The sequence below is a fragment of the Phyllostomus hastatus genome, unplaced genomic scaffold, assembly GCF_019186645.2.
Source record: "Phyllostomus hastatus isolate PE091 unplaced genomic scaffold, TTU_PhHast_1.1 phas_contig_159, whole genome shotgun sequence".
Lineage (NCBI taxonomy): Eukaryota > Metazoa > Chordata > Mammalia > Chiroptera > Phyllostomidae > Phyllostomus > Phyllostomus hastatus.
This window is the reverse complement of record NW_025333640.1, coordinates 35,457,960-35,745,156: the sequence shown is the minus strand read 5'-3', so window position 1 is coordinate 35,745,156 and position 287,197 is coordinate 35,457,960. Positions and strand designations below refer to the sequence as shown.

General features: G+C 47.0%; 3 protein-coding genes and 1 long non-coding RNA gene across 13 annotated transcripts; 3 read left to right on the top strand and 1 right to left on the bottom strand.

The window, feature by feature from the left end:
- The first annotated feature begins 12,483 nt into the window (after positions 1-12,483).
- Positions 12,484-13,507, top strand: LOC123814156. The gene is made up of 3 exons (XR_006784842.1): positions 12,484-12,606; positions 13,026-13,256; positions 13,370-13,507. It is a non-coding gene; the product is annotated as an uncharacterized LOC123814156 (long non-coding RNA).
- Positions 13,508-88,186: 74,679 nt separating this feature from the next.
- On the top strand, positions 88,187-141,801 carry JADE1 (jade family PHD finger 1). Of its 4 annotated transcripts, none has more exons than XM_045830943.1 (11): positions 88,187-88,337; positions 105,148-105,225; positions 114,248-114,333; positions 117,014-117,171; positions 118,981-119,168; positions 120,924-121,135; positions 123,844-124,011; positions 125,154-125,270; positions 128,353-128,874; positions 134,158-134,275; positions 138,013-141,801. In XM_045830943.1, exons 2-11 carry the CDS (start codon positions 105,174-105,176, stop codon positions 138,903-138,905), a joined length of 2,514 nt encoding a protein of 837 aa, XP_045686899.1. In that variant the 5' UTR covers positions 88,187-88,337; positions 105,148-105,173; the 3' UTR covers positions 138,906-141,801. The 4 variants fall into 4 exon arrangements, with proteins under 4 accessions (XP_045686899.1, XP_045686896.1, XP_045686898.1 ...); XM_045830940.1 differs by lacking the exon at positions 88,187-88,337 and adding an exon at positions 88,536-88,735; XM_045830942.1 differs by lacking the exon at positions 88,187-88,337 and adding an exon at positions 89,714-89,789.
- Positions 139,776-247,479, bottom strand: SCLT1 (sodium channel and clathrin linker 1). 5 transcript variants are annotated; one of them, XM_045830945.1, is made up of 22 exons: positions 247,267-247,479; positions 246,966-247,183; positions 240,071-240,138; positions 233,972-234,030; positions 233,358-233,430; positions 228,296-228,351; positions 226,872-227,010; positions 223,728-223,850; positions 221,902-221,967; positions 217,717-217,787; positions 206,689-206,779; positions 204,965-205,056; positions 200,381-200,558; positions 196,499-196,597; positions 193,040-193,111; positions 189,252-189,326; positions 187,344-187,489; positions 185,814-186,006; positions 181,013-181,209; positions 162,401-162,479; positions 158,519-158,614; positions 154,302-154,799 (listed from the first exon to the last, which is right to left on the bottom strand). In XM_045830945.1, exons 2-22 carry the CDS (start codon positions 246,997-246,999, stop codon positions 154,737-154,739), a joined length of 2,070 nt encoding a protein of 689 aa, XP_045686901.1. In that variant the 5' UTR covers positions 247,000-247,183; positions 247,267-247,479; the 3' UTR covers positions 154,302-154,736. The 5 variants fall into 5 exon arrangements, with proteins under 5 accessions (XP_045686902.1, XP_045686901.1, XP_045686900.1 ...); XM_045830946.1 differs by lacking the exon at positions 154,302-154,799 and adding an exon at positions 139,776-139,887 and having other exon boundaries at positions 246,966-247,479; XM_045830944.1 differs by having other exon boundaries at positions 246,966-247,479.
- Positions 247,480-250,628: 3,149 nt separating this feature from the next.
- On the top strand, positions 250,629-264,021 carry CUNH4orf33 (chromosome unknown C4orf33 homolog). 3 transcript variants are annotated; one of them, XM_045831189.1, is made up of 7 exons: positions 250,629-250,692; positions 253,428-253,616; positions 255,999-256,059; positions 258,690-258,741; positions 258,868-259,067; positions 261,060-261,214; positions 261,880-264,021. In XM_045831189.1, the coding sequence occupies exons 2-6, from the start codon at positions 253,436-253,438 to the stop codon at positions 261,163-261,165; spliced, it is 600 nt and encodes a 199-aa protein (XP_045687145.1). In that variant the 5' UTR covers positions 250,629-250,692; positions 253,428-253,435; the 3' UTR covers positions 261,166-261,214; positions 261,880-264,021. The 3 variants fall into 3 exon arrangements, with proteins under 3 accessions (XP_045687145.1, XP_045687143.1, XP_045687144.1); XM_045831187.1 differs by lacking the exon at positions 261,880-264,021 and having other exon boundaries at positions 261,060-261,346; XM_045831188.1 differs by lacking the exon at positions 261,880-264,021 and having other exon boundaries at positions 250,632-250,674; positions 261,060-261,346.
- Positions 264,022-287,197: the final 23,176 nt, after the last annotated feature.

Below are 287,197 nucleotides of genomic sequence, written 5' to 3'. Positions count from 1 at the left end.
AAAAAAAAAAACCCAAGCTTCAGCCCTGGCTGATGTAGCTCAGTGGATTGAGCGCAGGCTATGAACCAAAGCATCACAGGTTCGATTCCCAGTCAGGGCATATTCTTTGGTTGCAGGCCACGGCCCCCAGCAACCACACATTGATATTTCTCTCTCTCTCTCTCTATCTCCCTCCCTTCCCTCTCTAAAAATAAATAAATAAATAAAATCTTTTTAAAAAACCCTTTAAAAAATTCAAACTCCAGAGTCACTTTTCTAAAAACAAAAATTTATAAGAAAATATTAATTGATGTTCAATTATTCTTGGGAACTGAACTAAAGTGTCCTTGCTAAGACCGGGCCACAAGGCACGAGGACTTTATGGGAATTGTGCGCATAGAACCACGAGATACGGAAATGTTTGCAAAGATACTGGGAAGAAAATGTGGGATGGATATAATGTGAGAGATTCAAACTTCAGAAATGTCGCTCTCTTTGGAAAGAGGGAACTCTCCGGCAGTTTGCAGGCTCTCTGCCTTATGCCAAAAGACTGGACTGGCCTATGGGATGCACGTTTGCTTCCCCCCCAAAAAATCCTTGTGACAGTGGGAAGTAAAGAGAGAGACTAAGTCGGGGAAAGCCTCCTGCTTTCTACAAGGACCTTCTCTCTGAGTCTTCTTTTCTTAGCAAGAGAAGGGGCCTATGTGACTGTCATCAACACTGCGCCAAGACTTACCAACCTGGGATAAAGAGAGAGGCATGATAATGTGAATAAAACTGTCTCTCTGATCCGATTCCTCAGCACGCTGCAGAAAACCCATTGCTCTCAAATTCCTTCTTCGATGAGCCGTGTCTTTGAAACGCTGTCTTCTAGGAGGTCTTAAAATATTCTAAGCCTCCACCATTTCACTGCTCTCCAGCTCTGGCTCCCTGTGGTGGTTTTTATTGCAGAAGTCACCAGTGTGTCCATGATTTAATGAAAATTGATCTTTGTTGCACACTTAAGTTTTAACAAGCATTTTAAAGGATTTGGCGATCTATCTTCATTCATAATTAATCAAAGAACGGCTTTTGATTTATTTTAATTTCACATGAAGTAACAGGTATACGAATAGGGAAAGTCTTAAACATAATATTGAGTTTAGCAGAGACTCATAAAAATCTCATTTAGCAATAAATTCCAGAAATGGCAATAATTTTCACATCTTAGATTCTTTGGGGTCAATTCTAATGGCATTCAAGTGTCTTCACAGTCACATATTTCTACTAAAATACCTTCTCCAGGAAAATTCATCATGAATTTCATTTATACTTGGTAAAAAAAAAATTTAAGTTTTTCCTCTTGGAAAATACTAGAGAAAATAACTACATTGTAGTAGATGCTGGCATAGTTCGACTGGCATAGGATGAGTGCCTCGTCCTTGGTGAGGATGAATCAGGCGTCAGCATCCCTTTCACTGTCTTCTGGCAACATCAGAGCGGTCGGTGTCTTTGGCCGTTTGGACCGTTTACATGTACCTCACAGTTTGGACGCTCCTCAGCTGGTTGCCGTCCAGTGATATTTAACGTAAAATGTTTCCAGTAACTAGAAGGTAAATTTTAATAAAACCACAACTTCAGCCAGAGATGCTTATTTGGGTGACAACTACATGATATCACTAATGTAATGTTTCATTTCCTGGATTTATTTTTTAGTTATTTTTTTTATCTACTCTTCTTTTTCATTGTTTTAAAAAGAAGAGTAAATTACAATGTTAAAGACAGCATTCAAAGATCTCACATATGAACTAAAATTCTCATTCAACAAAAGTGCTGCATAAATAAAAATAAGCGTTCACGTAAAATGGAGGAACCGAAGTAACTGAAGTTGTTTCTTCGTCCTTAAAGTCATTGCGTACCCCCTCACGTATCACTCACCCGTGAGATGTTGAATGCAGACATGTAAAGCACCGCAGGGGTTGGAGAAGTTACCGTAAAGCAAGTGCGTGAGGCCGAGCCCGAGCCCATGTGTACCGAAGGTTAACTGAGTCATGGGTCGTTCTCCGAATTTATGTCTAGATAGAATCCAATGTTTATTTTTTAAAAAATGACAACATGTTTTCTTTTGAAGCTTCCTTATAGATTCAAACTAACAGTAACTGCAGCGATTGTTTAGAAGTTAAGCCAACATGAGCCTTTTTTCAGGGAGGACAATTTTATCACTGACACTGTTTAGTGCAGAGGACGGTGATAATAAAAGCGGACCAGCTCCTAGCTGGTTTTGGTACAGTTTTTAAATTCTCTAGACCGAGCTCCCCTGGCTGCCTGGCCCGGGGTGGGGGTGCTGCTCCCCGGAATAAGCCACCTGGCGGAGAGTGCCTGAAGGGTTTCTGCGACAAGCACACTGCAGAGAATTAAAATGAACAGCCATCATAAATACTTAAGTGCACATAAAACTTTTTTTTTAAAGGTTGGGGCTGAAATAGTTAAGTGAGTGATTAAAAAAATAAAAACAGTATTAAAAGTGAAAAGAATATTATAAATATTGAGATTTTCGTTATTAGCCAAGTTTTGGGGAGGAGACTCCCTTAAATAGGTTTATTACAGACACCCAGTGCGGGGTTGCAGCACATGCTCCCTCTGACTCTCCGAGCACCTTTGTCAGTGTAAACTGAAGGGGCTGGTCCAGGATGACCTGTAAGGACCTTGCAGCTCTAACGCTGTGTGGTCGTCATTACGATTTTGTGAATGAAAGAAACAGTCTCCCCCGCACCTCACTCCCCACAGTTCTCCCACCCCCAGTTCTCAGGGGTTTGCTTGGAGAGGAGATTACACCTGCACATCTTTCTGCATTTCTCTAATCTGCAAGCCGGAAAGACGGGAGGGCCTGGGCTCACGGGTGAAGAGAAGAAAACCATAAACACTCATGCTCCTTCCGGGTCTTTGTGAACCCGGGGGTGTCCACTGAGAGGGCGATGGCTCTGCGGTGAAGCCATTTCTTATGCAAGCACCTCCGGATGCTGGCCGGAGCGCAGACAAAGGGGCTGAGTCTGCTCCTCGAGGGAGTGCCAGGCGAGAGCTCTCCCCTAACCCCGGGGCGGGGGGTGGAGCAGCTCTGAGATTTGGTGGCGGATGAAAACAGTGATTTATTTATTTATTTGTTTGTTTATTTATTCTTTTTCCCATTACAGTTTACTTCTTTCAGTATTATTATTATATATTAGTTCCAGGTATACAGCATAGTGGTTACCCAGTCATATACTTTACAAAGTGTTCCCCTTGATACTTCCAGGACCCACTTGGCACTGTGCGTAGTAATTATAATATTATTGACTATATTCCCCGTGCTGTACTTTACATTCCTGTGACTTACCCCGTAACTACCAATTAGTACTGGAAAAAAATGGTTTTTTTAAAAAAAAAATCTTTGTTGGTTTTTATGAGTTTTATTATTTTTTAAATTTATTGACTTTAGAGAGCTCTAGAGAGGGAGAGAAAGAGAGAGAAAATATTGATTTGTTCTTATTTATGCATTCATCGGTCGATTCTTGTGCGTGTCTGGACCGGGGATCAGACCCTCGGCCTCAGCCTACTGGGGTGACGATCTAAGCGACTGGCCCGCCCAGCCAGGGCACAATGAGTTTAGATCCTACTGTTTCTGAAAGTCTGGTTGTGTCCTTCGCAAATGCAGTCTGCGTGCAACACACACCACTGTGCTTGCGTGGGCGTGTGAGTGAGTGTGTCGTCCGCCCACGCTGCACACGGGGAGGCGGACTCCAGGAGGTTCACGTCTGGGCGGCCCGTGCCGTCGGGGGCGGCCCGCCGACAGCCCCACGCTGCCGCCGCCTTCGGACCTGGTCTCTGGCTCCTGCACACTTTTCCCTCCAGATACTTAAGGGCAGCTTTAAAAACCATCCTTTTCGATCTTGTTTTCCTTCAGTCCATTCCAAACGTGGGTTGAAGACATTTGGAAGTGACCTCACCTCCCCTTGGCCCTGGTGGACTCGTTAGTGCCCAGCTACCAGACCCTCCCAGGGATGAAACCCTGCTTCCCCAGAGCCCCCTCGAAAGTGCATCACTGCCCCGTACACTGCACTCTCCTTCCTCCCGTCGTTTCTCTCCACTTTCCCCCCGGCATGCTGAGTGCTTGTACGGACTGCAGCGGGCAGGCAGGGTCTGGACTCTTGTCCCCAGAAGCTCTGCAGAGAGTCAGGTTCAGCTCGGGCAGACCTCAGACTCTGCTTGGCCGTCTAGCAGAGCAGCGGAGGGGGAGCCCCGCCCACGCTGCAGGTGGTGGAGATTTGCTTCAGCCCCGGGACTCGTCTCTCATAAATGCCAGAAAAAAAAAAAGTGTCTCCTGGGGGAAAGACATGGTGAATGACTGCTGGAAAGAATGAATACATATTGAATTGAGGTTTCAATTGTTAGAGGATAATTTTTTCAAAATAAAAATCAAGACACTCCTACAAATATGCAATGGGACAGTGCCAGATATATTTTCTTAATATAATCTTCTCATCAGAAGGTATCTTTTTATTGATTTTTTTAGAGAGAGAAAAACATCAATGTGAGGGAGAAACATCAATCAGTTTGCCTCCCAAATGCGCCCCAGCCAGGAATCAAACCTAGTTTGAACATGAAGTTTTTAGGTGGACGGGTTGACGCTCCAACCAGCTGAGTCACCCAGACAGGCGAAGTGCCAGAAATTTCACAGAACTCTTTCATTAGTGACGAAACCAGTAAGAAGTTAACACCCAGATTAAAGAAAAAAAAAGTCTGAAGAACAGGCAGTCAGGAATGAGACAGTGAAATTGCCACTAGATGCAAAACTTGTTAGGCCAATAAAATGTAACGGTTGGAATCTTCTTGACTGCATGGGAAAACCCAGTGTCCCTCTACGGAGTGAAAATCGCTCGCATCTCCGTGGGCAAGGATCACGTGCACCACCACCAGTTTTGTGCAACCGACAGAGCCGTGAATTCAGCAGCCCAGCCGCAGGCAGTGAGAGGCCTGGACCCCAGTAAAATCAGACAAGCCCCCAAGGTCTCCTAGCCAACGCCTAGCTTTCCCCTGAAAACACACCCAGTAACCTCTTTGCCCATCTCAAAGTCGTTCACGCTTTTTTCCTGACAGGTGCCTGAATGAACACTTACTTATCAAATACAACCACGTGGAGAGCTCTTGAATATGCTCCCTCAAATAGCCATGGTGCCGAAAGGGGGCTCTGTTCGTCTGTACGCCTCTCCTGCTTTACCTGCCATTTCCCCTAAGTTACCTCTGTTTCAAGCTGTCATCGTGGAAGATCCAGTGGTAGAGTGATGCAGAAAAAATTAATATTACATCCAACAAAGTTTGACTTAAGAAAAGGAATTGTTTGCCTTATCCCTGTTGGCAGGTGGTTTACCCCTGACGCTTCCCAAACAACCTGCAGAAAGTCGATTACTTACCCCCCTTCCCCGCCTGCCCCTCACCCCCCGTTGCCTGCAATATCATCCTACAATCAGGCAAACTAAAGGCTTTTCCTCAGCGTACTTTATATTCATTAAGTTGCACGAACATTTGCTATGTCCAACTCTAGATAAAAATATTTTTAAAGATTTCATTTATTTTATTTTTAGAGAGGGAAGGGAGGGAGACAGAGAGAGAGAAACATCAATGTGCGGTTGCTGGGGGCCGTGGCCTGCAACCCAGGCATGTGTCCTGACTGGGAATCGAACCTGCGACACTTTGGTTCACAGCCTGTGCTCAATCCACTGAGCTACACCAGCCAGGGAGATAAAAATATTTTCAGTGGACAGTTTCTTGGTGCAGAAAGCCGACTCTCTCCCTCCCAGTTCAGGTGTCAGAATCCACGAGTGACACGGCAGACCCACCCCCTGAGGTCTCCCGAGGGAACCCCGCAATCTCTGCCCGGCGGCGGCAGGCCCCACCAGAGCAGCACGCCGCCCTGCTGTCTCCGAGCTTCAGTTGGGCCCGCCGATCCCTGCTGCCGCCCGTGCTTCTGGATCTGCTCTGCACACTGGGAGCCAGAAGTCTTCGGGACGGCAGTGCTAGGGCTTCCGGGGGTTCCCCTTGGCTCAGGGGCGAGGGCTCACACCTACCAGTAGCTGAGTATCACAGTGCATGCCCAGTAGGATGATGATCCAAACAAAAGTGAGGATAAGACTGAAATTTCAAGTAGCATCATGGGAACAGCCTACTGGAAAGAATTCTCAAGGGAAAGTACAATGAGATCTATCCCCCTCACCAAACTGTTAAATAGGAAAACAAAGTAAAATTCCTAAAGTCAGCGAGGGTGTCCTTGGTGGGTACTTATATTGGTAAAGTCATTTGGGAAATTAAGTGGCTCCGTGATCAAGAGCCTTAGAATTTCATACCTCTTGACCCACCGAGTCCTCTCCTGGGGCCAGTTCAACACATAGGGAAAAGTTCCTGCATAAAAAAGGTGCATTCCAGTATGAAAACACCGTAAATTCAACCGTAAAGATGAACAACAGTCATTTGTGTATGTTTTGAAATAAGATGTGAATATTTAAATAATGATTTTGAAGAGCTTAAGAAAAAGAAACTGTGATAATGGACTTATTTAGATGATATTTGCTGTGGAAAAACATGAAACAATAGAGAGGCAGAGAGACAGGCACGATGAAACCCCATGTACCCACCGCCCTGCTTGACGATGAACACGGAGCAACTGCCCCTCATCTCTCCCCCACCCTCTCTCCCCCGCAGATTATCTGAAGCCAGTCCCAGGCGTTGTACCATTTTATACGAATGCGTTTCAGCATGTACCTCTAAGAGAGAATAATTCCTTTTAGCAAACCAAACCATTTGCCACCTAAAACATTAGTAACATACCCATCAGAAAAGAGTATTAAAAATATTAACAGTATTCCCAACAAATAGCCACAATTATTACCTTTCTTTCCACAGTTCCTTTGATCCTGTGTAATGACTTCTTGTTACTCTGGGTCTTGGGTCAACAATCTGAGTTCAAAAAGTTACCAGCTTCCAGGCACCCCGCCCCCCCTCCCCCGCAAAAAAAAAAAAAAAATCAGTTCTGTAAATCCTGACTCAGTCTCCTGGTAAAGCCCGAAACGTCTCGGGCCGTCAGCTTCCGCTCCGTCCACTCTTGGAAGCATCAGCTCAGCAGCGAGGAGCACCCAGTGCAGCGTTTTCCTCCAGGCCCTAAGGCTTTCTGTTGAAGACCCAGTCTCTGCCTGCGACTGATAGCAGGGCCCGCAGGCAAGCAGGACAGGAGAGCAGAAAGGACCTCTCGGACTGTGGGTAATGGACGGCAGTGAGCCTCGATGTCGGAGCGGGGGAGCACAAAGCGGCCCACTGCGTGTGTGCTTCCTGAGGGTCTGACCGCTGTCTGTCCTGAGGCTGAGAACATAGCAGGGCGGCAAGGACAGCACCAAACCTTCAGGGCTGCCCTGTGAAGGGCACAGTCTCTGCAATACTCACTCACATTGATAATATTTTGCCTCTACACACTTGTCTCAGGGAAGGCCGAGCGTCCCTTCGGATCGGACAGCAGTTTCCACGCTACTCTCGCAATGGCGTTGAACTTGTTGAACAATTCACTACCCAACAATCTAATTATTTCTAACCTTCTCTCTCTTTTTTTAATAAGGTGAAAGGACAAATCTTTGTGATTTTCCAGAAATTCCTTAGGAGTCTCCAAGGTAGTTTTAGGTAGAAAGACAATCTGAACATTTCATTTTTTCTGAATTGAGGGTCTGCATTTAGGAAGACAAAAGCAGCAGATTGGATAGAGTAGATGTGGTCCGTGATTAAGCTAGGATTCTGAGTGCTTGAGAAAAAAGTTTAGTTACTTATTCATTAGAACAACAATACCATATTTTAAAATAGACATAGAAGTAGGTAAAATAATCTTAAGGAACCTTCGCTATTTCAGACACGAGGAGACTTTGTTCTCTGTTCTTAAGAAAACAATCACAGATGTGATAAAATCAACACACAGTACAGAAAATTATTCTGGTACTTATGTGTACATCACTGCAATATGGATGGATCACACAAAAGGTAAATAACTACTTATTACTCCTTGTTCAGAGCTCTAACAGCAACTTATCATTTTAATAGAGAGCCAAATTCTATTTTTGCATTAGTTCAATATCTGGCAATAAAGGATTCCAAATTCTTTTTTTAAAAATTATCTTTGAACAAGCCCATCAAAACTGGAGGAACTTTGCCAAAATGTTAACACATTTTATTACTTCTTTTCAGACAACCACGACAAATATGGTTTACTGTCAGTAAAACTTCTACAATTTTCAGTATCCACTCAAGTTTTGTCTTTCCCTAATCCCGATTCATGTTCTAGAACAGATATTTTTTAGCACAAAATCACTCACTTTTTCTTTGGGAAACAAAACAAGTTCCTTTACTTTGCAAACACTGTTGTTGTGTTTGTTAGTACCGTTGGCCGTGGTCACTATTGCCACGAGTGTGGTGGGGGAGTCAGCAAAACAGCTTTCCTCCCACCCTCTAATTTCTTCTAGCCAGGCTAATCAATTAATGAGACAGGTCGACAGGAGAACGTGTCCAAATTTTATCACGGATGTGCCTGGAGGGTGTCGTAAAATAGGGGACCCGAGACTGATCCAGCAGCTGAGGTGTGCATGCCAGTTTGCACAGGAGAGAAGTAGGCAAGGGCCTGGGATCTCCAAGGGTGAGCGGGCAGTTCGCAGGTACATGGGAAGGAGGAAACACGGGGTGATCAAACTCTGGCTGGTCCAGGGGGCAGGGCGAGGCTCCCTTCCCTGAAGCTGGTTTTTCTGAGTTCCTTTAGGCGGGTAGAGGGATGGGTTCAAGGTTCTTTCTGAGTGTTTTGTGTCTTAATAACCAACTTAAAATCAATATCCCAAAAGGTTCTTTTTGGGATGGCAAAAGTTTGGTCCCCCTCAATGGTCCTCATTATCCATAATAACTAAAAATTTTTAATAAATTGACCTCTATTTTATAGAGAACACTGAGAGATGGATAATTGATAGTTGAGTGTCATATACAAGCATAAATTAACACATTCATTAACATAATCCAAAACCATGCCACTCCGTAGCATAGTAAAATAAGAAACAAAGATATATGTATATTTTAGTAATTAATGTCTTAAAATCCTAATATTATCTATTAATTAACTCAATTTTATATCAGTCCAATATTTTAAAGTTAAGGATACTGGAAATTATATTTCAGCTAACATAATATAGAACATAATCATTGCTGATATCAGAAAGATTGTTGATATTATAATTTAATTTAGTTTGACACATAATTCTATAATTTTCATAATCCTTAACAATTTTAAGTCGTAATGTTAAGTCATTTATTAATAAAATAGTATAGGAAGTTGAGGAAATTCAGAAAACAAACCTAGATCCTCTAAGACATAAAACACACAAATGTATTATACTTACTACTAAAATGAGGGAAAAAAGATATCTTTCTTAAGCTAAAATTATAAACTAGCCTGATTTATACAAAGATTCACCTTGTGTGAGTTTAAATTATTATGTGTTACATATTATGCATACATATTTTGATGATCATATAAAATGCTTATGAGTCTGCACTTTCTGAAAGAATTTTTTATTAAACGTCTAGAACATTTAGAGTATTAAAATTCGATTTCTTTATTTCTAGGAATTCTGGGACTATTAGATTTATGTAGGCATAGTATACGTATAAATGACTGACTTACTCTATAAATCAATTGGAAGAGAGTTTCTTTCATTTAAAAGATTTTTTAATTTAATTTGTTAACACCCTCCAGAGGTAAAAAAAAATGCACAATGAAAGATGAAAGCTTTCCTCCATTACAGAGGACTGCCCGGCTTCAGCTCTGTGACCTCAGCTACAGGTCACGGGCAAACAGAGAAACCAGAAACTCACCACCACAGTTCTCGAAAGGCTCTTTTCCTTCCTAGTGGTCATTAAATATTTTCTTAACTAATTTGAGCTCACAAGGAGACAAACAGACAAACTAAAAGACTTCCAGACTAGATTAGCTGTTATCTCCCCTTCCCCCTGAAGGAAAATAGATCCCAATTATCTACCATCAAAATAGCCAGATTACAAAACCGAATTACCCATAACAATCAGCCACCTGCATATCAGGATCACCTGTCCGCCTGGGAGCGGGCCCCACCTAGCAGTCCTGAGTCTGGCTGTGGAAGAAGATGTGGCCCCTGCCGCACGTTTATGAGGGTGCTGTGCAGATAATGCAGCCGAGACTAGTCTAGTGGTTGGAAACAAGACCTGGACTCACCAGCGCCTGGGTCCAGCTGTGGAAAGAAACCTTGTACTGAGCACAGTTGTCAGTTTAGACATCAGCTCTCCCCTAAACAAGCCCTAATGTGTAGCATGTGCCTGTGTCTGTGGTCTAAATTCACCCATAGTGCTGTGTCCAGTCTACCAACACGGTGCCGTAAATGCAGAACGGGGGAGAGGTGCATGCATCAACAGTTGGTTCTTACAAGCCAATGTGGTCTGCTCCAGGCCGTAACTGTGCTTAACCCTAAACTAATCAAAACAAACAAACCAGCAGACTTGGCCAAGGACAGAAACAAAAAACAAACACAAAATCAGAAAAAAGAAGGAAAACCTTTAGAAATGCGGAGTCGGTCCTTCTGCATCGGCTCAGGGAGACCAGACCAGACACGCCCAGGCTGAATCAGACCGTGAGGGACTCACTTCTCAGGCCGCGCAGTGCCGTGGCTCCAGCAGGTAAATCCCCGAGAACGTCTCGATGGATCTTCCCAGGTGGCCCCAGGACTCAGTACTGCACGAGATGGCTTGTGTTTGTGAACAGTTCTCATGGTTAGAAAGCTTTTTTAAAAAAATATTCAGCCATAAATCTATCTTCCTATAACTTCTAACGTAGACGCCTGTGTGGGAGGATCACGACTTCCTCCACCCTCGAGTTCTTCTGGCTGGTCTGACTACCACACAGACGTGAGGCAGAGGAGCAAGGGGAAATGACCACACTGAATACGTACACGTGCATGGGGACCCTGCTCACGCAGCAGGTTCCCAGACCCCCGTGCGGGAGAGGTTTGGAGATGGAGGAGGGGCTGAGGCGTTCTGAGCTAGGGAGGAGCTCATGCACCTGGGGACTTCGAGGGCTCATCGGGGGATGGTAAGCAGAGCAGGTGTTGAGTAAACACAACTTTGCCCTCCGCATCAGTGGGTCAAAAAGAGATTATGGCTGGTAATGTCGTTATGGGCAAGGCCTCAAATTCAAGTGCTTCTAGGTGCTGCCGGGCAGGGGCAGAAGTTTTGAGCCTGGAGCTCAAACTGCCCTTAGCTCAAAGCAATGTACACGTCACAGAGGCACAGGCTCGGGTGGCTGGGTGTGAGCCCACACAGGGCTTAGCTGCATCCTTAGGAAGTGCACAAAAGAAGTCCATCCTTTCCTTTGTTCAGTCAACTTTATACCGGGTACAGTTGTCTTCGGGTTTCAGAGCTGTTTCAGCTCGTTCATTTTACACACAAAGAACGTGACACGTACAAAGGTTAACGACTTTCTTTAATTCAGGCAGCACTGTGATTTGTCACATTTGATAGAATCAGGGATGAAAGTTAAAAACAGTCACAACACAGGCCTCCGGAGTCTTTGTTCCTTCGTTCTATTAATACCTCACCTAGCGCGTTCCCGAGGCCTCCCGCCACCCCCTCGCCCTCTCCCTGCCGTCTCTTGCTCACACAGAGCCCTTCTGAAGCTGGAGCCCGGACTCTGGTCGCGTGCCGCGGGCGCCGGCCGCCCGGTGCGGGCAGCAGTGTGTGTTCTGGGTTCTGGGTTTATTAACGTTTTACTAACAATTTGGACAACCACTTCACTTTTTAACTCGTATCATTGTCCAATGTCATTTTAAAAAGTTAAAACATGGCTTTTCTGGAAACACAGGACGCAGGTCAAAAATTTAGTCATTAATGAATGAAGAAAACATTAAAATGGCAAAGTGGCTTAAAATATTTCAGGCACGGGGACTTGCACACAAACAACTACGCACTTTAGTGGCAGGCCACACGGCTTCTCCCCACCTTCGCCAGGCACGTGTTGAACACAAGCTGAAGGAACGCAAGTCTGCATTGCTGCAAACTTGAGCCCACGGGTCTCATTCTAGCTCTTTCTGACTGGTTCCGGTTCTGTTATCTGGAGCCATGCAAAGTAAGTTTAACCCGGTTTCCTTAAGACTGACCTTGGGCACAGTTACCCCACCCTCCGGCAGTCTTCTCCGGATTCACTAAGTGTGCCCTTCATTGGGAATGGCTTCCAGATTAGTCACTATCGTGATCACCTTCCTGGGGACGCCTTCTACCTTGCCAGGGCGTCCCAGTGTGACTCCCAGTGTCACACACAGCACAACAAGTGTCTGAGGCCAGGCCGTGTATCAGGCCGTCACCTTGCTCAACCTGTTTTGCCAACTCTGTGTTAAATCACAGAGGAAGTTAAAGGAAAATAAACACCCCCTCATCCCTTGAATGCAGTGGCTTCCTCTCTGAACCTTCCTGGGGCATTGTAGAGTTCTCAGAGAGCTCAGGGGCCCCCAGTCAAGAGACAGAAGCCCCACCGATTACTTGAAGAGAGAAGATTTAATGTAGAGAACAGTTAGTAAGGTAGGGAGTTTTGTTTCCTGGGTGACAGAAGGGGTGAGGAGGAACATCAGAGCGCCACAGAGCAGTAACTGTGGGACCCCGCCGCCCTCCTGTCAGCCTCCCTGGGGCTCGGTACTGAGACAGGACTAACCTGCAAGGGTTCCACTGGGGGAAATGCCTGTGTGAGGGGAAACCCAGAGGGCGCCGAGAGGCTCAGCCGGGAGGCTCAGACCGAGATGCAGGGATGCTCTGGGTGAAGGAGAAAGGGACCGTATTTTCTAAGGAAGTTTCTGAAGTGCCACAGGCGGGTCCTGAAGCCAGAACTGCAGGTCAGAGGAGCCCCGAGTCTCCCAGACCTGCTCCTGTGTCCTGGCGGGTTCGACCATCCTGGGGAACTAGAGTAAACCTGTCGTTTTCCTTTTCCCCTTCTACCCTTGTAGGTTCTCGGCTGTGGCTCTGCAACAAAAGACACATAAATAAGACACTGAAGCTGGAAAAGGCAGCGTTCGTGCCGTCTGTCACCACCAGAACCAACAAGGAGAGACAAGGGTCGAGTCTTTGTGGGTGCTTTAATCAGGTGCCGGCAATCTGAGAATACGGCAGGTTATGTACCCCCCAAAACCATCTTAACAGTTCATCGGAAGCTGCTGTTTTCATAAGAAGAAGAACAGGTAGGAAGGGGTTTGGGGAAAAAAGGTTAATGGGTTAAGAGTTACGTAGTTTCCTGGTACTTCTCCATCTGTTGATCAACAATTCTTCACCTGCCTTTTCTCCCTGGAACCAGTGACTCAGATGCCACCTCCTCCCCTGCAGATGGCCCGGGGCACAAGGCGGGATTGCTTGTGGACCTCCCGGAGTCACGTAGGTCGCGCATTCCAGTTCCTGGAAAACGGCTTTCCACGGGCTTTAATCACTTACGCCTAACGCCTACGGACTGAAGCTAAAATCTTTAACTCTTGAGTTCCCCTATCAAAGCCATGCAATTTTTTAATACAACTTTTCCAAGGGACAGACCTCCCTAGGACAGTGAAGACCCGAGAAGGGGTCACACGGACCGTTTTCATGCTAGGTTTGAGGAGGAGCAGAAAGCTGTGGGGAAAAGTGCCAGGACAAAGGGTAGAAGCTACGGGCGGTAAACGGAGGACACCAAGGAGAACCTGTTCATTCACACACACACACACCCCCCACCCCGACCTCCCGGTGTTTTTGGAGATAAGGAGCTCCTTTTCTCTGGGTGCGGGGAGGGCACCTCGCTTGGAGAGTCTCAGGACCTGCTTCTGGAGAAGGTCCGAGAAGCCCTCCAACACCTGCTGTTTCCCAGATCCCTTCGGCTTCGGGTATTCAATATGCTGCGGAGCCGTGTTTGCAGCGCCGAGGCCCACACCCCACTGCCTTCGACCCTGACGGTTGTAAGTCTGGCATCAGGTTGAAACCGTAGGGGGCTGGCAGCGACTCCTTTTTCAGGATTTCACTAATTGGGTATGATCTCTGGTCATCTTCTACCTTTGTGCCAGTTATTTTTTTTAAAGATTTTATTCATTTTTTTTTCGAGAGAGGGGAAGGGAAAGAGAAAGAGAGGGAGAGAAACATCCATGTGTGGTTGCCCCTCATATGCCCCCAACTGGGGGACCTGGCCTGCAACCCAGGCCTGTGCCCTGACTGGGAATCGAACGGGAGACGCTTTGGTTCCCAGGCCCATGCTCAATCCACTGAGCCACACCAGCCAGGGCTGTGCCGGCTATGAATGGTTTACTTTTAATCCCAAACCCGATCTTGACATTTGGCTCTGCGTTTCTGCCTTGCTAGTGATGCTCTGCCAGCACCAAGTGTGGAGGGGACTGCAGGGCCCGAGGAGGGGAAGGGACCTGTTTCTTCCGGCGTGTTTGCTCTCTGCTTCCCCGTGGCCTCCCACCAGCTCGCGGCCCAGCCCAGCGTCCCTGAAGCTGCAGGTTCTGCCCACAGCAGCAGCGGGATCACTTTGTGGTTTTCTAACAGCTGTAGGAGTCGCACCCCCTCCCTGGCTGAGAGTTGCAACTTCTCAGGAATCCCTTGTAAGTTTTGGAGTTTTAATAATTCCAGCCTATTACATTTCTTCTCCTAGCCCCACGGGTGTGTGGCGGCTGTGAGAATGCTCTTCCCAGACCTTCAGGTGTAGGGAGAATAATTAGGGTTGCTGGATTCCACACAGAAAAATACAGGATGGATGCCAGTTAAATCTGAACAACAAGTAACTTCTTAGTACAAGTATATTCTGTGCAGTATTTGGGGTATACTGACACTACAAGTTTATTCCTTGTTTATTTGAATTTCAAATTTAAGTGGATGTCCTATATTTTTACTGCCCTGTGTAGTTTTACAGAAAGATAAAGGCCACTAACTCCCCCGCCCCCCATCATTTCAGTGGAGTACATTCGGAGCTGACATGTCTATAGAGAGGTCTTTGCCTTTGCTTCTGAAATGTCCTTCTTGAAAAAAAAAATGAGTTAGGGTCTCTAAGCCCATGATGATCGGCAGAGGGATGGGGAAGAACCCAGTCTTGTGTTACACAGAAAATTACAATAACCCCCAAAGTCTCCACGAAACACCATCACCAAGGAAAGCAGGAACCCCTACCCCTAGGTTGCCCATGGGTGCTAATCCCCTGGGAAATGAAGGACCGTATGAGGTGTCGTAGAGTGTTAGGAAACATCAGGGAAGAGGACACGTCATACTCTGCGTGCCCACGGCTGATGAAATGTTCCCCAGGCCCCGTCCCACGCTGAGCCCTGCACGTAACCCCACGGGTGGTGGGAGAGCTCAGCTGACGAGTGACCTCAGTCCCAAACATAATGAGCAATCTTTCAAAGTTTTTCCCTGAAAAGGTGACACAGTCAGATCTGTGCCTTAGAACAGAACCTTGCCACAAGGCAAAAAAATGACTTATCAGTAAAGCACTCAAGAGGTAATGAGGCCCTAAACTAAGCTGGTACCTTCAACCGAAACCGAAGCGTTTTCTCCGAGACAAAAGGGTTCCGGAGGAGGTGAGAGGTGTGAGATATTTAACGAGGAAGGGGGGCAATCTATCCAGCTTTCCGTTTCCTTAACCCTTTTGGCATTCCTGCCCCATTCACATCTATACATTCACATGCAAATAACGCGTATCAACCTTTCGAATGGGAACAGATGGAGAGAAAAGTAGAGATTCGGAGCGTGTTGGGTGGGATTTATGTGATCCAACTGAATGAGAATAAAATGTAAATAGCTGGGAAAAGAGAATTCTCTGATTGTACCATAATTGGTATTTTCACTTCAAGAGTTTCAAGAATAGAACAGTATCCTCTGCTAATTGCTTCCTATATTAGTGATCTATTATCGTGTAACAAATTTCCCCCAAACTTAGCAGCTTAAACAACAATAAACATTTATTATCTCCGGCAGTATCTGTGGGTCTGGACTCTGGAGCGGTTTCGCAGGTGCTCCCGACTGGAGGCCTCTCCTGAGGCTGCAGTCAAAGTCTCAGCCGAGGCTGCGTTGTCAGAAGGGCGGGCGGGTGGGCTCACACCAGTGGCTTGGCTTGGGGAGAAGGGCTCGGGTCTTCCCCGGACAGACCTCCCCCGAGGCTGCTCCCGGGTCCTCACCACCTGGCAGCTGACTCCCCTCAGCCACTGGTCCAGGAAAGTGAGGGCCAGGTGGACGCAGTCCTTAGTAAGGGCCTGGCCTTGGACGCCACAGAGCATCCCCTCTCCCACGTTCCATTCATCAGAAGCACTTCACTAAGTCCAGCCTCCATTCAAGGCGAGGGGAATCAGGTTCCGCCTTTGAAAAATAGGCGTGTTAAAGATTTTGCGAACACATCTTTAAAAACACACACACTCTCACACCTATGAAACAGGTTTTGGTATTTTCATTACTTAAAACAGGTTTGGGTATTTTCGTGCTCCAAATAAAATCGCCAAGTTATCGAAAAGTGTCACAAAAGCAAGAGACCTGGAGACGGATGTTCTTTGGTCAACAGGTGTTTCGATGTGCTCTGAGATGTCTCAAGTTTGTGTAGTCAGAGATGAGAAAAGTGTGAGGTTGCAGCCAAAGAAGGAAAAAAAATCACAAATCACAGGATTGTCATTTGAATTATTTTGTTTGAATTTCCATAAAAAGGACAATTTTTGAAATTCAAGCTTCATTGTCGGAGGAAGGAAAAACCCTAACTCGTTCCTAGGAGTATAAGCTGTAAGTGGTGGAATTTCAACAATCGGATATTTGCTAGGAGTCAGGAAGAATAACCCTATCTAAATACCACAACATCATGACAGCCTCACAAGAAACATTTCTGCATTTCCGCCTTAGTAAAACCAGGAAAGTCGGCGTTCGTGCGGCCTGTCACTGCGAGAACCAATCAGTAGAGACAAGGATCTTTATGGGCGTTCTATTCAGATGCTGGCGATCTGAGAAGGCAGGAGGTTATGCACCCTCAAAAACCATCTTAAGGGTCATCTGAAGCCGTTGTTTTTATAAGGAGAAGAAAGGGCAGGTAAGGGAAAGGTTAGGGTAGGTAAGGTAAGTAGGAAAAAGGTTAATGGGATACGAGTTGCAGCCCAGTGGAGATTTTCCTAGTACTTCTTCATCTGTCGAGGAACAGTTCTCTGTCTGACTCCCTCCCAGGAGCACACTGGCTCCGATTCCATCTCCTTCCCCGGGCTGAATATTCGGTAGGCCTCCGGGAGCCATGCAGGTCCTGCATTCCGGTTCCTGGAAGAGCAGCATTCTACCTGCACCAGTCACTTGCGCCTATCAACTATCGCTGAGGCTAAAGTCTTTAACTCTTCAGTTCGTCTATCATTAGTCTATTTGGGTTGCTATAACAAAATATCACAGACATTTATTTCTCGTGGTTCTGGAGGCTGGAAAATCCAAGATCAAGTTGTCGGCAAATTCTGTGTCAAATAAGAGAGAGCCTGCTTCCTAGACAGCTGTCTCTTCACTGCATCTCACCACGCAGAGGGCTGAGGGGTCTCTGGGGTCTTTCTCATCAGGGAACTAATCTCATCTGTGACAGCTCCGCCCTCATGACCTAATTGTCACCCAACTGCCTCACCTCCTAATACTATGGCCTTGGGGTTTAGGGATTCAACATACGAATTTTGAGGACAAACATTCAGTCCATTGCAATCTAGCCCAAAAGACTCCTCCAGATTTATAGAATGCTATCTCGGGGAAGGATCACAGATCCGTACCCTGGTGACTTTGGGGGCTTTCCATCTTCAGTGATGAGGCAGCTACACTAGGAGCCCTAATTTGTTTTTCTTGTTCCTGTTTCCCGAGACTGCACCTATTCGACCTGAAACGCAGGTAACGCTGATCCTCTGCTTCTTGGTTGGATTCTTGGCTTGTCAGAATTTCTTTGCATCTACAGAAAACAAATCCCAGGAAGGAAGGCAAGTCTAGGTAAAAAGGAAAATAATACGTTGCCTAGAGCAGCAATATTAACAAGGACCCTCTCAAACTGGTATTGCTTCCTTCCCTCAGGAGGAAGTGGAAACATAAAATCCCTGGCTATGGCTCTCGTAAGAGAAGGAAGAAAAACCATGTACTGTGATTGGGGCTGGGGGACATCGGGAGTCTCTGGGATCTTCAAAGACTGAGATGAATTTAGAGAGACTGAAAAGCAATCAAGATCAGCATCGACAGAAAACTGCATGTCTGCTTGTCAGGGGACTTGGTGGGAAAGGCACTATGGCGTTTGTTATAAGCCTGTAGGAAAAGCAAGCACGGGAAAATGGAATACACCGAGTCTAGGATCTCTTGACTTCTGGGGGATCCCACTGGCATCCTCTTCCACTTGGCCTCCGCGCCCGAGTTTGTTCTAGGAGAATGAAGACAGTATTGATCCAAGCCGAATTGATCTCTGCTTCCCCTAACCAGACTGATTTTTAACTACACCCTGGGTGTTAGTGGTGCATTCCCCTTCTCCTCTAATTAATAGCTCATAAAGGACTCTGCGCACAGCAGAGGCAAACGATCACCTCGAGGACCAGTCGTGAATTTTTGGCAGTTTCCACTATGAAGAAACTGAGGTTTCACCCTGATCTAAACCAATGTTCTAGCTGTTCTCTCCAACGTTCTCCCAAGCCCACAGTGATCTGCCGTCTCGCCGTTGGGAAGTTCAGTTCTCTCCTTTCCATCGTGTCCGGGCCCCGGGTGTCTGGGCCTCCGAGCAACACTTTTAGAAAAGGTCATTTCATGTCTGTGTACTTCAGTTAAGACAGCCTTTCTTGCCCTGCTTGGCGTAGCTCAGTGGATTGAGTGCGGGCTGCGAACCAAAGTGTTGAAGGTTCAATTCCCAGTCAGGGTACATGCGGGGGTTGCAGGCCACGGCCCCCAGCAACCACACATTGATGTTTCTCTCTCTCTTTCTCCCTCCCTTCCCTCTCTAAAAATAAATAAATAAAATCTTTTTAAAAAAGAAAGAGAGCCTTTCTTTTCTTAGGTCCCTTCATATGGGAAGCCTGACAGTCCTTTTAAGAGAGTGATAAATCCAGTGTGGAAGGAAGAGAGAATTAAATCACCACAAGAAATGTTAGCGTTCAGAATAACTGTGTCTCCACGTGGTGCAGGGACCAAAAACACCAAGGGCCTTGCCCGACACACCTAGATTTACTGCTGAATCACGTGTGACCTTGTGACAGTCGCTCGATTTTCAGGATCTTCGTTTCCTATCAAATGAGAAGCTTGGACCCATTACTCTAAGGGAGGCTATAATTCTGAAACGATGTCATTATATATTATATCAGCAATTATTGGTAGGTGGTATTTGCCACTGTCCTTAAGGCCTAGCACATTACGTTCTGTGCCTGGGTGGGGCCCTCAAATCAGTGTGGAAACGCTCCCGACGGGAACTTGAGAAACACGCAGGCGACCCAGTGGCAGCTGCGCTGTGGCTGGTTGTCCTGCTCCACGGCGGGTGCACCCATTCCTCCCCAGCGAGACCTCACCCTTCCTGTCCCGCCCGCGCCCGCAGCAGTCCCTTGCCCCAGATCTCCGACTCCCCGTCCAGGCCCGAGGTCACAGGGAGAGTCGCCGTGCCTCCAGGGCCATCCCTGACGGCCTCGTCACCTAGTAGATGGTGGCAGAACGAAACCTCCTACGTCTCAAAAAGAATCATTTGGTGGGAGAGGTAGAGATTGTTTTTAGACTTAGTTAGTCCCTTTTGCTTCTCAAAATAAACATCTTTGTGCTCAGTTAAAAGCTTTCCAAGATGTTCACAAGAGAAGGGGAAATTCTTGCCAAAAAACTTAAGCCCAGCCAGACAGGGATACTGAAATTTTGTTGCCTGCGGAAACACGTGGCCAGGCAGGACTCTGGCACGAAAACAGTGATCTGTGCTCGCACTATGGCGGGCGGCGCAGGGCGGGGCGGTTCTGAGCTGGGCTCAGGGCATCCAGGCGCCGTGGACGGGGTCCCCCAGTTTCCAGCTTTGGTTCGCAGCACACGCGCGCGTCTATTTACAGAACTTACGACTCCGCAAACCTCGGTCCTTATGGCCGGAGGGGCACAGAGAAACACTCCGCTCGCTCTCCTCGCAGTTCTCGTTCTGCTTCCAGTCCTGAGCAGCTGCAAAATGCTGCGGGAGACGTGGGCCCCGCAGCCTGCAGTTGCGCCGAGTTGTGACCTTGGGCGGGACACGTCAGCGTCTCCGCGCTGCAGCGCTCCTCGGCCGAGAAGCGATAAACGTGATGCCCGTTTTGCTTCCAAGCTGGTCGCGAGGGTCCAATAAAATAGCGCCAGTGAAAACACTTGGTACGTTGGAAGGCACTGTGTGAACACGAAGTATTTCTGGTGATCAGATGTCTCATCTTCTCTGCTCTTTCCCGCACCTCGTCTGTTTCTGGGTCCTTGAAGCTTCTCTCCCGAGCCCAGCGTTCTCCTTGTGGTTCACACCCAGCTCGTTAAACACCCGGCTTGTTACCAAACAGGCTGACCCGCCTCTGCCGGTCCGTCTAGCTTGCCTTCTGGAGAGCAGTCGCAGCCTCCAGTGGAGCCTCGTTTGTTCTGCGGTCGTGCGCGGAGCAGTTCATCTGGGTGGGCAGGTCCAACCCTTGAGGAGCACATCTAAGCCTCTCAGACCAGTCAAATACGTTAATTCGTTCTCTGTACGCTGTGGCGGAATCTTCTCTCTCTCTGGCCTCTGCTCCTTGAAGGTCAGACATACCTAGACCATTTGAAGTATAAGTTCAACTCAGGCGTTCCTCGATCCTGCTCCTCTGGAGAAAGCAGGTAGCTTTTTTCAAGTCTCTTTGGAATTGTTTTGCACGTCCCTTGGTTGAGCGGCCCCATCCCTGCCTCTCTTTTTCCTCCTTCAACGCTGAATTCCGTGTGGAGGGGCCGCCAGTGAGGGGCTCCCTGCCAGAGGACAGGAACTGACTCCCCTGCGTCCACGTAGCCCAGCCGTCTGGACTGAGCGCTGAGACCACCGGTGGCAACACGACTTCCTGTTTGCTCCAGGAAATTCACCCAGGAAGATACAGTTCAAGAGCAAGATGCAATGTCACTGTTTGCTGCAAGAAATCCTCCCAAACCAATTTATTCCAACACTAACTTCCTCACCTGGGCAAAGGGCCCTGTTCTCCGGACAACAGGTCACTGACCAGGGCGAACGGTTCGCCGAAACAACCGTTTACTTAGAAGGACCGGCAGCGGGACCCTCTCGGAGCTGGGTCCATCGGTCCCGCCTACCGTGTCATGGCTTTTCCCAGTCGGAACCTGACCTCCCTTTGAAAGACCCACCCACACTCCAAGCCACACACACATCCCTGCCTCCGACCGCCCGCTGAGACAGTCCCGGGACTCTGTCCAGGTGCTGGTCTCCCTCACTGCGCCAGGTCCAACAGGTCCAACAGACTCCGCCCTGCCGGGTCGGCAGATTCTTCTGGGGGCTTCTGGGAGAGTTTGTTGTTGAGGACTTCACGCATTCATCAGCAAACCCAGAGAGATAAAGAAAACATTTTTTTAAAATGTAACGGTTTCCATTTCTTTAAAAAAAAACAGAAGACTTCTGTAGTCATCATAATATGGAAATTTAAAATTTTCTTGGAATTCCTTATTCTTCTTCCATGATTTTGAATAATCCTTAGTTTGAATTACCTGGGAGGTAGTACACCATGGGCGTTGTATTACCTGGAGCTTCTGGAGGGCTCCCTTCAGTCCTGGGTACCCCCGAAGCTCTTATTGTCGCTCTCCGTTCTACCCGTCGGGTTTCCGTTTTGTGCTGGACAGTGGTGAGCTGGTTGTGTTCGTGCGTACGTGGCCCGTGTGTGAGGAACTGAACTGGTGACCGGGAGGGGGGCTGTACTGGAGCCACCTCACTGTCCACGCGAAGCAAAGTGGCCCGGAGTCCGGTGCTCTCGCCCGGCTGGAAACCTGGAAGCTTATCGGCCATGTCGCACGGGGCCGTGAGCGCTTGCGACACTCGCTGAAGCTCGGGAACTAGCAGACGTTGTGCAGAGGAGCTCGGTGAGCCAGCAGCCGATCTTCCAGCTGCGTCTGGTCACCGCCGAAGCCAGCCTGCTGCACACTGCGAGGGCTGAGACCAGCAGAGCAGTCCTGGTAGTGGCCGTGACCCACGGTCCCGTGGGTCCCGGTGTTATGATCCCGGGGATGCTGTGTTCTCTCAAACGTCTTAGGCTCTGGAAGAAAATATTTAAATTCAGTGTCTGTCTTTTGTTGACTTCAAAAGACTTAACATCTTCCTTTCATGTGTGCATCCTGGGGTAAATTTAGTCCTAATGTTTTCCCTCACGATGCCTTTCGTTTTAGGTTTATTTCAGAAGATCCAAAGGTTGCACTATTTTAAGTCAGACTATTCTGCATGCAGGAATTCAGCATAGCCTCATTTCCTAGGCAGGTAAGCTGAGAAGACTCACATTTCTCGAGTGTTTGTGTGCCCGGCAGAGACGAAGGTGCTTTCTAGTACGTTGGTGATTTTGACAACAGTTGTGTTTGGTAGGCAGTAACTTCCTTGTCTGAAAGCTGCTGCAGCCGCAGCTCTGCATTTCAGTGGCTCATCAAAGACGTCGCGAGTGGGCGGTGGGGTCAGGACGGAATCTGCCGTCTGCCCGACTTCAAAGCCTGACCTCGTTTTTACCTCACCGCGGGGTCGCCGACGCTAAGTTCTGACCCTTTCTGAGTTGCCTTCATTTCCAGTTTTATCATTCGTAAGTATTAGTGATACCATTGTCAAAGTTACATAAGGGTCTTTTTAAAGCAGAAAACCAGGTGTAAACATCTTTCTGCAGTGACGTGCTGCTTGAGATCCAGGGTCTGACTTCAGGGAAAAACTGTCACCCTGATAGGACTCTGTGAATAAACTCCAATTCTTGACTTTGTTAGTTTGCCTTCTCTATTTGAAAACATTACTCTCTGTTTCTGATACATACATGTTTAATGTATTTTTATTTTTTTCTTGTATAATCTTAAAAAAATATCTTTATTGTATTTTTTTCATTACCGTTTAGTCCCCATAGACCTTACCCCCCACCCTCAGCAATCACCACACGGCTGTCTGTGTCCATGAGGGCTTTTTCCTTTTTGCTCGATCCCTCCACCCCTAACCTCACCCCCACTAGCTGTCATCTGCTCTCCATCTATGAGTCTGTCTCTGTTTTGCTTGTTAGCTCAGTTTGTTCGTTAGATTCCACATATGAGTCAGGTCATATGGTATTTGTCTTTCTCTGACTGATTCATTTCACCTAACATAATAATCTCCAGGTCCATCCACGCTGTTGCAAAGGGTACAATTTTCTTCCTTTTTATGGCCTAGTAGAATTTCATTATGTAAATGTCCCATAGTTGTTTTGTCCACTCATGTACTGATGGACACTTGGGCTGCTTTCATATCTTGGTGATTATACATAATGCTGTGATGAACATAGGGGTGCTGGTGTTCTTTCAAATTAGTGTTTTGGGTTCCTTCAAATATATTCCGAGAAGTGGGATTGCTGGGTCAGGTGGCAGATCCATTTTTAACTTTTTGAGGTATCTCCATACTGCTTTCCACAGCGGCTGCACCAGTCTGCTTTCCCACCAACAGTGCAAATGTGTTCCCCTTTCTCCACATCCTCCCCAGCACTTGTTGATTTTTGATTTATTGATGATAGCCGTTCTGACAGGTGTGAGATGGTATCTCATTGGTTTTAATTTGTACTTCTCTGATGATTAGTGACATTGAGCATCTTTTCATATGTCTATTGACCATCTGTACATCCTCCTTGGAGAAGTGTCTATTTGGGTCCTTTGCCCATTTTTTTCATTGGGTTGTTTGATTTGTGTGTGTGTGTGTGTGTGTGTTGACTTTTGTAAGTACTTGATAAATTTTGGATATTTACCCCTTATCAAATGTATCAGCAAATATGTTCTCTCATTCTGTGTGTTGTTTTTTTATTTTGTTGGTGATTTCCTTTGCTGTGCAAAAACTTTTTAGTTCAAAGTAGTCCCGTTTGTTTATTTGTTTATTTGTTTCCCTTGCTTGAGGAGATACATCTGATAAAAAATTGTTATAAGCAATATCTGAGATTTTGCTACCTATGTTTTCTTCTAGGGTTTTTATGGTTTGGGGTCTAACATTTAAGGCTTTGGTCCATTCTGAATTTATTCTTATGTCTGGTGTAAGAAAGTGGTCTAGTTTCATTCTTCTGCATGTATCCATCCAGTTTTCCCAACACCATGTATCGAATAAACTATCCTTTAGCCCATTGTATGTGCTTGCTTCCTCTGTTAAATATGAATTGACTATAAAGGTGTGGGTTTATTTCTGGGCTTTCTATTCTGTTCCATTGTTCTATGTGTCTGTTTATGCAGGAAAGGCATTTGATAAAATCCAGTACCCATTTGTGACAAAAACTCTCCGCAAAGTGGAAGTAGAGGGAACACACCTAAACACAAGAAAGACCACATATGACAAACTCACCGCCAGCATCATACTCAATGGGCAGAAACTGCAAGTGTTCCCCTTAAGATCGGGAATAAGACAAGGATGTCCGTTTCCACCTCTCTTATTCAACGTGTACTGGAAGTCCTAGCCACAGCAATTAGACAAGAAGAAGAAGTGAAAGTCACCCAAATTGGAAAAGAAGTAGTAAAACTGTCTTTATTTGCAGATGGCATGATACTGCATAGAGAGAACCCCAAAGATTTCACCAAGAAACTAGTAGAACCTGTAAATGAATTCAGCAAAGTAGAAGGATACAAAGTTCATATCCAAAAATTAGTTGCATTTTTATTTGCCAATAATGAGCTAACAGAAAGGGAAATTAAGAAAACAACCCCATTCACAATTGGTTCAAGGAGAATAAAACACCTAGAAATAAACCTAACCGAGAACCTGTAAGACCTGTACTAGGAAAAGTATAAGCCACTGAAGAAAGAAATTGAAGAAGATACAAATAAGTGAAAACACACACCACGTTCATGGATAGGAAGAACTAACATCATTAAAATGTCCATACGACCCAAAACAATCTATAGATTCAACACAATTCCTATCAAGATTCTAATGACATATTTCATAGAACTAGAACAAATACTTCAAAAATTTATATGGAACCACAAAAGACCACGCAGAGCAATAGTGATCCTGAGAAAGAAGAACAAAGTTGGAGGAATCATGCTGCCTAACATCACACTATACAAGAAGGCCATAGTAGCCTCAGTGTATTTCACCCATGGACATATTATATATGTTCATTATTTATCTTATCGAAAATTTACTTTTCTAACCTTGAAATTCTAATTTGTATCCTACTACATTCTGAGATGATCAAATGGCAAAACATCGTTTTTTCAAAAATCCACTTGATAACTTAAGTTTCAAGACACTTGAAGAGGTGAAGTTGTATTGAGCTGTTTTTTTTTCTAAAATGTTATTTAACAGCAGAAGAGATGTTCTGCTGCTTATTTGCATCTAATGCTTTTTCCCCTCTTGGTCTGTTTTCTATCCCGTTTTATTTTTACGACTTCTTACTTTTAAGGACATTTATCACGCCCTGACCGCGCTGCTTGGGCATCTCTGGCGTGTTTATGAGTGAGGTAATGTCACTGCGTTTTCATATGTCACAGCAGCAGTCATAACCACACATTCCCTTGCTTATTTTTTCTTTCTACTTCTTCCTCTTTATTTCTCTTAAGCCTGGATAATCGAGCACCTATATGAAGTTGAAAGAAAGCTGATTTTTTAAAGGGGTAACCATAGCTTTCAGGAAAGCGCCAACCATGTGTCCGGACTGCTGCCCACAGGCAGCAGGAATCCTGGGGTGTGACGCCAGCGAAGGGACATGCCTCCTTGGAAGAGAGCAGTTTCCGACCAGCCTGAGCACGCAGGAGGGTCCTAGGGGGCGTGGGAAACCCACGGTCCTTGAAATGAGGAGCGCCTCGTGGGGACTTCCCCCACCAAACCAACGGGGGCCCGCCTGTCACCGGGGCGTTCCGCTCTGCGTTCAGAGCAGGGCAGCGCGCTCTCGGTTATTCTCTGGTAGACGTCTTCCGCTGCGGCCAAGAGCCTGGGCTGATGACTTCCACACGTGTAGTTAATACATCGTTCTGCACGCGTAAAACAGTGTAGCCGCAGTCTTCAACTCGGGCACCGCAGAACAGCGAAGGAGCGGCCACGGCCTCTGCGCGTGCGCACTGGCTGGCATTCCAGCCATCCTCCAGCCTTCCCCTCCTCACCTCTGAAGTCTCCTCACCTCTGAACGCCCGGAGTCTCGGGAGCCAATGTGGTAAGTGGCCTGCATGAAAGCCAACCTCTTGACAAGAGAAGTAATGAGTCAACAAAGCCACAAATTACCATTAATAACAGCACTTTGTGAAGTTATTTTTAATTCTACGGTGCTATCAATAGGATCCATTCATTTGTTCACCAGTAATTATTGCCAAGAACTCTTGGGTGATGGGGATACAGCAATGCACAGGGCAGGCCAGGCTCTGGCTCCTGTGTGGCTGCTGTTCCGGAGCAGTGGGGACGGGAAGGAGACAGACAATAGACCGGCAGACAACAAACAAACAGTATTTCCAGGTAGGAGAGGCAGGGAAACGAAGTGATGTAGCAGAGCGAGTCCCTGGACTGTGACTGTTTTAGATGGGGTGGTCCCAGACTCTCTCGGGTTTGGCGGAGAACCTGAAGACCTGTCCACTCCCCTGGGTCTGGGCAAATGCCCTCCCTGAGGCAATGCACAACCTCCACCAACGTACGTGACGTCCTGCCCCTGAGGCTGGTGCACGTGGGACTCAGAAGATGACTCCGTGCTGCTGACAGTCACGTAGGCACAGACAGGGTTCCCTCGGGGCGCACACTCAGGGGGTAAGTCAGGACGAACCATCACCCAGTTCCTGGGGAAGGATGTGGTGACGGTTTAGGGAACCTGTCAGCTGCAGGTCTTACTCCTCGGCGAGCAGAGCTTTTTGCTGAAAAGGTCAAAAAAATCTTTCGCAGGGGATTTCCCCGGGGAAGGGACTGACCTCTCAGGACTGAAACGTGGAGTCAGAGACACTTGCTGGTGTGGAGGGTCTGAACGAAGGCTCGGCGTCAGAGAAGAGCAACAGCACCTGGCCTGAGGTTGGCTGGGGGCGTGAAAGGGGGGGACCAGAGAGTTCTGGGGTAGAAGGGAGAAGAGAAGTGGTGTGGACCCACAAGGCGGTAGATCCCGCGTTACATCAGTCAGGATTCGGTGTGTATACAAGTAAGAAAGACCCCAAATAGTGGTCTGAGTTAGGTAGCGTGTTTCTCTCATAAATAACGGAAGCCTGAAGGTGGGTGGTCTGTGCCGGGCACCCCAACTGCTTCTATCCTTTCGTTCTGCCAAAGTAAATGTCTCTTCCCGAAGTGACACCGAGGCTCAACGCCAGGGCTTCTATCCGTATTCTGGGCAGCACCGAGGAGAAGGGAGGCAGAGAAAATGCGTGGCCTCGGAAGTTCCACTTGGCGTGTCCGCTCACATCTGCATTGGCCAGAATGCAGTCATGTGACCGGCGTGCAAGGGAGGCTGGGGAATACAGTCTGTGCTGAGCAGTGCTCTGCTAAAATCAGCTCCGCTGTACCGAGAAGCAGGGAATAGATATTGGAAGGTAACCAGCAGTCACCCAGACCCAGATCTCTGCCGGATCTGGGGACAGGCGATGTCCGTGTGGGAAAGCTGAGAGGGCTGCTCATGAAGAGCTGTCGTGTCCGGGAGCCGAGTCTGCCACTAACTAGCCGAGTGACCATGAGCAACTGACACGTTCGTGTGTAGCCTTAGATTCTTTACTGTCGGGAGAAGGCAGATAATATCTAATACACAGGGTTTTCTCGTGGTGAAGAGGTAATATTTATAAAAAATAAGGCATCTAACAGGACCTAGCATGTGAGAAGCACTTAGTAAATATGACTTTTCTTCTATCCGTTACAAATATTTTTCCTAACTCAGTCTACCACAGCTCCGTTTTTAGCATTTTTTAAAACACTTTTTAAAAAGAAGGTCTCAGTTTGAGCCTGTTTGTCGCCACCTCTCCCTGTCCCCTTCTCCAGAGATCCTTGACTCTGTGCTCAGGGAGCTGCTTCCGCCTCACCAGTCGGGCTGCTGGAAGGTCAGTCCTGGTGGCTCAGGCGTGCCCTGGACGAATGCCCCATCTTAGGGTAGGACAGCCAAGAGACTGGCCAATGGCAAGACTGCCGTGCAGCCGCGGTCGCCACCTCTGACTGCGTAGGCTGTGTCCTGTGCAGGTGTGCAGGTGTCCCGTGCAGGTGTGCAGAACACCTGGCCCAGGCCTCCAGCAGGGGCTGACCTCTAACCCGACATCCTCTTGCATCAACTGGGAAGAAGGGGTTTCTTTTCCAAGGGGCAATTACTAGGCCTGCAGGGGCCCTATTTTCTGGTTCCCACCAGGGACTCTGTCCTGCTGGCTTCTGCCCTGCAGGCCTTCTCCCCCACCCGCTGTGGGAACAGGACTCAACGCTGCCCTTCTCTTCTCTTCAGGGCCCTGGCCGCCCGCCCGCTGCACCTCCCGCGGAGGAGACGGGGCCTGTTTGCTCCTGCGACGCGGCCCTTTCCCGGCTGCCGCCCTCGCTCCGGAGCCGTGAGTACGCACAGCGGTCACTTGGCTCCGGCTTTTCTTCTCTTTGAGAAAGGAAAAGGCAAAATCTCTGTGGCTTAAAAGTAGAAGTGTCAAGATGGTGTTACAATTATAGCACCAAAGTCTGGAGAAATGTCTCAGACATGGAAAGCATGAAAATATAGAAAGCTGGTTTTCTAAAATAGTTTTATGGCACTGATTTAAATGGTTTGGATTTTTCCCCCCTTTTCTTTTGAGGTTTATTTAAAAGTTTATTTTACTTTTTTTCCCTCTTTTGATTGTAATCAGTCATCTAAAAGACAACTGGAAAGGTTTTGGGGATCGGTCGTTTTTCAGTGATGAGGAGGTGTCAAAGTGTCTTCAAGAGAAAAAAATGAAATAAAAAAAGAAGCCACAAGGACAATGACCCAGAAAGTGGCTGTGGGCACGCAAAGAGGCCCAAGGCCACTTCTCCTTGCGTAGAGGCTTGAAAACAGGGAGGGAGGAAATCCCACAACCCTGAGTAGCACCAATATGAAAAACCGCCACCCAACGTCTTTCCTCCCAGAGGGAAGATGTCAAGGATATTTCTCGGTTAATTGGACAAACTATCAACAGTGACTGTCCTTTTCAGATGTCTCCTTCCTTTAAAAGACTTTTGGGTGGATATCTCTAAAAGAGTCTCTTCAGTAAAAATATGTGGCAAGTCCTATTTATTTCTAATATTTAATGATTTTAGAGTGAATTCTTTTGGGTCTCTGCTCTGGACGGCTGTCGTGTCGGGGTCACATAGTCTTGAGCCCTGCGATGCTCTGGAAGCCCCCCTGGCTGGGCGATTGGTGTCTGTAGCTTTATGAAGAGCTTGTGATGTTTTTCAGTCTGGTTCCACTAGCTTCTCATTCATTATATTGATGAATGCCCCCTACAGTGAAAAGTAACATGTTCTGAACTAGAGACAGGAAAGTAAGGCGAGACACTAATATTGCCAGCCGTTTCTTCTGGCCACGTGTCAGCACCTGCAGCCTGGACCACAGCACTTCCCATTCACATAAATATAGACCGCACGAGTGCTCTCTTTCATCCCACGCGTACCCTGCAAAAAGAGAAAAAGTCAAAATTTTAGTTTAAAGTTCATTTTTAAAAAATATTTTATTTATTTATTTTTAGAGACAAGAAGGGAAAGAGAAAGAGAGAGAGAAATATCCATGTGTGGTTTCCTCTCATGTGGCCCCCACTGGGGACCTGGCCTGCAACCCAGGCATGTGCCCTAACTGGGAATCGAACCTGCGACACTTTGGTTCGCAGCCCGTGCTCAATCCACTGACCTACACCAGCCAGGTCTAAAGTTCATTTTTAAAAGAAAAAAGACTATGTCACCCCCCTTGTGAGAGCTGATCTCACGACCAGAGATAACTCAAGTAGAAAAGTCTCCTGGATGGAGAACGAGAGGCAGATACATGTAGAATGCAGACTCGGTGATACGTGACTCCTTGGGCACACGTGTGGGGCAGTTCACGCAGCCAAAGACAAGCTGCAAACGGTGCCAGGCAGAGGGCAGGCTCCGTGTGCAGGTGCCGTCTGGACTGCCTGCAGGGCGTCAGTCGTTTCGGTTACAACACACGGATGACAGAGAACCTCCGGGGCAGGGCCTGGCCGAGGGGAGACTGACAGATGGGGGTGACGGAAAGATTCCAACAGTACCCCTGAATATACTAATTTTGGTGCCGTGGTGTTAAGTCCCAAAAGAAATTTGACGGGCCACAGAGAGCACCTGTGTATTCGTTCCCTTAGCAAAGATTTACTGAGTATCTGTGAAGTTCCCGACACGAGTATGTCCTGGGACCAGAAAGATAAAGAAAACACGGCCTCTGCACTGTAAAGCTCGGGTTTTATTAAAGGCAAACGCCGTCTACATGTACTCGACAGACGTGCAGTCACGGGTGCACCGGCAGACAGCAGGAGAATTTCGTTGCAGCTCCACTGGTTATTCCCCAAAGTGGAAGCACCCCAGATGTCCATCAACAGGAGCGTGGATAAACTAGGGGGCGTTCATCAAAGGAACACTGTTCCCAATGGAAATGACAGCACCTGCAGCAACATGGATGAGTTTTACAATGCTGAGTGTAACAAGGTAGATAAAGGAAATCATATTGCGTGATTCCATTTACGGAAAGTTTATTTCTTTTTAAAATCATTGCCCCTCTGTGACTCAGGGCAGGGACATCAGCTTTTTTTTTTTATTTTTCATGTATTCATTTTTAGACAGAGAGGAAAGGAGGGAGAAAAAGAGGGAGAGAAACATCAATGTGTGGTTGCCTCTCGTGCGCCCCCAACTGGGGACCTGGCCCGCAACCTAGACATGTGCCCTGACTGGGAGTCGACCCAGTGACCATTCAGTTCTCAGGCCAGCGCTCAATCTACTGAACCACACTAGCAAGGGCCCATTTATGGAAAGTTTAAAACAGGCAAAAATAAAATGGTGCAAACGAGCACAGAATAGGGCTTAGAGTGGGGCTCAGCTAGCAGCCAGTGGGCATAGCGGGGAGGCAGCTGGGTAGCGTTTTCTGAGTTGGGTGGTGGGAAGACACTTGTGCACACTTTGTGAGAAGTTCTGGATCTATATACATGTATGTGCTTATTTGCTTTTCTATTAAGTATATTGAAAAATAAACACCAACTGTTTTAAAGGCTATATCTCAACATATGTTAGTTGTGGGTAGTGTTTTCATTCTAGAACGTTTTGGCCTCTTGATGACTTGCCTCAATTTTCCCATGCTGGGCCTCTGTTCCGAAGAGAATGAGTATTTGGAGATGTCATTGAAGACCTTTAAAGAATTACTGGTTTTCTTCCAATTTTGAAAAAAAACTAACCACATTTTGATCTACTTATAATTTAACAGCTACTGTAGAATGTTTAGAATTCTGCTAAAAATTTACCCTGAGAGCAAATTAGTGTACAAAAATGTGGCTAATTTTTTTAGTCAAGTTCATATCTCAAATTAGTTATTTGATGTCTGCTTTCTTGATATTAAACATCTACAAAGAGGCCTTTTTCAGAATTTTGGATTCTGAGAAATAGCTGGTTTGGGCCCAAGAAACTCACAAGTCTCCTACCTACTATTAGTAACTTTTGCTTCTATGAGCAGAGATCCTAGAAGAAACCAAACTTTGTTACCAAACAAAGGTACATCCTTGGACGGTGTTGGGGAGAGCCCTGTGAGTCATATGTGCCCAGGGCTAGGACCTTGAGTTGGCGGGTGTGGCTCACCCGAACCTAGAATTGCCACAGCGCCTTTTCCCCTCAGCCCCTGCGTGCATTCTCTGAATGGAATCAGCTTGGATGGGCATTCTGGCAACACAGGAACTCCTTCTGTCTCACCTCTGCGTCTCCGCTTGGGGACTCCTGCCGTGTTTAATGTATAAATGGTATTTCATAAAGCACAGAATTCAAGCGCCAGAAAATAGCGTGTGACAGAAACAGCGAATAGGCAGGAAGTAAGCAGTGCTTCATCCACAGTGAATTCTGACCCAGAAACACCACCGACGTGGGCCCCACCCACACCAGGGCCGCGTGGAGCCTGTAGGCGCAACTGTGTCATTTCCTTTCAACGAGGAGGGACACTTCTCAGCCTATGATCCCAAGGAGCAGGTTGACTGACATCAATGTCACATCCTCCCAAGCGCCAGAAAATAGTGTGTGACAGAAACAGCGAATAGGCAGGAAGTAAGCAATGCTTCATCCACAGTGAATTCTGACCCAGAAACACCACCGACATGGGCCCCACCCACACCAGGGCCGCGTGGAGCCTGTAGGCGCAACTGTGTCATTTCCTTTCAACGAGGAGGGACACTTCTCAGCCTGTGATCCCAAGGAGCAGGTTGACTGACATCAATGTCACATCCTCCCAATGCACCAAAGCAGCCACTGAAAAATGTGTTTCCTTGTGGAAATTTTCTTTTTTTTTTAAAGATTGTATTTATTTATTTATTTTTTAGAGAGGGAAGGAAGGGAGAAAGAGAGAGAGAGAGAGAAACATCAATGTGTGGGTGCTGGGGGTCGTGGTCTGCAACCCAGGCATGTGCCCTGACTGGGAATCGAACCTGTGACACTTTGGTTCGCAGCCCGCGCTCAATCCACTGAGCTACGCCAGCCAGGGCGGAAATTTTCAAACATACACAAAGTAAAGAGAGAAGCATAATGGGCCCCCAGGTACTAACTCCCCAGTTTCAACAAAAATTAATATTGTATCAATCTTGTTTCATTGGTCCCCTTTCCACATACTTTTCTTCTTCCTTTCCCTCCTCCCTTCTTTTTTTTGGTTTCCTTCCTTTCCTTCTTTCTGCTGAAAAGTTTTAAAGAAACTCAGATATTACATCATTTCTCTTGTAAACACTTTAGCAAACATCTCTAATTAACACATTCTTTAAAAACACAACCACCACAGTATTATCATACCTAACAGAATTCTAAGTAATTTGTTATTATCTAATGCCCAAGCCATCTTCACATTTCCCCAGCTGTCCCAGGGTTCGTTTGAATCAGGATCCCAAAGAGGGCCACTCACTGCATTTGTTTATGGTTCCTAAGCCCCTTTTATTCTCAGCGCCTCCTTTTAATTCTGTAAGAGCCGCCCACCTCCCCATTTCCATCACCTCCTCATGCACCAGTTTGTTACAGGAAGCGGCCCATTTTTTCCTGGGGGAGATCTGGACTGGGCTGTTTCCTGGTGGCTGTGTCGCTTGTTTCTCTCTCCCTGGGAACTGGTAAACCTAGAGGTTGACTGGCTTCAGTCAGGATCCATTATTTTTTAGCAACACAGCCCTTTAAGCCTTAACTTGCTCCGGTTTAGTGTGCTCTTGGGCTCTGCACAATTTCCTTCTACATCTTGTTGTTGTTGTTTGTTGTTGTTTTTCACTCCTGTTTTGTGTGGAACAAGTGCACATAGTTTTACCGGATGTCACAGACGTTGCCTATTTTACAAACTGAAGGCAAGACCCTCCACCACCAAAAAGATCACGACTCGTTTCATTGAGACGCACGCTGTATTGCAGGGGTCTGGCCCCGAACCCACACTATCGCTGAGCTGTGCCTGTCCTTTGTTCTGTCCGTGGTCACCCAGCCACTACTAACATGGCAGCAGAGCTGAGAAGGGAGAAACCGAAATCTTCCCAGGCCGCATCCGCACCCGGGGCCCCGTCTATCACAGGATGCTCGGCAGGAGAGGCGCCCCCTGCTCCTTTTTCTCGCATCCGACCATAGTCGTTTGAAGTGAGAACCCCGCAGCAGCCTTAGAAGAAGTGCAGGGTCCCTTTTCCCAGTCAGGGTCCCATAAAAGCCACAGGAAAGGCAGTGTTCGCGTTGTTGCTTCAGCTGGAAGTCCTCTTTGCCATCCAGCAGATACTTTTACAGTTGTGACCGACACGGCGTGCCAGCCCAGAGGAGCACCAGCGGCTGGTAGCCGGCTCCCATTCTCTCCCCTGTCTCCTGCCCAGTGTTCCAGATCCGCTGGTCACGTCTTCATTGTGACCGTCTGAATTACTGTGGCTCTCCCCCGTGTTAAATGTTTTCTCAGGTCTGACACAATGTTGATGATCGTTGAGTTCAGATGACACGTAATGGGGTTTGCTATAATCATCTCTCTCTTTTTTTCTTTAAGGTTTTATTTATTTATTTCTAGAGAGGGAAGGGAGGGAGATAGAAAGAAAGAAGCATCAATGTGCGGTTGCTGGGGGCCGTGGCCTGCAACCCAGGCATGTGCCCTGACTGGGAATCGAACCTGCGATGCTTTGGTTCGCAGCCCGCGCTCAATCCACTGAGCTACACCAGCCAGGGCTCTCTTTTCAAATAAAATCAGGAAATGGGAGAATTACTGGTTCTTGTCCTCTCATCGTGCCTAACCGGGGGTCCAGCAGGCAGGGAAACTTCAGTGCGGTCATCTGTCCCAGTGGCACAGAGGTCTCGGGAGTTGTCTTTGTGACTGGATGACTCCCACATCCCAGGCCCTGTCTGGTGCAGAAAGGCCACTGTCGCTGGCGCTGTCGGTGCAACTGCAGCCACTTCCTGTGGCTTCGGCCCTGCCTCTGGGGAGGCCTAGCTATTGTCAGAAGCTGCCGGCACACTTCAGGTGCAAAGGCACCTGTAAGGGACCGACGTCGGCGCGGTCGGTCCCAGCTCGGGGCGGTTTCGGCGCTGGGAAGAGCCGAGGGAATGGGATTAGGATTAGGAGGCAGCAGTCTGAGCCCCGTGTGGTTCCACCGAAGTGAGGCGATGAAGCTCTTCAGGCACATCTTTTCACATGAAAAGAAAAGTGGCAATTTGCATGCAATTATGAGCCTTTGAAAGACAAATAGATGAGCATTACAGAAGCATTATAGCTTCTTTACCGAAGCTAAAGATGCTAAGACCATTGTGGGAAGACACTGCCACAGGGTCCCCCAAGCGCCGTTGCATTTCGCTGCTCGGTGACTCGAGGCGTACAGACCGGAGGCGTGTGGGCGATCGAGGAGGCTCCATCCAATGACTGCAATTCCCGGATTTGGGGATTTTCTTCTACATCTTTCGTCTGCTTGTTCATAACTCCTAGTTTATATGGTGTTTTATTCTGTTAGTGGCCTCCTCAGCGTCACGTGGCTTTACACTGGGTGCACTGGAGGCAGACCTTGCTTTCTCATGAATCTATCAGGCCTTTTCCATTTGGTCTGGCTTCTGAACGTCTGATATTTAACGGCACAGATTAAATCCCATTATAGCGCGGTGCCATTTTCCAGCTGGTTTATTGTAATGGTATCATGAAACAATGAATGTGGAGCTAGAAGTCATTGTCTCATTTCTAAAAAGGTGATTGATTAAACACCAAGCGTTTAGGTGTAGGTTTCTTACTGTGATGGTTTATGTTTCTGAGGCAGAGAGAGAGTGAACAAGTAAAAGGAAAATGGCAACTTGGGTGCTGGAAAAACTCCAAAGTGCCAACACAGCTCATCGCGTTTCTCTTCCCTATATGCAGTGTTAACAGCTCCCAGCCAGGGGTGTGTGCTGGGGAGAGGCAGTCTTTCCTGGAGGGAGATCACAGACAAGGTCGCCGTCCAGGATTACTTACTGTGGCCAGGGCAGCGAAATGCTTCGATCTGCTCGAAGAAGGAAGTGTTTGATGGAATAGGACCCTTCTTAGAATTCTACCTGTGTTTGTTCTGGGCCAGAAAACTGTACTTTGCCGGCATTTTCACATCCATGAGCGTAAGTTTGCTGAAGGGAGAGAGCCAGGAACATGTTTTACATGGGACAAGAGTTTCTGACACTGGCTTCCCTAAAAAATGTACTTTATGGGGTTAAAATATTTATATTAGGGTTTAGAAGCATTTCAATAAATTCCTTAACTACTAATAGGCAGAAGGTATCATGACTGTTAATATTTATATTTCCCTCTGTTTTCACTCTCGTCCAGTGCTTCTAATTTGCTGCAGGGCGAGTTGCAAAATGAGTTTAATAAACCAAAAAATTTGAATTTCATTGGCTTAGATTTTAATTTTACACGTATTTTATCTTTTTACCTGTTATGATTTCCAACATACAGCAGCAGGGAACTAATAGGGTGATTTTAGCATCCTTGAACAAGACACAGAAATTTGAGATTGCATAAACCAGTGCCCCTGAAGTGTACATAACTTGGCTTGTACAAGTGGGATGTATGTAACTCATATGTTTGTGTGTGTAAACACACATATATATGCATATACATGTATCTGCTGACATATTTGCCTTAGTATAATCATTGAGACCTTTAAGAAAGGTATCACATGGAGAGTTTGGGGATTCTTATGAGGAATATCGAATCCTAGTGAATTGAAGCCACGCCGGATAAAAATGATAGAATGACAGTGCAGAGAATTGTTCTGTGATATCAAAGAACAGAGGCTGGGAAGGGAAAACAGCAAGGTGAAGTTTGTTTGTATTTCAATAAACAGCAGATATGTCAGCATTAACTAAGACCTTCACAATATTTACAGTTTCTGCAGTGTATATTTTATGATTTCACTTGTTGCATCAAAGACTTGTAAAATAAAAGGGACTCTTTGCAGGAGAGGAATCAGGGTAGACGGAAACAGCTGCTGTGTGTCCCACCCCAAAGGGGACGTTGTCCGAGGTAGGACCGGTGCTCACAGCCGCAGAGAGGGGCCCTCCAGCCAGAGTCCAGGGGGCTTTGGGAGAATGAGAGACATCCGCCCGGGATGAATGAGCAACAGAGACATGAGCAGGAAGCCTGAGCGGCCGGAGGGTCTACCTGCTCCCTCAGGAGGTGATGGATTTTGGGGGGTGCCCCACCCTGGCTGCACACGGGCACCCCAGCACCCCGGGGAGCTTCTCCACCTCGTCCGAGCTAGGCTGGCGTAAGTGGGCCGAGGCGGGCCCCAGGCCTGCGAGTGTCCAACACGCCCGTGTCTCTCCTGTGTGCGCTCAAGCGTTAGGAACACTGGGCTCAGGCTTTCCTTCCTTAATATGTTTGTTTTTGCAGGCTCAGCACCGGAAGATGTTTCCTTCTGGTTCATAATGCGCAGTTACTGAATCATGCTGTTGTGTGAGTAATGATCCCTCAGTCCTCCAAAGTCAGGGCCCTAAAAAAAAAAACGAGAAAAAAACTTAGCACACTCGAATTTTTTTTTAAAGAAAAAGAATACAAAGTGTACTTTAAAAACAGCTAAATACAGTTAGAAACACTATACCCCATTTTAAAATAATGCTTAAAATAAGCTTTAAAGGAGTAAATACCAGAACCAATCTGGCACCTTTATACTAATCCCTAATTGTTGCCAATTGATGTTTATTCTTAGCCTAGTTTTAATAGACTTGAAAAGGTTTCCTCCATTCTCTGAATTTTTAAAAAAGATTTTATTTGTTTATTTTTAGAGAGGGAAGGTAGGGAGAAGGAGAGAGAGAGAGAGAAACATCAGTGTGTGGTTGCTGGGGGTCATGGCCTGCAACCCAGGCATGTACCCTGACTAGGAATTGAACCTGTGACACTTTGGTTCTCAATCCACTGAGCTATGCCAGCCAGGGCATTCTCTGAATTTTTGTCTTGGAGATAGACCCCCTTGTTTTTTAAGATTTTATTTATTTTTAGAGAGGGAAGGGAGGGAGAAAGAGAGAGAAACATCAATGTGCGGTTGCTGGGGGTCATGGCCTGCAACCCAGGCATGTGCCCTGACTGGGAATCGAACCTGCAACAAGTTGGTTCGCAGCCTGCGCTCAATCCACTGAGCTGCACCAGCCAGGGCGAGATAGACCCCTTTATGTTAAACACTACTATAGTCTTCGATGACTGTTTTCACCCAAAAGAACTCTCTGCTTTTGGGAAAGAAAAATGAGTTGCTTGCTCATTTTTCCGTACCTATTTTATTTCCTTTTTCATATCTCATTTAGGTGGGAAATGGAACGCACCTTTCTGTGCTCACAGTCGTAACGCAGATCTATTTCTGATACGTCTGCCCTGTCCCAGAATGAGTTTCCTCGTTACAAACACATTCCACTTTAAAGCACCATTTGTAAAGGAGACGGTAGAGTTAGAACATTACCACTTTGCAACCATCACGGACATAACAGGTTCAGGCCAGAATCATCGTCAGCAGATGCTGCAACCATCCATTTCAAGCTTGAGAGGATACTGGTTTCAAGTACTGCCCCACACATCACAGTAACAAAGGGGAGGAGTCCTGTGGGACCTCCGGGGGAGGCAGGGGGCCAGCGCCTCCTCCAAGGCGGAACAGGGAAGGAAGGACGCACTGGGTCACGTGGTCACGTGCCTCCCAAGGTGACACAGGGAGGAGGGCAGAACGTCCCCCCTCCGTGGTCCCGCCCCAACGCACAGCCCGAAACTAGTCCGGGAGAAGGCTCAGACCAGCCCTGATGCGGGACAGGCTGTCGTTACCCTCAAGTCACTAAAACGTTCATGCCAAAGGCCGAAGAGCCGCTTCCGGTTGAGCAGAGGTTAAAGCGAGTGACAAGTGAGCGCAGGTTTCCTGGCCTGGCCCCTCCCCCGCACTGGGTAATGCGGAGCCGTTTCTATGCAATTCCGTCTTTTGCCGTCTGCCACGTGCACTGTTTGCCCAAATTGTTGAGGGGAAAATAAGGATGTGCATTACCCATGCGCAGTATCTGAAATACCTGGGTATCTGTTCTTGTGTTTTGTGATTGTTCGTTAGATAAAATGTCTTGTACCATATGTGTTCAAAAATAAATGCTAAAATTCCTTTATGATAGAAAAAAACAAGCATCTAAATATAAATAAGATATGAATTAAAAAAGTAAAAAGTTTCTTCCCCAGAAAGTTTGGGCCAGCAACGGGGGTGCTCAGCATACTTGGGAGCGCATCACACGCAGTGACACACGGTGCGCGCTGACATTGCTTGGAAGTAAAGACTGGTGAGGTCTGCGCTCTGCTCTGTCACCTGTAATAGTTCATCAAAAGTAACAATGAGATTTATAGATGGAGAGAGAGATATAAAGAAGGGAGAGACAGAAAGATAATGAGAAAAATTGTTAACAACTGGTGAACCTAAATGACAGGTGTAAGGAAGTTCATGGCACTGTATTCTGTAAGTCTGGAGTATTTTTTAAAACAAAACATTTGGGCCCTGGCTGGCGTAGCTCAGTGGATTGAGCGCGGGCTGCGAACCTAAGTGTCGCAGGTTTGATTCCCAGTCAGGGCACATGCCTGGGTTGCAGGCCATGACCCCCAGCAACTGCACATTGATGTTTCTCTCTCTCCCTCTCTCTCTCTCCCTCTCTCTCTCTCTCTCTCTCTCTCTCTCTCTCTCTCTCCCCCCCCCTTCCCTCCCTAAAAAAAAATTAATTAATTAAATTTAAAAAAAAAGAAATTAAAAAAAAAAACATTTGGAAAACCGTATAAACAGAATACTCACTAGCCTTGTGAAGAGTCAGGCACAGCCTCGCAACGGTCGGCGTATTCTGCGTTTCACTTCGCCTTTCCCTTCTACCTCCTTCGGCGGCTTTAACCAGTGTCTGATGGTCTGGGAACGGACAGGCCAGCTCTAGCAGAGTGTCTTCCGTGGAGGAAATCATTTAAACATTGACAAATCCTTTTAGTCTCGTGACCGTCCCCTGATTCATTGGTTTCATAAATGCAGGGTCTTGGGTAGTTAAGTGTTCCTGTGTTTTATTAGTTATAGTAAAACATACATAAAATTTACCGTTCCGAGTGGCACTAGGTCCATTATTGACACTGTCGTACAGCCACGACCACCACCCATCTCGGGAGCTTTTTCATCGTTCCACACTGAGACTCTCAACTGTTCAATGTTAACTCCCTGCCACCCCTTGATATACCTTTATATATTCTGGACATGAATCCCTTATCAGATATATATATGTATATATATATATGATCTGCAAATATTTCCTCCCATTCGGTGAGTTGCCCTTTTACTCCTTTGAGGCGCAGAAAGATTTTAGTTTTGATGGAGTCTGGTTTGTCTATTTTTCCTTTGGTTGCCTGTCCTTTTGGTGTCATAATTAAGAAATCATCTTTATTTTACTTTTATTTATTTATTTTTAAAGATTTTACATATTTATTTTTAGGGAGGAAAGGGAGGGAGAAAGAGAGAGAGAGAGAAACATCAATGTGCGGTTGCTGGGGGTCATGGCCTGCAACCCAGGCATGTGCCCTGACTGGGAATTGAACCTGCGACACTTAGGTTCGCAGCCCGCACTCAATCCACTGAGCTACGCCAGCCAGGTTTATTTTGCTTTTAAAAGTGATGAATAGGCATAGATTTTTTTTCTTTGCATTTTAGAATAGGAATGATAATTCTAGTTACTCATCATTTCCAGGATGCACAACCCGCACGTTCTGGCCTCGTCAGGGTGTAACTTCAAGACGAAGGCACGTCTCCTTTAGGTGACTGCGTTACCACTGATCATCGCTGCAGCATCATCCTTTCAGTCTCCCCACTGCTGTTTCTGAAATTTCTCAGGGGGTTTCCTGATGTGCTCCGGGGCAAATCGCAGCTTTTCTGTTTTTCGTTTTCCCGTTCAAGCCTCTTCCTTTCCCCTGTGCTGCTGGCGACCTGGTGAAACGTCCCATCTGCTGGGCACAGGTGTCCCAAAGTGCATCTGCACTGAGATCTCTGACCTGCCCTCTGACCCGGAGAGACGAGGGGACCTCGCTGCTCCCTCGCCCTCAGCCAAGGTGGGTACCTTGTGCTTCCTGGCGCAGACACCTGTCTTAAGTCACCTGCACCCAGGTGGGCATGGAGTGCGGCCTTGCAGGCGGCAGCAGGCGGACCTGGTGGGCCATGGGCTGTAGCTCAGGGTGGGAACCTGCGGTGCTGTTAAGGAAAAAATCGTTCTGACACTTATTAGAGCAGTAAGGAAACCGTTACCCAGACTGGCACGATAGGTGTCAGGACCATAGCAATGGGGGAGAGAGATCAGCTGAGCTTGGGAACAGCCAGGACCCTGGAGATTTATAGACAAAGATTGGAGGGGACGAAGAAGAGACATCAGAGGTGGACAGGTTCTTGCTGAACGGACTAAACACTATTCTTGCTGAAGGCGGTGGGGGTGATCACAGGCCGAGGGTGGGAACGAGGGATTTGAGTGGATTCAGAGGGTGGGGGTTCTCTCTGGACCGAGTTCGCAGGATTCCTGCTACAGTTGGGTTTTGTGCCCCCAGCAAGGACCAGTGTCGAGGCCTAGTCAGGAAGAGGACTCATAGGAACCTGTCTGAAGTTTGGTCAGGAGAGAGTCTTTGTTGTCCCTCCTCCTGTTCAAGGAAAGACAAGACAGTCTTCCTTCCTCTAGACAAGCCCATTTCCCATTGGCTGTCTTTTGTTCCTGAAGGACCAGCTGAGGCTTCTGTTGAAACGGGACTGAAAGGTGGACAGAAAGGCAGCCAGTAGAGAAGATCTGGAGATGCCACGCTCAAAGCATCCTTAGAGAGTGGCGCGAGGACAGCGAGGCAATCTGATGGGTGTTTTGGTTTGCGGGGTGAATGTCTTTGCTGATGGGGTAAACATCGCTGTCGCAGCGGAGGTTACTTCTTCTGGGGCGGAGCGTGGAGGAGGCGTTTCCTGGGGAACCTCCCGGCTGGCCGCCCAGCTGCAGCTGTGGGCACGCTGACTGCCCACACGGAGACTTCCGCTGGCCGGGCTGCTTTAGTACAAGACAACCCAGCGTCCCAGCGAGGGTCTGCACAGGCAGGTTGGCGTTCCCGGCGGCTCTAGTGCAGGAGGCGGGAGGAAAATGGCAGACGTTAATTTGGAGAGTTGGAGCCAGATAATTGGAGGAAACTAGAATTGGAAATTTGATAAGGTCTGATAATGTATGAGAAAGCTGGATCCAGTCCAGTTTACAGAAAAATAACAAATCCTCAGAGACAATAAGTAGGAACCGAACCCGATAACCCACAGAGGTGTGCTATAGTTTTCTTATCACGTATGAAACACAAATGTTTCCTGTAGTTTATAAAATAAGAAATTTCTCTCTATAGTCATCTTCCTTTTTGATTCTTGTTTGCAAAGTAAATCTGGTCTCATTAGATTTGGCCTGATTATGATTATTCTTTAAGATTTTATTTATTTTTAGACAGAGGGGAAAGGAGGGAGAAAGAGAGGGGAAGAAACATCAATGTGTGGCTGCCTCTCATGTGCGCCCTGCTGGGGACCTGGCCCACAATCCAGGCATGTGTCCTGACTGGGAATCGAACTGGTGACCCTTTGGTTTGCAGGCCGGTGCTCAATCCACTGAGCCACACCAGCCAGGGCTGATTATTTACATAAAATCAGCGACAATATAATTCATCACACAGACCTTTTTAAGTCTCTGTTGCTGGAACTTTTAGTAAAGAATCTCAAATTAGGCTTTTAAAAATAGTTTGAGGCAAGGGAGCCAAGCCAAAAACTCGCTACGAAACTTTACCTGCACTACCTATAGATCTGGGTGATTTCCTGTCTTCTGGAAGTCCCCAAGGTATCCTGGGGTTCCTGGGCCTGCCAGGAAGGGGCCTCCCTTACTCTCCTGTAAGACCAGGGGCTCTGCCGTCCAGGGCCCAGGCTCGTTTTCCCACAAGGGTTGTGTAAGCACTGGTGCCACGAAGGCCACTGCAGTGCCTTCAGGCGGTCCGGTCATAGCAGATTCTATGCATGTCCTTCTTGAATGTCGAGTTCCAGTCAAAACTCGTTACATAACTAGTTTTTCCAATTACGTTCTGTTACAGGGAGGGCAGATTCTTAAAGAACTCATACGAATAATTATTTTGCCATGGAAATAAATATAATCGATAAGAATTTCTCAATTCTGAAGGCACTAGGCAGGAAGAAAACAAAATGTGTTCAGTTTCTGTTTGTAAAGTAGGACCACTAAACCGGTGTGGGTGTTGCTTGCTTAAGAGAAAGCAGAGAGGGACACGTTATTGCCAGAAAACAGAGCACTGAAAAGTAGCCAAGTTCCTTCATCAGGTGGTTCAGTCCCACGTAATGGATTCCTGTTCAGCTGGGTCTTGGGTTAGCGGCGTTGCGAACCTGTCAGCTTCTCAGCCAGAGTTCTGGAAATCCTTCCCCAGCTCGGCGGCATGGCCTTAAAAGTTTTTAAGCAGTGCCACCAAAAAGCCCATCGCGTTTGCGCCCACAGGTGTCGGAGACCGTCTCTCCTGGTTGAGGACAAAGCTCTCTGGCCTGTCACTGATTGCGAACGCTTTCAAGAAAGTGTTGGAGCAAAACAATAACTGTGTGTGGGCGACGAAAAACTCAAAATGGCCATGGTCAAAGAGCTGATGTGAGTCCATTTGACTGGGGAATTTGGCTGTTTCTGTGGCGTGCAACATTTTAAAACAGTGATTGATGTACGTTTATTAGTGACATTCACCCACACAACTATAACCCCGAGGAGGCTAAGCACCCCTTCTCACCTGACAGTTATTTGTGGGCCATTCGACATGCAAACAAGCCCAGTTAGTTTTTAACATCTCTCTCTCCACAAGGTGAAAGAAAGGACCGATCCTTTGAGATTTTCCAGAGGTCCTCCGAGAAACTCAAAGTCCATTCAAGATGAAGATTTCATTTAGGATTTGATTTCAAAAGAGCAAAATTGTCAAAAATGTCAAAAGGCTTCAATGCTTGATTAAGTACCGTCCTAGGTCCCCGTGAAGTAGTACTGAACTTACCTATTCAGCCAAAGTGGCAATACAGGAATTCAAAAGTAGCTATGGGAGATAACGTGACTGCAAAACACCTTAGCTTTTTTAAAAAGTGAAAAGACCTGGTTCTCTGACATAATCAAGGACATGAGAAAGGTGAGCATGAAGCACATGGAATTATTCTGATGAGACACAAGGTCTCAGTTTCCTAGGCATATTGTGCAGAAGGTAAAGAAGACCCTTTAGGGTCTCTTATAAAGAGCAGACCAATAGTCGAAGAACATTATCATTTGTAACAGAAAGAAAACCAAATTTTAGCTTCATATCAATGTAGTTTTGGTATTGAGGTTTCTTTGAGAAAAAAACAAAACTTTAAATAAACCATCCAATCTGAGCCAGCTTTGACCATGTGAGATGAGATTTCTTTTCTACTAACCTATAATATTTTATATTCATTCAGTTTTATCTTACCTTTTCCTCTTTCTCTTTCTAGAGCTTTTCCCCTTAACAAAAACACAGCCTACATTTCTTATACTCTTCATGCAAAGTTGTTTCTCTTCACCCTTGTTACTTGTAGTTTTATTTACATATACTTATCATTTTCAGCCATTAGTAACTTTTTTTTACAGTGAAAATTAGGAACTAGACAGTTGTGAATTGTCTCTCACATACCACCATTCTGTAGCGGACTAGCAAATTTTTAAAAAAGATTTTATTTATTTATTTTTAGAGAGAGGGGAAGGGAGGGAGAAAGCGAGGGAGAGAAACATTGATAGGTTTTCCTCCTGATGGGGGACCAAACCTGCAGCCCAGGCATGTGCCCTGACCCAGAATTGAACCAGTGACCTTTTGGTTTGCTGGACAACATCCAGCCAACTAAGCCACACTGGTCAAGGGCAGAGCCTAGCAAATGTTATGAATACATCATATGCGTTAGTCACGGCTCTCCGGAGAAACAGAACCAATAGGGTATATACAAAATATATAAGATACTATAGGAATCACCTCTCACAGTGCTGGAGGCCGAGAAGTCCCATGACCTGCCGTCTGCACACCGGAGACCCTGGATGGGCAGTAGCGTGGTTCAATCCAAGTGCGAAGGCCCGAGAATCAGACCGATGGTGTATGTCCCGGGCTGAGTCCAAAGCACGAGAGCCAGGAGCTCTGACCTCCAAGGGCAGGCAGGAGAAGACAGGCGTCTCAGCTCAGGTAGAGAGAGGGGATTCTCTTTCCTCCACCTCTTCGTTCTCTTCGGGCCCCGGCGGGGTGATGCCCGCCCACTCTGGGGAGGGCGGTCTGCTGCGTTCAGTTCCCTGGCGCACAGGCCCGTCTCTCCCAGAGACGCCCCCAGGCACAGCGGCAATGGTGTTTTCCGGCTCTCTGGACCACCCTTGTGCAGTCACGATGACACACAACATGAACCGTCGCGCCATCCGACGATTTTTCTAGGTGTGTGCTTCCTCGCGGCACAACTTTTCAAACTGACAGAAAGAGCATGCTTATTAACAGGCCCAAATACAATGAGCTTCTTATAACACGAAAAATTAGGAACCAAAGGTACTTAAATGTATGCTTAGTGATGAACATTCCAGTAGTTTATCTTCCTTAGGAATGATCTAGATATTTAACAAATATCTATTACTTAACAGAGCATAACTCGAAGATTGCAATTTCCCACAAAGACTTTGGAGACGGTTTTCGGGCAGACATACATTATTAAACAAAGCTAGCCAGCATCTCACGCTACTTCGCTGTGAACTGTTTTTACGGCACGTTGAAGTTAGGTGAGTGAGTGTCACAGCGGCAAAGCCTGTCAAGGTTAAATACATGGGCGTCTGGTTTGTCTGCTGAGTTTATGTGCATGAAGCAGTGGTTAATGGGCATCGGCAAATTCATTTCCACGGCATCCTTGTCCGTTTCTTCTTAGGTTGAGTTTGTAATTTTTATAATCTTAAACATTTAGTAGATAGAATATTACCTTACGTGACTAGTAAACCCAAGCAACATAAAAAGGTTTGCTTGTACAATATTTAGTGCCAAAACTCTGAAGACAGAGTGTCTTCTCAAAGCAATAAGACCAAACTAGTCTTATTTATCAAAGATTCACGTCACATGAACTTGAAAAACATGTGGGTTAGTTTTATATAAGTGCTAAATTATCTCTAAGCCAATTTGAACAGAGTTCTTTTATGGAGGTTTGTAAATTAATTTGGTAAAATCATTCCAAGGTAGAAAAATGTCACATATACATGACCTATATACATACATAAACATACACAAATATATAGACAGACACAAATAGAGACCAGGTGGCTTTCATCCCGAATTGTTAGCCATGAGTCCGATAAATGCAGTAATTTAAAGCTCACCGATTTATATGAAGTAATTGGGGCTCATCTTTCCTCCACTTCATATTGTTATGTGAACTGTGTTTCTGGCCAATGGGACAGGTTGGGGTTGCCTGCTTGACAGGGGAGACATCAGGAGTAGGGGGTTCTTGTCGCACGGACTCGATAGGATTCTCCCTGAAGGCAGGTCCCGGTGGTCAGATATCAAGGGTGGGGGGTTCTTTCTAAACGGAGTGAGCAGGGTTCTCGTACCGCTGGGCTCTGCAGCAAAAAATGCAGCCGTCTCACAATTTTTGTAGGTGTGTGCGTCCTCAGTGTGCATTTGTGAGTATATGGTCGGGGCCTCGTCAAAAACAGGATCGAGGCGCCGCCTGAGTGCAGAGAAGGAGGGCGTGTTCATCAGTGTGCACGGCCTCCCACACGCGCCCGCGAACGTCCCGGTGTCAGAGGGGGCGTGCCGTGAAATAGCACGTGCAAGACACTACGAAAAAGGAGAGAGATTTGTATTTCAGCACGTTTCATGGCGTCTTTCTTGTTTTTCCGAGCACGGGGACTCTGAGTTTTCCTCTCGCACAGGGCCCACAGCCGGGGAGCCAGCCCAGCCTGCAGCCGGGGTGACACGAAGAAGACGTAGTCGCCTCTCCCCTCGGGAGTCTAACTCCTCAGGCACAAACCCGAGAAAAGTTGAGCCTGAACACCCTTCCTGCCACAGTCTGGCCCTGATCTCCCTGTCAGCAAATGTTTGGATGAGGCCAAACGCTCATCTCCCCAAGAAGGAAAGAATTGTTCTGCGTGCAGAGTGGGGATCCAGGCTGGGGAGGAACACATTTTCTCTCTCTGGAGAGGCAGGGTTCTTTAGACGAGATAGTGAACTCATCTAAGTGACTATGCAGAACATTAACATCAGTTTTACGTTTGTGTGCCTTTGTGAGCTCAGGGCTTCCCTTGAGGGTTGATGCTATGGTTTGAATGTTTGCGTTCCCCCCAAATTCATAGGTTGAATCCTAACCCCCAGAGGTGATGGTAATGAAAGGTGGGGCCTTTGGGGTGCTTAAGTCGTGAGAGCAGAACCCTCACAACTTAAGGAATGGGGTTACTGCCTTATCAAGGAGGCTCCAGGGAGACCCCTAGCCCCTTGCACCGTGGGAGGACACTGAAGGCACCAGCCTTGACCGAGAAAGAGTGTCCTCACCAGAACGTGACTTTGCTGGTGCCTTGATCTTGGATTCGCAGCCTCCATAACTGTGAGAAATAAGTTTCTATTGTTCATAAGCTACCCAGTCTGTGCTGTTTTGTGACGGCAGCCTGAATGGACTAACCCAGGTGGGGACTGACTGGCCTCACGTTTGTATCGCCAGAAGACTTACCCAGGTGGTGCTTGCTTCCTGAACGGAAATGAGGCCTGGGCCCAAGGACGAACTGTAGGCCTCCGCCTGTCTCCTCGACACAGGTTTCTAACTTCAAGCAGATGATGGTCCAGCCTCCCCCAGTTCCCTGAGAGCAAAAGCTTTTGCTGCTGCAATCATGGTACTAAGATTCTTTTATCTTCTTTTCACCAGGGTTTCTAGTATGCACTTTGTCTCTGGGTCACGCTCTTCTGCCTTCCGAACTTGCCCTTTAACTGTCTCCTTCGCTTCCTCATTTTGGAAAACAGGACACACTTCACAGGAGAGATGAGAATGGGTAAATTAGTGTTGAAAATAAAATTATTTCCTGATCTCTCCTTGCTATCTACGTTTTAAATATTTATAAAAATACACTTAGTCTCTGATTAAGTAAAACAGGAACAAATGGATGGAAGGCCTAGTGTTTTCATTCTAGAAAGTTTCTGCTTTATGTAAACCTCGCCGGCACGGGCCAGCCCGGGCACAGAGTGATTATTCATCTCACCGCCGAAGTCTCCCTGTGTCAGAGCATTTTCCAGAGAGCTGCTCCTTGCCCCAGACTCGCGCCCCAACTTTCCCTTGATTTCTTCTCCACCAAATACTTTTTCCTTTTTACCAAGTCTCATTGTCCGGTGATGTAAACGTTTGCTCTTTAGAGGTCGTATGTCTGGGAAAGCCATCGAGTCTGACATCTCGTGGAGTGTTCAAGACATCAAAGCCGTACCCTCAGAACAGCCCACCGTCTCTCCCTCAGAAGCGAGCGCCGACCGTTGCCAGTGGCTCCCTGCCGCGCACCGAGACGTGTGCAGGGCACGTCCGAGTTCAGCAAAACCCAGCCGTGATGGGTCAGTGCTGTCGGTGCCGGGTGTGGGCGGGGGGGGGGTGACGACGCGGGGGCTACGTGTTGCACGTTCTCACCCTCCTGAGCCCAGAGGTGACAGGACATCCCCAGATGCCGTGGGACATGGTGTAGACAGCCTGTGGTAGGAACAAACAAAGGAAGACGGTTTGGATGGAGGAGGCATTTCGATGTCTCTAACATCCCACTTGGCCTACTCCTTGTCTTTTAAAAGCCTTCATGGTTTTGCCTCTTCTGGTTGGTCACCCATTGACGATTCCCCTGTTATTATGTACAACCCATGAGGGAATGGGTGCTCAAACATGGCATATAAAGTATAGCACGAATCTGTCAGATGAGACTGTTTAGTTCCATCAGTTTGGCTCCTCTAGTAGGTCCAAATGCCTCTTTATGGTTGAATGTTGCCCTGGAGTTGTATAGGGGAGGAGAAAGGCTAAGTAGACATCAAGACAAGAGGGTGGACTTACCACACGTCCTGGATCATCGCAGATGGCTGCACGCGCTGAAGCTGGCGGTGGGCGATGCGGTTAAACCGGAGAGGGGGAGGGCGGGTCGGGAACCCGTGGTAACTGCAGTGTTCATAAGGAAGCGGGCAGCGGAGAGGTGTCAACGTTTGGGCAAAACGAAGGTTGTACTTTGTCTTGTCATACCCACCTCTGATCGCTGATGATGAGCTTCAGGGTGCCTAAAGCGCAGTGACCTGTCATTCTCCTCGAATCGCTTCCCTGGCCGTGTAGCTGTGGCTGTAACCCATGACGACCGTGCTGCGTGTCTCACACCAGGTGTCCTGAATCTGGCGTGAGTCCTTTGGATCTGGGCGCCGCGTGGGTGCTCCCCCGTGCAGGGGGCGCGCAGCTGCGAAACACGGAGCTCGCATTCTTCACCAGATTCCTGCTGAGTTGAAACACTGAACAGGGACGGAGGGAGGAAAGGTTTACTTCTGCTTAAAGTCGCCCCAGGAATACAAACGTAGGTCAGGCTCTCTGTAGGCCGCTTTTGAATTAGAGCTGAGTTTTGAGAATTAAATTGGGTCAGACTAATTCTAGAGAAGAACATCAAGGTTGCCGGGATTCCTAAAAACTACTCCCCTTCAGAAGACTCACATCAGGATAAGCCTGGAAGCTGACTGACCTACTCGGGAGAATTCTGACTACAGAAACCGGCCCTAAAATAGCTCTCGCCTCTCTCGGCAACCTCGGTTTCCTGCAGGACTGACGCAGAAGCCAGCCAGGCAGTTACCGGCTATGTCAGGCTGCCTGTGAGCAGAACCGGAGAGTGCACTTTGGGTGGAAGGGCACAGGGAACCATCTGGGTCACGTGGCAATGGCTCCACAGTTGATGTTCATGGAGCTGGGAAGACTGCAGGAGGAAGCTCCTCGGCACTGATCACCGTGGCTTCTGCGGTGGTCAAGGATGCTTAGCAATGTCACGTGGCTCGATGCTCAGGCTTCTTGAACTTCCTGTCAAAGTGTTCATGTGAAATTCTGCGGGGAGGGTCCCTCGTGCAAAGATGCCTGTAAACAGTTTCATTTTCTTTTAAATAATTACTATAGGGAAAAAAAGACCAACTGGACAGAAAGAGCTCAGTGTTCCAAGTCCTCGTGCCCCATGCAAATCTGCTTTATAAAGTCTCTGTGGAAGGACCAGAAATATGGCTTTAGTGGCCCGGGTGGGTCCTTACACCAGACGTGTACAAAGCAGAAGGTTGGGAAAGCTTAGTGCTCTGAATCACCCACTGTACTTTGTACATTCATTTGGAGAAGAATAGTTTAGTTTTAATTATTTATGGTAATAGCTCTCCGTGCACTAGTAAATGTCCTTGGGTGCATATTTTGTAAAAGTAATGAAGTCTTTGTAATGTGAGCTTTCTCTTCAGCTACAGGCTGCCCTCTCTTTGCTAAAGGACCGGAGCAGAATGAGTCTGTGTTTGTGTGTAGAAGTGTGTATGAATTACTAGGCTTGAGGGTTAGCAAGACACTATCGAACTGGATTGAGGACTTCTGAGAATTATTCCTGGATATACTCACTGCCCCCAGCTCCCAGTCGCCCTGCCTTCCAAACATGACATTAGCAGCTTGACCAAAGAAAATATCACCGTGTGGGAGGTGAGCCGCCCGTCAGCATATTTTTGTTGTTGTTTCCTTCCAGTGTTTTCCTTGTTGCTTCTTCCTCTGTTGCTACAATCTTAGGGGAGAGCAATAAAACACACTACAAAGCTGCTATTTCCCTCTGGCCTGAGTTATACAGGCTGCAGTTCATGGGTAAGTGTCATTATGTCATGGAACCTTCTCTCTTCTCTTTTGCTTCTTTCTTCTGCTTCTCTCTCTCTTTCTTTCCTCTCCTTGGGATTAGTTTCGGGGTTTTTTTTTCCCCCTTCTGGGAAATTTCCACACACAAAACCAGAGAGAATGTGCAGAGGACAATGGGTGTGCATGTGTCGTCTGTTGAACTAACAATCTGAAAAGCTGAGATCGCCAAAATTACAGGTTCTGTGTTGTCCTATTTTAGGAGCCTCCACAGAGCCTAGTTAGGAGCCCAGCAGACCTCGATGATGACAGTGGTCAATATTCACATGACAGTCAACAGAGCAAAACCCTGGTACACATCGATGCAACGTTTATAGTTTTGCTATTTGCAGGGGAACTAAAAGGTGCTGGTGTGTTGAACTTTGCACTAGGGATCCCCATTTCATAGAGGTTTTGTGAGAATTTAATGAGACAGTGCCTTTAAAATACTTGTTTAGGAATCAGCCAATCTTGAAAACTGCTGGGTGAGGGTCACTTAGCTAATGGACAAGCCTAGTCATACCTTAACTCCCGATGTCGGAGATTTGCAGGCTCAAGAGGAAGCAGGCTCAAGAAGTTCCTTAAAATTGTACTGTAAAAATGTCATTCCATTTAGCCTCACTGTCACTCCTAGGCTCCAAGACAGAGGCTGATGATTAAGGAAGCGGTATGGAGATAATTATGCTAAGTGAAATAAACCAGTCAGAGAAAGACAAATACCCTATGATTTCACCTATCTGTGGAATCTAACGACCAAAATAAACTGACAAACAAAAAAACAACCCACCAGGAACAGAGGAATAAATACATGGAACAGACCGACAGCCGTCAGAGGGGAGGGGGGACTGGACGAAAGACGGTGAAGGCATCAGCCAAAGCTCATGTACGCATGACCCACGGCACAGACGGCAGTGTGGGGTGGCCCGAGGCGGGGGGGCCCTGGGGCTGGGTGTGGGCAGAGGGCGGGGAATGGGGACACCGGCAGTAGTGTGGACAAGGGAAACAAGGTTTTAAAAAATAAACAAATGTAAAAAGTAGAATGGATAGATGGATAGAGGCGTGGATCGATGGGGAACTGTGTGATAAAGCCAATCTAGCAAAATGTCACTGGTTAAATCTAGATGCTGGGGAGATGTCTTTACGAAATTTCTTCAACTTTGCTAGATGTTTGAACGATTCATAATAAAATGTTGGGGAAGATATGCTCATATAATCAAAAGTAATCATATTAATTGAAGAAAAAAAGAAGAGGAAAGCTGTGTGGAAGTGCTTCCTTCTCAGACAGGACCCCACACATCGTGGTCCTTCAGACGTACAAGTCCTGCTACTGTCAGAATCACCCACCTGTACACCACACCTGGCTGCCGCGGGTTCGAGACCAACTGACCAGTTTTATAGCCTCACTTAGGACGTCGTCTGGTCCCTAACAAAGTCTTGAAACTGATCAAGGCTTTGGATCTACCTGTGATTTCACAGGAAACGCAAGAGAGAGTAGAACATTCAAATACACACATATGCGCACACACACAGTGAGGATGGAATCGGCAAAACTGAGACTGTGGGAAACTCAGTAGCTCAAAAAATCGAGTTTCTTCGATTAAAAAACATTACAAGATAAGACAAAGACAACGATGGAAGACAAGCAGAGGGAGGAGAGACTTAAACTACTGACCAAACAATGGCAGTGTAGGGGCTGCGTTTGCATACTGAGCCAAACAAGCAAGCCGGTGAAAAAGAAGAAAGTACCCGAGACGAGCGAAGACAGTTGGGGAAATGGGAACGCCTCCTGGAGGTCTGACAATGTTAAGGAATTACTGTTAATTTTTTTAGGCGTGATGATAGGATCGTAATTTTGTTTTTATTTTAAAAACCCTTCGTTTTTAGAGAAACATAAGTAAAACATGTGAAATGACATCCTGCCTGGGATTTCTTCAGAGTAACCAGAGGCGGAACAAAATTGGCTATTCGTTTGTACCCGATGAAGCCGGGCAGTGGGTACGCTGGGAAGTTTAAACCATTGTCTCTACTTGTATGTGTTTGAGGAAGTCCCTCTGTCTCCCCCGCCCCACCACACCCCAATAATGGAAACAACTAAAAAAAAATGAAATCAGTATAGGAGGAGGGGAGGACAAAGAGGGCCCAGAGAAAAACAAAACCGAAAATGTCACTAAAGCTAATAGAAAGCAGGAAATAAAAAAGAAGAAGGCACTCGCCCACAGAGGGGCCTCGCAGACAGCGAAAGTGCGTTTGGAGCTGGGACAGGCCCTGACCCCTGCCCTCCCTGCGTCACGCCGGGTGGGGGCCTTTCTGGTCCAAGGTGTGCGTGGGTTCTCGGGCTATATTAGGAGCCAGGGCATCCTCTGACCGCTGGCAGCTCTGACAACTGGCTGGGGCCAGAGGCTCCGTCTGCTGCCGCAGAAGACAGCAGAGCCAGCTGGATCACAGGAGGAAGGAACCCGAGCCCTCCCCGCCGCCCCCCCCCCCAACCCGGTGAGCTAAATTTGAACTTGCCCGCACCCGCCACGCTCTTCAGGGACAGCCCAGAGCGGTGTGACCGCACAGCCCAGCCCAGCCCTCCGACGCTATTCCCACCGCGTCAAGTCTCTTACAGACTTTTGAAATAGGATTTGGCAAGGTTCTAGTACGAGGGATTTTTTTTTTCAGCCTATTTGAATAAAAATAAATGTCAGAAAAGAGAGGACATGGGGTTGGAGTGGTGAATACCACGAAGACGGCTGCGTCGCCGCGACTCTGCTTTCAGAGCATATGGGCTCCGCAGAGGAAGAAAACCTTTCTTCGCCCTCTCAAACAGTGCTGTGCATTTCAGCTCCTTTCTTCCTTCCAGGTTCGTCCTTTCAGCTGCTTCTAGTTATTTCCCCATATGTTCTCTGATTTCCCCCCCTTTGATTTCTTCTTTCAAAGCGGAGCTGTGCTTATTTATCGTCATCCACCCAGCACTGCATTGGTGCCCATATTTCTCCCTGGATATGTGCTGCTTTCTTATGGCATTTACCACCCTCGTTCCTGTTCCCATTACCTCTTTGTCCAAACTCGCTCTTGAAAAAAAAAAGAAGAAGAAGAAGAAGCCTCTCTCCTCTTCTTTTTCCTCCGCATTTCTATCCCTGATTCTCTCGGAAACTCAACGGCGTGTGCTGTTCTTGTCCTCGTCCCCTCGACCGCTGTGACGCCCGTGAGAGGATGAAGCAGCGAGAACCTCGGATAAGAAGGTCGGAATGAGTTCTGGTGTCAGAACGCTTCTAGAGTGACCGCCTCGCTGGCAGAGGCGGTTGTCCCTTTCCGTCCTCCTGCGGCATTTTCTAGGCGTAATGTCTGGGCCTTTCTCCACGGTGCTCATAGAATCTCTCGGGGCCCTGAAAGTCAGGTTGCCTTTTCCTTCCTAAGCTGGCTTCTCAATTCTGTGATCACCTGAAGTGGCATCTGGTTGAAGATGAGAAAACAAGATTTCAGAGAAAGAAATAGAATGAGGAAAAGAAAAAAAGAAACAAACAAACACCCAAAACCCAGCTTGGACTTTGGCAAAGCCACCGCTAACTTTTTCAGTGGAAATGGAGGTGTGCCAGCATAGGTACTGAATAAGACATATGATGATGATGTTGGGAATCTACAACTGAATTAAAAAGGGAAAACTATAAAAAAAAAGTTAAAAAAAATTTTAAAGGATAGTAAAAAAAAAAATAGTCCCAGATAGTAGGCCCACAAATTATTTAGGTAGAATAACTAAACGTACTACATCAACACCGTTCAACATACTTCGTATATATTCACTCATAATCTTCCATACATACTTATGGGGTAGGCACCGTAAATAGCCCTATTCTGCAGCTGAGGAAACTGAGGAGCAGGGAGGTTAAATCTCTGGCCCGTGGTTACCTGAGAAGCGGTTTTCCTGGGTTTTGAACCCAAGAGGTCTGGCCATGTTGTTCATGGGTGACCTGAACTTCTGTGTGGCCCTGATCACATTGCAAGCCTTTGTTCCTGTCCATGATTCCCGTAAAGGTATAATAAAGAACGTTTAAAAATAAGTCAGAAAATTTTCAACGGTAGCAGTAAGGAACAGAAGAAAACGGTTAAGCAATAGTTTTCTGAAAATAATATTTTATGTAAAAAATCCTAAGTAAAACCGTAACATGAAATGGAATTCAAAAAAATGTTTTTAAAAAGATCAAGAAGAGATTCTAAGGTGAAATGATAAGAAATCAGACTATAGGTACTTAATGAAAATAAGTGATTCTAAAAATCAATATGCAAATTTTAATTGAGAGGAATGCTAATACAGAAATATATAGCTGTGACACGGGCGCTGTTGGTGAATGTCTTGCAGGTGAATTGTGACGGTGCTGGAAGCTGGTGGTAGAGAGGATAAACCTCAGGTATATAAACCAAGTCAGGAATTACCTCTTGCTCAGAGAAGGAATTGTCTGCCTAATGTAAAATTTTTTTAAAAGATTTTATTTATTTATTTTTAGAGAAGGGAGGGAGATAGAGAGAGAGAGAAACATCAATGTGCGGTTGCTGGGGGGTCATGGCCTGCAACCCAGGCATGTGCCCTGACTGGGAATCGAACCTGCACACTTTGGTTCGCAGCCCCGCGCTCAATCCACTGAGCTACGCCAGCCAGGGCTCTAATGTAAGATTTTGACTATGAGCCAGCCAAGGGTGTTGAGTCTTACTGTGATCTCTTGCTCCCTGGTGGTTACTGAAAAGCTGTCTCTCTTGCGTTGTTTACAGTGGATTGCCTGCGATCTTTTCATGGCTGGTAATGAACCTGCGGGGATAGCTGAGTGACCAGCGATTCTTACACTGTGCAGGTCAATGCTGCATCATTAAACTTTGGACATAGAGTTCAGTGAGCTGGGAGGGGGACAAAGCCAACCAAGTTGCCTTTCCAATATGCCCCATGGTGGGTGGTGTGAAAGGGTAAGCTGAAATTGCACCTCATGGTTCAATGTCTTTTAGACTCTAAAGTTTAGAAAATTGCCCTGGCTGGTGTGGCTCAGTGGATTGGGTGCCAGCCTGCAAACCAAAGGGTCACCAGTCGATTCCCAGTCAGGACACATGCCTGGGTTGCAGGCCAGGCCCCCAGTAGGGGGCGCACAAGAGGCAACCACACATTGATGTTTCTCTCCCTCTCTTTCTCCCGCCTGTCCCTTCTGTCTAAAAATAAATAAATAAAATCTTTTTAAAAATTACAACATAAAGTTTAGAAGATTATTCTAGAACACTGAGGGTGACTTTGACCCGCCTTTTCAGTAACTGGTTGCTGCTTTGTTCACGTCAGTGGGTGTTGCGTGTGGCTTCTAGGCCTTGATGACAGATGTGGAACCGCTGCCACGGTCTCACCCCTTTTCCTCACGAACGTAGGGCTGAGTTAGTGACACTACAGTACAGCGGTCACTTGGTGCACCATTCAAGGGTGCCAGCACCCACAACTGCCGCTCCTGCCGCGTACCGTAAACGTGCCGGTGGTGTTCCTTTCTGACCCACTGACTTTGAAAGGTCAGTGCCTTTCCCTTGTAAAAATGAGTTTATGTAGCTCAAATTTTAAAAAGTACAGAAGTACATGCAGTAAGAAATCTTTCTTCCCTCCCTTCGCATTCCTGCAAACAACCAGTATAATTAGATTTTGTGTATCCTTCCAAAGATATTTTATGTATATACAAGGAAAATATATATAGATACACTCTTTTTTTCCCTTTCCACACACATGGCAGTCTATTTTATCCACTTTTTAGCTTACTCTTTTTTTTTTTCTTTATGCTTACTCCTTTCAGGCAACAATATATCTCGATACCTTCTAAGTGCTTTCTCCACCCTGGCTGTGCCTCCTCCCTTCCCCCCACCTTCCATTCTCCTCCCTGAAATGTATTGACTCTGTGCTTCTCCATGCCAGACACACATTCGTCCATTCACTGATGAGTTTTATTGTGTTAATCCTACGTTTTCCACTCAGTCTTGTCTGTTTATATGTACTCCCCCAAATTATGTAATATACACACATGTCTTTTTGGTACAGAGTTTAGCTTAGCACCAAGAATAATTACGAATGTAAAAGATACATTTTCCTGACCTTGACTTCTGACTTCTTTGCCACCCATCTAGTGTGTCAAAAGGTCATGGGAGCCAACTGAAGAACTCCCAGCAGCCCACATTGGAACAATTTAAGTGACTCAGTAACAAAGTGGCATAGTATTGGATTATAACCCAACATAATAAATATCCATGAGTCTATGCTAAAATAAATAATTGAATAAATCAGTAAATGGGGGAGAAGAGACAAATCTCTTGTGCAGAATTCCAAACACATAGCTACTCCGCCGATAATGAGGGGCACATGACTCCCCCCACTCCTTAAGAGCAGAACCTCAGGCAGAGTCCAGTAGAGGGCCGCCTGCAGCAGACCTTACCAGCACACCGCCAAGCTGCTAAGGCCCTCAAAAGCAAAGTCTGAATAACTTACAGCCAAGAAGACACGACGACTGAAATAGCATGTGATGTCCTGGAACCAAAAAGGCCCATTCGTTGGGAACCGCCCTGCCTGGTTTCAGAAGCTGGAACCCCCGCCAAGGCTAAGGCTGAGGGAATGACCTTGGACCGTAAGCCAGCAAGGAGACAAACGCTTATCTCCCTGGCTTAGGAGCCTCGCTTCTGCTCCTTTTTCTTCATCCATAACTGGCCCCCAATGCTTGGTCAGTTAGCCAATGACGGGTAAGATTCCCCAAGGGGGAAACTATCTAAGACAGGCACGATCATGTGGGAGGCCCCCAAGGAAAGACTTTGGGGGCCACAGTAAAAGGGGGTGATGGACCCTCGCCCCTCGGCTTTGACAAAACCTGAGTCCTCATTGTCTGTGAGAAAATCTCCTTATCTCTTGGCTGCCTTAGTTCCCTTGCTCCACCTAAGCCTGAAACAATGACAGGGTGGTGCAGGTCTGTGCTGAAAAGGGCGGGTTCCCCAGGCGATCAGGCCTAAGAAAGAATATGTAAATTCCTGTGAAACCTGCTTTGTTTAGAATGCTCTCAATTAACTGATAAGGGTCCAAGCAAGAAGTAAGTTTGTTCCTCAAAGTTTTACAGCTCTTTAGCTATCTGACCCTGACTCAAAATAGGCCCTCAGAGTACTTTGTTATCTACTGTTTGATCCTTACTGCCTGGCAATGACTAATGAGCTTTATCTGTGTTCCTGTGCAAATGAACCCAGCATAAGCCCATTGAGGAACAGGCACCTGGTCCTTCTCCTTGGAGAGATCGGCCATCTTTCCTCCCCAAGCAGATCATATCTTGGTAGACTTATTCTCATCCGTGGCGGCTAGGGGGCTCTGTGGACAAAGCTCCCTCACAGACATTAGATAAAAATGAAGAATATTTAAATAAATATGGGTTTTAGGTATTAATAATGTATCATTAGTTATAACCATGTTAAGGTAAAACGTCAAGAATAGGGAAACAGGGGAGCTGAGGTAGGGGTTTGTGTGGGAAATCTCCACGCTATTTCTCAATTGTTCTGAAAGCCTAAAATGGATCTTTAAAAAAGGGTCCTGGGGTCAGTGGTCAAGGGACCACCTTGTAAAATGCGCCCTGATTTGTGCCCCCACCCCCCTTCCACGCCTAACAAAAACCTTTTCCTTTCCTCCATTGTCTCTGGGGAAGGGTTTTGTTGGTTTTTATTTGTTTTTGTTTTTTGCTAAACAAAAGATTTTTGTTCAGAGACATGGAAAGTGGTTTTTTTCTCCCACCTTCGGTGAGCTTGCCAAAGTTGGAAGCGGATGCCCTTGAGTCAGTACTATAACTATGTAACGAGTTTGAACTTGAAGAGACCGTGGCCAGTTGCTTCTAAACGTCAGAGTGGCGGTGGGCCCACTCCTTCACAATGCTCCGAGTTCAACCACGTGCAATTAAAATGATAGTGCTAAGATCTCTGACAAGTGTTCAGACAAAATTACCTGTCGGGCTTTCACCTCCTGCTCCTGGCAGGGTGTCCGGAACCCAGGAGGTACCGAAATGTCTGTTAAATAAACGGCGATGTGCTCTCAGAGTTCAGAGCAGCGTTATAATATCTCACATATGGTTCTAATAAACCAGAAAGCTATACAGCCTGGCTGGCAAAATAATTATCACCCCTCCCCCGATTTTATTAAATATCTTTTGATTCATGAAATTTATATTTTATTAGTTCATTTATTAGTTGTGAATTTCTGCATAACAGGACTGTGTCTTTTATTATGGGGAATGTTGGGCCACATGTCACTTGAAAGGCATCTCCCCCTAAGTATGTACTAATGTGCGAGCTTGAACTCCAAACTGGCCTATCAGGAACGGGTAATGCTTTCCTCATGAGGAACCTTGAAGCAGTCAAACGTTACAGTTTCTGTGTGTATTTTTATTAGCCACAGAACCTTGCCAAATCACTCATTCTAATCTGCAAGTCCTGTAATTATCACACACACACAAAAAACGCACCCTGGAAAATTAACCCCACTTCTCAATCCAGGCTTAATAGGAAAGAGTTATTTTGGAAGCTCAATGGATTGTAAGTGCTACTTTAAAACACACACACTTATGCTTTGAGAGACAGCCTTAAATAGTTCAACAAGTTTGTTGGCATTAATGGGGCACAGGTCCTGCCTTCATTTCCCCCTACCGATTCCATCACTCAGATGTATCTGACTGGAGGGTGTGCCTCCGTGGTAGAGGGGAGCAGAGAGAGCCCGTGTGGGTGGGTGCAAATGGGCAGCACTGGAGATGCGTGTGATCTGAGCAACTAGCTCTGCTGAAATATCATTGGGAGAGTGATACTTGGTTATAACCAGTGGTTAGGCCGTGAACCTGTGGATTCAAAGTAGCTATTCATTGCTCAGCACCATTTGAGGCTCAGAAAGACCCACAACAAAGTGAGCACAAAGAAGCAGAATCAAAACGGCAATCTTGGGTGTGGTGACTGTGGGAGATGGAACAATGAGGGTAGTCAGGAAAACTGCTCTCTAAAACAAGTTCTTGCAGGAGTCGGTGAGCGGAGACCAAAAGCAGACTTAGAAAACTAACTTCAAAAAAGCTTCTCTCTGTAGTAAGGTCAGCTTGCTACACGAGAATGGTCAAGACCTCCCAGGGGTTCTAGGTCATGTCTAAATCATTGCCGTCGACTAGGGACATTCCTAGAGACCCAAAGTCTCACTGTTCTGCCCTGAGCCCCCCTCCGGGCCCGGGGCTGGGCCTTGATGTTCTCCATCAGTTGGCTGGCCAGGGCTCCAGGACAGGCCTCTGGAAACAGCTCCCTGGCCACTGCAGACACCTGGAAGAGCTCCCGTGCGGGTGGGACATGCGGCCCCGGGTCCAGGGCGTTCAGACCTGAAGCGGGAGCGAGATAAGGGGCGAGCTGAGTCACTGGTCTCCTCTTTTAACTTGACTCTCCGAAGTTGGCCGGCTTCGCACCGGACCTGGTGATTCATGGTAAAGAGAGAGCTCTTGCAATTCAACTTCTGTAAGTGGAAGGAAACTGAAAGCTTCCCCTGAGCATTCGCTTCCTCCTCAAATGCTTCGCAGCAAACCTCAGCGTCGGTTCTCAGCTTGCACACAGCCCTGGACGGGCAGAGGGAGGAGGCCAGGCAGGCGGGCGCTGTTGGACGGGGGCCTGCGGTTCTCAGTCTGCTCACAGCCGTGTCCCAAAGGGAGACACAGAGTCACAAAACCACAGGGCAAAATGGCAGCCCCCGAGGTCATTTCCGACAGAAAGCACACACCACCGAAGAAAACCATTTTGCAGTTTTCTAAGATGGTCTGGAGTTTGCCAAAGACATGCTTTTAACTCGGTTATCCCCTGCAGAACAGTACCCATGCAAAAAGTTCAGAAAACTCAGTACCAGGAATAATTCTTCTAGCTTTGAAATTTTTTAATTCATTCATTTATTTATTTATTTATTTATTTATTTATTTATTTTTAGAGAGGGAAGGGAGGGGGAGAGAGAGAGAGAGAAACATCAATGTGCGGTTGCTGGGGGTCATGGCCTGCAACCCAGGCATGTGCCCTGACTGGGAATCGAACCTGCGACACTTTGGTTCGCAGCCCGAGCTCAGTCCACTGAGCTACGCCAGCCAGGAAAATTTTTCTTAACACGTAAGCAGGAGTCTAAGTTCCAGAGTCTTGATTATTCAGTTAAGAAAAGGTAACGTGGATGAAGTGCCCAGCCCCGCCGCCCACTCCGTGGCTCGGGCGGGAATCTCGGAACCTCGCCGGGGCCTCTCTTCTCCTCCCCCACCCGTTAGTCTCACAACTCCCCCCTCCCCCACCCCCCCATCCTCCACCCCCACGACGCCGTGCTAGCCCGAGCCACCGCCGCATCTCCCCTGAAGGATGGCCACAACCTCTGCAGCAGAACCCACTCTTGCTTCTCCACGATCTACCTCCTGGCAGCCAGAGAGATTTTAAAAATATTCGTGAGACCACATCTTCTTCAATGGCTTGCTTCCTCCCTCCCTCCCTCCCTTCCTTCCTTCCTTCCTTCCTTCCTTCCTTCCTTCCTTCCTTCCTTCCTTCCGGGGCCACGTCCTACCCCCCAACTGTATCCCCCACCACGTTCCGCCCTCACACGCGGGCCTGTCTAGGCCTCCCCCGTGCAGCCAGCGGCGCCTCGGCCTCCGCGACTCCACCCCCGCTCGCCGCCCGCTCTGGCTGTGAGGCCACCTCCTCCTGGTGACCCAGTCTCTCCTGCCCTTCAGGATCTTCCCAAAGCTGTCTTCTGCACAGATAGGCTCTCCCTCGCCACCCCCTCCCCCCTCTGGCTCTTCTCCCCTTGTGGGTGTGCCCTGTTTATGTTGCTCATGGCCCTTTCCTACAACTGGCCTGTTTATGGGCTGATGTGTATGACTATGTGGGGTCTCTTTTCGCCCACCCCGAAGTCTGAGCTCCCCCGGGGCAGGAACTCGGCGGCCTCACCGAGTCTCTAGAACAGGGCCCGGACACGGCAGATGTCGGCGAGTGTCTGTTAAGTACATGAAGGCGGCAAGCTCACCGAGAGCAGGGGTTGGCACACGTTCCCTGTAAAACGCCCAGAGTGGATATTTTAGGTGTTGTCACTTCAAATCTCCACGGCCTATTCTTCCTCCTGTAGAAAGCATTCCTAGCTCTTCCAAAAACAGACCACAGGGCGGGGTTTGGCCCCAAGGCCCTGGTTGCCACCCCCTGATCTAGACTGCGGAACGAGTTTATCTCGGACCCCAGTTCCCTCTGTTGTCTGACTTTTGTTGGAGTCGCCGGGTGTAGCAGGTAAATTGGGTTAGCTGGGCCAGTCGTTACTTCCTTGTCCAGGACTCCCTATCAGCGAGCCTGTCCCACCCACCGTTCCTGGAGACGCAGCTCTCAATGCTACCTAATTCCGCAGCGTCTCCTGCTTCTCCCACTCACAGCTGTGCCAGAGCTGGTCACTGCGCTCATCAGACAATGTCCCCCATGCAGCGTGGAATGGGACCACTAGATTGAACCAATTGGAAGCTGATGAGCTCTTGAAATAAAACACAGTGGACCCTTGAAATCTGTGCATAACTTCTGACTCCCCCAAAACTTAGCTACACCCAGCCCTTGGTGTCTTTGGGGGTTTGGTCCTGGGACCCTCTGCAGATACCAGCATCCGAGGAAGCTCCAGGCCCTCACACAAAATAGTGTAGGTCAACGCGTACAGTTACCCCTCTCCACGCACGGGCTCCCGACCACGGTTCAAAAACACTGTTTTACATCCACAATTGGCAGAACTTGCAAATGCTATACCCAGGGATGTGGAGGGCCAACTAATATTTATTGAAAAATCTACGTAAAAGTGAAACCGGAAAAGACACCGGAGTCGGGGCTGCCTGTCACTGCCAAACCCAGTAAGCAGAGACAGGGACTGAATCTTTATGGTGCTTTGTTCGGATGGCTGGCAGTCTGAGAAGGTGGCGGGTTTGTACCCTAACAGACCATCTTACATTCCATTTTAAAGTGGCCCTTTGTGTGAGGAGGACCAAGTGTAGGTCAGGGGCTTGGAATTCAGGGAAAAGGTAACTGGGTTCAGCGTTCTCGCCCCGGGCGGTGGTCTGAAGCCGTGCCCCGGGCGGTGGTCTCTAGCTGAGTGCTGGGCGGTGGTCATCCCACCCTGGAGCACAATGGCCCAGATATCATCTTGAATTCCTCGCGGTCCTCCTGAGGAACAGGTGGGGCTGCTTCTGGTCTCCTGGAGTCAGGGTGGGTGTACCTTCTGTTCCTGGAACAAAAGCTTTTACCTGCGTTGATTACCAAGCTCATTAACTATTACTTCACCTAAGATTTTCCAGCCTTGAGGTCCTCTATCAAAAGTCAAACTGTGTTGTTCAAGCCAGCTGTGTTGTTCGAGTCGGGTAGGCTCCTGACACTGAAGCAAATACAAGCTTGTATTTTCAGGGAATAGAGATGCTACAATAAAAAAAAAGAGGCCAGCCCACTCTAGAAGCTCGAGAAACAGGGTAGGTCTGGGCTTCTCTCTGTGCCCAGACCTGGAGCCACAGCCTCTCCAGAGGAGAAGACTGGCCGTGGGTCCTGAACGTCCAGCCCCACGCCCCGCAGGGTCTGAGTGGGCGTCGCTTGGACGCCTGGCAAGTGGTGTGTCATTATCTCTTCCTCACTGACCTACGTGGAGCGAGTCTCCCCTCCTGACTGGAGGAATGGGTGTTTCGAGTTACTGTCAAAACCGTCAGTCAGAACACACGTTTTCATGGATGTCTGTTGTGTTTAAAACGCCTGATAGACACGATGAGGGCCAACAAGTGCATCATACAAGACATGGCCATTGCCCGCAGGGAGGGAAAACGCAGCTGAGGGGTGAGACAGAGCTGCACGCGGTGGTAACCAACAGTGGGAGGCTGTGGGTGGCTAAGTATGGCGTGCATCTCTGAGACTCTTTAAAAAATCAATTTTAATCGTATTGGAAGCAAAATGGAAATAGATGCTGAGGAAATCATGGCTACTATTTATTTCAAAAGAACTACGCAGTCGTGCGTTTTGACAAATAAAATAGCTTTTATCCAAATTATACTTTTATGAAAGTGTTTAAGGTGCATTTCAGCAGAATTGTTAAAACGGCTAACCATGAGTCAGATCCGTCCTGCAACAGATCATGACTATTCTCGGAGTACCTCAAAAGTGTTTGGTCTTGACCACAAAGGACAGACGAAGTCCCTGGTGTGTCCAAGTGAGCTCTTGGGTATTCCATCGATACGGGCATCGTGTTACCAGTTGTCTTTAAAGTGTACTGGCTGCTCTTGCCTTCGTGCTGACAAAACGTTTACTCAGAAAAGAAATCTTTAGTGGCCTGGGTCTGATGTGAGTGGATTTAGGGATTCATTTGTCCTGATTTATAAAAACACCATCTCCTAGAAATCCTGCCTGTAAGAACGTCTCAGTCGGAAGTGGAAATAAACTCTGTAAAGATAACAAGCAATCAGGATTTTTTTTAAAGTAAGTTTTCAGTTAAGACAGTTTGAAGGGGAGCGTGAGGCTGGGGGTCCAGAAAACATCATTATACATCCCAAGGCATAAAGACAGTGTTAGGAAGCTAAACAGGTCTGGCTGGCTCAGTGGACTAAGTGCCGGCCTGTTAGTGGAAGGGTCTCTGGGTTGATTCCCAGTCTGGGTGCCTGCCTGGGTTGCAGGCCAGGTCCACAGTTGGGGGGGATGCAAGAGGCAACTGAATATTTCTCTCCCTTCCTCTCTCTCTAAAAAATAAATAAAATCTTTTTTTTTTTAAAGGAAGCTAAATATTTCCTCTCAAGGACCATGGGAAGAAGCTGGTATATGAAGAAAAAGGTCCCGAACTTCCTGGACAGTTCAGGTCTTGGACAAACAAAAAGGAAAGCAGGCGGGGGCTGGGTAGAGATGGGCAAAGCACGGGGCGGGGGGGGGGACAGGATGGCAGAAATGGGGACATCTGTAATAGTGTCAACAATAAACATAAAGAGAAAAAAAAACAGAAGGAAAGCAGATGCTTCAGAAAAGGAAACATCCCAGAAGCCAATGGTCTCAGCGTTAGTTCATGAATGTGTTCACAAAACATTTTCTGAGCACATGCAGTGGCCCCCAACATTACTATCAGATGCTGTCCTGGGCTCACGCAGCACCGAGAAAAGCGATGCCCCCCGACTCCGAAAGAGCTGAGTGTCTCGTGAGGAAACTGGACGACCCGGCGGTCTGGGTACTTTGTGGTGACCATGCTGAGAAACGGCAGTTTGGAAGCCCAGAAGAGAGGCGGGTGGATTCCACCGTGGGCTCAGAGGCCGCTTCCTGTAGCAGTGACCCTGGGGCTGAGTTTTGAAGGACGGGCAGGAGTTGGCAGCTGGAGGATGGGGGCATGAGGTGGGACAGGCAGGACCCGAGAGCAGGGGGGGTCCTCAGCTTTTGAAGGCCCCGTTTGAGCGGCTTGTCCCTTCCACGGCCCCAGCATCTGCAGAGCAGGCCCACCGTGGTTCCGGATGTCCCTGGGGAACCCTGACCCTGGGGCCCTGGTGACCCCGATTCCTCCTTTCCTCCCTCCAGCCCTAAGATCTGCTGTCGGTGGTGGCTAACTATCGTTGCTAATCTCAGGTTGCCTCCTCCTCACCCCAATGAACTCAGCTCCTCTTCCATCACCTCTGCAACCAATTCACTGCCCTCAGTTTCCTCTGCTGCAAAGACCAGAGCAAAACACAGAACAGGTGGGCAGGCTCGGAAACCACCAGCATCGTTTCTGATTGGACACTGCGTTGGCTGTGAACGGCTGGGGTGCACAGGGAGGCGCTAATAAGTCGAGAGAAGTGGGGTGCTGGACAGAAAACCACGGGGGCCACCGAAAGGTTAAGCAGGGATCTGATGGACTTGGAGCAGGATCGTCCTGAGCCCTGGGGGCCTCGCAGAGAATGGCTGTACTGGGGCCGACCACGCACGGCCTCACGGGAGGAAAACCACTCGGGGCACGGCTCCCACCACCCTGAGGAGGGACGGCGCTGCCGTGGGCTCGGCCTTAGTTCTCTAACGCCTTGGTCTCAGGAGCCCTTTACACCCTTGAAAGTCGTGAAGGGCTCCCAGACAGCTGCCTCAGTTCCAGAAATTACGGGCCGACAGAGCCACGCGATACAAGAGAGCTCTCTGCTGATGGCTGTTTCTGTTTAAGAGCCGGGACAACTCTTCTCCAACACGCTTCAGCTGACGCTCGCCCAGCACTGAAATTAGCGCTGAAAACGGCGGGGACGGGGAGGGTCGTGTTTGGTTTAAACCGATGACTGTTCACGCTCTGGGGCCAGGGTTGGGGCTGGGCGCAGCCTCCTCTGCAGCTTGTAGAGGTAGTTAGGTCAGTGCAGCTGGGGAAGGAAGTATAGAAGGCAACCATAGGGTTCACCAGAGTGTCCCGTCTACCGGGGATTAACCAGAGAGGCCGTGAAGTGAGAGGACCCGGGACCCGAGGATGGGACTGCAAGAACGTGGGCACGGACTGGGAAGGAACGAGTGAAGGAGAAGGAAGCCGTCCAAGTCCATTCTGGGGTTGGGCGCTGCTAACGTTATTAGTTCTGATCTGAGAAAATCACTTAGCTTTTCTCATCCACACAATGGGAGAGACCGTGTTGCCTGCTTCCTCGGTGCTGTCCGGAGGGGGGGTCGAGCAGTAGGATACGTGGAGCTGGTGTAGAACCGTCACAAGTGAGGACTATGGTGTGGGGGCCGTTAGCGTTCGATGGGCACTCTGCATGCTTCCGAGCTGGAGATAGAATCGGATGTAACAGATGCCAGAGAGGAGAGAATTTTAACAATCTCTCCAGGGATGAATTCTGGAGAGGAGTCAGGCAAGGTAAGGACCACTAAGAAGTGCGCAAGGGTTGTCCTAGTCGCATTTTCATCGTCTACGTTTGCCCTCTGCTAAACTAGCAGTCCACCATTTTTTTTTTTAGTTTTTTATCTTTGCACAAGCTCTTGGCAAACTAGGTCTCCTTCTTTCCGTCCCTTTGTAGCGGACGGCAGGATTTATATTTTATTTGTCCACCACACTGTGTCCAGCCCTTGGTGTCGGCCCAGTGCTTCGGCCTGCCCAGGACGGTGGGCAGCTCCGGGCTGCTGGGCTCTCACGTTCGATGGCTCCTCCACCTCCAGGGTCGTCTGCGTGTTTGACGGGTACATCCTGTGTGCTTTTTATCCGTCTTCTCACACCAGTTACGTCATAAGACTGTTCCAAAGAGAAGCGAGTTTTCTCTGAGCCCCATTTGGTTTCCTCATCTGTCAAGTGCTGCATTACAGTTCATCTCACATGGGGTTGTGATCAGTAAGGCAGTGCCTGAGTGTGTCCAGTGCTGGGTCGAGCACAAAGATGTTCCTAAGTTGTTCCTCATGTTCTCATCTGTGTCTTTCCCTTCCTTTTAGTTTTCTTTTTTTTAAACATTGCTTTAACGTATTGGTGTGCTTCTATAGAGAAATGACATGTGGAATAGAACAGTGGTTTGGAATACCATTGACCTAGAGTAAACTGAAGTTCATGCTTGCAGGTGGTGACGGCTCCCCAAAGGGGGCCAAACGCAGGCATTCTCCTCCTTCGAGCTCCCGGCTCCTTTTCTGGAGATTGGCTAATTAGTCCCCACTCACGCCTCCACCTCAGTGGACCCCACACCTCCGCCCCCCCAGCCCCTCCCACCCTCAAAGCAGCTCACAGTCTCTTCATTGTGGACGGAATAGAGTCGTTGCGTGTCTGCGATGTCACGGCACCGGGTTAGGGCAGAAGATGCTGAAAGCCGAGAACAGCCCCTCTGCCATTTAGGCCCCATGTACCGCGGTAGCTGGGTTTGATCTCCTCGGGCTAGATGGAGTCTCTTCATTCCCCTGTACACAGAGGAGCTCATGCTAACACCCGGAGGAGGGGAGAAGGTTGGACGGATGCTCCTGGCTCCTGCCCCCTCTCTCAGGGAGCAGGCACACTTCACGTGTGCTCTTCCACGCTTCCAACAACTACCCCTCAGACCCACAAAACTGTGCGCCAGGCACGACGATCGATGCCGGGGGATGCTGCGGGGAGCGAGGCAGGTGAGGAGCCTGTTCTCAGGGGAGGTACAGCCCAGGGGGCCCGGGGGTGGGCGGCCAGCAGCAAACACACAGGGAAATGCACGAACAAGACACTATTAGAAGTGAGTGTGATTCAGAGCACTGAACAAGCAGCACGCTCGAGTGTGGCTCCCTTACACTGGGTGGGCAGGAATAGCGCCTCTCAGGAGACATCTCAGCTGAGACCTTGATCACAAGAAAGAACCATTCACTCTGGGACCTAAAGAACATTCCAGGCAGAAGAAGCACTAGTACAAAGCCCTCGAGGTGGGGCTGGAGTCGCTGTGTTCACAGAGCTGAAAGGAGGCCGGGGTGGCTGGATCCCAGCACCCGAAGGGGACAGTGATGACTGACAAGGTGGCAGAGCCGGGGCCAGGTCACGCTGGCAGGAGCTGGCAAACTTGGGGCCGGTTAGAATCTCCCAGGGAGCCTTCAGAACAATGTGGTGCCCTCACCCTGGGGTTCTGACTCGCTTGTTCTGAGGTGGCGCCCAGGCTCCGACGGTTCCCAGAAGGTTCCTGTCCAGCCAGGGGTGAGCCTCAGTGAGGATGGGCTTCAGCAGCCGGGTAGGGAGCTGGTGGTTTCTCCTGAGCCGCGTGGGAAGTCACGAGAGGGTGATAAGCAGAGCAGTGGTGGGACTTGAGTAATTCATTTGGAAGATCCCGCTAGTTGCCGCGTGGAGAATGGATCCTGGCGGATCGAGACAGGAAGCCGGCTATGATTGCCTTCCTGCGGACTTACGCTTTCATTTCTCCTGGGTAGATACCTGGGAATGGGATTGCTGGAAACAACCCAAACATCTATCAAAAGGCGAGTGTATAAACACATTGCGATATGTCCGTACAGTAAATACTGCTCAGCAATAAAAACGCAGAACCACTGATAATGTACAACAGGGGTGAGTTTCAAAACCATTACGCTGAGCAAGGCCAGCTGGACGCAAAGCATGTGTACTGTGCCGTTTCTTTAGAGGGTTGGATGGAGCCAGACGTACCTGTGGCGACAGCCCCCAGAAGTGGCTGCCTCTGCAGGAAGAGACTTACTGGAAGGGGGGGGCTCCCAGGGGACACCTTATTACGGCAACGAAAATGTTCTGCATCTTGATTGTATGGGTGTACACGTTTTCCAGACTCATTAAAGTGTACAGTTAGGATCCATACCTTCCATTGTATGTGAATTTTGCATCAATTAGAAAAACAGAAGAGGACTCCCCTCCCCTGCTAGAAGGGCTTTAAAAGCAAACGCCAACACCTCCAGCTGAAGAGGACCCCGGGCCACTGGCGCTCGCGTGTAAGACTTGTGGGAAGGCAAAACGGAGAAGCTGGGCAGTTCCTTACAGAATTAAACAAGGCGCTGACCACCTGACTCGGCCAGCTCACCGCTATGGCCTTACCCAAGGCAGAGAAAATATGCCCCCCAAAGACCTGGATGTGAATGTTTCCAGAGAGAAGCAACGGGCGTTGCAGCCAGGGTGCTATCTGCAGTGTCCTGGTGAAAGACGACGGCTTAGTCCCGGCTGGCGGGAGCGGAGAGGAGGAGCAGCTAACACACTCAGAATGAGCCCCTGAGGGGGAGTCTAAGGGAACTGCCCTGTCGGCTGCGTGGGAAGGGGAGAGAAATCAGACTGACTCCGGGCTGTGGCCCCGACGGGTGGTGGTGTCACTGGCGGGGCCGGGGAGGGCAGGGCAGAGGGGGCTGGGGAGCGGCAAGTCTCGAGTCCTTTTCTAGCACGTTAGGTCTGAGTGTTCATGAGAATTCGTGGACACCTTAGCTGTGCATTTCCGGAGAAGATGCTTCCACCTTTCATTGTCATAACATCAACTTTGCGCCCTGATTCTAAGTGGCAGCCGAAGGCATCTCCTTGGAGCTGTGACAGTAGAGTCCGTCATAGGCTACGACACACAGGTTTAGATATACTTGAAAGTTTTTGTAAAAGCGTGGACCAGGCAGATAGAGTAAATAAGAAAATGTTCAGGATGAGATGAAGCCATCCATAGACGGTTCAACCCAAGCAACATGGTGTAGTCCCCTGAGTGGAGGCTTGTAGGAGCTGGGGGGCTTGAGAATTAGACACCAACATGGTTTAGATTTGGGGATGTTGGTTCATAGGACCATTCCCAAAATGTAGGGGCTTAAGATGATGATAAATATTTTACTTTCTCACAGTTTCTGTGGATCAGGAATTGGGGAGCAGCTTAGTGATTTTTGGTTTTAGGAGCAGGAAGGAGCTGCTTGGGTTGGAGCTGGGTCTCTGTGAAGGTCGGACTGTTGGCCAGGCTGCAGCTGTCCGAAGGCTCCACGGGGGCCAGAGACTCTGCTGGCTGGTGGTCGGCAGACTCCATCCCTCCCCACACAGACCGCTCCCTGGGGCTGCACACGCAGCTGGCGTCCTCCAGGCCAACGGTCCGAGGCAAGCAAGGCGGCAGCCATGTCTGAGGACCTGATTCAGGAGTCACTCTCCATCATTTCCACAAAATCCTGTGGGTTACACAGGGCAGCCCAGTTCAGAGTGCAAGTATTGGGTTGCCCAAAAAGACTGTTGAGTTTTCTTCCATAAAGTAAAAGACATACTTTTTCATTTTCACCAATAACTTGATGATTTGGATATTTTGAGTATGTTGAGTATTTTGTCTATCTTCTGCATGACTGTTCTCAATTAATGTCTCAGTTTGATCGCTATCAACTTCAACTGGCCTACCTGACCATGGAGCATCGTCCAGTGAGAAATCTCCAGCACGAAACTTCACAAACCGCTTTTGACACGTTCAATCAGTCACAGCACCTTCTCCACACACTGCACAAATCTTTTTTTATGCTTCAGTTGCATTTTTACCTTTCTTGAAATAATAAAGCATAACGCGCCAAAAAATTGCATATTTTCTTCCATCTTCAATATTAAAATAAATGGCTGCATAAAAATTCACCAATTTTGTTTTGTTTTAATGCACGCTGATATGACAGCTATCACAGTACAATCTAACAAAATTGTTTCAAATAAAGTTAAAGACCACGAAGCGCTCCTAGAGCCATCACAGGGAAAAAAAATGTAAGGGACTTTTTGGCCAAACCAGTGTCTACCCAGGGGAGGGACTGGCTGGAGGCGAGAGTTGGGGGGGAGGGGGGATTGGGAGGCGGGGGTGGGGGTGACTCCCCTCTGTGCTCCTGAGTCTGTGCTGCGTTCAGAGTGGACAGTGACTCCCCGGTCGCGGTGCCACCAGCAGGGTCCCCTGGGCCTTCGTGGCCCCAGACCTCGTACGAAACTGAACCGGCTCTGATGTGTGATCCAAAGAATTTGAGATACAAAAAATTTTTAAGGGATAAGCATTTTTTTAAATATTGGGGAGGTTTACAGTTATATAGAGAAATGTTTAAGAAAATTAAACACGTTATATTAGTATTTTTGGGCAAAGGAATCTGTATACTTAGTATTTTAAGTATTTATAACGTTGAAGGGACTATAACTTGTTAGAATAACAGTGTATGCGCAGTACTATTTAAAACCTGTAATTCAAGTAATTGATTTACATTTGTGATTTTAAGTGGAAATCTTGCGAAGTTTAAATGTAATATTGGGCATTTAAAAGAACTTAGAATTAACCTATTAATAAGATTAATTTGTTGGATATATATGAATTACTCAAGTACTTGTAAAGAGTTTTTGTCAGACAACTGAAATATTTTTTTAAAAATTGAATATACTAAATTTACAATGCAGTTAAAATATTTAATGTAGGTTAATTAAGTAAATTTGGAAATGTGACCAAATATTAATCGAAAGCCCCCGTAGAAGTGGTTGCTTAAATTCAGCTATATATCTACAAAATTGTAAGTTGAATTTATAAGCTTATAGAAAAGTCTCCTTGGGTTTTGACTTTGTAGAGTCAAATATTAATTTCAAAATCAGAGTAACTTCTGAACAATTTTTGTGTGCACGAAAGTCACCCTGGAGTAAGTACACCCACCTGGATGGCAGGTGGGATGGCGGGGTGGGGGGTGGGGGGGAAGAGTGGTTTTGGCCCAGGGGCCAGGCGGTGCCGAATGAGCTTGAGCCTGACCCTTCCCGTGCCTGATGGCTGTGCTAGTCCACCCGCAAGCTCCTCTGTGCGGGGCCACAGGGTGGGGGAGGGGAAGCAGGGAGCCACGCCTCCGCCTGGGTCGTCAGTGCCCCAGCCCACCCCCTGGTCCTCACTGTGTTCTGTGCCTGCGGTATGTGCTGCTCTGGCCTTTGTACCAGCTCGCAGCATGACTCTTGCCCTGAGCACATGGTGCCGTGGTCTTTCCGTTAACTTGCTCTTTGACTGTGCGAGGGACTGCGGACCGACCTGGACTAACTGTGGCTGGATTAAGCCAACGGTCCGGTACACCTGCAGAGGACCCTGGACATAACAGCTGCAAGTGCACAACGTTGTAGTGATAGGACTTACTGATGTGAAAGGCGAATGTAGTCGAGCATTGCCAGACGGCGTAGCAGAATCTCACGTTGAGTTTTTGGTAGTCACATTGAAGTTTTAACTTGACCATGACTGATCTTATGCTCGAACCCCCTACCCAGCGGAGTTGTGGGCAGAAGTGCTCTAAAATCTCCTAATTGTCTTTTCTGGTGTCGAACTCCTGCCCAGTTCAGGATCTCTGTCTGGGACACATCAAGGTGCAGGAAGGGAGCCGCGGAAGAGAGGGTGGGAATGGGGAATTCCATTTAATGAGGGATCACTGCCTGCTGTGTGCAAGGTACCCCTGTCTACAAGGAAACAACACTTTGGAGAAGGAGAAAAGCGTGTTTATGAATGTCTTCGGTAGAAGCCGGGAGATGGCAAATGCGATCCAGGAAGCCCCCCAGGGTGAGCCCCCCAGGAGCCCGGAGAAGGGTGGGGTGAGTCCCGGATGCACAGACCCAGCAGGGCATTCGGGGAGAAGCACGAGTCGCTGAGGCCTGCTGGGGGGAAGAGGCCAGAGCAGGACACCCACACCTGGTTTCTGCTTTTGAGGATTCGTGGTCCAGTGTCAGAGACTGCCATATTTTGTGGGAAAGGTCACATTTTACTAGCCTTTGAAAGACCCACAATTTCAATAGAGAGAGACAATGAGAGAAAAAAGAATTTCCAGAAAAAAGGAAGCATGCGGACACTAATGTCCCAAGGGGGCGATTTGTTGCTTTTCTCTTTCCCTCTTCCAGTTCTACTTCATCCATATAGTTTCTGTAAAAGGCATCTTCTTGGTATCCTGCAACCACGTGGTTTCTGTAAGAATCATCTTCTGACCGTATAATATCATTTGGTGAATGTTGGTGAAATTCTGACCAGCAGCCTAACCAGTTCTTCCCTGCAAATTTTGGAACTGAAACTGGAAAAAAAAAAGTAGTCAGTTTCTCTTTGGGTATCGCATAGCTGTTGATGACTGTGACCTTGAGAGCTAGGAAGGCGAGGAGGGCAAACGAGGAAAGGGGAGGAGAGAGGAGAGAAAGGAACGAAGATCCTAAGAGGGCAATGCCGGCAGGAGAACCGGGGACACTTTTGTGTCTCTGATTCTGGACGCTCCCCAGGCACAGCTGCACCTCCTTTCTGGGGTTTCCCGAAGTACAGAAGTGGTGTCTTCATGAGGAATGTCTTCTTCCTTGAGCTACATTGAGTTTTCTGGATGTTTCTTTTGTTGTTGTTGTTGTTGTTGTTGTTGTTTTGCCACCAGAAATCTTCTAACTATTGTGTCAGATTCCTAGGGCTACTGTAATAAATTGCCAAGGCTTGGTGGCTTAAAACAAGTTTATTCTCTTCACAGGTTGGGAAGGTGGAAGTCCCAAACCAGGCCCTTGGCACAGCCATCCTCCTTCCAAAGATCCCAAGGAAGGAGTCCCCCCAGGACTCTGGCTGGCAACCCTGGGTGTTTGCTGGCTTGGAACTGGGTTAGGTAATCCCTCTAATTCCCACTTCCACCATCACACGGCCACCTTCCCTCTGCACGTATCTCTGAGTCTTCACACGGTGTCTTGTAAGGACACCAGACACTGGATTCAGGGCCCACCCTCACCCAGCAAGGTCTCACCTTACTTAATTACTTCTGCAGAGACCCTGTTTGCACATAAGGTCCCATTCTGAGATTTTAGGTGGACATGAATTTTGGGGGGACAGCATTGAAAACCTAGTACCCCATTCAGTGCACAGTCGCTGGGGCTGTCGAGTCAGGCCCTGCTGGGAGCCAGGTGTTTGAAGATGGGAAGCGTTGTGCTGAGGGAGCGGAGGTTTGCTCTCTGCCTGGAGGGAGGCCTCACCCACCCTGTGCCCAAGAGCATCACCGTCAGAGTGTCATGGAGGATGGCTCTGTTGCCGTGTGTTAAGTCAAGTGGAGCAGGGAGGGCCGGGAGGAGGGAGAACCAGTTACACCATTTGATAATTCGGGCGAAAGGTACTGTGGTCTGGAGCCAGAATGGTGGGTGTAGGAACAGGCGAAAGGGACACGTCAGAGCCATCGCTGCAAACACAGAGTTAGCCAGACTGGGCAGCTGCTTGTGTGATGGGGTGGGAGGGAGAGACGGGGGAGAAGGAAGAGGCTGGATGGACTGGGCAGCATGGGTGGTCCACACGCACCGCTGTGCGGCTGCCGAGTGAGAGCTGGTATCGCCCAGAGGGCTGGTGTCCAGAGAGGGAAGGCCCCGAGACAGCAGGGGCGGTGAGGGCGTTGAAAGTCAGCTCTCAGTCTGCATTCCTTCCGTGAAAATTATTCCATGTTTGTCTAAGAGGATTCCATGCCATGTCTTTAAAAAATGTTTTTTCTTTTCATTTATAGATTTGAAATAGAGAGAGAGAGAGAGAGAGAGAGAGGAAGGGACACAGAGAAAGAAGCATCAATTTGTTGTCCCACTTAGTTATGAGCTCATTGACTGACTCTTGTATGTGCTGTGACCGGGGACCAAACCTGCAGCTCGGGCACATCGGGACGGTGCTCTAACCAGCTGAGCCACCCAGACAGGGCTCCACGGCATGTCTTCAGCTGGTGTTTTGTTTTTTAAACACTGTGTACCATGGGAGTAAAAGGGAGAAAACTGTACTTGAACAATGATTAAAAAAATAATAAAAAAAAACAAAGAAACAAAAACAAAAACACTGTGTACCCACGTCAGGATCTTTGTCTAGGTAATCTATCTTTAATTTAATTTAATTTAATAATTTATTTTTAATGTATTTTTATTTTATTTATTTATATTTTTATTTTAATCATTGTTCAAGTACAGTTTTCTGTCTTTTACTCCCACCCCAGCCCACCCCCCCAAGTCCTCCCCACCTCTTTCCCATTTCCACCCCCTCCCAGTGTATCTTTCATTTTAGAAGATATTGCCAGAGTATATTTCTAGAAGGCGATCACAATTCCCTTTTCCACTGGTTTCACGAGACTCCCCTTTCCTTCTTATTCCCACTGTTAGTAGGTCTTTTCGCTCTTTACTTTTTGCTAATTGAAAGTGTGACTTCTTTTAATTACTACAACACATCAACACATCATAAATTAAACATTTCCTATTTTTGGACATTTAGGGTTGTTTCCAACTTTTTATACAGTAAAATTAATAACCCAGGAGTGAACATGTTTACACACACACTTTATTTCATGTGTGCGTTTTATTCGTTGCTTACAAAGCTGCTTACAATGTGAAAGAGGATGACGTGGGTTTAGATTCCCAGGCTGTAAGCTTCTCTGTTTCTCTTCCTGTGTGCCAGGGTTTTTTGTTTTTTTTTTTAAGATTTATTTACTTTTACAGAGAGGGGAAGGGAGGGAGAAAGAGAAGGAGAGAAAGATCAATGTGTGGTTGCCTCTCACGCGCCCCCAGTTGGGGACCTGGCCTGCAACCCAGACATGTGCCCTGACTGAGAACTGAACCAGCGACCTTTCAATTCACAGGCCAACGCTGGGTCCACTGAGCCACACCAGCCAGGGCTGCCTCTTTTCTTCTCTTTCCATTCCACTGATAATATTTCAGGGGACAGGGAGGGTATGAAAAAGGAAAAAAAAAAAAACAAGTAGGTTTTTGGTTGTCTTTGAATTCTATTTATATATGCCATTCCTGCCCTTCATTGCCAAAGTGATCTAGAATTGCTATTAAGCTATTATTAGTTCTCAGACTTACCTTATGCATAAATTAAGTTTCTCATTTAATGGCAGGAAGAAGAAACGTAAGCACGTCTCCATGCTAGCACTGTCTACGATCTCCCAAAGCAGCAGCTTGATTCTTTATTAGACGCAGGAATTCCAAAAAGCATCCGTCTTTTCTTGCCCTGGTGGAAAAAAAAAAAATGGATGAGACTTATATCTGGATGCCACGAATGGTACATATCATCATATGTGAGTGGATAAGAAAACACCCTTTTCTAGATCCTTCTCGCTTAAACTTGAGCCATTAGAGTAGAATGCTTTCATTGCAGAATTCTCACTAGAGCAAGGCTTTTGTGTAACATTATTCATAGTCTTGGCCTCGGATGCCAATTAAGTCTCTCAAGTCTAAAATAGCTTTGTTTGCTTTTTCAAGAAATCTGCCCACCTTACAGACCTACAAGTTAACCAACCAGCCTGCTTTGTCGTGTTTTTCCCTTCTCCCAGAGGACTTGGCGCTGTTGGTTTCCTGCCAGTGCTCACTTTCAAATGGAAATAGTTCAGTTTCCCTGTTTCTAGAACATAGAATTCATTACACCTGGATCTGTGCCAACAATGTCCTTCTTGCGTTTTTTTAAAACCGAGATGAATGTTGCAGAGTGACCTAGCAGGCCCGACCCACGAGGAGCGGGGTCAGGGGTGATGTGTGTGGGATGCTCTGTTCTGGGTGGCGGGACTGCTGGGGGAGGGGACCCACAGCACCCAGGGTGGAGCCTTGGGTAGGGTGTGGAGGGGAGAGATACACACCAGAGCCTAGGTAAGACCTGGTGGACGGACATGAGGCAAGATTTCGATTCTTCCCCTGCACTCAGAGACCTGGTGCGTAATTATTGTACCATAGAAAGGGCACGGTTGTTTATTCCTTTCAGCCATTTGGGCGGAAAGCAGAAAACCAGGTGACAGAGAATATTTATAAAGGGCTCTAGGAAGAGCCACTCTATTTTTCTCTCTTTACCATGGTCGTCTTCCTACCTCTGCAGCCTCGCTCGTCCTCTCGCCGCTGCTGGCGCCGGGAAGCCAGGCCTTCCCGCAGCGGAGCGGGAGTCTGGGTGGGAGTCTGAGGCCTGTGTCGCATCAGCATAACCTTGGGGCCCAGTGGAGTTGTCATTTACGTGGCTCTGTTGAATGACGTAGGGAATTTCCTTTACCTTTTAGATAACTTTCCAGGAATACATTAGTGTGTACGTTTTTTTTCTCTTGTAATTGGCTGTATATTTTTTAAACTAAACTTCTCATGTTGAGACAAAGGAACCCATGCAGTTACACGAAGTAATACTGAGAGATCTTGTATACTCTTTACCCAGTTTCGCCAATGGTGATATTTCGCAGAACTCTTGCACAGTGTCGTTGTATGATGCATTCATGTACCCATAGATACCATCGGCATCGGTGAAACCAAGATACATAACATTTCCACCCCCACAGGATTCCTCGAGTTGCCCTTGTACCGTTCCTTACGCTTTCCCCCTTCCCTGGCCCCGCATTACCCCCAGCTCCTAATCTATCCTCCACTGTCATAACTCTGTCATTTCAAGAATGTCATCTAATGGGATGATGCAGCACACAAGCTTTTGGTATTGGCTTGTTTTTTTTTTTTTCCCCTCAGCATACACGCCTGGAGTTCTGTGCATGTATTAGGTTCCCTCCTCCTTTCTCTCTGGTCTGCAGTTGCTGAGCGCTGTTCGGTGGTGCGGAGGTACTCCAGTTTGTTTACTGCCCGCCCATTGAAGGACATCTGGGTTGCTTCCAGTTCTTGGCTGTTAGGAGGAAAGCTGCTATGAACATTTGCGTACAGGCTTTTATGTGAACATAAGTTTTCATTTCTTGAGGATAAATGCCCAAGAGTGCAATTGCTGGGTCTTGTGGTAGTTGCACGTCTAGTTGTATAAGAAACTACCAGACAGTTTTTAAGACTGGCCTGACCATGGTCCTCTCCCACCAGCCAGGTCCGAGTGAACCAGAGCCTTCACGTCCTTGCCAACATTTGATGGTGCCGCTATTTTTTATTCTAGCCGTTCTGAGAGTAGCGTAGTAACTCCTCGTTCTGGTTTAAGTCTGCATTATTTTCCTGATGGCTAATGATGTTGAACATTTTTTCATGTGCTTATTTGCCATCTGCATATCCTCTCTGGGAAATGTGTTCATGTTCTTTGCCCATTTTCTAATTGAATTGTTACAATTTTTTAATTGTCGAGCTCTGCGTATTCTCCATCTATTCTCCATCCCAGTTCTTTGTTGGATAAGTGGTTCACAAATATTTTCTCCCAGTCTGCAGCTCGATGTTTTCATCCTCTTACCGCGGTCTTTGCAGACAAATGTTTTAATTCTGAGAGATCCAGTACCATTTTTTTTCCTTTTATGGATTGTGTTGTTGGTGTTGTCTTCGAAAAAAAATATGATTTTTGTTCTTAAGAGTTTTTAGTCTTACATTTTACATTGAAGTCATGGCCACATATTTTTAGTTAGCTAGGTAGGCCTCGGCTGTCTGAAATGATCCTCCGCTTGTAGAATGCTTTCTGCCCTCGTGTTCTGTCTCAAGCACCGTGAGAGGGCCAGCTCTGGCTCAGGCCGGCGGCCCCACGTCTTGGGTGCAGTCACCACTTTGGTCCACGATCGGGCTCTGTAACGAGTCGGCTGGATGAGGCACTTGCAAGCCGGAGCGCCGGAGCCGGACTCTTGGTTCAAATCCCTGTGCCACCTCTCAGAAGCATCGTGATCTTTACAGGTTATTTAATCCCTCCAAACATGCATTTTTCACATCATTCACATCCAGATGAAAATAGTAGTAATCGTATTTCTCAGGGGTGTAGTTGGAACTAAATAAGATATTACGTGTAAAATGCCTAGCGCGATGCCTGGCACATATGCAGAAACCATTCAGTGACCTTAGGTCCTCCTTCTTCCCTCCACCCTAAGCACCTTCCTCACCTCAAGAGCCTCCTTCCCTTGGGTCCATTTCTTCCTCATTACTGCTCCTCGTCCTGACAGAATCTCCTTTCTCCACATCACTGTGGCGGTCGTCTGTGAGGTCACGTTACCTTTCTGGTTGCAGAGGAGAACTGTGCACCTGTCCAACCGCTTAGCTCCTTGAAGGCCGGTCCCAGCCCACCGTGGAGTCCAGTGGGTGGGTGGCAAAGACGCCACAAGCCCCCGGGCACTGGCAGCGGGGTTTGTAGAAAGCCATTTGGCAACACAGAGTCCAGAGCCTTAAACCCTTTGGCCCTTTCAGATAAACCTCTTTCACATTCTATCCAAATAATGGTCAGATACTTGAATACAATTTGTGTATAGGAACATTTCTCGCAGCCGTAGTTGACGTGTAGGATTTAGAAAACCTAAAACGGAAACAATAAAAAATCGGGAATCATGCAAAGTCCATTGATATGGTAAAATATTGTCCTGTCAACAAATTTTTATTTTCCTAATCATAGATTACACAGCTATGGGGATATTCACTAAAGGGCTGTTTATAATCATGGAAAACATAGGAATAACCTAAAAGCCCAACTCTATGGATAAATTAAATTTAAATGTTGTTGCAAAGTAGAATCAGAGTATGATACCTTTTTTTTTTAAAGTATGTCTATAGAGACACACCTAAGTATATAAAAGACAAGACATGTACACCAAAATTTTAGTGGTGATTGTCTTTGAGTAGTGGCTTTTTTGGTGACTTTGATTTTGATTTTGGCTTCTCTGAAACATAACATTTATTACTTTTAACATAGCAAATGAAAGTTATCATCTGTGTTTTAAATAGTATTTTGGAGACTATTTAACTACGTGCCTATAGTGGTCATTTTCATTCATCACATTCAAAACACGTATGGTCCGCCCACCAACTGTTAGGTCCGGCACCAGGAACGCAGTGGGGGACCCAGCGGACACGGGCCTTCAGTCCCAGATGCAAGCGAGGGCGCCTACAGGAGCTTCCGGGGCAGAGAGAGAAGTGACAGCGAGGGCACTGAGCTCGCGAGCCCTTAGAGAAGGGCGGTGGGCGCGAGGGAGGCAGGGTAGGGCTGGGCGGCAGAGCTTCAGTGAGTTAGAGCCGGGAGAGGGTTGTGCATGGGGGAGAGTGACCCCAGCTTAGGGACAGGCACCCTCCAAGGCTCCGAAGGGCTACCCCGGTGCGGAATGGGAGAAGCCATGTGCTGGGGGGCCGGGGGAGGGCGGAAAGAAGGCCGGGGCAGGTGAGCGGGAAAGGGACCGTGAAGGCCCTCGAGGGTTAGGCCGCGGACACGCGCTGTCCGCGAGAGCAAACAGGCAAGAACGGCCACTCAGGGGCGTGAGTGTGCATGGCCTGATCGTGGTTTTGCTTTGTCGCCCCGACTGCAGAGCGCGGAGGGAATGGACGAGAGGGAGGCAGGCCTGGAGGCCTGGGTGGCTGTGGTCATGGCAACAGCGGGGTGCGGAGGAGAGAGGGGCCCCCGATGGAGGCGAGGCCTGGCGACGGATGGGTCGGACTGGCGGCGGAGGCCGGGGCGGTGGCGAGGGAAAGCGAGAGTCCAGGACAGCGTGTTGGTGCCCGGATCGGCGACTGTGTCTGGGGCCGCACGAACCGAGAGATCCGGGCAGAGGAGGAGGCGCAGAGTGGGCGGGGGGTGGAGTTCGCGTTGGGACACACTGAGTGCGAGCGCGCGTGGGAAGCTGCCGGGGAGACGCAGGTCTGGAGGTCAGGTGCGACCCCGCTGCACAGACAGACGGGCACTGGGGGGGCCGCGGTGAGAGTAGAAGCCGCCGATCACCGAGAGACACGCGGGGAAGGAGAGGAGAGGAGGGCGGAGGGCAGAACCCCGCGGACCACCGCGTTCGGAGACCGAAAGCGGGAGAGAGACCCGGCTGGAACCCGGCTGGAACCCGGTCCGGGACGGCACGTTTTGGTGTGATGTAATTCTCAACTCCTTCTGGCAAGCCATTAGCATTCCTGATAAAGTGCGCGCACCGTTTTCTGACAGACTTTAATAAGCCCGAGAACTCCTTCTGGGAAGCTAGGGTTACCCATCCAGCTGATTGACTAGCCTAATAATCTTTAACCAGATGTTCGTTTTTCAAATTCCCTTCTAAACATGGGCGGTGAACCATTCTTTTTTTTTTTTTCTGATAAAATGTCTCAACCAAAATCACTCTTTCATTTGATTATTTTATTTTATTTTTTTCAAAAAGGTTCTCCAGAGGTACTCAAAAACAATTTGTTTCAGGCCTCCCCTAAGAAAAGAGAAAGTAAACCCTGCGAGGGTAAGAAAAGGCCAGGCAGGTAGGAGAGGAAGCCGAGACTGTCGAGACTGTCGGGGCGGCGGAAGCCAGATGCCAGCGGGGCGTGAGGGGACCACCCTGTCGCAGGCCTGTGGGAGGCGACCTCTGGATTGAGCGTGGAGACTGTCAGCGGGGACCTGGGCGAGAGCTGTGTCTCTGGGATCTGTGGGGGCTTCACGCAGGATGCAGGGGGCTCCGGAGCGAGTGCCCAGCCTTGTTTGGACAAGTGAGGCTGCAGAGAGGAAGGGAGGGAGAGGAGGAGAAGCCTTTCTGCTCAGTGGGAGAGGCTGGTGTACTTCAGTGTGTTTGGGAAGGACCCGGGAGCCGGAGGAGAGAAGGTCTGTTCTGGAGTTAGGGACCAGAGAAAGTGGGTCGGCCTTAGCGGGTTCCGAGCCTGGGTGGAAGGGCACCTCTCAGCCATCGCCGTGGGAAACAAGGGGTAGGGCGAGCCCGCAGGGCGGGCGGGCCGCAGGTTTGGAGTGGGAGGTCGCAGCCAGTCCTGTGTAGCGGCCTCTGTCGCTCCTGTGATGCAGGAGCTCTGTGGAACGTGCTGAGGGAGGCCTTGGAGGGCAGGCTGAGGACCACAAGGCAACTCTGAGAAGGACCACCAGCGCAATGAGAGGCTGGGCTGACTGGTGAAATAGTGACGTCAGGACATCCCCGAGGGTGAATACCTCGTGGGTCCGATAAGTGTGTGGTCTTCTGCAGTGGTGCTCAGAAGTCCTGATCGGGCATGAAGAAGGCTAAATTCTTTTGATTACTCTGGACTGCCCTCCATGAAACCATGGAAGCGTTGCAGCAGCTTCCTCTGCCCATCCCTTAAACACAGCTCCTTGGTTTCCCTCCTAGGCTGGGTTCCCTACTGGGTAGACACTTCCAATTGACCCCAGCCACCGCCAGGCCTCAGGTACCCTCTGAGCTATCAACCAGCCTCCCCCACCTGCCTTCTGAACATTGGCAGTTGGGGGTCTTCTCAAGTCGACCTCACCAGTATCTCCCCTCCATGTCTCTTCCTCCACTGCAGGAGGGCAGGGCTCTCCTCGGCTCAGAGCTCGGTGAATGCCTTTTGAGCCAGTGAAGGAATCCAGCTGGAGTCACCTTTCATTCCCACCTCTTCCTCACCTCTGACCTCCAGTCCATGAAGTCCGGTCCACAGCCCGATATGCCCCCGGAGAGGGGAAAATGCATTATCAAGAAATTCTAACACAGACACTGCTTGCTTTTTCCTCCTTCTCTTTGCCTCATTTGTACTGGAACTAAACCATGGTGGGGAGACCTCCCTCCTGCTTCCTTTCCCCCCTCACCTGCCCCCAGCACCAGGCTCTCTCAGCCTCAGAGCTAAGAAGTCAGTTTTTCATTTGCTAATGATGTGAGCTCAGATTATAATGGGCCATTAAGGTGTTTTGTGGAAGAGGAAAATGGAGCTTTCCTGTGGAGGGATAAAGACGTTGGGGTAGCCATGGTGGTGGGGGGGAGGGGGCCTAGGATGGATCCAGGCCTGGGACACCTGGAGGAGACGCACCCTGTGGGCCCCAGTCTGACCGGTGCTTGGGCCCGGGTCGGCGGGGAGGGCCTGAGCCTCCACTCTGCAAGTGGCCTTGGGGCTTGGAGGGAAATCTCACACTGCTCACCAGGCAGTAAGTCAAGTGAGGAGGAGCTGGGGCGAAGAAGGTGACTTTATTCGGAAAGCCAGCAAGCCAAGAAGGTGGCAGGCTAGCGTCCTGAAGAACCATCTCGAGAAAGTATGAGCTTCAGGCTCCTTTAGGTTAGCAGAAAGGGGAACGGGAAGGGTCTGAGGTCAGGAGGTGCCTGGTGACCACAGACTTCTGGACCTCAGCCAATGTCCCAAGGGGCATGGCGAAACTCCTTTGCTTTTGGTCAACAAATTCCAGTTGCCATGGCCCCAAGTCACAGGTTCCTGTAAATCCTTTGATAAACAATCATTAGTTTTGTACATACCTTTCTTATCTCCTTGGGGAAGCAGTTTCCAGCAGGGCTGTTGTCTAGGTCATTCCCAGGCTGCAGGTTAGATTCCTTGAATGATTAGTGCTTCTACGTGCAGGCCTCCGCGGGGGGGGGGGGATTGTGGACCTCGAGCTGTGCGGGCTGGGCCGCTGGAGTGAGACGGGCCTGAAAAGACAGGGCTGTCTTCTTTACTGCCCAGCGGCACTTGCGTTTGGTCCCCTAGATGCTACTCTGCCCACGCAATGGCCTCTCCTTGGGGTGGGGGGGGGCCCTCCTGAGCTGTCCCAGAGACGCCCCTGACTGGCCGGCTGGGGGAAGGAGCTCCCACAGATTCCTGGATCTGCTGCGAAGGCCTCTGACCGGCTGGGCTGAGTCAGCCCTGCCTCTGTCACAGGCTGGTGTGCCCGCTGTGTCCACCCGTAGCCAGTGACTGTGGCCGAGGCCCTCCCCTCTCACCTGGTCACCACGGAAGCCTCCCTACCTGCGTGTCACCCCCCACCCTCCCAAATCTATTCTGCACACAGCAGCCAGAGTTTTTGTAAAAAACAAAACCAAAAGCCAAAAACCAACACGTGGTTCCCCCACCCCCACTGGCTCGGCCTGGCCAACATCTATGACCCTTCAGGGTTCCGTCAGGGTCCCTCATTCTGAGACGGGTTCCCTGACCACCCTCCTGCCACTGCGCACACACGAGAGCGGGGTCCCATGTGTTCACTCCCCCAGACCCCGTGCTTTACGGGAATCACTTGTTCATGTTTCGACTGGCCTGTGGACAGAGAGTAGGTGTGCTTGCCACCTTGTCCGGTGCCTGGCCCCGTGCGTCAGCGTGGTGGGCGGAAGCACAGTCTCCCTGAGGGGTCCTCAAATGTGAGTATGGGTCAGAACTCCCTAGAGGGCTTGCTAAAACACAGGTGGTGCGCCCCTCCCCCCCGTGCCGTTCTGATCCGGGAGGTTGGGTGTGGGGCTGCAAACAGTCCATCTCCTACAGACTCTCGGTGCTGCTCCTGGAGGTCCCACTTGGAGTCCCCCCCACTCTGCGTCTAGTAAGAAGAGAAGACTGAAGGGCTAGGTGGGAGTGCTGTTCAGGTCAAAGGAAGGGTCATGGGAGAGGCATAGGCTTTGGGGGTCTCAGAGGTCACGAAACGAGAGACTTCAATTTGCTATCAAAGATGGCGGAACTTTCCAGGAGTTGACAAGGTCCAGCAAGGAGCTCTGAGAGTGCGTGTTTGAGGGGCCAGCAGGCGAAGGTACCGTGTGCAAGCAGCCAAAGGCCTGGACGTTAAATTTTTTTTTTTTTTAACTCAAAAAGTAGAATACTGAAATGAAAATAATGAAAGACGTAAGTGCAAAGGAAGGGAACATGTGACATCATTCCAATCTTATTAAAATTCCTAGAAAGAGGACTGAACATTTATCTGAATGTTTACGATAGGTGAGTTTTATTACCTTCTTTCACCTTTCTAAGTTTCCAACGTTCTCTCTATTACCACGTTTTCTTTTCAAGATGCGGCAACACCTTTTCCTATTTGAACCTCCTCAGCTGTCAGAGCTGCTGGCCATGCCCATCTGGTTGCAGTGAATTACCTACTCTCCTGTCCCCCCTCAGACTTGTTCCTCATTGATATCGTCACTTGTGCTAAAAGTCCGAAAAGCAGCAAAATTAAACCAACCAAAATCAAAAGCAGACAAAAGAAGGGGAGGGAAGGAGGAAGCCCCTGAAGCAGAAAGTAATTTAGTTGGTACTGTTGGGACTGCACCAACAGAAAAGTGTCTCGGTCACTGGCCTCCCAGTCATTCCTACCGAATGTTGTCACCACCTGCCTGGCTGTCAGGACCCGTGACCCAACCGACTGGTTGGACAGGAAGCTCTGGTCCTGATCTCTTACCCCAACTCTCTGTTTCTTCTCCTCAGGTGGCAGGCATGGGCCGAACATGGTTCCCAGCTTTTCTTGTTCCAAGTGTGCCCCTGTATCCATCCTGGAAGTAGGTCCCCTCCCACCCAGGGCAATGAGAGTGGGGTTGTGATGTCATTCCAAACAGTTCATGAAAAGTTACTCTTTTCTGCCATTTAATTATTGAAGTTACTGTTGTTGTTGTTTTTTAATTACTTGACAACCTAAGCCCTCTTTATAACAAGGTTTATTTTGGGGCATAAATTAAAAGTTCCAATCAAAGTACAAGGAAAGTTTTAGAACAAAACCCATTTTTTTCCAGAAGAGTGCTTGTACAATAAAAAATTCCATGCGACGTAATATATACCAACTGGCGGTGGTATTTGTCAGTAAGGATTTCTTGCTCATTTCTCTAAAGGAATGTGGTAGATAGTACTCTAACATACGAATCTACTTCACTTCAAATATAACCAGTTTGGAATTTCTTGTCAAGGCTTTATAATTCTTTACCTGCAGGGTAGACACAAAGGAAATGACCAAGTAAACATTTATAGGTGCAATTATGTATGGTTTCACAGTCAGAAAGATGAATATCCAAAGTTTTATTCCATAAAAATCCATTATTATGAAAGAAAATAATTAAACTGCATGACTATAGCAAAATGTAAGGGATATATAGAATTGCAATTATTGCCAAGAACACTGAGCCTATCAGAAAAGACTAGAATCTTGTTATTTCAGCTACAGTCACTACTTTGTAGCTATTTTCTTGGGTACCCTTTCATCTCTGATAATAAAGTGTGAACTCACAGAACCAATGGGGAGACCAGGACACGGGGACCCTCAGTGATTTTTGGTGGATGAGACAGTGAGTGGCAGAGCGGAACTGGAAGCTCAGTTCACTCCTGCTCAGCGCAGGACTTCTTGTTCTAGAATGTGCTATCTGTGCTGCCACCAGGCCAGCCGTGCCACTGCTGTCCCCATTTCAGAGATGGGCTGTGTAATGTTTCCTCGGGGGTCCGATGGCCAAAGATATCTGTCATTTAACAGATGTCACCGATGTCAACAGCTAATCACCAACAATAATAACGTGTTCCTTCTCGACTCAAGTTGTCCTCCATTTCTTCGAGTAATTACTTCCTTAAAGTAATTGTGTGCTTTAGAAGAGCAATCAGAAATTAGGGGTTAGATTTGATCTTGTGTGTCGTCTCAGTGGGGAAACCAAGGCCCAAAGAGATTTGTCCAGGGTCTTCGTGTGAGTTGATGCGAGTCCCCCGACTTCTGGTCCGCGGTTATTGACAGCACCTGGCGCTGCCTGCACCGTCACCGCTCTGCAGAACGGGCGCCCCTGAAAGGTGTTCCGGGGACCTTCGCTGCTGGCCAGTGTGTCTGCGTGGGAAGTTCGTTGGCCACTGTCCCTCTTCCTCGTTCTCATTCATTTATTCACTACTTGGACTTTGTTGCCTGATGTTTTGGGAGTGGGGATAGAAAAAACAAGTAAAATGGGAAGTGTAGCTCAAAAAAAATTTTTTTAGGGGACATCAGTGAAGTATTGTAAGTCTGGCTGGAATTCAGAAATTGCAATTTTCCATGGAGAGAAGACCAAGAAAAAGATATAGGAGGGTTGGGGGAGGGAACCAATAACCTCCTGCTGGGCACTTTTATGGGGTTATCTCATTCCTTGTAATAACCCTTGGCGGGGGGGCTGTTAACCTCATCTTATTACTTATGAAGAAGCTGAGGCTCCGAGTTCTGTCATCTGCCCCACGGACAGGCGCTGATAACCGGGAGGGCCAGGGCCAGGGCCAGGGCCAGGGCAGGGGTCCGGCTGGCTGTGAGCCTGTGCCTTTCGCTCCTCAGCAGAGCATGTGTCAGGTGAACCAATGAACATAACAACTGCAATGCAATGCTAATAATAGTAATAATGGTAGCAGAGTGCTTTACTTCTGTGATCTCTTTGGACAGGATTCAATGAGCATACGAAATGAATAGGGCCAATGTGGTAGTAGTATCTTGGTACTCTTTGTGAGTGAAACAGTCCCTGGCTACTTCAGATTTCCTTTGGGTTACTTTATTTTCTGAAAAAATAATGGAAAGGCTCAATTAGTTTTGTTTTGCTGTGTTTATCTGATTGTATGTTCTTAATGTGGGGGGATGGATTGGTGTGTGACCGTGTGAAGTCAAACCTGGTATGTGCAGAAGAACTCACCCAATGCCTTTGGGTTCTATGCTACGTTTTGTAATTAGTGATCAGTGCTTCTGTGTACTGAACGAGAGTTTCAGTAATCTGCTCAAGGTCTCTCCCAGGTCTTCCTTTTTGAGGCTGAGTACCACATGCACTTTTATTTCTTTGGTGGGGTCCATGAAAAAAATGTTAACCTTCCCACGAAAAAGCAAGTTTGTATTCTGTGGAAAATCAGTAATGAGTCATTTTTGCACACAGATACCCCCAACTGAGTCTCTGATGACTGATGTCGTGGTATTAGCCTGCAACTCCGGTTTTAGCATTGGACTCAGTTCTCATGTTTGGAAGGCATTGTCCAGCTGTGTGATAACTGTGTAACAGAAAGGTGTTGTCAATTTATAAATAATCACTGTCTTCTAATGAATGAGTGCTCATTTGCAATGATCAGTTTGATACTAATTTAGATAAAGACGTGTTCCAGCTCCCAAATTGGGTTCTCTTTTTAAAATGTTGTTCTAATTTGCAATTCCCTAAACCTGCTACTACAGAAGAGCTATTTATTTTGACATTCAGTCTAAACGTAAAACCTTTCACCCAAATTATACGCCCTAATAGCCACACTTTTATTTACACAATTTTAGACTAATTTGAAAGAATCCATGTCTGGGTGCAGTGACGTCATACAAGAGTTGGAACTGGGACGGTTCGAAGGGGATAATGTAAAAGCCCACCTTCCCCCCAGGGAGAAACCTCAAGACTTTCCAGCCTCACAAGGGAGATGAAGGAAGAGATTCTCAAAGCTGAGCACTACCCGCCCCTGTGGTTGCAGGCGGAGCCGGCAGCGAGGACCGCGAAGAGTTAACGAGGGACCGAGCCCCCTGCACCGTGGGCTCTGGGCGCGCTCCCTCCGCCCTCCTGTCCCCACCCTCTCGTTTTGGCAGGGGATTAAAGTGCTCCCCCCTGTGGCAGCAGTGACCCAGAAATGAGTTTGATTCACACAGTCGTTCCTCCATAACAAGCCAAACGCCCGTCCGAGAGTGCCTCCCTGCGCGAGTGCCGGGTGTGTGCGCGCCAGCGGACGCAGGGGCCCGCCCGGCTCCCGGCCTGCCCGCCTGCCGCGGCCCGAACTCATGCGGCGCCGAACCCAGCGCCTCGGCCGAACCCCTCCGCAGCAGGTACGCGCGCGGGCCACGGTGGCCGGGGGGCGGGGGACGCGCCGCGCGCGTGTGTCCGTGCGTGGGTCCGTGTGCGCGTCCCGATCCGCGGCGGCGGTGGTGGCGGCGGCTGCAGGACGAGCCGAGAGGCTCAGCCATATTTGATGGTTTTGTTGCTTTGCTCGGGAGTTCTCGGGAGTAATTTAATGCCGAAGGTCGCTGCCTAGTGGAAATAATATAGTACGTCATTAATATGGCGCCAAAAGATTGGGTTCTCGATATGTAGCGAGGAGGGAGGGTAGGCAGCCGCCGAGCGCAGCCTTACTATCCCACCAGTAACTTGGCCATTGCTGGGGTGGGGGCCGGAGGAGGAGGAGAGGATGATTTTTGGAGCCTGAGAATTGATTTATGTTGGATCAGTAAGTTTTATTTCGATTATTTTTCAATTTTGGGGGGCTGAAGACTTAAGAGCTTTTTCTTCTTTTGGATTTGCGGAAAAAAACATGTGGTTTTCAGGTGAAACATCAATTAAACGCGTTCGGGAGCAGAAGCCGAGTTTAGTTGGCCCAAAGTGCATTAGGCTGCATGAAAGTGGAAAGCATAGTATCAACTTGGTAGACAGATGGCAATGGCAGAACGCAGGTTCGCATACATATATGGATCCAGAGTGTGTGTGACCGCAGAGGGAGGGGGACGACTATATTTGTCTAAATATAGGTGTGTGTGTATAGGTACATTGTGTAGGGTGGCCGCAGCCCCAGCTCTTGTCACCGTGTCACCACATGTCCAAAATATTCATTGCATCAATTCAAGGGCAATGAACAGCGGGTGGAGGGACAGCTTAGCAATTAGATTTTTTTCCAAATTGGGTTTCCAATGATCAGATCTTTTACTTACAGCGAGACTGCCTGTAAAGTGTAAAACCCTTCATCGGTGAAATTAGGAATGAGTTGCATTGCTAGAGCAAAGTACCGATTAACCGTGAACTTAAAACGGATTGCCAATTGCAACCTTTGGCACCATCTGCAAATCGTGGGGGTGGGGTCGCTTGTTCTTCGATGCCTTCAATGAATCTGCTGTGTGTACCCCGGGACTTCAAGTTGCAAAGCCCTTCAGTGCACGTGTCCTGTGCCAGTGAGTGTGTGTTTTTGAGTTGGGGGCTGTTGTTCGGCAGCCAGCAGGCTTTCCGGGTTGTTGGCCCTGGCTTGCAAATGCGGGAAAGAGATGGAATGTGGAATGTTGACCGGGGAACCGAATCCTGTCGGAACGGTCCCATTTGCTGGAGAAATTCGATCCCTTCCACCTCCTTCCCGCTCCCCCCCGCCCGCCTGCGGGCAGGAGGCGGGGCCGACGACGCGGCTGCTGCTCAAAGTGGCGGAGCGCAGCGGCGGGAGGCAGGTGCACTGCACCCGCCAGAGGGGGTGCCTCAACTTCCGCGGGCGTTTAAATAGCAGTCTGTCTCCCCTCCCACCGGTAATAGGTGACCTGGCGGCCGCGGGCGGCGGGGGGAAGGGGACCGGGGAGACCCGGGAGAGAGGCTCCGCGGCACGTGGGCAGGTGCTGGGTGGCCCCGGGGCCAACTTTTGGAGCCCGCCTCTGGCGTTGGAGGAGAGGCGGCTCCGTATGGAAATGGGGGCGGGCGGCAGCCGTGGCGCTGCTTTCTCGGCCGCGGTCGGAGCGTCACCTAACGGTCCCAGCATCGCTGCGGAGGCCAGGGTGGGGGGCTCTGGAGGCGGGGACGCCCTGCCCGCCGCGCCCGCGCCACCGGAGCCCCGCACAAAGCCCACGCCGCGGGGGCGACCGCCGCACCCCCGCCTGGGGAACGGCCCGCAGCCCGCCGCTGTCCCCGCGCCGATTCCGGCGGGCGGCCGCAGGCGTTTGTTTGTTGGTTCCGCGCCGCCTTCCTCGCCGGATGGCTTCCTGTGACAGAGGTGATCCACAGTTTCCAGAACTGTCTGGGGGCGGGAGCGGGAGCAGGAGCCGAGCCCGCTCGGGGCTGCTCGCCGCCGCTCCCACCTCGCAGGCGTTCTCGCCGAGCGCCCGCCCCAGCCCTGGGGTGCCGCCCGGAGGAACTCGGGGAGGGGGCCGGCGCAGCCGTTTCCAGCGGCGCAAGTGGCTTCTGGACGCGAGGGAGCGTTTGATTTGCCACTGGGGCCGAGCGGATTGGTGCAGCTGGCGGCGGCGGGGCGGGAGCGGCGGGCGGCCGCGGCGTGGGGGTGGCCACTTTCGAATGGGGGGCGGCGGCGGGCACACCGCCGCTGCGGAGCGAGCGGCGCTCGGTTGCACCACGAGAAGGTGTCATCACTGCACCCGGGCTAATTCCGGCGAAGGTGCTGGGAGTTACTTTCCCCTCCTCCGCCGCTGTTGTTTCTGTTGCTTCGGGAGGGCGACGGAGAGGGAGGGCGGGAGGAGGGGCGCCGCGGCCCTACGCGCACCCCTCCGGGCGGGCGCAGCACGGGGAGCTCCCGGTGCAGGGCGGGGGCCGAACCTCCACCCTGAGTCGCCCCCAGCCCCACGCGCCGGCTCCCCCTCCCGCGCGGGCTCCCATTCCCACCCCAGGCCCCTCCGCCCGGCTCTCTTCTCCCGGCTCCCCTCCCGGGCGCATGGGGGCGGCCGCAGTACCGGGGCTCGGTGAAGGCAGCGAGCAGACAAAAAAGCGGGCGATTTAAACGTGTCTTCGAAACCCGTTAGGAATGCACCGTCACCCGGAGACCGTTTAAAAGCGGCTGTGGCTTTCTAGTAACCGGGAGGCGGGCGCTGCATCACGCCTCGGTGGGGGCTATGGTCTGCCGCCCTCCCTTTGCCCCAGCCAGGAGGGAATTCAAAATTTCTTTTTGTAAAGTGATGCCTACAGTTGAATGACTTAACACAGCTACGTTTTCAGGAAAGTGGCAGAGAATCTGAGGTTTCCATTAATGGGAATGCTTGGGGGCTGCCTTCCCAGAGGTGGTTTTTTACGAGGTGATCTATTTTTCCTTTTTAGAAAACCCGCTGTGAAAGGCTAGCTCTCTAGTTACTTGTAGCTCAAGGCTAGTATCTTTCAAAGTTAATGAACTAGTTTTAAGATTCAAAGACAATTATTTCTGTGAAAGCTGATTTGATTTAGGTAGTGATCCACCAAGGGTTAGAGATGACGACAGGAAGTTGCATTTTGATCAAATCACAACTAATCGATATTCAGTCACTTTTGGTTAAGAAAGGAAGCCTTCAGTGTAACTGCACCTAACACATTCGGTGCAATAACTTGTCTTTGCAGACTGGGCAGCATGTGCTGGGGACACGCCTGGGGCATTCTTGTGGGTGACCCTTTCTGCCAGATAACTGCAACCCAGAATTGTTGCTGCCCTTCTGTCCCAAATGTTTCAGCCTCACGTTCAACTCAGATGACTTTCTGATTTGCTTTCTTCCTTAAATTTTTAATGTGCGTATGTGATCTGTCATTTTCATTTCCACCTGGAGAACACATAACAGTTTTCAGCTCTGCTAGATTTCCCCATGTCTCCATGTGTTCACTAGCCAGGGATAAAGGGTGTTGCCCGCCCTACAAGTTGAACTTGACCTTTTTTCCATCTAAAGATCATACACTGCTTTCTAGCAAGGAAAACTGGGTGTGTTGCCACAGATTATAACTTCGGGAAAGCTGGCTAGTTCATTGAAAAGGATCCCGTCCCCCACCGTAGTAGTTCCCCTCTGTCACAAACTTTCAGCCTACAAATGAGTGTTTTGGTTTTATATTAGGTACCAAGGTTGAAAGAGTAGCCATAAAGGGAAAACTGAAAAATTACTAGTGTGCCTGAGAGAACAGAGAGAGAGAGAGAAACTCTTTGGAGTTGAAGGAAATGTTATATTTGAAAACCACTGTTGCTTGGCCCAAGCGGCTTGGGGAGGATTAACTGAAAAAACTGGGGGGACTCGGGGAGAATGAAAGCGGATCTCCATGTGTCTCACCTGTAGCAGGCACTTCATAAATACTGATGTTTGACTTTAAGGAGCCCTTGGTGGCTTAAAGTATTATTACAGAAGTAGTGTTACATGTACATTGTTGAAGCTTAGGAGATATGGAGAAGCAGATACAATGCATTCCTACCACCCAGAGATCACCGATTTTTCACTTTCCAGATAATTGTCTATGCGTATGTGTACCTGTTTTAATTGAAATGAAATTATACTGTACAGTTTTGTAAGGCATTCCCCCCGCCCCCCCATCAGCTGGCTTCCTAAATTTTCATCTCATCTGTCACTGGGATATAGATTTTTTACTCAGTGGGCCCTACATACAACAGCAGCTTTGTCTGAAGCACGGTCTAGCTCAGGGTCATTTATTGCATCTGGTTATTTCATAAGTAGATTTTAATCTATAGTCACTCCTTGACAGAGCCTCTAACATTGAGGAGGCAAGCCTTTGGAATTGATCAGGATGGGGATTTTTTTTTTTTAAAGTTGGAAATCAAATTGTGATTTGGAAATCTTAGATTTGGAGACTCTGTTTGAAAAAATGCTGCTCGAAAGAAATTTGCCAGGTGCATTTATCCACAGGCTGGTTGGAAAAAGAATGATCAGTTTCGGGACCGAGGGGCTGGGACAGCAAACATCGATCGAATCACGGAGCCCTGAGTCTGGCCTGTGTCTCCCGGTTCGCCCCGCCTGCCTGAGCAGGAGGCTGTGAGGGTGACGGTTTTGCTTCCAGACTCTCGGGTTGGAAGTCGGGAGGGACGCCCTTCCCTCCTTCGGTGTCCTGGGGCACCCGGCACACCCTGGCCGTCAGTCGGTCAGTGGTCTGTCCGAACTCGCATTGCAGACCCCGCTGTCCCACAAGACGCGTGAACAGATGTCCTCTGGAGGAAGGTGTGGCGTCTTAGCCGGTGCACCTTGCTCTTTGTTTTGGTTTGATTGTCATTAGAAAGTTTGGCTGGATTGTTCAAACACTGAGTTCTGTCAGTGTTAAGCTTTTTTCTGGCCACTCCCTGTCCAACCCCGTAAGTTGGAACATTGGCGCCGTATCCAACAGTACCTTAAATTTTGGAGCTGTTTGTTTCTTACATGGTACCAGGAGCTTGGTAGAAACTTTTAGGAAGGTATTTTAAGTTGAAGTAAATGTTTTTGGGGGGAAGTTTTAGTGTTGAGTTTTTTTTCTCTGTTTTCAAGATACTGCAGCAGCTTAGGTGATCATCATGTATTTAGAATTTGAACAGTTGGGGTGTTTATTATTTTAGTGTGTGATATTTCAGAAAGTTGAGACTTGCTTAAAAGTCTGCTGTCCTCGATGCGGTCTTCTTACTACATATGGCTGGTCTGTGATTGGGAGGGTGTGGACATCGGCCTTCTCCCCACTGGTGGGCCCTGATGGCAGAAGTTCTCCGCGTTCCTGCCCAATCAGAGCGCCCCCCACCCAGGGCCCTAGTTCCTGCCGAATCAGAGAGCGCCCCCCACCCCCAGGGCCTTTGCCCCTCCCTATGGGAGTGGCTTCGTGCCTTTAAGTTTAGCTTGAGCCCCTCTGTCTTGGAGTAGGGTCATTGATCCTGTCCCTGGCGGTGGTGTTGTGGTCTAGTCCAGACCTTGACTGATTACTGACATTGTCTCGACTCACCTGAAAGCAGCACGGGTGCAGATTGCCGGACGTGGAAAGCTGGGGCCGCTGGGGCAGGGACCTCGTGCTTCCATTCGGAGTCCTCTGTGAACGCCAGACCAGTGGTCCGCGGTGTGCACTTTAGCAGAGGTCCGCAGACCAGACCTCGGGCTGCGCCCCCAGCCAGGCCAGCCAGCCAGCACCGACCGGTTGATTTTGGCTCTTCAGGTAGAGTCGAGAAGTGATACGGGGACTGAGGACAGTTAAAGTAAGTTCATTTATATATATATATTTTAACTCACTACTTTTTTTTGAAGTTTCTTTTTTTTTTTTTAAGATTTTATTTATTTATTTTTAGAGAGAGAGAAACATCAATGTGTGGTTGCTGGGGGCCGTGGCCTGCATGCAATCCAGGCATGTGCCCTGACTGGGAATCGAACCTGTGATGCTTTGGTTTGCAGCCCGCACTCAATCCACTGAGCTGCGCCAGCCAGGGCTTTCATTTTTAAAACCCGAGGTTCTGTTGGGCGTATTTGTTGGAGGAATTAAAGCGCAGTTTTCTCTGGTTTTGAAAGCTCTCCCAGTTTGCCTATAATACAGTCTTAATGTTGACCATCTAATGTCTGTGCAGGAGATTCTATTAGTTTGAAACTTCGTGAGAAAGCTTTCTGAGAAGCTTTCCAAACGGCGTACGTTAAGGGGCGAGGTCGGTGGTGAGGGTCCAAACTGAAGGACACAGTGAGCAGCGTCTGCTCCCTTTCCTCCTTGCTCCTCCAGGGCCCGGAGCGGGGGCGGGAGCTGGCGGGTCAGCAAGTGGCTGGAGTCGGAGCCGCACGGCTTGCTTCTGTTTAGCTTCAGAGCACACAGAACACGGTCTGAAACGTCTCTCGATAACGCGTGGTCATCCTCACGCACATCAGTTATTTCCGCGTTGAAATGTAATGACGCACTCCAGAAGTGCGGGCTGAGCACTGGTGGCTTGTAGCTTTTCTAGCAGTCAGACTTTTAAACCTGGGGGCTCTCTTCCCCCAGCCGGGCCCGGTGGCGCTGAAATCTGTGTGTCATTTCAGGGGCTCACGCGATGCTTCTAAGTGCTTCTTTGGATTCCAGTTTGGTGTTGTTTAAATGTTGGTGACTTTTTAAAAATGATTTCTCTCTGATCGCTTTATATCACCATTAACCACAAATTGTAGTTAAAATGCCTGTCTAGAGCAGTCATTTTTCTGCTTATTGGTTATTGGCTTGAAAAATCAGATAAGAAGCTTGTTAGAAGTTTTTATAACTTCGTGTGCACTGGCCCAAAGGAGGAGCCTCAGGCGTTTTCCTTTGAGAAAAAGTCTGGGTTCTTGAGACATGGCCTTTATTTATTTAAGTTGCCTGCCCCCTCCCCTCTCCTCTTCATTTTCCCTTGTAATTTCTGCCTGCTGCAGTTGGGGACTTCTAAGGACAGAGTGTGTCCCGTTCGTAACTTTGTGAGCATCACGGTATTTGTCAGCGGCCCGGGCCCTGGTCACTGGTTCACATGCCATTAAACACGAGTAACGCTGATTTATAAACATCGTACTGCTAGTCTGTCGATTTATAACAGGAATCAGCAAACTATTTTTGTAAAGGGCCAGTAAGTGTCCATATTTTAGGCGTTGCGGGCCTCATGGTCTCTGTTGCCTTTGTAAGTACGAAGGCCATCAGAGGGCCAGAGGTAAAGAAATAAACATGGCTGTGTTCCAATAAAACTTTATTTAGTCATTGAAATTTGAGTTCTGTGTCGTGAAATATGCTTTTGACTCCCCCAGCCCGTCCCAAATGTTTCGGTACGAGAAAACTATTCTTGGCTCAGGGGCAGGCCCTCCCTCTGGTTTATAGGGGGACACGGCACAGCCCGACCTGGGCACCAGATTGCTCCTGCCGGGGCTCAGCTTCCTCTGGTAGGAGCCCGAGATCGGGGCTGAAGTCAGGCGTCGCTTTGATGCGTGTCGGGGGGAGTCAGCCAGTCTGCGAGGACTATGGCTCTTCATACTTCGGCTCCAAGATCCCCTTTGAGGAGAAGGGTGTGTGACACACGAAGAAAGCACACCCAGGTGGTCACAGCCACCCAGGCGGTCACAGCCTCCCCGGGGGCCAGGCCGAGGAGCCCTGTGTCAGGGGACGGGCTGTGTAACCAGGTTCCCTACAGCGGGAGAACCTCTCTCCAGGCAGGGTGTGCATGTCACACGCATCAGAGAAGTCAGTGCCTGCTGCTCCAGGACTCGACCGGGACAGTGTTCAGGGGCGTCTCGCACACGCCCCTCCAGCCACACCTGGGGGCGCTCTGCAGGCAGTGTGGCATTTGCAACCATTTTCACTGTCAGCTTGCCAGGAAACTCTTTCCATTTCCAAGTCAACCCGCTGGTGCTCGCCGATTACATTTTATTTGTCTGCTCCCTGATAACGGAACAGGGCATGGCCTGCGTCCTGTAGGTAGCTTCCTGATACACCCCAGCAGGCATCCAGGAGGGCAAACCCCCCCCCCCCGCCCCCCACCTTGGGAGCTGGCCTTCCAGTCCGAGATCGGCCCTGCCCTAGACTGCCTGTGTGTCTTCACTGCTCCTTCCCCTCCCCAGAACTCACGGGTTTGACTGGAAAATTCGGAAAGGGAAGTTAAATTATCTCTGAAATGATCTTTATCGCTGCAATTAGGACTTCTCGGGCTTCTTTGGAGGGTTTTCCTGTAGATACAAACCTTGTTCAGCGTTCCGCCCAGGGGCGGTTTCCCAGACTGAGCTGTCTTGTCCACAACAGCAAGACCGGTGCCTTGTGATGAAGTGTTTCTTTGTGTACAGAACTCAGGTGGTGTGGAAATGCAGTTTTTGTGCACTGTGCCATCTAGGTCTTCTCGTACGTGCATTGGGAGTCTCTTTTTTTTTTTTTTAAGTACCCTACGTTTTTTGGTGACTTAACATTGCTAGTGGTAACTGATAGTCTCTGACCCCCGGCTGTAATCAAGGAACAGTTCCTCAAAACAGCTGCTCTTCAGGCTGCGTGCAGTGCGGTTGTCACTGGCTGGTCGGGTCTGGTTTCCGCAGAAGTTGCTTTGTATATCCTGTAGAAGAAGCACATCTGGTTTGCGCATTTAGAAGTCATTTAAAATTCCCCTGTAGACACTTTGCATTTATTTATTGACTTATCCTTCCACGGGTGGAGTAGGGTTGTGGACGCCTTTCCCATCCTTACCCTGAACTTGATTCATTCAGAAACCACTTCCTTTTAACACTTAGTTTTTTTTTTTTAAGTGTTATTTTTTTCAATGAACTTTTTGTTTGCAGGCGTGTGTGTGTGTGTGTGTGTGTGTGTTACAGAAATTAGAACTGGATTCAGAGACCGCCCCCAATGCAGAGTGGAACACAAACTTCTGATTCTAGTGAAATGCTTTAGAAAGACTTCATTTTCATATATTCCGAAGAGACTGGTCTCACCTTACTTTTCCCTAGTAAGGGGTCCAGAAAGTGTGCAGAGAGGCGTAGGGCTCGCTACCGTGGGTTCTGATTGAGTGGGAGCACCATGCGTTGAGGATTCTGAAGTGCCTGGGAGAGTGGAAAGGGGACCTCATGGATGGAAGGAATCGCGTGTTTGGTGCTGGAATATACCTTTTTTAATTTTTATTTTTTCCCCCCAAAATAGTACAACCATTTTTATAATTGGGTTTTTGTGTGGTGATATTGGTTAAGGAAATTGTAGGTGTTAGGGGTACAATGTTATGATCTATTATTTGTGTGTTGTGTTGTATGTTCACCACCCCAGGTCACGGTCTCCTTCCGTCCCCAGAGTAGTACCACTCTTGAAATGGATGAGAAGTTGACTGTTTATAAAGGTAGTTTATACCCTCGTTTTCCTGTCTGGGTTAGCTTTTCTATTCTTATTGCATGCATTTTTAGTGACTTGCTACTAGCTATTCTTAGGTTTTGAAGAATTTTTGAAACTAATTTGAAGAATATTTGAACTAATAACGAATGGGAGAGAATAGCACTTTACAGCATTATCCCATTACCACTGCAGTTTTTTTCCTTCTGCACTGCTCCGCCAGGCATTCTGTGAAGCAAGACACGCCTTTGATACCCATCTCGAACGAGGTGGAGCACCCACTTTCTCCACGGCTGCCCTTGTAGCCTGGTGCTCCGCACGGGGCCCAGAAATTGTGCCCCCAGGGCCCTCCGCATGGTGAGGAGCAGGGAAGAAAGGTTTTGGATTTTAAATCTTTACTATAGTAAGTGTACTGTCCAGGATCATGATAACAAATGCAAATTTTATGAAGGTCTTAAAGAGAAGTAAGAGTTCCCCACCCGTTCCATCTGGAACACTTGGGTCATATTTCTCAGAGATTGGACACTATTAGGCTTTATGATCTTCCAGTAATTTTTCATGATGACGCAAGCAATTGGAATATGTATTCTCTTCCCTCCTCCCTTTTATGTATAAATGGGCCTATGTTATATCTCAGGGCTTTTTTCCCTCCTGTGATTTGCCTTTTTCCCCCCCACGTCTAAGGCATCTTTCCATATCTGAGCGTGTCGACCGAACAGGACGGAGTGCTGAGAAGCTGAGAGGGTAGCCGAAACTAGGGGCGGAAGCTCCAGGTTGAAGGACGGCCATCGGTCACCGTGACTTTACTGTCGGGCTGTGAAGTCCTGTGCTTCCCTGTGAAGGGAAGCTAACAAAATAGCATTCCAAATACAAGCGATCGAAATGTCGTGGCCACTTCTCAGTGGCCAGCCACCTCTCAGTTGCTGGCTCTGCTTGGGTCGGCAACTACAGAGACCTGGGAGAGGCCTGAGAGACTGTTTGAGGGCCCATGAGCAGGGATTGGATTATGTATAAATTGGCAATCATTTGCTGCTTGTGATTCATTTAAAACCACTCACATTTATGAATCCCTTAAAATCTTAAAAAATGCTTTCATTGACTTCTAAAGTCTGACTTTAAAAATAATATATGAAGAATTTACAGGGAACTAATGTGTTATAGTGCTTGGCGTTGTCAGTAATGGTCACAGGAGTAAAACTGTAGTTACGATTTTCCTGGTCAGTTCGTACAATCTTTTTCTTTTTTCCAAGAGGCGATTATTTACTGCTAGTATAAACTATTGTCAGCTGAATATTTTTAAGTGTGACACCTTTGCAAAGACAGTATCGCTTGTGCAGCATTTTCTTGAAAGAAATTTTGATGTAGGACAGTACAAAGGACGTGTTTTTGAAAGTTCCATTTTTTAGGGGGTTTGAAATATTCAGGCAAGGTTAGACCTTTAACACTTAAGATCTAAGCAGTGTGTCGCTTAAATCAAATGTGTGACCCTTTCTGAGCAGATACAACCTTTGGGTTAAAGTGAGAAATCGGGGTTTGAATTATAGTCACGTTAGTGTTTTCAGACTGTCTGGGAGCATGTGAATTAATGTGGCCCATTTGGAAGCTTCCTATCTGGGTAATTAGTGTTTGCTTTAAACACTGAGGGAAGGCCCTGGCTGGGTAACTCCGTTGGTTAGGACATCAACCCCATGCACCAAGGTTGTGGGTTCAATCCCTGGTCAGGGAACATAAAAGAACCAACCAATGAATGCACAAATGAGGGGAACAACAAATTGATATGTGTTTCCCTCCCTTCCTTCCTTCCTCCCTTCCTTCCTTCCTCCCTTCCTCCCTCCCTCCCTCCCTCCTTCCCTCCTTCGTGTCTCTCTCTCTCATTTAAAAACCAAAACAAAACAACAAAAAAAGCCCTGACATGAGAGAAACCAGCTGGATTTCCTTCACACTCAGTTAGGGCCAGGAAATTCCTACTGTGAAGGATGGGTCATCATATTTGGGTACTTTGCAGCACTGGGCAGTGTGTATCCTGTAGGGGACAAGACGGTGACCTTAATGAGAAAATGTAAATTTCTTTTTATTGGGGTGGGTAGACTATGATCGATAACTCAGGAATCGATTTTCATAGTGTTTAAAAAATAATACTCATTGTGTGAACCTAGCGAGCAAACAGAAGTTCATTACAAAACACTTTTTATATAAGGAAGACCCCCCTCGGTGCCTGAAAATGCATTCTTTAACATTTTTAAATACACCATACCGGTGGCCAAAAAGTTTGTTTTTTTTTTTTCCCCATGTGATGGCTGTAGTAGTGCTTAGTTGTCTTTCTTGAAACAATTTTGTTAGATTGTATTGTGACAGCTGCCATTATCAGTGTGCATTAAAAAAAAATAACTGATCATTTGTGCAGCCATTTTAATAGTGAAGATAGAAGAAAATACGCAACACTTTCGGAGTATTAACGCTTTATTACTTCAAGAAAGGTAAAAACCCAACCGAAATGCAAAAAAAGATTTGTGCAGTGTATGGAGGAGGTGCTATGACTGGGGGAACGTGTCAAAAGTGGTTTGCAAAGTTTCTTGGTACTACTGACATTTTGTCCAAATGGTTCTTTGCTGTGGGGCCGTCTTAGGCATCGGAAGATGTTTAGCAGCACCTCTGGCCTCTACCCACTAGAAGCCAATAGTGGGAGATAGCCAACACACTCAGAATATCCACATCAATAAAGTTATTGGTAAAAATGAAAAAATGTGTCTTTTATGGAATAAAACCAAACTTTTTTTTTTTGCCAACCTACTGCATTTAAGTATTCGATTAACTTTCACAAAGAATGGAAGGACACCAATACATTTAAAAACTAATGTAATGGAAGTTACTCCAGTGAAAGGTCAATTAGGTATTAAAGTGAACACCTCACATTCTGCGAAGCCAAGTGAGTGCTGGATACGGCTTCTGTGCGGGAACTCGGTCGTTCACCCACAGGGCATTTTAATGCCTAGCACTGCGATCGGGGGAAACGCAGAGAAGGGGTATGTGAAGGTCTGCAATTGAGAGCCTCCTGGAACTTGAGAATGAAACAAGAAGGGAAACATAGTGGATAAAATGGATATTCCGAGGAAGAAACCAGCCTCTCTCTGTGTAGGAGCCACGAGCTAATTAAAACCACTCGAGTACAATTCTGTGACAGCTGTCGGTTTCGCGGCCCGATGAATGGCCCTCGCTCCGCTGCAGGGAGTGATTCCAGTAACCGGACAGTGTGGGTGCCGCGGGCGGGTCCCTCTTTCCCGGGGATAGCGCTGGAGGGAGACATCCTCGAGTTCTTAATCAGTTCTTAATCATCTCGCGCTCATGTGAAGGCCCTCCTCTCTCTCCCTGTCCCCGAGGTCATTTCTCATTCTTTCTCACTTAGCATCGCATACCAGGCGTGCCTCCCTGGGGCCACACCCCCCGGGCCGCCTTGGGCTCCACCTTGGGGAGGGACCGGTTCCTCCAGCTCCGGGCCGCCCCTGCCTCGGGGCCTGCTGGGCTCCCCGCCGGCTTCGGGCCGAGGAAACCGAAATGTCAAGGTTTTCGAGGACTTGGCCACGTCATGGACACGTTCCCTGTCCCACCGTAGTCCCCGAATACTGATCCGGTGACCTTTCCAGCGGCGGCCGCACGGAAGTCGCTGGTCTAGGTGTTTGCTTGCTGCGTCTCCCTGTGGGTTCCCCGTGTCTTCTCCAGGTCTCTGGCGTCCGGCTCCACACAAGTGTAACTGGGTTTATGTGCTGCCGATGCGCTACCTTGAACTGTCTCAGGAGAGGCTGAGGCAGAGTTATCTGCAGGAGACGGAAAGGAGAGCTTGTGGGGAGGGCCCTGCTTCCTGAGGAGGTGGTGCTCTGGGCAGCCGCCACGCCCCACTCGCTGTCCAGGCTCTTCCCTGTCTGGGCTGCTCCCTGTCCACCTCCTGTCCACCTCCTGTCCACCACAGGCAGGTGAGGACGACAGGGCAGAGGAGCCACGTCAGCAGGGACTGAGAACAGGACGAGGAGGTGTCTCAAGGGCAGAGGCCCGGCCCGGACCAGGTGAGCAGGTCTTGTTAGGGTTGGGCAGAGCGACAGGGCCAGGTGGCAGGAAACCTGTGTCCTGGCTGCACCCATTGGCATTGGGCAGCACGGAGGGAGATTGGTTTAGGGGAAAGCTCGATGAGATCGCGTCCTAGGCAGGATTAAGTTGTTGTAATGATTGGAAAGGCTAAGGGATCGTACACGTGGAAGAGGGAAGGGTGGTTGCTGACGACGATGAACCTGTGGGGCCGTGGGGGACGGGAGGGGCCCTGTGTTGTGAATGGACAGCCTTGGCAACTGGACACAAGGGAGAGGGGAGTGTGTTTGTTAGTGAAGAAGGGAGCAAAGAGGTTCTGCGTGCGAAGGCTGCTCAGAGCAATGGGCTCGGTTACGGAGGTTGTTAGATATTATAGTGCTTTGCCCAGAATGCTGTGCCTTCTCTTCGGGCTGCCTCACCTTGGTTCTTCTGGACTTGGTGCAGAATCCTTCCCCCAGGGCCTTGGCGGGGGGGTGGACCCCTGTCAGGCACAGCCGCACTGAGTTCCGGTGGACCTGGCTGTGTCCTCAGCCAGACCAGGAGCCGCAAGGAACGGGGTCAGGGACAGTCACTTACGTCTAGCACCTCCTTGTGGATTAGGTGTTCACGTGTTTGTCTGTGGGGTTCACCGCCTTGCTGCTGCCTCCGGAGGGTGGAGAGTAGCCCTTTGAACCGGTCATCACGGATGCCACTGCCACCTGGACAGCCGTCAGCTGTTGCCTGACTCGGAGCGCCCTCTGCTCTCTCGCTCCAGCTTTTGTTGCACAGACGTTCGCAGTGTTCAACCCCCGTGTTGTGCTTCCCAAAGGCAGTAACGTGTGCTTTGGTTTCTCAATAGAGCGAGTAACCCCAGGTGAGAGAGAGCAGCCTCGGACCAAGGTGTAAGTCCATCAGAGCCACAGAGGGGAAGGTGGTGCCAAGCGCTCACCCTGCCACCGTGCTGGGTCCCCCGGAGACGTGCAGGACAGTGCTGTCCCCCCAGCTCTTCCCGGGTGGATGGGAACGGGCTTCATTGGGGGGGAAACACTGGTTTTGCTCTTCTTGCACAGTTTTGCTTGAGAGTGTTGGTGTGTGTTGAGGAGAAGCCTCGTTCCATTTTGGCTGGTGCTCACATCTTTTCTTTGCTGAGTGACTTAGGAGATGCTTTCTCTGGGAGTCGTATTTGAGAGCTAGGAGCAAGGCATTTTGATGCAGAAACATTCCTCGTGTTCCAGGCACCCCTCTTTGGGTAAATTTAAGTTGTGCGGATCGGTGACGATGTGTAATCAGCCGCTGTTCTGTTTGCAGACGGGAGTAGTTGGTGGACTTCTCAGCCCCTCCCCTCCCCAGCTGTGTCCTGTGGCACAGCAGTGTTACTTTGGAGGAACTCCTCTTTTGGCCACACTTGGGAGTGTGTGTTTGCTTTTTTAAACTCACTTGTAGCGCAGGCTCTGGGAACTGCAGCCCCTGGGACAAGTGCTCCCTGTTGCTCCCTCTGCCCCTTGCACTGCCTCCTGGGAGGTCCCTGGAGGAGAGTCCCTGTGAGCAGTGGGTGCACACGTGACAGGTGACAGGGCTGGGAAGAGCATTTCACGTGGGGAGCTGGCCGTTCCGCCCGCAGGGAGCCTGCTCCAGACGGAGTGGTGGGCAGCAGCGGGTGCTAGTCATGGCTGGGGCGGGATGCTCTGCAGAAGGGGTGTTGCCAGCTGGGTTAGCACTGAGACCCGCCCCCAGGGTGGAGCCCTCGCCCACCCATGGCTCAGGACCCCGGTCAGGACTTGTGTTCTGACTCGGTAAATTCTTAACTTTTTTTTTGAAGAATCGATTGGCAAACAGTCACAAATCTTAACTGGGTAAGTGTCTCAGGAAGAAAATGTAAAATACTGGAATTAGAGATTGGGGCCTGGATATTTGAGCGAATCACATAGGTCTGCTTTGCAGGTGGGAACAGATTGTTGTTGTATGGTGCGTTTTTCTCCTTGTTCTACAGGTCCATTGATCTCAATTTTATTATTTTGAGTTTGATTTTAGAGGTGAAGGGACGGGGGGAGAGAGAGAGAAACATGTATCGGTTGCCTCTCCTATGAACCCCAACCTGCAGCCCAGGCATGTGCCCTGATCGGGAATTGAACTGTGACCTTTCAGTTTGAGGGGTGACGCCCAGACAACAGAGCCACACCCACTGGGGCTTTCCAAGGCCGTTCAGTGTGGAGCTTTGGGTTCTTAGCTCGTCTGTGTTCCCGCACAGCGGCTCCCACTCCCCCGTCTGGTGTCCACGCTCCTGCACACGTTGCTTTCTGATGCCATGGTTCCCGGTGGTGGGGGTTGGAGTGCCCTCTTCCGAGGGGGCTGGGTGGGTTCTTTTGAGTAGAAAAAGCCCTCTTCCCTTACTTGGAATCATTGATCTGCTGTAAGATCAGGACCCTGAAGGTACATGAAAGGTGATCGATAATGGAAATTTGGAAAAGCTTTTTTTGGATTTGTTCGGAGAGCTGCCCTGAGCGAAGAAGGTTCCTGTGAGTCTTACTTTCTAAGTTCACTGACCGGCTGTGCAGCCTCCATCCGCTGCCCTCACTCCTTCCAAAATACAGCCTTTCTCTTACTGGGTGGCTGGAAGCCTGTCGCCACCCGCTGCCTCGCAGGAGTTGGCAAGGTGCACTGGGTGTCCGGACCGCTGATTTCTCGATTTGGTGTTAGGTTGGACTCCCAGGAGGAGCTGGAGTGAAGCACAGGGCACTTGGACTAGAGGCTGCCCGCCCACTGTGTGACCCCTCACTTGCATCAGTTTCCTGATGAGTAAGGGGGAGGGGTGAGCATCAGCATCCTGCCCCGCTTAGCCCTCTCCTGTCCCAGCTGTGAATTGCCCGGGGTCAGAGATGGCCACGGGAGGCCTTCGAGGGCCTGCCTCCCCATTGGTCTCATTCATAGAATCTAGGTTATTTGGCTTTTAGGATTGTTTCAGTAAAATTTGCCTGAGAAGCAAAACCACACCCAGTGTGGTGTAAATATTCACGCATTCAGCGCGCCCCCCCCCCCCCCAATAAAATGGGAGCCTGTCTGTAGAGGAAGTGCTGTGTCCTGTGTGCTTCGTGGCCGTGGTGTTTCCTGGTGATGGCACAGGAGTGAGAGAGGCACCTGGCACCTCGGGGAGATCTACTGGTTCTCTGCCCCCCACCCCCCCAGCTTGCGAACCTGTTCTGTTAATGATTGCACCTAATTGTGTGTCTCTGGGCTTCTCACTGTTTACCGTGCAGTGCTACTTAAGGCCGATTGTTTGCTTTTGTGTGTGTGAATCCTGGGCTGCCACCTGAAGCTCCACTTGATGGCTGTGCATTAGCATCGCGGGTTAAGTGCTGTCTCATTGCCTTGCAGGCTGCCTGCTGTTTTCCGGGGAGATCATGAAACGAGGTCGCCTTCCCAGCAGCAGCGAGGACTCGGACGACAATGGCAGTAAGTCTTGCTTTGTTGTTCTTGGAGCCGGCCAGGGTTCGGGTCAGGGTGGAAACATGGTTTTTTAATGGGATGCTTTAAATAGCCGAGGCCCACCGCCCGTCAGGCAGGTCGCTGAGCACTGAGGCCTGCAGGAGCGTGTCTGAGCGTGATACTGCAGGCCTGCCACCCAGCCTCCCCTCGCGGGCCGGCCGCACTCGGCCCTTCCTTGGGCTCCCTGGGTGTCCTCCGGAGATGAATGACTCAGTTCCGAGAGCCATGCCGTATCTGTTTATACTAAGCATTACCTATGGCATTTCGCAGTCGCTCTCCGTGAGAAGGGAACCTAATCGAAGCCAGTTAACTATTAACCAGGGCAGTCCGGTACCTACAGAAGGAGGTGGAGGGCTGCCCAGCGTGATGCGGGAACGCCGAGTCCGGGTTTGGGGTGGGCGGCAGGTCGGCGCTCTTCGCTGGTCCCACCATGCCTGTGGCTGATAGCGCAGCTCTCGCGTCCTCGTGTTTGCACCGTGCAGGCGAGAGGCAGAAGTCAGCTGGCTTCCAGGCAGTCAGAGTAAATGTCACGCAGCGTCTGTGTGTTGATAAGCCAGCGGGCTCCTCGGAGAGCCCCCTCCGAGGAGGGAAGTTTTGCACCTAGCACAGTGCCTGAGTGCCAGTTAGCCGGTGTTTTCCACGACAGAGTCGACTTGAGAGACCTAGAAAGAAGGCCTGCTTTGCTGTGTGGTGGCAGAGGTATCGGGCCGCTTTCGAGGAACTCCGTGTTAGGTGTAGACAGAACCTCCAGCTCCTCGCGGGTCTCAGGGCAGCCGGAGAGCAGTCTTTGATTGATGCCCCATGAGGGCGGGTGGGTGGGTGTGTGTGAGCGCAGGGTCACAGATGTAGAGCCCGGCGAGCCCCGGGTGGAGACGAGCATTGGGCAAGCCCTGAAGGATGAAATAGCTTTTAGGCGCACAAGGTTGTTTCAGTGTCCTCGTCTCCAAGTTTTGAGCAGATTCAAAGCTGCAGAAGCGCTGTGGGCTGCGCATGGACAGCCACAGAGTCCTGGGCGGGAGGGGACCGGAAAAGAGAGGGGACCGGAAGGGGAGGAGACCGGAAGCGGGATGGGGACCGGAAGCGGGAGAGCCTATCTTGCGCCGCGCTGTGGCCCACGCACAGGCAGCTGTGGCCCATGCACAGGCAGTGGGAACTAGGATCCGGGGCTGTGGGAGGAGTGTCGGTGTTTGCGGTGATGGGTAAGGTGAGCTGGAGCTGAATCCAGGAGCGGCTTAGGGGCTGGGACTTCAGGGGCAGACGGCGGGGGGCGCTGCCGTGTGGCACAGGCAGGCGAGAGTGGGGGAGGGGAGGAGAAGAGGGGCGCAGGAGTCGGGGCTCAGGAAGGGATTTTCCTTTATTTCAGGGAGGCCGTGGAGGGTCTGCACCCGGGCACAGGCGTGGAAGCCCCTGTCTCGGCCTTCCCCACGCCTTCTGAGCTTCTTAGCACTTGGCGTTTCTGGGCCCTCCCTGCCTGTTCACTCTAATAGTCGCCTGGGCTTTCCACTCCTTGAGGCAAAAACATGTTTTCCTGCCCGTTCGGTGCCTCTGAGTGTTCTCAGGACTTACAAGGACTCGGCAGACGCCTGCTGTTGAGCACGCGGTCTCGTCCCACAGCAGTTAGAAACACTCTTGCCTTTGGGCACGGCGTTGATCAGAGGAGTCACCTCCGCATGCTGACGGTGCCCGATGAGAGGCCGGGGGCCCTGTGCAGTGTTTGCCGACGCTGGGCAGCGGGCTTGAGCTCACTGTCTGTGGCTCTTCCTCCCCGCCTCCCCGGGAGAGCCGGGCTAGCGAAGGTGCTCCCGGAATGTTCTTCGAGGCTTGGAGCCTTGAGCTGCCCAACGGGATGGAAATGTTGTCATCTAGTGTAACCGAGGAACTGAATTTTTAATTTCAAGTTTAAATTTAAAAAGCCACAGGTGGCCAGTGATGACCACATTGGATAGTGTGGTTCTGGACTGGGGCCCGCCTGGTCCTTATCGGCGCCCGGAGGCCCTGTGTGGGTCAGCTGAGCTGTCATGACAAGTGCCACACACTGGGGCTTAGACAATAGACACTTCTGTTCTCGCAGCTCTGGAGGCTGCAAGTTCAAGGTCAAGGCATCCACAGGTTTGCTTTCTGCTTGAGGCCTCTCTCCTCGGCTTGCAGATTGGCTGCCTGCTTGCTGTGTCCTCTCGAGGTCTTCTGTGCACGGGCACCCCTGTGTCGGTGGGCTCCAATGTTCCCCTTCTGAGGATACCTGTGACCTCAGATCAGGGTCCCCATAAGACCTTACTTAATATAATCACCCTTTGAAGGCCCTGTCTCCCGATAACTCACATTCTGAGGCACCAGAGGTCTGTCTGGCTTCAACGTAGGCATTTTGGGGGACACAATTCAGCCCTTAACAGCCGTAGTAGACCAAATGCTTCATCTAAATCTCACTCTCCCCTCCCCCCAACTCTGGTTAAAAATGAAGGAGGAAAAGAGCGTCTGAAGTTGCCACTAACAGTGTGCCCATCAGAAGTCAGCTTTATGGTGATGGGCCATTTCCTTCCTCCTCCTGATACACTCACGTCCGTGTGTTGGGTGGAGGGTTCAGGTCAGTGTTTAGAGGGTCTGAGGTGGGTAACCAGAGTGCTGGGTTCTCCCTGGGCCTAGCTAGATGTGGCCCCTGGTTGCAGGGGACGGTGGGCAGCCCGTCCTTGGTCCTGCAGTTGGTTTGCTGTAAAGCACGAACTGATGATTTGGCCGTCTAGGCCAGTGTCGGGCATTGACAGGGGACGGTGACTGTGGTGAGGACCTTGCAGTGCCTGGCCTTCCGAGCGTGCACCCCCCCCCCCCCCCCATGGAACACGCCCCTCCCCACCTTCCCTGCGGGCGGCTGCCTCATGCCCATTTGCACTGCAGGCCTGTTTTGGTGGAGCCTCTGGGGAGTCTGCGGGGTGCCTTCTGCCCCCTGCAGTCAGCCCCAGAACTGAGCCCGCTCTCAGCCGGTCTGGGCACTTGGAAAGCCCTGCTGGCAAGAAGGGCTGGGTCTGCAGTGGCCGCTCCCCGGCTTCTCCAGCCGGAGCCCTGACAGAATGTTGGCAGCAGCTCCCAGCCCGGGGCAGAGCCGTGTCCAAGAGCTGGAGGGAGCTGCTGACGTCAGCATGGGGCCGCGGCGGCCACGCCTCGCTGGCTGGCTCCGGGGCTGGAGCCCTCTGCCTTGCTTTCTGGCCGGGTCCAGGACACCAGCGTGGCGTTTTCAGTGGGGGGCAGACAGGCGGGTGCTTCTATGCCAGGGTGAGCCTCCGCCGGCCACTGTGTGGCTGCCAAAGCCTCTCTCCCGGTGCCCTGGGGGCGGGCCCTGCACTTAGCGTTGGGGTGTCTGCAGGCTGCAGCTGTAACTGCTGGGCTCCTGGGACCGGGGCCCGCCAGTCTCCACGCTCCACCATCGTGCCCGGGCGTGGCATGGGAAGTAGGCCCTTGCTTCCTGCCCAGGAGCCTCCGTCCTCGGGGATTTCTGCAGATGTGCGCGTGGCGTCCACCAGCTATTTTCAGCATTTCCAAAACCTGAAGGAGAGTTTACGTTATCTTTAATAAAGCTGCAGAGGCTAATTAAGACATCGAGTGTTCTTGCTTTTGGCAGGAATTACATATTATTCGTTAACTCAGGCCAATTAACAGCTCTGATCAGCATTCTTATTTTTTTTCTGTAAAAGTAAGACAAAAATTAAATAATAGTATGGAACGAATACTGTTCGTTTGGCAACTTTTTTAAACACGTGGAGGCTTCAACTAGGAGAAGGGAAGCAAATGGTGTTTTGGTTACACAGTGTGCCTCTCGGAGACGCACAGAGAGAGGAGTGTGCTGATACTTCAGAGCTTTCCCTAAAGTTGGGGAGCAAGGTTTCCTTTTCCTGCTGAAGGTCCTCTGCTTCCGGGCTGTGTCGACCTCCCTGTGGGAAGCCAGGTGTGGCTGGGGGTCTGGAAGCAGGTGTGGCTTCCCTGGTCTCCAGTGTCCTCACCCGGGCTAGCTCGGCCCCGACACACGTCCGTCTGACCCGAACTGCAGCCGTCTAACCCAGAACTGCAGCCGCGCTCGGCTCCACCTCCGGTTGTCACGAACGGGCAGCAGCGAGAACCGAGTCGGAGCCGAACCCTCTCCTTCTGCACCTGGTACTGCAGGTTGGGCTCGCGAACAGGAAGTTCTGTGGGGACTCTTCTCGGGGGGCCTCTCCAGCTTACGGGCACGGGAGAGACCATCCTTTTTAGTGGGTGAAATGTACTTTCTGCCTCGGACCCCCTGTATGTCTCCTTGCATGTGGTGGTTTCTCTTGCGTTTGTCAATAGCTTGTGTTCGTTTTCTTGTTTGGCCGGCTGTGCTTGGCTACCTCCGTGCATGTCTTTTCGGTGGTTTCTCTTTTGCATAAAGGTCAACTCTGCCTGAGTTCTGTTTCCGTTTGACTACCTTTCGTTTCTCCTTTTCCACTTGAGTTGCATTTGGTGACACGTGAATGGGTTGCGTAGGAAGTCTCGAAAGGAGGGAATTTCAGGGCTTGAATGCTGCAGAATGTGCACGGCGCCCGTGTCTCCTAAGGCACACCGGTGGCTTTGCCCTTTTTCAAACCCGACTTGTGGCTTGACTTTGACATTGATGGGCAGGGCATCTTCTTGGCACAGTGAAGGGTCCTGTGCATGGACCAGCCTCTGGCCCTCACACCCTCGCATGGGGGCCCCCCCAGGAGTGCTGAGCGGCTATGGAACATGTGTCGGTTGGTCCCGGTGGGGGCGCCCTGGGCCATGTCTTCCAATGTGTGTGTGAGGCTTCTGTGTTTTGGAAGTGGGAGGTGGGTTGGACCACATTGCCCCGCTGTGCTGGGACGGAACAGCTGGGCGGGTCCGAGGGCTTTCTCTCACGCCCTTAAACCCAGAAGCTAGCAACGCCCCAATGTCACTGGCTTCCCGGTGGGAGTTTCCAGGGCTCTTCTTAGCTTGCCTGGGGCCAGTCTTCCCTTGAAGAAACGCACCCCGGTCTGCACTGTCGGCTGACGCAGGCCGGCCTGCTGGACTCCATGCTTGCAGGCCCCAAGCTGGGAAGCCAGGGAGTGGCTTAACACTCCCAGAGGCACCAGCATAGTGATTTCAGTTCCGGAAGCCGGGTCCAAGACACAGGAGACGCACCGCTCGCTGGTGGCGAGGTCTTTCTGTGATTCCCGTTCTGCGCTGGTGTGACTTCCAGGCCTTGCACGCGCTGCACAACCGGGAGGCCCCACACGCATGAGCTGCTACATGTGGGAGGTGTGTGCAGCACGTGCGAGGTTTCCTCTTGAGGGTTTTCACTACTTCAGACCTAGGGCAACACAGCGTGGCTGTTTCAACGTTCCAGAGGCGCGTGTTGGTGTGCTCTGCCTAGTAACCGCACCAGAAGGCGGGGGTCCGACGGCCGCGTGTGCTGGGGGTCTGCGCCCGCCCCCGGTGCCGCCGCCGCAGCCGCCGCCGGTGAGCCCTGGTGGCTTCTCAGTGGAAGGGGCGGCGTAAAGCGCAACAAGGCACTTTTTTTCCCATTCATTCTCTTCAGCATTTAATACAGAATCATTGTACTCAGCATGAGAATTTTTAAAGTTGCTTAGATTTGTCATTAGACTGGACTTTACATACTGGTCATCTCTCGTGTGTGATCAATAAAATAACTGTAAACATCATAACAGAATTAGTGTTCCCAGGTCCTCTCCCGGAAACAAGAAGAAAATGAAACGGAATCTCACTTGTGACCTTCTTAACGCAGCCTGCCGTTCCCCGCCGGCGCTCTGCAAACAGGGACGGGCGCAGCCCCCACCCGCCTGGTCCCCGCGCCGGTTCCTCGGAGCTGGCACGTGGCAGGTGCTTGCTGTGCAGGAGCCTCTGCCTCCCGGTTCTTTCAGGGTTTGAAACACCTCCTTTCCGGTTTGGTCATTTCTTCCCCACCCAACCTGACAGCTTTTTCAGTTAAAAAGGGGTGCAGATTATTCTTGTTTGGGCCACATTCTGGGAGCGTCTCCCCGTCGGAGAAGCGTCCGGAGAGAGCGTGGCTGAGGGCAGGCCTGGGGCGGGGGTGTGCTGGCAGGTGCCCGAGCCTCTCGCCGTGGACTCTGCGTATGTGGGCGTGTTCCAACCGGAAGCAGTGGCCCCCTGGGTCTGCCTTCGTGGTTGTCATTGCTGCGACCCTGTGAGCTCACGGTCCTGTCTTCTGACCGGCACCTCGGGGGCACGTCCCCCTGCCTGCTGCCTGGGGTTCTGCACCCTGCTGCAGTCCGCAGGGTGGCTCTCTCCGGGCAGGGCTGTCCCCACAGCGATGCTGTGTCTTTGTCCACTCTTCAGAGTGTCTCTGAGCGTCTGCTGGGCGCCCAGCGCTGAGTTAGGTGGACTGTGTGTCGTCTAGTTGTCCAGTCGTCTGCGTCTCGCACTGACAGTGCGCACCCTGGTGTTTCGATGCGAGCACGTAGATCAGGAGGACGAGAGCACCAGCTACAGAGACCCACCGCTAGACACGGAAGGGTCTGCTGGCCCCGGGCCACACTGTCACCTGGATGGGTGGATGGATGGGCCCCAGGGTCTCGGCTTTCTGCACACCACCTGTGTGAAGGACAACGGAGCGTCTCCTTTCTCTCATTGTTGGTGGGGGTGGAAAATCATCACTTCCCTTCTGCACGTGTTAAAGGTCAGAACGTATCGAGTGTGCCGTCATAAACTCGAGGTAACTCTTTCCTCCCGCCTCTCCCCGTCAACAGCGGGTCCGCTTTTATGCTTCCCGGGGTTTTCTGCGAGTGGGATAATACGTTGCGTGTGTCTGTCGGCTGGCTCCCCTCGCTGCACACGGCGACCCCAGCACCGTCCGCGGGGTCCGCGCCAGAAGCCTGTTCGTGGGCTGGGACCCCACCGCACGGGAACACGCGCTTTGTCCCTCGGTCTGCTGGCGCGGGCCTGGGTGGTTTCTGGGTTTTGGCTTTTGCATCGTCAAGCTGAGAACATACCTCATGTCAGCGATACTTTGAACTTAGCTTCCTCCCCAGCCTCCCTCTCTGCAAAGTGGGTTCAGTAGGATTCATTTTTACTTTCTCCCCTTCGTGCGCATTACGGCGACGAAGAGCAACAGGAGTGACCGTTTCAGGCCGGACCAGGGATCCTCCCAGGCAGTGACGCCCTCGGGTGCCAGAGCCATGGTAGTGCCTTCGGGTCTCCGGTTTCAAAAGCCAAGGTGGTGCGGACGCCCTCTTTGGGGGATGTCAGGGCAGCCCGAGGACCGGCTTCTGAGAGAGGCCACCCGTGTGAGCGGGGCTGCAGGCTCCCAGGGGACCCTGGAGTCTGCCCTGGGGAAGGCTGGCGGGTGGCAAGGGAAGGCGCGGAGGTCTCCAGCAAACCAGGGGAGAGCAGGTGTGAGGTTTCTGCGGCAGCTCGGAGAGAGTCTGGCTGTCGGGAGTTGCTCCCTCCACCCCACGCTGGGTTCGTCGTGAAGTGTAGCCGTGGGGCGATTCCTGGTGCCTTTCTGGGCTTGTTCCTTATCATTTATCGCCCTTCCCACAGCAGCTCCTAGGAAAGGCCCGTGCCTCTCTGCCCACACCCTCTTCCCTTCTGAGGGCTCCTGGGTAGTATCTGGAGTTGCTTCCGCGGCTCCTTCCAGCCCGGGCTGGCCGGACGGGGCCTGCAGGACCCAGGGGTGAGGGGGGCGGGTCTGCAGGCCTGAGCTTCCTAGTCCCTTCCTCCCCGGGCACTGAGCTGGGCTTTGCTCTTCCTTTTCCCACCGACAACCAGCGCTAGCACTTCCGTACGTCGGGTTCCCTCCGTGTGCCCAGACTGTTCCTTTCCCTGTGGGAGTGAAACATTCTTGCTCAGCTGGAGTCTAAAGAGATGGCAGTCTTTAGAGAAGTATTTCCTGGACGCTTGACTGAGCGTGGCCCTTGGGCTGCCTGCTGGGATCTCATTCTGCTCTGTGACCCGTCGACCCACGGACGGGCGCCGGCGCTGGCAATTGCCAGAGGGCAGCTTGGCGACCCCTCTAGTCTCCGCTGTCGCACATCTGATGACGTGCTTACGGGCAGATTCTATTTCTCAGCGTCCCCAGGGTCTTGTGGGCACTCGATGCTGTGTCCCCCGTCTCGGGAATAGATGCGAGCTTCCTGCCCGAGTGACAGGTGGTTTCACCGGTGGCGTGGGGCACGTGGTGCGCAGCGGTGGGCGTGGGGACAGGCCGGGGGTGTGGGCGTGGGATTGGTACGGCTCGGCCACTGACAGGATGTGTCCCGAGTGAGCAGTGTGGGGTGACAGACAGGTTCCTGGCTTCAAGGAGAAATGGTGACACTCTTCCCGTGGGCAGAGAAGAGGGAGGACGAGCTTGGGTGAAATGTTGAGCCCGTCTTGTGCTGAGCCGGCTGCTCTGAGAACTGTGGGGTTGGCCTCTCCACCCCTGGGCGTGCCTGCTGCCGGGGTGCGGGGTGAGGGCAGGGTGAGGGCCTGACGTCTCCTGCTCCAGCTGGGCAGGACCCGGGGGTGGGGCGTGGAGAAACACGGGAGGCATGAGAGTCTGCTGCCCTGGCGCCTCGGGGAAAGAGGCTCAGAGAAGAGTTTCCTTGGGGAGAAGCAGAGCAGGTCGGCGTGAGTGAGTGTCCTTGTTCGAGGGAATCTAAAAGTTTTTATGCTTTGTGTCTTCAAACTTCTTTTTAAAGTTTTAAGGTCAGCCTGGGATTTAGCATAAAGATAGTTTACTAAGAACTCAGTGAAGTGTTTTCCAGTTTGTATTTAGCAGTGGGGGATTCTGACCCTCTTGACTTCAGTGGTGCAGGCTGTGGCGGTGGGACCCTCCCCTTCTGCGTGCTGTGCGGGGGGCGGCCCGGGGTCTGGGGGGGGGGGCCTGTCCTGTCTGTCTTGTGCGGGAACTCCGGCCCAGCTGGTCTCACGGGGTGAGGGGGGTGTGGGGGTGGTCCTGCTGCGTGTGGCTAGAAACCCCGCTGACACTTGGTGATTCCTGCCCTTCTCATCCCTGTGTCTCCAGGCCTGTCGACCACTTGGTCTCAGAACTCCCGGACCCAGCACAGGAGAAGCTCCTGCTCCAGACCCGAGGACCGGAAGCCCTCCGAGGTAACTTCCCGAACGCCGGCGTGGCTGCATGCTGGACTCGCGTGTGCGTGAGAACATGCGACAGCACACACCCCTGAGGCGGATGACTGATGTCGGCCTGTGAATCTTGGGCAGGACGCTCGACCTTCCTGTGCCTCGGTTCCCAGCTCTGTCAGAGGTCACGCGGGTGTGCGCCGCGGGGCGCTCCTGGAGGTCGGGGGGTCCGCGGGGAGGACGCGGGGAAGGCAGGGCTGAGAGAACGGCCGCCGTCACCGTCGCTGACCGCGGCCTCCGCTTCCTTCTCCGCTCCCTCCCCGCCGGCCCCAGCCGCCCGTCCTCTGCCCCGGACACCGGGGGTCCGGCTGCCTGCCCAGCACTGCCAGCCTCGCGTTAGTTTTGGCCCTAAGTCTGCGGCTTACTTGGCAGCAGCGGTGTGATTCTGGGAGTTGAGTTTTGGGCAGGACGCCGAAGGCCCCTCCCCCTCTCCTCCAGTTTGTTTGTTTGTTTGTCCTGTGCCCCCCCCCATTCCCTGTGTTGTCATCCGTCTGCCTGTCTGTCGTTTTTCCTCTGTCCGTTGGTTAACGTTATTTTTAGGCGCATTTCTCTGCTGGCCTTGGTTGATGAGGGGCTCCTGCCAGGCCTGAGACCTGTTTCCTCTGAACGCCTTTGCTGGGCTCTGAGGGTTTAAGCCACTGAAGAAAAGTCGTTTGAGTTTGTCCCGGTTTTCCCGGGAGCAGGCTGCAGGCCAGGGTCCGGTTCGGTCCCTGGGGTTTGCGCTGCCTCCTGGGGGTGGGAGTGGCCTCTCAGACCGCATTGCCCACGGCACCTCTTCTCCCGCTGACACGGGTGGTGCCGGCCGCCGAGCTGGCGTGCAGGAGGCAGTCTCCCTCCATGAGGAAGGGGTCCGCATCCCTTAGAACTGTGGAAACCTCCCAGGAGACTGTCGCCTCCATCCATTCCGGGCTCTGTCCCGTGGCACCGGCGCTGCCCCCTCCCCTTCGACTCCCTGTGCTGCTCCCGAGGCCCCCGCCGCCTTTCCCACACTCACACGGGCTCCTGTGGCTTCAGGGCAGGAGGCCGGTGGGCGGCGGGGGCGGGGCTGGAACCTGGCACCAGCAGCAAGGGGGGCTGAGAGCAGCGTAAAGGGTGTTGCCTTGTCCCTGATCCATGTTTTCTTCCAGCTTTTTCCTAAAATTTCTGCGTTCTAACACCTTTATACCTAAAGCACTGACACTGAACTCTGCCGGGATCGTGGGCATTGGTGTCCATTGGGGACACTGGTTTCGGTGTCTGGCCACCCCCTTCCCAGTCTGCTAGCAGGCTACCTCTTCTCTTCTTGTGGCTTCAGCTTGAATTTCCTTCTTTGGAAAACTCCTGATTTTTTTTTTTATCTTACAAGACTTAGTCGGAATGCCTTTTCTTTTCTTGTTAACTATGATTCTTGACGATGTGGACCTGTGCCTTTGTTGTAAAGGGCTTGTCCTTGCGGGGGGTGGTACTCATGCTTTCACGGAGGGTGCGAGCCGGCTCCAGTGTTCCCGGGACTGGGGTCGAGGAGCAGTGTGCGGGGGAGGCCAGTGTGCAGGGGAGGCCAGCGCCAAACAGCAGGCTCAGGCACTGCCCCAGACTCGGCCGCGGCGAGGTTTGTTAACGCGATCGCCAGCCTGAAAAGCCCCCAGGAGAAACAAGCGGGGACCTCTTCGCAGGTCTGCCCTGTGAACCGCGCTCCGCAGCCCAAGAAAGAGCTCCCTGTCCCCTTTAGAAGAGCGAGTTCAGCACTGTGACTTGTGTAAACAGAGGGGTCCCAGACGCAGGCTCGAGCTGTGCCAAATGCCAGTCTGGGCTGGCGCTGATGCCGGGCCGGAGCTTCCTTCTGTCTCCCCGAGACCGTCCTGGACTGGGGTCAAGCACAGGCTGGGAGACAGTGCCCGGCTCCCGCCCCTGTCGGGAGTGGGGGTGGGGCGTTGCTGTGTCCCCCTGGGCCCGTGACACAGGAGTGAGGGCCCGTCCTGGCAGCCAGCACCCTTGAGCCTCGTGGGTCTGCTCTTCGCAGGCCGAGAGAGGGCAGTGCCTTGCTTCCTTTCCTCCCCCTCCCCCTCCTCACACAGACGCCGCCTCGCTCGTAGAGACTGTCCGTGCAGGGGAAGGCCTGCCAGCATGTGCGTGCTGAAGGCCCACGCTGGGGCTGGGCTCCACTGGTCTGTCCCCCCCTGCGCTTGCCCGGCACGACCGCCCAGATGCCTGGCCCCACGCCGGCCCCCGGGGGCCTGGGCTGGGAGGTGGCCGCCTGAGGGCAGAAGCGGAGGCCCTGGCGGTGCTGGGATTGGGTTTGAAGTTGCTCCGTGGTTGGTGGAGCTTTGTTCCTTAAATATCTGCCAAAAGTGCGGTTTTGAGTGAAACCCCTCCCCCAGGGATCTCCGTGCCCAGGTTTCCGCAGCCCTCGGGGACTCGAGAGTTTGGGGAAGTGGCCTTGCCGCCGGTGCTGCTGCGGCGTGGCCGCGGCCTCTGGGGTGGGGCACGTGAGCCTCAGGCCAGGGCATGGCCGACTCCGGCTGTGCTGTCCCAGGCCAGGCCAGGCCGGCGGTCTGTCGGTCCAGTGACCTTGTTTCGTGGCAGCGCCATGGCAACGCTGCCGCCTCCTGCGCTCTGGGTGCGAGAAAACAAATATGCAGCGGCAGTGGCCCTGTCTCTCCCCTTCCAGGTGTTTCGGACGGACCTGATCACCGCCATGAAGCTGCACGACTCCTACCAGCTGAACCCGGATGAGTACTATGTGTTGGCAGACCCCTGGCGGCAGGAGTGGGAGAAGGGGGTCCAGGTGCCAGTGAGCCCAGGGACCATCCCGCAGCCTGTGGCCAGGTAGGCGCGCCCGGGGTCAGCGCCTGCCGCCCGCCCGCCCCCAGGGCTCCCTCCCCCGGGTCCCCAGGGGACACGGGGTAGAGACGCATGCCGGGCCCAGAGGGCGGGGACCGGCAGGCCCGTGGGCCCCCAGCACTGACTGGCGTCCCGGCCACCTGGGGGAGGCACTGCGCTCTCAGCAGGTGCTGGGTCTCACCACTGGAGGGACTGGCTCGGGTGGGGCTCGGACCAACCCCACCCCCAACCCCCCGTGTCCCGCACTCGCGCCTCCGTCCTCAGCCCCGCACACACGCTGCGCGGCAGCGCTGCTCGCAGGGGTGTGTGGCCTTGGGCGCCCACCAGGGTGGCTTCCTGGACCCCACGGCGGTCGCTCCCTTTGGAGGACAGGTGTGTGGGGGCCAGGCTAGTGGAGAGGGCGGACTTGGCCACTTCTTCCTGCGGGCTTTTGTGGCTTTGCCTATAAACCACCTTCTCCCTCGAGCCCTCGGGGGTCAGGCCCTCAGCGGCTCAGCTCCGTGCGGGCCGCCCCCGGTTTGCTCCTGTCTCCGGCCAGCCCCGCTCCCTGGGCCCCGCCGGCCGGGCCCTCGCAGGGAGGGCGGGTGGGTGCCCTGCGCCGCCTGCGCCGGCCTCTCTGCTGGGGCCTCGGTCAGCTGCCTGCCCTGCGGACGGCGGCTGCCGCTCACCGTCCCTGGTGTGGACGGGACTCGCCCCTCGGGCCTCCCCCACGCCGCCTCTCCAGGCACCTGAGCGGGTTGGATTTGATTATTGCCCGTGGCATCTCTGCAGCAAACAACCACAGAGATTCGTGGGTTTAAGTGGCCGATTGGATAGCCTCCGGGGGCCAGGTTCCTGGCTGCGGGCGGGGTTTGTCACCTGGCTCTCGGGGACGGATACGTGTCTGCCTTAGAGGTCGCGTCCGGGGCGTGACCCCGGCTCAGCGACCCCCAGCCGGAGATTTTCACCCATTTGTCCGTTTCACGGGGGAGCCCAGTGCACAGGCCGTCGGCCTGAACACACATTGTAGATGTTTGCAGCCGAAACCCCGCTGGGTCCAGTCGTAGGAGAACCAGCTGTTGGGTCCGCCCGTCTCAGCGCCCCGCACAACGAGACCACCCTAGTAACGAGGGGGGTGGTGCCCGGGCAGAGTCCGCAGACGGCTCGGTGGCGGTCACGTGAACTGCTGACAGGGAGCTGCGGGCTGCGGGCCAGGAGGACCCGGTCGTCTCGGCTGCCCTCCTGGCCTCAGGGCAGGGCGTGGCGGACCATCCTCCTCCATGCGCTACTTGGGGACCCAGGGCTCGGGCGAGGGGAGAGGGGACCCGTGGCCCCGTCCCCGAGTGGACGCGGGGAGAGCCCCGGCCCGGCTCACACTCGGGTGCTGAGACCCCCGAGTAACGCTGACCTTGCTTGGGCAGCGGCTTCTCCCGTGGTCTTGCCGCACGGGCTGTGCCCGCGCTCGCTCCTCGGGGGTGCTGACAGCCCGGGGCGCGGCCTCCGGCGCAGCGGGCAGGCCGGGCGGGTGACGCGCTGTGGCGGGTGGCCCGGCACACTCGGCGGGCGCGGCGGCTGAGCCCGGGGAAGGCGCTGGGGTTCCGCTGCGCTGACTTACTTCACTCGGGTCTCTTCCTATTGGGGGCTGTGAGGACTCGCACTCAGTGTTGTCAGTGTGGCGCTGGGGGCGAAGCCTGTTCAGCCAGTGACGACCTTGGTCTTAGGTGGAGGCGGGGTCTCCCGCGGGGCCTCCGGTCAGACGTCCGCGCTGTCCGCGGCAGAGACGGTGACCCGGCCGCCTGGACTCTCGTTCCGCAGGGTTGTGTCGGAAGAGAAGCCCCTCGTGTTCATCAGGCCCAAGAAACACATCGTCTCCTCAGGCCCCGAGCCCCCTGAGCTGGGCGGCGTGGGCCTCCGCGTGCTGGCCGACGGCGTGTGCCGCTACGACCTCAACGACATGGACGCCGCCTGGCTGGAGCTGACCAACGAGGAGTTCAAGGAGATGGGTGAGGGCCCCCCCACCCCGTCCTGTCTGCACACTCGGGCGCTGAGGGTCCCCTGTCGTGTGGGCTTGGTGTGAGGGACCGTGAGGGCTGGTCTGCGTCGGTGCTGTGGGCTGAGGGAGGGCGCAGGTGCCCGCCCGCAGTCCGGTGCAGAGCCGGTCCCCACGGGGTGTTTGTGGTCGGTTTCAGATCCCACCCCGCCCCCCCGCCCCCCTGAAGGACGGAGGCTGTGGTTTTGTCTGGTGTCGCTCCATGAGGTCAGCACAGGGCCGGCACGGGCTGCATGCTCACGGCTGCCCCCGCCCCACCGGCTGGGAGCTGCCGTGGGGACTCGGCCGGGGACGTCGGTGTTTTGATACACGACAGGACCTTCCTCGCGGTTCTTTCTCTTGGGCATTCGTGGCCAGGGTGTTAGCAAGCCGAGTGGCTGTTTCCCCATAAAGCTGCTCTGAGGTTTTCAGAACGCTCTTGGAGGAGAGGTGAACGCCGCGTTTCAGCTTCGTACCACACAGCCCCGCTCTGGCAGCTCTGCAGAGGGCAGGGGTGCGCTGGCCGGGCGGGGCGCCCATGTCCTGCTGGAGGGCACAGTGGAGACGCGGGCGCCAGCTGGGGGGTTGAGTTGTGAGAGTCCTGGGCTGCAGCTTCCGACTGGAAGGCAGTGCCCAGCCCCGCAGGTACCCAGTTGTGTAGCGTACACGGAACACACGCTTGTACCGGTCTTTTAATGGTGGAAAGTGATGGAAGGGCGCGGGATTGCATCTCACAGCCAGCGGTGCTCCCCGAGCCGGCAGGAGGGGGTGAGGCGGAAATGCCCGGCCCGCACGGACAGTCCGGCTCTGGGCGGGGCTCGCCGTGCCGGGCGGCCTTCTGGAATACGTGGTCAGAGCTGACCACAGTGTCGGCTCTGGTGTGTCTCCTCTGGTTTTTAAAAAACCTAAGAAGTGTGAATTTGACAGTTCTGACTTCACGATAGTGCACAGAAGTTGTGGCTGGCTCCGAAGAGATTTCTGTTGTTTCTCGCCACGCCAGTGTTCTGGGCGAGCCGTGTTTGCAGCTCGTGTCTCCCTCCTGCACGGGTGTGTTCGTGGCGGGAGGTTCGGGCTCCGTCCACAGGTGGAAGGAGGCAGGAGTCTCCCCCAGCGCTGGCTGTAACCATGACAACCACTGGAAATGTCGCTCACTCTTGCCCGAGACGGCATTGCGTTGGACTCACGATGAGAGGTCTGGTCTCCCTCCCTTCAGCACTCCCAGTGGTTTGGCCTCTGGTGGGTCCGCCGAACTGTGCGTCTCACCTTGGTTCTTAGGGTGAGGGGGAGGAGCCGCTGCCAGCACCCACTCCCGGTGCTCACAGTGGCATCCGTTTCGAGCGCCGTGAAAAGCAGCAAGTGAAGACTGTTTTCCAAAAACATTCACACCGGAATCCAGGGCTGTGGATTCCGAGTCACTTCTGTGACCTGATCGCTTGTGTTCAGCACCGCAGCGAAGTGACCGTCCTGGATCCCTGCTGGGTTCATCCTGTGCTCCTCTACTTCCCACACTGCACCCCGGGCTGCGCCCGACCGGCTGGCTGCAGAGAGGACTCCGCCTGCCTTTCCATTCCGGCACCCTTCCTTGGAGGGGCGGGGCGGGGCGCTCGGGACGGGTGGCCTGCCCTGTCGCCTGCTCCTTGTGCTGAGCTCCTCCCGCCCAGAGGCCCACCACGGTCGCCGGGTGGTGCGGTGGGAATGGGCGTGCTAACCGGGCCGGCCTCTCCCCCAGGGATGCCCGAGCTGGACGAGTACACGATGGAGCGCGTGCTGGAGGAGTTCGAGCAGCGCTGCTACGACAACATGAACCACGCCATCGAGACGGAGGAGGGCCTGGGCATCGAGTACGACGAAGACGTCGTGTGTGACGTCTGCCAGTCGCCAGACGGCGAGGACGGCAACGAGATGGTGTTCTGCGACAAGTGCAACATCTGCGTGCACCAGGTACGCGGGGCGCTGCCCCGGGGCCCGGGCTCCCGCTGTCCCCAGCCAGTGCTCCCCGTGGTTGAAGTATTTCTTGCCGCCGTGGCAACCAGAAGAATAGGTTCCTTTGTGGGACTCTCTTCCTTCACGTGCTCTCCTTCTGCCCACGGAAGTCGGGCTTCCTTACTCACGAGAACGCGGGAGCCCCCCGCCCCGCCCCAGCCCCGCCTTGAGGTGTCGAGCGCACTGAGAAAGCCTTGACGGGGTGGTGGTGAGCTGGTGGCGCTGGTCTCCCCGGGGTCACCGGAGCGAAGGGCCACGAGCCGGGGGCGGGGCGCGGAGCGGCCGCAGCTGGCCCTGCTGCAGTTCTGGAGACGGGGCGTCTGAGCCCGGCCGCTGCCCGGGCTCAACACCCGTTCGTTCCCCGGACCGGAGCTGCACGCTGCCTTTGTCTTGGGTTGTCCCCACCATGGGTGCCCTCGCTCTCAGCTGGCGTCTTCTCAGAAGGACGCCGGTCCAGCTGTGGGGTTAGGGGACCGTGGCTGAGCCGACAGCCTCCGCGGCGACCCTGTTCGCCGACACACCGCGTGCCAAGGTCTGGGTTAGGGCCGTGGCACAGCCTTGTGGGGTGCAGCCTCACCCACGACACCGGCTCAGGTGTTCGTGTGTGAGCTGAGCTGCTGGGAAGAGGGGAGGGTGCTCTTTCCTGGGACCTGCCTCCCTCCCCTCCCTGGTGGAGGCCCGTGGGCCTCGGTGGCTGCCGGCTGCCTCCCTGGACGGGTAGATCCTTCCTCAGCCTTCGCTGTGGATGGACACTGGGCAACTTGAAAAGCTTGGGACCGTCTCAGCCCTCGCGGCCTCTTCCGTTTGTTTGCCTGTTTGTTTCCAGTGCCGCGATGAAGGGAGCCGGCCGTCTGTGGGGACGCACGCTCATGCGCCTCCCGGGGTCTGAAAGGCTTCCCCGGGCGCTTGCTCTGGATTCACCTGTTGACGCCGGGATGTGCAGACTGGCTCGGACTCGGGTGGGGCTTGCTCGGGCGAGCTCTCGGGCGACTGTCCTCTTTAGAGGGACACGTCTGCCTCGGCTTCCCGCTGCCGCGGGCCTGACTGCCCGTCCCGTCCCGTCCTGCTTACTCTGCCAGGCGGGCGGGAGGTGCATGTCTCTCCCCTGAGTCCTGCGGGGCCGTCTCAGCTCTGGGTCTTTGGGTGCCCGGGCAGCTGCCGAGGGGTGGCCGGGCGTCCGTGTGGCGGTGGCGTCCTGCCGGCCTCTGAGCGGCGAGGCGGCCCTCGTTGTGGTGCCGCACCCCGGGCGACACGGCCGTCTCACCGGGTGGCTGTTTCACTCTCCCCCCGCCCCGAGAAAAATTTTGTTTGGGGTTCTGTTTGGAAACTTCTTGAACCCCCCGTTTCTCCGGTGAGTTAACTGGTGTCAGGGCCCCCACTGTGGGTGGGGGGGGCCCTGGGCTGCCCACCGCTGCCTGGTCCTGCCCCGGCAGCCACTGCGGCCCCCTCCTTACTCTCGCCTTGTGGCTCGTTTTTCCTCCTAGGTGATGTTCTTCGTGGCTTGACTTTAAGGCATATTCCATTTAATCTTTTAATTTTGTTTAGACTTTCTGTTCCAGTAAAAAAAAATTACCTCTCCAAATGTCGTTCTCCAGAATGCTTGATAGAAACCTTCTAGTATTTGAAACCTTAATCGTGCCACTTGGCTCTCTAAGCCTCCCCCCCCCCTGGGGTGGCCTGTGTTGACAGTGGCTCATTCACGGCTCCCACCTCGTGCCCTGAGCTCTGGGCCCCTTGCAGCCTCACCGCGCTGCACCCTTGTCCTGCGGTTTCCTCCGCGAGTCCTGGGCTCGGTGTGCCCAGGGCCGCGCTTTTCCTGTCTGGAGCGTTGGAGCTGCGCGCCGCCTGTCTCCCAACTTCCTGGCGTGGGGGTCGTCTGAGGACAGAGGGCTGCAGTCCGTGTTGTCCGGAGGCTCTGACTGTGCTCCCGGTGCCACTGTGGTTTTGCTCCTTGGCTGATTGGACCTCGGCCTTTTCTCCCTTTGGAGCACCTTAGTGACGGCCGTGGTGATGGCCTTGACTGCTACAGTGTTGCTGTGCTGTGTAGTGTTGCTGTCTTGTGCAAGGCAGGCTGTCGGGATCAGCGGAAGAGACCAGATTCTCCTTGTGCAGAAAGTCTCCCTTTTTGGGCCGATCAGGATCCTCTCAGGGGTGTTGGCTCGGGCTGGGGGGCGAGGACGCCCTTCGCTCTGGTTCTTCCCGGTGCCGTCCGGTCTAGGAGCGTTGGCAGACTCTCTGATGTTGCTTGTTGCCTAGTGCTTGTGCTCACTGTGGGTCCCGCCCACGGGGGAAGGCCGGAGAGCCGGCTTCCCCTGCTCGGCCAGGGGGCGGCTCTGAGGAGTCACTGCTCCGGTTCCGGGAGTCGGGGTGGACGGGTGTCTGCAGGATGGCCGCCCCCGCAGGCCCCCCTGGCCCCGGGGCGTCCTCAGACCGCGTGGGCCTCGCTGCACTCTGCTGCACCCACGCGTGTCTGACACCTCTGCCGTGCTGGGACCCTCGCTTTTCCTGAAGGGCGAGGGTCCCTGCGAGGTGGGCGTGGCGGGGCCCGTGTTGCTGCTTGTTCTGTTAAAACCCTTCCAGGTGGTGTAAAATTAATAGCTGGAATGAGAAAAGTGGACCTTTCTCTCTTCCCCTCTCTTCCCTGGGGGCGTGCCGGGGCCCTGCAGGCCTGCTACGGAATCCTCAAGGTCCCTGAGGGCAGCTGGCTGTGCAGGACGTGTGCCCTGGGCGTGCGGCCCAAGTGTCTGCTTTGTCCCAAGAAAGGCGGCGCCATGAAGCCCACCCGCAGCGGGACCAAGTGGGTGCACGTCAGCTGTGCTCTGTGGATCCCCGAGGTAGGTGTGCACGGGCGTCAGGGGCTCGGCCCAGGGGTCCTGGCTCTGGCTGGGTTGGGGGAGGGGCGCTCATCAGTAGGCCCGGTGGTAGCTGACAAGGACAAGGACACCTGTTAAGTGATTCCCGCTGCCCCCTGGCCCTGAATGTCCAGCACACCATCACCTTGTCACGGGGGTGCACCTGGGGAGGTGTTCACCGGAAGCAGTGGCAGGTCAGACGGTGTGCAGACTTGGAGGCAGAGGTCCCGCCTGGGCGACCGTCTGGCGAGGCCGCACCCCCAGCTTCAGGCCTGCAGCCAGCCGCACGGCACGGCCGGTCCTTCCCCAGGACGGACGGTGCCTGCCAGCCGCGTGCACGGCGCCACCACGCTGAAGGAGCCGCTGCTCTGGGTCACACTTTGGTGATTCTTATTAAAATTCTCTTAGCCACAACCTTTTTAATTTCAGGTCTGGTGTAATTTATTTCAAGTCCCAGACCTTGACTAATTTAATTTGCATGGCTCACTGTGAGAATACCATTTGTGATTCAAATTTCAGAGTTGTGTGGTGGTGTGTGTGTGTGTGTGTGTTTTAAGTGTGTGATTTTTGGTGCGTTTTCCTCCCGAGGAGAATGGTCTGGGCACGGTTTGGGTTGTGGCGTCGGCTTCGTGCCTTGGGTCTTGGTGGCACTGGATCTGGTGGTTTGCTAGTAGCAGGGACCCAGCTCAGCCGCCCCGCCCCCGTGCCGGGAGAGCCCGTTGTGTCTCGGTAGTTTTCCACTCCGTAGTAACCTTTTGAATTTGGAGAGAGTGGTTTTCCTCAGTGAGAGAGACATGAAAGTCACTGTCGACTTCCTCCATCTCCAGTCCTGACCACGTCACTGTGGGCCGGAGGCGTAGTGGGCGGCCTGGGCGAGCACTCGGGTGGGAAGGGGGTGCTCGTTCCCCTGGGCCCATCACTCCCTGGGCGCATGGCAGGGGCGGGAGCTGTCCTGATGGTTAAGGTGTGGGGGGGTTTGCCTGTCCGGGAGGCCGAGTGCCTGTGCGCGGCTCGGGGGAGCGCGCAGGCAGGCGCTGGCCTGGACGTCGGTGGCCCCACATTCGGCCCGCGTCTGTCTGCCGGCTCTGGCCACACTCTCCCTCTCGCTGTGTCTCGGCCCCCAGGTGAGCATCGGCAGCCCCGAGAAGATGGAGCCCATCACAAAGGTGTCCCACATCCCCAGCAGCCGGTGGGCCCTGGTGTGCAGCCTCTGCAACGAGAAGTGCGGGGCCTCCATCCAGGTATGGCCTGGCCCCAGGGCTCCGTGCCCCCTCCCCCGAGTCACAGGGAGCAGGGTGGGCAGGCACTCGGGGAACTGGGGGTTTGGAGGTGGAACTGGAATCCAGGACGCAGGACAAGGGGCTCACAGTTCTCTGGAGGTGGCTAGGAGCGGCTCTGGCGTGGTCTGAGCCCGTGGGTGGGTGGTGTCTGGTGCAAGCAGAACCCCGGCTTAGCCACCACCGGGCGGCATCTCCCGGGGAGAGAACCAGTCTTGACTCTGGAGGGTCGGCCACCCTCTTACCTGTTTCCTTGCCAAGTGGCAGACCCACCTGTGCCTGCCCAGTGCTGCTGCTTTGCTCTCCCAGGCGTGTGCACAGGTGTTGGGTCTTAGGTGCAGCGTGTGACGTCAGCCGGGTGTGCTGATGGTCTTGCATCTGGTTGACCAGGCTCCTCGGGCCACCAGCCGGCTGCAGGGGCCCCGCAGGGTGCTGCACTGAACCCGGTCTGGGCGGCTGGTTCTCTGCGGCACCTCTCGTGTGCGTGTGTGCGCCCACAGCCTGTTGCGTGTGCGTGTACGCCTGCCTTCCCTTTGCCCGCGTGCAGATGAGTGCACAGAGCCTCCCGGTGGAGGGAAGGAAGGGGAGCGCGGAGGTGGCGTGCTGCCTTTTTTTGTCTTCTCTACACCTCCACCCTTTCTGGTTCCTTTCTGGTGCTCGCGTTGTCGGCACCTCCGGGTCGCCAGGACTGCAGAGGCCTGAAGGGAGGCTCCCCGAGGTCGGCCGTGCTGCCCGAGGGCCAGGCAGCAGCTCGGGGCCACGGCGGCCTCCGCCCCCCGGGCACGCACCCTCCGGGAGCCCCGTCAGACTGCGCGCTGCGTGTCTTAAAGAAGTGGCCTCGTTGGGCAGAACCAGTTCGTTTGCCTGATAAGTATTTCTTTTGCTGAGGTACCTGTTGGCTGGTGGTTTTTAAATTTTTTCATTTTGTACACCAAATAGTTGTGCGTTCTTTCGTTATCAACCGGTGTTCGAGAATCCGGAACGCAGCCAGTGTTCAGAGGGCGAGGCACGAGGCGGCTGGTGGGATTTGGCTGCGGACCTTGAAAACGGTGCGGGTGTTCGTGTGCGAATAGAACCTGCTTAAACCTGAGCCACAGCAGAAAGCCTCTGGCCTGAGAGTTGTGTTGGGAGGAGGGGGAGGAGGAAAGGTTCGAAAGCCTCAGAGTGAAAAAAGGCTCTGGGCTGTGTGTGCACGTGCGCGCCCAGTGGAGCCCACGCAGAAACCCGCGGGGGGAGGGAGGCCCCGGACGGACGGACGGATGGGCGGGGAGGTCGGCTCCTTCCAGGTGCTGACGTTCCCGGGAGGGCGGGGCTGTGCGGGCAGGCGGCAGGGCCCCTGGTCCTCCCCGGTGCTCGCCAGAGGCCGGTGAGCAGGACCCTGGTTCCTCTAGTGAAGGGAGAGGACACGGTGACATTTTTGGTGGCCGTTGACCTCGTTGTCCCAGAACGTTAACCCGGAGGAGAGGAGGCCAGGGAAGGTGGACGGTTTTTCGTCTCGGCGCGGAAGGGGCCGACTTTTATTAAAGAATTCCTCCCTGAAACGCCTGCAGCTGTGAGGGCCCGGGCTGACGGTTCTGTAACATCTGTGTGCTGAGTCAGCCCGCGTCGGAAAACCCGCAGGAAGGCCGCCTGGCGTCTGCACAGAGCCCTGTGTAAACATCCCGCGGCTGCGCGTTCCTCCCGGAGGCCGGCGCGCCCGGGCCAAGTGCGGCCTCAGCCAGAGGCTGACGGCGCAGCTTCCCTGGCCTCCGCTCCCACCCGGGCTGGGGGCTGGGGGCTGGGGCTGGGGCTGGGGCTGGGGCTGGGGCTGGGGCTGGGGCGCGCGTGTCCCCGTGGCGGTGGCCAGGTGGGCATGTGTGTGTTTGGCCCCCGAAGCCGACTTCACACGGATCTTGGAGCGGAGGTTATGTGCAGGTGAAACTACAGGTTCCTGCCCGCTCCTGTGCTTCGGGTGTTGGTAGGGAGGAGAGGGTGAAGGGAGCAGGTGTTCTGCGCCTGTGGGCAGAGGGGCGTGGCCACGAGGAGGCAGCTCTGACGGGCAGGGTCGCCTCCCCTGAAACTCGGGGGATGCAGGGAGAGCCCCAGCTCCAGCCTCTGCCGCTCGTGGTGTGGGCTCTGCTTGGTGAGTTGAACTAAGCTTTGCAGCCGCTCGCCCGGCGCGCTGGGCTCTGCGTCTCTGCAGCTCTGCAGCTCTGGCCGGCCGGGTCACGTGGCCCCACCCGGCGCAGAGCTGCTGTGAAGGGCCTGGCTTCCGCCCCACCTGGAACCTCTTCCAGGCCTTGCGTCCGGTGGGATCAGATGGGGAAGTTAATCACTTGCCTCCTGCCAGGCCGCTGGCCAGCTGTCTGGGCTCTAGGCACTAAATCACAGCCTGATGCGGCCGCTAGTGGTAGGTGGCCCCTCAGGAAGGAGGGGGGCACAGCCCATGACGCCGGGCCTCCTGGTGACCTCCTGACCCGCGGGATCAGGTCCTTCCCGCTCGCTCTCTAACACTGTTCCCGGGGCCCAGAGCGGCCAGCTTGGCCAGGCGGGGCACGCGTGGGGCTCCGCTGCCCCCACCTGTGCTGGGACTCTGTCCGCCCGGGGCCAGGGCTGGGCATGAGGTGTGGGCTCAAAACTCCGACCAGTGCTCTTTCTCCCTGGGGGGCTTCCTGTCACCCCAGCCTCTCTTACAGGTGAGACGAGAGCTCACGTGCAAAGGCACACTCACGCTTCTGCGTGCACTCTGCACAGGAGCGCGAGTTCTTGTGAGTGCAGTGTGAGTGCCAGACCCCTCGGTCACACGTGCAGTCACGCCTCCCTGAGAGGCCACGGGGCCGCAGGCCCCGTCTGAGGTTCCGTGTCTGCGCCCCTCACCCCCGGCCTTCCCGCACTCTGACCGAGGCGGCTGGTCTGCCGGTGCTCCTCCTGGGAGCTCCGCCTCAGCGTGCGCTGGCCGTGCAGCTCCGCACGTGTGTGTGCACGTGGGGGGTACATGGCGCCGAGGGGCCCAGCCACTGCCCTGCCTGACGGTCTCTCCTCTTGTCATCTCCCCCGACCCCCCCAGTGCTCCGTGAAGAACTGCCGCACGGCTTTCCACGTGACCTGTGCTTTCGACCAGGGCCTGGAGATGAAGACCATCTTGGCGGAGAACGACGAAGTCAAGTTCAAGTCCTACTGCCCGAAGCACAGCGCCCACAGGAAAGCCGAGGAGAGCCTCGGGGAGGGGGCCGCTCAGGAGAACGGGGGCCCGGAGTGCCCCCCGCGGAGCGCGCTGGAGCCCTTCGCCAGCCTCGAGCAGAACCAGGAGGAGGCGCACCGGGTGAGCGTGCGGAAGCAGAAGCTGCAGCAGCTGGAGGACGAGTTCTACACCTTCGTCAACCTGCTGGACGTCGCCAGGGCCCTGCGGCTGCCCGAGGAGGTGGTGGACTTCCTGTACCAGTACTGGAAGTTGAAGAGGAAGGTCAACTTCAACAAGCCCCTGATCACCCCGAAGAAGGACGAGGAGGACAATCTGGCGAAGCGGGAGCAGGACGTCTTGTTTAGGAGGCTGCAGCTGTTCACGCACCTGCGGCAGGACCTGGAGAGGGTAATGATTGACACCGACACCTTGTAGTGACCTAGCGAAGAGGATCGCGCAGAGGCCGCCGCGCGCCCCAGCCGGGCGTGGTGGCTGCGCGCCCGCTGCCGGCCCTGCACGTAGCTGCAGCGTGAGGTCGCGCCGGTTCAGTGTCCGTGGGCTGGGAGACTCGTGCAGACGTGCGGGACCACCATGGGGCGGGGCGCTCCTCTGTGACTTATTTTTAACTACTTCCCTGTTAATCCTTACTGTCCTTCCTCAAGATTCAGTGGGGGTGTGTCCCCTCCTCTGTGCCAGAGCTAGAGGGAACTGAGCCCCAGCAACAAGGGCCAGAGTTGCTGACGCCCGGAGTCAGAAAACAAGAATGGATTTGGTGGGCCGGGGCGGGCAGAGGAGGGGAGAGATCTCGGGCAGCCTGGGGCACTCTCACTCACAGGTGCTGGTGGTGGGCTCACTGCTGTCTCCGTGCCCCCTCGTCCCCAGGGCTGTTGGGGAGCAGGGCAGGCTGTGGGAGCTGGGGCGTGGGACCTGTCTGTCCCCGGGTTCCGGCAGTGAGGTGCTAAGCCGTCCCCGAGGCTGTGTGTCTGTACTGTGTGTGTGTGTCTGTGTCCACGTGTCTGTGGTGTGGCCACCTGTGGGTGTGGGGGTCCTAGTCCCGCTCAGCACGCCACTCGTCACACACAGCATCGCCGGGGGTGGTGGCAGTGGGCTGCCTGGGGCCGCTGCCAGCCTCCCAGCGGCGGCTGCTGCTGTGTGCCTCCCCCGCTCCGCTGCCCTCGGAGCCCCAGGCCAGACCCCTCTTCCTGCCCCAGGAAGAGTCGGGAGTGGGCCGGCTCCCCCCCCAGGGCGGCTTCTCCCTGGAACGGGGCAGGGGGTGGGTCTTCCAGCGCCCTCTGTGTCAGCGCCCCCACTGATGAAATTCATTAGTGCCCAGAGACCGGACCCGGCTTCCGGCCTGACGCAGCGTGCGCTGGAAGGCAGCACCGCATGGCCCGAGAGGGAGAGAGAGGGAGTGCATCTTCCCCAGGCACCTCACTTAGTGGGGAGTGGTCACCTGCCCGGGAGAGACCGACTCGGGTGGTTTGAAGTGAGAGTGTAGGCAAAGACTAGGGATGCACAGGAGAGGTATCACTCCAGGAGATCCAGGTCTCGCAAGGAGACCTGCACGGCCCTGTCCGAGCGCCAGTGCGCTGTGACCCCCGTCCCCAGGTCAGGCTTGGGGCCAGGCGGGCGCCGGAGGAGGGCTGTGAGGCTCTCCTGCTCCCACACCCCCCCTGGTGGTGAGTGTGAAGAAGACCTCGCCACCCCCAACCACGTGTATGTGTGGTGTTTCTGTTCAGAGTTGAGACAGGGATTCGGAAGGATGGACTGGAGCCCTGGCGAGGAGCCGTGCGTGACCACCGCCGTACTCGGGCGCGTGCGCTGCGAGTCAGACAGTCCTCGGGCGGGAGGACGAGAAGGCTGCTGTCTGGACTGTGCTCGCCTCACCGCCACCACAGAATAAAAGTGTAGAAAATGCTTGTGGTGTACTAACTCTGTTCTGCACTTCAGCTGCTCAGATTAACACGCACGTATAATCAAATTCTGAACACTGTTCTGGAGTCGTCACTGTTGCTTTTCACGTAGAATGATGCCAATTATGTAATGAGAAACAGGGAATAAATCAGGATTTGTGTGTGTGTGTGTGCGTGTGGCATTACTTACGTTTACTTTCGTAAAGAGCCTGAGAAGATTGTAGGGTATTTAGTGGCAGTTTCAAATGGGCTTATTATAATGAAAAAATACGTTTTTCAAAATTTGCCACGAGGCCTGTGATGGCGGCGGCTTTAAAAGGCTCAATCTTTGCCGCGCCCCCGGGAGTGGCACGGTTCTCGGTGATGGTAAAGAGCGTCAGGTCGCTCACGGAGGCAGGCCTGACGGAACCAACCGCGAGTTAACGCTGTGTCTTGCGGCGAGGTCAGGGTTCTGCCCCGGTCCCACAGCACGTCACAGCAGGCACACAGACCAGCCCCTCCCTGGGACCATGACCATGGTGTGTGGTCGGTCCTCAGTCAGCAGCTGCCGCCCTTACTGATGCAGACGGCTGGTGAGCGAGGATGGTGATGCTCTTTCCTGCAAATCCACCCCTGGGCACCTCGCATATCTGGGACCCTCACTGGCTCAGAATGTTAGATGGCAGGAATGGGTTTCAGCAGGGCCTGGGCCCACGTCACACCTGTAAGAAGACACGCACACTGGTGTGTGGTAGGGGGTCGTGCTGAGGGTCCCAGGCCCTGACTCTCGGTGGGGTCCCCCCCCCGGGGTCTTGTCTCCAAGAGATGCAGTGAACGGTGCAGCCACTGAGTGCCCACTCACACGGACATGCTGCCTCTGCACAGCAGGCTAGGCACCTGGGGGTGGGGGCTCCGTCCTGCCCAGGGGAACGGTCCCTTCTGAAAGTCTGGTGCAGCTCCACTTGTCCCTGAGCAAAAGGCACCTTAAGCAGTAGTGTGGCAAGCAGTGTTCGGGATTCAAGAAAACCCCTGAACCCCTTTTCGGATTCCTGAGGGCTGTGGTCCTCGGAGTGGGGTCCCCAGCCAGCAGCAACATGACCTGGAAAGCCAGCAGAAATGCAGATTCGGGGGCCTCGCCTCTGCCTGCAGCAGCTCTGGGGCTGGGGCCAGCACTCCTGGTGAACGCCTGGCTGGGGTGAACGTGGTCTGAGAGTGCACCTGTGAGCAGGTTTCTTTTTTTTAAATCATCACCCAAGGACCGATTATTGATTTTTTTTTCTTCTTTCTTAGAAACATCAATGTGAGAGAAACATTGAGGTTGCCTCCTATGTGTGCTCCTGGCCGGGACGGAATCCACACCTTTATGGTGTATGGGAAGTGCCTCAACTCACTGAGCCACCCGGCCAGGATATGAGCTGGTTTTGGGGGCCATGTCCTCACAGCCCACTCTGGGGGAGGAGGAAACGGGAGGGGACTCGGGTGGGCGGCACTCAGGAGTAGCCAGGCAGGCCTGCTTGCCGACGGAGCCTCAGCTCCTCGTCCTGCGGGGAGTGCAGGCTGGTGCGCAGGGGGCTGTGGCCAGGGCCACTGGGGGGGGGGGGGGCTGATTTGTTCCAACCGAAAAGTGAGCCCCAGTCTGGGGTTCCTGGAGTTCTAGTTGGAGGGTTCTTGTTCAAGGTCATGGGGAATACAAGGGGTTTCCCAGAGAGCAGCCAGGGCGGACGCCTTCCCCGGAGCATGTGGTCGAAGCCACCGAAATTAAACTTGAAAAGGGACTGGAACTTGGGTCTCGGGCTTCCCCGTTTTCTGTATCTTTGAGTGATTTCAAGTAAGAGACCTAAACGTCTCTGTTGAACATCCAGCGTGAACAGGAGGCGGCCCAGCCGCTCGTAAGGGTCAGGGTTCGTTCCCATCTCCTGTTTTCAGAGGTCCGGTTCCTCGTCCGCCTGTGAACGTGGGTCTGCTCGTTCCCCAAGTCTGGAACCCCGTACCCGTTTCCTCTGGGTGGACCAGCGCTCACCACAGAGGGGAGCCCCCTGGCCCCGGCCGCTCAGGACTTCCCCAGAGGACACTGCTTCCTGGCCCAGGGGGTCGGCTGTGACATGAAGCTCAGGCTTTGAGGGGGGATCCTTACTCGGAGACGGGGAGTGATTTACTTGTCAGCTCTTTAAGGTACACACGGAATTTTTTCAGTTGAGAAGCGGCAGGAAGATGCTGAACAGTCAGTGAAGGAGGCGTTCCTGCTTCCTCACATGCGCTGCCAGCGGGGGAGCCCAGGAGGAGCTAGTGGTGCCTCGTGTCTGCTTGCCAGCACGGCTGCCTGGACAGCGGCGCTCGGTGGGGCTCAGTGGGGCTGAACCCCGAGGGGCAGGCCTGTGTGTGCGGCTGCTCATCCTCCTTGCTGCAAAGGGAAGGGTCGGTGACCTTTGGACCTCTTCTTTAAAGACATATTTACTGATCTTTAGAGAGAGGAAGGGAGAAAGACATCGGTGTGTTGTTCCACCTACTACTGATGCACTCATTGGTTGATTCTTGTGTGTGCCCTCGCTGGGGCTCGAACCCACAACCTTTGCATATGGGGGTGATGCTCTGACCAACTGAGCCACCCAGCCAGGGCCTGTTGGACTTTGAGTATTTGAAGGAAGGCAGCGAGGGAAGGCATTGTCAAGCGTAAGGAAGGCGTGGTTTTCGGGAGAGTAGTCACGGCTTGACGTGGGAGCCGGGCCGATTTGGGTCTTGCCCACACCTCCCTGCTGGAAGGCGGAGGTGTGCACCTGCTGTGTTGCGTTGTGTGACGTGTGTGTTCTCAGAACCCGTGCAGTCCACCCAGGTTCACCGACAGGCTTAGGACCGAGGGGTCGCAGGGGCCTCATGGACGACTCCTTGGAGTTCTCACGCTGCCCCTGTACTGACTCATCATCCCAGGCGGCTTTAAAGACAGGGAGAGGGAAAGAGTGACGGCCGATTAGTCAGCCCTGGTCCCGGAGCCTCTGCCTGTGAGGCCGTGGGCCACCCATCGATGCACAGCCGAGCTGTGGGCGCTTGGGTCTGTTCCGTCCCTCCCATGTGAGTCAGTCTGAGGGCCGTGGCCGCTTCTCCAGTGGTGACTCAGCCGGACCTGACCTTGACCCCGGCGAGGCCACGGCCGAGCGAGGGCGTGCCCTGGACATCGTGTTCTGTGTGAGCGCCAGCGGCCTGTCAGCTCCAGGACGTCTCGTGTCCAGCTGACCAGGACTTGGGCTTGGATTCTTGGGGACCACTTGGTCTTACATGGGGACAGTATTTGGGAGGGGGGGTCTCCTCTTCTGAGGGCACTTGACCCTGTGTTCACTGAGCTCCGTCTTGAGAACACACTCGATCAAGAGGTGGCTTTGAGCCTCCCTGGATTCTCCAGCTCCTGGGAGCGCGGTGCTGAGGGCTGGTGAGCCGAGTCTTCTGCGGAGCGGTAGCAGGGCCCCCACGGTTTTCCGGGGGACCTGCCTCCACAGTCTGCTCTCTGTGGGAATGAGTCCGAGGGGGGGTGTGGTGGGGCCGGGCCTTCGTTGGGTTCTGTAGATGCTTCTCTACCACCTACCCCGGCTGTGTCGCCGCCCAGGGCGGGAGGGGTATGTGCCGAATCCTCGTGAGCCACCCCAAGGAGATTAGCGATCGGAGAATGAAGTACGTTTTGATTTTAGATGCCGTGGCCAGGCTTTCGTAGGACAATTTTGTCTCAGGTAAAGGAAAAAGAAAAAAAAAAGCACCGAAGTACTGTTAACAATGTATTGCTTACTTAGAATCTTTATTCTCTACATTCTAGGTTCGGAACCTCACTTACATGGTGACCCGCAGGGAAAAGATTAAGCGATCTGTGTGCAAAGTCCAGGAACAGATATTCAATCTTTACACTAAGCTCTTGGAGCAAGAAAGAGTTTCAGGTATGCATACTCGGCCCTTGTAGGTCAATCCGTAGGGCAGGGGTTCGGAAGCTGACGCTCTGCTAGGGACAGAGCATCATGTTCCTTTCTCTCTCCTGCAGAAGACTCTGAGCAGCACAGGCCTTCATATTTAAAGACAGTCTTGAAGCATTGGAGGCACTTTGATATAGGGGGATGGGCGAGGGGTTTGGCCGCAACCACGGGTCGAATCCTTTGCCCTCTGCTGCCCGGCCCCACCCGGAGCGAGCCCCCGGTCTTCCAAGGAGCCCCGTTTCCTTGTCTGTAACTTGAGTATCGCAGCTGAGGCCTGGCAGCCGCTGTGAGACTCAAAGGAAAGAGTAACTTCTGTTTTGCAAGGCACTTGATAAATGTGAGGTGTCCCAGGGATACCTGAAAGAAAGGATTTGGGGGTCACCGAGCCTTGCGTCTGCCTGTAACACGCGGTGAAACGATCTTAAGTCTGTGTGCTCGAGGCAGACGCAAAGACGACGTTCTCAGTGGGCCTTTTGGTGTAGGTAGAATTTTGAATCTTTTGGAGATTTCAGTCCCAAGCATTTATGTATTTCGTGCCTTCTATTTTACATTGCTCTGGGCTAAGCAAGGAAGGGGGGGGAGGAACAAACCCACTGCAATTACTTGGAGATCAAATACAAAGCCGGGCAGTTGTCTAACCTCCCTGGGGCTCCGTGGATCTGGGAAGGACGTTTGGTCCGCAATCGAAGGTGCCTTTCAGCGCTGGCACGGGGGTCCCAACACTGGGAAGCTGGGAGGGGCGGGTTTCAGGGCGGGGGGGGGGGAGAGATCGTGAGCTGTGGTGTGTGGTCAGGCAGAGGCACAGACTCGTGGAACAGGCGGGTCCCAAGCAACAAGTCTCCGCACCTGGCTGCCCCCCTTCCCCGCTTCTGTGGCCTGGGGTGGCTGCAGGTGATCAGGACCCACGGAAACAGCAAAGGAGCTGTCACACTTACAGTGTGGAAACCTGAGTCTGGCTTCCCTAAAGCTAACCAGGTGCTGGGGTCTCGAGGCCCAGCGGGCCCTCCAGTCACGGACACCATTTCGTTGTGGCCTTGGTGAGCTGCCGTGGGGACCCAGCTCCGGGCTCTGCCAGTTCGCCTGTGGCACAGTCGGTTTCCCCGTGTGCCGTCTCGCTTCAAGTCGCAGAGCCTGGCGGCGCGAAGTGCAGACTTGCTGTAAGTGGGTCAGTGGAGCAAAGGGAAGGCGGCCGGGGGAGTGTGAGATGACGTTCTTGAAGCAGTACCTAGTTTGAGTGGCGTTAATTTATTAATAATATTACTTTAGGTACTTATGCCCAAGAGGAAAGGATTTCTGGATGTAGCAAGCTTATATCATTCGCTAGAAGTTAGTTGTAAGACTTTTAAAATAGATTTTTCCAAGTAGGTGACAGAAGTAAAAGCAGTTTGATTCAGATGTTTTGACGTGAACTTCTGTCTCTTCATCGATTATGTGGATGAATTCGAACTCGTGCCTTTGCCTGCGTGAGCAAGGCGGCCGGGGGCTGGGACGCTGGAGGCCTCCTGTGACCCTTGCTGCGGGGTCGCCTGCAGAAACTCACCGCAGAGAGCCTTCGCTCTGAGTCCTCTCGGGTCGTTTCTCGCCGGGGCTGCAGGCCGCTGCCCGCGCTGCCCCCTGCCCAGCCGGGGTGCTCCCTCAGGGCAGGCGCTGAGGCCGAACCAGGGGAGGTCGGCCGGTGCGGCAGCTGGCAGGTGGCCCTCCCCTCGGCACCAGTCCTGCTGCCGCTTCAGGAGAGGAAGGCCGGTGGCCTGCCTTCTGAGATGCAGACGCACCGGGTGTGGCGGGCGCAGAGCAGCGCCCCTGTCCCCTGGGGGCGCGTTGTGCCTCCTCTTCCAGCTTCCGGCGCTCAGCGGTGCTCCCACTCGTGCAGGCCCAGCGCCTGCCCCGTGGGAGGGGGGCTTCGAGGGGAGCAGCGCGCACGTCCGTGGCGTCCCTGAGGATGGGCAGGGCCGCTCTGCTGGACGGGCATCCTCAGGACACCCTGGCTGTGGGGGGTGCACATCAAGCCTAGACAGACGTCGGTCCGAAAATGCCCATCCCCCCTCATGGCTCTGTTCTCCCTCAGTCAGGGAGAAGGAGAATGACAGGAGTGGGGGGAGCTCGGCCCCAGCGTTGGGTTCTGGAGAAAGCAGGCGTCTCTGAACCAGCAGATTATAAGACGCCCTGCCCTGTGGGGGCAGCTCTCTGCCTAGAGTCCCCAGCTCTGTTCCCTTCTTGTGCTTGGCCTGTGCTTGCTTGGCAGCAGGCTCTCAGCCGGGCTCCAGCCTGGGGCTCTGGGACTCGGGCCGTACCTGGCATCCCCCGCCCTGCCCCCTGGAGGCTCACCGCTCGCTGGAAGCGTGTTAGGAAGCGTGTTAGGCAGGAGCGTGAGAACAGGTGTCCTTGCTGCTCTGAGGCTCCGGCAGAAACGTGGCCCTTCCCGTGAACCGCGGGTGCTAGGAGTCCACCCGGTGCTTTTCAGACCGAGGGTTCCGGTGTGTTAGTGGGTGTGAGAGGCAGTCAGTAAGCAGCGCATCAGCGGCATTAGAAATAAGTGAGATGGAAAGTGTCAGAGTGCATATCGGATGATGGAGGCCAACATGAGTTCATGATAAGTGAGCTTTCACTGAGTAAAGGGAAGTTTAGTTCTTACTGTGACTTGCATGAAATTAAATTTTTTTTTTTTTACTGTTTAATTTTAGAGGGAGGTGAAGGGAGGGAGAAAGAGGGAAGGGAAGAGTGATCGCTAGCCTCTTGTCCGTGCCCTGACGGGGGACCGAACTGGCGACCTCCTGCTCATCAGGGTGATGCCCAGCCAGCTGAGCCACACCAGGAAGGGCCGCGTGAGAAATGTGGGAAAACTACCAACTTTTAACTCATCCTCATGTTGGCTGACAGTTTAATTCCACGAACAGGTTTTACATATAATAATAAACTTCATTTTTAAATTTATTTTTATTTTATTTTTTTTAAAGATTTTATTTACTTATTTTTAGAGAGGGAAGGGAGGGAGATAGAGAGAGAGAGAGAAACATCAATGTGCGGTTGCTGAGGGTCATGGCCTGCAACCCAGGCATGTGCCCTGATTGGGAATCGAACCTGAGACACTTTGGTTCGCAGCCCATGCTCAATCCACTGAGCTACGCCAGCCAGGGAATAAACTTTATTTTTGACATTTGCTATCTCTCTGGGGTGATTTTGAACACCTTCCCTGACTCGTGTCACATGTTTACATGTATGTATCCTCATCATAGCCCTAGGAAGGCACAGACAGGAAAACTGGAAACGCTGTGGTCCCTGCCCTGGTCTCCTGGGGGGCACACCCACCAGTGACTAGCAGCTGCTGCTCGGGCACCAGGCGGCTGGTGGGGGCAGCACCTGACCGTGGGCCGGCCGCATGGCCTGCCTTTGAAAATCTGGTCAGCTCTTTTGTCGGAGGGAAATACATTCCTTGAAAAGGTGCTATTTTGTGAAAAATTCTGTGAACTTCGGCCGTTTTAGAAAATACAGCATTAAGTTATATGCCGACTGAGTGCAGATTCTCCAGGCAGGTAATATAGCTTTACTGTTCAAGTCAGATTTCTATATGCCGGGTGCCCGTGTGCCCGTGTGCTGTGCGGTGGGGTGGAAGTCTGCGTCAACAGGGCCCCGTGGAGGGTCTCGGATTTTGTTCTCGGATTTGCTTCTGCCGTGACTTTTCGCTCTTTGTGCTCTTGTGTTCGCAGGTGTGCCTTCTTCGTCCTGCTCCTCCTCCTCGCTGGAACGCATGCTTCTGTTCAACAGCCCCTCTGTGGGCCCCGACGCCCCCAAGATAGAGGACCTGAAGTGGCATTCCGCCTTCTTCAGGAAGCAAATGGTGCGTTCGCGGAAGAAGCCCCACAAGCGAGATGCGTTGCCCGGCAGCGCCCGGGCGGCAGGCAAGACCCTGCTCAGGCCGCCAGGCCTGTGCGGGCGCAGGGAGGGCGCGGGTCTCCCCGGGAGCATCCTGAGTTTGGAAAAGACCTTGGCAGAGGCACGGCTCCTGTCCGCACAGCAGAAAAACGGGGCGCTGGTGCCCGACCCCGGGCACAGGAAGGACCACCGATTCCATTGTGACCTCAGCAAGGGAGACGTCAAGGACAGACCCTTGAAACAGAGCCACAAGCCCCTCAGGTGCACAGACGCGCCCCAGCGGCATCATCCGGACCACGCGCGGGCCGCCGCCGCCTCCCCCGCGGCGCCGGGCACGAGGAAGGAGGCGGTGCCCAAGTGCAACGGCTCGCTGGTCAGGGCGAGCTGCGCCCAGGCCGCGGTCAAAGTGCCTACGACACCGGCCAGCCCCGTGAAAAACTGGGGCGGCTTCCGGATTCCAAAGAAGGGGGAGCGGCAGCAGCAGGGCGAGGCGCCGGAGGCTGCCGGCCACCAGCACGCGGACTACCCCTACTTGGGCCTGGGCCGCGCCCCAGCCCAGGAGAGGGCGAAGGGCAAGGTGAAGTCGGACAGCGAGAACGACGGGTACGCCCCGGACGTGGAGATGAGCGACTCCGAGAGCGAGGCGTCGGAAAAGAAGTGCACGCACGCCAGCGGCGCCATGGGCCGGCGGACAGACATCATCCGCAGGAGCATCTTGGCCTCTTGATGAAGCGGCCGGCGCGGGGCTCTGCGGCGCGGTCCTCGCCGCCAGACGGGCGCCACACGGGGGACCCGCGGAGACCCGGCTCCCCTGAGCCACGCAGACACGTTTACTTGCAATTCAGATTGAATTTTTTTTTCTGAGTCATTTATATGAACTGTTGTGAGAAGTGTGTGTTATTTCCAACTTGTTGAGGAGACACAAGAGTAGGTTGTAACTGTAAGACACTGCTAAACTGGAAGCTGAATTAAACACTAAACTGAGAATGAATGAAGTCAGTCTTGAAAGAGGGCAAGGATTACATAAGCTTCGTGAGTTTTTATTGCTCTCTGTATTCTTCCCAAAGCACAAACTCTTGGTTACCTGAAAACACGGAATCAGACATGGTTCTCGAGAAACCCTCACGTACTGTCGAATAGCCCGTAACGCTCACTCTCTAGGACTGTGGCGGACCTGGGAGTCATGTTCCTGCTGCGGCCCACGGGCTGTTTTCCTCGAGTAAGAGTGTATTAGGCAGCAGCGGCGAAGCTTCAGGAGCTCTGGGGAATTTATGTGTAAATACACCAGATGGGGAGGAGAGAGCTTTTTTTGAAATAGGTCATCTCTGGAAGATCCGAAGGGACAGGGCAGAGCTGCTGCAGCTTGAATTTAGGGGGCAGGTCGCCCTGTCCCGCTGCCTGAACTGGGTTGTGGTTGTAGGACTGGTGGAGAGAGAAGCCATTAGGAAGTTCCGTGGGTGAGGAAGGGCACCGAGGCCCCGCTTGGACCTGTCCCCTTCCCCTCCCTCTTCCCCAACCATTGCCCTGTGGGCTGGCTCGGGGTTTCCCTGGCCATTAGCAGTACCTGGCCTGGCCATCTGGCTTCCAACAACGCAGTGGTCATTCAGGTTCAAGTGATGAACTTCAGATTCTGGTGACTCATACTTCCCAGGTCCAGCCACCAACCAGTGCATGTGTCAGGGAATCCGGCTTCCCACGTGAATGGATTCCTTAAAAACGAGGAAAAAAGAAGAAAAAAAGGAAAAAAGATGTTATATTTTAAAAACAATAGAAAGGCAATAATAAGTTGCGAAAACCTCTTACCATTGACCAAGTTTATACAGGAAGGAGATTTAAGTGTAACAGGTTTTCTGGAGTCAGTTCTAGGCTCTGGTTTGTAACTTGGACTTTCTCATTGCAAATGGCAATAACTCGTAAGTTATCAGCAATAAATTTAGCATTGAATTTGAGTACAGCGTTTTGTTTTTTGCACTCACTGCAGTGCTTATGTATTAAGACAGTGGGTAGTGTTAAGGTCCTGTTAATTTTCTTTGGATTTCAATGTAGTTGTGCATCGAACTTAAGGAAAGTTTAAGTAGCGATGAGATTGAGAGCTGCAGGCACTCGAAACAAGCCCAGCTCCCCCTAAATTACCCCCGTAGTTTGTTAATGCCAGTATTCAGATTCCTGGTTCATTTATACATGTGTTTCCATGTGGCAGGGACATTCTGATAATGAATAATGCTTTGAGTTCCACAGTTAACTTTCAAGTCTTCCAGAGGATTGTCCACAACAAAAAAAGGCTGAATGAATTCCATCTTGCTATGCAAGTTTTATCAGATGATCAAATAGTAGATCGGATGCATCCCCGTTGTGTGTAGGACATTTTCAAACCAAGTCTTAACTTTTTTGGATATATTGTAGTAGCTGATTCAGGGGAGGGGAAAGGATGACCCGGGTTTTTAGATGGACTATTTTTGAGCTACAGGGGCTCACTTTGAAACACTGCTGTCCAGGCAAGCTGTTGCTACAGATATTAGAAGTTCCTTACAAATCCAAGTTGTCCATTCGCTCGTAACCTAATTTAAAAGTCAGATTTTTTTGCATATGAGCAAAAAATCTTTTGCTGAGTACAGAAGAAGGTGGACGCTATCTACGGTTATCTTCTGGCCCCAGCAGCAGCTCTGGGTGGAGGAGATGGAGGGGTGATGTGTGAAGCCATAGAAAGAAAATCAGAATTCTAGGAAGCGTTATGACCTCTCACCATTTTAGGAGGTACCAGATTCATTTGCACTATTAGGAATGCTAGTGTCGTGCAAAAATAATGCCTTACCTGTTTTTTCCCCCACATTTAGGTTGAAAAGCTTTCAAACGTTCCAAGTTATGCTGAACCAAAAAAAAAAACAACAAACAAAAACATAAAACAAAAAAATTAAAAAAAAATCCCACATGAGAACAAAACACAAAAGTAAAAAGCCCACAACCTTTATTTCTGCTTTGAAATGCAAATAGGAGAGCTCGGGTTTCTGATCGTGGAAGGACAGCTTTGCAAGTTGGTTTCCTGCCCTGCTGGGGGTGCTGTATGAGGCCACCAGGCAGCAGCCCGCTCTACCCACTTGCACTCTCCTAGTGGGCTACCATTTGCTCTTTTCTTTTTTTTCTTTCTTTTTAAGCTTTATCTTTCCTTGTGCATCCTGACCAAGAAATATCTTTGATTATGATCAATGTTTATGTCAGTGTAGCTAGTTAAACTTTTGTAAAGTTGCCTGGAATGTCATTTGTTAGGTTATAAACACAAATCTCAATGAAGGGTTCTATGTGTTGTGTACAAATCTTAATTATTTTGAAATGGACAAACTTGTCATTACATTTGTAACCTTGTACAGAGAATTTTTCACTATGTGCCTAGCTTGGTGTCCATTCAGCTAAAATTGAAGAAAAAGGTGCATGAAGAGTTAAAAATCAGAAATTAAACAAAGTATATGTAGAGATGACTATTTTATATGACATGGCCCAATCCTGTATTTATTTCTACCCCTTTTTTGAAAGTATTTATAAAACTAGTTGAGGACAGCTGTATTTTTTTGTTGAACTATTTAGTAGAATTTGTGCCTTTTTGTCTGTATGTGAATAAATGCTGTACATTTTGCAATACATTCTAAGTGTCTTTTGAAGTCTGCTTTTGCTAAATGTTTAAAGGTGTCTAGCACTCAGTCCTGAATTGGCGTGTGTTGTGGCCCCGATTTGGACCCGAATGCGAACGGCAGGGCACCGACGAGGAACAGATGCCTTCCCTGGCCACCCTCCCCGCAGCCCTGGGGTGCCTGGACGCTGGAAGGTGGTCACGGTCTGATTTCCGTCTTGCCCACCTGCGGTTTTTTCCAGGATACGATTTTGGATATGAAAACCACCAGTGTTAAAGCTACGTAGACTTTAGGGTCAGAGCGAGAGCTGGGTTTACAGGCTGAACTATGCAGGTCACTGGCCACGTGACCGCGGCCGGCACACCCAACGTCTCTGTCTCAATTTTCCCTCCTGTGAAAACCGGACGCACGGTCTCTCATACAAAGTCCGTAGTCGGCACTTAGTCGATGGTGGACTGTTTTTATGATTAGGAACAAGATACTTGAACATCGTTGACTGATGAGCTTTTTGAGGCAAAAAAAAAAAGGTTATTCCTGAATGACAGGAAGATTATAAGGCCCTTTAAAAACGAATTGCTCTTAAAAAAATACAAGAGCAGCTTTATGAAGTGCATTCATAGCTGTTCTCTGCGCTGTGCAAAGATGCCCAGGACCACAGCATTCGACATTGGAAGGAGCAGGCGTTGCCCAGTTCCAGCTCCTAGTCCCGCGGCTCCCGCCTGTGAAACTTCGGTCCCTGCGCGCAGAAGCTAGCGTCTATCTAACCCCCATGACTTCCTTGGGGACGGCAAAACTGCTGTGGGGGTGCGTTCTCGCTCAGATGTGCACGAGCGGGAGCCGTGACAGGGCAGTCCTCCACCCTCCTTTTATACTGATTTTTGTATTGATTTGGCCAGAGTGCTTTTTTTTTTTTTAATGTGAATTGTTCATACATTTGGCTAAAAGCTTGTTTATTTCTCCTGGTTCCTCCTTAGTGACTCTTTACTTCCCTGTTGCATGCTCTGAGTAAGACCCCAGAGGGAAATAACCGTGATTCTTCCTAAGGTCTTAAAAGTTGAGTAACCGGGATAGTTCCCTCGGGAAATGAAGTCCCCAGGAGCCTCGGGCAGGGCTGAGCGGAGGCAGCTCTGCCATAGGCGGTGGGGAATGCGGCACCAGGGACTCGCGTTCACGTTTGTTTACCCAGATCGCTTAGAAAACAGTCCCACCTTTGAAGCATTCGCCATCGGCAGCAAACTTCGCGGTTAACTTCAAGGTTGCAGTCTTCAGTATGATTTCTCTTTAATGCTCACCACTGCGACAGCGGACGTGTTCCAGTCTGGGGCAGAGCGACGGCTTTGCCTGCCGGCCCACGGCAAAGGGGCTGCGAACGAGTCCCTCACCGACTTCCGTGGCTTCAGCGGTTCCCTCCGCGGCGGGGGAGGAGCACGCCTGCGCAGTCCCGCTTCTCCACTGCGGCTCCCTGGGCCTTTCCTGCGGGATGCGAGCAGGTGCTTGAGATTTTGGAGCTCATCTTTTGTTTTGTTTTGATGTTATTTTCTTTTTTAAAATGTATTTTATTGATTATGCCATTGCAGTTATCCCCCCTTTATTCCCCTCCACCCTGCACGCCCCCTCCCGCCTGCAATCCCCTCCCCCTTAGTTCATGTCCCTGGGTCGGACAGGTAAGTTCTTTGGCTTCTCCATTCCCTGCACTATTCTTACCCTCCCCCTGTCTGTTTTCTACCTACCATTTATGCTTCTTATTCCCTGTACCTTCCCCCATTTCCCCCTCCCTTTTCCTGCTGATGACCCTCCACATGATCTCCATTTCTGGGATTCTGTTCCTGTTCTAGTTGTTTGCTTAGTTGTTTTATTATTTTAGGTTCGGTTGATAGTTGTGTGTTTGTTGTCATTTTACTGTTCATATATTTGGTCATCTCCTTTGTCTTAGGTCCCTTTAACATTTCATATAATAAGGGCTTGGTGATGATGAACTTTAACTTGATCTTATCTGAGAAGCACTTTATCTGCCCTTCCATTCTAAATGATAGCTTTGCTGGATAGAGTGATCTTGGATGTAGGTCCTTGCCTTTCATGACTTTGAATACTTCTTTCCAGCCTGTTAGGTTTCTTTTGAGAAATCAGCTGACAGTCTGATGGAAACTCCTTTGTAGGTAACTGTCTCCTTTTCTCTCGCTGCTTTCAAGATTCTCTCCTTATCTTTAATCTTGGGTATTGTAATTATGATGTGCCTTCTTGGGTCCAACTCCATTGGGACTTTCTGAGCTTCCTGGAAGTTTATTTCCTTTGCTAGATTGGGGAAGTTCTCCATTATTTTTTCAAATAAATTTTTAATTTCTTGCTCTTCCTCTTCTCCTTGTGGCATCCCTATGATTTGAATGTTGGAACTTTTAAAGTTGTCCCAGAGGTTCCTAAACCTTTCACTTTTTTTTTTTGAATTCTTGTTTCTTCATTTTGTTCTGATCGACTGTTTATTTCTTCCTTCTGCTCCAAATCGTTGATTTGAGTCCTGGTTTCCTTCCCATTACTGTTTGTCCCCTGTACATTTTCCTTTATTTCACTTTTCATAGCCTTCACTTTTTCCTCTATTTTGTGACCATATTCAACCAATTCTGTGAGCATCCTGATTATCGGTGTTTTGAATTCTGCATCTGATAGGTTGGCTCTCTCTTTATTGCTTAGTGGTATTTTTTCTGGAGCTTTGAACTGTTTTTTCATTTGGGCCATTTTTTTTTTTTTTTGTCTCAGCACACCTGTTATGTAGTAAGGGGTGGAGCCTTAGGTATTCACTGGGTGGGGCAACCCACCCTTGCTGCATTGTGACGCTGTAAGTGGGGAAGGGTCCAAGAGGGAACAATGGCACTTGCTCAGCTCTCTGCCAGCTTTCAGTCGCTTCCCCCGCTACCCACAAGCAAATCAGGCCCTTCTGGTGCTGATTCCTGGGTGGGTGGGCTTGTGTACGTTCTAGAACCCCGTGGGTCTCCAATAAACTCTTCTGTGAGGCTGGGAGTGTCTCCCGCCGCCTCACCCCCCACAGGTGTTTTCAATCAGAGGTTTGAAGCTTTATTTCCCCGAGCTGGATCCCTGGGCTGCGCAGTCTGTCTTGCTCCCCAGTTGTTCCTCCTGGTTTATCTGAATGCGAATGTGGAACTGCCCGCTCTGCCAGCCACCGCCTTGCTGTGAGCCCTCTTTGCCCAGCTGTCCGTCTCCGCCCCTCCTGCCAGTCTGGGTGAGTTTCTTCTTTAACTCCTTGGTTGTCAGACTTCCATACAGGTCGATTTTCTGGCAGTTCTGGTAGTTTTTGTGTTTAAATTTGTTGTCCTTTTGGTTGTGCGAAGAGGCCCGGCGTCTCCCCGCACCTCCATCCTTCATTGTGGCCTTCCTGAAACGGGGGAGTCCGGGGTGGGCCGGCTCCTCAGCCCCCACAGCTGCATGTGATCTAGGCCTGCGGGCTGCACTCACCGTCTCTGCGGTGCCTTTCACTCCTCTCAGCCCCACTACCGCTGACCATGGACTGAAAGCCGCCTCATTTCTTGCCTGGATTGTTGCAGCAGCCTCTCGTTCCCTCGACTGAAGTTAGCCCCTCCTCCCTCCCAATTAGCTGCAGACGTGCCCACGCCGTCTCCATAGTGATGACTTCTGCAATTAAAATCTGATGTTGTCATTCTGCGTGCAGCCTTCAGGAGAACCTCCAGACTTCTGCAAATTATTACCAAGGGCTTTTCAAATGGCGGGCGTGGAGCCATTTCATGTCTGTGACGGTTTCGTCCCCGCCGCGTGTGAGGCAGGTGTTACCGAGTTTGCAGGCGAGGGGACTGAGGCACGCAAGTCGGCCCCGGTGCTCGAGGTCGGTAGGCGGTACAGCTGGGAGTCCGTCCACGGGCCTCTACCGCCTCTCCGAATAGAAAACAGTTCGTATAAAGTAGTTGGTGTGTTCTCGTGTGTGCTGAGGGTTATGCAGGCGAATTTTAGATGAACGAATTGCTGTAAAGCTAATGATCTTGGCTGAAAACACATCAGCATACGGGTGCAGTGACTGCGGGCATAACTAACGGGTGATGAGTAATACAGTCGGCTTGCGGTCTGTCCCTGCCTTCTCCCAGGCAGAATGGAATTAGTTAATGTGCGGTCATCGATGTGTATTTTGTGGCACACACACATTCCCATTTGCAGATAAAATATACACAGAGATGAGCAAAGAAAACAGCATTCCTATCAGGAACTCAGTAACAGTTATTTCTCTATCCTGGCACGTTGCTAGGGAAGTTAAAGAGAGGTATTTAACATCACGGTTTCTTGATGGTGAATCAGAATTAGGACGAATGTCCCAAGACTTCAAATTGATGCTGTGCAAAACCTTCAAATCAGTATTTTTGTGATATAAGGTATGATAAATCGGGTTAGTTTTTTACAAATAAGTCCAGCAATGACTTATTTGCCAAATTAAATACCAAAGATTAAAAAAAAAGGAAAAAAAATAACACGTACTGTCATTCCTAGTTAACACTAAGATATCTCGACATTCTCACTACTACTTGGCTTACATACGGCTGCATTTTAGGTAGTGTAATACCTTTGTAATTATGGATTAATGATGGTTATTCTATCCACTAATCTGGCTGATGGTTCTAATTTCAGGATTATTAGCAGTGAGGAACACTTTCTTATTTTGTAAAAAGATTTTTATTTATTTATTTTTAGAGAGGGGAAGGGAGGGAGAAAGAGAGGGAGAGAAACATCAGTGTGTGGTTGCCTCTTGCCCCCTACTGGGGACCTGCCCCACCACCCAGACATGTGCCCAGAGTGGGAGTTGAACTGGTGGCCCTTTGGTTCACAAGCCGGCATTCAACCCACTGAGCCACACCAGCCAGGGCAGAAACATTTTCTTCATGAAGCTGATCTGTCTTCTCTGGTGTTCCCCTCCCCCCTGCAGCAGCCTCTTAGGGCACGTTCCTTCTTTCTCCATCACTGTGGTCCAGCCTTACTGTTAGAATTGTCTGAGCTTCTTTTTCATATCAGATGCTTGTGATCGTATTTTCGCTTTAACTAGTCCCAGGTCCCAAATTTTGATATAGGAAATCATACAATAGTATATCAACTACTCTACAATTGCTAAACAAAATTTAACATATGTATGATTTTTGGTACACATTTAATAGATTTTTTGGGTGAAATATTTACCATCCATTAAAGAAATCTTGAAATCTTCAAAGGAGATAGACCACTAAATACTATAACTTAAAAAAAAGATTTTATTTATGTGGTTTTAGAGAGAGGGGAATGGAGGGAAAAAGAGAGGGAGAGAAACAGCAATGTGTGGTTGCCTCTTGCATCCCCCTACTGGGGACCTGGCCTGCAACCCAGGCATGTGCCCTGACTGGGAATTGAACCAATGACCCTTTGGTTTGCAGTCCAGCGCTCAAGCCACTGAGCCACACCAGCCAGGGCTAAATGCTATAACTTTCTTTGCTTAGATATGTATCTATTTTTCACAAAAGTTACTTCGCTCTTTAGGTTAGGGCCCATTTCTGCACAGGGTTTGAAAAAAACCCCTACCAAATCCCACTGTATATGAAGATACTTTTCTCAGGTGTAGCAAGTTTTCTATGCAGCCATGTTAATGTGATGACCAGAAGGGCTTTTTGGATTAGAGTCTGAAACGGAAAAAAAAAAAAAGAAAAAAAAAGGAAAAGAATGAAAGGGGGACGGGGCTCACAGTTCAGCCTGGTTGTAATAAGGCCGGTGAACGGGAAAGTGGAGGTGGAATGTTTTGAGTCCTATTTGGCATCTGTGTTTCCCAGCGAGGGAACACGATCCCTGAACTGAGGACGGGATGGACACAGAGCGAGTTACGTGAGTCTGGGACGCGCAAGGCACCGGTAAGAGAGTGTCTGCTACTCACAGTGAGTTCAGCCTCCTGACCCGGCAGAATGACAGCCCAGGGCCCTGCGAGAACCTACAGAGGTGTGGGAGGGATGTCACAGTGGGGACCCCACACATTCCGAAGATGCCCTGTTGTGAGCAGGAGGACCTGGTGCCGGATAACCTGGGGTGAAAGCCTCGGGGCTGCTCCCTCGCTCTGACCCTGGGCAGGTTGTTTAACGCCCACCTCCCCTCCCCTCTTTGGAAGTGGAATGGTACTATCTGCCTAGCAGGCCTGTTGGGTGAATGAGCCAATACACGCGAAATGCCAGCACCACGCCTCGCATGTGATGCGTGCTCAGTGAATGGGCATCATGAACACGGATCTGCATGGTGACTGTCGCCCGGGAAAGGGTCTCCAACGGATCCTTCCGGTTACCTGTAGGAACGTGAGCACAGCTTCTTTGCTTCTCTTTTAGACGAAAGGAGGTGCTACTCCCTCATTTTCAGTCTTCACAGATCTAAGTGCTAACAATCACATTATCCTCTGATGGCTTTTTCATTCTTCCAAAAAAGGATGCAAATATTGAATGCAAATTTCCATGATGCCATATTAAAGGGCTTAAAGGGTTAAAAAAGCACAAACAAACCATGCAGGAACAAGCAGTGATTCCTAGGTGGCTGCATGATTTTACTAAGAAGAACTCCATCTGACTCTTTCGTGGACAGGAAGACTAGATTAGGTCTGGAAAGCATGGCAGTGGCGGCATTAATGACTTTTTTGCTAGGCTGGAGGGTGGGTGTTCCTCGAGTTTTTGCGCTGGTGAAGCAGCAGCGAGACGGGCGGAATGCCTGGGGTCTGGGCCGGCCGCCCGCTGCCGGAGGTGGCGGTCGGTGGGCCGGAGACGGACTGTGCTCAGAGCTGCCTAGTGCGCATCCTTTCACGGAAACGTGGGTCGCACGTTTGTCCAACCTGTAGATGACGTTCACCGTAAATAAAAAATGGTCACGGGTGCAAGAAGTATAGCAGTAAAACAAAATAAATCAGAAATGGTTCCTATGCTTATGGGTAACAAATTGGATGATGGATTTGGAGCTAAAAAGACCTCAGCACACTGTAATCATATAATGAAATGTAAAAGGGATAAACGACCAGTCTGGCTTCTGGGGCAAAGACAGGCTTAACCTGGGGCAGCCAAACCTTTGTTAGAGGTTTAGGACTTTGGCCCACAGTAGGCTCGCTATCTGCCCAACTGTGGGGGTACTCAACTCCCCAAAAAGCCAGCATGGTTTTAAGCTGCATTACAGAACGTGTAGACTCTAGAAGAATAGTTTTCATTGTTTCTCATCCTAAATGCTAATGAGAAATGATATGTCTGTTCCCATGAATCTCTAAAAGCGCGTGCCCTAGGACGGTACGTCAGACGCTTTGGGGCGGGGAAGGCGCAGGGCATGCAGATTAAAGCCATAACCATCCCCCGGGGAGTCGAGTGCCGCTCCCGCTCTTGGGCAGGCGTCTCCCTGCCTCCACCCCTCAGTCGTGATGTGGAACAAGGAACTAGTAGTTGATACCTCGAATATCATGTCTGGTTCTGGGCGTAAGACCGATGCATCCCCAGCATACCTGGTGCACAGCAGGCGCTCAATACGTCCTTATTGAATGAGTGATGGAGGGCATATGCGAATTGGGGTACTTTCAGAGACGGGGCGGACTCAAAGCCCAATCCTCAGAGGAAACAGGGGTGTGTTACTAGGTGCAGGGAGAACGTGATGGTTACTCTCAAAGGCTGAGGACCTGGCATGCGGCAGGTGGCTAGCTCTGGTGTACAGGAGCCAAGGCAGGAGATGCAGCCCAGCTCCGTGCAGGATGGAGGAACCAACTCTGTAGTGGTCGAGGTGGCTGGAAGTGGACCGGGCCACTCAGGGGACAGAACACTGCCCACGCCGTGAATTCAACAGCTGTGCACAATGACAGTTGTGATTTGCTACTAAACATTAAGTAGTGAGCTCTAAAAATGTGTATTTAAAAAGAAATGAAGTAGATCACATTCAAAGCTATCCTTACAATGTTATTCCCAGTTGCTTACATTCCCGTATCCTTTCTGAGCGGAAGAAACGAGCACGGGGCGAGAGCGGGCCCGCCGGGAGAGTCTGTGGAATGGGGGCGTGTGGGACAGCGTTGTGGGGAGCCCCCCGGGCAGGACGACCACTTAGTGAGCATTTTTCCTGGCTGGCTGGGTGCCAGTGTTGTAGGAAATGACCACCCTGTGGTTTCTGGTATGGAAGCACATACTTATTTTAGTTCCTCCTCATACGGATCCTGCGAACATGGCTACTGTCACACAAGCCACACATTTTCTTAAGTTTCAAGGGTGAGGAAGGGGCAGATTTCATGGGTAACACCACGTATCACAGTGCCTGTGTCCTCCCTATTTACATGTCTGTATGTCTATGCACACTTTAAACTGAAACATTAATCACTGTTTTTGGTAAGATGTAAAAAAAGCTCATTAAAGATTTGCTATTTCGGAGTGCGCTGACTTCCAGTCAATACGGAGGTGTAAGTAGACATGCTTTGCCTCCTCCCACCACCACGGAAAGAATTACAACCAGACCTCAAAACTAGTTACACCCAGGACCATCAGAAAACGGAACTGCATGGAAGTCTGACAACCAAGGAGTCGGAGAAGACACACTCATGCAGACCGGTAGGATGGGCGGTAGTAGGAGAAGACAGGTGGACAGGCGGCGTGGGAAAAGGTGGCGGCGGCGGCAGAATGGATGGGCGGGAGACCTTGGGAATGAGCGATCCCGGCCCCAGGCCAGATGGCGCGGTGCAGAGTTCCAGCACCAGGAGGACAGATCCCCATGACCTCGGGCGGTAAAAACCAGAGGAGGTTGGGGTGGTGGAAGAAACTGCTGGACTTTTGCTGCTAAAAGGGCCAGCATGGTCTTAGAACACACACAGACCTACCCACCCTGGGGTTCACCACGAGAGGAGCAGCTGGAGGGCGCTGGTCACACACGGGAAGGGGGTGAAGAGGTTGGAAATGGAGCAAGCACCGGGCCGAGTGCCAGAAGCCAGGCGGCGGCACTGTCCCCTGTCCGACCCCTAACCCACAGCCACAAGGCAGTGAAGCAGGTTGCCCCGCCCTGGCAATCACCTAAGGCCCTGCCACACACAATTTACAGGTGCCTTTTCAACACAGGCCATGTTACTAAGATATGGAGTAGAACCAGTTTTCTACTGAATACACAAAAACAAACTCAGGGAGGCTGCCAAATTGAGGAGATAGAAAAATGGCTGCAATGAATGAACAGAACAAAACCCCAGGAAAAGAACTAAGTGAAATGGAGACAGCCAACCTATCACATGCAGTGTTCAGAACACTGCTTTATCAGAACGCTCAGAGAACTCCTTGAGTATGACCAAAAAATAAAGGAAGAAATAAAGGTCATACTAAGTGAAATAAAGAATAATCCACAGGAAACCGACAGAGAAGGGAAGGAAGCTGGGATTCAAACCAATGACTTAGAATATAAGAAAGAGATAAACATTCAACCAGAATGAAAAGAAGAAACAAGAATTCCAAAAAACAAGGATAGGCTGAGGAACCTCTGGGACAGCTCCAAATGCGTCAATATCCAAATTATAGGGGTGCCAGAGGAGAAGACAAAGAGAAAGACATTGAAAACTTATTTGAAAAAATAATGAAAGAAAACTTCCCTAATTTGGCAAAGGAACTAGACATACAAGTCCAGGAAGCACAGAGAGTTCTGACAAGTTGGACCGAAAGAGGAACACACCAAGACACAACATTACATCACCCAAGATTAAAGATAAGGAAAAAATCTTAAAAGAAGCAAGAAAAAAGGAGACAGTTACCCATAAAGGACTTCCCGTAAGACTGTCAGCTGATTTCCCAAAAGAAACTTTGCAGGCTAGAAGGAGCTAGAAAGAAGTATTCAAAGTCATGAGAGGCCAGGACCTACATCCAAGATCACTCTATCCAGCAAAGCTATCATTTAGAATGGAAGGGCAGATAATGTGCTTCCCAGATAAGGTCAAGTTAAAAGAGTTCATCATCATCAAGCCCTTATTATATGAAATGTTAAAGGGGCTTATCTAAGAAAAAGATGATCAAAACCATAAACATTAAAAAGGCAAAAAAGTGACAACTATCAACAACTGACTCTAAAAAACAAACAAACAAAAAACAAAACAAAACTAAGCAAACAACTAGAACAGAACAGAATCACAGAAATGGAGATAGAACAGAACAGAATCACAGAAGTGGAGATCGTGTGGGAGGTTATCAGCTGGGAGGTGGAGCGGGGAGAATGGGGGAAAAGTTACAGGGAATAAGAAGCATAATTGTAGGCACAGAATAGAAAGGGGGAGGTGAAGAATGATACAGGAAATAAAGAAGCCAAAGAACTTACAAGCACGACCCACAGTCATGAACTAAGTGGGGAGAGTGCTTCAGGGAAACGGGATATCAGGCAGCTGGAGGCAAAGGGGGGAAATTAGGTCAACTGTAATAGCATAATCAATAAAATATACTTTAAAAAGATTTGTTATTTTGGAAAAATTGGTGAAACACATTATGGTTAGAAAAGAGAATTTATAGAGTAAAACGTTTGAAGTGTTTTTTCAGTCTCCCTTGGTTTGGCTGAGAGTTGGCTTGGCAGACTGTGCAGCTATAAAATATTCACATTTGCTGAATAAATGAGAGGCGGAATTGTTGCTGATGCTCTCCCTTATTGGGGGTAGCTACCGTCCTCCCAGCGGAGGGGAAATCAGAAGATTGCTGGCTGCCCCGATTTGCATATTTGTGCACAAAGGGAAGAAGAGGTAATCACGTCTCTCTTCTTTCTCAGGGAGGCACAATAAAGACCCATGAATAAATAAAACGAACTAGCTGTGTTGTCCCCCAATTCCAGACCGATGTGATTTCTTCTCTCTCTTTCCCGTCCATTTCCCGTCTCCTCCAACACTCGCAGAAGAAATGACCCTGCCTGGGAAAACGAAGGCAAAGCTGACCACCTTGAGAGAGAGCGAAGCTTTCAAGAAATTTGTCCATTGCAAACCACCAGCTAACAAACTTCCCTGAAAGAAAGATACCCACACCAGCTCAGTTCCGCGGCTAAAGGTATCTTCTTGTCTCTTCACATTCAACAGAGGTCAGAAAAGCCAATTATCTGCACATTAGTAGCCTCTCCTTGGAGAACGCCGAAGTATCCAAGAAGCAGACCAGCAGAGGGGGTGATTAACGTGAAAATGCAAGGACCCGGTGCCTGTGTCCGAGCGTGGGGAAGGTGCCCCCGCCGCACCATTGTGGCCCTGAGGAAGTGAGCCTGGGTAGTGCGAGTCTCCATTTGTCTAGGAGGTTACTTTCTGAAGCGCTTTCTCCCACAGCCTCATTTTTTCGGTGAGATATAATTCTAACATCTCTAAATAAAACGTTTTTAAAAATAAATTCTACATCCTATAAACATGAATATGAAAATAACTCTTATCACATGGAAATTAGTCTGCGCATGACATGGGAAGGAATTTAGAGAATCAAATGCAAATTCTTTAGGAAGTGGAAATAAGCTGTGCGCCCCTCCACTCACCGCCGGACTGCCCCATGGACCCACTGGCGCGTCCCTGCGCTCGACCGCGGCCACTGCTGCGCCCCTGCGCACACGGCCCCAGCGCCCCCTTCCTTTCGTCTCTGCCTTATTGGGTTGGTCTCCGTCAAACGCGTCTTCCTGAGCTCATTCAATAAATGAAGACATTTCTTAAGGTCCTGTCCTTAAAAACTCTTTTTCCACATTTGAACGAATCGTTATTGAACTCCCTGGCTGGGCCGGGAGCCCTGGTGGGTGCTGGGGTCAAGGGGACGTGAGTCCTGCTCTCAGGGGCTCCCAGTCTGCGGGGAGGAGAGGGCCCTGAAGGAAAAAGCGTGGAGAGTTAAGCACGAGTTTTGGTAAGTGCTGGACCATTAAGAGCGACGCAACAAGGGGCCCTGCCTGGCCCGAGTCGTTGTCCGCACAACGCGCACATGTGTGTGGGGGGGACCGGGCGACGATGAGGGTGGAGGGCCACGCTCAGGGCGAGAACACGACACCCGCGCAGGCTCCTGCCCTCCCCGGACTCCCCCCGCAGCTGCGCATCCGAGCCCCCCGGCCAGCCCCGTCTGAGAGCGCCTGTCCTGGATTCCCACCGCTGGCTGAGCACCTGCGTGGGGCTGTCTTCGTGTCACCTTGAACTCGGCTGGTCATCTTTTACCTGAACGACCGCCCCGTCTCCCAGCGTGAGCCAGACGCCCGCCTGTCTGCTCTCATCCCCGGAAAGCAGGGCGTGCCTCGTTCACCCCCGCAGCCGAGGGAGCCGCGGGGCCTGTGAAAGCCCGCGGGGCCGCAGCCGCCCAAGGCCCACGCGCTCTCAGGACCCGCGCCATCTCGTCAGCGCTGCTTTGCCAACAGCAAAGCCGAAGCAAAGCCTCCCAAACCTCCCGAATTCTTCAGTGTCGGTGTTTGATGAATACTGGAAATCACGTCGGTGAAAAAGCAAATCACTACAACGACACATTCGAGTACACGAGAGCGTCAGTTTAAAACACATAATTTATTATATTTATGAGTTCATAATCAAACGGATTCTTGGGAACCTTAAAAATGAGTTAGAAGTAACAATGGGATATAAAATTCTCAAATCTTGGAAGTGGAAATATGAAAATTCTAGCACTTTTCTTAAAATCTCTTCCTCATGATTAGCATAGCCGAAAAGTTACTACGCAATTCCAAAGGAAAGGGGGGATGAAAAAATCGACACAGTGATGAAGGCGAAGGCGTCTCCTCGGCCGGCTTTATTCTCCACCGAAGCTCAGGACAGGGTCGCGTTTTCCTTGCTTACTGCAGGCTCTCACTGCTCTGCTTCCCACCGAGCCTCGGGCCGGACGCAGCGCGGAGGGCGCTCACGCGGGGCGACCCGAGCCTGGCCTGCTGTCCGCACACTCCTCCCCGGGCGGCAGCGGCTCTGTGCCGGCGTCCTGCGAGCCAGCGCGCCAGCCGCGGGGCGTTTAGGTGTCTCCCAGCATCAGCACCGAGGCCGCTTTCCTTCTCTGCGCGGTGACCGCGCTGAGCTGCAATCGAAACACACAGTCAGTCCGCGGTTCCTTTTTCTATGGAAAATCTTAGGCGAATACACAGTGTAATGCACCGCAACTTACAATTATTGCAAATAATCAGATTGGAAGGGGTCTTCTAAGAGGTCACTTTTTGGGTTCATTTCTATTTTCCTCTTGAGACTTGACCGTGTCTGCGTCACACTAGAGGTGTGCGCGTCGGGGGTGACACGCCACAGCTCGGCGCAGACCCAGAATCCCCAGGGCATGCTTCACAGCAGGACGGAGGGCATCTAGGTCAAAGTTCACCAGAAAAGCGGCTAAAATACAAAGCGTAAGCCAGCACAGCGCTGGGCTGGGAATAAAAGGATGCCAGATCACTGCAAGAGAAGCCTGGTAGGAAAACACTGAACTATTAATCGGAAGTGATCGAAATGAGCATGGAACACACACACACACACAGGGACACGCCCGACAGCGTGGACACAGACACGGAGCCGACAGCACACAGGGTGGAGTCCGTCCCCGCTGCTGCCCGGCGTCCACCGAGCTCTTCCCCCACCCGGCCGCCATGTCCAGCTTCCCAGCGTGCTCCTTGCAGTGTTCTGAAGGAGGACACATGCGTGCACTCCCTCGCCCCTTTTCTTTACCATGCGAAGGACTACACACACTTTTCCTCGTCTCCCCTGCTGAACGACCTGTGGGAGAAAGGGCTGCCCACGAGATCTGCTGCACTCCTCCCGCCAGCGGCCAGCCACCTCTGCCTGCACGTTCTGTAGTTTAACTGGTTTCCTGTTCATTGGGTGCTTAGACAGTTTTCAATCTTTTAAAATTAAAGGCAACGCTGCACTTAGCATTTTACATGCCTCCTCGTGCAGACTTGCCCAGGGACAGGCACGCCACCTGTAGAATGAACCCTCAGAACTGCTGGTCACACACTCTGTGCATCTGCAGTTCTGAGAGATGGTGCCCACCTCGGCTCCCAAGGGACGGTGTCATCGGTGGCACTTACACCAGAGACGCCGGGAAGTGCCAGAGCCACGTGCTGCCCCACTCAGGACCTGACGGTGGGAAGCGATGTGTGGACGCAGTTTAGGTTAGTATTTGTTTCATGGCTGAGGGTGAGCATCTTTAAAAAATGTTTAAAAGCCATCTGTCACCCTGGCTGTGTGACTCGGCAGAGTGAATGCTGGCCTGCGATCTGAAGGGTCGTCAGTTCAATTCCCGGGCAGGGCACAGGCCTGGGTTGCGAGCCAGGTCCCCAGCTGGAGGCACGTGAGAGGCACTGATGTTTCTCTACTGCTCTTTCTCCCTCCCTTCCCTTCTCTCTAAAAATAAATTTAAAAATCTTTTTTAAAAGCCATCTGTCCTTCCTTCCTGTCAACACCCTTTGTCACTTGTCCAATGTGCTGTTGGACTGGTTCTGTGGACTTAGCCACTCTTCACATGTGTTTCCCACACTAGCCTTTTTGTCATCTGTGTTACAAGTACTTTTGTCATTGACTTCGTGACTTTTTAATGTGTAAATCTGAAATTTTACATAGTCGTTTATCGGGTTCTTGTCCTCGTTTCTAGGCTGGGTGTTCTTGCAGAGAAAGGCCACACCGCACTGGTATTTAAGACACGACACACACTCACGGAGACCGGCGACTTAGAACATGTCACCGCAGTACAAGGATGGGTGACAGAGGTGCAGACAGAGGGGGTGGGGGGCACGTCTGGCGTGACTGAGGCTGGGCCACGCCGCCGGGCCACACCTGTGAGACGTGCCCCACACCCTGAACGTGCCCTCCCCGAACTCCCTCGTTTCACGAGCTACCAGGCCCTTCGCAGGATATAGTGCTTTCCAGTTTTTAGAGGAAAGTGGGAAAAATTAGAAAGGATTCAGAGAAGACAAAGATAAAGGTTTTAAAAAACCAAACACATGTCTCCTAAGGAAGTTATCACTCATTTGAAATGGAAACACAGTGGCCCGAGGGAGCCAGTTCCTTCTTGTGCGTGCGGGGGACGCGGAGCGGGGCCTCTCCGTCCCCCAGGGAGAACAAACGGAAGGAGGGACGCTGGGGGGGGGGGGATGCGTGCTGTGGTTACTGCGGGAACGTCAGAAACGCTCACGAGGAGGAGGACGGTGGGATCCCTGCCCTCAGAGTTCAACAGGAGAGTGTGTAGGTCTACGTCCTGGGGGGGCGGGGGGGGGCAGGGACTGAACCTGATGCCAATCAGGGCATATAATTAAGGCTCTGCAACTACCCTTTTTACTAAGGAACTCAAGGTAGTCGATTTTAAGTAGGCATTTGCTTTATCATATTCCTTAGAAAGGGGAAACTTGAAGCTTTAAGGGCTGTGATATAGAAAATTTAATCTCTCGTACACCCGTCTATGCACCATTCAGTGCCTGGTGCTTTCCATGCTCGACCCCTCCGCCCTCGCTGACCCTGTCGGGGGCTGGGGTCACCCTGCAGGCGCCAGAGACACTGCGGCAGTGGGAGTGAGGGCGCCCCAATTGCCCGGCTCCTTAATGGCCGCAGGCTATTTGCCTGACACCGGACACGCACTCAGACACTGCTCAGGACACCCCGGCTCCTCCGCCTTACAATCCACACGAATGCAGGAACTCCTGAGTGGCTACGTAACCATTAATTCATCATCTCATGAGAAGTTACACGTATCTGATGAAGCTACGACCACGTTCGAGAGGGCGGGGAACCGAAGGGCAACTCAGGACTACAGTTTATTCCAGTGTGTTCCCCTCAGTAGATTCCCAGATAAAGTCTGTATCACGAACAGAAACTGAATTCAGCATTGAGGGCTGCTTTACTATGAATAAGCTGCTGTAATATCTAAGAATATTAATTTTAGTTAAAATAGTGCATTTATAACCAAATATAGTTAACAATGCACTAATTTGGTTTGCTTTTGTCGGTGTGTCTGCCTGCCCACCCATCTTCTGCTTCGTGCACTTCCCAGCCTGTCCTTATGGTCACCACACGGGCCTCGGTCTGTGCCCCGTGGAAGGGATACTGCTCCTGCTTCAGAGCGAGTGGCCCTTCTCCTCACGACAGCGTGCATTGTGGGAAATTCCCCCTTTGCCTTTCACTGATGTTCTTCTGCATTCCCTACCGCTGTTTCCCATTGGCCTTGATATCGTATTCTAGATTTGAATTATTGCATTCAAATGTACATTCAATGAAGTTAACCGATATGTGGAGTAATTTTTTTTCCCATTTAAAAACTACAATAAAAACAGCGATCCAAAACGGTACGCTCGAAGCAGTTATCTACTTCAAAATCCGGCAGCCAATCCCCGCTGAGCTTCACACGTGACCTCGATCTAGAGCGGGGCTGCCCGGGCTCCTGCGGGGGCAGAGCCGCTCCGCATCCGCGCTGTCTCCCATGTCCGCCGTGGCTGCACGCGGTTACCGAGCAGCTGGAATCTGCTGGCGTGACCGAGGATTTCAATTTTCGTTTTGTCTAACATTAATTACTTTAAACGGCTGCTGGTGGCCGGTGGCCGTGAGTGGACGGTGCAGGGCTCAGTGTGGGGTCGTCGGAAGGAGTGCTTGCGTGTTTGTTTCTAAAGTCTGCCTTTCCAACCTCGAATGTTAGAGAGACTCACTTTAAACGGTCCAGTCGAGGAACAGTGCAAGTGCTAGTGCTCGGGGACTTGCGAGGACCGGCCCTCAGCCTGGGCCCACGCAGACGGCCCCGCATCCGGGGACGGCGAGGCGGCGCCCTACCTGCTGCGAAGCCGAGGCCGCTCTCTGCTCCGCCTGGCTGAGGCGCCGCTGCAGTCTGTTGGCTTTTTCCTGATGCTCTAGAGCCAGCTTTTCACTCTGTTGAGGGGCAATGGGAAACACACCGGTCAGAAAACCACACGCGACACAGCACGGAGACGTTCGGTGGGCTAATCAATGGAAAACCTGGACATCGCTTTACCTCTTATAAAATGCAAAGATAATGTATCTCTAAGTTTACATTTTTTTTCAAGCTATGAACTTCAAAGTTGGTTTTACGGCCTCACTAAACTGTTTTTACCACTACATGCCATAAAAAAAAACACAAGTGAATCAAATGCAAAGCTAAGTGCATTAAAGTGAAGAACGAGATTTTCAGTGTTTGATCCGTTGACCTCGAGATGCTGGTACACTGCTTTGGACGTGGGGAGCATGAAAGGCAGAGACCGGCCCCCCCAGCCAGAGCTGTTCCCCACCTGAGAGCCTGTGGTCTGTCTAGGTCCCAGGGGGCACTGCCACTGCCCACTGGGCCTCGAGGGCCACTAGGTTAGAACGAGCTTCCAGGGAAAGTGGGGATGGACATTATTAAATCCGAAGAAACAGAAAATACTCATTCTAGAAATCCTGGTTTTTACAGAGTTAGATGTGTCTTAAATGATTTATATGCTAAAGTTATTCTTTAAAAAGTGAACAACTTTATTTCTACATGTTTCTCCAAACAGTATACAAGGTCTGTCTGGAAAAAGTCCAGTCATTGTTAATATAACAAGAACAGTTTGGGTGACATCGATGTAACCTGGCAGCCAAGGCGAGTGGACTGGAATGCGCATGTGTGAACAATGACGACTTCACTGTACTACTCAGAGGGGGTGGTAGATGCTGTTGAGTGAGTGTGTGTACTGTGTGGCTGTCACATTCAAAATGACTGAGCGAGTAGAGCAACAAATCTCCATCAAATTTTGCATTAAGCTTGAACATTCCTCCATGGAAACCAGCTGGATGATTCAGCAGGCTTTCAGGGACGATGCAACGAGTGCAGCACAAATACAAGTGTGGCACAAATGCTTCAGAGACGGTCAAGAATCTGTTGAAAGTGACTGCGTTCTGGAAGGCCAGAATGCAACAAGCAGAACAGCTGAGAATGTTGAACATAGGTAAGTGACAGAAAGTGCAGAAACTAGAAGCTGATCTAGGGATTCCAGAAACTTCTGTGTTCAAGATTTTGATGCAGGATCTTGGAATGAAATATGTTGTGGCGAAATCTGTTCTGCAGCTTCTGCTACCAGAGCAGCATGAACATCGTGCTGCAGCTGCTAATGACTCAATTCAACTGCTACCAGTGAACCAGGTTTCCTCAAGGAGGTCATAACTGGAGGTGAATGGTGGGCCTATGGCCGTGATCTGGAAATGAAGGTGAAGTTGTCCCAATGGAAGTCGCCTGGTTCTCCGTACCTGAAGCAGGTGTGGCAAAGTACAAGTCGATTAAGACCACGTTAACTGTGGGTTTTGGTTGGGAAGGTGTTGTCCATCACAAGTACACCCCTTCACACCAAACAGTTAACAAGGAGGACTACCTCAGTGTTCTTCATCAGTTGAGAGATGCAATACGAAGAAAATGACCGCAGCTCTGGGCAGCTGGTGACTGGCAGCTTCACCATGACAACGCACCCACACATGTATCAGGTCTGATGCAGGGTTTTTTGGTGAAACATCACATCACCCAGGTGAGTCAGCCCCTCTACATTCAGACTTGGTGTCCTGCAACTTCTGGCTTTCCCCAAAGTAATATTACCAGTGAAAGGGAAGAGATTTCAGAGCATTGACGAGATTCAGGAAAATTCGATGGGGCAGCTGATGGCGACTGGGAGAACTGTGCAAGGTCCCAAGGTGCCTACTTTGTACGGGACTGAGGTATCATTGTCCTACGTACAATGTTTCTTGTATCTTCTCCAATAAATGTATTTTCCATTTTACATGGCTGGATACCTTCTGGACAGACCCCGTCGTATACTCCAGAGAGCATTAGGGTCAACAGAGTTATTAAGATTTTTGTTATGAGTGGAATTATGTCCCTAAGAAAAAAGATATTGAAGTCCTCACCTCCAGTGCCTATAAATGTGACCTAATCTGGAATAGGGTTTTTACTGATGATTAAGTTGGGATGATATTATTAGGCTCGGCCCTCATCAAATACGACTGGGGTCTCCATAAAATGGGGGGATCTGGACACGGATACTCATGTACTAAGGGAAGAGCACATGAAGAAATGGGGAGACCACCACCTACAAGTGGAGGGATGCCTGGGGCTACGAGAAGCCAGGGGGCAGGCACGGGACAGGGGATGAGGGAGTCTCCTCTGAACCCTCAAAAGGAACCGACCCAGCTGACTTCTCCACTGGGGACCTCTGGCGTCCAGAAGTGAGAGACAACGCATTTCTGACGTTTAAGCCAACCGATCTGTAATGCTGTTGCTGCGGCCTCCAGAACCTAGACAGGCACTGTGGGCATAAATCTGTGACAACACGCTGTGATGCACGCAAGTTCAGAGATGCTGTCAATTAAAAAAATGCATCAGCCCTCCCCACACTCGCTTGCCTGAGGAAAACATTTTTGTGCAACTGGAACTGTTCAAGTTTCTGGCACTTGTGGGAATTGAGAGAGTAACTAGCCTAATCAGGAACAGCAAAAAAATGCACTTTCTGTGAAGGACTATATACTTCCCACACCCTAACATATGAGTGATTACAGGAATGTCATGTCTAGCAACATAAAATATTGAAATAACCGTATCCTGTTAAAATGAGCTTATTATACTTCTTATTGTGTCCCAAAACAAAATTAAATTTTCTGCCAAAAACTATCAGCTGTTCCAATTTACCAAGTTGTTTAAATACATAGTCTTACATTATGATGCACATCAAAAACTTGGGGAAAAAGTCACCATCATCCATAATAAACATTTTCTAATCACATGGACACTACCTATAACATGCATTTTCCTATGCTGCTACAATAATAAGGCATGGTCCAGATTACATAACTCACGATATATTGGTGTTGTTCTTTTTCCACTGATCACTGTGGTTGCTTCTGACCTTCCAATATTATTGACAGTACTGCGTTGAATGTTTCCCTTTAAATTTTCTCATAATTTAAATGACGTCCTGAGAACTGATTTCGGGAAGTGGGAACTACACCAAAGAATACTTTAATGGCTCGTGTTTAATTGTTTCCTAAACGGTTCACATCAATTCCCGGCGCTACAAAGCTGAAGAGTAATTTAAGAGCGATCTCACTGTGGCACCTACAGAAGGCCACAGCGAGACAGGGGTCCACGGAGCCCAGGACAGAAATTCCAACCAATACATCTGAAGTCAGAGCTTCAAAAGAAGAACTCGAGTTCTAGAATGCTCTAATTGTAATCTAGAAGATGTTTACTTCCTTAGAACTTTGCAGAAAAAAACTGAACTCTTGCTACATTTAGCTCTAAAGGAATCTAAAGCAGTATTTTAATATATTCCACCGGGCCACAGTATTTGCTGTGTGTCTCCTGCGAAGGATGAAAACTAAGCGAGAGGAACGGTCACAGACGGAGCCCAGACGCACAGGGACGTCAGGAGGGCGGGTCTCTGGAGCGCAGCCCCGTGCCTCGGCCCCAGCTCCCCGCTTTGGTCACGTACATGTGATGAGTCGCTGACGCTCAAAGCTTTTCTTCACATTGTGTCATGTGTGCACTTCCAGGGTGTGGGTGATTTCCACGAGAAATCCTCACGTCTGTGTGGCCACTTCCAAGTACAGAATTGATTTGGGCTCGGCTCAAGTACAATTCTCTAACGTGCACCCCACGCTGCAGCAGAAGCACTTCCGGGAGAGTCATTATCTTACCTCGGCTACCTTTTCATTCGCAGTTTCCAGCTGAGAAAGCAGCTCTTGGGTGTGAAGTTTCTGTCGACTCAGCTCACTCCTATCAGCCGAGCGAGCGAGGGAGGGAGGGAGGGAGGGTTTGTTTAAAAAAAAAAAAAAGAACAAAATGGAATCTTTATTAGTGAGATACACATTCATGCTTTGAGCGAAAATATTGTATTTGCAAAAATATTGTATTGCAAAATAAAGTTTCTAAATGCACCACATCTAAAGGACTCATTCATTTCTTACACACGTATTCTGGAGACCGGCTGTGCAGCACTGTGAATACACACCACCATTGAACTCTATACTTGAAAGTGGGTAAGCTGATACATTTAATGTTATGCACATCCTATCACAATTTAATGTTATGCATATCCTATCACAATTTAGAAATGGTTAAGACAGTACATTTTATGTTCAGGAACCCCTCCTGTGGCAAAAAATTAGAAGTGCCAAAGTGTCTTCAGTATTATCATCTTGAGTATTCTCTGGCGTTAAAAGGGAAGTATTCTCTTATTAAACAGACACAGGGATGGTTAGTATAGGACCCCATCGGCCACCGTGCCTCTCAGCTGCAGAGTCCCACGTGGTGCTTCCTGGGGGGGGCTCAACCCCGGGCACGGCCAGGCAAGGCCAATCCGTCCGCCGCCCCTTACGCAGGAGGGTCAGGCCTCTGTCTGCTTTGGTTGCACATGTGCTGCATTTTATACATGAATACCCTCTGTGCTTTATTAGCTGGAAATTTCTCATGCACAGAACTTTCTCTTCCCTGTTCAATATATACGGATTATATTGTTTTCAACCAGATAATTTCAAGGGTCTCAGGTTAGAAGTAGATACAATGTCATCTTAAAAAGAGCTGAAAAAGAGAGTGACTCAATTTCTGAGAATTAAAATAGTAATTCAAGATGGATGTTATCCTTTGACCTTCTGCTCCTTAAAAGAAATCAACAGATTAACACTTTCAGAATAACTTCAGCTTTGATTCCCGCCCCCCCCCGCCCCCGCCCCCAAGGAGCTCCACAAACAGCTTAAAACTTGGTCTCTCGAGTGTCCTGTGTTAGAGTGAACAGCAGTTGTTAAAATCCAGAAGCAATCTGCTATAAACACACAGGCGAGAACAAATAATAATGTCCACAAATCAATTCCTCAAACATTTACTGACCCGTCTCTGGGCCAAGTGCGAGGTCTACGGTGCAGAACGCAGAGCCGCCGCCGCCCTCACAGAACTGAGAGACCGCGCGGGACTCGCCCAGTCTGACTCGGCGAGGTCCCCGGCCCGGCCCGGGCAGCTGCTCCGCGGAGCGCCAGGATCGGTCGCTGGTTCTGCGACAGGCAAACCTCGGCTTTACTTCCGTGGCGGTGATCAAGTCGGATACATTTGTTCTGTTTATTTTTCAGTCTGTCACGTGGTTTGGAATCCCCACCGTAACAAAACAACGCACAACAGAAAAGCAAAATGACTGCAGCGGCGAGTCTTCTGGGTCAAGTGGAGTGAAAGGTGCCAGTCCTGCGCGGCCGCCGAGGAGCAGTGACCTCTGACCCCACGGAGTGGCGGCGGAACCACGCTCAGGCTCACGAAGTCGGCGGGCGTCCGGCCCACAGGAGGCCCTTCCAGACAGCACCTGCAGCGTGCCCAACGTCTCAGCCGCTCACCCGCAGACCTGTGACCGTTCACCTGAACGACACTAGCGCTGTCTAATAAAATACTACCGTTTTCCATAAAGTGAAAAAGCCAGCGGGGCCTGGCCGCAAAGCCGCGCACTCCACGCCTCACTCCCCCTCCCACGCAGCAGCCAGTCTGCCCCTAACCGGATCCCTCTTTTGCCACGTCTCTCTGTTGCCCGGTCCTTCCAGCTCGGTCTCCGCGCCAGTGCCATCGGGGCGGCGCCCAGCGTGCACAGCTGCGCCCTGGCCGGACCCGGGCAGCGCCGCGCGGTTGTCCGACACGCGGGGGAACCCGCTGTCCGTGACCGATCATTGCGGGGACCCCCGCCACCAAAGAAGTCCACACGGGCGTCGGAAGTCCTCCCCAGTCCCGTGTCAGTCATCTTTCCGACCTCCACGCACTTCGCGAGGCTCTCGCTGTCTGGCAAACCAACCGCGTGTGCGTCGCTCTCAGGCTCCGGCTGCACCCGTTTCCTAATCCGCGATTTTAGCTTTGCCACCGAAGTCCCGCGCTTTCTCCAGATGCCACCTTGCCGCCCTTCTTTCCACGCCGCCTTCCCGGCTCATCTTCATCCAAAGCTTCACATTTATGTTACGTGCAAAGCATCCGGCAGCCCTGTGTTGCGATGCTGAATAGTGGTCTACACACGTGTGGGCATGCATAGCTATGCTATGTGTGGGCGCACCCCCCCCCCCCTCCAAGAACAGAAACTTTTAAAAAGGGGTTGTTAGTTTCCACGGTATCTGCAACAGTTTATCTGCACGCAGAAATTCAATAAATATTTGATTTATAGGCTAACTTTGTAGAAAACCTAGCTGTTAGAAAATTTTATTCCTTATTTACTCAACAAACATTTACTGAGGAATCTACCGCAAAACATATTTTAGATAAATATTGTTTTTATTTATTTAGATTTTTGTATATTCTGCTTCTTTCTACAAAGATTTTGAAGTGGCTAGAAAAATGGTTATTTTTCTGCTAAGTGTTTCCTTCCATCTCACTTCTGACGACATTTCAGGAGGCACTGACGGGCGAAGAGAGAAGGGGTTTCTCCAGCTCTGTCCCTGGAGACCTTCCTGGAGCCCGCTGGCCAGGGCTCCGTAGCTGCTGCTCCCTCCACCAGGTCATGTAACTGCGGGGGGGCGGGGGGGGGTGACGGGGACGGGAGACCCAAGGGGAGGATCTGACTCTGTGTGATCCATTGATCCATGAGAAACGCCCTCTTCATCAGCGATCATCACTGGCAGTTCCCAATATCATCAGTGATTTGGGAAAAACATTAAATACGACTTTCCAGAAAGTTTCTCAGTGGCACTACAGTTGAAACCCTTGCCAAATACATCTATGTCATCTCTGCCCCGGAAATCTTTAAAAACAGAAACACTGCTGCCTGTCAGGGGTGATTTAAGTGCAGCCCGCCAGGAGGTGTAACAACGGATGACACCTCCAGTTTCTTTATGACATTATGGTACTTAAAGAGTACTTCACACTAATTAAAGAACTTAAATGAAACTGTTCCCAACTTCTGTATAATTTCCGGCATACTATATGTTATAAGGCTTAAGGTAAAATTATCTTCTACCTAGTTTAATCTAAGTATATAAGAATGAGGAATTCTTTATGATATCACTTAGCCCTCATTGTTCTGATGTTTTCAGTTCACTTACATAACTTATGTGTGTGATAAATCATCCCAGTCACACATACAAACACAATTTAGAAATGCAGCTGTAAAATGTAATTGATTTGCTACCTTCTGTCTAAGTAAAACTAAAAAAATAACATCGCATGATTTAGTAAACAAAATATTATAATCAAGATTGATGGAGTCATCAAGTTCTCCAGTGCGAGATGCGAGCAGGTGGCAGGTGAGGACGTGAGGCAGGGGTTTTGCAGCGGGGGCCCACGGACAGGCGCCAGGCTCGTCCACAGACGCCCGAGACTGCAGTAGGGCAAGGCCCCGTGTGTCTGCGGCCCTTTTCGGGGCCCACAGACCTCCTCTTGTTTTTAGGGAGTCTGACGCCTCGGGAAAGAGAAGGATTTGGTCTGGCCTTTCCACCTAGAATATAGTTAAAAAAAAAAAAAAAAGTAGGAGCACACTGACCGGAATGTTTCAATGCTGAATGTCTTTCACAAGGCGCATCCATAGAATTTTATCTATAATTATTGCCACTTCTGGCTCCATTAATGTGGTACCGGAATTTAAAGGTACTTGACAAGCAATCTGAATACAAAAGTATTCCAGATTTTTCACAGTACTCTCTCTGTTCTTTTGGAGCGGCCTGTCCAAACCCAATTCAACAGCCAGTCCCCCGAAGTACACAACTAAGGTTTAAGAGAAACTTAGTTGTGTGCTCGTATACCACTGGTCCATTTTTCTCTGTTTGTGCTCTGTATCACTGGGTTATTGGTCTCTTCGGTACTCAGAAATCACTGGTTTATTCAGTTAAGTCACATATTTTCCAAACAAGAATGGCCGGCACAGCCTGGTGTGCGAACAAACACACCGACTCCTGGGGAGCAAGGGGGAATCCCGTGGGGCGGGGGTGGGGGCGGGGCGTGGAGGATGTCCTGGGCGTGGGTCAGAGTGCTTGGTGTGGGTCCGTGGTTCACTGGTTTGGGCCATTAGGTAATTAAGTGGACATCAGCCAAGAGGGTCTTCTGTTACACCTTAACTTTTCCGTGGTACCTTACTATTACTTCAAGGTTGCAAAGTAGCTATTATTCTCAACATGTAAGTAAAGGAGTTAAGACTCAGAGTAGTTATTTAATGTTCCTAATGTCATAAAGTAATTGAATGAAAAAATGGAGTTCATACCAGTGTTTTAATCAAAATGATCTCTCAGCGAGATCATACTGCCCCACATTTTAAGTCCGGTCATTACAAGAGAGTTTAGCAAAGCATGTGTCTGTGGCATCATACAATATGAAGATCTAAAAGGCAGAAAGGTTATCTGGAAAAAATTTAATCCTAACTTGATGGCAAAATGATCATGAATTGCAAACACTGTAATTTCAACTTTTGGTATGGCTTCCAGAGACTCGACTACTGAAAAAAGGGAATTCATCCTCAGGTTTCAAATCTCCTGCAGTTAACGGAGGACACCACAGGCCAGAGCAGGCAGGCCAGCTGCAGGCATGCATCAGAGCGCTCCTGCTCCTGGCCCCAGGTCCCCCCTCTCCCAGCTGCGCACTCCCCCTGGGTGAGCCCGTCCAGTCCAGGACCTGCAGGCCACCAAGGAGCGCCTCACGTGCAGCCTGTCCGAAGTGCAGACCGCTGGTCTCTCCTTCCCAGTGAATGCCATGCCACCTGCCACAGCCTCCACCAAAGCTTAGGCATTAGCCTAGACCCCTCCCTTTCCCTCATCCCTTGTGTTTGATTGCACAGTAGCTCTGTCCTACCTCCTTCACATAATGCGTAACTGCTCGCTTCTCTCTGTCTCCACAACAACGTTCTGTTCTAAGCCACTATCATCTAGTGTCTGAAAACTGTAACGACCTCACATCTGGTCTCCCGACTCCCCTTCTGCCTGTTCTCGAGTCTCTTTTCCACACAATGTGGAGAGCTGGTCTAAAGTGGTCTTCCGAAGATCTAAGGATGTTTAAAATCCTCCAATGACTTCCCACTGCTGCATTTTGGACTTTACCTGAAAATAGTCTTAAATATGTCACTGAGAGTAAAAATATCTTACTTAAAATAGCGCACGAAATTCTCCTGACCGGGGACCCCTGACTCACTCACTCACTCACTCTGCCCGGTGGCCTCTCCCCTGGCTCACCAGACGGTGACGACACGGGTCCCCCCTTCAAACACTGGGCCCTTGTCCTCGCTCCTTTCCCATCTGCCTGGAACCCTCTCCTGGCTCTTCCGTGCGGTTGATTTCTTTTATCCTCCAGGACCCAGCTCAAAGGCCGGCCAACTGTTTGATGACTTAAAAAAATAAACAGGCTATGTCGCCCAGCTCCCGCCCTGCGCCGGTTACTGTTCTCACCTCCCTGTGCCTGGCTCCTCGTGCCCCTGCCCACACCCACACTCGCCTCGTCTGTGGGTTGGTCTCCCTCCCCCTCTGTCGCTCCCCACCACCGGACTCAGGGCTCCAGAAGGAAGCTGCGTTCACAACGGTGCCTGGCATGCAGAAGGTGGTTTCTAGTCTGGGCAGGTTTTAGTTCATGCCCCATAACCAGTCACCTCATCCATTCAATAGTAGCATTTCTAATGGCCTGTAACTTGTTTTTCCGACATTTTCACTGCCCACTTGCTCTCATATCACAACTAACTAGACAGTTCAGTGATTACATTTCCCCAGTGGCCATCAGGGGGTATAATGAATTTGAGAGACTGCTCCTAGAAAAACCAACATGATTTAGATTTCTATTTGTAAGTAACTTTCATAGGAGGCTTATTTCAAGAAGTTATGTGAAGAATGCACTCGAAATTACGGACTGTGCATGAATTTCCTCGCATCTCATTTTAGCTGCTGCTCTTCAATGAGACTGGGACAATTGTCAAGTCCACCTGGGTCACTAAAGACTGAAATGAATGCCCGTTACGTCCTACGCACTATGCTGGTGCTGGTGGGATGGCTCAGGGGAGACCCCGTCGCCACCCCAGTGACAGTAAGGAACACCAGCCGCGTTGAGAAGCTCCTGGGTTTAGGACACGGGCATCCGCTGCTGTACAAAGTCAGCAGTGCTACGAGACCATGGGGAAGGCACGGGGGAGGAAGCAGGCTTTTAGGCCGATGTGTGAAAGATGAGCAGCAGTTAGACGGACAGAAGCAGGGGAGAAAGGGAAGAGTGTCATCGTCAGAGCCATGTGTGAAGGTCAGGAAAACAGGAAGGGTGATGGGCCCAGAAAGCCGGACGCAGGGCCGTATGAACGGGAGACACAGAGCGGCTGGAAGGTGGGGGTGGGGAGAGCGGAAGAAGCTGAAAACGCAGGGAAACAGATTGCAAAGGACCGTCTGTGTCTTGACAGGAAATGCAGACTTTATCACCGACACTATAGGGAGATGCCGAAGTGTTTCAAGAGGAGAGGTGACGTGATTAAATTTGAGTGTCCAAAGATTTCGCTGATTGCAGCGGGAAAACCAGTAAGGATCAGTGACTGCGGTAAACTGGGGGTTAGAGCAGCGACCCAGGTGGGCAACGTGGGTGGCCTGAACTGTTAGAGGAGAAGGGACAGATTCAAGAGAGATGTTTTTCAGGGTTGTGGGGAGGCCAGAATGAGCAGTGCTTGATTTAGGGGAGCGAGGAGAAGGAGGCCTTCAGGATGATGTCTGGAGTTTTACTTGCGCGACCGGGGAAGTATCACCGCTCGTGGAAAGGAAAATGCGGGAGGAAGGGCAGGTGTGGGCCGGGCGTGGAGCAGCGGGCCCGGCTTTCAATATATCGAGTTTGAGGCACCTACGAAAATGCGCAGTAGAGGGTTGGAAATACAGGTTATTTCCAAAAGGCCAGCATGAGGTGCTGTTTTGTAATACTAATTAGTCGTTTTCTGCTTGCCTGTCACAGAGTGGGTCTCCTAACCCACGCAGAGAGGTTTTCCGTGCTAAAGCACTTCAATTCTCAGTATTTCCAGCACATACAGTAACTGCACAGGCATGGTCACAAGGCTGAAAGCAAGGTTGTCCCTATAGTGCATTAATCGCTTTGAAAATACCACAGACACTTTCTATAAAAGAAGTTATGGTTCTTTAAGGCATGGAATGAGCTCGAAGTCTGGGCCAACATCTTAGGCTTTATAACTAATTACTATAATTGCTCGGATCGTCCCATTATTGAGGCACAGTTTAAGGTAAGGGTGAGCCATATACATATTTTGGCTGATGCAGTGTCAGGGAAAACCTCCCCGATGCATGAAATCCTCGAGTGGTGTCTGAAGAGTAGGTCACGTAGGACTCCACTCTGAAGCAGACGAGAGCTGCGAACAAAAGGTGCACTTGTCGTCGCGGGAGACGTCGGGCCGCCAGCTGCGGCGAGTGCGTTCCGAGAAGCTCTCTCATGACAAATTAACATAGCGCATGCCAGATGGTTTTTTTTCTGTTGAATTATACTATAATATGCTTCAGTTACTTTAAGTAATTACACATTTTGTAATCTGCCAGTACCTGCAGCTGCCTCTCATCCTGTTAATTTACAGAAAAAAAAACTTAAAAAAGGCAGTATGGCAGCCAAACATTACAGATATATAGCCAAGAATGATGTTTTAGAGATTATAGAGAATTCCTTGGGCTCAGATGCTGTGTAACTGCATATATACATAGAGTTTTGGACAAGAGAAGAAAATATTATATATTGGATATTTGCTCATTCATTGATTAAACACAATCTTTCTTAAACAGCTATGTGCCCAGCAAGGATGTTAGCTCACGGTCTTGGAGAAGGGAGGGGCATAAACGGTGGTCACGCTGCAAGTCCGTAAGCGCCACAGAGTGGGACCAGCAGAGTGGTGTGGGAGGCAGGAAAAGGGGGGACTCTGTCCTCACGGGGAGTGAGAACGCCTTCCAGGACCAGAAAAGACGTGTGAGATGGGTCTGGAGGGAAGGAAGGGGTTTCAGGTTGGAGGCTGGGAGAAGGTGCCCCCAGGAAGAAACGGCGTGCTCAAACGACCCCTAGAATCCTCCCACTTCCTCTCTTTGCTGTCGCATTCCACAATGGGCCCATCAACACTTTTGATTACCTCTAAAAAAAAAAAGACCCCCAATGATCCCCCTTTTCCTTTCTTCTCAGTCTAAGCCACCACCGTCTCTTAACAAGACTCCGGCAATACTAGCCTTCTAAGCCCTTTCCCAGCTTTTTAACTTCTATTTTCCCTCCAGCAGCCAGGGTGGTCTCTAAGAAAAGATCTGATCAGATGCCTTCTTTCCAAACTGCCCACTGTCCTCCACTCGCACTGAAAAACTCCGTAACCTGGCTAATACACGGTCAGGTCCTGGACTGCAGCAAAGCCCGTGCTCACCGGACACCCACGTGCTCCGCGGGCATCTCCGTGCCCCGTGAGGTCAGACGAGTTCGGCCGGTGATGGTGAAAGGGAGGGAAGCGAGTCACTTCGGAGGGGACCGTAGCTAACAGTCAGCATCGTTCTTCCTTCCCCTCCGACCCCCCTTCCCTGGTCCAGTGATCTCAGAACACCAGGCCTCCACGGCGGCGGAGCCTCTACAGCAGAGCCTTCTCGCCAGACTGCCCTAGACATGTCCTATAGGCAAGAAATAGCCCCTTTTCCTGGTGTGAGCTCAGCCCCTGGGATTTCAGAGTCTCTCTGCTGTGGTGGCTGTCACTACTTAACAGAACACCTTGCCCAAATCTGCCACGCCTGCATTCACCCCACGTGTGTTCCTGTGACTTCACACCTACCCGGGGTCCTTCTGCCTGGGGATCCGTACGTTAGCTGCCCTACTTGAAATGCTCTTTCTCCTGATGTGTAAATGGCAGGAGCCTTTGCTGTCACTAGATCTCACATTAAGATGAATTTCCTCACAAGGTCTTACTTGTCTACCTGTCTCAGGTGTCTGCCTACCCATTCATTATCATGTTGCCTTATTTTAATTTTCTGCATGTACTTGTCATCTGACTTTCAACTTATATATATTTGCTAGTTTTCACTTTCCCATCACTAATCTGATATCTTCAAAGAAAGTGGGGTCTGGGGACCTTGGGTTTTGCCGCATCCTCAGTACTGAAGGAGCCAGGCCACTCAACCAACAGGGGAGGGCTGAAGGGAGTGCGGGCTAGGGCCGGCCGGCTGAGCGCTTCTGGTTTTCACTGGGGAGGTTGTGCCGTGAGGCCACCGCACAAGCGACGTGCGTGACAGAGGCAGAGGGGCAGACTGCTGGTAATACGTTAGGCGAAGGGAAGTTTGTAAAAATCCTACGGGCAACAATAAAACAGAAGCGGTAAAGCAGGCAGGGCCAGGATCAGATCTGCTTTTTGGGAAAGTAATTCCAAAAGAAGTATGAAAGGTGGGATGGGGTGAGAAACCCCCCAGAGAGAAGGATGCGACCTCTAGGGCCCGGTTAAAGACGTGCGGGGCCTGACGGGGAGCGAGCACAGGCGTGTCACTGCACGTCCGCACACGTGCAAGGGCTTCGGGGGACAGACTCCTGCGGCCGCAGGTGTGACCGGCCCCCCCCGAGAAAGGGTCTGCCGGCCCCACCAGCGCTGTGCACCGGTTCATGGTTCCCGCTTCCCTGTGTGCTTGCTCGTGGGTTCCTGTCAACTTGCTGGGTAGGATTCTAGTTTAAATTTACATCCCTTCCCTGACCCGTGCGGCCGAACCTGGCTGGTACGTTCGCTCTGTATTTCCGCTTCTGTGAACTGCCAGCTCACACCCTCCGTCCATCATTCTGTTAGGCTGTTAATCTTTCTCTTAATTATTGAACTCTTGACGGATTCTTCATGTGAATCCTTTGTTTTAATTCTTGTCATTGGTTTATTATCTTTGGTACCTTCATACGGAATTTAAATTTTTTTTGGCTAATCAATATTTTTCTTTATTAGGCTCTGTGTTTTGTATTTTGATTAGAAAAACTTTTATGTTCCAAGATAATATACATAGCCATTTCTTTTAATACCTTTTTTCTTTAGCTCTGTAATCCACCTGAAATATATTTTACATATGGGATGAGAAATATTCTAAATGCTTCCAAGCAACATCTTTTCACCGCTGATCTGACATGCATGTCATCATGAATGAAGTGTCCAGTTTTACGTGGCCTGTTTTCTGTGTCCTGTCCAAACGGTCTGTCCCGAGCAATGCCACTGCACAGCTTTGTCTACTCGGGTGTCAGCAAGACGAATGCCATCTCATTTCACCCCCCCACAAAGTTTTAAAATTTAATCTATAAAAATAACAATCTATCATTCAAGTAAGGTCAGTACGGCTACATTACAGTTATGAATGCTATACATCAATAAGCAACTATCAATACTGTCTCTTCTTGAAAGCTCGAGATCCTCTGTATCACAGATTTCAAGAAAAAAAGTAACGAAGGGGGGATAATTATAAAAGAATCAATAAAATCTTACAAATTAAAGCAAACTTCAAAATGAAAGAATATATACCGCAGAGGAGATCACATTTTACAAAAGCTTCTGATACTAAGAAGGAAAAATTATTTTAATTAATGTGTGTTATATTTCATTATGGCTATACCCACTTTTGGGTAGATCTTAAGAAATCACAAGTACCCAGTAATTATATTTAACTGTCCGCTGTCAGAAGCAACGGAAGTTCCCTAAGGTAGCAGCAAAACTGGCCCAGAGAGGACTCCAGCCTCCTGAGGGTTTGGTGGCCACGCTGGTGTTTGGCTCTGTCCCTAGTGCTCGTTAACCAGGGTGAGTCGGCGGACACACAGATGGCAGGAACGCAGTGACTGCCCGAGCACCGAACTGTCACGGAGTGAAGAGGACATGCTGTGAAAGGGCACAGCTTGGGGGGAAGCTCTGTCACTCCATGCGCGCAGTAGGGGCGCGCTGGGAAGCAGGGTGCTGGGATCTGACCCGGAGAAGCTCACTTTTGACAGCGACGAAGAACACGTTTTATATGAATGGCAGAATGCCTAAACTGGTGGTACATATAGAAAAACCCTTACAGGGAGTCAGATGAGTATTAGATTTTTCAATATATTGCTCTGTAGTTTATTTTGTAATTTATCATTAATAAGAGACACAGTGGACCGAAGACTTGCACCGTGGTCACTGAATCACTCTAGAAACAAAACCAAAACAAAACCACTTCTACGGAAAACCAATGAATCCGCTCCCACAGATACAGAAATGCCATCTAGCAGGTCGCCTGGTGCACTGCTGGCGCAGTCCCAAGCTAACCATGGTTAGTGCCGGATGGTTAGTAGTGGAAGTTACTGTACAGGCGTCCAGGGGAGAGCATCGCATTCACGACACACTTTTCACTGGAATAAACGTAAATTCCTACTTCAATAATGATAAACTATGGCTGGTACGCAATTCTGTATTATAATCAACAGGTGAAGTATAGAGAAAATACTTCAGCAGATACTTTTTTATTGTAGAAAGATTTGTGACTGATTTTGTACATATGCCTCAGTATGACTTACGTCTCCAAAGAGGATGCAAGTCGCAAATATGTAAATCTCGCCTAAAATCTGGTGTTCTCTAGACCTAGCACATTTTTTTGTACAATTAAAAATGAAATAAGCATGTAGGCTCCTCATACGTGTATCTCATGCATTGTATTTGGGTTTACTTGGGATACAGCAATCTCTTAGCATTTACCAAGGCTATTCCCCAAGCCCTTTTCCTGTTCCTTCCTAAATATCTCACTTGTCAGGCCCGGAGTGAACACCTTACACATTTTTTTTGATCACATACATAAAAACTCACACCAACACGGGGGACTCACAGGTGAGTGTGAAGGGCTGGGCTGGGTGGGGTTCACGTCCGGGCTGGACTGGCTCCAGAGCTAGTGCTCCTACCTGTAACGCTGCACCGCCTGCCTCCTCGCATGCTGAAAATAAATACATTTTCCTCAACCCTTTTATGAATGCAAATAGTCTTCATGCAAAATCTTGTGAAAATATTTCTGTTTTGAATGTAAACATTTTAGTTTTGACATGTCAGAGCATATGGACACGTTTTTAGCGACACAGCAGATGCGCAGAAACTCTCTCTTAGTATGTTGGAATGTATTCATTTCCAACCCTGTGGTTCAAACAACCAACACAGGCATGTCAAATAAAAGTTAAGTATGCCCTGTGAAACCCAGATTTTCCTGTGCAAAACCTAATTACAAGGGCTGTCCAGAAAAAGTCCTGCCACTGTTGATAGTTTGCATAACAATGATGTGACCTGGCAGCCAAGGAGAGTGGACTGCAGAGCGCATGTGTGAACAATGATGACTTCACTGTACTAGTCAGTGGGGGAGGTAGACGCCATTGAGTGAGCATGTGTACTGTGTGGTTGTTGCATTCAAAATGACTGAATGAGTAGAGCAACAAATCGGCATTCAGTTTTGCGTTAAGCTTGAACATTCCTCTGCGGAAACTATTTGGACGATTCAGAAGGCTGCAGTTATGGGCAAGTGGTGACTGGCAGCTTCATCACGACAATGTGCCCGCTCATGCATCATGTCTCATGCAGTTTTTTTGGTGAAACATCAAATGACCCAGGTGACTCATCCCCCACTGAACCCAGATATGGCACCCTGAGACCTCTGGCTTTCCCTAAAACTAAAATCACCTTTGAAAGGGAAGAGATTTCAGACTGTGAATGAGATTCAGGAAAATACGACAGGGCAGCTGATGGAGGCTGGGAGAACTGTGTGAGGTCCCAATGCGCCTACTTTGAAGGGGACTGAGGCATCATTGTCCTGTGTACAATGTTTCTTGTGTCTTCTGCAATAAATGTCTCTATTTGTCATATTACATGGTTGGATACCTTCTGGACAGATCTTGTATATGCAATGAAACCTTGAGAGAATATAATGTTTCTCACATTTTTATAGCTTTATAAAAATTATCATATAACCAAGAAATATTTATTTCAACTTAAGCATAATTATTCCTCTTTAAAAAGATTTCTAAAGAAAATGACTAGATCTAAAAATTTCAGGGATGTAAATGTGTAACCTATTCATTTTTGATAACCAATTTGGTTTTAAGTAATCTTCCTTAACCTACTCAACTTACCAAAAATGCCATGGAACATGGGGTTCTTTAAATTTAATAAAAATAGTGTTTTAATCCCTAAAACAAAGACCAAATTGTCACCTAGGCGAGAGAGACAATGGCTGGAAAAACCTGGTTCTTTCTCTCTGATCTTTAATAAGAGCATTCAGAGAAGGATTCTCTCTCTACGAAGTTGTGGGTTTCTTAAAAACTGTGTTACACTGAACTGGAATGGCAGAGGAAAAGCAGTCACAACAATTAGTATCCACATGAACTTCAAGAGATAAGATCATGATGAAAACTAAAAATTAGGATGTTGCAAATATCTCAGACAGTCGAAGACTAGCAATACAGGGAGAGTAAGGCAACTAAATATACATACAAAATAAAAAATATGAGTACAGAATATTTCTGATAATATATAATGTTTGTGTGATGTTTTACAGTTTCTGAGATGCTTTGATATTTATACTATTTCATAAATAACCATAGCAACTGAATGTTTTTATTCTTAGAGAAGATAAAGTAAAGGCTTGGAAAAAATTAGTGGTTTATATATAATCATACATTTGTGGAGCAGACCTTGGATTAGAAGCTATGGTTTTAGCTTATTTTTTTTAAGACTGAATTTATTGGGGTTACACTGGTTAATAAAAATACAGGCTTATGTGGTACAGTTTTCTAATATATCACCTGTAGACTGTATTGTGTGTTCACCACCCCAATTCATATTTGTAATTATTGTTTATTCCCCCTTTATGCTCTCCTACCTCCTCCCACCCCTCTTTTCTTCTGGTGATGAGGGTTGTTTGTTTGCTTATTTATTTTTGCTTATTCCCTTTTTATATACCCCACTGACTTCTATGGGAAGATCTTAATCAGTCACTCACACCGTGAAGAAAATTTTTAGGCTTTAAAATTGATACTCCAGTCCTGGCTGTCATAGCTCAGTGGACTGAGCATGGACCTGCGAACCAAAGGGCCGCCGGTCTGATTCCCAGTCTAGGGCGCATGCCTGGGTTGCGGGCCAGGTCCCTGTCAGATGCAGAGTCCTGCATAAAGGATGGAGACTATTTGGGGAAGACATACGCAGCGTTCTAGGATTCCACGTAAACTGCAAATGAACACAATGCCTTCAGTTAGGTGCCAAATGGGTAATTTGAAGAGTTCATATAAATTCTGAAACATTGCTTAATAAGCTATGAGAACACTGTAAGTCCTTAGCAATGACATAAAAATTGAGTTTGCTATGAATTCAAATTCACGGAAATGGTAAAAAAAAAATTCACTATAAGTAGAGATCAAATTGCTAAAAATTTGGTAGCAAGTAAATCTTTACGGTTTAAGTCCCCAACTAGAATGTAGGGTCTCTGATGGAATGATGAGGTTTGTTAATTTTTGTACTGATGCTAAAAACTATTTTTAGAAATACCGCACAATGGATAAAAACAATACTCTTACCCACGTTCAGTGTCAAGTGATGGTACTCGTCTCTTGATTTTGAAGTAAATACTCTATTTCCTTTTTTCTAGGAGGTAAAAAAAAATCGCTAACTTACTGGAAATTTGGTATTTTCAACTCATTTAGGGTTTGGAAGGTTGTTTACCAAGACTTGGTTTTCTCTGAGAGTGAAAACAGTCCTCACTGTATTTCCTGGATTCAAGCGCACAACTGGAGTCTGGTACAAAACGCTGCTTGACCGCTCGGGCCGGGCAGGGCTGCCATCCACTGGCTGCTGCTCGCACGCCTGACCGCGTGTGCCAGCACCGGGGGCCAGTCCGGGCAGACTCACACCGCAGGGTCTCATCGGGGTGGGGGTGGTCCTCGGAAGCTTGGGTGGCTTGCTTGGAGTTGTGTAGTCCGTGAGTTGTTTCTACTTATTTCTCTCTCAGGTTATTTCACCACTACATGTTGCTATGTTAGGCATTTTATCTTACGGAAAGTTGATTTCAGAAAAGATTCCTTGTATATGATTGAGACTCCGACAAGGAGGCACAGCAGAGAGGGAACCCACGGGGCAGGTGAAGGGCCTGGCCTCCCACTGCAGCAGCCGGTCTGGCCAATCAGACACGGCCTGTCTGCTGCCACGGCAGAGTCTCGGGAAAGGATGCAGGCAGGCTGTTACTGCAGTGGCGGGCGTCCCGGGCGATCTCTTCAGATTGCTCCTCTCTTCTCGGAGAAAGAGCTGAGGTTATCAAGTGAAAGTGATGACGGAGAGGAGTTGTGGAAGGTTTGAGGAAAGACAAGACGGCGTGGCTGTTGCCAAGGAGAGCAGGATATACACACTGACTGCACAGCAGCTAAGGGGCCCTTCCTTTCGTGACCATGAATTTAAAGTGAGACCACCAGCGCAGCTGGGTTTTTCTCCAGCCGTCACCCGTGGGCAGAATGGGTGACGGGACAGGCTGGGCAACAGTGCACATTTAACCGGGGCTTGCTCGGCAAAAGGGAGAAGGGAAAGAGGGGCCGGCGAGCTGAGGAGGATGCCCCCACCCCCACTGAGCCATCTGAAACAGCGCTCCCCCTGAAAATGCGCACATTGCTGACTGCCCTTTTCTGCCTGCTTTTTTTCTTTAGCAACTGTCATGGCCGCATCACACACTGAATTTCTCTTACTGCCTGTCTCCCCTGTTGTGAAGTCTCACACGGCGGGAATTTGCGTCTGTCTGTCAGGGCTGCTGTCTTTAACAGGTGAGATTCCGCGCCGGGCACAGCAGTCACTGCAGTATCTGTGGCCCCTCCCACTCTGCCCTGTGGTTCCACAAAACGGAACTGGCTGGTGTGGTACCCAGCAGCTGTTTTTAAAGGACTGATGGTTTGGACGTCATTTTGATCTTTGAAACTGGTAACATTAGTTTCTTATGCTCATTATAATAAAGGGACCTTAAGGTGGTAGGAGTTTTTTTTTACCTAAAACAATTTTTTTGAAAGATTTATTTAGAGAATGGAGAAGGGAGGGAAAGAGAGGGAGAGACACACTGGAGGGGACCAAACCCACAACCAGGCATGTGCCCCGAGACGACACCCAACCATCTGAGCCACACCTGTCCGGGTCTCTAAAAATTTAAGTAGAAGAGAGTAAGAAAAAGTAGCAGGTGGTGAGAAGTGGGATGGGAACATATATACCGGCCAGTTTGGAATATGCCTATGGCCAACTTGCTCCTAACTGTGGGCGGGAAGGGATGAGAGAGGAGAGTGAATTCACAAGATTTATGTCATAGAAGTTCTTTCTGGCTCACTGTGGAATGTGGCTTCCAGGGACAAAGGACTGGGGCTCCAGAAACCACCCAGACAGTGGAGCAGTGATCCCGGAGAGAGGGAAGGGTTAGGAAATGGAGTGAAGGTACAGACAGCCAAGTGCCAAATACTTTTAAAGAGGAACCGAAAGCCCAAACCCAAGCAAATGGGGGTACTTTTAGTTTAAGATTACTAACACAATACAGCAAATGGATGAAATATTAATGAGCTTCTATTCTTACAGACTTAATATATGAATACTTTCAATAATCTACATGTTATTTTTAATATAATGACAATGTAAAGTTAAGCTTATTTACTCATTTTTTCCTGGGAACTGGAAAAATCCAATGTAATAGGACCCAGGAAGGGCTGGTCCTCCCTTTCTCTTCAACTCGACACAAAATATCTGCCAAGTGACAAACGCTCTGCCCGAGTAGATTTGTAGTTGCTGGTCATCAAAGCCAAACTAGAAAATGGGACGCCAGATCTTCACAGAACATCCTCAGACGCTCGGTAAGCAAGAAGCACAGGTACAAATTCTGCTACATTTTTCAAGATGTTTTTAAGATCTCAGCCAATCTGACAGAAACTTTTTCATCTTCCATTTCAACACTGCGATACAAATACATCCAAGTTAGACACTTCTGGCCCATTAGAATAACGTACCCTTACGTCCTGGGCCTAGGACACTACACTGTCACTTGCTTCAAGGTGAAATAGTTGTTTTTAAATGTCGTCTTGATTCGGTTTCGAGGCCCTCGCTAGAGACCGGTCGGTCCCCTTCCTGAGCAGCTGATTCAACTCACACGCCCACCACCTCCCTTCCCGGCTCTCACACTCCGACCACCGCGCACCTGCCGGCCCTGCCCCTCGGACAGCAGACAGCTGGACAGCAGACAGCCGGGGCCAGTCCCCGTGTCTCCGAGCCCACTGAAGTGCTTCCGGTGGGCCGGTCCTAGACCTATTCGCCCTGCCCCGCTCCTTCCAGCCGAAACCACAGTAAAGGTGTTCACCCCGGCAGCCCTGACTACAGGAACTGTGAAACTCTTTCTGGTTCCTCTTCCTCTTGATCTGCCTCTGGCCTCACTACAGTTCACTCAGAATGATGTGGTTAAAAAACAAGGGTATAAGGCGTATTTCTTTTAGGTAAGAAATAACACTAAAATTAACTGCTAATGTTTCTTAATTAGAAGTAATATATCGTATAACCATAATGTTAATTCCCTGCAACAGTCTGCACGGATTTATTTTGCTGCTGGAGCTGATTCCGACTTCCAGGGTGCCGTGGCTGACCGCGGACACACGCACCGTCTGTGTAAGAGAGAAGCCATCCGAAGCCCTGCTTTCACTACGAAGTATCATCATCAGTCGCGGTGCCACGTGAGGTGGGGTATTTTTAAAGGGATGCCCCATTAAAAATACCCGCATGTTTTTGGATCCACTAAAGGTATATTAGGTTACTCAAATTAATCAATCCACTAAAAACTCCCAACACTTCAAAAACATTAAAGAGACGGAAACACAGCAAAGAGTTCTGAGGCCATTCTGAACGTGAGCCGGTGGTGAGGAAAAGCAGCGGACACCGGCGCACCTGGGGTGGGGGCCCCGCTCCACAGCACTCCAGCCCACTCAGCGTTCAAGCTTAAGTTCTTCTGGGCGGAGGCACCCAACCTCTTCTGAAAGGGCCAGGGAGCCAAAATTTTAGTCTTCCCAGGACAAGCAGATTGCGTTGCAGTTGCAGAACATTATTACGCTAGACTTGTATGAAAATAGCATTAAGATGCTAAACTGCCATGTCCAATCAAAAATCATATTTTGTGGAATATTCATAAAATTTGCAAACAATAGACAATGTCAGTGTTGGTTTACAATGCTTCATATTTTTACAGTGGTTCAATAAACACTTTCTGAATAAAAAAATATAAGTACAAGGTCCAGAATGACACATTTTTACAAAAAGATTGTGGCACAGACCTTAAACTAAAGGTTAATGTCTTCTGTAAAACATATCAAACAACGAACAGTGGACTTACTTCAGATTACTGATTCTAGTTTCGGCACTCTCGGTAAGTTTCTTTGTTTCCTCCTTCCACCTATCGGCCGCCTTCTGCTGCGTGGCTAGGAGCCGCCTCAGCTCCACGGTGGAGTTGCGATTGCTGTCTTCCATCTCCCTCAGCTGCACTTCGAACCCATGCTCCTTCACCGAGAACTCGTGCTCCATTGCACTGACCTGGGCGATAAAATGGGCACAGCGCCCTCTCTTTATTTTCTGTTATGCTCAGGGACATACTGACCAATGATACGCACAAGTGGGATCACTCATTGGGCTGTCCGTGGCACACAAAGGCTTGGATAAGAAATCCATATAGAAATTATGTTTACAGTTTGTCCTGATCACAGATGAAAACGTACTCTGTATTACAGTCACCACCCCGTGGAGCCGGAACTACGATGGACCAACATTCTTTGCAGCACTGCCCACCAACACCTTAAAGTGCCAGCAGTAACAAAGTGTCCTCCATGATGGGAAATTGCTCTCATCACTTACTTTCACGTTGGTCGCCATAATCCACAAAAAAAATGTGCATGCTCTCCATCACTGAGAGTTGCGTTTTTACTCGAGCCATTTAAAAAATGTTCACTGGTTTCTTTTAAAGGAGGCGGCTCAGGAACAGCCGGAGGGAGGAGATACAAAGGGCAAGGCACAGCCTGCGGGGGCTGTGAGCTCCCTGGCCCTGCCCAGGCACAGCCCCGCCCCCTCACCAACTCGGGAGCTCCACCTGACGGTCTTTCACAGGGCTTTACCAAGTCAGAGAGTATTACATAAAGGAATTCCTTTACCAGTTTAGTTATAGTATAAACGGGTTTTCCTTTCAGGAAAAAAGGCTATGTCGACTTTGAGAATCTCATATGGAAGTAAGGCCAGTATAATCTCTAGGTAATGTATGTCATTAAAAGCACCTTTTAATGCAGAATGAGCATACAAGCGAGTGTTCTTGGGATGCCCTGGATGTTTCTCAGCTGCGACCCAGGCGGAGAGCTAAGCCTCAATGCCCTAAGGCACGTCACGAATCGCCTTCTCCTGTGTTCGTGGAGAACGGACCTATCACCATCCCCGAGCCAACTGGGAAAACCGCCCCGAGGACAGCTCCTTCGGTGCACTCTCAGACCACCTCTACCTTGCTACCCTAAAGAAATATTAAAAAGAATGACTACCTTGTGCTATTTGAAAGGGATGTGCTTGGAAAATGGTCCTAGCTGGCACGGCTTCTAGTAATTCATTCAATAAGGTTCCTCCGAAACTGAGAAAAGAAGGAACGAGTGCCCCGATCTTACCAGGTGACCGATAAGGTTCATGCCCTCGGTGGCAGGCTGCACGCAGCCCGAACGCAGCCCGTCCTCCTGCCCCTGCTGAATGCCACGGGCTTCCTGGAACGCTTACATCTGCTTTCTCGAGGGGGGGCGGGAGCAGAAATGTAAGACTCTATGAATACAGGCACTGGAAAGCAATATTGATTGCTTGGCTCTGTATTGCATTACTGCTGGGCAAGCCTCTTGAGGCTCCTTGACTCCTGCTATTCTAGTACTTTCTGAATTATTACATTCTGAAAACTTAGATTTCAGTATGCTCCCCCTCCTTCCCTGCCTTAACCTGCACTTCCTCTGGAGAAGCCATGCTTTTGGTATCTCAGGGGGGACTGTCTATTTCTGTCTCTCTGTCTCTCTCCCATACGTATCAAAAGGTGATCTATGCGTCTACACAGCGTCAGAACTCCGCCTCCCAAGGTAAGTGCCCGTCGCCGCCCGGAAAACCTGTTTGCCCTGGGGCCCCTCGGGGCCTGGCCTCTGCCTATGTCTGCCGGCCTGTGTCACGCCACTGCGGCCCTTCTTTCTCCGTTCCTGTCATAATGCCTTCCCGTTCTTGGGTCCTTTCCCACACTCCCTTGGCATGGAAAAACCTCTCCCCTTCTGCTTAGGTTAGTTACTCTGCTGGGGATCACTCTGCATGGTGTCGGGAACTGCAGCCCTGTGCAAGCCAGGCCTCAAATAATGGCCTGTAAGACTCGACCTGAACGCTGGGAATGCCGGGAGGCAGGCATGGCCCGATGCCAGCGCCAGCGGTTCCCGGGGGAAATCAGGCCTGAAGAATGCATTGCAACAGTGAGGCTCGCTTTGCTTTGTGTGGCCCTGGTGCCAGGAATCTGTTACCTAAATCCAAAGCAGAAGGCGAGAACTCCTAGCATCATGAACCATGCCTTGACGACCCCCTGGCATAGGCATACCTAACAGGCCCTGACCTGACGCAGATCTCTGAGCTTCCTCAGTTGCCATCTATAGGTAATATCTGTTTTCTGTAACTACGGCCTGTAGACCTTGATGGGTGAGCTTGGCATGCTTGCTGTACACCCTGCACGTGTCACTCTCGATAAAAGCCTCAGGAGGAAGGACCTGGAGGCTCCTCTCCCCTGAGAGATTAGCCAGCCTTTTCTCCCCAAGCAGATCTTGCGTTGACAGCCTCATTTCATCCGTGACTCTGGGGGACACTGCGGGACGGGGTCCCCCACATTACTCTATTCAACTTTTAGGATTGAGCTGTTATTGCCTCTGCTGGGTGCTTCTCTCACTGTGGAAGCAGTCAGGTCCCTCCGTATGCGCTTCCACTGATCCCTGTGCGCTTCCTAAAGCGCACTCGTCAGTTTGTGAGGAGATGTTTAAAGTGGGCCCCTCCACGCAAATTTTAAGGTTTTAAGGGTGGGAACCACATCTTTTTTGTTTACTGTTTTATCTTTAGGACCGGAAACATAGGGAAGTTGTCAAAGCACAGCTTCGACTGAACAAACGATGGCGTTTAGGTGTCAACATTCAGTCTTTAAACAAACCCCAGATCATTCCGCTGACATAATTCCGATTACTAAGCCAGACGGGTCTGCAGAGACCTGGGAAGGCTGAGGGTCACGGCCCCCAGGCCTGTGTTACAGGTAACACAAGTCCCGCTAATGATGGAATTCAGAACCTTGGGCAGGGAGTAAGCGTTTATGGTGCCCCTGCCTTCTCCCTTTGGGCCCTGCCCTGCAGAGAACCGAGTGCCCTCTCTGTCTGTGTGTGGCCAGGATCCTCTGGCGTAGCAGATGCTACGTGTTCGTGAGCACACACACGTGAGGCCAACCTCGCGACACGCTGCAGGTGGTGGTGGTTCCAGTGCACGTTCCCAGAGTGTCACGTGACAGTTCCAACTGCTTTGCAGCTCTGTCAATGCTAGAGATTGTTAGTGTTTAAATTTTACCCGTTCTGGCAGGTATGTAATGGTACTTCATTGTACTTTTAATTACATTTCCCCAATAAATAGTGAAATTGAACCCGTTTTCATATAGGCTCTTTTATAAGTGCCTATTTAAGTCTTGCCCATTGATGGCAATGAGATGCCTGTTATTTCCTTATTAGTAACTTACTTCTTAACTGATAGCAGTTTTTATATTCTGAACATAAGTCCTTTTTTGGTTGTATGTATCACAATACTCTCTTCCATTTTTCATTCTCTTGGTGTCTTCTGATGTCATTAATTTTAATGAAATCCAATTCATCTGTGTTTTCATGATTATTGCTTTATGTTCTGTTTAAAAAATTCTTTCTTACTCAAGGACGTAAAGATTTTTCTCCCTGAAGCTCCACGGTTTTATATTTTGCATTTAGGTATCCAAGGCAACTCAAATTAATGTGCATGTATGGTACAAGGGTCAACTAACTATTTTGAAAAGACGGCCTAGCATCATTTATTGTGAAGATAATTCTTTCCCTAATGAAGTGTACTGGTGTCTTTATTAGAATGAGGTGATTATGAAAGATGGGCTTCTTCCTGGGCCCTATTTGGTTTCAGTGATCACACTGATTATTCTCATGTTGATTATACATTTTTAGTTACTGTAGCTTCATAAAGTCTTACTATCTTCTAGTACAACTCTTCCCTTGTCGTTCAAAGATGTACTCTCTTTCCCACTGACTAAAGCATCAAGTTCAAACTCCTTTTCAGAGTTCAAGGTTGCATCAGTAAACACAGGGTCGAATACTGGTAATATTCGAGTTATTCAATAAATATATGTTGATACCAATTTGGCTGCATGTGACTGTTATGATTCCCCCAAATAACAAAGACCAAAGTGAAACACTAGCGTCGCCAGCCCATCACGAAGGGGTAATGCCACTTTTTACGGAAGTCCCACTGGATGATGGGCAAGGCCGGCGGCACACTGCTGGTAAACACCCGTGCTTCCTGAGTCCCCCGAAACAGTTGGTCACGTTCCTGTTGCCTGAGCGCGTCAGCGTCACAGAGGGGAGAAGTGAGAGGGAAGGGAAGGGGGGTTTCCTGGGGGAGACGTGGACCCTTGCCTTCTCCCTAGCATGGAATTTTTGGACCGCCGGGGAGGGGTTCTCAGAGCACACCGATAACCCCCCCCACCCCCTCATAGAGCCAGTGTGCGAGTGCGGTCCTCAGGGCGAGTGTGGAGGGCGAGAGAGGCCGTCTGTACAGTTATCTAATAATCTGTAGTTCTGCTAGCACTGCTGCAGTTGCTTCGGCAGGAATATCAGTGTCCTTCCTGGCTGGGAAAGAATTTTTTGTGTGTGGATAGTGAAAGCAATCATTTTCGAGTACGTTTTCCCACTTCTACGATACAGAAAAAAACAGTTAATGCTTTGCATTATGATTTAGTGCTACCTGACAAGAAGGCAAAAAAATAAAAAAGAAAAAACCTGAAAAATGTGTTACTCGGCCCCTAGATATTCTCAATACTTGGATTTTCACAAGTACGTATTTAACGCGGGCTCGTCTGAAAGTACCTTTAATTTGGCTTTTTTCTGAGCCTCCAGAGCCATCTTCCTTAAATCCTCCATCTCCTTCCGTAACTGCTCATTTTCCTGCTGCAGTTTCAGCCTTTGTTCGCTGACCAGCCCGCAGTTTTCTCTCTCGGACTCCAAGACACTTTGCAGTTTCTGAATCATTTCTTGGCAGCGCGATATCTCTTCCGAGGAACTGGTTAAGGGGAAAACAAGAGAGACGTAAACTTAAAGTGCAGACTGTGTCCCTCTGTTCCGAGCCACTTCTCTTCACTGGAGACTCGGCCAAGTGGGGTCACGATGCTGTCTTGTGCCGGGAAAACACATTCAACTCGGCAATCGCAGTGAGGAACAGACAAACCAAGCTGTCACCACTCGCCCAGAAAATGTACGTGAAAGCTCTTGCAAATTTTTACGAGCACTGAGCATCGCTGTGCAAACAGGACGTCAAGGGGACGAACTGAAGCGAGTGGTAAGAGAGGCGAAGTGGGTACTAATCAAAAGTCCTTCACTCCATCCATCGGCTCCACAGAAAGGCATTCGCTGACCACGTTAGCAAATTACAGTAACACCTCTTTCATATGTTTCTATGTCTTAGAAATGGTTTTATAAATCTCTCGTTCCACAAACTTCTTATTTAATCATAGTTTGAATAGGTTATATCTTTTTTTTTTAAGATTTTATTTATTTATTTTTAGAGAGGGAAGGGAGGGAGAAAGAGAGAGAGAAACATCAACGTGCGGTTGCTGGGGGTCATGGCCTGCAACCCAGGCATGTGCCCTGACTGGGAATCGAACCTGCAACAATTTGATTCGCAGCCTGCGCTCTATCCACTGAGCTACGCCAGCCAGGGCTGAATAGGTTATATCTTTAAACTTCCTCTACAATAAGTTTTTGGGTGGCACAGCCTCCAAACATAGATACTGCTAATTTTTATTCCTCTCGTTTTAAATCTCCATCTTCTCAATCCCAGGTCATCAACTGCTGTGAACATTCCCTGGCCCACACAGGGCCCTCATTCCCCACTGACAAATCTTTTTTTCTCTATCGGCCTCGGCTGATGAGGTTCACCATGGAACGGTGGGTCTAGGCAACGGTCACCAAAGGGCGCTGAGATCGGAACCAGCCACGCAGCGTGTGCCTCCCAACAGAGGTCCAGCACGCTACTGTCTGTGAAGAATTCTTACGAGATAAAAGCTGGATCAGATCAAGCCTCGTGACTCGATTCCGAGTTTTTTAGCAGAGAAACAAGGTAAGGATGATATTGCATATATGCATCCCATTTAACTGCCAGAAAGGAGAAAGTTCAAGTAAAACGGTGAAGTACTAATTAAATCTTTTCTTCCTTAAAGAAATTAGTCTTCAGAAATAATTTTGAAAAAAAAAGAAAAGAAAAGAAGAAGAAGTTCTTTGGTGTTCAGGTTTTTTAAAACATAAAATATAATTAATTATTAGTCCTATAAAAACATACTCTATCAAAAATTGTATGCATTCTGAAAGTATTATCACAGAAAATCCTAGAGAGTATCTTACTTTATTTCAAGGTGTTTTATTTTATTTTCTGCTGTCTTAAGTGTTAGCTGAAGATCGTCTTTGGAACGCTCTGCAACCAGGCATCTTTGGTGCATTTCCTCCAGTTTTCTGTAAAGATTTTCACTTCCTTTGCCCTCACGGTAAATCTGCAGAAGAGGCTTACATGTGCATTACCTTACAGAAGAGAGGGGTCTCAGAGAGTACACGTGTAGAAACTGAAATCAATGACGAGAAACCAAAACCCATGACCACGGGCTTGCCTGTTTTCGCTGTGACCTATTAGAACATACTAGTAATTGATCTGGGTGTTTCGCATTTACAAAACCCATGCACAATGCTAAAAGCTGACATAAAATAATAACCGCTTATTTTTGAAGTTATTCATACTCATTGTAAATTCTTCCAATCGTTTTAATATTTAAAAAATGTAAAACAGCTGAAGTGAAAAAAAGTACTCTAGATGTCTCCATTTAAGAAATAACTGCTTTGATTCTTGAACAAGACCCTACAAGTCACTTCTGCATTTGCATATTCAAAAACACAGACGCATGCAGTGATGCGATGAGCAGAACTTTGTGGAAGTGACTCCGAAGCCCCACTCTGTGCTGGCTGGACAACCATCTGGCGGGAATGACCTGTAGGAAAGACCCAGGTTGCTTGCCCAGGCTCAGCTTCCCATGAGACTCCCTTCTCCCACCACACAGGGGCTCCAACACGCCCGCAACCGCCAGGCAGCTCACGTCTTCAGACAAACACACCACACAGCTCCCCTTCGAGTCCAGACGGCCTGGACCAGCAACCTGGGTCTCCGCTCACTGACAAGACTGCTGCTACTCCTGCTCTACTTGAAACTCGGACTCTCCGCTCAACGCGCTGCTGCGGGCAGACCCCGCCCGCAGGGCGGCACCGGACTGCGCACCCCCGTCTGCGGGAGCCCGGTGGGGGCGCAGGGAGCTGCGTCTCCTCCACCCGTCGCCTTCCGCTTGTAGCGCTGGCTTTCCCCACGAGAGCCCGTAACCTACGCTCCGTGACACTGAATATTCACCCCAGGCCCTGACGTGCAGCAGGTGGGGTCGAAGCGGGACAAATAATGACGAACACCGAGAAGGCATCCACCGCGAAGGTGAGTGGTGGGGTTACCCCAGATGGTGTGCTCTGTGAATGACTCTTTTTATGTTCAGTGCTGTTACGATTTTTTCATGTCAGTAATACAGATACATCATGTGCTTTTTATGCTACATAGCTCCTCTTTGAAAAAAAAAACAAACAAACTTTGACTCTACCATTCACTTTTTTAACACTGGGCCAGTGCCTGCTGAATCAGATTGAGTTTCCCTCTTTTCCCCGAGGCGCCTGCAGAGAGTGTGATACTCACTGATCATGGAAAAGAAGTTCTCTAAGTAAGAAAAAATCTAGCCATGGGCTTCTTGCAATACTTTTTCTCAAATAGCACTGCACTAAATATTTTTCTTAACTATGAAATAAAAATCTGTACTTTTAAAGGTAAAAATTATAGCAGTGTTATAATTTTTGGGTTACATATACTTGCTATATTTATAGATGGCCTAAACCCAGTAAGAGTTGGTATAAAATTTAAAAAGGATAGACAAACTAAAATTTACCATTGGGTTGAGGTTTAAGCGAGGAAAATGGCTACTTCATAAAATGTATCCCTTTAATTAAAAAGTTCAAATCACGTGGCCATTCTTCTTATAAAGAAATGCACGCAGACAATGCCGATATTTAAAGGGTTAGGGTTCTGAGTGCACGCCAAGGGACTAAAAACGCTCACCAGGAGAACACTGAACACATGGGGGTTGCCAGTGGGGAGTGTGACGAAAGCAGACAGTGATGTTGAGCATTTGCAGTGGGGTTTTAGGCAGTTATTTTTTTCCTTTTTCTCTTTACCTTTTCTAGTTCTTCTTCCACTGCTTTTTTCTCCTTCATGACTCGTTCAGTTTGGCTGAGTTTTTCGGCACACTCCTGTAAATTCAAGTCACACTGTAAATATATGTACATGGGTAAATCCTTGAGGGAAACGGAGAAGGAAGGGGATTTGTTCGTACCAGGAATGCCACATTTCCTCTGTCAGGGCAGCAGGGCCACACTGATGAAAAAAGAAAACCGAAACCAACAAACTCAGCCTTCAAGGGGCCGCCCACCCCAGGATTTCAGAGCTCACTTCTGGTATGAACTGCCAAGGACTTCTAAGTGACCACACCAGGTGGGTGACAGAGGCTGACGGATAGCAGGGGGAAAAGAAAATAAATGGGACTCCTTTCCCACACTATCGTTTTTCTTTTCATATAATCTTACCACACAGTTTAAAAGAAAACAGAACTAGAAAGAGGCACAGCGCCCTGAGGATAACCTGTGGATTCAAAGGAACACAGGTGTGTAAATTCTAAAAGATTTATTTTTTTTTCAAAACAGATAGTCAATGCAAATAAAACTAAAAATAAAAACAACCATTATAAGAATAGTTATTCACATTTACTTTGATCTATTCACTTATTTTTGAGAACGAGTGTGGCTGTTTTTGGCTAGTTGTAAATTATGCTTTGGAAGAACCTGCTTTGCTGACAGTACACTGTTAATTAATCTTCAATTATCTTTATCAAAAATTTTATCAATGTTTTTACATTTTAAAATAAGCTTTTAAATTGTGACCCATAACTAGTTAACTCTGATCATAATGAAGATCTTTAACCCTACATTACAACTCAGATGAGTAACCTAAATTTATTATATTTTCATAAGGTAGAACCAAGCATGTAAGAAATGAAACTTTAACGTTCTGTATGTTCATATAGTAAGTTGCTAACCTATGAAAAAGGTAGTTTTATGGTATGATTTCTCCTGTTCATAACTCATCCCATGTGGTTCTTTTTAAAGGTACTTGAATAACAAATCCTCACCCGAGGATACGATCGCTGATTTTAGAGAGAGGACGGGGGAGAGAACCGTTGCTGTGAGACAGGAGTGGCCACCGGCTGCCTCCCACATGCGCCCCGATCGGGGCCGGAACCCCGCAACCTTCCCGGTGTACGGGGTGATGCTTAACTGACTGTGCCACCCTGTCAGGGCGAGGCACTAGTTTTTACATAAATTTTAGATTCACAGTAAACTGAGTGGAAGTTAGAGATTTCCCTTAAAATCCCTGCCCCTGCACATGGACAGCCTTCCCACCGTCAGCATCCGGCACTGAGGTGGTACCTTTGTCACACACGAGGCATCGGTACAGCATCAGCACGCAGACGCCACAGTCTGCGTGCCTGTGCTTCTGCTGCTGTGCCCGCTGCGGGTCTGGACCAGTTCACAGCGGCCTGTCTCCACCGTCGCAGCACCACACAGAGCAGTCTCACTGCCCTGGAAACTCTCTGTGCTTGTTCGTCCTCCTCTCCTCCTGAACCGCCGACAACCACTGACCTTTTCCATAGTTTCCATAGTTTCGCCTTTTCTGGAATGTCATGTATCTGGAATCATATGGGATGCAGCCTTTTCAGACTAGCTTCTTTCACTCAGCAATGTGCATGTGAGTTTCCTCCATGTCTTTTTGCAGCTTGACAGCTCATTTCTCTTTAGTGTTGAATAATATTCCATGGTCTAAATGTGCCATAGTTCACTTACCCATTCACATAGTGAACAATGTCTTGGTTGCTTCCAAATTTGGGGAATTATGCAAGAAGTTCCTGTAAACCGTCATGTGCAGGTTTCTGTGTGAGCCCCAGTTTTCAACTCCTTTGGGCACCTGAAGCGGAGTGACATCACTGGGGCATGTGCAGAAGTATCTTCACTTCTTCAAAAGTATCTTCAAACCCCCAAATCACATTTAAAGGTGACCGCGCCATTTTTCCTTCCCACTGGCAGCGAGTGAGAGTCCCTGCCACCCCCCATCTTTGCCGGGCTGGTGCTCTGTGCCCAGGCCAGGCTCGAGGGTGTGCCCGCAGGTGCGTGGCGTGGCGGGTGGTTTCTCACTGCGGTTTCACTTTGCCTTTCCCTGTGGCCTGCGTGGCGGAGCATCGTCTCACCTGCTTACTTGCTACCTGTGCATCGTCTATGGTGCGGTGTCTGTTTAGGTCTTTGGCCCATTTTTAAAATTGAGTTGTTTGTTTTTTTATTGTTGAGTTTTAGGAGTTTTTGTATAATTTGGATAACAGACCTTTGTCTTTTGAAAATATTTTTTCTCAATCTGTAGCCTGAGTTTCCTGAGAAAATCGTGTTTTTTTAAAAAAGTAGTTGAACATGTCTTCCTTTAAATGTATTTCTAAATGTTTAATTTAAACACGTTTTTCCTTTATTTTTACTGGATTTACAAGGGTGATATATACAATGGAATACTACCTGGCCGTAAGGAAAGATAAAATATTGCCATTTGTGACAACATGGATGGACCTTGAGAATATCATGTTAAGCAAAATAAGTAAAAAAAAAGTTAAGAACTACATGATTTCATTCATACATGGGACAGAAAACTGAAAGCAACAAATGGACAAACAAGGAAAACAAAAATCATACACACAGATAACAACAAACACTTTTTCAGTTAGTACTGTTTTCCCTATGGAATCAACAGATAATATTTAACATTTATAGAAAAATCCACTTAGCTATGTATTAGATGCTTTTTACTATGAATGCTAAGAAAACATATATTGAAATAATCTGAAATTATAATTTTTTACCCTAAAGTGAGTTTACATAGCTCTGGTGGTTACAGAGGTAAAAGTTAAAATCCCTGCAGGCCTAAAAATAGTACATGCTCTTTTGGGAAAACAGAAAGGGCAAATGTTCTTGTCCCTCTAGAGTTTACAATCCTCTAAATAATCCTGGACTAAGGCAGGACCTTCCTCAAAGTTGTTAGTCCTCCGACAGCTCAATCACTCCACGCAAGAGAACATGCAGAACAGCAAGGTGAGAGAAGAGGGAATAAAACTGAAAAACCACAGAGAATTAAACATGACTAATTAGCCACACCGCATCCCATTAATTTTACCTAACGTTACTATATCCTTAAAATAAATGGCACTAAACAAACAAAAGGTAACAGTTTCCTGTTTCTGTGGGCCTCAGGACCTGCGCACACTGACTTTGTCGGCTACTGAGTTTGCAGGACCAGGAAAAGACTTCTGCGTCCTTTCAGGGGTGATTAAATCCATCAGAGATCTTCCCAACTTCGGAGACGCTTGGACTTTTATTCCCCTGTAAGTAACCTTATTAAATTCCATTCCATTAATGTTCAAGTTAAACTTGTTTACTTTGTCCACCTCTAGTCACACAAATACCCTGTCTGCTCTCACCCCAGCGCCCACTCATCCTCGGTAACCACCTCCTCGGGGAGACTTGTCTTTTCCCCTCCGCACTTGCACGTACACTTTTCCCTTCTCCTGGGTACCACGTGTGTGGACCCAGCGTGTGGCAGCGGCTGTGGCGGCCGCTCCAACGGCGCCGAGTGCGTCCTGTGTCAGGACAGGCAGTCAAACGTGACAGACGCCACCCATCCTTCCTGCTAGGCCGTAAGTTCCAAGACTGCAGATAACATGTTTACGTTGATTTTTACTCTTTTTTTTTAGAGCATCTAATATAGTTCTTGTCTTAAAAAGAAACTTTTGAATGAACTCATGCCCAATAATATGTACCTTGGCTTTTAAAATAAGCAACCTCGGAAGCAAAATCAACATGGTCTCTCAACGTACCATCTGAAGTGCTGAAAGCTCTTCTGTCAGTCGAGAAATCTGTATGTTATAAAGTTTTCTTGTGTTTGTAATCTGTAAATTAAAATATTTATGAATAGTTTAGGTCTACAATAAAAATTAATAATATCCGACATACACAATTAAGATAATTTTGATAGAAAATAAAGTGATAACTTTTAGGGCATAAAAGATATGCAAGTGCCTGGTGGGTTAGAGAGTCTGGAATGTTCCGCGACAGAGGCGGGAGACAGACCAAGGCAAAGGGCAGTCTGCAGCACGCTCTTGGGCCCAGGACCCTTTTACGTTGTAAAAACCAAGATCTTTTTGTTTGCGATGGGTTCTTTCTGTTGAAATTTATCATATTAGAAATGAAAACTGAGAAAGTTTCAAAATATTTACTTATTGACCCCTACATAAATAACAATAACTAAGGTTATTACAGGTTAACACAAATAATTTATTTTTATAAAAAGTAAGTATACTTTCTAAAATGAAAATATTTTGAGAAGAGTGGGATTATTTTACATTTCTGTAAATTCCCTTAATGTGTGGCTCAATAGACATAACAGGTTGCACACAGATGCCTGTTGAGACTATTTAGAGAGGGAGGTAAGTAGATTTCAGGGGGCAGCTGAATACCTCAACTTTGTGGAAAGGCTTGGACTGAATGTAGAAAGCACAATACTTGAAAAATGACAGACATTATTAAAGGATTCATACAAAAGATAACCTCCATCAATCATAAAATTCACGTGAATTTATTTTAGAACTAGAAAATTAGAGGATTTCTCATACCATGAGTACTTTGATAAAAACACTTTTTTAACTGATGAGGCTTTTAAAAACCAGTTTACTTCAGTCTACCTCAGTGAGAAATAATACTGCTCGTGGAAAAATCTAGGTAGGAAAAAAGTTAACACCTGTATTTTATCCAGTGGAGGAATATACAGTGTATCCAACCATCCTATGGAAGGTAACTTACTTTAATTTATTTATTTATTAAATTTATTTTTAATTAAAATATGGTTGACATACATACAATAGTATATTAGCTTCAGGTGTTTAGGAGCTCATTTTAAAGGAAAAGGGTATCAGCTTTTGATAATTTATGTTAATTATTGCATAGATAGTCTTTATAATTATGTAGGCAAGCATTTTAATGTTCACATTACAGTAAAAATTATACTACAAATCTCTGCTTTTGCTAAATCTTGCCTCTGACAAAAATGTCAAGCTAAAAAATTACAACCAAAGCTTCCTGAAGAACTGGCTGCTTCCAGGTCTGGGGCAGGGAAAGTACAGGGCGAGAGAGAAACATCACTCATGCAAGAGAGCCAGGGAGACAGCTCAGGAACGAAAAAGACCGGTGGCAATATAACGTAACAAATAACAAATACTCGTGAACCCACAGTGGTATTGAAAAACGGGGCAGGGTACTTCCTTACTGAAAAATGACAACTCATACATACACAGAAGGAATAACAGAATTAGAACACTGTCATCTTCATCACTCCATATGATACTTATTTAAGGCAAGGACTGTCACTGAGTGCCAAAACCACTGGATGGAAGATTTTGGTGGAAAAGGACAACTGCCTGCATGGTCTTCAGATATCGCCCCCAATTATTGATTAAGGTTACAGCGGACACATCTGGTCTCACCGCCCTGACCATGTGGTCAGGCTCAGCATCACCCGCGCACAGCCTGACATCACAGCCCGACATCACAGCCCCCTGACGTGATGGAGGAGGAGGTGACACACTGCTCTGCACAAGTGACCTGAGCCCCATCAAGAAGGAACCGTCAGGTGAACCCAGACGTGGGTGCTCGAAGAGACAGCCGGCCCGGGTTCTACGGGTTCTATGAAGGGTTCTTTGTCGTTGCAGGGGAAGACGGGTGCTCTGGCTAACCGGTGAGGACCAGAGACAGCAGCCAAATGCCATGCCGCGCAACTGTGGGCTGGATCCTGGATTTAGAAAACCAAACCACTGCTGGTTTTCATTAAAAACCAAGACTAGTTTAGGGAAGTTTGACTGTGGATTGTATTGAAGTAACGTGGATTTCTAAAAAGGTGTGGTAATAGTAGTGTCGTTGTGCAGTAAAATGTACTTTTTTCTGGGGAAATAGAGGCCAAGATATTTAGGAGTCCAGTGTTATGATGCCTATAGTCTGAGCGAATGTTCGGCAAAAGGGAATGGATTTTGCAAAGTGTTAAGGGTTATCAGGGTGAGGAGTACAGAAGTGTTCACTGTACAGCTCTTTGAACCCTGTTGTGGGTTTGGACATTTCCAAAAATAAATGGACACAAATTACTGTGACCGAGAGCCCAGCTCAAGAAGCAGCAGACTGCACTCGCATCCCGGTTCTGCTCCCTCCTGGAGGCAGAGCCCTAAGCCAGTTCCTTAACTACCCCGCATTTCAGTCTTCTCGTCTCAGAGGGGGTTTCTGCGTTTCCTCCCACTGAACTCACATTGCACTACCAAAATTGACCGTGCCACTTACAAAGAGATTCATGTCTAAACTAGAGGAAAAGGTAAGCATATGTATCTCACTGCTGTCTCTGCTAGATAGAAGCCAACTTTTATTTCCAAGACAGTTTTAACTTTCATAAGCCTCACAATTCAAACCAAGAAACAACTTATTGCTTTAACACAAAAAATATTAGATTTCGTCTAGACAACAGAATAGCAAACCACCACACAATTCACAGACTGGGTTAAGCACCAGCATGACGTGACCCAATCAGTTCAGCAGGGAGAAGGGGGGGGCCTGTGTTCTGGCTTCGGTTAGTACGTGACTTTGAGTGGTCAGTCAGTGACCCCTTAGGGGTCCGTCCTTCCTTCCTTCCTTCCTTTTCTTTCTTTCCTTTCTTCCCTTCCTTCCTTCCTTCCCTTTCTTTCTTTTTTTCCTTTCTTCCTTTCTTTCCTTCCTTCCTTCCTTCCTTCCTTCCTTCCTTCCTTCCTTCCTTCCTTCCTTCCTTCTCTCCTTCTTTCTCTTTCTCTCTCTCTCTCTCTCTCTCTCTCTCTCTCTCTCTCTCTCTCTCCCTTCCTTCCTTCCTTCCTTTCCTTTTTTTTATTTAATTGTTGTTTGGGTCTTAGTTTCTTTACCAATAAAGTAACAGGTTCAGCCAGATTTCACATGTCCTCAGACACTCTAAGATACTGCAAACAACAGGTTTTCTTATTTCTTACGCATTCTAAGTTTCGTTTTGTTTTGAGCCTTTTTAACCTTACACTTGGGGCATGTTACCCTTCCCTATTCTCCTCCCTGCTGCCCTGCCCTCCCCCGGCCTACTCCGCACAAATAGTAGGTGCCACTGTCCCGAGATGAATTTTATTTGAAATTTGGCATAATTGATGCATTTAGCTGAAAGTTAAGTCCCCATGGCAAAAACTTAGGTAGTATTTAATCTTAAGCTGTGAAACTTTACACTTTCAAGGTAATAAAAAACACCTTACTTCCTTTTTGGTCCTTATGGCAGCATCTTGGACAACCTGGGAAAATGTTTCTCTCATTTTCTCTATCTCCTCTTCTTTTTGCTTCTCCTCCAGCAGAGCCTTTAGAAAACAAGCATTCCAAGTTATTGTAGATGACATCATTGTTAATAAAGATGACATAATAAATGGGTAAAAACTTATCCACGGACTACCTTCCCGAAAGCAAACATCATGTTCTAAACTCCTGAGACCTCTCCACTTGGAGCTCCTCCCTAGGTTCTGAACGGTGCCTGTTTCTTCCGACCTCCTCACCCGGTCCTGTCCTAACAGAAGATGGACTCTTTTCCTTTGGCATTCACTCCATCACTCTCTAATCTCTACAGCTGGGAGTCTTAGGATCATTTTAGAATTTTCCTTCTCCTGCAGTCCCTATATAAAAATAAGTCATCAAGTCTAGGTATTACATTCTTGGAAAAACCCCTTGGATTCCCCTTGATTTTCATGATTCAAATTAAGTCCCCTGTCATCTCACACCTCAATCACTGCAGAGATGACCTGTCTTCTTGATGTGTATCTTTTTTAAAAAAGATTTTATTTTTAGACAGAGGGGAAGGGAAGGAGGAAGAGAAAGATCAATGTGTGGTTGCCTCTCAAGCACCCCCCTATTGGGGACCTGGTCCACAACCCAGGCATGTGCCCTGCCTGGGAATTGAACCTGCGACCCTGTGGTTTGCAGGCTGGCACTCAGTCCACTGAGCCACACCAGCCAGGGCTCCTGATGTGTTTCCATCCTTCCAATCATTATTATTTCCCACCTAAAAAATAGTCTTATAACCCCAGCCCGATGTCAGTCATCCCCATGTCTGTGCTTTCCTGGGGAGCAAAGCCCCTCTGGCGCCCCCACTGCCCTGCCTTCAGCACCGTCTCCCTCACCCTCACCCACTCAGGCTTTCAGCAGCCATGAGCCCCACCGATGGCTCAGGAGTCCGTTCTGGGTAATCGTTTTATTTAATCTGACAGATTAAATTGAGATACTGGACTATTTTTTCCCTCGTTTTGCTTTGTGCACCCCAGCACTGGTTTTCTTCCAAACCCACTCGCCAGTCCTTCCCGGTCTGTGTTGCTGCTCCCCTCAGCCTCTTCGCTACCAGACGGCCTGGGGTCGGGCCCTGCTCCTCCGCTCCATCCGCGTGCACCCTCGGTGGGCTAATCCGCTCTCATGGTTTTAAATATCATGTACATGTCGGCAGTTCCCAAATACACCTCCCTTGCCCAGGTATCTTTTTGAGCCTGCAGCAGCGCCGATGTTCCACCTGACTGCATCCCTCTCTCTTTAACCATCGCGTGGTAAGTGGCCCTGTGGTTGGATCCTGCTGCCTTCCAAAGATAACACACACACTCCCATCTCTGTCTTAAAAAAAAACACTTTAATGAATTCCCTCCTGCTTAAACAGGTAAGCTGAGAAGAGTAACAGCTGTTCTGACGTGGCAGCCCTGTCGGGGGTGGAGGGGGGGCGAGCAAGCCACTGAGGAAAAGGGGAAGCGTCGTCAGAGATCTGCTCGAGGCTGTGCTTCCTGCCTGCCTGCCTGCGCGACGGGCTGCAAGGCCCGGGGACTCCTTGGAAGGCAGGGGAAGGCAGAAGCCCTCTAAGGGTCATGCAGTGAGTCAGAAGGGGGCCTCACACTGCAGCCATCAGCAGCCTCTGCCAGGGTCCGCGGACGGAGGCCTGGGGTGAGGAGACGTGACGGGCAGGCAGGGGGCGCTGTTCCCAGCCTCCCTGCGCACCGGCTCTACACCAAGGGTCGTCCTTGACCGCCTGGCGCTGGGGACGCCCCAGAGTCTGGGCTTCCGAGGGGAAAGGGAAACAGTGTTGTCCTGCTCTTAATTTTTTTTTAAAGTCATCTTAGGTGTTCAGAAAAATTCCCAAGCATTTTATGTCTATTTTGTGCCTTTCAACCATTCTAAGAGGCAGAATTCAGACGGGAATATTAGCATTCCCACAGTTTAAATTTGGATAATTATGTCTTTTAATCTCTTATTAGCTTCTTAATAGACAAATTATAGTTCGTTTCACTTTTAATAGGTTTCTCGGAAAACCCTCCACTACGTTAGAAAGGAAAACATAAATAAAGCATTTCCTTTGTACTTCCATCTTTCCCAGTAGGGTATTTATACATGTAATAGGTATTCAATAAATATCGGTTAAATGAATTAATGATTTAAAGATCTCCACAGAGGGAAGGCAGCCACGCTGAAAACAGATATCTGAGTATGTCCTTTATGATGTCTGTAAGCTATACACCATTCACAGGGAAGCGGTGAGAGACAAAAATATCCTATGTGACAGCTAGGCATCAATTGTTAGCGTGAAAGAAAACAGTGGCATAAGGGCCCCAGTTAATAAATCTGTGCAGCTAAATTTCATTCCTGTCATTTCAGCGTCTGCTCTATCAGAGTAATTGTGTGGGTGATGCAGGGGAAGTAGGATGAGTGAGACTCATCTGGTTCAACCGGCCACGATACAGGGGCTCCCGCAGAGAGGTGCAGAAGCAGATTTCTGGGGGCGTGAGATGACGGGGCTGCAGACCAGCTACGCAAGGGCTGCAGACAGAGGAAAAGCCTGACGTGCACACGTCAGTTTTGGGAGAGGGCTGACATTGTATCACATTTTATGATATTAAGTCTTTTTAAAAAATTTTCTATGAAACAACTTATTTAGCAAACAATAACTTTGGGAAGGAATGATGAAACTCGAACATAAAAGCTTAAGTGAACCTTTGGAAGGGCGATCTGGCAACAGGCATGCTCAGCCCGCGACCAGGGAAGTCGCCCCGTGGCTATCAGTAAGGCAGCCCAGGCGCAGCTCTTGCTGTCGCCCGGGGCGGGAGTTCGCAAAGAGGGACGCTGCCAGGCTACCTCCCGGAGCCCCAGGCTTGGGCAGGTTGATGAGACTCGCTGCCGAGTTTTCGATGGACTTCGCTTCCTGGCGCAGGTGGGGATGCTCCAGGAAATCACACGGGTGGGCGGGGATCCTGATGGCAGCCAGGTGGGACACACTGAGCAGGCTCCGGTTCACCATCCTCTCCATTGGCAAGGTGTTTTTCACGGCCCTCCGGCCGCGCCCCAGTGACATTGGTCAGGCCCCCGGACACCGCCCAGGCGGATGCGCCCCCCTCGCTGGTTCTGCAGGGGCAGCAGCGTCAGGACCGGCTCCCACGCCTCCCTCCGCTGCCGCAAGAAGAAGGTAGGGAAGGGCTTCAAGGCCACTTCCTGGCGGTCGAAGTAGAGGGCCATGGACAGGTACAGGTGGGTGGGGCATGGGGCTCCAGGTCGGTGTGTCTGTGGAGGGCGGCCTGGCATTCCCGGCGGTAGTTCTGGCGCACTCCTGGGGGAGGTGGCGGTGGGGTGGTGGGGTCCCCCCCTTGCAAGGAGCAGGACACAGGGCGAGAGGTGCAGGCATCAGGGCCTGTGGGTCGGGCTCTGTGGCCAAGAGGGTGGACAAAGCACCATGACGTGGGCTGGGGGGAGGGCTGTGGAGTGGCAGCGGCGTGGGGGAAGGCGGCCGTGGCGCGGGCCTGGGTTCGTCCCCATGGTGGTCGATGACGGTAGCTGGTGGCTCAGTCAGCAGCGATGGCGGTGGGGACCTCGGAATGTCCCCATGGTGGGTGCCCAGTGTGGCCGGACCCAGGTGTGCTCAGGCGCTAGGCCGCAGGAGGCTGGAGGCTGGCTCTCAGATGGCCATGATACTAAGTCTTATTGTCACTAATGTGTGTTTATTAATGGAGAACATAGCAATTGCACTTTCACGTGTTTTTTTCTGTAGTTATAAATTCCTATACTATTAGGTCACATGGGCAGATAGTATTTTATTTTTTAATAAACATGTTAACTAGTTTTCTTACCTGGTTTTTTTGCAGGGTAGCTTCTTCTAAGAGTTGCATGCTATTTCTGGCTCTTAGAATAGCTTCGTATTTCTCATTTTCTAATTCATTGTACTTTGCTTGTAAGTCTCTGGTCTGGTTTTCCAAATGTGTTTTTTCTGTTCTTAATTGGTTGGCTTCTTGAATTGCTACACATAATCTAAAAATTAATAATCACATTGTAAAAGTTCAATATCTTTTTTAAAGATTTATTTTTAGAGAAAGGGGGAGGGAGGGAGAAGGAGAGGGAGAGAAACATTGATCTTTCATGAGAGATACATCAGTTGCCTTGGGCATGTCCCCAGCTGGGGTCCTGGCCCACAACCCAGGATGTGCCCTGACGGGGACTCGCACCAGCGACCTCTTGGTTTGCAGGCCTGCACTCAGTCCACTGAGCCACACCAGCCAGGACTAAAAGTTAAACATTTCTAAAGGGAAGGAAGGAGATAGTGTATTTACTGAGCACCTATTGCAATAACAGCATTCCAGCTACTTTCACATGTATTTTCTCATTTGATTAGCACAAAAACTCGGTAACATCGATTTTGTTATTTCTATTTTAAAGAAAATCAAGGAAACCAATATTAATAGAGATTAAGCATTTGATTAAGGTTGAATGGCTAATGAGCAGTGGGGCTGAGACCACACCTAGAAACTTAGACTCTATGTTACACTTTCAGTAGTATCACAGTGTACTGTATAGTTACATGATGATGTTGTAAATGTGTTTCTATGGTATCACAGTGCACTGTATAGTTACATGATGATGTTGTAAATGTGTTTCTATGGTATCACAGTGTACTGTATAGTTACATGATAATGTAGCATCACAGTGCACTGTATAGTTACATGATGATGTTGTAAATGTTTCTATGGTATCACAGTGTGTTGTATAGTTACTTGATAATGTAGCATCACAGTGCACTGTATAGTTACATGATGATGTTGGAAAGCAGACCCTTAAAGAATGAGTTGTTATTTCCATTCACATGGCCTTTTCCCCCCTTTCCTCTTTGGTCGGCTCCCAGTTCCTACTCCCACACAGATAACCCATGTTAACTTACTCATATAATCTTTGAATATTTTTCCCATGTTCATAAAGTCAAATACACATATACACATAAATGCGTATGCACAGTATATACACATTGATTCCACAGGTTTTTAAACGTAATTTTTTTGTTATTGAAACTAAGACCACCCTTTCCTGTGCTCGCTGTCCTCACTGACAGCATCTGGCAGAAATTCCCCAGCGACGCGTCCGAAAGCTCTTTCCTTCCCTGCTCTGATGCCTCAACTTCATTTCACTGTTAACTGTATTGCCCGGATTACTGGAGGCTTTAAGCGTATTTTTAAAAGTTTGCTAGACATGCGAATGTCATATTTAAATCTTTTCTTCCTATCCTCTGCCTATTTTTCCCAGTGGGTTATTTACTTTGCTGATTCTTTTATAAGAACTCTTTGAATGTTCAGACACTAACCCTGGGTCTGTCCTGCAGGCCGCAAATGTTTTTCCCAAACCCACTTTTTGCTGTCGGTGCCTACTGACTCTATGTACGGAATCTGTCACCTGGCAAAATTTCACTTGAATACAGATAAATCCGGCAATGTTTTCATCTTCTCAGGTTTCAGTTTTTATGAAGATGATCTCCCTTATCCGCAGATTGTTAATGTAAGCCCCTAGATTTCCTCAAACGATTGCTATGTTTTTCATTTTTCTACCCCTGAGTCTTTAATAACATGTTCAGGTAAGACGGCTCCTCCCTTTGTTTGTTCTTCCCAGGCATTTTTCCGAGAAGCCTGCTCCCCTTCCCGGCCCCTCCCCCCCCACCCCACTCCTCACACCCTGACAAGTGTCCCTGCCCCTGCACACTCTGAGCTCCCCCCGCGCCCCATCTCCTGGCTTTGGAGGTGACAGAAGTCAGCCTACCTTTTACTGCATCCCTCTCTCCTTAAAACATATTTTTTGTTGTTGTTGTTATTAGTGCACTTGCTCAATTCTAAATGAAGTGAGCTAAGGTCTGTCCCTAATTTAGTCAGGGTTCTTCGCTGCCAGCAGCAGAAGGCAATCTAACTTGAGATCTTTGTTCTAGTTCATTTACTCTTTGTTTTAGCTGTTTTCCAAAACAACATATTACTAGGCTTTGGTTTTTTTTAACCCAGATCTGCAAGTCCCTGTGTTGTCAGGAACTGAGCTGGCCCAGACCCGACTCTGTGACTCTGCCGTGCAGGACTTCGTCCTCTCCCGCCCACTGGGGGGCAGCACTCGGGGCAGCGGGTGGAGGAGCACGCACCCTCCCACCGGGACACCAGCCACCGTCCCACGCTCAGCTCGTGCTCCCGGCGGGCAGGCACGGAAGGTGGACTCACGCGGGGCGTATGAAGAGCTAGTTTAAAGCCACGCCGCTCAGTCAACGCCTGCCGGTTTTGGCAGAGCACACACACAAGCCGGAGAAGTCCTTCCCGGGGAGGACGCACAGCCCCTGGAGCTATTTCCCAGGGTCCATAAGTCATCTAAAAAGCAGGGAAAAGGGACCTTTATTTGGAAGATGAAGAGAAGTGACTTTGCTTCTTAAATGACTGTGACATTTGAAAGGATCACACATATTTTTAAATATAACTAATAATTTCAATAACTATAATAATATTTATCAAGACCAAATGCCTTTGAATTTATGGACCAAAGATGACCAATAAATGCAGAGCTTTAAAATCTGACAGTTCCGTTAAGTAAGATGCATTCCCACCTAAACATACTGGCTGAACATTGCTAAAGACACATATCAAACACACTAATAATCAGAGATTTTTTAAAACTTTAAAATAGATAACTAAATTTGATCATAGTACTAACTTAATTTAATAGTGCTGAAAGACAGCCAATGCAAACATTTCTTTTCAGGAGGCTAGCTGAACCCTCGACTTTACGAAATATCCTCGTATTTTCTTCCACGGGCAGTGACCTCTCTTCCCAGGGAGCTATTCGGCCAGGCTACACTAGAGCTCCACGCTCACAGCAAACTGCAGTAAAACCACGAAGATTTCCCAAACCCTTCTACACTACACAGGCAACTTAGAGCGCTGCTGAAGGAATACACATGATTCACCGTGACTCAGCATATCAGCATCAATAGGAAGAGAAATTCACTCACTCGGATCTCACTGGTTTGAGTCTCCAGCATTTATTTTCATAGCACAGACGTTACTAAAATAACAGACGTGAAATCCTGTTAACCACAGCCTTTTTCTCTAAGGTTAATACAAAGAAGTTCAGGAAAGGAAAACAACTTGACTGCTGAGAAGTTTAGAAAAATGAAAAACAAAACCCCAAAACCCTAGCACTTAGAAAAATTGTCTCTTTCATCACAATATCCAGTTAGCAGTGAAAATCAATTAGTTCCCAACCTCCTGTGAGCAAAGAAATTACTTTCATCAACATTCTGGAGAGCAGGACACAGAAGGTCAAAGACACTAATTTTTTCCCGAACAAACAGTAAATTAGCCGTGGACCTGTGAGTAGAACTGAGCTCTCAATTTCAGATGTTCTCGGATCAGCAGACTTTTCTGACTGTAAAAGATTTCAATCATGCACAGATTTCTAGCTCTAACGTGAATTTATAGGCTGTGGGCATGGTATCGTTAAAAGATTACAAATGACGATTTTCAAACTTCTTAAGGAAACAGGAAGAGGAAACAGGAGCAAAACAAGGAAAGATTCTGGAGTGAATGTTTACATTAAAATAGCAATTAGCTCTGGCTGGTGCGGATCAGTGGACTGAGGGCCAGTCTGCAAACCGAAAGGTCTCACATTTGATTCCCAGTCAGGGCACCTGCCTAGGGGGGCGGGCCAGGTGCCCAGTTGGGGCGGGGTGCAAGAGGCAACTGATCAACGTATCTTTCTCCCACATCAATGTTTCTCTGTCTCTCTTTCTCCCTCCCTTCCCTCCTTGCTCTAAAAATAAATAAATTTTTTTTTAAAAGATAGCAATTAAAGACAAAGCTACAGATATATTTAAAAACTAGTCCACTCATGGACATGGACCACAGTGTGGTGATTGCAGGGGGGAGGGAGATATACGGGGACTAAATGGTAATGAAAAAAATACAATAAAAATTATTCAGAAAAAACTGGAATAAAAAAAGTAGTCCAGACCTTAAAGATAACTGAAAATTATTGCCTTGGAAGACTCTAGGGAACACATCTAGAATGATTTCTCAGGGACTTTTTTCTCTTGTGTCGCTGCTTACTAGGAAATGGTTTTTGTATATAACTTTCACCCAACTTCATTATTACTTTTTTCCGCTTCAAGATGGAAACGTTTTTGATTTTGGGATTGACTAAACTTGACTATGACTGCTTTGGAGAAGGGACAGAAATGATCTTTGAATATATTTTCAAAACATACAGATCTTTTGAATATCATTTTTTAAATGAAAATGCCCAGTAAGTCAGACTTTAAACCTGTGATTACAGTCTGTGCAGCACTCACAGCGCACACACTGAAACTCGGACGTGGGAACACCGTCTGAGGAGCGCGGGCAGAGCCCGGGACCCGAACCCTTCACCTTGTCTCCAGCAGCTTCACGCTGCTCTGCAGCTGCTGTAAGCGCCGGTCCGACGCGTCCTCTCTCCGCTGGGCAGACGCCGCCTCCTCCTCCTAGGAACGAAGACACCGGAAGCTTATTTTGAATATGTGAACATTCCACTCACCGTCTGACAGCACACAGACAACAGTTCGCGCTCCAAACTTATCATCACATGGCTAGAACTTAATATATTAAGTCTCAAGGAGCAGGGCCACTTTGGAAACAAATCCTACGTGTACTGAAAAAGGGGAAAGAGAACTCACTGCAGTAGAACAATAACCAAAACCAGTCACTGCATATAGATTTCTACCAATCTTTCACACTACTGTGTTTCCACAGTGCGAGTCCAACAGAACAAGGCTGGGGTTTGCAGGCAGCCAGTCTGCCTTTGGGATCTGCCCCCCCGACCAGGTCAGACTGCGTCCGCTCTGGACACAGGACAGTGCTGCTCTGAGGTGGGGATGCTCTGAAATACATTCAGGTTTCATTTGTACCGTCTTTAAAAAATACTCCCTCCTTTCTGGTGTGTTAAACAAGTGTTTTTTTTACAATACCATTTTAATCCTTCTACTGACTTTTGGCTCTATGTGTCTGGATTATTTCTTTAGGGTTGCTCTAGAGATCACAATGTGCATCTTCATCTCATCCCAGTTTATTTAGAGTTTGACTGATTCGCAGACGCAGGGGACCGGGAAACGGCGCGTCTGCACAGACTGCTCCACCTGAGGGCCCCGACTGTCCTGCCCCCGCCCGCACACCTTATGCACCCACTGAACACAGTGCGAAGTTCTGCTGTAAAGCGGTCTAGTCTTTGAAGGCATTAATGAGAGAAAAGAAAAACATGTTGATGTACTATTTCATATTCATAACTCCTGTTGCTCTTAATTCCTCCCTACACCTGAGTTGCCATCTGGTGTCACTTGCTTTCAGCCTAAGAACTTTCTTTAGCATTTCTGAAGTGCAGCTTTGCCAGGGACGACTCCTCTCAGTTTTTGTTGGTCTGAAGATGCATTTGTTTGGCTTCATTTCTGCAGTGCAGCTGCACGGCACAGAGGACTCTCGGTGGGCAGTTTCATCACCTTTGGCACGTCAGACGCATTATTCCAGCGCCGTCGGCTGCCAGGCCCTTAAGGGGAAGTCAGCCGGTGCTCATAGCCGCTCCCGCTCACGCCCTTCTCCTGCCGCTGCTTCCACATCCTCGTACCTGGCTGTCAGTTTGTGGCGATGCCTCTAAGCGTGATTTTCTTTGTGTTCATCCTGCTTGGGGTTCACTGAAATTCTTAGATCTGCTCATGTTTTCCACCAAATTTTGGACATTTTCAGGCATTATTTCTTTAAACATCTTTTCTGCTCCCTCCCCTCCGCCTTTGCCTGACTAAATCCAACAGCTGGGTCACTGAGAGTGAATTTCACTGACTGCCCTCATTCTCCCTACGCGTCCCCCGCCCCGCCCCCGTGGCCAACAGTAACACAGTGTCCTGTCTAGTAAGTTTCGGCTGAAAACCAGGTAATATAGTTATTTCCAATATTATAATTTAGCTTCCTAATTTTATATTTTGGGGGCAAGAAAATGATTAATTCATTTTTCAGCAACCCTGAAAATCTAAATAGATCTAATCTAAATAGATCTAATCTAAATAGATCAATAAATACACAAAAAACTGAGCCACAGGTAATCAATTGTCTTAGAAATACGAAAATACCTTCTTTTTCATCTGTTTTTGAGACTCTTCAGTCATTTTAGTTAACTCTTCCAGTTTCGCAGATGCAATTCTCAGATCTGTCTTGGTTTGCCTAAAACAGAAAGTAAATGGGTACAGTTTTCATACACCATCAAGAATTTTAAAAAAATCAGAAAAATATGTAAATTTAGTAAAACCAGTACTGATTTTGCACGCATACGTGTTTAGGAAGGAAAACCTGCCAGGATCAAACCTCTGTAATAGATGGTTTCCTCATTTCAGTTTTGGCAGACTCATCCGACCCGCCCTCCTGTAGTTGGGCACAGGGTCACTGAGACACTCACCTGGTCCAGCGCACCAAACCTCTGCAACTGATGGCTGGTTTCCTGACTCCTATCTATTTTGCCTGGTGATTCTACTTCGAAATTGTCTCTCAACTGTGTAATACATTTTCACTCCCACTGCCCAACCTTCGGCTCCCTCACCACTTCCTAGGGCTGTTCTGATGGACCCCCGACTGAGTTCTCCACTGCTGGTCTCCTCGTCAGCTCACCTGCTACCGGGCGTTCTATCTGCAGAAAAGGTTACCTACCCAGTGATGAAAATTCTCATTTAGTCATGATTTCTGGGTCCCCCACATCTTTGGGCACACAGTCAACAGTCCTCTGCATGGTACGTAAGGCTAGCCAGCATCTGGCCTCAGAGTCTCCTCCCTTGCCGGTTCCCCGCACATAATTTACGTTCCAGGTATAACACACCACTGAACTTACTGTTTCCTACAAACATATCCTTGTCTATTTTTTCATGTATTTGATTGGACTAGCTTCCTTCCTCTTTTTTTGACAACTTCCTCAATCTTCAAGACTTATTCCTAAATCTCATCTCGCGTCTTCCTTAACTTGTCCTAGGCAAGAGACCCCATAACCCCAGCCCTCATAAGAATGTTGTGTACATTATTAACAGATACCCTTTCATGGAATTCAAAGTTTACAAAAAATGTGGGATTAAGATCGTTAAAGGCAAGGATCACATTTTGTTAATTGTTAACTCCTCACTAGAGAGCACAGTACCCAGCACGTGTTGTAGCAAAAGTAAATGTAATCACAAATGGATGTAAGAGAAGGCAACAAGAAAGGAGACAGAGTCAGCGGTGTACCTCGATATTTTACTCAGATCTTGCCTATCCAATTTGATATTTGTGTATGGAAATCTTAGAATAGTAATTTTGTGGATCTCTCATTTGAAACAGAATCCCTCTCTCACATAATTTTTTTGAAAAAGTTCAGGCACTGGTCCTAGGACCTGTTTTTGGAAATCACTGAAAGAAACAGCATTCTAAGAGCATTTGGATTCTTACATCATGGCTCCTAAAACAACAGAAAACCTATGTTTTGGGGGGATAACAAGCAGTACTTTATACATACTCGTCATTTCTACACTGTTCCACAAAGTACTTAGGAAAGGAGTAAACAGTGGTTTATATCTTCTTCTGGCATGAAAGACGGAAAACTCTTCTGGAATCTAAGCTGTGAGGCCTGTCCTTTGGACCTGGCTCTGCCGCCGTAAGAGCCACTTGGTTGACTGTGTCAACCACTTCATCTTTCTGAGTCTCAGAGCTGCAGCTATGAAGTGGAGATCAAGACACATCTTTCCTGCATAGCTTGCAGAATCATCATAAAGTTCAAGTCAGTTAATTCATATTAAGGCACTTTGTAAACGTTGTTGTGGTTTCTACCAGTGTAAGCTATCGTCATAATCTTGCCCTGTTCTGGACGCTGAATTGCCAGTGACTGTGTGGTACAGCGCAACTTCGCGGTTGGGCTGGGGAAGCTGGGCGATGCCTGTGTGTCTGGCCTTGATTCCTGGCCAAGAAATGAAAAGCGGGGTTTACGATACGCTGCTTAGAGTCTGAATCTCCTCTGGTAACCCCCAACCACAAACTACAACTGGTGGTTTTCACCTGGATTATCTGGTTAGACAGCTGGTTCAGACTGTGTGACCACAGCGGGGGAAAAAGACCCCGTGGGAACCTCTGCCTTGAGCTTTCCTGCAGCCAAGGTCTGTGCACACGTGTCTTCAGTAGTTCAATCTGCAGACAGAGCACGTCTCTGTGAGAACAAAGACCCTGGGGCACTGGGCGGGGGTCCCTGGGCCCCCCACTTGCCTATGCCTGTGCCAAGACTGTGGGGTCTCGGGAGTTCCTCAAATGTTTAAACTTTGAATCTCTAAAGAATCAACAAAAATAATCCTCATTTTATTTTATGAAGGAACTTCAATAACTATATGTTTATACTATTTTACTTGCAGAACATTTTAGATAGATGTTTGCTTGTGTACAAATTACATCAAGGTCGAAAATAGTTTTCATTGTAGAATAACCAATTTCATTAAAAAAATACACAAGAATAACTAAATAATCTTGATGTCACAACTACTCACATATTTCATTTTTGCCCCAAAGGAATATTTTAAAAAGCACATTATTTCATTTTCAGGCATTCTTTCTTGTCAAAGAATTTAAAGTTTCTGGGATATTTCTTTAACGTAATTTTTCATGATTTATAAAAAGCAAACTTTGCTTTATTAAGCAAATATACTTTGCTTTATTAAGCAAAGTATAACCAATATAGTATTATATTTAAATTACAGCATTAACTTGGACACAAATTGAAATGCTTTAATATTACATTCTTTTGAGATTTAACATCAAATACAATGGGTCTACTTTAATGTTTTATGTTTCTTTTGCTGTCTCATATCAAGGAAATCCTAAAAATGTTTATAATAATAATTTCATACACTGAAAAATGGCAAGATTCAGAGAGAAGTAAAATGCAGATTTTACTTATTTTATTTAATATATATTCTAGTTTTTTTCCTTTAAAATGAAAGGAAGATGCATCCCTTGGTACTTGAATAAGTACTTGAGTAATTACCCAGTGCTACAGTCAAGCCAACCACTGATACTTAAAAACTTTAGAGAATAACTAAGTATCATTTTAGACAAAATTCTGAAATTTTACCATCATTTCTCCTTTAGGAAACTGATGGTAAACAGCAAAACTGTGAAAATTTTTAATTTTTTCTTCTTTAAATCTTTAGTGTCCATTTAACGATCAAACCTATTAAAAAAACAAGCCTTCCAAGAAACTCTAAAAGCAACAGATGTTAATAATCCATGTACTGAGCCGTCAAAAGTTTAAAATAGAGACTCTTGAGTCTTTAAAAGTTTAATTCAAAGTTATACACAATTTAAAGTAGTTCAACATTCTAATTTCCATGTCACAATATGATTTTCTAAGATACCAGTAAAGCCTCTCTACACTGTCTGTGCGTGGCGGTGAGCTTTTCCAGTTCTACACGCACAGTCTCTCCGTCTCATTCGTCTGCAGGGTCTGGGGTGGTACCTGGTCATCAGTGCTTTTCAGCGTCCGTCTACTGATTCAGATGTACCGCCACAGCCTTAGATTTTACAGAATAACTACACAATCGGCATGCTTATCTTTACAAGAACACTTCAAACGATCATTACAAATATAGTTTTAGAGTTATCTAACTTTGGGTATCACTGACGAACTGGAGAATATGTTAATTCATTGTTAAGTAGGCTTATGCAATGGACATCCTCAAAAATCCTCAAAAATGGAGTTGTGCTCAACTTGAGAAAACCTAGGGTGAAAGAGCCGCGGGCAGAGAGAATTAGCAGCAACGGCAGAGAGTACGAGAAAGGCAGTGAGAGAGATGGGTCACTGGCTGGGGTGTGTCACTAAGGGGAAGGTGGAGGACGACGGCAGAGGGGAAGGCGGGGGTCAGGTCACCCACGTGCAGAAAAATCCTCCATTGAGGGGGGCCGACAACCAGGGGGGTGGAGGATTGTGTTTTAAGGCAAAAAAGGTGACAGTGACCTTGAGGAGAAGAACTGAGAGGTAGGATCAAATCCAAACGGAAAGAAATTCCAAAGAGAGACCAGAGCAAATACACTCGTCTTCCAAGCAGTTTCAGAGAACAGAGAGGAGAAAACAGAGAAAACTAAAGAATCATCAGGGGAGGTCTACGTATTTGAAGTCGTGGTGGAACCCCACAAAAAAAGGACTAAGCTTTTAAAGAAGAATGAATGTAACTGGATATGAGAAGAAAGAGACGAGATCGGGGGTTGAACAGCACACAAGAAATGGGCACACAGCCTAACAGAAGCGATGGAGTGAGGAAGGGATGCTCCATCTGGCGCTAGGACTTGCAGCAGCGACAACGTAGGGAAGGCTGACCTTCCAGAGCTAGGAAGGGAAATACCTATTGCCTACTCGGGACATTAACACTGACTCCCAGATCTGCCAGCACCTGCTTTGTAAGTATCACACCTGCCTGTCTCCTTGGGTGGGTTGTACACTGAAGCAGAACGGCGGAGAGCAAAGGCTACAGAACACTGTGGCACCACAAAGAAGGCCATTTCATTTCCACTCCAGAGACGAGGAGACTGAAGTCCATTCCGTAAGCAGCCTACCCAAGTCAACGAGCCAGAACCAGAACACAAAATACAAAATACAAAACGAGAACACAAAATCAGAGCTGTCTGGCTTCAAAGCTCATGCTCTTCATGCTTCTTATTATTACAGAAGCACATTTTTAGGTTAGGTGTACAAATGCACAGTACTTGCAAATTAAAATTATTATCAATAAAATACACATTTTGAAATACACCAGTAAGCAATGATTAAAAGGCAAAACTGCTAAACAATGAAGGTGTGGATGTGTTCCTACTTTTGACCAGGAGGTTCTGGAAGTGAGAGCTAACAATCTTTCTGCCCCTTAAAGATGAAGAGCAAACGATATAAATATTGAATAAGGGGTAACTAACTATAAGGGAAATAGTGTGAAGAGACAGGAAGATGACAGCAAAGCCTGATTTCTTACAACACGTTTCCTACGCTCAGAAGACGAGCTGCCAACACACAAGGCCTGCCTGGCGATTCTCATGACGAAGCACCTCTGTTCCGGGCCATTCCTCACACGGACGAGTTTCCAGGAGACGCTATGAATCAAGCACAGCGACCCACGAGTTCCAGATTTCCACAGCGTTCTTCAAACAGAACACACAGTATTATTCAAATTGGAACATGAAACATCTGAGAAGAATCTGTTACATCAGCTGAAATAAAACAATTACCTGGCAAAGGCAGATATAGTTTTAGGGAACAAGAGATTATATAAAAATTATCGGCACATACAATGTTTTTGAAAAATAAAGTATGCATTTGTAAAAAAGATGAAAAAATGAACAGACTGATTTATATAATTTAGTTTTTGTTACATTAAACATAATAGAGTGATATCAAGAATCATATTCCTATCAAATTGCTTTTATATTCTTCAATAAAACTATTTACTTAAAAATCCTTTCACCATCACATTTTAAATGTTTCCTGGATTTTATTTCACATTTAAATAAAGCACTGAACATTAATAAAATGCTTAAATGCATCATGCATTCAAACATTGAGATGGTTGATACTAAAGACAGATTTAAAGTCAGTACAGTTTCCCATTATGGATACAGTTTCCTGGATCCATAATGAGAAACACTAAAAATCATTTGATTCATTTTGCAAAGACACTATTAATTACATTAAAAATGGTTTTCTCTGGTGTGTTGTTTTGGAAATCAAACTAGTAAGTGGTCACACAATATTGCATAACTGAAGAATATAAAATATCATTTTCTAAATAATGACATCTCAAGAAGCTGTTTGCCCCCCATAAGAAAAATGACAATGTACACAAAGAGAAAACCTACATAAATTAGGTAGCTTTGTCCCTCCAATGAAGTACAATTTAATTAACTATTTAACTAACTGACTTCATCTCTCAAAAATATCTTTCGAGGACTTGCCCTGTGTCCAGCAGTGGCCTAGATGATGGCAAGACAGAAAGAACTAAATTACAAGCCATGCCTTTAAGGATCTTAAAAGCTAGTAAAGACAGATTAGTTTATAAAGAATTAAATATGCTCAAGTGTCGAAAATGCTCTATGAGAAGTGTCTACAGCTGGGGCACAAGGAAGGCATATTTGGTTCTATGTGGGGAGGAAGAAGCCATGAAGATCCAGAAAAAGATTTCTGGAACCTGTGACCCCTGAGCGGAACACTGGAGGCTGCGTGGGTACTGATCAGGGAAGGGCCGTGGAGGCAGCCGGAACAATGTGAGCAAAATTAGGGACGGAGGAGACGGCATGGCTAGTCTGGGAAACCAAGGACGTCCGGAGGCTGAGGGGAGGAGGGGCGCGATCCAAAGCAGCCGGGGGTCAGGTCAGGGAAAGCTTCACGTTGTGCTGAGTGACTGTGATTATATCCCAGAGCAGGGGTGTCCAGCTCTTCGTCACCGGGGGCCACGTCAGCCTCGAGGTTGCCTTCAAAGGGCTGAAAGTAATTTCAACTCCTTCACAGTTAAGGAGTAGTTACACTTATACAGCCCTAAAATTATTTCAGGCCTCTGAAGTCAACCTTGAGGCTGACGTGGCCCCCGGTGACAATGAGTTGGACGCCCCTGGTGCCTACAGGACCTACAGGCATTTGGTGGGCACTGCAGGCCAGCGACGTGATGGGGTTTCACTGTGGGGAAGACCATTCTGAGGGCAGCAGACAAAGGGAGGTGGGGAGGGAATAAGCCCTTTCCGAGGCTACTCAGAGGGGGCTGAGCGAGGGCAGTCACAGTGCGAGGACGCAGAAGCAGAGGCTCTGAGAGACGCCTGGAAGGCTGAGAGGTGACAGAAAAGAATTTGATGCCTCCTAGTTTTCTGAAGGAGCAACTGGATAGAGCAGAAAGATGAGACCGTGGACCTGTGACAGGTAACGCGCTCCGTTTAGAGCCTGCGGAGTCCAGGTGCCTCTGAGCCATCTCGTGGAGATCGCTGGGGGAACCTGGAGCTAGAAACACTCACTGGGTCTCATCCCCACAGAGGTTGTCAAGCTACAAAAGTGGACATGAGATGAAATGGGTCAGATTGATTTGAGGCCATCAGGTCGCACATAAACTCATTAAAGATAGCTGCGACCCTCAGAGCACACTGGCGTATGTTTAAGTTCTCAATGAACAGGAAATGCACTGATTGACAAGTTACAGGTTGTTCATAAGAAGAAAATACCTGTTTTCGCTAGTGAGATCATTCCACAGTGGCTGAGGCGTTCTAAACCGAACACTCTGACGATGCCGCTCTGACGAGAGGACAGCACAGACCCCAGGCAGGTGCTTCAGTCGGTCCCCGCAGCACCCCCTTCTGCCGAGACAATACTGTTGTTCCTGAACGACACACACAGACGACAGTCTTTCCCTTCAGAGGCTCTACAGGGGAGATGCAAAATCTGAGCGGACACGACTTGAAAAACAATCATCCCCATATCTCAGCTGGACACATATCAGAGACAAACAGGTATGACAGAAAAGCATCTACAGAGAAATAGCACAAAGTCTGCTTCAATGAATACATGCTGAGTAGAGCTGTAAGGGGAGTAAGAATCTGGTGGAATGAATGAGAGAAGTCTTCCCGGAGCAGGCAAGTTTTAACCACGTTCAGAAAGCTACGAAGTTTCTGACCAACAGAGTAACGACCACAGGTAAAGAGGACGGACCCAAAGCGTCTTCCGTGCGTGACAGCAGAACAACTAGCGCGAGCCCTCCGTGCACAGCTGGAGGGCCGGGGAGCGCAGGTGACTGGAGACCCTCCGGAAACGGGCTGCAGACCTCCGTCTGCTGTGGCAGGGCATCGCCAGAAACGCTCGAAAAGGAGAATGATGCAAAGCTCTAATTACAAACTCACACGATTCTAACTTTTTTTGTACCATAACATCAGACAACAAATGAAACTAGTATGTTTTCAGTATAAGTACAAACTTAACACTGGTGTTTAAAGAGTTTCCAATTTAGTTATTCTTGGCAGGCTATATAGGGCAGCTCAAAACCTAAATGCTGGTAACGTCAATATGCCCATCATTCAGAATCTGTCAAACTTGAAAGCAACACTCTCTTCCCTGGAAGAAGCATCTGCCTCTCCTTATGTTCCTTCCAGTCTGTGTCAGGAAAAGCAAGCACAGTTTTATGTATACAACTCTGAGCTGATTAAGTTATAGAATATTGCCAATAGGTATTGTGGCAAAATTGCTTGTGGACACTTAAGACCTTTCAGGCTTTAGAAAACCACAATTAGCTTTATCAATCTCTAATCTCCATTGATAATCTTTGGGCCTGAATGTGCAAAAGCCAAACGGAACTTCCACACAGATGTTAAAAAAACAATGTATCCATTCATATCCACTCATCATCCTCTGTTTAACAAGCAGCTCCCACTCCTGACCCCGCACTGCTGTGCGTACAGGCAGAGGACCAGGCGCAGGAGCGCACCAGATCAGCAGTTACGACATGTGAGTTCCAGCTGGGGCCTTCCATGGATTTTTGTGCAACCCTCAATGAGACAAATAACTTCTGAGCCTTTGGTTCATTTAGGTGTCTTCTATGAAAGCAGAAAGTTAAAGGAAGATGATCATTAAGATACCTTTAGCAATAAAATTCCATGATCTTCCCGTTCTTTATCCCAGTATCACCAAGTTCTGTTCATTTTCCTGTACAATAATATTTACATGCATTTTTTATTTGCTATTTCCACTATTATTGTATGACTGCAGGTCTTGATAAACCAATTTTCTGCCTCATTTTTCTTCCAGGATCTCCACACCCTGATTTATACTACAAACACCATACACCTTAATATTCTTTTTCTTTTTCCACTCTCTCCTGAACCTTGAGCGCAGAGTTAAACTGATCACAGTCTCCTTCCTGTGATCTGTTCTCATTCTTAGCCATGAGTGACTGCTCTCGTTTGTTTGTTTGTTTTCCTGTGTATTCTCAAGCTCTCTGTCATTCCCCCTTGTCTTGTGCTTCACATTAAAATGTGATATATCCTTGGAGATAGATATAGATATACGAATATACACATATATGGATATGGTAAATTGTATATTGTTATTTGCATGAGTTTTTATGTTATAGAGCAAATCTTTTTACTTTTAAAATATGAACCTTGTTTTATAAATTTATGTTGCTGTAACTACATCTTTACTTGTAAACACGTGTTTCTAAATGATGCATGGTATTCCACGGGATGCAGTTACTGCATGTTACCTATCCATTTCCTTGGTGCTAGACCCAGGCTGCCTCCCATTCCCTACTTCTACAAATAGTCTTATCCCACAGAGAGAATCACTAATTTGAAGTTAGGGTGCATCACTCCTGGAAATGTTTTTATTTTATTCTTTTGTAATATGTATACAATATGTAGACATTTTATTTTTTACTATATAATTTAATATAGATATGTATCTAAGTATATATGGATATGTAAAATTAAAAATATGTATCCATAATCAATACAATTTTAAAAGCACTTAAAATGTATATAAATTACATCATTCTTTAAGCTCCTTTTGTATTGGTATTTGGTATTTGGTATTGGTATTTGTATTGGTACCTACTTGGTATTATATTGCACACTATGTTTTTGGCACTGATAACTGGGTGTGAAGAAGCATCGCATTATTTCAGCATGCATTTTCCAGAGTGCCATGACTTTTGAAATATTTGGGCACATCCTTTGCCCAGTGTTCTAAGAAACTGTGGTCTATGTTAAGTCAATCCTTTGAAAATTGTTAAGAATTGTTTTGCCACCCAGAATGAGCTCAATGCTTTTTAATGATTTGCACGGATGTGAAAGGGAAGTAGAAGCTGAAGCGCTCTTGTTAAAACCACAGTGACCTCTGCAGTGGGTTGCACAGGGACCCCACCCTGCCTCCCCCAAATTCAGGTCCACCTGAAACTTTATTTGGAGACGGACCTGGCAGAGGAATTAAGGTAAGGATCTCAAGGTGAATCATCGTAGATGAGGGTGGGCTTATAAGGAGGAGGGAGCACGCAGAGGGAGACAGAAAACAAGGCCATGGGGAGACGGAGGTAGGGCGAGGTTAGAGCTTTGGGGTCAGGGCCCCGCAGCGCCTACAGCCCCGGCAGCGGCAGCGGAGGAGGCAAGGAGAGGTTCTGCCCCGCAGCCGACAGCGGGCAGGGCCCTGGCAACACCGTGACGTCAGACTTCTAGCGTCCAGAACTATGAGGAATAAATTCCTGTTATTTTAAGCCCCCAATTATAATTTGTTACGGCAGGGGGGAAACTAATGCGATCTCCGCACGGCTCCGTTCAGCAGTCGGCTCCCAGAGCTCACCCTGCCTCATTCATCCCACGCACTGGACTCAGCAGCCCTCCTCCTCCCGGACACGCCGCCCCCCTCACCCGGCTCCCGGGACACGGCTGGTCCTCGTGCCCTCCCGTCTCACTGGTCTCTCCTCCACCGCCTCTGTTGATTTTCCCTCCTTACCCTCACTTCTCTGAGCGCGGTTGTAGGTTCTGATGTCTTTTCTGCATACGTTACAATTTAAAAACACGTGCTGCAGCATAGAATGAAGACTTATAGGGCTATAGTACTTAATTTTAACTAGCATGGGGGAGAGGGACAAGTGACAATTTTTCTTCTGTCATTTGGAGTTTTTCCTGTAAAATCTATTAATGCAATGATGATTAAACCACTGTACCATAACATTTAATACTGTACATATAAACATATGCGTGTACAGTATTAAATTGTCCAACTTTAAAAACCTTTCATTGGCTGCCTTCTCCTCTTCCTCTCCTCCTTATATCCCTTTTCACTCCCCCTTATGGTGCTCCCTGGTATTACATCTACACTGCATGCTCCGAACCCTTTTCTCAGAAAGTCTGCTTATGGTGGAATCCAAAGAGAGAGACCTGTAGAAAAATTTTATCTAAGGAAATGGACTTATATTATAGTTGCCTTCTGACCAATAGTTTTGATTTCAGCCTCTTTCCATCCCCAAAGATTATACATACAAAACTCAAAAGGGAGGAAAAAAACACCCATTGGAAAAATTATGGTCTCATCAGTTTCTCCAAAAAATAATTAACACTAAAATAACAAAATTAATTTAAAAAAATACCTAAGTTGTTTTCGGAGTCGCTCGATTTCCACATTTTGTTCAGTTACTGTTTCCAGAAAGTGTTGGTTAGTCTGCCACAGGAAAAAAATAAAAACATTCAGTGTCAGAACATTTAAAGCTACTTTGTTAAAGATTTACTGTAGAACATATAAGTAGAGAAATAAAATGACGTAATGATAATGATTAGATCTGTGGAGGGTAAAATAAAACCCTGGCCATTTTTCCTTGCCTTTACCGCGACAGGGGCCACCTGCTTCCGTCCAAACTACGTGCGTCTGCATCTCTGCCCTACGGCCTTCTCTGGTGTCTGAGCCTCCTCTGCTCCCTAACTGTGCAGAGGGCGCCGGGTGTCAGAGAGTTCAGGTCCCCAGCCTGCTCTGGAGGGACTGGTCTCGCGACCCTGGGGGAACAAATCCGAGCCTGTGTTGGACAGGGGCCCCCACCGTGTGTGGGTGGGATTAAGTCTCAGTCGCTCACAGAGCTGATCCGCTTCCAGTTAAAGACCCTTCACTGGAGCTTCTCTTCCCTCCCGGTCTCACTCCCCCACACCCCTGCTGGTGCACTCTGATGTCATCTCCTGAATAAGCCACAGGCTTTGAAACCTTTCCCTCAGGGTCTGCTTGGGACGGAAACTAAAGTAGGATATGAAGCAGTTTTCCAGGTGTAGAACATTTTTTCTAGGGGAGCTGATGATCTTCTGTAAGTGCTGGTTTCACCGCGATGGTATCAATTCCCCATCCTTCTCCATGTGTCTTATGTGCAAAATCATGCGGACGACAGTTAACTGGCAGTCCTGACTTCAGTCTTTCCCACCCTGGCGGACCACACACGTCTCTCCAACAAAAGTCCCGGGGGTGATCTTCACTGTGCTGCTGCTCTCAGGTTCACGGACCTCGTAATTCCCGCACAGCGCTTTCTCTCCCCGCGCCGGGATGGCCTCGCTCTGCCGGCCGGCGTTCGTCCCTCCACGTCCTGCGCGGTCCGCTCGCGCTAAGGCGGAATTTCCTTTTGACGTTTTGATAAAACTTCATATGCACTTTTACAATGCACACGGCATTATATTTAAATACTACAATACTGAAAGTGTATGTATTTCTGGCTACAACAAGAACCGTTGTGTGTGTGTGTGTGTGTGTGTGTGTGTGTGGACCAGCTTGTCCCGGAACCCCCAGGGCCTGGCACACGATTCAGCACATTTCTAGGACTTCTACTTCTGAGAGATGAATGAGTGGATGGATGTCTTCATGAGACAGGAAAGAAAGCCTCTGCACTGCATCTTCACCGTTATCTTGGGAAGGAGGCTGCTGCAGACCAGAACTCAGTATTCAACTCACAGACCACAACTCAAGAGACCAACTACCACATGCAGAGAAAGAAGGACAGAATAATAAATAGGTAAATTATACATCAAAAAATTAAAAAACAACAACAACAAAACAACCTGGGTGTAACATTAGGCATGAACCAGGAAAGACATATGGTTACATGCAAATGACTGAAGGGCTGAGTTGAAGAAATGAGCTTTCTGTATTACTGCAAAAGATAAAACCATGTATCAGCGGGAAGAAATTGATGAGAGATTTTTAGCTTTCCAATAATCAGAGTTGAAAGGAAAAGGCTGTTAGGGGAAGAATGATATCTCTTACAGGGGATAGTCAAGGCAGAGGCTGACTTATCATCTAGCTGAAAAGCAATTAATAGGAGGATGTCTACTTCGTGTGGGGTAGTAGGTGACCTTCATTGTAATTTCAAAGTCTCCTGTGAAGCCGCTTCAACGACTTCAGTCCAAACCGACTCACTTCTCTGAATACCTCTGTGGTGTCTGTATTGCACGATTAATGCTTTATTACATATACTGTTTTGGCACTAGCGTAAATAATGCTTGTGCTTTTTTTTTTTTTTGTACTATTTGGGAGCACCTTAAAGCTAAATGATATAGAATAATTAGTAGAAGTATAAATTGGCATCATGAATTTTAAGAAGCTGGTGTTGGTAACGCACGTAACTTGGCAGCAATCCTAGCAGGAGCTCAACAACTGCACCTGAAATATGACCTTGTTCTGTGTGTGTGATCAGACCCAGATGTGGAAGACTCGTGGACGCAGAGACTCGTAAAGGCCAAAGGAAGCATCTCTTCCGGTCATCATCTATTTCAGCACTTTATTCACTGATTATTTCACAGTCTTTCCTTCAGTAGGAAGGTTTCCAACAAGTAGACCAGGGCTCTGTGGATAGATGCACTTTCTCTTGCAACTAGAGAATCTATTCCAGTGCGAGGAACTTAGTATGTAATTAACAGATATTTTTGAGTATTTTTAGAGAGATAAGCAAACTCAAAAAAAGAATATGAATTCAAGCAAAGAGAACCTGCTGCAAATAGAACTCTTACTGTATCTAGTCACAACAACTAAATGTAAGCTTGTCCTTTTAGGGGCCATGCAGGTCAGGGCATTTTACCTCTGGCATATTATTGATGTGCACTGCTCACAAAAGCTATTTCATTTACTTGGTTTATACTCGTCAATTTTTTGTACATCTATAGAAACCTACTCATTTATTGAGTTTATTCATGTAATCAGGAAACTTTTAAATAGAAGCTGTTTAATATTCAAAGGGCACTTTTCTTCACGTTGATTTTGACCCTGGCCCTGTGACCGGGCTCTGAATGTGCCTGGGACACATGAGAGCATCACAGTCACCGAGCTGCCTCCCTGTGCACCCGGCAGTCCTGCCTGACACTTCCTGTGCACACTAAGAAACCCTCACGCTTTAAAGTTTCCCTTAACCATTGTCCTTATTCTCACCGCAGTAGTCTTTTATTTGCTCTATGTAAAACGACTCTCTTTTATCCATGCCACAGAAATTTTTAGTGTATTTCCTATGATTACTCAAATATTCTTTTCTCATGACTTTCTTTTCTTTTTTTTTTAAGATTTTATTTATTTATTTTTAGAGAGGGAAGGGAGGGAGAAGGAGAGAGAGAAACATCAATGTGTGGTTGCTGGGGGCTGTGGCCTGCAACCCAGGAATGTGCCCTGACTGGGAATCGAACCTGCGATGCTTTGGTTTGCAGCCCACACTCAATCCACTGAGCTACGCCAGCCAGGGCCCTTTTCTCATGACTTTCATCACAATGATTCTGGGTTATTTATGATAAAACAGGGGCTACGCTGTGCAATATACCAAAGAGTTACACAACCCCCATAATTCTAGGGGGCATTCTGAAACAAAGAAGGGATAATTGTGATGTTACATTATTAATTCCATGTAGAAATAGGATTTCTTAATTATGGAAATCAGTCATTTTGTTTTGTATTTTGTTAATACCATTTTAAAACCCTAAGAAGTATATTATAAGAAACTAAGTGACTGGCAATTCTAAATGTTAACATAAGTAAAATAGGGTAAAGCTGATTTAATATGTTTACATGGTTAAAGGAGAAAATTTTAAAAAATAGAATAAAATTGTATAGCTTACGTTTGATGGCACCACACCGCACTTAAACACAGACATTTTCATTAGGTACTAACAAGAAGTAACAGAGTCACTGAGTAAAACAGAGAAAGGAAAGAGAGTAGCTACCTGAGATGTCACAATCCTATTACTCAACAATGAGGTGAAATAAAACCCCAAGAAGGAAAAGAAAAGGGAAAAGAAAAGAGAAAGAAAAAAATCTGAAAGGAAGGAAAAGTCAGAGAAAAAATGGTCAAGAACAGAATTGGAAGGGCTAATTACATTTGTTGAGAGGAAAAAAAAAAGCCAGGGAAACTGAGGTGCACCTGTGGGTGCCAGTGGTCAGTCAGCTACAGTGGGTTCTTGGTGTCCGGAGGTTTTTAAGAAACGAGGCTCTGCACTGATGTGACTGTTCTATGGAGCATACCCAGCAGCACACGCGACCTTTCTTTGAGGAGGTCACAGTCTAGATTACTCTCAGGAGATCCCACCTAGGGCCCCAGAGTAGTTCCAAATTAAAATATATTTCAGATAGATGTTCGCTTTAACTCTCCTGTCGTGTTATTAAATGTGAAAGAAAAAGACAGATAAAAAGAGTACTCCTTACACTTATCTAGTTTAGTTTCATGCAACCATTATTTTCTGCTAATTTACATCAGCATAAATAAATATTTATAGTGACAATTTCTACTGTATGTAAGCAAGTACACTAAATAGATAGTCTCACTTACCATTTCTATGTTCTCATTAGTGACATGCAGCTGCTTGGTCAGCTGTTGGAAGCTGCTCAGCTGATCCTACGGTACAAAAGGTAGGAGGGGACACAGAAGCAGCATTCAGTTTGCAACTCTTGTTTAGAACTGAACCAAAGTGAAGTTTAAAAATCACTATGTCTAAGTCTAGATAAAATCAATGCCATTTCTTCTATTACTGTGTGAATTGATAGTTGAAGAAATAATACACTTTTATATAAATGATTACAAAATTAAGTAAGTAGACAACATGGAAAGTCATGTAGTTATTTGTTACACTATAATCTAGAAATCAGTTCATTAGTAAGTGGACGCGCTGGAGAAGTCTTGCCCAGCGCTGGAAACACGCTGAGACCTATTAGAAACCGGCAGCGCAAACACGGCCAAGAGTTCCTGCCCCGCTCCCTGCTTTTGCAGATTCTCACAGCTTCACCGCCACAAGGTTTTAATCGTTGGACTGTCTGCGACACTCCTATTAAACTTCACATGTGTGGGTGACAGACAGTTGGGAGGAGCTGCTAATACATTAGATGACAGAAGTAAAGACTGATAGAGAACTGGGGAAATAAGATCATGGTATTGTTTGTGAAGCCTTGTGAAAAGAAATTACTGCACCGCTACAGTGCAAACATAATCCTACTCAGGTGAAGAAAAAAACAAAATCACGATGGCTTAGGTGACTGACCTCAATAAAGAAACAACCTTGGAGAACATCCTTATATTAGAAATGCTTTCTATATCTCAGCAGTAACAGTCTTATGGGTCAGATCACCTGGGCTATTTTTAAACCAGGGCATATAGAGAAAAGTTATTTAGTAAACTGCAAAGCATTGTGTATATTGTTATGACTTCTTCAGGTAGAAATTTCCAATTACAAACATTGCCTTCCCAATATCTACAGAAAAGCCGTCAGAATTGGAGTTACTCCATAGTTTTCAATGCTCCTGGCAGAAAAAGGACAAATAAAAGGATAGAGGAGCACATTTTCCGGAGGAACGGACGGCCCTGTGAGACAGGGGCTCTCGTCAACAGGAGCTTAAAGTGACACTGACCTGTCTGCTTTGGAAGAATATACAACAGGGGCGCCAAACTCATTTTCCCTGGGGGCCACATCAGCCTTGTGGTTACCTTCAAAGGGCTGAATGTAACTTTAGGACTGTACAAATGTAACCGCTCCTTCACAGTTAAGTGAGAGTTCAGTGCTGTCACAGGGACGGTAAAAACAAGGTGCTGGCCCGATAAAACAAGGCGGAGGGCTGGATTCGGGCCTTTGTGTTTGCCGCCTGTGATGTACAATGATTCTTGTTTTGGATACAAAGAAGTCTTTAAGGAGTCATTGATATCCTTTCCTATGGGTAAAGTTTTATTCTGATTAATTTATGTTAGACACACTTGACACCTCTTTTAGTAAAAGGTCACATTTAAAGGTGTCAATTTTCATTTTACATAGTGTTATGATAATTGAGCAAATTTCTTCATTGGTCACGATCCAATGACCAGTTTTTCTCTTTTAAGCCAGGTAGGAAACCAAGAACATAAAAGCTTTAGAAGCCCATTTATACATAATAATCTAATAGCTGCTTCTTAACACTAAGTACGGCTTTCACTGCTAAGCACCTCCTCAAACCCAATGCGCATCAGCACAGGCTGCGATTATCCGTTCAAAAGATCTCTGGCCATCAAAGTTCTCTTTATTGTTCACCCAAATGACACACTAGAAACACAGGCCTTCCTCTCCAAAACCGAGTTTTTCCAGGATGCGGCTTCTTCCCGATGTAAAAGAGAACCGTGATGCCCGAGATTACCTTTTGTTTTTGACTCTCGGCTACATAAATCTGGGCCTCCATCACATGTTCCTGGTACAGTTTCTGCAGTCGGTTCAACTCCTGAGAAACGGTCTGCCAGAGCTCCACGGCCTGGTTCTTTTCCTGCGAAACAAAAACATGGGAGGCCTCATTAAATTGTTAGCAGGCCATTGTATAGTACAAAATACTCATATTCTTTTACAGAGTAAATTCTTGTATATAAAGTAACAAAAATAAAATTCTGTGTGACGATGGTATAATTGTGATATTAAATGAATTTTTTTGGAGAGCGGGGGAAGGAGGTAGAGAGGGAGAGGAACATCGAGGTCAAAGAGAAAGACGGAACTCAGGCTGCAGCCCAGGCACAGGCCCTGCCCTGCCTGGGGATCAAACCAGTGACGCTTTGCCCGGTGGGGATGAGGCCCTCCCGCTGAGCCACACCAGTCAGGGCTGACTGTAGTGTTTTCTGATGCCATGAAGTTGTATTAATAATTCAGAGAATAAAACTGAAGATGAAAATGTCTTTCCTTGAAATTTTCTCTTTATTTACATTTCATAGGTAAAATTAAAATCCTTAAACCAGAAATAGGGATTAAACCACTCTCCTTCCTCATCAACAAAGCGTAAGCCTTAGCAATTACTGACAATGAAAATTACCCCAGTAAAGTACAAGACTTTTTGTGATTGTAGAATACATGTTTATTGCAGGAAATTAGGAAAACACAGAAAAATAGAGAAGAAAATAAGAATTACCTATAATTTTACCAACTGACAGTAAATATTCCTAACATTTGATTATAATCATGTTTATAAATGTTGGATGTACTGATGTTTATAAATGTAATTTTGGGGGAAAATTTTGTACTTTTTTTTTAACAAAACTGGAAATCGTATCGTGTGCTGTCTGTATTATACAATTTTCACTTGGTATTTACAATGGGAATCTTCTCAAATCATTACTCTTTCAATACAGCAATTTTCAAAGTACGGTATGGGGATCCTTGAAGTCAAAATTATGTTTCCAATGAAACAAACCATTTGCCGTGTGGACTCTCATCTTCTGATGAGAGTCAGTGGAGTTTCCCAGAGTTTATATGATGTGATGTGTGATGCTCTCATCACTCTGATGGCTGCTGCAATGTGCTCTTATGCTCCCACTCATTTTTAAAACGTCCGTTTAAATCTGTAATACAATAGAAACTGATAGATACACAACTTACAGACCCAAAAATCTCTTTGGGGTCCTTAGTAATTCTTAAGCATCCTGAAGAGCAGCTCTGAAACCCAAGAGTTTGAGAAACACTAAACGAGCATGCAGAAAGCATTGTTTTCTTTTTAGGGACGTGGAAACGGAAGTTTAGGCCATTGGCATAGGGTTCCTCAGCAAATTAATGGCAGAGTCAGAGAGAAACTTTCATAGAAAAATTTGTAGCTAATCTGCTTTTCCCTTAAACATTTTTTGGGTAATTTATTGATTTTTAGAGACAGAAGTGGGGGGAGAGACATCAGTTTGTTGTTTCACTTATTTATGCATTCATTGGTTCCTTCTGGTATCAATATGTGTGCCCTGACTGGGCTCTGAACTGGCAACCTTGGCCTATAAGGACAATGCTCTAACCAATCGAGCGACTCGGCCAGGGCTGCTTTCTCCTTTTTGACTGCTCAAACTTGGACCTCAACAAATCCTCTATGAAACAACGGATCCAAATGCAGCAAAAAAGTGAGAGCTTTCCATCTACATCTTGTGATGCAGAGGCAGAGAGAGGAAAGACAGAAGAAGAGGGTAAGGAATGGGAGTATGGTTTTAAAAAGTATAGTTAAAAAGTTTGGTCATAAAAGAGTAAGTAATTTTCAAATTTTGGTAAAATTTACCACTGGGAATTATAGCAACAAAACTACCAGAGAGAGATGCTTTTTAGAGACATGCCAATTTTTAAAAATTTGTTTTTGAAACTACAAATACAGTAGTTTGAAACTACCAACTACTACATATTTCTTCTGCATAAACATTTATAAGTCCTTCCTGATAACACTAGTCTAGAGCAAGTAAAAAACACGATTTCCTCATGTTTTTGCCTTCTAGGGCCTTCCAAACTCCTTTCCTTTACAGATTAAAAAAAAAAAATCAGGGTTCAATACATGCTCCTGATATCAAGGTAAATACAACAAATCCGATTAACCTAAAATGTCACTTTCATAAGTAAACATTTCCAAAACCAAATTTCTGAGGAATAAAAATAATTGACTTTTCACAGATAACTATAATCAAAATTGTAATATAGAATTTCTAATCCCCATTTATAAGTGAGGAAACTGAGGCACACAGCTAGAAAGGAGAAGAATTGGGATTCACATCCATGTCAGATATGAGATGCCTAGGATATAAAGCAGCAAATTAGAATAAAATTCCCTTACGTATATCTCAAATAATTAGTACTGAATGCAGAATATTCATAACATGGCTTATCAAATATTTCAATACAATGAGGAAAAATAAAACAAGAAAGAATCTAATTCTAGAAGTATCATTTTAGAAAAATGTAATTGTAGAAGTATCATTTTTGAAAAATATAATTCCATAATCTTTGTAAATGGAAGATAAAAAAATAAAAAAAAAACAAATGTTGGAAAGTGGATAACTGATGATTTTTCTCTTTAAAAATATCCTTTGACATTAAAATATTTTATAAAATAAATTCAAGCCCTGGCTGGTGTAGCTCAGTGGATTGAGTGTAGGCTGTGAACCAAAGTGTCACAGGTTCGATTCCCAGTCAGGGTACATGCCTGGGTTGCAGGCCATGACCCCCAGCAACCGCACATTGATGTTTCTCTCTCTCTCTCTTTCTCCCTCTCTCTCTTTCTCCCTCCCTTCCCTCTCTAAAAATAAATAAATAAAATCTTTAAAAAAAATAAATTCATGTCACAAGCTTTATGAGTCAATTAAAATATATATTTGACAACTACATTTATAACAATCAGGGTATTATTTAAAAGGTTTGTTACATGTTAACTATTGCATGAATTGTAGAAAATCGTGTTCACAATTTTGTTATTTTGCTATCATAATTCATAAATAATGATTAACACAGATTTTTAAAAGCTGTTTATTCAGAAACTGATTTTAAAAATATATATGTCACTCACTTGGTTGGCTAGGTGTAACTGTTCCTGAAGATTCTTAACTGTTTCGTCATCCACGTATATATCACTTTTCATCCCCTCGATGCCGAGGGGAAGGGCCTCCAGCTGGTTTTCTACAGCAGCTTTTAACTCACCGTGCAGCCTTTGGGGCAAACGGTTAGCACAGCAATCATCTAAATTCATTTTAGTAACACTGATTAATGTTTCAGGGTTAATTAAATAAACATTTGGGTTAAAAAAGAATTCTTTACCATAAAGATCATTTTCAAGCACACCTTAAAAATGAGAAGTTTTTAATCACCATTCAATACTTTGCTATAAGAATAAAAGCATTATCTTACAATTTCAAATGCATTAAATTGGAAATAATTAATTCAAGTCTAATCCAGTTTTTCCTAGGGAGTTTTTGAATTTTCAAAAAGGTAAAATTCAGATATCATACTTTAATTGATAAAACAAGACATTCAGAAAAATATTTAAAATGTGACAGTGTTTTCTTCTAGTACATTAAATGGAAATGGGGTATTAAATCTTATAGAATTATTTGTTATTTTCTTCACTGTCACAAAACTTATTTGACATTTTACTCGTCTCAGTTAATGATCAGACAATGAAACTGTTGTTAGTTATGAAATCAAGATTACTGAGGCTTTTTAAAGCACATTCTTACATAGCTCAACTATAGTTCTGAAAACCTTAAATTCAATGTAAAATTAATATTAAACTAAATTACAGATAGTTCATACTTTAAAATAGCTAAAAAGGCAAAGGAATATACAAATTAAAAGACTAAGTATTTTATTTTAAAATTACACAAACCTAGGAGGAAAAAAGTTTTATAATATCATAAAAATTTTAAAACCATGCATATAATTATAAGCAGAAAATATTTACTATTAACACATAAATAACAACACTAAAAACTAAACAATATATTACTACAAACACATACACGTATAAAAACTTTCAAACGCAAGAACATGGCAAGTACAACGTTCAAGGCAGCGTTCACCTCTTGCAGAGGGGAGGAGGATGGGCAGGAGAAGGAACACGTGGGCGGATGCCCCAACTGTGTGACATACTGGCTCCTAAGTTGGGTGGCTGCTTGACAGGTTTGTGTTGTATCTGTATGTTTTATAACAATAATTGCTAACATTTAAAAGATGCTTATCAGGTAGCCTATGTCAAGTACTTTATAGATGAAGAAACTATGGTACAAAGAGGTTAAGTAATTGTGCAGGGCCACACAGCTAGTAAGTAATGGAGCCAGGAACTGAACAAGAAATCAGGCCCGAGAGACAATACTCATAACTATACAAGTATAGTTATACTATATAGATATACACTTTGTATTCTATAAATAAAATATCAAATAACAATAAAATTTATCTGAGACAATAAGAACCAATAGTTAGGTGATACAGTACCTTTCATTTTCCTTGATGACATTTTCAAGATGTAGTTTCATCTCACCCATCTGTTTCTAAAAGAATAAAATATGGTTGTAGACATACATTTCCCAATCAGATCTCTATTAAGTCATCCATTCATATGCAAGCAATCATATTCTATGACCCGTCTTCAAATGAGAAATAATTATTCTTTACTTCTAACAAGCAATATTAGATACGAAAATATTAATGATACACAAAACTTATAACATTCATTCTGAACAGAATATAAAGAAAAGCATTTCATATAACACATTGAGATAGGTTTTAAATGTAATTCCATGATCTGTAGATGATTACGGAAAAAAGAGATGAAAGATATCATTATGTCACTAGAACAGGTATCAGATGCTTCCTTTACCATGAATATGCATTTTAATTAATTCACCTTCATTGAGGTGGAGCCTATACAAGCACTTGTATTTCAGAAAGTAAAATATTAATGGTGAAAAAATATGTAAAGATCTTTAGCATTCATTCTTCCAGTCTCTGATTCACACCTTTATTAATTGTGTAAACTCTCTGCACTATACCAGGCTGCCACGGTAAACCAATGTGGTCACTAACGTCGGTAGGAAAGAAGGGAAAAAATGACTAAAATACAAAGAAGAATAAAATATATACTATAAAGGGAATGAGATGAAGGTTTGATTAAGTACCTCTGAAAGGATAAAGGGGTCATAGGATTTCAGCAGGAAAGGTAGAGCATTTCTGGTAGGGAGAAATATATGTAACAGTGAAGAGCAAAAAATACAGCTAACACCAGAGTGACAGTCAGCTGTCAAGAAGGGTGAGCGGGCGCTGAAGAGCAGGAAGGAGGCCGTGTGAAATCCAGTTAAAGCAAAGCTGCAGCCAACTCCTGACCATCCCGTTAGACTTGACTGAGTACTGAGGCTAGAGGAGAGGAGCCAGGCAGGAGGGAGCCTGGCAGGGGAACCTGGAACAGCCAATGCTCCCGGCCTCTCTCCCTTCCTACCACAGAGGCTCAGGGTGGCCTCGGCACTCAGTACCAGCCAGTTCTGCCCAAAGCTAGCTGGGAAGAGGAACCTTCCCCAGGCCCCATGGTGCCTGAATCGCAAATCAAGGTGAACGAATTTTCTAACAGATAATTGAGATCCGACCCTACGTGCAGCACTGGTAGTGAGAGATAAAGCTAAAAAGACAGGTGGCAGATTTTGAATGCCACGCTAACTAGGAGGTCTGGATTTTAGTGGAGCAATTATCCCCACTTTGTAATTAAACAAACTAACTGATCTTTAAAAGTTGCAAAAATGTCAGAATACCTTGAAAGTATTTTTATTACTCAAATAATTTTTAGGTAGGATCTATATGCACCAGCCGGATTAAAGGTGGATCGGTACTGCCATGCCAAAGATTTTTCAGAGTAAAATATTCCCAAACACTTAACAGTTGGAAGGAAACTAAATCTCAGTAGTACCTCTCATATCATCAAATTTCCTCCTGTTATTTACATTTTCTGGAAGGAAAAATCTTCCATATAGAGAATTATAGCAATACTTTTCTTGCTTTCAAGACATACTATTTTTTGACTGGGTCCGTAAGATAAATCTTAAGTACTAGCTCTAATCAATAGTATCTGTGTGAGCTAGTGTTTTCAGAAGGAGCTATCGGCATCTTTGCATCTCTCTAAAAGTAGCAACTATTGTTATCATAGACCCTGGGGCTTCCAGCTTCTCTCGTCATTAATTCAGCACTATCACTCCTAGATAGAGAATGCCAAATGGAAAGATGAAGTTAAACCCTTAGTAAAATGGCCAATCAAAGAGACATATAAATCAGATACATTATGAAAAATTAAAATTTTTAAAGTTTAATTTCATGATAACAAGCTATTCCATTTTGTAACAATCAAATCCACATATGTCATTATAGCAAATCCAAGACAGTGAAATTAGCAGATATTTAAAGCACACTAGTCCTAAAAATAAAAGCAAAATGCCATTTGTGCAAAAGAGAGCTTTTTGTTGCTACTGTCAAATAGAAAGATTAAAGGACATTACTATGGGTGGCTCAAAACTTAAAGGACCACAGGCTAAAGACCACTCACAGTAAAGACGAGGGAAACACTTAACTTGTGATAAAGCAGAAACTGCAAATTTAATGAGATGTTTGTTTTTGAAATTTGGTTTTACAGAATCACTTTATAAGTTTATATATTAGAAGAATGACCTTGGAAATGAAAAGCATAAATAACTTCAAATGAAATTGGAAGAACTTTATTTAAATTTTTTTTATTGTTTAAGTAGAGTTGTCTCCATTTTCCCCCCACCACTACCCCCACCCCAGCCATCCCCACTTCCCATCCTTCTTTGGTTTTGTCCCTGTGTCCTTTATACATATTCCTGGAAATCCTTCCTCCTTCTCCCCCCACTATCCTCTCCCACCTCCCCTTGGCTTACTGTCAGTTTGTTCTTAATTTCAATGTCTCTGGTTATATTTTGCTTGCTTGTTTGTTTGGTTGATTAGGTTCCACTTATAGGAACCTAAGTTCGTATGGTATATGATGTGAGATCATATGCTACTTGTCTTTCACCGCCTGGCTTATCTCACTTAGCATAATGCTCTCCAGTCCCATCCATGCTGTCACAAAGGGCAGGAGCTCCTTCTTTCTGCTACATAGTGTTCCATTGAGTAAATGTGCCACAGGGTTTTGACCCACTCATTTACTGATGGGCACTTAGATTGTTTCTAGCACTTGGCTATTGTAAATGGTGCTGCTATGAACATTGGGGTGCATAGGTTCTTTTGGATTGGTGTTTCAAGGTTCTTAGGGCATAATCCCAGCAGCAGAATTGCCAGGTCAAAAGGCAGCTCCATTTTTAGTTTTTTGAGGAAATTCCATACTGTTTTCCAGAGTGGCTGTGTCAGCCTGCATTCTCACCAACAGTGCACTAGGGTTCCCTTTTCTGCACAACCTCACCAACACTTTCTGTTTGTTGATTTGTTTATGATGGCCATTCTCACTGGTGTGAGTGGTATCTCACTGTGGTTTTAATTTGCATCTCTCTGATGGCTAGTGATGCTGAGCATCCTTTCATGTGTCTCTGGATCCTCTGTATGTCCTCCATGGAGAAGTGTCTGTTCAAGTTCTTTGCCCATTTTTAAATTGGGTTGTTTGTCTTCCTGGAGTGGAGTCATGTGCGTTGTTTATATATTATGGAGATCAAACCCTTGTCCGAGATTTCATTGGCAAATATGTTTTCCCATACAGTGGTTTTTCTCTTGATTTTAATGCTGTTTTCTTTAGCTGTGTAGTTTTTTATTTTGATGAGATCCCACTTGCTTATTCTTTCCTTTATATCCCTTGCTCTATGGGACATATCAGTGAAAATATTGCTGCGTGGAGTATCTGAGATTTTCCTGCCTATGTTCTCCTCTAGGACTTTTATGGTGTCATGACTTATATTTTTTTTGCACGTATTATTCCAGCTCTCCCAACACCATTTGTTGAAGAGGCTATTTTTACTCCATTTTATGCTTCTGCCCCCTATGTCAATATTAATTGACCACAGATCCTAGGGTTTATTTCTGGGTTATCTAATCTGTCCCATTGGTCTAAATGTCTGTTCTTATGCCAGTACTAGGCTGTTTTGATTACAATGGCCTTGTAATACACTTTGATATCAGGTATTGTGATTCCTTCTACTTTGTTCTTCTTTCTCAAAACTGCTGAGGCTATTTGGGGTTGTTTATGGTTCCATATAAATTTTTGAAATGTTTGTTCTATATTTGTGAAATATGTCATTGGTACTTTAATAGGGATTGTGTTGAATCTATAAATTGCTTTGGGTAGTATGGACATTTTTATGAGGTTAATTCTTAGTAGAAGAACTTTATTTTTCAACGGTATAAGCACTGTGTGTTCTTATGGTAAAGCTATGTATCAAACCATTATTTTATAAATAGGAGACTGTTATATTAGATCTAATCATCTTATTCAATAAGCCCCGACATTTGCTTATACATCAAAACTTGAGGGCCTACTATGTGCTAGACTTCAAAGCACATGGTAGGCTCTCTTATTGTCAATGCATGAAAAGAAAAGAGATATAAAGTGCTTAATGTCTACCATGTTCATAGCCCCTATCTGAGGAAGTCAGTCTTGGGGGGTTCTTTTTATAAAATGTTGTTATATGTTGTTTTATTTGCATTAAATTAAGGCAAGCCTGCTACTCTTGTCATAACTAAGCTGATGCAAAGATTGGTATTGGAGCCAGACACAAAGATGAGTATGTTAAAACCCTAAGACATCATCACTTCTTGGTGTGCTTAGCTGGAGGCACATACCATCTATTTAAGAAACGCTTCTACTGTATGGTTATCCAGTAATCAAAAAGGCCAGAATTTGAGAGGGTAAGGAAGAAAACATTTTCAAGTCAAAGAAACAGGTTATAAATGTTAGGGATACTCTAAAAATATGGCTACCTGAAATTCAGGTAGTATCCCAAATAATAATGTGCTATGGTATTCTCGTTCTCCCTGAGCGTGTTGTAGGCATCCATGATGATAATCCATCTGTAGGGACAGCTTCCTCCCTTTTCCACTCCTCTTCTAAAGTAATAAACATTTTTAGAAAAAAGCTGGTACAGCTTAAGCTTATATTAGAAGTGGATCAATAGCTTATACAATCTGATAGACACAATATTTGAAATTCAGGAAATAATTTATGCCCAAAATAGTGGGAATGACAGATGAAATGAGAGTAAAGAGAAAGGCCTAGAAGAGGTGAGATGGTTTTGGGTCTTCCTGAGGGAAACTAAACATGTAAGCAACTGATGGACTAAGGGTTGCTTCTAAGCATTGAAGAGACATTCCTGCCAGAGAGCAGGAGCAAGGAAACACTGGATTAAAAACCAAACTGAAGATACTCTACACACACACACACACACACACACACAGTACACACACTGACAGAGAGCTAAATATTTTCTTCTTATCAATGTCTTTAAAAAGAAAGGGAGTCTATTTCACTATTTTTTATAATATTACAGGAAGATGGATAACTATGATGTCATACCTGATAATATTTCAGCTGCCCATTTAGCTCTTCCAGATGCTTATCATACTCAGTAATAGGAGGCGCTACAATGCTAAAGAAAAAATACAAAAACACAAGGCATCTTCTGTTGAATCTGGTTTAGTAAATATGTAACTTATGAAATACATTGGACATCAAAACCTCTATTCTTATTATAATTTTACCAACAGCAATCAATACTTTGCCTTTTTCCTAAACCAGGGGTTCTTAACCTTAGCTCAATTAGTATTCTGTGCTGAATCACCTTTGTTGCGGGGAGCGGATCTGTGCACTGTAGTTGTTCCGCGGCATGCCTGGCCGCTACCCAACAGATGCCAGCGGCACCCTCACCCTCCGCAGTTCTGAAGAGCAAAAGTGTGTCCAGGCCTTGTCAATACCTGGGGAGGGGAGGGAGGCAAAGCACCCCAGTGGAGAGCCCCCCCGTCTAGACTATAATAACACTGGCTAGTTTTTCTTTCCAGTTCGATGAGAGATCATTCAAACCCAATTACTATATAGCAGACCACGGAATACACATTCCTAACACTAAAGGAATTATTTCCATAATAAAGTGTAATTAAGAAAATCGTACTTCTCTGGTAACTCAACCTTACCTTTGGTCAACAACTGAGTTTCCCAAAACGTCACCCCCCTCTCCTTTGAAGGCAGCGCTCTGTGAAAGAGAACACTTCCTCTTAAAAACTGTTTTCTCAGGTCATTGCAGACGAAAATGAGAGCAGTTTAAAACTAAATATGGTTAAAGTGTTTGTAACCTTAGGAAATCTATTAATGCAATGAAAAAGGAGAGAAAAAAATCATCTCATTTGATGTTAAAAATGTATTTGGTAAATTTTAACACCCATACATAATAACTCTTGGCATACTAAAAATAGAAAGAACTTTCTCAAGTTGTTAAAAAAAATCTACCGTAAACCTACTTGAATTACTGTTGTTTATGCTGAAACATCAGAAACACTGCATTAAATTCATTATCACAAAGCTGCTTCCTCACCATCGCTCAAGTTCAGCCTGTACTAGAGGTTCTAGTCAACGCAGCCTGTCGTGCGAGCAGGTTATCAAAGTTTTAAAGGTTGAAAAAGAAGATAAATATTATTATTAGATTGGCCAAAAAGTCTGTTATGCTTTTTTCTGTAAAGTAAAAGACATTTTTCATTTTCTCCAATAACTTTATTGATTTGGATATTTTGAGTATGTTGGCTATCTCCCGCTATTGGCTTCTAGTGGGTAGAGGCCAGGGGGGCTGCTAAACATCTTCTGATGCCTAAGACGGCCCCACAGCAAAGAATCATTTGGCCAAAATGTCGACAGTACCAAGAAACTTCACAAGTCACTTGTGACACATTCAATCAGTCACAGCACCTTCTCTATACACTGCACGAGTCTTTTTTGTTTTCATTGAATTTTTAACTTTTCTGAAATAATAAAGCATAATATGCCAAAACGTTGCATATCTTTTTCCGTCTTCATCATTAAAATGGCTGCACAAAAATTCACCCATTTTGATGTTATTTTTAAATGCATGCTGACATGACAGCTGTCACAACAAAATCTAACAAATTATTATTTTGAATGAAGTTGAAGACAACTAAGCACTACTAGAGCCTCTACTAGAGGAAAAAAATGTAATGGACTTTTTGGTCAACCCAATTATTATTTACAGACAATTTGACCATTAACATAGAATCTACCAATTATTAGAACTAATAAGAGAGTACACTAAGTCATCAGATAATCAATATAAAAATGTGGCTTTTCCAAATATTAGCAATAATTAGAAAATGTAATAGAAAAAAATCCTATTCATTACTGTAACAAAAGGTAGTACTTAATAAATAAAAACAACCAAAAAATGTTGCAGCAACTTCATTGAATAATTAACTATACCGAGTAAGGCTTCGGGTCAAAAAAAGAAAAGAAGAAGAAAAAAAAGAAAAATTGACTATACCAAAAGACATAAAAGAAGATCTGAATAAGCTGGATACTATACCATACTCATGGATGTGTGGAATAGTCAATATTATCAGTATATTTATTCTCTAAAATTCACTGCAACTGCAATAAAATTTCAAAAAAAACCCAACCCCAACCCAACAGAAGAACTTACAAACTTGATTAAACAGCTCTTCAAGTCCTGATGTATGAGTGAATGTGCAAGACTAGGTCAGACACTCCAGCAGAGGAGGAGAGGGAAGGAGGAGGAACGTGCCCTTCCACATAGCAAAACACTGTAGTCGAGTAACTAAAACAATATGGTGCAGACACAGGAGCAAACAGAACAATATTGGAAATCCAAATCCAGGCTCGAGCATTTATAGGTGTATGATATATGAAAGAAGCGAAATTATTACTGAATGGACAAAATACTGCTTTTCAATGAATAACGCTGAGTATCAAAAAGAAATTACATTCCAGCAATACTAAGTGGAGAAAATGAATTTCAGATAGACTAAAGATCCAGAATTTTAAAAATATTTAACAATTAATGAAAGAAAATGTGTTGTTGACCTTGGGTAGAGAAAGCTTTCTCAAGCTCCCAAACTAAAGATGCCTTTTGTCTGTCTTGTTCACCAACAGTCCGAGCAGTGCTTGGCACACTCTTACTCCAAACATACCTTCCAGCTGGAAAACACAAGTATTGCAACCCAGTAACAGAAAGACGGACATACATCGGATATACAGCCAAAGACACCATAGGTGAAGTTAAAATGCCAGCAAAATGTGTCAGCATGTAACATGACCAAAAATTTAGTATCTCGTATAAAGATGGAGAAATAGTCAAACACAAGGAGATGTATGACAATGTTCAGTGCAGCGTTTATTGTAGTAACAAAGAGAAAAAGTCCATCCATAGGATAACTGAAAAATAATACAAGATCCTGTAAGTAGTTCAAGGGATTAACAAGATTTATACGTATCAACATGGATATATCACAAAAATCAAGAGGTCAGTTCTATGGGTGGCGGGGAGTGGGACAGAGGGGAAGAATGAGGGATTCAAAGGGATTTTTAAGGGATCTGTAATTTTCTGTTGTTTTGTGTGTCGTTTTTTTTTTAAGAAGTGTTCACGATCACATATACAATTAAAAACCAATAAAAGACACAACTGAAAGAAGCCTCTGAATTCTAAGGTTTTACGTAACTGATTTTCAACATCTTACCTCCGTACACACTTATTTTACGTACTGCCCCAAGGGCCCGTGTTAGGCACAGCAGATAATACAAAGACAACCAATGCATGGTCCTTAACCGTAAGGCAGGTTGCAGAGTTGAAGAAGGGAGAGGCAAATACACAAGCAACTGCAATAATAAGAGTGAAGACATGCTATGTAAGAGGCACAGAATGTGAGAATGAGTAGGAAAAAGGAAGACCTTTTTTTTATTCAAGTTCTACATACATATAGAAAAGCACTTGCTTCTATTGTAGGTACACCACTCAGTTTCACAAGGTGTATCTACCAGTGCAACCAAAACTCAGAGCAAGAAAGGGAACAGAAACAGTCTTCGCATTTGCACAGTGGGTGCTATGTTAACAGAAATGTGTGCATATTGGTACCAGGGACCATTTTGCATTTCATTTCTGTGGGAACATCAAATCAAAAGCACACAGTTTTGGTAAGTGAAAGCTTAGTGAACTTGGTGCCATGCAAAGCGAAGTGAATTCCTGATAAAGGTCTTTTCTTATGGGTCTACCCCGGACGACACTGATGACCGCTGGGGCAGTGTTCTAACAGTGCCGGGACCGGCTGACTCTCCCACAGGCAGCACTAAGCGGGCTGCTCCCCATCTTCGTGGACACTTGGATTCTTGCCTTTCACGTCAGTCAGTGGGTGTGCAGCGGGGCATCACTGATGTTTTAATTTGCATTTACCTGACAAACACCAAGGTCGAACAAGTTTTTATTTTATTGGCCATCATGAAGTTACATGTTCAAGTCTTTTGCCTGTTTTTCTGAGTATTTTTGATATTCATTTGAAGAGATTTTTTATATAACCTAGCATGAGTTTTTCCCAGACTGCAAACATGTTTTGCCACTTACAGCCTGGCTTTACTTTCTTAATGATGTCTTTTAACGAATTCTTTCATTCTGACTTAGTCCACTTTATCATTTTATTTATGATTACTGCTTTTTGTATCCTTTGGAAGACAACACGTCTACTGCAAATTGACAGATTTGTTCCTGTAAACATCTTTCTAAAAGCTCTATTATTTTACCTTACACATTTAGATACACAATCAACTCAGAAGTAATATTTGAGAATAGTATGAGTAAGGATCAAGATTAATTTCTTTTCCTAAATGGAAATCTGATATGATAGAGCTATTTCTGAACTCTGCTCTGTTCGACTAGTTTATTTCTTTGTCCTTAGTGAATGTCACACTGGCTTAATTTTTAGAGCTTTACAATAAATCCTGACACCTGCTAGTATCTGTTCGCCAGCTCTGTTATTTTTAAGATTGCCTTAGCTCTTCTTAGCCTTTGTACATAAATTTTGGAAATAGCTTCAGAAGTTTGAAGAAAAATAAATCCTACTACCATTTTGATTGAAATTTTGTTGAATGCAATTAACATGCCTTACATTCTATGAACATAGTATATTCTTATATTTATTTCATTTTTCTTCAATTTTATCAGTGTTTTATAGTTTTCCAGTCTTACATACTTTACATTGGAACTATTCCTAAAGATTTAATATTTTTATGCTACTCTAAGTAGCATCACTATTTTAAATTTCATTGTCAATTTGATTATTGCTACTTACAGAAGTAAAATTAAACTTGTAATTTTGCCTCATATTCAAAGAAACTGTGAAGTTCATTCATTAAATCTGACAATTTTAAGATTTTTTTGGATTTTCTAAATATACAATCTTATTTTCTGCAAATAATGATAGTTATTGCCTCCTTTCAGTTTTTATGTACTGTTTTTGCTTAGACTTTAGCATGGTGCCGGGCAAAAGTGGTTTTAGCATGCATTCTTGCTTCATTTCCATTCCCAGGGGGAAACTGTCAACCTTTCACCATCAAGTAAAATGCACATCTAGTTTTTTGTAGCTAGCCCTTTCACACTGAAGAAGTTTCTTTCTATTCCTAGTTTGCTGAAAATTTTTATCATCATAGAGAACTGAACTTGGATCATTATTTTCTAGATCTCTTGAGATAGACAATTTTCTTCTTTTTCTTGCCATTATGGTGATTTGCGTTGATTTATTTTCAAACATGAAACCATCTTTATATTGCTTTCATACTACCTCCCCTCTTACTCCTGCAAGACACGCAGTGAAAGGTAAGACCCACGATGAGTGGAGTCTTGAGACAGCCACGTGTTCTGGGCCCATGGCCTGCGGGAGGAGCCCTCAGCAGCAACACTGCACGGCCACTGCACATAAGGGGCAGGAATGAAGAAACGACTGGATGACTACAATAATAGTACATGACAGAGAAGGACATACACTTTCAGAGAATGAAAGCTAATTTCACCACAGAGTACACTATTAAGTAGGTGAAGATGTGCCCCTACTTGGTGTGTCACCATTAGGCTTTGACAAATGATAACCACAGCGCATAATGCAGGTACGTCTAAAGAGCTGACCAGAGCCATTGTTTATCTGGCATAATCTTCCTCATAATCAAATCAGCCACAGCTTCCAGTAGATATGATGCAATGCACCCTGCCCAGAAGTCTTCTCGGGCTTTAAAATCAATCTTATGTTCGAATCCTCCCTTTAGGCGTATTTTATAAGACACTAAGCAGAAGCACAAGAACTTAAGAATCAGACCAAAGTTTAGAAGCTATTGGATTATGAAAGATTCTCTGTCACCTGCATGCTAATAGTTAGTTAAATGTGTTTAAGAGACAACATAAGAAAAATAATATGATTAACACAGTGAACAGTGGATGGATATTTTCAAGACCCTTGGACTCTGAATCTGGTCTTTGGAAATGAAAAGGAAGAACAGTAGCTAAATGCTGAGTATACATTAGGGTGAAAAAAAATACCTGTAAGGATAAGTACACTCGTGTCAACAAAACTATTCTTTTTTTAATACTCTAAAAATAACTTTCTTTTTAAAACCTTAAAAACAATTTAGTTTAATTACAAGATTCACTGATGTTGAAAGCAAAACACTTCTCTATTAATTCAGTAAACACCTATCACTAATCTAGGAGCAAGAGTTTTCCTTTTAACATTCTGTAACTGAAGAGTTCACCAACAGGTACCTTATTGGTTAAAAAAATTTGAGCACAATATTCATATAAAAACATACACCCAAGGAAAACATATCTTTAAAACAATGCCATATATTATTTACTATTCTTAGTCTGTCTGTCATAATTTATAAGAACTCAGAGAGTTAAAGTTTACAACTGGCTGTATCCTGAAAAGCAATTTTACAATGTTTCAAAACAATGATGCATTCTCATTTTAGAATGCAGACATTTTAACACCATCCATAATATGTAAGCTCTAACTCTGAAAAAAAAAGGGTAATTTTTATAGTTGAAGAATTTACATTCATCAAGCAAAAACAAGCTTTCCTCTTTGTAAGAATCAAAATTGTAAGTAAAATCTCAAAGCACTGTAGGCAACTTCACCTGAGAATAATCCAAAGTAGAATTTATTCAGGTTCATATTTGTGTAAATATATTTACAACCAAAACGAACCAGTTAGACCTTAATTAATTTACATACCTGTACTGTCGAATGTTTGGAAAGATCTTCCATTTGGTACGGCCTAAGAACTTCATTTAGTCTTTGATCTGACAAATAAAAATAGAAAAAGGAAAACCAATTTGTAGTTCATTGGGTAATGTTCAATTTTAAAAAGCTAGAAATAGATAAGTTATTATGTGATATCGCCAACTCAAAACTGCTAGTCTCCCTTGCTTCTCAAAATGAAAGGAATCATCAGTTTCAACACACCGCTTCAGAGTTTAAGATTAGGGCCCCGTCCATGCACCTAACCCTACTATCGCCAAGGGGGAAAAGAACAGTTGCAAAGAACTCATTTTTCTGATCTCATAAATTTAATTTTCTATCTCTGCTAGTTTTCTCTTTAGGTTAGCAGAAGTCAAAAAATATGCTGCACAATTATTTTCAAAATTTTGCTACTAGAAGTAAAAAGAGTTGGAAAGATTAGCTATAGCCATATTCTTTAGAATGGTTAAAATCTGCCAAAATTCTTTTCCAGACAAACCCCCACAGTGAGGAGAAGCTGCAGGATGGAGAATCCAAATTAAGCAGGAGGGGGTAAGAGATGATGGGGAAGGAGGTTCAGAATAAAGTCAAGAGTGCTCAGTCAGCATTATACAAGATGATAAACCGGCCTAACGAGAAATCTACAGCCTGAATGGCATGTGGTAGAAGAAAAGGCTGAGGTCAATGAAGTACACATCCATCCCCAAAAGTTAGGAAAAAGAGCAGCAAATTAAACCCAGAGAAGTGAAGTGAAGGAAATCACAAATATTAGTCACTCAAAGAAAGAAATAGAAAATAAGCACACCAAAAAGAGGATCAACAGATATCATCATCTCAAAAGTTTTAGAAAAAGCATCTGGTGAAATTCAAGATACATTCACGATAAAGATTTAGAAATGTAGGAATAAAAAGGAACTTCCTTAATATGGCAGATTCCTCCATAAACGGACAACAAACATCATACCTAAGGGTGAGAATGTTGAAAATTTTCCCTTGGAAATTGAGAATGGCAAAAAATAAATTATTTTGACATGCATTCACACTCTACTGGAGGTCTAAGTTAACACAATAAGGCAAGTAAAAGGAATAAAAGGCATAAAGACTTAAAAAGAAGAAAAAGTTGTCATTATTTATAGTTACAGTGTCTATGTGGTAAAGGGAAAAGAACACAAAGGTAAATTCTTAGAATCAGTCAGTTTAGCAAGGTTGTTGGATGCAAGTTAATACATAAAAGATAATTGGATTTTTAGATATTGACAACATAAAGTTAGAAGATAATAAAAGGTATCATTTAAAGTTTAATAAAAATATCAATATCTAGAAATAAATCTATCAGAAGAGATGTAAGACTCTTGCACGGAAGACTATGAAAGATGCGGGAGACGAAGACTGGAGGAAGCAGACAGACATTCACGGCTCACAGGAGTCAGCATTGTCAAAATATCAGTTCTCCACAAATTCACCTCTAGGTCAGTGCAATCCCAATTAGTAATCCCTAAGAGCAGTTTTCAGAAATGTAGAAGTAGCTTCTGAAGTATAGGTGGAAATGCAGTGAGAACAGCTCAGACATTTTTGTGAACTAAGAACAGGGGAACAGGGGAACACTTGCTGTACCCGATACCAAGATTTGTTACAGAACTACAGTGATTTGGGTAGCGTGGTAGTCAAAAAAGAATAAACAAAACTGGCCACTGGGAGAGAACCCGCAGATACATCCACGTGCATATGAGCACGTGAGCTGGATCACAGCGGCTCTCCGCAGCAGCGTGGGAGAAGGAGCAATCTTTCTGGAAGTGGTTCTGGGTCAACTGGACCTCCTCAAGGAGGAGAATAAAACATCATTGATAAAAATCAATTCTAGGCGAAATGAAGATCAGCTTGTGAGTGCAAACAACAAACTCTAGAAGAGAACAGAGAGAACAAACAGCTTTATAGCTTTGGGTAGGGAAAGAGTTCTAGATCAGGAAACAAAAGGCACTGGCCATAAAAGAGAAAACGGATAAACTGGGCCACGTTAAAATTAAGTACTTCTGTCTACCAAAATGAGACTGTTAAAAGAGTAAAAATGCCAGCCGTAAACACAGATATTCCCAACCCATGTAACTGACAAAGGGCTTATATCTGGACTATATAAAAAAATTCCATCAACTAAAAGGCGGACAACAGTATAGAAAAGTGGCAACATGACAGAATGGGCACTTCACAAAGAGGTTACCTGGATGGCCAATAAACACAGAAAAGCTGCCCAACCTTATTAGGCACCAGAAAATACAGATTAAAGTGACAATAAAATAAAGACTTAAAGTTAGAAAACAAATGTTGGTGACAATGTGGAATAAAGAGAAGAAAGAAGGAGTGTAAACTAGTACAACTTTAAATTTAAACATACACATAATTCCTAGGGAGATAACCAATCAAAATGTATGCACCTGTGGACTACAGGTCATGACAAAAAAAGGTCGATAGCCTTTATTGATAAGCATTATTCTCAATGGCCCCAAACTGGAAACAAATGCAAATATCCATCATAAGAAAAATGGACAGCCCTGACCGGTGTGGCTCTGTTGGTTGGGCATTGTTCTGAAAACTGCAAGGTTACCAGTTTGATTCCCAGTCAGGGCATGGCATGTGCCTGGGTTGTGAGTACGGTCCCCAGTCCAGACAGGAACATGGGTGTTTTTCTCCCTCTCTTTCTCCCTCCCTGCCCCTCTCTATAAAATAAATAAATAAAATCTTAAAAAAAAAAGAAAATCAGTAAATGTGATACATTGAAAAACCGGAACACTCTATAGGAATGAAATTAACAAAGTACGTCTGCATGCAAGAATATGGATAAATCTCAAAAATATGATCATGTTGAATGGAAAGAGCCAAATACACAAGGATACACAGTTTATGGTTTCATTTATATAAAGCTCAAACACAGGTACCACTGAATTCAGCGTAAAATTAAAGACACTGGTTATCTTCAACTATCTTTGAGGAGGAGATGACGATTACAAGGAGTCTTGCTTCTGGGGTCCTAGCATTCTTGACGTAGGCTGTAGTTACCTGACTTTTGAACTTTGTTGTAATTCACTTAGTTTTAAATTTGTTTTCTTTGTTTGTCTGTATATGTCACACAGAAGCAATATTGCCCCGGCGGTGTGGCTCAGCTGGTTGGAGCTGCACACGTCCTGTAACCGGCTGTGGGGCATATGCCTGGGCTGTGGGTTTGGTTCACGGTCCGGGGGCTATGAGCGGAGACCAGTCGATGCTTCCCTCTCACATCGATGTTTCTCTCTTTCCCTTCCTCTCTTTCTAAAAGTAGTGAAAAAATGTCCTTGGGTGAGAATAAAATAATTTTTTAAACAAACCCAAGAGGAGTTTATCCTCCAAAAAGAAAAGGGCTTAACATTTGAAATTTAGTCAATGTATATCATCCCATGAAAAAACTAAAAATGAAAACAACAGCTTATCTCAAATGCAGAAAAATCAGTTGAAAAAATCTGATATCCATTCTGACAAAAACTCTCAGAAAACTAGGAATGGAAAGGAACATCCTCAACCTATTAAGTACATCAATGAAAAACCTACAGTCAATATCATATTTAATTTTGAAAGGCAGATATTTTCTCCCTAACACTAGGAATGAGACAAGGATGTCCACTCTGCTGTACTGGAGGTTTTAATCAGTGCAATAAGGCAGGAAAATGGAATGAAAGGCATTTAAATTGGAAGGAAGAAGTAAAACCATCTTTATTTACAAGATAAAAACATTGTCTATGCAGAAAATCTAATGGATTTTACAAAAAAACCTACTAGAATAAGTGAGTTTAGAAAGGTTGCATGGTACAATTGGCAAAAAGATTTCTATATAGTGGCAATGATAAATCAAAAAATGAGAGTAAAAGAATAATGCCATTTATAACAGTATCAAAAGAGCAATACACAGGGATAAATCTGACAAAAGATGTGTAAAACCTATGTACTAAAAACTATAAAATATTGCTGAGAGAAATTATTGAAGAGATATGTGAATGGACATATACCTTTTCATTGGTCAGAGAACTCAGTATCATTAAGATATGAATTTTACACAAATTGATCAATAGATCCAATGTAATGCCTATCAAAATCCAAGCATCATTTTTGTAGAAATTGACAAGCTGCTTCTAAAATGTATGAGGGAGTGCAAAGGACCTGGGATAGCCAAAACAACTGTGAAAAAGAACAAGCTTGAAAGGCTAACACTATGCGATTTCAAGACTTATTATAACACTTCAAACAGATCAATGCTACAGAATAGAGTCCAGCAATGACCCTACATGAATACAGACAACGGGTTTTTACCAAAGGTGCAAAGGTCTCCAATGGAGAAAGGATATTCTTTTCAATTGGGCATCTATTTACAAAAAAATCGAGCCTTGACCCTTACCCTCCACCTGTACAAAATTTAACTCAAAATGGACCATAGATCTAAATGTATAACTTAAAACTACAAAACTTTTACAAGAAAACATAGGAGAAAACCTTTGCAGCCTTGGGTTAGGTAAAGGTTTCTTAGATAGGACACAGATCCACAAAATAACCCGAATGGATGAACTGAACTTCATCAAAATTAGAAAGTTCTGCTCTGTGAGAGACACTGTTCAGAGAGTGAAAGGAAAAAAATGAGCCCACCCCCAGTGCCCATAATCCCCACTACAAGAACGAAGTCTTCATTTCTTAGCTTGATACACAAGTCGCTCTTTGAAGAGGTCCCCAAGAACTATCAGATCTCCCCTCTCAGAGGGAAGTGGAAGAATGGTGCAAATATGCTAGAAGTTTACTAGACGATTGGTGAGGTGTGGAATTGGCAGTGGTTATGATGTATAAAGCTGATGCTTTATCACAAAGAGACAGTGTAATGCAGCGTTTCCTGGTGAAAAGTACCAAATCCAATGGAACGAATGAAAAAGAGGCGACTGGGATCAATAGAAGCCAATGTAGAGGTCAGAGGTTAGTGGGAGAAGGGCAAGCCGTCTGTGTCTACCTAGCTGGTGGTTAGGTGGTTCACCGAATAGGGGAACTACCAGTTAAAGGAAAAAAGTGGGGGCGGGGGTCATCAACATCCATCACTGATTCTCATCTCTTTGTGTGCGAACAACTTCCTGAACAAGCAGTTATTTCAAACCTCTCTGCCTATGCTGTCTCTGTCCCCTGAAATTCCCTCCTTCCACTCAACTTATCTTCTAGTAAACAACCATTTTTTCCTCCCAGCAAAATAATTTACTATGCTTTTACTGTCTTAGTCAGTTCTCTCTGTTTTGTTTTTTTACTTCAATTTTATCTAAGAATTAGGGCTGGTTCATTCCCACCAAATTCAGGTTCTGACTGCCTGGGGTACTCTCCCCATCCAGCCAAACTCGCCTGGGCCCACCTCGAGTCCCACCCCTCTCAGAGGGTGCTCAGCTACTCCTCCTTATGGAGGGGGCGTATTCCCGTCCCAAACCTAAGAATCATGCTAACGTTAAAGTAATGTTATTGTGTCATTAATGATTTTAGATAACATACACTGTGCACTTTACATGTGCTAGACACCACGCTGAGTTGCTGCATTTGCATCATCTCCTTGAATCCACAGAACAATGCCATGGGGTTATTGTACTATTTACACCCATTTTACAACCAGAAAACTGAGGCTCAGATTACTGAGTGACATACCCAAGGTCATATACCCAAGCTTTTTCCAAAGACCTGGAAAGAGCACGAGCTGAGGTGCAAGTCCAGACAGACTGAATCCAGAGGCTCAGTTCTTCACCACTGGTCTATGATGCTTCGGAAATGGAACCTTCCATTTCCCCCCTATCTTCCCTGTTGCTCAAGCCCAAAACCTGGTTGCACTCTATGTCTTTCTCCCAAATCCCCAAATCTCCAATCTCACTGTGCCAACCTTAGTTCATTCTTACCTAGGTGACAGTCACCTGATTGCTTTCCAAATCACAAGCTGATCATGTAATTCTCAAGTGATTTCTTTTCAGTGGTTTCTGCAACCCGTGCCATGCTCCAAACTCCTCAACACGTAGGGCAAGGCCCTTCGCCACCTAGCCCGTTCTTCCCGTTCAGCTGCACTGGTCATTTCTCTGCATAAACCATATTCCATCCAAGCCAACCTCCTCTTAAGTCATTAACTAAGCACAGTCCTAATCCCCTCAATGTTGCAAATACTCTTCTATTTGGGATGCACTGCAAACTCATATTAGTACTTCAAATCTCAGCCCAATGGCACCTTCCTCGACAACATTTCATGACAAGTCTGTACTAATTAATATGTTTAGCGCTATGTGTCAGATACCTAAATCCTTTACAAATTCCAATACTAATTTAATCATGTCAACAACTCTATGAAGAAACGGAAGCAAAGGAGTTAGCAGTTGCTGCCACTTCAGTGTATTTATGGAATTTATATATTTCTCTTCTCGAATTAAATTCCTGGAGGGTAGCATTGTCCTCTTCACCTTGGTAGCAGCTCTGCCTGGGTAGCATTGCCACATAATTGGAAAAAAGGAGAATTTCAATAAACATCCTCGAACAAACGGCCGGAGCGGTGCCTCTAGGTTCTAACTGCGGACTCGGACACCCTTCCTGGCCATTGCCCTAGAATCTCCCCGGAGCCTGTGAGAAGCATAACAAACGTGTTCAGTGTCTATAGCAAAGTCCCACGGAAGCATAAGGAGCCTGCCAGTGTTTACCAAATGGTTCTACTGAAGTATATACACATCCTCGTATATTCCACCAAGCCTTTTCTGCAGCTGACTTAAGTTTTCACCAATTTCCACGCACCCAACAGGCATTCACAAAATAGTTGGTCAACCATCACATTAAATATTGCGTATAAGAATTCTCAAAAAACGAATGTGGAGCTTACTTTTCTCACTCACAGAGTCGCTTTCTGAGGCCATTTGGATAAAATTTGAGTTTGGATCTTTACCACCTCGACTTTCCTCGAAGTGACAGAGCTCGCTGTGCGGGAAAACAACACGACCGCAACGCTGCTGCGGAGGCTGTCCAGCGGCGTGATCAGCATCCTACTCACGAGGCGTCCGCAGGAGCCGCGCCCCCTCCTCCCGAGTCCCAGCCGAGTCCCTGATTCAGGAGAGAGACTTCAGATTTCAGGTTTGCTCGGGACCCGCCAAGTGCACTCCGTTCCGCATTTACACGAATCCCACCTGGGTGGGTCCAGGACACGGAGGGATACAGGCGTCCCGCGGGTCACTCGGGTCCTGTCGGGGCACCTTGGAGAGCGGGGAGGGAGCAGGCGGGCAGCCCGGCGGGGGCGCACTTCTCGGAGTGAGAGGCGATTTCAGGAGGGCCGGGGCCAGTCGCGGAAGTCCACTCGGCCCGCCCTGCCACTTTGAAACCGGTGCACGGACCGCTCCTAGGAGACGGTGATGCCGCCTGCGTCATCACGCGGGCGTCAGCGCTGACGCCATCACGCTTCCTAGCGTCCTCCCACGCTATTGGCTATTTGTCAAGAGGTGAGGGTGGAGGGGGAATGAGAAAGATGACAACTAGCTGAGCCGGCAAAGTGGCGGCGGGAAAGCTGGCGAACCTGTGTTTTCAGGTGGCTGGACCGTGCTGCTTTTTTGTTTATTTGTTTTTTTTTTTTTTAAAGAAAACCCACCAAATGTACACCTGGGTAGGTCATTAAGTCCATGTTTTCAATTCCCCAGTACCTTTGATACCCAGCCCTCCTGGACTGGGAGAACCCGCTCACCAAAGTGGGTGGGTGGAAAGGCTCTTGGGTTCTGAGTCCGAGGGGAATCCAGACTGGCATCTTTGGAGATCTCCACCAAGGCTGACCCTTGGGAGGATTTCTGAATAAGGGTTCGATAATCTCCAGAAACCAAGTACCATGGTGCCCTGTGTGTGTCTTTGGAGAAAGGAGACAGCTATTGTTTAAATATTTAACTGTGGGGCAATGAGGCATGTAGTTAGAAGTCCTCTAAAGGTCCTGTAAATTCATTAGTTGTTTCTTTAGAGATAACTTTGCTTCCATAAAAAAAATAAAGGAAAGACAAAAGTTACATTTTTGCAAGAAAAGAATTAGGCAAAACTTTACATTTATGGTTGAATTAGTATTCCCATTATTAAAATTTGACTTTGGATTTAAACCCTATCTTTTTTTTCCCAAGTTACCATTGGAATAAATTTCAATGATAGCAATAAAAATGTTAACTTGAAGCTAACCAGTAATTTTAGTGCTTTTTACTAGATTGTGTTTTTATGGAACTAGTTTCACTAAGCAGACATGTCATAGATGTAGCTCAATTTAGCTTTCTTTTTAACAGTTGATTTTTGTTGTCTGGAAAAAGAAATGGAGTGTGCAAGCTCCAATTCCTCTCTGAAAAGTCAGTGTATGACTTTTTCTTCATGAACTTCTCTTTGACTCCCCAAGGACTTGCTTGCAACTTCTCCTACATTTGAACCTTGTATATTATCATATTGTGGTTTAAATTGGCATTAAACAAGTAGTTATAAACTTGACTCTCCATCCATGCTAAAAGTTGATAAGCTACATCAGTGTTTGTGAAAGCAAAGAGCACTTCCTGGATACATTGAGTACCATATAGAAACATAAGTCCATAGTGTCTTGGCAAAGGAGACACTAAATGAGGGGAAGTGGTTGGTAAGTGCTGAAACTGCTAGGATAGTTAGGACTGAACTAACCAGAACCACGCTGTATATTTCTAGAACACTTAATCATGTTTTATGATCTCAATGGTCAGTCAACTCTCCTGTCTCATGGGCTAGTTTTCTATAAGATAACCACTTCCATTCAAAAAGCACCAATAATGCCCACTGGCATAAACTTTGAAATGAATTTATCGTTAGAACTGACATGTAACAAGTAGAACAATAAGGTAGATTTTTTTAGAGATTGTAATTAAGTGAGGATTATGGGATTCAAAATATCTTTTGTACTCATGTAACTGAGTAAAACATTAGAAATTTCAGAAGAAAGCAAATTTATAATCAATTTATAATCAATATATGAATATTCTACATATTACTTTAAAAAATGAAACTGTAAAGAGGTGAAGTTTAGTCAAACTTTTACCCCTTCTATTTTCATTCTATAATTTGTATGGAACAATACAAAACTGCTCCATTATTGCAGAAGGGGGTCAAGATATAAAGCCATTAAAAAATCCACCTTTTCTTTGTTACCAAATACAGCAGCTGTTATACCAACAGTTGGTAATCAGCCAAAGATCACTTTGGGACTTGAACTTCTCACCGCTGTTGAAATCACCCATACACTCTTCAGTAATCTGGACAGTTTGCTGTGGTTACCTGTAACTGTTTTCCTGGGTTGGGGACATCAGTACAACCCTAACCACCCCCACCCCCACCCCACAAGCAAAACTGCTGAAGATAAGGAGTTCACAGCTCTAGTAGACCTTCGACAAGAGAAGTTGTGGCCTGTGTGGAGTTTACAGGGTCCTCTCAATGGAAGAAAGCGAATCTGTTTAGTATTGGTGCATTTCACTAAAATGGCAGCTTAAAGTTGTGTATCTGCTATTGCGATGCCAGTGCTCATGTTTTAAGTGAAAAAAAGAAATAACTTTGTTGTGCTGTGTATACGAGATTTCTGGGAAAGTAAAGAAAACCCCTTTTTATGCCTCCCACAGCTTGAAGGTACCTGACACTGACGTGTGCACTCACCGTTGAGCTGCTTTTGTCTTATTCCAAATAATTCCTTTGGAGGAAGAAAAAGATAACCATTTCAGAAACACGCAATAGTAATAATTTGAACAAAACAATATTTTCTTTAAGCAAGTATATAAAGCAACTTTATATACTTTAACAATAAATAGATAACCTTTTTTGAATATTGTGTGCCCAGCACTGTTCTAAATAATGTGCATATACAATACATACATTGTTATACACACTATAATGTACACATGCATATACATCATTAGTTATAATGTATAGATTGTATACATTAAAATGTATATATGCTATATACACATATTAATATATATATCCCAATTTAATCCTTACAAAAACCTTTTAAGGTAGGCGCTATTTTAAAATTCTTTGTTAATAACTTGATGACGATTACCATTGGAAGGTGCCTGAGTTGGGATTTGAACCCCTGCAATGTGGTCCCATCGTCACAATCTTTGACCACTCTATCTGTGCCTCCTAGTAGAGTAATAGAACTTAACAGCTAGGTAATATTATTTAGAGCTAGTATAACATAATTTCCAGGCTTGGCTTATATAACCGGTCAGGCTTTGGGTGCATTTAGTGAATTATCACTGTACATGTTCTATTTTAATCTTAGTAATTTACAGTTGATTTTCAAATTGGTGCACTAGATTTGTATGGGTGAGTTACTCTTCTTTCTCCTAGAAAATCACTCACGCTTTGGTAGAATGATTAAAAGTCTTCAGAAGTTCGCTGGTGGTCCTTCAACATGTTTCTTTCCTGGTAAAATCAGAAATCTGCTTCAGTCCTCCAAGTCCCTCCCCAGACCGCACGGGCCCTGGGCGGGGCCTGAGGCTGAGCCCTGTCCAGTGATCTCGCTGGAAGGAGGAGCCAGGCGGACTGAGAAGAGCTTCCCGGTCTGTGGTCTCTTCTTGGTATGCGTTCTTCACTCTCATTTCTTCTGACTGTTCTCTTCTTGATCTGCTTTCTTCCTTCTCATTTCTTGCACCTTGGTCCAGGCTTGTTAGCATTTCCTCTGGTGACTTCTTTTTCAGCTGCCTCCTCCTGCAGGCACATTTTACTCCCTCTTTCGGCCTGACTTCCTTATTGCTCCTTTACTCTTTTAACTGAGGGGGCCGAGGCAGGGGTGGAGGATGGAAATTGAAAAATAATTTTTGTGGAAAACTAAAGACAGTTTTGTAAATAAATGAATTTGGAAACTGTCCTTGCAAACACTGTTGAAAAAAAAATACCTATTCCAGAACTTCTTTCTTTTAACCTTTGTGGATATTTTTTTCTCAAGCTTTTCATGCTCCAAGGTTCTGCCTCCTTTCTCAACCTTCACTGCCTTTTAAAGATCTTTCCATAGTACAGGAGAAACATGAAAATTAATGTAAAGTTATTATTATCTTACTTTTTTGATGAAAGAGTAATAGCGGTTAAAAATGTGGGGAAAAGCAGTACTAACTAAGAGCAAACATTCTTGTAATGTTTACTTTTAGGAGGAGCTCACCGCTGGCTGGGGTTAATCCCAGTTGGAGATAGAGATGATTGTCTGAAAGCTGGGAGTTGAAAATTTTCAGGGGGGAACCCCCTGAAGAGGATAGGAGCTTCTTTAATGTGTGCAGCATTTTCATGGATATAAAGGATGAATGGAGAATGAATGGATCTACCAAAACTTCCTAGTCACTGAGCTCTATTTTGCCAGGATCAAGAATGGTCAAGCTCCAAGTCAGGAGACTGGCATATTCTCTCAGCATTTTGGCACCAGAATCAGATTTAATGAACATTTCTAATATTTTTATTTATTTTTATTTCTTCCTATATGCTATAAGAAGGTCCTTACTAGTACCAAAAGTTGGGATAGAGGTTATATATTTATTTTTGAAGAAAGTATTTGCATATTTTAACTGAAGAAAATAAATTTATTATTGAGGTATTTTATTCCATGAAAGTCAGGACTAAATTCCACTTCAATGCATATTTAGTTTTATCACTCACTGAGCTTATTTCAATATAAATTGCTGAACTTACCCTTTCCTAAAATGCTACTACTTGCAAGTGGGTTACAATACCAGAACTATTTTTTTATTTTAGAGGTTGTATATATTAAAATTTGTTAGCATGTATTGAAAATTAGGAAAAGCTACATAATTGTTTTTTTAAAGATTTTATTTATTTTTAGAGAGAGGGGAAGGGAGGGAGAAAGAGAGGGAAAGAAACATGACGGTGTGGTTGCCTCTTGAGCACCCCCTACTGGGGACCTGGCCCACAACCCAGGCATGTGCCCTGACTGGGAATCAAACCAGTGACCCCTTGGCTTATAGGTCAGCACTCCGTCCACTGAGCCACCCCAGCCAAGGTGGAAAAGCTGACATACTTTAGAAAAAGGTTTTCAGAGATGTTGGATTTATTATGAGACACAGAGCTTATACATTTGGATCTCCCAGTGCTTGACATATAGTTGGTATTCCATACACATTCATTGAAATAAATGTATTCAAAATTTAGTACTTTATTACTTGCAGTAAAAATAACATATGAAGCAAGGAAATGCCTTCAAAGACTTTAGATACATAAATTACAGTCTGAAAATATCATTTCCTAATCAAGATTATCTTCTGAACAAGGAAGACATAAGGACCTAGTATAATTTGGCAAATCCACTACCACTAAAATAAAGCTTTCATTTCCTTGCAGATTCCTGAAAGGACTTCATCTGGGAAAACATGGCTGATGTTGGTTCCGTTTCTTGGTTTTCCAGCCATGTGACCTTGAACAAGTCATTTTCCTCATTTGTACTGAAGATAATAATAGTTTATCTGAAAGTTTCTTGTGAAGTTAAATTAGATAATGTTTATAAAATGCCCAATTCATAGTTTTCAACAAAATATAACTTTATGAGTATAATGCTGTGTCCTTCCATTTCATCCTTGGAGAAACCATGTAAAGTGCAAATACTGCTTGTATCTCATGTACTCAGCCTTTTCAGTCTTTGACATTTTAAGTGTTAAATGACCACTTGCTTGGTTAAACCTTTTTCTCCAATTGAAAATGGAAAAACAATATGCCATCATTTAAACTCTGAACTGGACTAAGAAAACCTATACCCTGAGGCCAAGGCAGATAACATTACAGTTTACTAACCTTTAAATGGTTGGGGCCCCCTTTTATCTCCCCCGAAAAGAAAAAAAGTTTTTAGCCAAAAGACCAGATGGTAACAGCGGTGCTTTTGCTGATTTACAGAATTTTTCTTTATCAGATTGAATTTTATTATGAAGACCTTGGTTCCCGGGGGTCGATAGTTCAGACTCCTGCACACTGTACAGTAAAGGACAAAGGATGACACATGAACTCACAGTGCCTATGGTGGTTAAGTACATGCACAATTTCTGCAGGGGATTTAGTTGCAATTTTATAAAGTGATTTGGGATCTAGACTTAAAGTCTCAAAACCTTTGGGAGCCAAATGCCCGTTTTACAGCGGAACGCGGTGTCTGCCATGTGCCGGAACACGAACGGCCGTGGGACTCGCCGCAGAAACCCTGTGCGGCTCCCTCTGCGGCCCTCGGGTCCCGCCTGCTGCTGGGCGCGGAAATGCTCATTTCATTCCTGACGGAAGGAATCGTGGGCATAATGTGAAAGAGCGTGTTTTCATATTTTTCCTCTAGGGCCTGACATGGATTTCAGAGTCGCACACACCTGGGACGGCTCCCCGGTGGGCCACGAGCCCGTGCGCGTCGGGCTGGAGCCGGGGCGCGGAGGGGTGCTCCTGCAGGCCAGCGCTCCGTTCTTCAACGACCCTCCGGCCCCGCCCGGAGCGCCCGGGAAGCCCTTCCGCGGACTGTGGGATTATGAAGGTGAGTGGAAGTACTGTACTTTATTGCAAACATAAATCTTTGTGTAATAACCTCTCCCGGGGCGCTTATTCTGTCTTGCTGTGAGGAAGGGGCATGCTTCCGAGGCACTGACACGTGCAGTGTGAGGTGTTTCCTACCAGCCCCTCATTCCGGCCCTTTCACCGTGACCTGCGTGCCTCCCACGGTCACCGGGACCTGCGTGCCTCCCACGGTCACGGTGACCTGCGTGCCTCCCACGGTCACCGGGACCTGCGTGCCTCCCACGGTGTGCCTAGAGCGGTGAAAAGGGCAGTCGCAGATCCAGGCTTCTCAGTTGCTGCCGTGTGCCCTTCCTCTCCGTCTGCCAGCTATTTGAAGAAGAGTTCAGCGTTCCCGTTTTGTCTTTAAGTATCTCCAGATTGCCACTTGAACCTTATAAACCTTCTGTATGGAAGTGTTGGGCTGTTTTACTTTTTATAGAAACAGCACCAACTCCAACATGAAATGTAGTTTTTCTTTTAACGTACTGAGAAGTGATCTCACATATCAAATGAAAGTTCAAAGACACCCTAAAATTACAGTTTCAGGATTGCTGTCTGATTCCTTTGCTGGGTCTCCCAATTAAGCCACCAAGTGATGCCACTCCCCACGTCACAAACCGTGACTGCCCCTAAGATAAAGTTCACGCCCTTCCTGTAGACGTTCAGGGTCCTCATGCATTGATTGGGCTTTCACCTTCGGCCCAAAGCCCCCGCCTTCTGAAAGGTCGTGGTGTCACTGTCCACACGCCTTCTCACTCGCGGACCCTTTCTCATTCTAGTGCCCTGCCCCCACCACACGTCGTTCAAGGGCGAAGTCAGGCTCCAGTTATTCAAGGAAACCTCTGATGACTCTTCTAGTCCCCGTGAACATCTGCTTTTTCTGTGCCATCTGTGGAGCCGGCGTTTTGTCTGTTAACGTGTCATATGTTAGACACATGTTGTCTCTTACTGACGCAGAGCTTGCCCATGTCGGCCTCCCGCTGGGGGACGCCGCAGTGCCACTCACCTACTCTGCAAGTCCCCGCCCCCGCCCACCCACCTTCTCACGAACCCGCTGCTCTCCCCAGTCGCCCGCCCGGCCTCAATCAGCGGCACTCCGGTACATCAAATCACCGAATACAGCAACGTGGGATTTTCCCTAGTTGGTCTCTCCCACTCGCCGTATTTGGATGCATTAAGCCTTACGAATTCCCCTCCGAAATGGTTCTCCGATTCAGTACCCCTTCTGCATTCCCACCGTCTCTGCTGCCGGCCAGGCCTCCGTCACCTTGTACCTCAGCTGGGGCAGAGCCTCCTAAGCAGTCCTTTTGCCCTTAAGTCCACTCTTCCCTCTTGGAAGCCCGAGGGATCTATCTAAAATAAAAATTTAAACTCATCATTCAGCTACTTAAAAACCTGCTCAGGTGTCTGCTCCTCCCAGGATAACTTTTACTCTTCTTCTTCTTTTTTTTTTTTTAGATTTTTATTTATTTACTTTTAGAGAGGGAAGGGAGGGAGAAAGAGAGAGAGAGAGAGAGAGAGAAACATCAATGTGTCGTTGCTGGAGGCCTGGCCTGCAACCCAGGCATCTGCCCTGGCTGGGAATCGAACCTGCGACACTTTGGTTCGCAGCCCGTGCTCAATCCACTGAGCTATGCTAGCCAGGGCTACTTTTACTCTTCTTAACGTGATTTCTGTATAAGATTTTTCATGACCTGGCTGGCCCCTTACCCACTCTGCAGCATCACTTATTAACACATTGAGAGGTTTGCTTATCTGCCAACGCTGTGATTGCTCTGTAGCCTACTTACCATGTACAATATCACGGATATCTTTTCATGTCAAAAACACTTAACTGTGTCTTTGGTTTTAATGACTACATTAGAGTCTACCGCATAGAATACATAAATTCTGCAACTTATGTACTAGCTTTCTTGTATAATAGATTTATTTATATAATTGTCAACAACGCTACATAATAGGATATAATCATTTAGATAATTTCCAATTTTGGGGGAGCAATACTTTGGTGACTAGCATTACATTTACTACTTCTTCTTGTTGTCTGTTGTTTCCTTAGGATACATCCTTAGGAGAAGAAAACTGGCTCAGAGCCTGTGTGATGGTGTTGATTTCTTTACAGCCTCGCCAGCAGTAGCCTTTATTCATCTTTTTAATTTATGGCCATCTCATATGGGAGAATTTGATGATGATTTATTTCTAGGCAATGTCTATTTATTTTCTTTTTTCCTTTTCCTATTGGGGATAGAGCTATAATTAAAAATAATGAGTTAATTTATTTTATACTCTAAAGGAATAAGAAATTAGTTATTGTTGAAGCAAAATTAAATTTCTCAATATATTGTATTTCTGTTTTCAAAAGTTGTGGAGGCATTTTTCTTGAATGACATTACGGAACAATATTTAGAAGTTGAACTTTGCCCGTAAGTATGAAATTTTTTTTGTAACTCATTACTACATAATTTAAACACATTGATTTTTGCTTATAAATCATGTTGTCATAGTAAAAAAAATCACTAATTCCAACAATGTAGAGGAAATGCTAATCTGAATTATGCATATTTCTTATTTTCAAGTTAGTGTATAATTTAAAATACATGTTTAGAGCAGGGTGGGCCAATATTAGGTTTACAGTTGACAGTATGCAAAACACAGTTTATTCTTGTATTGTTATTTATTAATTATTATATTATTTTCCATATGAACAACTGTAAATCTACTTTTGCCCCACCCTATATGTATTATAAGTGTTTGAAAATATCATGTTGACATAATTTTTGTTTGACTAATATAGTTGGTTTTTTAATGAATTAAAAAAATTCCTTTTTGCAAAATGAAAGATTATTATAAAACACAAGCTCATTATTTACTCTGTAAATTTGCATTATTATGTACTAGCTATTCAGAAATAAAGGGAAACGGAGATATAATGAATTAAACTAGTTTATGAAAATATTTCAGGGAATTTTTTTAATGGCTAGATTACACTTTAAATTTATGATTCCATAAAAATGTATTCTTGCATTCCTTTATTTACTCACCATTCATTCATTGAGTGCGTCACTCTGCACTCAGTACCAGGGATGAATCGGACACGGCTCTTCCTGGACTCATTTAAGGTTTTAAGCTTGGACTCTCTTTGTTCACATTTAACCATTCTCCGGGGAGCCTTCTTTATCTGGTTGACATTTTTATCCTGTAGATGTGAAAAAGCTAACTTATGCCCTCCTGTCATCTATAGTATAACAATTTTTAAATTAGTAAGATAATAATGAAAATTGTTTTGTATTGCAATTATTCAGTTTAAATGACATTTAAGCGCATCCCAGTATCAAATATCCAGTAGCCTTTGTTTCTTTGTAGCCTTGGGATTGAGTTAAATGAGATGATAGATATTTTCTTTTCCTTATTTTGGTTTTTCTGCTAACTCTAATGTGGAAAATCTAGCTGTTTGCAATTATACTTTTCAGAAGAATAACATATATCTTTGCACGTCACCTTTCAACTAACATGCCAAAATCTTTTGTGGAAAAATATGATTAATTGTCCTAAGCTGTCACTTGACATAAAAACATTTCACCTATTAGGTGATTATTTTCACCGTATAGGTGAAAAAGCTAAAGCAAATAGATTTATAGCTTGTCTGCAAGACAGTAAAGAACTTGGATCCCCCTGGCTGGTGTGGCTCAGTGGACAGAGTGCTGACCTGCAAGCCAAGGCGTCACTGGTTTGATTCCCACTCAGGGCACATGCCTGGGTTGTGGGCCAGGTCCCCAGTAGGGGGTGTGTGAGAGGCAACCACACATTGATGTTTTTCTCCCTCCCTTCCCCTCTGTCTAAAAATAGAATAAATAAAATCTTTAGAAAAAAATACTTGAATCTACTAGAATTCTAAAGTTTTGTCCCTACTTTTATTTTTATTAGATAAAAATATCAGTTTATTTTCATAAACTCTGAAACTGGTGCTTCTATTAGTACTGGATGAATAGGATAATTAGATTCTCTTTTATTAAGGTAATAAATAATAACCATTATGTACAAAATTAATAAATTCTAAAAGTTAAAAAAAATCCTCAGAGTAGTTTGGTTTCATATATATCAGGACAGTCAATAATCAAGAAGCATGGTTTTGCTTCAGGCAATCAACTCCTATAATAGTTAATTAATCTCTAGGAAAGTAATGTGAAAAATACTGTTGTTTCAATTTACAAGAACTTTTACTTCTCCTAGGCTGTTATTAAGCTTGCATAGTAACGATAAAATGAAGTAGAGGGAAAGAATACTTGTCGTCTGTTAGAATAGCTTGCTAAAGAAAATCCTCCTTGAAAAGTTCACAAAAGACTCTCCGTACGGAAATGTACAGATAGAGAGTCTTTTCCAGAGACAATACGTTTGTGTCACGTAACCACTTGCAAGTCTTTGCCTCTTATTGACCTGGCTAGTCTCAATTATGCTCCCTCATTTGAGTTTCCTTTGAGAATCGTGTTTCTCTTTGAAAATGTGACAGTGGCGCCCAATCTAATGATTGAAAGCAGGAAAAACGCAAGAGGCGGACAAAGTTTTAGACAATCTGTATTTTGTATTTTCTCCCCTCCTAATGAGCTTCAAGACAGTTTTCTTATAGAAATAACTTTTCTAAAGTTGTTGGGGTCAGATCTGGGAATTACTGCCAGCTTCTCTTCAGGTGCTTTCATTTTCAAAACTGGTTTATTATAATCTCCAAATACCACGCTGTCCCCTCTGCTCCTTTTCACACTTTGCATCATCTAACCAGTTGGGAGCTTTTTATACAATTTTGTATTTAAAGAACATAAAAGCAACCTGAGCACGTGTAGCTTTTGACTATAATTGTCTGGAAAAAAGGTAAACTCAAAGATGTCATTTCTAAGTAACTGAACGCACTGGCTCTTCCTCTAATTACCTAATGTTCGTATTGCATCTTTTTAATTATTTGGAAGTTTGGAATGTACAAATGCACTGCAAGTATGAAGGATAGCGAAGAAAACGCTGCTTGTTTCTTTCAAACACTCATGAGGAATTTTAATTTTGACAGCCATGGACAGCATTTGGTGCTTCTATTATCTGGAAGAAGAAATGTGTGGAAAGTAAGTAGATAAAAACACAAGACAAAATTCTTAAAGGTAGAAGATACATGTACGTGTAATATTTAATGTATATGTTTAAAGTGTCCATCTGAATTTACCTGTTCTATTTCATATATTGCTTCCCAGCAAGAACTTGCTCTATCATTCAAAGCGTCCAGGGGAGAGACCACCTGGGAGGGCACAGCCTGTATTCCTTGGAGTTATTTTCCACCAAATGTGACAAAATTCAATGCATTTGCAATTCATGGATCAAAGGATAAAAGAAGCTATGAAGCTCTTTACCCTGTGCCTCGGCATGAACTGCAACCCGGACAAAAACCTGACTTGTAAGTAGGGGATGAATGAAGACAGGTTCCACCTGTGAGAGTGTCTGGAAATTAATTCTTGGCGGAGCAGTTGTAACGTTTTTGCTCAGAGGAGAGCTGTATGTACAAGCGCCCGGTGGGGTCCTGTGCTCCCTGATGGTCCTCAGCAAACACAGTTGACACACTGACTGTGGAAGGACAGCCTGCCTCACTCACCGTTGTAACTGCAGTGCTTACACTTCCATAGCAGTGTGAGAACAGTGTTGCTCAGTGAGTACTGCAACAGCTGGTGTAGAAGTATCGCACGTTCATTTATGATCCCTTTCCGAGCTAAATGGCCAGAGGCGTCCAGATTCTTGGTGTGAACAAAGGGTTAATAAATTCTTTCCCTTGTTGCTTGAGAATCCCTAGCTCTTCAGTTAAATCCCTAGCTCTCTTCCCTTGGTCGCCTCATAAGGATAAAAATATCAACTAAGTTTCTAGGCAACATGGCTTATGATAAAAATGACTCCCAATAGGTAAGTTGTATCTGGACTGATGGTATTGTGAATAGACTGTAAATACCCAGTGGGGACTCGTGGCTTTGGATTTCCCTTTAACAGTCACGTTCCCCTGTGGGGTCCCTAGAAGCTCTGTCTGTGGACTTACTATACGAGATATTGGCCCTCGTGGGGCAGCGGGCATGTAAGCCCAGGTGTCTCCTACACTTGCCTGATCTGAGTCTCGTCTCTTTGAAGCTGTCACCTGAGGACGCACAGCTCCTGGCCAGCGGGGTGGATGCTTCAGGGACTGCAGCATGCTCTGCTTCCTTAGTGGGGAGAGCCAGCTGCCGCCCTGGTGCAGGCTGGGCTTCCTGCTCTCTAGAGCTCTGAGTGTGCTCAGGTGGCCACGACCGGCTGGAGAGCCTGGGTTCAGAAGAGCCCAACAGAGACATCCTAGCGGGTTTTGCGCCAGGGCAGACTCACTTCCCTGCCTTTTTACCCCTGGAAAATGCTCTCCTCCTCTCCCTCTTTGCCTTCTCCTTCCTGTCTTGCTCGCTCTTTATTCTGCCTTCATCTCTTCCAGCCTGTTCCTTTCTCCTGCCTGACACACTTTTCCCTCTGCGGTCCTCCCCAGTCCTGAACCTTTCCAACCGGCGTCTTCAGCTCCCCTCTTTTTCTCTTAGCCTTCACTGTCGGTTCCTTAACCCCCTCATCTGGGACTGACAGTTGTGGCTCGGTCTGGCCAGGTGAGCGGCACGGGGCTGGCATCTGGATGCAAAGGAATGAGGGCCTGCTATCAACGTGGCTTGTTTCCCTGCTTCTTCACCACCGAATACCTCCTTATATTTAGGCTCCTTAATGTGATGTTATGTTCAGCTCCTCAACTTATATGTCACTGCAGGCTTACCGTAGGAAAAAGTACGGTTATACCGTGGGCCAGGGCAGAGGCAAGGCTGAGTGATGCCCTGCAGAGCTGAGCTCCGTGGGCGGCGGCATGTTAGTGAGCCTCCCTCCGCCTGCATTAAGCCCCAGGAGAAATCTGCGCAACTGTTAAAAGGTGTTCCTGGGAAGAAAAGAACTAGGGTGAATACCCTTTTCACCTCCTTTGGTTTGGCAAAGGACTATATATGTCCTCTAATCGATGGAGCTGAAACTTTTAAAAACGGTTGTTCACATGACTAATGTAAACTACATCAAAGTGTAACTATGAAACATCTTTAAGAATGTAATGTGAAGGCAAGGTGGGGCGAGGCAGGTTTTGAGGGTTGAATTTTTTTCTGCCCTCCACTGTGAGGGAGCTAGCTGTAGAATTTCGAGGAGAGTGCTTTGGGACAGAGGTGCCTGTTTTCAGGGCTGAGTGTCTGAGAGCCAGAGTGAGAAAGTTGTACAGACAGGCCACAATTACCTTTGGGATTCTTCAGACAGAGTGCTGTCTTATCACAGGTGTGACAGCATGAGTAGCCCTTCCAAACAACTATTTTACAAACGTGCAATTCAGTTCAGCTCCCACCTTCTTTTTCTTTACATTTAGCCACCGTCTGGAATACTTCAAGCCTTTCAGTTTTAACACACTGCTTGGAGAAGAATGGAAGCAACCAGAATCTGACCTGTGGCGAACAGAGAAACCTGATTTATAGGAGTACAGTAGCTGACCACATCAATCACTTCTTCCATATACCTTTTAAGGTAAATCAATAGCAAGCATGATCTCTTTCAAGATGCCATAAAAGCATTTCAACAATAAATATTTTCATAAAGGTCAATGACAGTATAATATCTCTCTGGAAAATGGTGAATAAATTAGCAAGAAAATGGAAAGTGTGTCGATGATTGTATCTACAAGGTTAACGTTTTCCTCCGAGTTGTTTAGCCAGGAGCCCTGGTGTTGGTGAGTTCTGGCCTCTGCTCTGTATCACCCTTACCCCAGATATGCCCGACTTGGCCACTCAGATCACTTCTCTTCCCGCTTCCCTAAACCTCGGCCAGCCTGAGACAGGGGCATCTTACCGCATATTCTTGAACACCGTGTAATACACATTAATTCTTTACTCAGAATCTTTTGTCCACTCTCGAAATGAGTAGAAAACAGTGACCTATTTCAGTTCAACAGGACATCCACATCTATTAAGGCATCATTAAGATACATGTGTTATTTAACGAGCTGGTTTTCCTGTCTTAGGACTATTTTTACTCTAGAAGGAATGAAATCTGAGTAGCAGCTTCTGCTTTTATTAAAAAGAAATGCCATTTTCTTAATGCTATTAAACAATGTGTGGAACGTACTCATTTTTTTTTCTGGCAAACATCAAATAGCTTGGTGTACAATTTTCAAATTTTCATTTATATTTCAGAGCTTGCAGCTATCTAGTAGGTCATGTATGAACCTTTCCACCAAACCTAGTGCTTCTCCAGCATTCTTAACTCAGAGGTGAGCAGTTTTGCATAAAAACCTTCATTACGAGTACAGATACCCAGTCGCCTACCCAAGATATACTTTCTACTCTTCTGTATGAATAGAACTTTAATTTTTAAGGGCTCTTGTCAAAAACTGCATTTTCCCAGATTCCTTTGCAGAGAGAAATGACCATGTAAGGCAGCTCATGTCAATGAGATATAAGCATTATTCATAGTGTTCGGTGGGGCTTCAAGAAAAGATGCTGTAAAGACACAGCTGCCGTACACCCTTTGTCCCTTGCCTTCCCCCTTCCTTTTTCCTGAGCGGCAGAGTGAATTCCCGAGGTAACACACTAGCGACCGTGGTCAGCGAGGGGCCACCTAAGGGAGAGCCGAGCAGAAAGACGAAGGAGCCGGGGTTCCAAACGGCGCAGAGCGGAGCCGTCTGTCTGGACTGCCCACCCACACCGGGGAGAAGGGAGCGCCTACTCTGTTCCCCCAAAGCGATCTGTAGATTCAGAGCAATCCCAGTAAAAAAAAATCCTAGAAGGATTTATTGGGGGTGGAAATGAACATGCTGATTCAATGGTCATGGAAAAAATATAATTAAAAATATGTGAAAAAAATGGAAAGGACCTTAGCCAAAACAATTTTGAAGCAGAATAAAGTTGGAGGACTTGTGCTGCTGAATCGAGACTGTTACTAAGCTTCAGTAGTGAAGACAGTACGCCCTTGGCATAGATTGAGACAAATACGTTGTATGTCGGTGGAACAGAATAGGGAACCCAGAAAGGGAACTCTATAGAGTCAATCGACTTTGACAAAGGCGCCAAGGTATTGAAAGGGAAAGGACAGTCCTCTCAACAAATGGTGTGGCAATAACTGGAAAACATGAAACAGTATGAACCCTGACCTCTACCTAATACCCTACAGAAAAATGGACCTAACTGTGATTGGAGAAATAAAAAATTTCGGGAGAAAGTCTTAATGATCTGAAGAAGACAGATTCTAAATTTTAAACTTATCTAAATTTCAAATAGAACATAAAAAGTACTCACTGAAACAGAAAAAAAAATAAGTTGGACTTCATCAAAATGAAAAGATTTTCCTTATCAAAAGCCTCCAGTAAATGTGAAAAAGGAAGTCACAGGTTGGGATACAATATTCAAAATACAGAGTATCTGACAGAGGACTCTTACTGAAAGTATATATTATGAACTGAAAATCAGTAATAGTGAGACAAACCACAAACCACTTTTTGCTCTTAAGTAGCAAAAGAACAGATACTTGGCAGAAGATAATATACAGAAGGCCAATAAATATATAGAAAGGTTCCAACCTCACTTATCGTCAAAGAAATGTGAATTAAAACCACAGCAAGATACCACTGTAGAATTGTAGAATGACTACAATTACAAACTATGCGCAATGGCTAACTGGCTGAAATTGAAAAAAAGATTGAGAATGCCAACCATTGATGGGAATGTGGAGTAGCCGGAATTTCCCTACACTATGGGTAGGAATGTAAAATGGTAGGACCACTCGGGAACTACTTGGCAATTTCTAGTTAAATACATAGCTACCCTATGCTTTAGTGTTTCATTCTTGGATATGTACTCAAGAGAAATGACTGTTCATAGCAGTTTTCTTCATAACAGCACCAAACCGTAAACAATCAAATTTCCATGACAGGAGAATGGGTAGTCTCATACAGCAGACAATGGAATACTTCTCATGAAAAAGAATGGCTTATTAATACGTGCAACAACCCAGATGAATCTCAAAAGCATTATGCTGTGAAAAGGAAGCCAGACACAGCATACTGTATAATTATTTTTATATGAAGACCAATTATAGGCAAAACCAGCGTATCCTGAGTCAGAACCACACCTGCTCAGTGTAGGGGAGGGGCTTCCAAGACCTGGAAAGGGGGAGGAGGGAATTTTCTGGGGTGTTTGAAATGTTTTGTATTTTGATCTGGATGATGCTATATATCTGCATACATTTGTCAACATTCCTTAAACTGTATGTATTTTAAGATATGTGATTCTACTACATGTAAAGTATACCTTAATAAAATACTGTTCTAAAATAAACTAGAAATAAAATGGTGTTCACTTCAAATTTATGCTGTTCCATTGAATAATTGTTAGTGCTGGTTAAATGTGACTTATCAACTAACTTTTTTCATTCATTAAGTATCTTCTTTATCTGTAAAGAGAGCTGGTGTAAGATAAATGCTTCCTTTCCAAGAAAAACAAAGCAAGAAGTACTCTAATTACTTACCATGGCAGCAGTGTTAGGCATCTTTGATTAAGTAGAAATTATTATTAAAATTGACAGTAGTAACTACCTAATTTGATATGGTAACCATCTGCCAGTTTGGGGTAGGAAATACATATGTAAAATAATCTAGAATGATTACCTGAGAAATAATTATGTTACCTGAGAAATAATTTTACACGTGCATGTAAAACTATCAGTGCAAAAAAATAAGATAAATTTCAGAGTGTCCTGATTGTAGAAGTGAATCTATTGCTGTGACTCACAAGGTCAGATATAAGTCATCACTGTTTGTAACACGGGGAAAAAGTAAAGCTCAAATATTCTAGATCACAGTCGCAACCATATAAAACATCTAATTGGAAAGTTGTGGTGCATGAGCTTTCTAAAACGTATTATGTATTTTTAAAATTGGTGTAGATGTTTTTTAATCATCTCTTAACTTTCTTTCATCTAGATAAAGAGATGTTTCTTCTTTCAATACCAAGCAAGCAAAAACACATTATATAAACATTTTCTTTTGAAAGGAACATGCAGTTTAACCACAGAATTTTGGAAAATGTGTCTATTAATAAGACACAAACAATGCGCCCTGTAGAAACTTAATATTTGAAAGTGGGTGTTTGTAATAGTTGTTTCAAATATGTTTTTCAACCTCAGGATCATGAAAGGACAATCATTCCTTTGTTTACCAGCATGCATGAATGCGTTTCCCCCCAGTGTTCTACTTGCTCGCCAGCATCATGCTGATGGTCTCTTCTCACCGCCTAAATAGATAACACGGCGTGTGCACTCATGTGCTTTTCCTGTCTCCTCATCCCCAACCCCATGCCCGTAAAGTCAGAATCCAGAGGAAAATGTTTACTTTTACCTCTAAAATACTCTTTGATATTAAAAAATTTTGCTGCAGAAAATTTTTTCTCTCATCTTCCTCTTTTAAAAAAAAATGTTAGAAGCCCTGGCTGTTGTAGCTCAGTGGAGGATGGACCTGCAAACCAAAGGGTCACTAGTTCGATTCCCAGTCAGGACACATGCATGAGTTGCAGGCCAGGTCCCCAGGAGGGGGCACATGAGAGGCAACCAGACATTGCTGATTCTCTCCCTCTCTTTCTCCTTCCCTTCTCCTCTCTCTGAAAATAAATAAATAAAATCTTTAAAAAAATGTTAGACATTTGGGACAGAAAATAATGAATATAATTAGTCTGATTCTTAAAAAGAAAAAGGGTAGCAAATGGAGGAAGCCATTACAATAAGTCCTCGGTGCTTCTACTCACGCCTCAAAGCCCAACGATCATCTCTGCTTTCTCATTTAATTCTCCGTTGGATTTCATACATTGACTTTATCCCACGGTGCATCAGAAAGCTCTTATGGCTCACCCCCAGTCCTCTCAGCCCTGTACTCCAGCAGCCAGTCTCACTTGGGGGGCTGGCAGCACCTCGCCCAGCTGTGCTGGAGGCCCCCTGCTCCCTGCCGGGGCCTCAATGCTGCCTCAGCTGCGTGGGCCACCCTCGGGAACCCACTTGGCCATCCTCACTCACCAGCTTCCCTGGATGTGTGACAGACTCTTGACCAAGAAGAGACCACAGGAGTCAGCGGATACATACTCTGCTCTTTTGTTCCTTGGACGGACAATGCTGAGGTCCCTTCCACATCGCCCCTCAGAGAGTCCCTAAAGTGATCACACCTCAGTTGCCTATCATAGTGGCCAACTAAGAACATGCCTTATTTTACCTCTTCCTCATTTCCTGTTTTCCTCTTTGTAGTCCCTTGCTCCTGTTTGGTTGAATGATTCAACCCAAACCAGCCTACTGTGAGCCCTGATCCCACGTTGTTACCTGATTCTACAAATAAAAATAATGTGGAAGAGAAACGGTGTTCATGAGCCCTTCACTTTTATGGGTACACACAGTCTCAGAGAAGATGAGCGTTCAAACCCCTCCGTATTAATAAGCCACTTTGCAAAGACAGACACGTTTTATTTCCCCAGGCCCCTCCTGGGCATCATTTATTGCAGCAGTGTCACTGTCATTGAAGCAGGTGGACTCTGGTGGACTGGTGGCTAATCTGAATGCCAGTCTCTTAGTATTTATCCTGAATAGGGAGTGAATCAGAGTGCAGGGGAAGATGAGAGAGGAAGAAAACCCAGGCCACCTCTTACAATAAATGCTTTTCCTAACTTGGTTTTTGTGAAAGGTCAAAAGTCAAGCTTTAGAAGACAGGACAACTTTGGCAACCAAACTTCACACTCTTGAGTGACTTGCAATAACAATAATGGCTTTTTATCTCTATTTATTAGAAACTGAAGTAATTTAGCGGTAATTTATTCTAAATGATTTTATAGTCTACCCGTGCAGAGGACCTAAAGGTCGTGAATGTCTGCCTCCCTGTCCTTAATATTTTATTGTTTGCAACAGTGACAATACATCTTTTTTTCCCTTTCTGAGAAGACTGTTTTCTTTTGAAAGTAATGAAGTGGAATGATTTACATCAGTGACCTTTCGAGCTGCAGGTTGCAAACCCATTAGGAAGTGGATTATGGAATCTATATAGTGTCCTGTATTTTCTGCGCATTACATCGAGGAGCTTGATTACAGTCAGGTTTAATTTTGGGTGAGAGTGTCTTGTAGATGGTGTTGTATTCTTCTATCAGGAGATGCATAGTGTCTGGTTGTCTCCTTTTGGTGATGTTGGAAGCCATTGATGAACATTGCCTAAATGCATGAATTCATGAGGGCTTGCAGTATGTCAATAATCCAATTTTCTCCTTCCGTATTTCTTAGCTGGAATACTTGTATAAAAATTATCCCAATTCAACTATTTTGATACCAAGAAGCACCATTTTTACAGAAAAAAATGCTGATGCTTTTATTTAGCAGCTTTCTGAATAATTGGTTTTCTAGCGATCTCCAAAGATGGGCAATGAGATTTTTAAAAGTATCTTATAAACTTATTGATTTAAAAAGAGTTTATGTGTATCAGTCAATCCATTGCAGTTTTCTCATTGATGGTAAACATTGACCATCCTTGGACAAAGGGATTCTCTTTAAGTTAGCTCCTAAAGCATTTAACTTGACCTTGGTTGTCTTTAATAGCTTACTTGCTTTCTGAATGCCAGGATGGTCCAGGCTTATCTTGAATATTGCCCGCTGTAGACAGAGCTAGCCATTTCTCCTGTAAGTCTTGGTTTCCCTCAGTGGCAAATGATATTTAGAGACCACTATTTGGACACTAGGAATGCCCATTGCTAATGAGCTGGATGCATGTTTTCTAGTCCTTTTAAACAGAAAATACATCGTGATTTCATATGGATACTTCCTACTTATTTTCATCGTCGTACTCTGTTTCCCTTCTAACATGACTCAATTGGTGTTCATTGATTTCAACATAATTTCTTCTTTGCTTTTCCCCAGAATACACACATAGGCTGAATAAAAAACACCATCAACAATTATATGATCACTGAACAGAGTTTAAAGGACATGTCATTGTTGTTATTCTTTTTGACTTTACAGTATACCCCACGAAGGCTATATAACTAAATTCCTGTGTTCGAGCCTTTATCTTGAGTATAGTCTCTGTCTGTGGATTATGTCACCAGACTCAATGCACAGTAAGATTCGTTGGCTTCCTTCCCTTTTCACTTCTTGGGATTTTTAAAAATTTAAGATAATTTTAAATATGAGATTTCAAACTCAAGCCTACAAATCAAGATATGCTTGGGAGAAGGCTGGCCTCCATTCTAGTTTCCTGCAACATATTATCTGCCTTCCCTATAGATTATCATTAACAAAATTTTTAGTTCATGTGTCCATTTTTTAATACAAGCAATATGTACAGGATGGGGCAAAAGTAGGTTTATAGGTGTGAATGTGTGAAACACAGAGTTTATTCTTTTCTAGTTCTGTATTGTAATCATTGTATTGTTTTCCATACAGACAACTGCAAACCTACTTTTGTCCTACCCTATATACATAGTTACATGCTCTTCCATCTTAGATAGAAACGTTGGCATACCAGATCTAACAGAAAGAATTTCACTGTCAAATTAAACTTTCATGAATGGAGGTTGGTATTTAGATTCACTGATAATTTTAAGGATATAAAACAATCAGAAGTCTGAGGCACTAGCCCACCCTTTATGGCTCCCTGGGTCCTTCTGTCTGCATTGGACACTGTCTCTGGGTCAGAGTAATGAATGTGGTCTATTGGTGAGGTTTTGGGGTGATGTCACACAGCAAGAGGGGGTTTTAAGTGATGAAATAGCTCCATTTTATATTTAGATTGGCCATTGGCTCACACGACATTTTTCTGAGGGTCATGCCTTATAAATCCACAGCTTCTAGGGACGATTTTGCTACCAGAATTTTGTAGATAAGGACACTCCTGCTGGCAAAGATCTTTAGCCCCAGTCACTCAGTTATCAGCATATTTACAAGAAGATTAGACTGGGGCACCTGTCTTTTTTTCCACCCCCCAGAGGATGTTTCCTTGGTAATTGGAAAGGCATCACAGAGCAGTAGCTTTAACTCCTCTCTCCCCCTGGTCCACCTCCTGAACTTAGTCAACATCTTTGACACATATCAGGTATCTCTTTTTTTATTATTCCTTTCACCCATTTCTTTGATATTTATATCAAAGCAATACAGCATTAACTCCATTAACCACCAGAATTTGCACCTTTTATCGTGGAGTAAGAATTTGCCCTATAAAATACCTAAAATGCTTTAGAGGTCTTTCACTATTCTTTTGCTAACTCAGTTCCTCTTTTTCTCCTTTATTCACACTTATTTGAAACATTTCATAATGTGTTGATGGAAGCATTTAACTTGAATATATAATTTTTCTAAGCCAAATCCACTGTGTTCTCTGGTCAATTGTGTTTTATAAGTATTATTATTATTATTATTATTATTTTTAAAAGGTTTTATTTATTTATTTTTAGAGAGGGAAGGGAGGGAGAAAGAGGGAGAGAGAGAAACATCAATGTGCGGTTGCTGGGGGTCATGGCCTGCAACCTAGGCATGTGCCCTGACTGGGAATTGAACCTGTGACACTCTGGTTCGCAGCCCGTGCTCAATCTACTGAGCTACGCCAGTCAGGGCATAAGTATTATATTTATTGGAAGATTTAAGTCAGCTTCCCCCAATGTTTTCTCACCTTAGGGGATCATTGTTTACATAAATCTTGCTTTTTATTTAACTGTATAAATAAACTTAAAAATCCTTTGATACCCTGTATGACTGTTGACGACAGATTAAACTGATGCTTGGGGTCACTTCGTCCATCGGTCTAGTCCTTCCCAACAGAAATGGCTCTTCAGATACCGCGTCTCCTAGTCTAGGGGCGGTGCCCGGGGTCCATCGTTCATAAATTCTGGGTCTCATTCGGTTTGTTCCGGATGTTGTAGTAAGTTGTTAACAGGTGTCATTATGGAACGTCTACCCCTGCGAGGGAAGACACAGGTTGTTCCTGGATCTGAAACTGCATACCTGCTGGTTTCAGGAGCCCAGGTAGCTGGCTCCGGAATCAGGTGACGGCCTCCGTCTTAGCATTCCCATCTCCTCTCTGAGCTGGAAACTGGACTTTTTTTTTTTTTCTTTTTGGTGACTATCCACATGGCCCACTTTAATTTTTCTTAATTCTCAGTGACTTTTCCTTCACGGAGTGCCACATGAGAACATTCTCTGTTGTCTGGTGAGAGAAGCCCCATTTGCTGCTGACGACAGCCCCAAGGCCGTAAACATCTAAATGCTCCTCTGAGATCCGGAGCCTAATCCTTCTCCCACTGCTAAATCAGCAGCTCTCGACTCTGCCAAATTTGCACGCATGCCTTTCTTTCTCCCTTCAAGGTTTTTTCCCCCCCAGTAAGGCACAGAGCTGCCAATTTCTAAGCCGTAACATGGCCCACAAGCCAGGAGCTCCCGTCACAGAGCCGGGCAGCTGCTTTGTCTTGGCTGGGAAAGAATCCCGGGGCTTGGACCGCGGCGGCGTGGGGGCGGCAGGTCCTCGGAGGGCTCTCCCTGCCGCTGGATGAGCAGCGTGCCCCGGCCTGCGGCCCTCTCCCCAGACCTTCCTGCCTTTCCCGGCCTCTTCCTGCACGTGGAATGTTCTCCAGTGTGGCCCCTCCCCCGCCCAGTGTCTCCCTGACGTCACCCAAGGCAGGAATGACACGGGAGCCTCAGAATTATTTGATGCGGTTTTAATCAGCTTCCAGGAACGAGCTGGCAACTGTCTTTCAAATGGGCTTTAAGGAGCAGCTGCCTGAGTTTTCAAGCCCGGAATCCAAGAGGGCTTAGCGGAGTAGCCCTGTTGGATTTCTCCCTGAGGCTTCCCATCTGCGTGTATTCCAGGGGGCAGATACTCTGAGCGGTTGGATTGTGAGGTGTTCATGGGGCTCCCTGTGCAACCGTTCTTTATACACCTTCTAATGCCTCCTTCCCCTCAGGAACCCCACTCCCTAATAGGATTTATTTTTGATGACTTTGTGATAGGGGCTAACAGTGTTCTTGCAGGGTTGGCGTGTTTTTGCCAGAACTCCAGCTGCCCTCTTGGCGGCGAGGGTCTTGCTCGTTGGAGGGGTCTGTGAGAGGAAAGAACTTACTCTCACAGTTGGAGGAAATGTCTCTGGCTGTTCCAGGAATTTCTCAGATTGGCTTGGACTTGATTTTTAGCTGGATTCATCAACTGTCCTCTATCTGTCGTAAGAGTGATTGCGGAGTCAGCCAGTTCCAAGGATTTCTGATTTCGCATGACCAATTAGACACGGTTGTGAAGGAAACGAAGTGGGCCGTGCCAGGCGAGGTTGCGCCACAGGTGCCAGAAGTCCTGCTGGGCCACCAGATTCCGTCACCTGCTGGTACCATATGGTAACGATTGTTTGTGTCAATTTAATGATTGGGGGTGAGGCTTCAGGTCGTATGGCTGTTGGGACATCGAAACGGTGGCGACGGCTCCAGCCATCTCCCAGTCAGTTGGCATCCTCTCCTTGGCTCCGTCGGGGGAGACTGGCCTCGGGCGTCCCGGTGAAAGGCGCATTGCCTTCTGCCTGGCCGTTTGCCCAGATGGGGTTGTCCAGTGACCCCACCTTCTCTGCCTGACCCTCCCCTCTGTGTCATCACCCCGTTTCCCTCCCTTCTCTCCCATTTCTGGCAGAGCATAGTGTTTTAGGCTGCTTGCATCTGAGTGGAGGGGGTGGCTAGGGAGAGGGGGGAAAAGCACCAGCCAAGTTTGCTTTGGGGGTTAAGGATGTCAAGGCGGGATTTTTCTATTCTTGCAAATTCTGAAGCTCTGAAACAAAAAGTCAGTCTTCTTTTAATAAAAAAATATTGAATGGGAAATAATCATGATATTCATTAACACGTTTTCCTTCTGTAGTCTAAATATTTCTTTAAACTTTGGCAACTCTTACTTATGTATTGTTACATGCTGTTACCTGGCTCACTTGAATGGGGAAAGGGAACGTCTTGCTATCTTGGGGAACGCTTACTCCATTGTTACGTAGCCCACATGTAGCTTCTAAAACATTACTCACCTTTGCAGTGAGGCAGACACAGAGTGTTCGAGGGGCAGCCAGACCTCACGCATCAGGGATAAGCTGGTGGCCCTTGAGAGTGTGGAGGATGCACGGATATAATGTGCGTTGCTTGCTATTTTTCTTATTAATGCCTTTGAAGCAGCTTTAACAATGCAGGGCAGACGATTATATCTCCCTTCAATTTTGCTTCTTTCCTCCCCTCCAATGAACTCCACGCCTCAGATCATAAAGTATTGCACTGCCTATTCCTGAAAATTTACTTTACCTGGTAATTCCAGCGGGATAGGCCAAAGTCAGTGCCTTGCAGTTTTATCTCCTGAAACATATTACCGCACAGTACCCCTGTGCCGACAGCTGAAGAGATAATGGGATTCTAAATAGTTACCCAACGGTTTGGTTCAGAAATATAACTATGGACACCAAACAAATCCATCCTGATTTAATGCGGAGTGACAGGTGCCTTTACGTAGGTGGCGGAAGTCTTTGCTCAAAATGTGCTAACGCACATATGAATTTAAGTAACTTTGATAGTTGTCCTAATAATTGGCAAAATGCTGCCAATTGAGCACTGACAATTCGCTTTATTTATTTATTTACTTATTTATATTTATTTATTTATTTATCTATTTTTATTTAAGCCTTGGGTGTTGGCCTCCCTCCCTCAGTAATTCCTCAAATGGCATTTAGGGCCATTTGACCACAGTGTTTTTCCAGGACATTGTTTCTTCCTGCTTTCTGCCACTAGATGGAAGAAGCAGGTTAACAAAATAATATTTTTGGTGCTTTATTGGACTCTACCCAGAAACAATCACAAGACTGTGTTTAAAATAATGACAGTCTCAAGGTTCTTTTATTTATGTATTTTTACTGAAGTGTTTCTTTTCCTATGAACCCTAGATCTACACACTGTAGTTTCTTGGTATCTTTTTTTTTTTTTTGGTAGAGATTCATTTTCTTTTCATTATTTTAAAGCCCTGGGATTTTCAAATGAACCAAGGAAGAAAACACTTGCCAGCTGGAAAGAGAGAAAAATTATATAAAGGTGTTGGTAACAGGTAGCTACAGCTAATTCCTCATGTGCACCCCTGGCCACAGAAGCACACCCCCCCATAAGCATCACCCCATTGATTTAAGTATTCTCTCATGCCACAGGTGCTTACCAGGCAGGTGGCACGTCGAAGACCCCAGGTGCTGAGAAACGCACGGAGGATGACCCAGACAGCAACCGTTTGTGAGTTCTCCACTCTACAAGAGAGCTAAGCAAGAGGTAAGCCATATGCATTTAGAGTAAAACAGAAATGAATAGTATCAGAAATGCAGATGTGATATTTTGGATATACAGACTAGGAGGAGAGAATGTGTTGGGGTATGGCTTTCATCTGAGGAAATCAGAGATCCTTTCATGGAGAAACTGGAATTAAAATGGATCCTTGAATTGGGGGGGACAGAAAATGGCATTCCAGTGATACACGCAGACTGAGCAAAGGCACAGAGACAGGAAACAGCAATGGAAATGATTTAAATATGAAAGGACAGCGCATTTAAAAGAGCAGTGAAAATTTACATAGAACATTTTAATTTGTAGTTTTTCACGCTATTAATTTTTTTTGCTTTTCTCTTTTTTTCCAATTACAGAGGACATTCAATATTATTTTATATTAGTTTCAGGTATACAGCATAGTGTTTAGACATTTATATAATTTAGGAAGTGATCTCCCCAATAAGTCTAGTATCCACCTGGCACCATACACAGTTATTACAGTATTATTGACTGTATTCCCTATGCTGTACCTCACATCCCTGTGACTGCTTTGTAACTACCAATTTGCACTTCTTAATTTTCTCATCTTTTTCACCCAGTCCACCAACCCCCTCCCATCTGGCAACCATCAGTTTGATCTGTGTATCTATGAGTCCGTTTCTGTTTCATCTCTTTATTTCGTTGTTCTTTAGATTCTACATATAAGTGAAATAACGTGGTGTTTGTCTTTGGCTGTCTGACTTACTTTGCCAGCATGATACCCTCTAGGTCCATTCATGTTACCATCTAGGTCAGAAGTGGTATGACTTAATTCTTTTTTATGGCTGAGTAATAGTCCACTATGTATGCATATATATACACCACATCTTTATCCAATTGTCTATGGATGGGCACTTAGGCTGCTTGCATATCTTGACTATTGTAAATAATGCTTCAATAAACATAGAAGTGCATATATTTTTTCAAATTAGTGTTTTGCATTTCTTCAGATAAATACCCGGAAGTAGAATTGCTGGGTCATAAGTTAGTTCCATTTTTAATTTTTTTAAGGAAACTCCATACTGTTTTCTGTAGTGGCTGCACCAGTCTGCATTCCCATCAATAATGCATGAGGGTTCCCTTTCTCCACATCCACTTGTTGTTTGTTGATTTATTGGCGATAGCCATTCTGACAGGTGTGAGGTGATATCGCATTGTGGTTTTAACTTGCATGTCTCTGATGATTAGTGACATTGAGCATGGTTTCATATGTCTAGTGCCCATCTGTTTGGAAAAAGATATTCACCAATGATACATCCAATAATGCATTAATACCCAAAATTTGTAAATAACTCATACAATTTAATACCAAAACCCCCCACACACTCCAATTAAAAAATGGGCAGAGGACCTGAGTAGACATTTCTCCACAGAGTACAGGCAGGTTGCCAGTAGGCACATAATATGCACTTCTAAAGCAGATGAGAGATACAGGAAGTGTCCTCACAAGCTAAAGCACCACGTAGAGAAGAGTGGACATTCTGGACAATTGAAGCTTCGGCTTGGAAACAGATCACTCAGGACGAAATAGAAATGGGAATTCTAGCGTCCATCTGTTGCCAGTGCCTTATTGAGTGTAGGCTTACTGTGCACATGGGTCTGTGGATTGATGGGAAGTCTTCATAAGAGAATGATACATCCTGCTGTATAAAAGTAGCTCCTATAGCTTCTCCTCTTCTTCATCCCTCTTACATATGTCAGAAAGGAGACTAACATGGTAAATGATGCCATCTGACTCCAAAGAACCAATATTTAACCTTTAATACAACACATTACTATCTACCTTCATACCTAGTAGTCTACTAATGTGAATGATCAAGGAATTCTATTCCAGCTGCTGAAGGCAATGAGCTTGAACACTGATATTATGAGTGCTATAAAATTATCCAGCTTTTAAATCCAACCACAGAATTTGATTTTATGATCTCCTATGGAACTGTAGCTACAGGTTAACGAAAGGTTATGAAGTAATATTTCCTTTTTATGGTTCTAAATTCACTGCCTTGTAATTTCTCAGATCACCTTGTTCTGCAATGGGATAAGCTTTATGGAATTATAATTTTATATGGTTTGATGAGGATCTTATAGCTTTCTTTTCAAATTCAGATGCCATATTATTCCTATAATATTATTTGTATCTGGATCATCGCTATTTTAATTGCTAAAATGTATATAGGAGATAACATTTATATAAATGTATATAGGAGATTTTATATAATGTTAAGCCTTATTTTCCTATTTTGTTCTATGCCTTGCTTACAAGTAAGCTGTAGTCCTAACTTAAAATTAAATATTATTTTCTATCTTAGTGGGTAAAAATGCTATGCATTAAATCTTACTTAAATGTGATATATAGTACATAGGATTACTAGATTATGTAGAATATACTTACTTTTATGCAGAATATATGCATACTTTTATATAATTTCAAATGAATATATTCAGATTATAAACATCTCACATTTTTATTCTACAAAAATCTTTGTATCAATGGCTTACTTTCTGCTACTTTTCCTTAATTCAAAATAGTAAATCCATGATTTTAATATATATAAAATATTAGTCACGTTTATATCTCATTAGACAAAATTAATGATTTTATCTTGTTGACCCTTCATATATAGTATTTGATAAAACATAAGGTAATCCCCCTACAAGGAGAATGATATCAGTTTGATGTTGTAACTTTTCTGCCCACATAATTAACCTTTAAAAATATCCTGACTCAATAGTTGTAGGAGCTATGAAAAAAGATAGCCTCAAATGTGTTTGTCAGAGGGATGAAGAACGACCCTAGAAGCCCGTGTACATTATTGGCTTTCTTTTAGGGCTGTGTCCTCCTAGGCAACGTAGAGGTGAGAAGCACTTATTTGCAAAGAGCTGGGCCAACGTTTTAAGCCCTGTAACTGAAGAAATGTTATTGCATGGAGTTTTTAGCTTAGTTACCTGGGTTCTCTATGTACACTGATACAATGGATGCAACATAATTGCATAACTCTCTAATTCTTTGCACTTATAAATGCAGGTAGAAAAGTCTGGAAATAAAATTATCTATTGAGATACAACCTAGCCCTAACTTCAGTGCAGTTTGGCTTCCTATTATTATCGCTTAAAAGTCATTGGCAATTTTCCTACAGGAACCTTTAAAAAGGAAATCTATTAAAACAAGTTTATAAAAACTAAGCAAAACATGGGTAGGAAGAGTGTTATCTGCTCTTTTATTGACTTTTAGAAGTTTATTTCTTGCAGTTTAGAAAATTTTAGTTTTGCCATTCAGGAATCATAGCATTTGGGGCCAAATAACATCTCTCTGTTACTACAGGTGATAGAATATTTCTTTGTGGAAACCTTATTAAGACAAAACAAAACAAAACAAAGCAAAGCTGACCAGGCAAAGTGCTGTTCTGTGCAGTGTTAGCACCAAACAGGAACCTCACAAATCTGACAGAAAGCAGACATGAAGCACTTGAGATTGTGGTAAATGTCACGCCGTTTTAGAAAGGGGTCGCCATCATATTTATGTCAGCAGTGGAGCATAAGGGTACCCCAAACTGTTGTGTACGGTGTTACGGGGTTTTTGTTTTGTTTCAGTTTTGCATTTAAGTTTTTCTTTATATGCAAACTGGGTTTCATAGTATAGACAGCTCATTTAAGAAGTTTCATGCCAGGGAACATTTGAATACTGGAATAAAAAAATATGTGCTTCTTGTCCACACATATTAGTGCTATTTTGGTCCATAACTTTTCTTGTTGGCATTTAATATTTCTAAACGATACAACAAAACAACTAAAATTTCCTACAAAATTCAGATTATTTTGACATTTGAATAAAGATGATATTTTGATTAAAATGTACAGGTTGCCAGAAGAATACCTTTGACCATTTGGGGATACTAGAAGGACCATCCATAACCTAGGTATAAAGAAAGAAAAAAAAAACCCCTTCCACATCATCCAATTGAAAAAATTGTTCCACCTCTTTTTTTTCTAAGCAAGTCACTCGGCAAAACACAAATGGAGAGTAGTCAGAAGCAAAGAACAATCACAGTACTGAATGTATGGAGTTTTAAACTTTTGTGCAGACAAATTGCTTTTGCTTTTGCGATGGTATAGTTGTCTAAATGGCTGTTTAAATGTATCGCATTGCGAGCTTGCAGTCATTTTTTTCTTGGCTCTAAATGTTGTGTTTTTTTTTCATTCAGTCACGTTTGTTGGTTGATTTTCTTTACATAATGAGACATGAATCAGTGAGGGTGCTTGAGTGTATCTAGCACTTGGAGATTCAAGAAGTATTATGTTGCGGAGAGGAAATAACGAGTTCCATTGTTATTGAATTGAGTTCAATTATATTCTCGAAGATCCTTTTCTCTTCAAGACATTTCACAATAGTCACTTAAAATAGAGACTATAACCTTGACAATAAAAGCACACCAGTGTAGTTAGGAGGAATTGGGATCGAAAAATAAATTTTGAATAAGACTTCACATTTTCTGGAGACTGCTTGTTCTTTCCAGGCGTCCTCCAGAGTAATGAAGCCTCATTAGTAAATTCTCTGCTTCAGGCCCCACAGGGGTTGAACTTGGCCGCAGCCTGAACTCGGGTGTTAACCGGCGGGGTCTGCGCTGCTTCCACCAACAGGCCCTCTCTGCCCAGCCCCGCAGCTCTGCACCCCCGCTGGGAGCGGTGTGCTGCTTAGAGCTGCTCTCGGCTCTCCTTCAGCTCTTCACCCTTCTTCTTTTAGGAGACTGTGCTTTTATTCTTGCAGTTCCCTCCATGTATACCACACTTCTTTCCTCTCCTGTTCTGTTCCTAAATGCCTGCCAGCGGTGAGTTCTGTGAAGTCTTTGTATGCTGGCCACGCCTCCTCTTCCAAGGGCAGGGCTGCAGGCCGCTGCCCAGCGCCCCCTTGCTTCGGGGGAAGCGCTTCCCGCAGCTTTCCCGGGGGGGCGAGGGGGTGTGGGTGTGGGTGTGGGTGTGGGTGTGGGTGGGTGAGAGGGTGGGAGGGCATTCACAGCTGCCTTTCCCCTGGATTGTGAGTCCCCCTAGGGCAAGGGGAATGTCTTGTGTTTGTAGTTCTACCATGCAGCACAGAAAAGGTGGTGGTGCTGCCCAAGATGTATTTTATAGTAACAAAGTCCTTCTCTACGTGTGTCTTTTTGATGATACATATATTTTTCATGAGATGAATTATTTCAGTATATTCGCTGCTTTCTAGTGTGGTTTATTACACATCATTAGCTTGGCAAATAGATAACTGATACAAATCTGCAAAATACCACCCCCCACCCCATTTTTCTTTCTTTTTTGTTTTTCCTTTTTTTAATAAAAACAACACTTTCTGATCCTCATAACCTTTAATATTAAGTGGTTGACACGTAATAAGCATTTAATGGATACCTAGGAAAGAACAATATTCTAATACTCTTTGTGGGTTTGGGGAAATACACACAGGTCAGTATGTATACTGACGCAAGTATAGAATGTGAATGGTAAATGCGGACAAATTGATGTTGTTATTTTCAGTTCTCAAAAAGCTTGAAATCAAAGTAGGCAAAATAAACATCTAAAACAAGCTGTCCAAAATACCTCTACTTAACATATGTATTTTCCTTTCTTGTGCAGCTCAAGTCCCAAGAGATATTTTCTGTGACTATTCCCCCCTACTGATGTCTATGCTTCTGTTACGTTTCTGGGTCGTCCAGTTGGGGTCTGATTCTATGCTTCATTGTCTGTAAAGATTATGTGCTCTTTTAGGTCAGGGGTTATATCTTCTCCTCTGAATTTCCTCTGCAGGACTTAGTGAGAAGCTGTGCACATAGGATGTCCTCAAAAATTCTTCATGGAATGGATAAAAGGAATTTCACATCATTAAACAGTATAGATACTATGTAAATAAGTGTACCTGTGTACTAGGTCATGAAAACCAATTCCTTAAATACTTTTTTTTTGGTACAAATTTTGCTATGGGTGAATATTAACGCAAAAGAGTTTTACTGCAATTAATAGAACTTCCTAAAATGTAATGAGGCGTTGATTGCCTTGAGGATATTAGTAAGAAGTGTTATTTCAGTTTAATTTGATCAAAGCCAGGGGAGCAAGAAACACATTGCTTTACTTACATCCCGATATTTGCTCTTCTGTCCCATGTTGATAGTTGGACTATGGACTTCTCACATCGTGGGACAGCCTGCCAGCGCTGCAGAGGGCTGTGACCGCCGCGTCTAAGCCTGGGGTTGCAGGCTGACTGGCGACCTTAACGCTCCCTTCTCTGATGGACCCCCACAGCGCCAGGGGATGAGGAACAGCCTTTCCACGGGCTCTCGGAGTGTGAAGGTGAGAAATTTTCTATTTCCAGTGCCAAGGCTGAGAGAAATAAGGGGCACATGTCCTGATACATGGCGGTGCTCACGTGCAATGTCGATTCATCCTCTCCAAGTTTCCAAGTGTCTCATGTTACTCATCCTGAGTATCTGAACATTCAACGGCACGGAAAGCTCGGGTGGGAAACTGTGGGACCTGGGCTTGAAAGGTTCTGGAGTTAACAGTCTCTCCCTGACGGGCACTGAAGACAATTATTTATGAAACAGTATTAATTAGCACCTTATGGGAAAATGTGAGTCTCAGTAATGAATATAGGTAATTGTTTTATTTCAGGTATTGAGTGGTATTTGCAAAGCATGCATCATTGAGTTCAAATTCAGTGTTCTTTACATTCTAGGAACTATAAAAACTGTACCCTTTCTTATTTTATAGTAGCACTGTGATACTTCTTTCTAAAATTTTAGCTACATATTTTGAGAAAGATTTTCCCCCCAGATATTTTTTTTTTGTAATGTGTCGATTTCACTGAATACTTTAGGGAAAATAAGGTGACCTTTTCGGGGCATCATAGGACGCTGGAGCTCTGCCTGTGAGGGGTCTGGCAGTCTAGCCACCCCAGACGTCTTCCTGTCTACATCCAAGGCCTCTTGACTTCCAACTCAGAATCTTCCAATAAGTTTTGTCGTTCTATTTAAAACATTCATTTCTTAGGTTACTAGAATTTGACGGGTAGGAACTCTGTGTGTGCACGCTCACGTGGAACATATCTGCGACTTTGCTGGGGGCGTGCAAGCCTGACCGTGTTCCTTCTTCACCCCGAACTGTTCACATCCGAACCTGAGTGTCTCCTTGTACACAAGCATTTTCATTTCTGAATTTTCCCTTTTGTGAAGTTATTCTCCAAGTTACCAGCCTCAAGATCCTGCTATCATTATTGACCTCTTTATCCCCGCATAACCCCCGTGCGTCCCCCCCAAAAAACCCCCGTTATCAGATTCTGTTGATTCTCCTTTGGGGACACCCCTTGAATATGTCCCATCATGTCCGCCCTCAGTGCCGCTCCCTGAGGACCATGCACACTGTGATAATCCCCCCTCAGATGCTGTTCCTGCTGCTAGGGTCTCCCTGGTGCTGCTTATCCCGCATGCGGTGGCCTGCCTGGCTCTCCTTGAACGCCACTTGGATTAGCCATAGTTTGCTTTCTATAATGCATGCTGTTCTGCCCAAATTCTTAAGGGAAAAAATAAAGAAGCACATTGTATATGGGTAGTGCCTGAAATACCTTGTATCTGCTCTTGTGTTTTGTAATTGCTCGTTACATGAAATTTCTTGTACCATCATATGTTCAAAAATAAATACTAAAATTACTTTATCATACAAAGAAAACAAGTATCCAAATATAAATAAATAAATGAATGAATTAAAAAATTGAAAGATTTTTTTCCTAAAAGTTTGGACCAAAAATGCGGGTGCGCGTTATACACGGCAAAATAGAGTACGTCACTCAGTCGTTCTCCGAGGCAGCGAGGGTCCGGAGGGAAAGGGAGCGCTCTGGCGGAGAGAAGGCCTGGGTCCCCGATGCCTCCACCTCCCCGGGACACTCATTACATAATTCTCACATGGAGATCCTTGTGGGCTCCTCCTGTTTTCTTCTGTTCCATCGGGACCCAGCCTTTGGACACCTTTGCTGGAGTACTGACTGGAAAATGAAGGTTTATAAGCTAAATTTCACCATGCAGCAGGAACTACTAAAATATGTTGTCGGGAGATAAGGTTGAAGTTATTGGAATTGTAGTTTCTTCTGTTAACAACATTTCTCCTGGGTCGTCCCAAGACTAATAAGAACATTGAATTTATCATTTTGGGTTCTTCACGTTCTTACATGGTAAGACTTTTCTGAGTGTCTAACAGATATGCTTCATTAACTCACCACATTTATTGCCAATTTGAAGATTGTATTATTTATATTGTAAAGGTAGGCATTTTACTGTAAGTAGTTGTTATATGTAATATAATTGAACTCGTCTTTCCAAGGCAGTTTCCGGGGTGTTCAATCTGTGGCCCACGGGCCTCATGCAGCCCAGGAGGGCTATGAATGTGGCCCAATACAAAAATTGTAAATTTACTTAAAACCTATTTTTTTGCTCATCAGTTTTTATTAGTGTTTGTGTATTTAATGTGTGGCCCAAGAGAACTCTTCTTCTTCCAGTGTGACCCAGAGATGCCAAAAGTTTGGACACCCCTGATATTAGATTATCTTGATATGTTAGAAGTCTTGCGTCATTTAATCTTACTAGAGCATTCTTCCATGTCATTTGGAATTTTTGAAGTAAATGTTTGTAACAGAAAATGAAATCATTTTTATGTAAAAATGTCTTGATTACAGATTCATTTATTATATACCCTTTTTTGAGTGCTTCCTGTGTTCTAGGCATAGTTTTAGGCAGAGGAGATGCAGTAAAGAAAAAAAAAGGCAAAGATCCTTTCCCGAGGGAACTTTTTTCAATGACTTATAGTTCACAGATTATAATGTGAATGGTTGTATTATTGGAATTATTTTATAGCCATTATGTGATTGACTTATAAATAACATGCATTGAGGATGTGGCATATGACTGGCTATGCTGGGCATGTTACATACATGATCTTGTTCAATCTTTACCTGGGAGGGAAGGGTTATTCGTTATTATCCTTTTGCCCATTTTATAGGTGAGGAAACCAAGGTATGCTAAATGGCAGAGCAGGGATTCAAACACAGACTCATCTGACCTGGAAGCCCCCACACTTAGCCACAGCACTGTGTTACTTCTAGTACCTGGAGTGTTGGCAGGAACACAGTAGGACCTCAATAAACAATGATTGGATGAATGTATTTCCGAGCCTCACAACAGTGACGTTGTTTCAGGCACTAGAGACGGTGCAGAGAGGAGTGTGACAGAGTCCTTTACCTTAGTTGCTTTAATTAAACTTATTAATAACTTGGAGGGGCCATTAACCAAGAGGTTGGTAAACTGACAGAATCTTGGGGAGGTGTAAATATAAGTATGGCAAAAGTCAACAGACATCATGTTATAAATTAGGGTAGTAAATTACTCCATGATTATAACATAAATCAATCAAGCAGTCTGAAACTGCTATTATAAATGATGAATGAAAGGAATTTTAAGTTTCAATCAAATTAATCTCAGAACCATGAGACAATTTTATTTCTATGCTCTGAATCTAGAGCTTGCCTTCTAGATTTTCAAACATATTTGTTTAAAAGACGTTATTTAGTGTTAAAGGGTAGTGACATGTGCACCTTGGTATTGTTTAAAAATGATAATTAGAGCACATTTGTTATATCCTAGTGACTCGGAGTGTGCTTCCTTGTAATCTGCTCCTTGGTCATTAATTATTTAGTTTAGAGGGTTGCCTTTTCTTTATTTCTTCCTCTTTTTGCCTCATTCTCTCTGACCCTTTTGCTCTGCCTCCTACTTTCTCTCCCTTCTCCAAATTTCTTTTCCTTATTGGCATAAAATATTAAGACTTCTGTCTGGCTAGACTTCAGGTGATTCTCAATGATGATTCTATAGTTTAGTTGTAATTTTGATGTGGTTGTAGGAAGATGCAGGTACAGGATGTGACTATGGGGTCGGCCAAAAAGTCCATTACATTTTTCCCCACGAAATGAATGAACATTTCTCATTTTCACCAATAACTTTATCGATTTGGGTATTTTTAGTATGTTGGCTATTGCTTGCTATTGGCTTCTAGTGGGTAGAGGCCAGGGGTGCTGCTAAGCATCTTCCAATAGATAAGACAGCCCACAGCACAGAATTATTTGGCCAAAATGTCAGCAGTACCAAGAAACTTCACAAACCACTTCGGACATGTTTGATCTGTCACAGCACCTTCTCCATGCACTGCACAAATCTTTCTTTATGTTTCAGTTGCATTTTTACCTTGTGAAATATTAAAGCATAATACTCTGATAATGTTGCATATCTTCTTCCATCTTCAGTATTATAATGGCTGCACAAAAATCCACCCATTTTGATATGTTTTTTTAATGCACATTGACATGACAGCTGTCACAATAAGTCTAACAAAATTGTTTTGAATGAAATTAAAGACAACTATGCACTACTAGAGCCATTGTACAGAAATGGAAAAAACTAAATGAACTTTTTGGCTAACCCAATATTTTGCCATATTTACCAGAAGTCTGGTAAATTAATTTCTACTGTTAATAGAAATAGAGCTGAAAATTTAGATGAAGTTTAGATTTATGGACAACATTTAGCTATCTTTAATATCCTTTTTTGAAATTTTGAAGAAATATATACGTGATCTACACGAATGGAAAAAAACAGACCTTCTAAGTATGTGAATGCAGGTGCTCTGTGACCCAACATCTGTCCTTCTGAGCTTTAACCAGTTAGGCAGCCTGCACTTTTCTGAGAAGGAGCTGCTGGAAAATCATGAATAAGATTAGATAAAAATGAGAACTGGATGACATTTAATTTGAAAATGCCTGAACTTTCGGTGTAATTCCCACGCCATCATCACTCTCTCTTTATTCACTTAGGCAGAGACAGCGCTTCCTGCTTTCTCCAAGGGGCACGCACTTGCCGTGAGCACTACACGTTTTTACTCAATCAAATCAACCATTTGTTATTTGCAGTACAGTGACTATATCTTTTAATGCAGATGAAAATGCTTTTGGAAATTTGAATATTTATATACTTGGTTTTTAAAGTTTATTTTTTTCTCCAAAGTTACGGGGAGAGCAAACAAAATAAGACAGTGGAAGGGCTTGAGTAGGGCGGACGTGCGCGAGGGTATGGGAGGGTCATTCATGGGCTTGTTGTTTTACACGTGCCCTTGCATGCTGGTTTTCATAACGATAGCTCCTCTTCTGGGAGTACAGTTTCTGCTCAGCTCCTAAAAGGAGCCGCTGAGAATAGTGTGTACTTAGTTGGAATGTCTTGTACAAACTGAGGGCACTTTCAACAGTGCAGAAGCAGAACTTTTTAAAGTGAAATATTTCAACACAGCTGAAAGGTACAGAGAATAATGACACCCACCACCTAGGTTTAATATTTGCCACCTAGACTTTACAGATGTTCAGAAGTAAGTCATTACAGATATACCCAGTGCCCATCTCTTGTCCCTTTCTCTTCCTTCTCTCATTTCCTGTTCCCATCTTTCCAGGTTTTTTCCACTTTCATTATTCTAAACTTTATCTGTATCATTCCCTCAGTATTTTTGTTTTTGCAATATGTGTATGTATATAAACAACTGATATATATTGTATATTTTAAATGTTTATGAAATGTCATATTCTTAATAAATTGGGAAGAGCCATTAAGATGTTTTTTAATATATGACAGAATCTAGGGGCAATAGATATAAATATTACAACAGTCAAATCTTGCTAAGTCCTATGTTCTGCAGTGGCTTATTCATTTTAGTTGCTGCATTTTATTCTAATACATGAAATTCATATGTTTCTCAATTGATAGACAATGAGGCTGCTTCCACAGGTTTGTTTTAAAAGCAATTTTTTAATTAAAATTATTTTTAAAGTTCACGTGGTTTAAAAATCTACTGGAGGACTTATGACTAAGCACAGTATTCCTGTCCCATTATTCCCTACTCCAGTCTTATCATTACAGTCACTGCTTCAAGAGTTTTAGCTGCATTTTTTTTTAATTTAAAGTACTAGGTCTGTGTTTTGGTGGTTTTTAAAAATCATTAAATAAAGAATACACAATAGTACGACTTCTTTTTTTCCTAATGAAAATGCATTAAGACATAAAGTTACTGTTGTAGTCTCTTTGAGGATACCTCGTATAGTATGTCCAAATAAAGCCAAGGTTAGAGGTTTGATGCATGAGTATATGTTGGCCAGTTTTCCTTTGTGGGTTCCATGACTTAGGTTACAATGGTAACTTTTGTCAGCTTTTCACATGTGTGTTCTATTGTTTTCAAACTCTTCAGAAAATGTGAAAAGGAAAAAACCTGAAACCTATTGTAAAATTGCTGACAGTGGTAGAAATCTAGGATTGAGGAGCTGAAATAATGACCTATCCATAAAAAATATATATATAACAAACTACTGAGTTCTTTTCCAACTTCTAGAAACAAAGTCCTCAGCAAGGGACTGTCCATAGGAACAGATGGTCTCATCACTGAAATTTACAAAGGATCACACACTCTGTTAGAGAGGCTGGTTTCATTTTGTTACGTTACTTCAGTTTTGAAAGAAAGGGAAATAATCGATAAATGACTTAAGGTTTATTGGCTATTTTGTTTATGAAAAAGTCATGGGAGACTTGTTGAATTGCAGGACATTATTGATCTTATTTTGTAAAATATTTCCAAGACCATTTTTCAAAGCAGTAGTGAGTAGAAAAATTAAGAAGTCCTAAGTGTTGGCAATAGAAAAAAGAAAGAAGGTAGGAAAGAAGCTAATAACCTTTATTTTCCCCAATGGTGAAAGAATAATTTACTGTGTCATTTGTATCCTTTTGGATCAAGCCAGGCATAGCTGTATTTTATTTTATTTTATTTTATTTTTTACTGTGGTAAGGGAAAGAAACCCATGAGATCACCCTCTTAAATTTTAAGTGTACCACACATGATGGATTACTATAGATGTGATATCATACATCAGATCTCTAGATCTTATTCATCTTGCTAAATGGAAACCTTATGCCAATAACTACTAATCCAGCTCCTGCCAATCACCATTCCACTCCTGATGCCATGAATTTGACTGTTTTAGATGCTTCATATAAGTGGAATCATATAGTATTTGTCTTTCTGGGATTTGCTTATTATTTCTCTCAGCATAATGTCCTTGAGGTTCACCTATGTTGTATACTGTGGAATTTCCCTTTTAAAAAAGTCTGGATAGCACCCATTGTATGTATATACCATGCCTTTATCAATTCATGGATGATAATTATATTAAGAGAAACAGCAAGACATACTAAATATTGACTTATTGATGGAAACTTCTGGATCAGTACTGCCCCACAGAAATTTCTGGTGATGATGAAAATTATTCTGTATGTACACTCTTTTTTAAATGGTAGCCACTAGCTACACGTGGCTTCTGAATCCTTGAAATGTGGTTATTGCAATGGAGAAAACAAATTTTGACCTTTATTAATTTTAATTAATTCAAATTTAAATTTAAATCACCAGGTATGGCCAATGGCAGTGATATCGGACAGTGAAGTTCTAGAGAAAGTGTCCCAGAGGTAGAGGTATGGCATCTTTTTTCCCTTTAAATATAATCATACATTTCAGTCTTTAATGTGTTTGAGAAGATATCAGAATAACTGGTATTTCAGTTATGAAAGTGTGGAGGGGAGAAGCGTTAGGAGAGGAATGTAGGAAAGAACCAATATATGCGTTGTTTGAGAACGATGTGATATAAAATATATTGCTGGCTAACACCATTAAATTACATACATATGTGTGTATATATGTAATTTAATGGTATTAAATTATGTGTGGAGATATATATTATGATAATAGTTAAGATATTAACATATTCACACTAAGGCACATAATGTAAAGATATACTTCTAACTTAATACCATTAAATAGAGTGTGTATATACTTTTGGACATATAATGTATTGTTATATTTGACAAGAAATAATATATGTATTAAAGTCAGCTCTAGACAAAGTGAGTTTCATGATATTAAGGAAAATTAAGGAATAATTTCAAACCATGGTGATCTTATGCACATTTATTTATCAGTGAAGATGAATTCAGAGTAATTAGGATATAGAGAGAGAACAGAGCAGAGAGAGGAACAGCGGTAAGGACCCAT

Coding starts and splice junctions, on each gene's coding strand:
- JADE1 (XM_045830943.1), top strand. CDS start 105,174: ATGAAACGAGGTCGCCTTCCCAGCAGCAGCGAGGACTCGGACGACAAT. Junction 114,334..117,013: donor AGGACCGGAAGCCCTCCGAG/GTAACTTCCCGA, acceptor CTCCCCTTCCAG/GTGTTTCGGACGGACCTGAT. Junction 117,172..118,980: donor ATCCCGCAGCCTGTGGCCAG/GTAGGCGCGCCC, acceptor CTCGTTCCGCAG/GGTTGTGTCGGAAGAGAAGC.
- SCLT1 (XM_045830944.1), bottom strand. CDS start 246,999: ATGGCCTCAGAAAGCGACTCTGTGAGTGAGAAAA. Junction 223,851..226,871: donor AGTTACACCTAGCCAACCAA/GTGAGTGACATA, acceptor TTTGTTTCGCAG/GAAAAGAACCAGGCCGTGGA. Junction 187,490..189,251: donor TGGAAGAAGAACTAGAAAAG/GTAAAGAGAAAA, acceptor CCTCTTCTGCAG/ATTTACCGTGAGGGCAAAGG.
- CUNH4orf33 (XM_045831189.1), top strand. CDS start 253,436: ATGGATTTCAGAGTCGCACACACCTGGGACGGCTCCCCGGTGGGCCAC. Junction 256,060..258,689: donor TTAGAAGTTGAACTTTGCCC/GTAAGTATGAAA, acceptor TAATTTTGACAG/CCATGGACAGCATTTGGTGC. Junction 258,742..258,867: donor GAAGAAGAAATGTGTGGAAA/GTAAGTAGATAA, acceptor ATTGCTTCCCAG/CAAGAACTTGCTCTATCATT.